The 208,305-nt window shown below is 53.1% G+C and overlaps 13 protein-coding genes, 1 long non-coding RNA gene and 1 other non-coding gene across 36 annotated transcripts; 4 read left to right on the forward strand and 11 right to left on the reverse strand.

Moving 5' to 3' along the window:
• Positions 1-17,129: 17,129 nt before the first annotated feature.
• On the reverse strand, positions 17,130-34,719 carry WNT10A (Wnt family member 10A). The gene is made up of 4 exons (XM_085066764.1): positions 34,042-34,719; positions 31,000-31,262; positions 22,700-23,076; positions 17,130-17,924 (listed from the first exon to the last, which is right to left on the reverse strand). Exons 1-4 carry the CDS (start codon positions 34,098-34,100, stop codon positions 17,457-17,459), a joined length of 1,167 nt encoding a protein of 388 aa, XP_084922890.1. The 5' UTR covers positions 34,101-34,719; the 3' UTR covers positions 17,130-17,456.
• On the reverse strand, positions 20,338-20,410 carry TRNAV-GAC (transfer RNA valine (anticodon GAC)). Its single transcript has one exon. It is a non-coding gene; the product is annotated as a tRNA-Val (tRNA).
• A 10,542-nt stretch (positions 34,720-45,261) lies between the features above and the next one.
• On the reverse strand, positions 45,262-58,253 carry WNT6 (Wnt family member 6). 2 transcript variants are annotated; one of them, XM_085066765.1, is made up of 4 exons: positions 57,842-58,253; positions 49,471-49,691; positions 46,245-46,546; positions 45,262-45,957 (listed from the first exon to the last, which is right to left on the reverse strand). In XM_085066765.1, exons 1-4 carry the CDS (start codon positions 58,180-58,182, stop codon positions 45,496-45,498), a joined length of 1,326 nt encoding a protein of 441 aa, XP_084922891.1. In that variant the 5' UTR covers positions 58,183-58,253; the 3' UTR covers positions 45,262-45,495. The 2 variants fall into 2 exon arrangements, with proteins under 2 accessions (XP_084922891.1, XP_084922892.1); XM_085066766.1 differs by having other exon boundaries at positions 49,471-49,686; positions 57,842-57,989.
• An 8,797-nt stretch (positions 58,254-67,050) lies between these two features.
• CYP27A1 (cytochrome P450 family 27 subfamily A member 1) lies at positions 67,051-72,326 on the forward strand. Its single transcript, XM_085066767.1, has 9 exons — positions 67,051-67,307; positions 69,368-69,558; positions 69,814-70,013; positions 70,096-70,293; positions 70,432-70,592; positions 70,912-71,078; positions 71,313-71,394; positions 71,477-71,677; positions 71,776-72,326. Exons 1-9 carry the CDS (start codon positions 67,074-67,076, stop codon positions 71,899-71,901), a joined length of 1,560 nt encoding a protein of 519 aa, XP_084922893.1. The 5' UTR covers positions 67,051-67,073; the 3' UTR covers positions 71,902-72,326.
• A 638-nt stretch (positions 72,327-72,964) lies between these two features.
• On the reverse strand, positions 72,965-78,426 carry PRKAG3 (protein kinase AMP-activated non-catalytic subunit gamma 3). Of its 7 annotated transcripts, XM_085066770.1 has the most exons (14): positions 78,332-78,426; positions 77,416-77,455; positions 76,925-77,145; positions 76,759-76,843; positions 76,614-76,672; positions 76,289-76,334; positions 76,105-76,162; positions 75,876-76,002; positions 75,601-75,766; positions 75,394-75,431; positions 75,019-75,165; positions 74,764-74,933; positions 74,025-74,076; positions 72,965-73,614 (listed from the first exon to the last, which is right to left on the reverse strand). In XM_085066770.1, the coding sequence occupies exons 1-12, from the start codon at positions 78,362-78,364 to the stop codon at positions 74,817-74,819; spliced, it is 1,137 nt and encodes a 378-aa protein (XP_084922896.1). In that variant the 5' UTR covers positions 78,365-78,426; the 3' UTR covers positions 72,965-73,614; positions 74,025-74,076; positions 74,764-74,816. The 7 variants fall into 7 exon arrangements, with proteins under 7 accessions (XP_084922896.1, XP_084922900.1, XP_084922899.1 ...); XM_085066774.1 differs by lacking the exon at positions 74,025-74,076 and having other exon boundaries at positions 76,105-76,159; positions 76,759-76,840; XM_085066773.1 differs by lacking the exon at positions 74,025-74,076 and having other exon boundaries at positions 76,759-76,840.
• Positions 78,427-80,344: 1,918 nt separating this feature from the next.
• Positions 80,345-106,311, reverse strand: TTLL4 (tubulin tyrosine ligase like 4). Of its 7 annotated transcripts, none has more exons than XM_085066780.1 (19): positions 106,189-106,311; positions 98,005-99,273; positions 97,139-97,323; positions 96,727-96,790; positions 94,401-94,525; positions 93,888-93,998; positions 92,615-92,691; positions 91,779-91,973; positions 91,605-91,687; positions 90,390-90,518; positions 89,641-89,763; positions 88,072-88,170; positions 87,373-87,507; positions 86,511-86,648; positions 85,195-85,297; positions 84,412-84,622; positions 82,132-82,202; positions 81,480-81,547; positions 80,345-80,690 (listed from the first exon to the last, which is right to left on the reverse strand). In XM_085066780.1, exons 2-19 carry the CDS (start codon positions 99,249-99,251, stop codon positions 80,549-80,551), a joined length of 3,306 nt encoding a protein of 1,101 aa, XP_084922906.1. In that variant the 5' UTR covers positions 99,252-99,273; positions 106,189-106,311; the 3' UTR covers positions 80,345-80,548. The 7 variants fall into 7 exon arrangements, 6 of the variants coding, with proteins under 6 accessions (XP_084922906.1, XP_084922905.1, XP_084922909.1 ...); XM_085066779.1 differs by lacking the exon at positions 106,189-106,311 and adding an exon at positions 100,310-104,514; XM_085066783.1 differs by lacking the exons at positions 86,511-86,648; positions 106,189-106,311 and adding an exon at positions 100,310-104,514.
• On the reverse strand, positions 104,642-118,953 carry STK36 (serine/threonine kinase 36). 3 transcript variants are annotated; one of them, XM_085066777.1, is made up of 27 exons: positions 118,852-118,952; positions 118,613-118,718; positions 117,604-117,744; positions 116,830-116,907; positions 116,286-116,416; positions 115,786-116,035; positions 115,298-115,391; positions 114,866-115,035; positions 114,449-114,648; positions 114,244-114,370; positions 113,989-114,132; positions 113,541-113,720; positions 113,228-113,325; positions 112,779-112,884; positions 111,871-112,012; positions 111,468-111,595; positions 110,761-110,865; positions 110,442-110,540; positions 110,163-110,257; positions 109,823-109,886; positions 109,543-109,653; positions 109,324-109,398; positions 108,759-108,933; positions 108,179-108,326; positions 107,819-107,978; positions 106,815-107,555; positions 104,642-106,714 (listed from the first exon to the last, which is right to left on the reverse strand). In XM_085066777.1, the coding sequence occupies exons 2-27, from the start codon at positions 118,694-118,696 to the stop codon at positions 106,550-106,552; spliced, it is 4,011 nt and encodes a 1,336-aa protein (XP_084922903.1). In that variant the 5' UTR covers positions 118,697-118,718; positions 118,852-118,952; the 3' UTR covers positions 104,642-106,549. The 3 variants fall into 3 exon arrangements, with proteins under 3 accessions (XP_084922903.1, XP_084922902.1, XP_084922904.1); XM_085066776.1 differs by lacking the exon at positions 113,989-114,132 and having other exon boundaries at positions 118,613-118,953; XM_085066778.1 differs by lacking the exon at positions 104,642-106,714 and having other exon boundaries at positions 107,511-107,717; positions 118,613-118,953.
• Positions 118,954-118,984: 31 nt separating this feature from the next.
• Positions 118,985-126,122, forward strand: RNF25 (ring finger protein 25). Its single transcript, XM_085066793.1, has 10 exons — positions 118,985-119,039; positions 119,156-119,230; positions 119,303-119,405; positions 119,497-119,564; positions 120,277-120,346; positions 120,473-120,544; positions 121,275-121,415; positions 122,181-122,270; positions 122,765-122,899; positions 123,013-126,122. Exons 1-10 carry the CDS (start codon positions 119,002-119,004, stop codon positions 123,724-123,726), a joined length of 1,506 nt encoding a protein of 501 aa, XP_084922919.1. The 5' UTR covers positions 118,985-119,001; the 3' UTR covers positions 123,727-126,122.
• Positions 126,123-126,966: 844 nt separating this feature from the next.
• On the reverse strand, positions 126,967-130,707 carry BCS1L (BCS1 ubiquinol-cytochrome c reductase complex chaperone). Its single transcript, XM_085066794.1, has 7 exons — positions 130,388-130,707; positions 130,001-130,140; positions 129,712-129,906; positions 129,439-129,502; positions 128,890-129,059; positions 128,336-128,453; positions 126,967-127,651 (listed from the first exon to the last, which is right to left on the reverse strand). The coding sequence occupies exons 1-7, from the start codon at positions 130,705-130,707 to the stop codon at positions 127,399-127,401; spliced, it is 1,260 nt and encodes a 419-aa protein (XP_084922920.1). The 3' UTR covers positions 126,967-127,398.
• A 54-nt stretch (positions 130,708-130,761) lies between these two features.
• On the forward strand, positions 130,762-141,730 carry ZNF142 (zinc finger protein 142). 4 transcript variants are annotated; one of them, XM_085066788.1, is made up of 9 exons: positions 130,762-131,354; positions 132,168-132,495; positions 133,037-133,675; positions 133,929-134,192; positions 134,652-135,464; positions 135,696-135,873; positions 136,525-139,747; positions 140,637-140,742; positions 141,098-141,730. In XM_085066788.1, exons 2-9 carry the CDS (start codon positions 132,255-132,257, stop codon positions 141,595-141,597), a joined length of 5,964 nt encoding a protein of 1,987 aa, XP_084922914.1. In that variant the 5' UTR covers positions 130,762-131,354; positions 132,168-132,254; the 3' UTR covers positions 141,598-141,730. The 4 variants fall into 4 exon arrangements, with proteins under 4 accessions (XP_084922914.1, XP_084922913.1, XP_084922912.1 ...); XM_085066787.1 differs by lacking the exon at positions 130,762-131,354 and adding an exon at positions 131,562-131,720; XM_085066786.1 differs by lacking the exon at positions 130,762-131,354 and adding an exon at positions 131,577-131,760.
• Positions 141,731-141,855: 125 nt separating this feature from the next.
• Positions 141,856-152,273, reverse strand: PLCD4 (phospholipase C delta 4). 2 transcript variants are annotated; one of them, XM_085066791.1, is made up of 17 exons: positions 151,850-152,272; positions 149,240-149,333; positions 149,094-149,143; positions 148,586-148,744; positions 147,894-148,122; positions 147,543-147,672; positions 146,740-146,971; positions 146,133-146,334; positions 145,688-145,832; positions 145,112-145,264; positions 144,613-144,753; positions 144,103-144,259; positions 143,635-143,751; positions 143,176-143,354; positions 142,874-143,009; positions 142,632-142,781; positions 141,856-142,505 (listed from the first exon to the last, which is right to left on the reverse strand). In XM_085066791.1, exons 2-17 carry the CDS (start codon positions 149,305-149,307, stop codon positions 142,399-142,401), a joined length of 2,355 nt encoding a protein of 784 aa, XP_084922917.1. In that variant the 5' UTR covers positions 149,308-149,333; positions 151,850-152,272; the 3' UTR covers positions 141,856-142,398. The 2 variants fall into 2 exon arrangements, with proteins under 2 accessions (XP_084922917.1, XP_084922918.1); XM_085066792.1 differs by lacking the exon at positions 149,240-149,333 and having other exon boundaries at positions 145,112-145,297; positions 151,850-152,273.
• Positions 152,274-152,754: 481 nt separating this feature from the next.
• On the reverse strand, positions 152,755-165,195 carry CNOT9 (CCR4-NOT transcription complex subunit 9). The gene is made up of 8 exons (XM_085066795.1): positions 165,032-165,195; positions 159,929-160,108; positions 159,435-159,550; positions 157,871-157,980; positions 157,009-157,118; positions 156,464-156,562; positions 155,097-155,188; positions 152,755-154,408 (listed from the first exon to the last, which is right to left on the reverse strand). Exons 1-8 carry the CDS (start codon positions 165,053-165,055, stop codon positions 154,240-154,242), a joined length of 900 nt encoding a protein of 299 aa, XP_084922921.1. The 5' UTR covers positions 165,056-165,195; the 3' UTR covers positions 152,755-154,239.
• A 46-nt stretch (positions 165,196-165,241) lies between these two features.
• USP37 (ubiquitin specific peptidase 37) lies at positions 165,242-200,693 on the forward strand. Of its 2 annotated transcripts, none has more exons than XM_085066796.1 (24): positions 165,242-165,376; positions 166,184-166,393; positions 169,271-169,442; positions 170,553-170,653; positions 171,930-172,111; positions 172,471-172,545; positions 173,071-173,168; positions 174,677-174,761; positions 175,685-175,846; positions 176,387-176,518; positions 178,253-178,376; positions 178,617-178,822; positions 179,912-180,029; positions 181,252-181,331; positions 181,857-182,021; positions 183,456-183,521; positions 184,616-184,766; positions 188,563-188,815; positions 190,804-190,970; positions 192,785-192,845; positions 194,962-195,077; positions 195,931-196,000; positions 196,517-196,655; positions 197,227-200,693. In XM_085066796.1, exons 2-24 carry the CDS (start codon positions 166,238-166,240, stop codon positions 197,312-197,314), a joined length of 2,967 nt encoding a protein of 988 aa, XP_084922922.1. In that variant the 5' UTR covers positions 165,242-165,376; positions 166,184-166,237; the 3' UTR covers positions 197,315-200,693. The 2 variants fall into 2 exon arrangements, with proteins under 2 accessions (XP_084922922.1, XP_084922923.1); XM_085066797.1 differs by lacking the exon at positions 165,242-165,376 and adding an exon at positions 165,531-165,644.
• LOC146434783 (uncharacterized) lies at positions 195,162-196,504 on the reverse strand. Its single transcript, XR_014853502.1, has 2 exons — positions 196,190-196,504; positions 195,162-196,049 (listed from the first exon to the last, which is right to left on the reverse strand). It is a non-coding gene; the product is annotated as an uncharacterized LOC146434783 (long non-coding RNA).
• A 577-nt stretch (positions 200,694-201,270) lies between the features above and the next one.
• On the reverse strand, positions 201,271-207,898 carry VIL1 (villin 1). 2 transcript variants are annotated; one of them, XM_085066798.1, is made up of 20 exons: positions 207,808-207,898; positions 206,689-206,790; positions 206,453-206,527; positions 206,121-206,317; positions 205,733-205,841; positions 205,357-205,467; positions 205,063-205,265; positions 204,514-204,592; positions 204,315-204,413; positions 204,065-204,218; positions 203,849-203,949; positions 203,577-203,714; positions 203,262-203,420; positions 203,003-203,182; positions 202,742-202,887; positions 202,503-202,647; positions 202,036-202,224; positions 201,814-201,882; positions 201,534-201,671; positions 201,271-201,447 (listed from the first exon to the last, which is right to left on the reverse strand). In XM_085066798.1, exons 2-20 carry the CDS (start codon positions 206,761-206,763, stop codon positions 201,334-201,336), a joined length of 2,481 nt encoding a protein of 826 aa, XP_084922924.1. In that variant the 5' UTR covers positions 206,764-206,790; positions 207,808-207,898; the 3' UTR covers positions 201,271-201,333. The 2 variants fall into 2 exon arrangements, with proteins under 2 accessions (XP_084922924.1, XP_084922925.1); XM_085066799.1 differs by having other exon boundaries at positions 207,841-207,859.
• Positions 207,899-208,305: the final 407 nt, after the last annotated feature.

Consider the following 208,305-nt stretch of genomic DNA (forward strand, 5'->3'; position numbering starts at 1 on the left):
CTGCAGAGAGAGGTTGAATTTGGCCCTCTTGACACATTCCTGCCTTCTTAGCATCATGCAGGGGTTCATGCCTGGCCAGACCCCACTGGCTTGTTGCAATCAACTGCTGTATAATTTGTGCATGAAGGTGGGAAATAAGTGCCCCACAGCTCTGGGGCAGGGCAGAGGGGGGCATGGATGCTGTAGGTAGCTCCGTCACCACTCACCATGGCTGGCTTGGGCAGGTACACCACTATCCCACAGTACCAGCTGCTGCCAGCAGCTCCGTGGTTCCTCTCAGCTCCTGGTTATTAATTCAGATGGATCTGCTTGGCTGCAGCTGAGGGTAATAAAAACTAGATGGATAATTGCACATACATCCCCAAGCAAATAACGGGAAAGGGGTAGAGAGGGACCAAGCTCAGTGAGAAACTAGGAAAGCTATGGGAAGGAAGGCTGGGAGTGACATGGGGCCAAGAGTTCAGAGCCAGGGATCAGGGACTGGGACCAGAAAATAACACACGGTGAGAAATGAGAGGTCACGTTTCCCCTGCAGAGCCAGGTACAAAGAGCAAAAGCAGCCCCTGACGAAGCTGCCGGTGCCCGTGGCCGGTGGCTCTCCGGTCCCAGAAGCCCGGCACGTCTCAGCCCTGCTGAGCTGCCCGCGCTCCTCAGCAGAGGGCAGTGGATGCACACGCACCTATCTGCACACCTGTGCTGCACGCCCGTGGGCACCCACCCACCCCCTCCATGTGCCCGGGACACGGAAGGACACGGCAGCGGGGACCAGTTCTCGGGGCTGCCCATGCTGCCGGCGGGCTGAAGGAACGGTCTGACACCCCTTGGGGGACAAACGGGTCTGTAGGGACTGGCAGGCCAGGCAGGGGCTATTTGCCCTCCAGCACATCCGTGGGGCAGCCAGCGGGGGTCTCTGCTTGCATGACCCCAGCTCATGCCATTTTCACCGGCGTTTATCACTGCAGCAAATCAGAGTCCTGGGCAGCAAGGATGTGGCCATTACAGCAGTCCCGAGGCTGGGAGTGGCAAGAGAAGTGTTCACATGAAACTGTGGACTGTCAAACTGGAACCCCTCTTATATTGCTGGGCAGGGGGAGGTGAAGGAACATCTTCATGAATCTGGGCAGCCTCCTGGGTCAGTGATCCCTGTTGGAGTATCAAGGGGTCCCTATAGGTGTATAAGAACGGGCCCTTGTATCAGGAGGAGCAGTATAACCACATAAGCAAGACCACTATAGTGATGAAGGCACATGACAGACAGCCACAGGTTCCTTCTCCACCTGTGGGAGAGTCTCCTGTGCCAGCCCACCCTTGTGGGAGACTAAGCACCATCTCCTGCCAGTGCATCCCTGCCTCTCCCAGTATTTCTGCCCTCACTGTCTTGGTGATGCCTGGCCCAGATGGGATGAGAAGAGAGAGAGGGCAGGCCCGGCAGCTGTGGAACATTCAGGCCAGATGTGGAAGGTACACTTTACAGCAGCAAACCATGAGGTGGCTGCTGAGCTGGAGGCCTGTACTTAGCTAGCCACGACATGGCAAGGGAAGAAAGGACATTCCTCCCTCAGGAACAGCTAGCGCACATAGCGTCATCCCCTCGTTATTAGGAGGGAAGCCACAGAGAGGGTGTTCCCAGACCCCAACCCCACCACTCCTCTTCAGGCCAGGCTGGCCTCACGAAGGGTGGTGGGAGCTGGGCAGGCAGCGGGGGTCTTGTGGGATGCTGCCTTTGCCATCTGATCCCCAAGTCTGTGTCGCTCTCAGCCTCTTGGCTTGCTGCAAGGGTAGGACCCATCCTGGCCTGGATTCAGCCAAATCAGCACTTTGGGTTGAGCCCAGCTGTCACTGAGCCCAGGCTATGGCTGAGCATAGCAGAGCCTCACCAGATGCTGGGGTATGGATGCCTTTGCTGGCCATCTACTTGTGGCTTCCCTGGGTGATGAGGAAGCCTGCAGCAGCGTTGGCTGGAAGACATTCCCAGCCCATCCTGACAGAGGCTATTAACTGCCTTGCCAGAAGTGGCATGGTTTGAGGAGCTTGGAAAACCCATGCAGGAGAGGTGTTTGCCCTGGACCAAGGTCCTGAGACCCTGCCTGGATGGAGGAGTCTTCAGCTGGGGCAAGGCACTGAGATGCTCCATGCAGGGGATGGGACATGCCTTCTGCTCCTGCTCACAGTCCAACAGAGCTTCTGCTAAGACAGTGGGAGCTGGGCATGTCCCAGTCCTCAAGGCCTTTCCCACCAGCCCAGCTTCACAACAGACACAGTCAACACTGAGACTTCAAGAATTATTTCCCTGCTAGAAAAGGACCAAGCTGCCACAGCAGCCTTACTCAAGATCCTCCTCCCTGACTTCTGCTCTAAGTTTACGCAGAGGCCTGCTATGAGATGGAGCATGGGATGACAGAGATGGGACAGAATACTGTGTCTTCAGAGCCAGGAATTATAAACTCAGAGGGATTTTCAGAGACCAGGTAATCCTGGAAAGTAGACCAGAAGGCTTGTTCCTGGCTCTGCCAAGGGAGGTAATCAGTTATCAGAGTGGCAGCAGGAGGCAGACCTGGTGATTCAGAACAACAGCTTGGGTATAGGATCTTACTTGCCTAAAGCCAAAGGATGCTCCAGAGTGATGGGACAGAAGTGCAGAGCAATACTGTTGCATTTGGAGCTGGTTTTGTCCTGTCGGGAGTAAAGTTGCCTTAGTAGTCTTTCCAAAAACCCTGCATGTTTGGTGTCTCATGACCTGTGTCCTGGGAAGGGCAAACCCTGAGCTGATACCCATCCATTGGATCTAAGGTCTTGGAGAGAAACAGACCCAGCCCCTCTGCCGGTGTTTCCAGCAACCACAAACCAGCAGCCATGCCCAGGTGTCGGGAAACATCAGAGCACGTGTCTCCTGTCTGCACGGGTGAGAGCAGCGTGTGGGCGTTGGGACACACCTGTCCAGAAGAATCCCAGCAAATTACTTCTCCTTGATGTCTGCTGGTTCGTCATGGCAGAAACACGGAGTGCAAAGGGCTTGGTTTGGAAGGAGCGCCAAGGGGTGCCGGAGCTGATTTGCTGCCAACTCACCTGTCACTCCTTGCATGCTGCCCCAGGCCTTGCAGGCTGGGGGGAGGCAGGTGCTGGGGAGCCAGCTCGGCCACTGAGCTGTGGTCGAGGCAGTGAGCAGGTAGGGAACTGCCTCTCCCAGCATCCTTACTCCCTCTCTGCTGGCTGGTATTTGGCTGTGGAAAGTGTGAGACAGACTCAGATGTGTTTTCTGCCCCTACCCATGACTTTCACAGGAGGTCTTTGCAGCACTGTTGATAGGGAGGTTGTCCTGAATTGGGAGGGCTCAGTATGGGGGAGCACAAGATTGTGGGTCTGGGGGAGACCTGCTCACCCCTGTAGCCAGCCAGAAAGCCAGAGACTGGGTGTGTTGGGAAGGATCAGCAGGCAAGAGACCTGCAGAACAGACCTTCCTGCTAAGTGACTAGTTCTGGGGGCCAGGCAGAGATGAGTAGCAGGCAGTGAAGGGGTTAAGGGGCCATGTCTGCAGAACTGGGGATGGTTGGGGTCCACGACAGCTGCATGAGGAGGTGCCTGGATGCCATGAGATGCTGTGCAGACTCTGCACAAAACCGATGAGATTGTTGCACAGTGTAAGCTGGACCTTCATGCTTTTCCTCCATCCCATGTGAGCCAGCAAAACTTCGGAGCAGGCTTGGCATAGCTGACATACAGTCCTGCAGCCAAGCAAGGAGCCTCTCTCAGTCTGGCTTTGAGCACAGAACCCTGTTCAATAAAGCACCCAGGGGCATCTCTCTTGCACTGGGACCTCCCCTGTGCTCTGGTGGGCACAGCCCCTGGGTTAGAGAGGAAATGTGCTGCTGTGAACCTGGGCCCCAGCCCGGCTTTGTGGGTGAGCCTGTGAGCCAGCTAGGTCCTTGCCTTTTTTTGTGAGATTTTAGTGCAGAGACACACACTGTGTCAGGTTGGTGGCAGGGGATGTGCTGGGGATGGGCCAGGGTGAGGCTGGGGATGTGCAGCTCAGGGAAGGAGGTCAGCAAGACAGGGCAGTGTGGGCAGGGACATGCTGGAGAGTCCTGGAGACTCTTGCCAATTTGATTGAGGTACCAGAAAGCCAAGAGGTGGCATCACCACCAACCAGGCTTGCTGGTGACACACAGGCTGGAGTGTGCTGGCAGTGAGCAACACAGAGCCTGGCTACTTGGCTGAGCACACTGTGTGCGAGGCAGTGCCGGGACAAGGACAAAGGTAGGTTATACCTGCAGTACAGGAGGCTCCACTTTCATGTCGTGTGACAGTAGAAATGGCTATGGGAGCCTGGGAGCTAGTTCTGCACCATGGGCACCCCACAGTCCCAGCTGGGGCACACACATGGCAGCTGAGACTGCCCATGGGGAGCAGTTGTGCTTTGGTGCATAATCCATGTGTCTGCTGGATCCCAGTGTCAAGGAGATCTGGCACAAGAGAGACCTGATCCGTTTGTCCAAGGCAGTGATGGGTCCTGCCTTCTTAGCTGAGAGCACTGCAGGAACAAAATCATCCCCTGGCAATGAGGGGCCATACCCCAGCACCATTAGCCATCTGGACATCAAGTCTAGTGGGCATGGATATGCATTGGATGCTTGAAGGCTAAAGGAGCTTGTCCCAGCAGCCAGGGCCTGTCTCCTACCAGACTAGAGGCATCTCTTACCTGCCACAGAAGTCTGTGGGGCCTGCAGGGGTCCATGAAGACTGGCCCAGCAGATGCTCTTAGCTCTTGGAAGCCCTGTGCCTTGGCTCTTTGGCCAATGTGGACCAAAACATCTGTCCCAGGTGATGCTTTTTCTGGCACTCAGGAGCATGATCAAGATGGGGGACGTTACAGCCTGCACCCTGCTTCTTCTGCCCTCAACCTGGATTCCAGATAAAGGCTGCCCGGGGCATGGTCAGGCTGTGATCACCATCTCTTGGTTTATATTAGGAGGCTTCACCACCTGCACTCCATGCTGTTCCCCAAGGGTTTTTGAGGCAACAGTTCCATAGGTGTTTGGCACCAGCATTTGAGATAGACCTGAGGCAGCCCTGCCATTTCCCCCCTCCCTTTAGTGCTTCAGCTGAGGGATGGCTGATGGGGAAGGTTTTGCAAGGTTCCACAAAGTAGCCACCTGGCTCCCTGTCATCCAAGCAGCACGAGATGGTACCTCCCAGCCACGAAACCCCAGGGAGATACTGAACAAAACTTGACTTGTGTAAACCCAGCCAGCCCTGGTGAGGTGTCTGCCACCTCCCTGGCCTCCTGCCCTCCCTGCTCAGCCTATCTCAGCCCACATTTAACAATTACCTCCTCTCCACACAGCTCCCCAAGTGCTCTAAGATATGCGGGCCAATTCCCCACTGGCAACTCCTGTCTGCCTCCCAGGAGTTACGTCAGTGGGGAGTTGGGCCATGCACATCCTCCGTGCAGCACCTGGCAATGTGGCAGCCAGCACCAACCCTGAGCCTGCCAGGGGTGATCCTGGGCATCAGCCGAGCATTCCCAAGAGGTAACAGCATCTCTTCTCTGCCCCAGCAAGGGAAGGACGGTGCCATGCCCTTGAATTGCAGGGAAGGGGGTTCTGGCAGGTGCATTTACCTGAGCTGGAAGTGGTCCAGGGGGGTGGATTTAAGACCCTGGCTCTGATTGTAGGAGAGGATCAAGCAAGCAGGGCGTAAGGCAGCATGTTGTGGCCGATACTTCCAGTATCAATCCCAACACAAGTCAGCACTCTTGCAGAGTATGCTGAGATAGTCTGACCCATTCCCAGTGTGCCTGCCCTTGGCTAACAGTGCAGAGACACTGAGCAGAGAGTCAGCCTGAGGTGCCTGGAAGCCACCACCCATATGTCCAGCTCTATGCCCTTGCTGCCAGCATGCACAGGTCAGCACAGGCTATCTGGGTGTTATGGCCAGCAGGAATCACTCCCACAAACTAAGTGTCTCTTGAAGCATTGTCACTGTGTGTCCTGGGAAAGCCATGCCCAGCTGGCATGCCGCGGTACTGGACTCACCAGTGCTCAGCCTGGCATTGCCAAGGGGTGCAGCAGTGTGGGCTGTCCCATCCCTCCTTTTCCCTGTATGAACACTGTACTGGCACCATGGGAGAGAGTGGCACTCCTCCCCATGCTGGCAGGACACACACCACCTCCTTCCCCAGAGGGGCCCAGCTGTGCCTGGCTTGGCATGAGAGGCTTCTGGTGACACCAGGCTGGGCGAGCAGCGAGGAGCACAGTGATGGTGAGCCAGCACCTAGACAGAGGGTCCCAAAGCTCAGGAGCATGCATGCTCAGGGCTGTGTATTGGGGAACACTGGAGGGGCTGGGAGATAAGGCAGGGAACAAGGGTCTTCTGCACCCAGTTCTCCCAGCTGGAACAATCCTCCTTCACTCCATCTTTTCTCCCAGCCTTCTTCCACCCATGCAACCTCTTCAGCCCCTGCTCTCTGCTTTCCACACACCTCCTTTTTTCTTCAGTGGAAACCAAGGGACCTCTGGGTAGGGCTAAGAGAGTGGAGCAGGGAGCAGGACTGGGGGACACTGCAATGATGTAGCATCCTTGTGCACAGAATGGGACATCCCTCATGTGATAGTCTGGGCTCACTCTGCAAGCCATGACATCAGCAGGGATCTCCTGGTCATCTCTTATTGTGGGTAGCCTCATCTCTCTGACCAGTCTCAAAAGGTGCCCATCACCACAATATCCAAGTGCACACACTTGGTCTGTTGGCTCTGGAGCAGACACAGCCCTGGAAGTGGTGGTGCAAGAGGGTGAGGGTGGTGAAATGGCCCAGGGTGGTGATGTGGCCTAGCCATCCCTTCATTCCTCTCTCTGCCCGCCCTTCTGGGCATGAGATTGCTGTTTTATCTCCTGGATGGCTGGTGCCTGGCTTTTTGAGATTCCCTGTGCCCTTAACCATCCTGGCAAGGGAGAGGGAGCCAGCAGCTGGCCCAGGGGCTGGGAAAGGCAAGGAGACTCAGATACCCACCGGGAGGTGGAAAATGGCCTAGAGCAGGAAGCACAGCAAGGTGGGGTGTTGATGTCTGCCATCTATTATTCCTGCTCTGCATCAAAAGGCTGAGATGAAAGTCTCTGGCCACAGCCCTCACCACAAAAACGTGGACCCCTCTGCTGAAATTACTGCTCCCCTTGAAGGAGATTGCTTTTGCTTGAGTGGTGGAGGAGAAAGCCATGTTTACATGCCAGGTTTCAAGTGCCGCTCACCAGCTGCTTCACTGTAATTACATCGTTAGGAGGAGATGAGTTGCTGGGCTTGGTTCTGGGGTGTTTGTTTGTTTATTTGCAGCCCCAGTGTGGGGCAGCTGGTGAGGGAGAGCCACTCTGCTGGCAGCTGGAGTGCCAGGCACTCACTGAGACTGACTGCCTGGCACTCCCTGTCAGTCGTCCCTGGTGAGCATGGGGCCAGGCCAGCCCAAGTCTTTGCAGTGGCATAGGGGAGAAAGGCTCCTGGTGGAAAAAGACATCTCCCCAGAAGAGATGGGATGGACCTGCATCCCTAAATCCTAAAGTGCTGGGGCTGCGGCAACAGGAAGCCTGCGACAGGAATAGGGAGTCAGGAGACTGCAGGAGCCATATGGACCAATTGCGTCTGCAGCTCTGCTCACAGCCCGAGCACCTCCTGAATTGTGCATGGGCTGGTCTCCAAGTCAAGCGACAAATGTGCCTCACACCCCTACTCAATTCAACTTTGATTTAGAATTATGCTTCACTGCAGGGCACACCTGCCATGGGGGATTAACATCCCAAAATGCCTCCAGGGATGTCTCTTCAAGGCATCTCCTACAGCAGCAGCACCAGGCTATAGAGACTACACAAGGACCAGGCTCCCTCTCAGTCTGAGCGTCATGTGGCATGAAGGTGGCACCAGGAACAGGAGTTCTAGGTCCTATTCCCAGCCTGGCTGCTTCTTGCTGCATTATCCGTAGGAGCTCTTGTGTGCTGGCACTGTAGCTGACAGCATGCATCTTGCATGTAGGTTGTAGGGCTAACCTGCTGGCTGCTAAATGTTTCCAAGGAAAAACTGCTTATCATCCAGCACAACCCAGGTCTCCCATTGCTGTCAGGCTCCTCTTTCAGCCCAGCCAACACCACCTGAAAGGGAGCCCCTGCAGGTCTGGGATATCAGCCCTGCAGTCAGAGCTGCTGCTCAGGGACCTTGCAGGAGTTGTTTTGTCAAGCAGCCACATCAAAGACAATCCAGGACACTCCATCCCAAGACAGGCTTCAGCATCCATGAACAGTGAGCATGACACATCATGACAGCACAGATTGCTTCCGCGTGTAAGGCTGGGCAGGCAGTGTGTGCAGGGAGAGGGATGTGGGGGGCAGCAGCAGTGCTGCTGCCTTCCACTTCACAGCCACTTCAGGCTTGCTCTGGGTTCTGCATCTGGAGGAAGGTGGCAGAAGTCTTCTCCTGATTTTGCATCTCTCCCATCACAGTCTCCACCTTCTGAGGACAAGCGTCCTCAAAGGTTATAAGCTCTCCTGACTCAAACACCTCCAGCACTGCAGACTCCTCAGTCCTGGCTAAAAGGATTTCAGCATTCTGGTGTCTTCTTGCTAGCCCAAATATACAGAAAATGAACTGGCTCCCAGGAGGTTTGGAGCACACCTTTAGCTAGCACAGGGCTACCAATACTAGCCCAGTTTTGCTCCAAGATGTTGCTCAGGAAAAACTCCTTCCTCCAGCAGGTATTTATCCCAGCTGATCATGGCAGAGGATTTGCACTGGTAGTGTCATAGTGTGGTGCATCCTTATTTTTAGGCAGCTGTTGCAAACAGCTGGAGACTTTGTCTTTTTCCTCATTCTTTACTTGGAGCCAGACATTTAGGATGCCCCCAGGGACATGTGCATCTGTACCTGGGCTGAGAGCACAATCAAGCATGGAATCTGGGGACCTCTTGGGACAACAGATGTTCCTGGTCTGGTGCAGGGGGTGTGATCAGTGGTGTGGCAGAGGGGTGCAGTCTGTCCCAAGAAATAGGATCCTGCAGCAGCAGAGGCGCAGCTGTTTGTGAGCAGTACGGGTGAGGCTCACATGGATGTGTCCCCGTGCATGTGACAGGCACGCAGTCCATGTCCATGCAAGCAGCAAATGAGAGCAAGTCACCAAGCACCACCACTTGTGCTTGTCTTTATCCTTTCACTATGTTGCACATCTCATTTCTGATCCTTGCTCAGCAACTCCCTTGGCAACTCCCTTCATTCAAGCAGTGATGCTAAGGCTGGAAGGACCCAGTAAGACCACCCAGCCCACTACCAGCCTCAGGCTAGACCCCTTACTCCCCCCATGCCAGGGAGAAAAGGGCATTCTTCCTCCCTCCTTCCCTTGGCAAGACCCGTGCGCTACGTGCAGAGTGTGATGGGGAAGCGGGTTGCTGCCGAGGGGGAGCTTGCCGTTCACCAGCGAGAGTGGGAGGGCGAACTGGAAAGAGCCTCCTCTCTCGGTGGAGCACCACCGCCCAGGCTTGCGAGGTGTGAGCTCCTGCGCCACCCGTACACACCTTGGGTGCCTCTAAGTGCCTGGGACAGGTATTCATGGTCCGGCGCAGCGTGCCCTATCATGCCTTCATGCCACGGCGCCTGGCAAGCGCCTCCCCTCCCTGCAGCTGCGGCTGTGCTGGAGCATTCCTCTGGGGAGGGCTGGCTCGTACCTGGAGGGATGGGGGCCTGCGGACAGCCACCTCCTGCTCTCCAAATGTGCTGAGCTCTTCTGCACCGCAGCACCTTCATCACCTCTTCAGCTTGGTCCCTGAAGATAGAGCCCACTGCAGCTACGGAGTCAGCACTCCCAGCCAGCACGGAGACATGTTCCCAGGAGCAATTGCGGGACTGCTGTGCAGTCGTGGGGAGCACCCTGGGATAGCTGTGCCACTTCTTTCTTGTGCGTGTGGCTGGGGTGGTGTGACCCTCTCCAGCCAGTGCAGAGCAGGAGGAAGATGTGACATGGGTGGGGACAGTATGTCAGGGCTGAGACCTCCCTGTCCCATGGAGGGTCCCCTTCCAGCTCCTTGCTGAGGGTGGATGGGATAGTCCAGAGTAAATCGGAACGCTTCCAGATATAGCCAAAAAGATGGAGTTAGATGGGATCTTCCCAGAGGGGCAATACCTGTGGAGCTGTCATAATCCTGCTCCGTGAGAGCCTTTGGAAAGGGAAAGTCCTACAGAGTGACACTCACTAGAAGCTCAGAGGAACTTGCTGGCCACGTTGCCTCTTTAATCTTGAAACTTGAGATGGGGAGAGGAACATTCTTGGTACAAGAAGGCAAAGGCAGCTTCTGGCGCTGCCCAAGCTCGGGGTGATTTCTAGCTGAGCTCACCAGGTTCACATAGGCACAAAATAAAAAGTTTGCATGGGCAAAACTGAGACAAAGAGGAAGGGAAATGTGGGGCATCCTCCATGGGTACCAACTCTGCTGCCCCATCTGCCCCAAAGATGAGAAGAGAGCCTGCATCCCTACTGAGCCTGGCATTTGTGCCAAGCCCAGCATCCTTGCAGTCAGCAGTGGTGAACAGGAGAGTGCCCAGCAGCAGATTCATCTGCTATGGGAAAAAAAAGCCTGTAGTGGCCTGAGCTGGGCATGGAGAACAGAGATATACTAGGTCACAAGTGCCTTGAAAGGACTGCTTCAGTTATCTGCTGTGGCCTGGGATTTCAGTTTGCTTCAGAGCAGTGAAACAAATGACCCAGTGATCCACCAGGATGGTTTCCAACTCCATATGCCAAGTCCTGCTGCATCCCTGGTACCCAGAGCCAAGCCCAGCAGGCAGTATGGCACTTGACAGAGAAAGCCAGAGAGAAGCAACAAGCCCATACAGCTCCTTCCCCCCTCCACCTTTGTGACCTCAGAGGGGTGTCCCTAAGAGGCCACTCCATGCTGCTGCAGGTGCTATTTGAGCCATTTGAGCCATGTTTTCCCTGGCTCAACCCAGCTCTTGCCTGCACGTTCACCAGCCAGGGTCATACCGCTTTCACCCTGCCCTGGGCCACCTTTTCCCAGAGCAGAGGGGACCGTGTCTGCCATCTGGCCCTGGCCCCAGTGAGTTGTGACATCCCGGCGTGTGCCACGTACCAGGGTGCCCCTGGACCCCGCGTGCACAGGGGCCTGGCAGGCACTGGATAAGTCATGTGTTTTGTGTTGGGTTTCTCCCCCTCCTGGAAAGTCCCAGTGCGGAGCGGTGGGGCTGAGCCGACCGCACACAGCTGCGGGCCACCACATGAGAGGAGCCAGCTCCTCGGGGATTACAGAGCCCCGGGAGCCTGGGGAGGAGGCAGGAGCACCCGCGCCGTGGCCCTTTCATCTCTCCCCTGCCTCACTCCCCCTTTCATCTCTGCCTCTCTGGCCATGCTCTCTTTTCCTCCGCTGCCTTTGCTCTCTTTGCACTTGGCCTCTTTTCCCTGCCTTCCCCCCAGCCCTTCCCACTGCACCTGGCTGTGCTGGCTGCATCTGCATTGCTCCTGTCACTCCCCTCCTCCTGGACCCTGTGCTTTCATCCCCTAACCCCCAGCTGCCTGCTCCCACCCTCCTGCACCAGTGTCCTGCCCCCATGTCAGAGGTGTCCCTCCATCATCTCCCTCCCCAGCCCAAAACCTCCCTTTGCCATGGGGGAAGGAGAGGAATAGCACGAAGTCTGCCCTGGCTGTTCTCCATCTGTGTCCAAAAAGCTTTTTCCCCTTTCCCCACCTGTCCTGGCAACCCCTCCATGCTTCTTCCAGAATCACATCCTTCCCTGGTGTGTCCTGTGCTGTCACAGCCAGGCATTCTCTTGCCTCCTCCATCAGCCTCATGGAAGCAATGAGCTGTGGATGCTGGTGGACCCTATTCACACAGTGGCCAGGGATGGGCAGCCTCTGTGACAGAACAAGGGATAAAGAAAAGTGCTGGGTATCTTATTCTTGTGTGTCACAGACTTGTGCCAGGGACCAGTGCTCCTCACACACTCTCCATGAGGCCTGGGGTGTCCCTGGTGTTTTCTGGGCCAGAGGACCACATTCAGGACTGACAGAGTAAAGAACATTTGGGTCCAACCCTAACTGCAGCCATTACAGCAGGGGCACAACACAAGCAAGCTGGTCTAATGCTTAGAGCACTCCCTCTAGTCCAGAGGCTTTCTAGGAAGGCTTGATGCCCATCTCCTTGGTGAGGATCTCAGCCATTGGGGTCTGGGCTGTGAAGGATCTCCACATCACCCCCTTCCTAAACATACTATCATCCTTCTTTCCCATGCTTCTCTCCACCTGCTCTCACTCCAGTGCACACACTGCCTCTGCTCAGATCTTCCATCTAAGAGGCCCAGTGCACTCTGAACTCTGCTCAGCCCCTATCTTTCCCATCCCTTGTCCAGCCTCCCCCTAGAGTCCTCCCCCAGGCCTTGGAGCTGCCCTGGCTCCATCACAGCCTTCAGCCCAAGCCCTCCCTCTTCTCTCCATCTCCTCACCCCACCCATGCCCAAACTCTGCTGGGCCTTCTACAGGTGTTTGACAGCCCCATGGCCAGGGACTCCCTTGGAGGACCAAGGGCTGGTGCAGCTGTGGCTGAGCAAGGAGGCTACAGTCTGCCCAGGCTGTGGTGACACTCCCAGAGTCCTGTAGCTGCCAGCATGTCTGGTAACTCAATGAGCTCAACACAGTGGTAGCTACAGCCTTCTCACTCGATAAATGACCCACACCTCACCATGGAGAGCAATGCCATCAGAATGCTGTGCCAGGGTGGGGGTGGGCAGGAGTTGGGCTTGATGGGGGGAGCACAGGACTCCTGGGCTCCTATCCCAAGCCAGGTGCTGCCTCGCTGTAGGTACTTTGCCTTGCCAAGCAGGTCAGTCAGGGCCAATTTTTTTCTTTTTTGGGGGCTTGCACGGGTGTTGGTGCCAAGCATGACATGTTGGGGCTGAACGTCAGGAAAGCCTCGGAGCACCTCCCTGCATCTCAGCTCACAGCACAGTGCCAGCCAGGCTCTCAGGATGGTCTCAAGCCATGGCTACTTGTTTCTCAAGCAGAGGAAGCATGGAAGCCAGTTGCCCAGGCCAAAGCAGGAGAGGGCGTGCCCTCTGCCCCCCTTGGAGAAGCAGACACAATGAAGCTTTGCTCTCTTGTGACTTCCAGTAGCCCAGGTGCGTCTGGCTGCTTTTGTGGGTCAGCAGCCTACCAGGCTCTGCCAGCCAGCACTGCCAGCCCTGCCCACGGCTATGCTCATGCCACCCCAGTGGGTGGCATGGGACAGGGGGTACCACTGAGGGAGAACTGTCCACTCACGGCTGTGCTTCGTATTGTGAGCTCTGATGGGAGCAGGAATGGAATTTGGATGGGGCTGGGCGTTCCCGTGTAGCGATTCCCCCAGGCAGGATCTGGCTCTGATGACTGTTCTTCGAGGGGAAGAAATACCAGAGGAGTTACTCACGGCTCATTGAGGCATGATGTAGCAACTCCTCATCGGTTCCCCCCACCCTCCAGCCAAAGTTCCTCCTGTGATCTCCTGGGGAAAGTCCCAGCCCCCCCACTCCTCCCCTGCCACCCCCAGAGACCTTCCCCACCCTTGCTGGAGCTTTCCAGAAGCAAGAGATGAGCTGGGGCTTTGGGTGAGAGGAGAAAGGACCGAGCAACCTGCTGTGCTGGAGGAAATCCACTGCCCCTTTGGCTCTTCTATACTGTGTCTGGTCATGGGCACAAGGCCAGGGTCTGAGAGAGCACCAGCCTGGGGTATCCACATCTGGGCAGCCACAGATCTGGCTTCAGACCTGGAAGAAGAATAAACCAATCAGGCCAGCTCAAGTCTCTCTACTGCCTTCTCAGCAGTCACACTCAGGTCAGGTTTTCTCATTACTCTCCACAACCACAGGGGCAAAAAGTGAGATTTACTTTCGGTTTACTTTTTTCGGATCTGAGAAGCTTTTCTGCCTCTGAGACTAGGAAGTTCAAAGTTTGAGAAAACCACTGGACTTCACACAGCTCTAACAGAGCCGCTGGGCTGCTGGTCCCCTCTGCAGCTGGGACCCTCAGGGATGGAGGACTTTCTAGAGCTTGGGCCAAAGTACTTAATGAAACTGGAGTAAGTTTCGCCTGATTTTGTCAGCATGGACTTGTTGCTTTCTTTAGAGCCTTCAGTGCCCTTTTATGATGTGAAAATGAAAGGAATGCCATTTCTTTTTTTAGTTTTGGAACTCCCTTTAAGTCTCTGTAGGAAGATGGTGAGAAACCATTGGAAAAATCTGGTCCCCTCTACTGGAAACCACCTTCATCATCTGTCTGCACTGTTCTACACTGATGGTCATTCTTCTCTCTTGGGTGAAGCAACTTGAACCTTCCCACTTCAGCCCAGAACTGTGTGCAGTGCTCTGAAGGGTGGAGGTGTCCCTCAGGGCAGTGGGGGGACATGCACCAGATTGTGCAAGGCTGGAGCAGCTCAGCAGGCTCAAATAGTCCCTCTATGTGAGGAAACAGGACTCTTTGGTGGGACTGGGACATATCCCATTGGTGGATCAGGGAGGGTGGCTCATGGAAGAGAAGTTTGGAATGCCCAGACCTTGGGGAGCCAAGCCCTCACTGTCAGCTGGCTCTGGAGGTTCAGCAGTGGCCGTGGGGAAAGGAGGTGTCCTGCACGTGCTCTGCCCAGCAATGTGGTTGTCAGGATGGCTACCCAGTGGCTGGTTCCCAGTTAGGGAAGCATGGGGACACTGTTTTTCGTAACCACAGGCACATTGGCATCTTGCCTGTGGCTCCCAGACACTCAGCCAGAGAAGCCACAGAGCAGACCTTGAAGACTGGTATTGCGTTGGGAGCCAGCTGGCCCCAGGAGGAGATGAGATTCTGCAAGCAGGAAGCCTGTGCCCTGGAGCTGCCTGCACCCAGAGCGTGCTGCCTGCAGCCCAAAGCACCCCTCCAGCACAGTGCTTGCACCCCAACCATGCCGCCTACAGACTGATCAAGATCAAGGGATCTTCTCATGTTTTCCTCTGAATGTCCCACAGTCACCAGCTCACACAGCGTCTCTACAGAAACAAAGAGCACTGGGCACTGTGCTGGGAGTCTCAGCCTTGGTGTGCTGGCATTACTGGCATGCTCTTTCACAATGCTATATTCCCAAAACTGGGTGGCAAGAAGAGACCAAACTGCAGTCTTTGCAGGTCCAGGACACCCAGAGGCTGGTGCCTCACTGGGATATGACATGTGCTTGAGGGGAATGGCCCTCCCCTGCATCAACTCTATGCATCATCAAACACACCTTGTTCCCCACTGTGGTGCCCTTATGGAGGAGTCATATCCTAGGATCCCGCTGTTGCAGGGCAGGTGGCCTGGGATTAGCAAGCAGGGGGTGAAGGGGCCGATGCAATGCGGGGAGAGCTCCCGTGGTGAGTCAGTCGTCACCCCAAGCAGCCCCAAGATCACAGGTGCCTGCAAAGCAGCCCCTGGGAGGTGGGAAGCCAACCTCACCTACAAAGTGCTGGAGCATGATGGATGTGCAGAGTTCCAGTGCCCTGAGTAGCACTGCCCTAGGGACACAGGGTTTTGGCCAGCCTGGGAAGGAGGGGGACCACAAGGGGTCCAAATAGTGCTTGGGGCAATGGCCTAAAGGCAAAGGTCTTGAGGATTTGGAAAAAGGATCCTGATTTTGGAGATGGACATTGGAGATGGAACAGTAGGACCTCAGGTGGGAAGATGAACTGTTGTAGCATGCCCTGTCAGAGTAAACTTGCCCCATGGGAACAACATTGCTTTCAGGCCTCACAGGGCAAGCCCAGGTGCCCCAAACCCCAAGCTGAGATCCTGTTCCCAGCCCAAGTTCTCAGCTGCTGAGAGCCACTGTGGTAACTGTGTGTTCTGCTGTCCCTTCTGCACTGGCAGATGGAGCCACACAGGTGCCGCATGGTCACTGAATTTCCTATACTCTCCTCCAGCACCTATAGCATCCTCCTCTTCTCCTCAGCTGGTTCCAGAAGCAACGACTCCATCCACACGGTCCCTCCTGGAGGGGAAAATCCAGCCCTCCCACCCAGGAGTGGTGAAGGGCAGAGCATCCGTCCCAGCTGATCCAGCTCCAGCTGCGTGTGTGAGCATTATGAAATGAGGACACAGGCCGCTCCCTGCTGGACCCGGGGCGCTTGCTTCCTTCCAGCCTGGTATTTTCCTCCTTGATTCTTTTTTTTTTTTTTTAATTCACTTCTATTTTTTTGTGTAGCCCCAAGGGGTGCACAGTCGTGGGAGGAGCAGGGAAGTTATCAGCCAGAAGATAGCAGCAGCATGATTCATTGCCTGGCCCCTGCAGGCTGCTGCAGCCGGATGGGTGCCCTCCCTGCCACCACAGCAAGCTGCCATTTGTGGACCCCCATTGCCTGGCCCACCCACACTGCCCTCCCCTCTCCTTACTCTCCAGCCCCACCATCCCTCCCTACGAGAATGGGAGACAGTGGGGCAGTTCCCAGCCCTGGCATGATCATGGGCATGGGGACAACAGCCAAGATTCCCATGCAATGGATGGGGTCTAGCATGCACCCAGCTGGGCAGGAGCTTCCCAGCAGCCACTTGTTTCCCTTGCAAGTGTCTGGGGTGCCTCCAAGGGGTGCCCAACTCCAGCCAGTCTGCAAATAGCTCATAGGATGGTTATTATAGGACGGCAGCAGAGCACCAGGGAGAAAGTCTTATACAAGTAGGTCAGCAGCACCGAGGGTCTCCCCTCCATCCTTCTGTCACCCTACAGGGATGGAGAGCCCTCAGCAGCAGGAAGAGCAGGGTGCTGCATCTCGAAATATGCTGTGCTGTCTCCAATCCACTTTTATTCACAATCAGAAAATAACTTACCATATAATAACACAGACACACACAGCACAGCCCCGAGCACCGCCCCTGAGGCCACGATGCTACGGCCCAAGCCAGCCCAGAGGTGAGAGGTGAGCCTCAGCCTGGAGAACTGTGCCCCTTCTCCATACCATGGGATGCTCCAACCCCATCCTGCTCCGAGCACAGCCTCGCATGTGGTTGGAGGCACTTGTGCACAGTGCTAGTGTGTGTCCCCCCCACTTCCCTCCCACCCTGGGCTCTCCATGCCCTGCTGTCCCCTACCCCACCCTGCTCCACGCCTCTGGGTGCCAGCGGGCACTCTCCCACCCCCACGCCCACCCTCCACCCCCCGAGTGGTGCTGGTGTCGGCGGTCTGTACAGCATGGCCGTGCGCTCCCCGGGGCCGGGAGCCTTGGTGCTCTCATGTGGGGTTGGGGGGCAGCGGGCAGCCCTGCCCTTCCCAGGTGACGACAAAGTGCTGATTTTGGAGGGTGCTGAGCGTCTCCTCTCCTGCTCCGTCGGGGCGGAGGGAAGCGGGTATCGCGGCTCCACCTCCCCACCAGCGCCGATCCCCGTCTCCCTCCCCTGCCGCAGGCAGGCGTGCTTGTCCCTGGCACCCTGGGGTGAGCAGCCACCCCTGCCTGGCTACTTGCAGACGCTGACCCACTCGGTGATGCGACACTCCTCGCAGGCCACGAAGCAGCACCAGTGGAACTTGCAGTTGCAGCGCTCGCTGCGTGTCTGCCGCAGGATGTTGTGCCCGCGGCCGCAGCACAGGCTCTCACAGTTGTCCATGCCCGGGCTGGTCTTGTTGCACAGGCGCCCTTGAGTGCCCAAGGAGTCCAGGGCCGGTTCCCTCTCGCAGAAGTCGGGTGACTTCTCAAAGTAAACCAGCTCGCTGATGCCAGCCCGGCGGCGATGCCGAGCGTGGCCCGGCTCCAGCTGCCCGGCATTCCGGTTGTGGGGCCGGATGAGGGTGGCCCCGTAGAAGCGGTCCTTGAGCAGGGACCCCACCAGGCGAAACTCAGGCGTCACCTGCCAGCATGTCTTCAGCTGGCAGCTCCCTGAGGTACCATGGCATTTGCACTTTCTCCTCATGTTGTCCATCACCACCTGGGCAGGGAAGGAAGGACAGAGGAGTAAGCATGAAGGAGATGCATTTTGGGAATTGGAGAAGCCACAGCGGACTTCCGTGTGGGTTGGCACTATGGGAACATCAAGGGCTGGCATGAGTAGCCATCAAAGCTCTGGAACTGCAAAGCTAGCAAGGCTGCACCCTCTTGCTGTGCCCAGTGCAACTCATGTCCCACACCCTGTCCCTTCCCATCCTGGCAATACCAACCGGCTTTTATGTTTCAGCAAGGGATTGGCCCCTAAAGGAGAGGGTGAGTTGAAGCACAGAGAGAAGAAGGAACTTGGATGTCACCTCCCACTGCTGCTTGGCTCCAGCATCCACCTGATCCTGGACCCCAGTTAAAAGCCATCGTGGCTGCATCTCTGCAGCCCTACTGGAACACTGCCAGTGCAAGGGTCTCCCACATACTTCACCAGCCAGTAGCTGCAAGCTGAGCAGGTGGCCCCTCCCCAGGGCCTTCATCCTATAAAGCCCCAGTTCTGGGAATCCTGGGAGCAGCTCTGCTTTTAGCTCTTGCCTGCTCTCCTGCAGCAACCCTGGCCACAGTGCCAGGGGGCTGAGGCACTGCCTCCCACCATCACTCAAATTCCAAGCAGGGATCAATCACATCCCTGACTTGTGGTTTGTAGAGGCTGCAGTGTGGCCAGTGCCATATATCCACCCCCTACACGGGCCAGGGTGTGTGGGCTGGGCTCTGGCTGTGGTTTGTGCTGGCCAGAAAGCACAGCTCATGCAGGGGCCAGAAGTCAGTGTGGAGTTCCTTGGGCTCCCTGGGCAAAGCTGCTGAGACCTCAGGCTGCATGCTGGGGCCCCCTAGATCCCCCCAACCCTCTAAAGGATGCTTTTGTGGCCAGGACAAGGGAAACAGCTCATGTCTGTCAATCTCCAGGGGCACAGGATGGCTACACATCCTCACACAGCCTGGAAAGAAGCAGTTTATAATGTTCTCTGCTCTGTCCCAACAGGGATTCCCTGCTGGGTTGTGTGCCACCACATCCACATGCTCACACAGCAAGTCCCCTTCCCATGCAGACACCCAAACCCCACCAGGAGCTCAGCTGGAGTTTGCAGACTATCACAGGCTAATCCCCACACCCAAGGCCATGCTCCAGGGCTTGGGGGAGATTTCAGGGGACACATGACGCTGCGGAAAGTGCTGTCCCACAATGCCAGTCCTGCCCAGGCACCTGGCTTCATGCCTGCCACATGCTGCCTATTCCTGCCTGGTTCCTAGGAGGGACACATGTGACAGGAGTGCCTTGTTTAGGTAGGGGTGGGTAGTTTTTATTCCTTGTTTTCTTGCTTTTGAGTAAATCTCTTCGTTGCTAAGCAGTTATGGTAATGAGGGCAGGTCAGGAAAACACGCCTGGAGCTTTGGGCACATGGCGGAGAGGTCTGGGCTTGGCTGGAGTTTGGCTTTCATCCTGCTGGGAGTCCTGCTCCTGCTGGGAAGAGCCTCCACCTCACAGGTAATGAGCTACCTGGCCTCTCCACCATGTCCTGGGTGTGCCAGCCGGGAACACCAGCTGCTTGTCACCATTCTTGTCACCATCTTTGGGAGCACACTGACACTGAGGCCCCATCTTTTCCCACATTGCTTCCCAGTTGCCTTGGTTGGACTAGGAAAAATCTGCATACAGGGCTGTGGCTGACAGGGTCCCCACTGGGATGGAGGGGACAGTGGTGTGACAGCTGGACAGGGGTTCATTTGGGGCTCCAGCTGGTCAGAGCAGGAGCTGAAGAAGGTGTCAAGTGTGGCCATCTCCATCACCCAAGCCATCACTGCTGAGCATCCCAAGCCCCAGCACCACAACACCCATCCATCCCTGACCAGTGATGGCTTGTTCTTTCCCTCCTGCACAGGCAGCACAGAGGGGACAGCACCCTGACAGAGCTGGGAGATCCAAGAAGGTCCCATCTGAGCCTTGGCCCCATGCTTTTGTCATTGGATTTTCTCCATGCACCCTTACCCAGCCACGTCCTTTCCCTGTCTCATAGACACCCAAGTTCGACACATGCCCGGACTCGCTGGTGCTTTCTTTCGCACATTCCCAGCTCCTCCCAGGCACGCTCATAAGAGCTTTATCATAGGTCTTTGTTGTGAGGGTAATGGATAGTTCCTGGCTTCCTTTCATCCTCTCTAGCTCTCTGATCTAGTGAGTTAGGAGGACCTGCAAAGTCTCTTTCACACTCCTGCTGCTCCTTGCTGGGGAGCTTGCTGCCTCCCAGGGATGCAGAACACCCACCTCAGTCTTGAGTTGGACCAACCAATGATTATCCCAGGGCTTCCTATTCCAATTCAGGACCAAGGTCACCACTGCCACCATCAGAGGATGCTGCACATCCCCTGCCCAGCTTCATAGCTGGATGAAAAAGAGGGAAAAATCAGCGTGTTTCTGCCTGGTTTCGAACCAGGGACCTTCCGCGTGTCAGGCGAACGTGATAACCACTACACTACAGAAACCCACATCTGATGGCACCAGGATGCCACCATTCATGGAATTGTCCCCTCCCTCCTACACAGTAGGGTCTGAGCTGGGAGACAGGCTTACCCATACACACAGCACCCTCAGGACACACAGGGAGCACAGAGAGGATGCTCAGAATCAGTGAGATGCTGGAGAGCTCTGGGTGCTGCAGCTACTTGCTGCATGGAGAGGGATGGTGCATGGAGACAGATGGTGCATGGCAGGGCATGGCACAAGGCAGGCACGTCCACATCACTGCTCTGCTAAAGCGCTTCAAGCCTGAGGAGTTGAAGGGGAGGATCACAGAGTTGCTGTGATCAGAAAAGCCATTCCTTTCCTGGGAAATCTCAGGAGATTGCTTCTTACTTACAGCAGGAAAATTGCTCCTAGGAGTAAGTGGGGCTTGGGTGTGCGTGGGACCCACAACATTGCTAAAAGAGCAGGTGGGGAGTTGGAGAACTCCTCCCCAATGGGAAGGCCAGAACCAGCCCTGGCAGTAAGCATGGCACTAAGAGACACAGAACAGGCACAGCATCATCTCCTTGTTCCAATGCCTGGCACCTACAGCCATTGCAACCCAACTCTCACATGGGCTCACACCATCATCTCAACAAGGTCCCTGAGCTGGGCAGCCTGTCCAGGCATTGCTTCCCCACCTGCACTGGTACCATTCCCTCCTTTATTCATTTAGTCCTCCTCTGCCTCTGCTTCTAGCTCCCAAGCTTCTTCCTTCAGTCCAGATTTTGTCTCCAAAGCCACCAAGAGCTGACATTGCCAGTCCTGTGCCTGCCTACCCCTGGGGACAAGCAGACCCCAGGCACTCGCGCTGTTACTGGATCCCACAGGAACTGTTTCGTGACATCCTGCCAGAGCAAATATTCCTCTCTCACCTTCCCTTTCTTTTGCAGGTGGTAGAGTTTCCCTTGGGAAACAGGCAACACAGACCGCAGGTTTCTGAGCACTGCCAAGAGTCCCAGGGATCTGGGGCACATAGAGATCTAGGGGAATCAGGATGAGCCCTGCAGTCAGAACTGGAATAGAGGTCTTGCCCAGATTGGGGCAGAGCAGCCTGCAGAGGATTTAGCTGCCCAACTCTGAGTGAGCCCTCACCACACACAAGCAAACAAAGCCAAACAAATCAAAAGTTTTGGTATTGCCCAGACATTTGGCTTGACCAAACTGGGATGGCTACTCCAGGGTGGTAAAGCTCAGCTCCAGCACCAGGGAAGGGCACACATCAAGGTCCTGCTCTGCGGCATCGCCACCTCTCAGCTGGCTTCAAACATGCTCAAAGCAAGAGGCACATCCAAACGTCTGAGCCATCCCAAGGAAACATTCCCTGTGGAATTCTGATCTTTTGTTATTTATTCCTGCAGCCACTACACACGCCTCTGCAATGCCCTGGCAGTACATGGCTGGAGTCTTTGGAAAATGCATCCTGTTGGATTCAATAGATGGGATCTCCCAGGCACCTGCTGTTAGCAAAGGCAGGCAGGGAAATGCAGGAATCCTCCCAGCCCCTCCTGCCTGTACGCTTCTTGTCTCCAATGTCAGGCTGCTTTTAAACATCAGCTTCCAGACAGAGTGAGCTACTAATTAGTACCTTTAATGAGACCTGACATCATAAGAATGGAGGGGAAGCTGTCCTGCTTGCCTGGACAGGCTCCAGCACCCTGCTAGAGTTAGGAGACAAGGATGTGCGCTGTCACCTCTGCTCCCACGGGGATGCTGTGTTTCCCCACTGGTACAGGAGCCCACTGCCTAACTCAGTCTCATTCACATCTGCCTCCTCAGGCCACCAGCTCCCTTTCTGGAGGCTGAGCTGTGGCTGGGTACTGCAGAATCTGTGCTGTGTCCCCATGATGCCAGTGACTTCCTCCTCCCTGTCTTTAGTTCCTCTCGCTGCAGATGCCCAACACCAGTTCATCCAGTTTCTGAGAGGTAGGAGCCAGAATCATTGCTGTGCCACCCCAGTAGCACCACTGCAGCACAGGCAAGGTGACAGTGGCCTGGGACAGCGTCCCTTGGCAAGGGCACACCGTCAATGCTCAGAGGTATCATTCCCAGCAGAGGTGTTCGACTGACCTCTCTTTGCAGACCTGTCCCACTTAAAGGCATCACTGCCCTTGCTCTGGGCAAGACTGGGGAGAGGGGGTGCTTTGGGGGCAATCTCAGCCTCACAAATGGTCCCACAGCAGCCAGCATGAGCCCCTCACAGCCTTCCCATATGTGTCTTGCTATTCCCACTATCATCTCCCCGCAACTGTCCCCAGTGCCCCACTCACCTGCCGGCCTACTCGGTTGTTGTGCAGCCTCATACGGGAGTGGATATCTCTGTAGGTTTCCCGGGAATCAAGGAAATCCTTGGAAAACTTCTCTCCATAGTCCACATCAGGGCTGCAACCCCCCCATTCCCAGGAGTCCTGGAGGCCAGGGGTCTCCGCTGGCATGTGCTCCATGTGCACCCCGTGCACCATGCCTTTGCCACGGTTCATGGCTTCCAGCTGCAGACGATGCAGCTTGCGCCGGAATGCCTCCTCATCGCCCCGGCGCTTCTGGTCACAGCCGCAGGCCTGCAGCTTCCCGAGGGCACAGGCGTTGGACACGGCGTGCACCACGCCGGCAGCCGCTATGGCGTAGGCAAAGGCGCTCTCCCGAAAGCCTGCAAGAAAGGAGAGAGTGGGGCTCAGGCTGGGTGGTGTGACCCCCATGGAGGGGCTGGATGAGCTCAGCATCACACTGGGGTGTAGGGATTTGGAGATTCAGCTTGTGTCTTGCTTTATCCTGATGCACCAGCTCCCATCTAAACCATGAGTGAATCCCCACTCTCTGCTCTCCAGCCCTATCCACACCAGGACACACTGCTGCTCTGAGGGCCAGCCCTGCCCCAGCTGGGACCCCAGCTTCCACCATCACCCTGCTCTCACATCACTCTAGGAGATGCCACCACAGCACTGCTCAGGCATCAGCATCATGGCTCTGATGGGAAAGGCAATACCTCCTCCCCTCTCCACTCAGAGTTTCCTACTATACTAAATATAATGCTGTCCGGGAAATATTTCTGCTGAAGAATGGGCCATTTTTGCTTACTCACAGGGTGCAGATTATGCAGTAAAAAGAGCAGGCTGCACTGCCTGTCCAGCCCCATTCATCTGCCCATATCCCTTCCCACCCTGAACCCCGCCAGCTCCCACAAGAACCTCTAAATGTGATACCACACTGGAAAAAAATGAGCATCCCTAGTCAGTTAGAGCATTCTGTGACCACACCGTGTGCTGCCAGATCCAGCAGCTGGTTGTCGTTAAACACTGGGGAGTGAGGACATCTACAAATGTCATTAGCTGGGGACAGGGCAGATGGGGACAAGGACAGGTCTCACAGAGGGGGTTCCATAGGGCTCCATGTGGCTGTGAGCAGGGGCTGGCTGAGAATCTCTTGGCTTCACTGCAGCCAGGTGAGGACCCTCTCCTCCCCAGGAATTTCTATTTCATTTGAAATGCAAAGTAATATTTTTGTTTGTGGTTCCCAGGCCAGGAGGGGAGCTGGCAGTGCCCTTTGCTTTGGTGCACAGTGACCAGCCCCAGCATGAGGCAAGGATGGAGGGAGAGCCAGATTTTTTGCCGTGGCGTCATATGTGAATAAATAAATAGCTGGAGTTCCCAGCCTCTCTCCCTCTGTTGGACATGAGCAGTTTGATTGGCCCTGGCTTCGACACAGCTGAACAGATGACAGGTTTGGGGTATTTTCTTTACCAGATCCATGCCATCAAATGGGGGCTTTGGGTGAGCACCCCAAAGCTCTGCCAGCTCCCTGCCTGCACCAAAGAGTCAGGAGAGGTGAGAGTGCAACTGCTGCTGTCGCCTGTCCTTGGCAGTGCTCCCCATCACGCATGTCTCCTCCGTGGTTTGCTGCCGCCCGCTGAGCAAACACTATGATCTTATTAAAGGAAAATGAAATGCAGCCCGGAAACCTGCATTTAAAGTCATGCTGCTCTTTTGTGTGTTAATTTGACACTGGTGCATTTAAAAAATTAACGAGGCGCTGCTTAAAAGCCAGCAGGAGCCTCTCCCAGCTTCCCCTTGGTGTGGGACAAGCTTGCTCTCAGCCTGCCTCTTTCCATGCACAAGTTGAACAACATTTTTCAGCGGGCAGGTAATGGGGCTGCTGGTGCGTACACTGTGCCGTGCAGCCTCCCCGGGGAGAGTGCTGGCAGGCAGTGCCTGCAACACACCCACAGTGCTGCTGGAGCACAAAGGCCCACATCTGGGGAACTTCAGTCCCCAGGTGAGCAATGGAGGATGGAGAATCAGCACAGAGAGGTCTTCTGGTTTCCCAAATCCTCCGTATGTCAGTTCTCTGATCCCACCATCTAGGCCAGCTCCAGCCCTTCACATGCCAAACCTGGGCACAGCCCAGTTTGTCACTGCCACCCCACTGGGCATCCTCAGCTCCTCGCACAGCCAGTGCCTGGGGACAGAGGCAGCAAACCCTTCACCCAGCACAACACCCTCCTCTCTGCCCTGCCTCTTTCTCACAATTTCTCTAGCCTAACAAATAATTTCCAGAGTGGCATCTCCTTAAAAGCCCAGACACAAGCTCTACCCCACCCAGTCCACCTAGCAAGCCAGTCTCCTTATAGTTAAAAAGGTCAAGTTCATTTGATGCCCTCCATGGCTAGGAAACCCCTGGGGTCAAGCCCCACTCCTCTTTCTTCCTCTACTGCTCTCCAAGCACATGTGAGCTGATGGATGAAGCATGGGTCCTTGTCCCTGGAGCTGCCATTTCCCAGGCTGTGGGCAGGGGACAAACTGGTCCCCAGGACATAATATTGCAGCATTCAGGGAGTCTTGTTCCCATCTCATCATGGTCATTTCCCCGCTCAATACCACTCTGCCTGGCCCTGCCACTCTGTCCTGCTGTCTCCCCTTCTCGCCTCACCTGCTTTCATGGGGAGCTGTGAGCAAAGAGGAAGAGAAGGTCAGGGCAGCACTGGGATCGCAGCAGCCATGCCAGTATGGTTCTGCTTGGAGGTTCAGTTTACATTCCTTGCTCTACCCCAGCCACGCCAGAGACAGAGGATTGAAGCAAAGCAACGAGCAACATGGCTGCAGGCAACAACCACCAGCCTCGTGGGCTCGGCAAGGGTGGGAGCTTCCAGGAACCACAGCCAAGAGTGGCATGTGGTGGCCAGCCCTGAGCCCTTTGGAGGGAGGCTCTCCAGCCTCCTAAGACCTCAGCAGTGATTTTTGAGCCACGATATCCCTCCAGAGACCACAGAAGAGGTGTAGCTGTGGGAGGTACAAGAAGTATTGCATCCTGCAGGGAAGAGGGAATGGAGGACACCACCTTGACACCCCACCGGCATCCAGCCTGCTGTGTACTCACAGACCATGCTGGGCAAGGAGGACAGGTCTGAAATCTCATCTCCAAGTCAAATCCCAAAGCAGCTTTCTTAGCAGGGGAAAGTTTTCCCTGTCAAAATGTACCTAGGAGATGGGAAGTCATTTAGTAAGACCCCAAGTCCCTGGGGCACTGTGGGTGTCTGCCGTGGGTGCTGCTATTCCTCCATCTCTCAAGCAGGTGTGGGACGAAGGCTACAGGGCTGGCTCAAGCACAGCTGTGGGATTTGCAGTCTGTAGACCAGGGAAAGCTGGAGTCATGGCCTTCCTCCCACAGCTCACCATCACATCCAGGCAACAACTCCCTCCTGGCACCCACCACTGCAACGCCTGTGTGGCATCAAGGGAGCAGGTAGGACAGCCTCATTTAGGCTCACCCTAAGGATGCTCAGCTGCCCCCTTCACAGCAGTACCCCCCAGGAGTGGGGTGTAGTTGCCAGGAGCTGTGGGCACATTGCCCCAGCCCTGATATAAGGCAGAGGAGAACTTCTCGTGCCACCTCCTGCGAGGCCTGCCGAGACGGCCAGTCCCAACACGCTGCCTCTCCCCCAGCCCCGCTCCCTCCCCTCCCCTCCCCTCTCCCTAATTAAACTGCAGGTGAACCTGCCAGGGTCTGGCCCAGCACCAGGCGCTAAATGCCTCCCTGCAGATCCCAACTTGCCTCCCTGCACCTTCTTGAGCGTGCCAGGGACAGCCCGCAGCCCTCGCTCCTCGTCCGCCCACGGCACTCTGAGACAGCAGCCCTCGCTGCTGTGCAGGCTGCAGGGAGCTGGGCTGAGCCCCACACCGCCGGGAATCCTGCCTGGCCCCAGGGTCTCACTTGCACCCATCAGTGGGGAGAAGGTCCAGGGAATGGGGGAACCCACAGGGACGAAGCCAAGCATCCAAAGCACCCACATGTGCTTCAGGGCCAGGTGGGCAAAGCCCTTGGTTTGCCTGGGGGTACACAAAACCCTGCCAGCAGCCCAGCTGCAGGTGCGCCAGGCCAGGCGCTGCGGTCTGCGGGCACCAGAGCTTGGCTGGGGCTCTGCAGAGCTGGGTGCCGGGGTCCTGAGCTTGGCAGGATCTCCCTGGATAGCTGTAACAGCACCTGCCTCCCTCAGCACACAGCAAAGCCTCCCCAAGCTCCGTTTCACAGCTCACTGGGCCCCAGCACCTGGTGTTTCCATCTTTGCAGGGAGTTCCCAGCTCCCTGCTGTAAGAAATCAAGATTTGGCCATGGCCATGCAGACCCCTTGGCACCAGTGAGCCCTTCTAAGGTGGGCACAGAGCATGGAAGCATCACCCATCTCTCCAAAGGCTGCAGCAACCATGAGATACTGCACTCCAGAGCTGTGTCCCATCCAGTCATGAGGTCTTGAAGGCCTTCAAGGACCCAGCCCCTCCATGGGGATCCCAATTTTTTTAGAGCTCCATGTAGCTGGGTCTGGGGTTGGGATGAACAAAGGGGAATAGTCAGTCCCATAGCACACGTCAGACAGCCCCTGCCCAGCAGCCAGACAGTCCCAGCCTGCTGGCATTGTACCCACCCATGGGTGCACATATAGTAGACAAGGACCAAGACTCAGTGACCCAGGACCATCTGCAGGTTGGTTTTTGTCACACAACCAGGCATGGGTCAGCCCAGCCGAGCCCCGCAGTGCCTGGCAACCTGCAGATGTTGTGGTGGGACAACATACCAGGACAACAGGCCATCCTCTCCAGTGAGGTGGACACAATCATGCTGCTCACCCTTGGAGCAGGAGCAGGGAACATTTCCACTGCTGGTGTAGATGCAGCCACCAGCCTCCACCTCACTGCTCCATCCTCCTACATCTCCTGAGGCCAGGGGAGGATGTCTCTGTCAGCCAGGTGAGCACATGGAGGGAGAGGGAGGTACAGCAGAAAAGGATGGGACCAGGGACAGTACTGGAGGGTGCGGGCAGAAATGACAGTGCCAGAGAATGGCCAGGAAGATGGTGAATACATAGGCAGCCAGCTGGGGAACCAGGGAAATCTGGAGGAGGATTTGCAATAGCACTGTTGAGCCTGGATTCACATGGAGGGGATATGGGCCAAAGGGTATGGGGGTTGCAGATGGCACTGGAGACTCAGCAAAGGTCACAAAGGACATCTCATACCCCAAGGACGCAGCATCAAAAGACCAGACCTGAAAAATCCACAGACCGTGGGGGTGTCTCAAAAGAACCCACTGGCTCTGTGAAAGCAGGGATGGTAAACTCCTGGGCACCCCCCTTGCCCTCCACTAACCTGTTGTTGTACCTCACAGCCACTGTTCACTGCTGCCCAGGGATGGCAGCTTCTCCCACATCTGTGCTCTGCCCAAGATGCTGTCAGCATCCCTGTCTCCAGCTGTGCTGCTCTGAAGTCACCCCAGACTCCCAGCCCTGTCCAATTTGAATCCTCTCCTTCCTGTCTCCCCAGGGCTTGCATTCAAACTTCTGGGATCAGCTCAGCAGGATGAGGAGATGGGCACTCATTTGGCATTGTCCTCTTCTCTGTCCCCAGGGGATTAGCCCCCTGGCTCCACCGAGTGCCTGGATACTGGGCAGAGTGTGGGATGGGCACCATGGGACACCTCGGGACAGTGTTGCACCCTGTCCAGCTCTTGCCCACGCTGGAGAAAATGTGAGAGATGCAGGAGGACAGGACAGAGCTGGGGAGCGGAGCCAAGCGGGGAGAGCAGGAGGGAGAAGCCAGCTACAAATAATTTAAAGTGAGATTCATGCATGGCTGAACTGATGGCAGAAGAAGTGGGAAAAGGAATGAAAGATTAAAGGGGTCTGTCACTTCGGGTTACAAACAATGATCCTACAAGCACGTTGCGTTCCCAGGCACGGCAAGGATGGGGCAGGGTGTAGAGCAGAGACCTGGTCCCCAGAGGTCAGATGCATTAAAGTCTGCAGCATGGAGCCTGCACCCCTCACTTCCACCACTTGCCTCTCCTCCAGCACTGGGCTCCTGAGATGCATCCAGCATCCCTGCCCTGATGGCTGTGCCTGTAACAGATGGAAGGCAAAGCTCAGAGCTCCAGCACTGTTATTGAGGGACGCGAGTGGGTTCCAAGAGGGCCAGAGCACCAGCCTCAAAGCTTGTTCCATGCCAGAATGGCTCCAAGCAACTACATGAGATAACCTGGGTGCTTGGGCCTCATCCTGCACCCTCTGCTCCCAAAACAGGAGTGCCATGAGATTCCTGCCTGCTCCGATGCTCCAGCCCTATCTCCATCCTTCCCTTCTGCTGGGTGTTGGGTCTCTATTCCAGAGAATGGGATCCCACCAATGCTGAGAGCCTGGGGTGAGCCATATCCAAGAGCTCAGGACTGGGACAAGAGTCCAGGGTCTGTGGGAGTCCCCACACCCATCAGTCACAGCCCTGACAGCAGGGAGAGCTGCAGGAGCACCTAAGACATAAGTGAGGTGCAAGTCAATGGGGCCACCAGCAGAGGAGGTGGGCTGAGGGAGGGATGCAGGTCAAAGCTCTCTGCTGTTGGTGCTTCTCACCCAGCCTGGTGGGACCCAGAGCAAGAAAGCTTGTCTGGGTGTGTGAGCAACTTGAGCCAGCAAGTCAGTGTCTCCTGCCGCCTGAGGAGACTAGAAGTGAACCGCATTCCTCAGAGGACCTGGAAATACCTCGATGCTTATCAGGGCTGACAGTCCCCACCCTTCCTGCCAGGCCCTAACCTGGGCACTGCTCACAGAGGGAAGAGACGCTGCCCTTCTCCAGGCACTGAGGTCCTGAGAGCGACCAATGCTGCTCGAAGGCAAGACCACAGCCCTGATGCCACACATGCTCCAAGGTAGCATTCCATCCAGTGAGGCTGTCCAGACTGCCCTGGACATGAGGGATCTTCAGGCACCAAAATTATATTGAAAAAAATTCTTCTGTGCTCCCCTCTCCAGCCTTCTCCCCACCTGTTACAGCTGCCTGTGGGCTTCTGCCACCACATCCTCTCAATGACATGTAAACCTCAAGCTGCCAACCTCTCCTCTGTGAGTCTCTCCTTATAGTCCCAGGGAAAGAAGATGTAGGATGTGGAAGGTTGTCTGAAGAAGAGTGAATGGTCACAACTCTCTGCTGGGCATCCGGCTGAGAAGCTCACAAAGTAGGTATGTGAGCAGTTTCCTTATTTTTCACCTTTCTTGGGAGCTGGAGGAGTGATGTGTGTGCTGGGCACCTGGCCTGCTCTCAGTAGCCTCACTGCCTGCCACTGACATCATAGTGTCCTTCCTGCCCATGGTCTGGGGCAATGGGCACTTAGAAATATGCTGAGGCACAGGCTTCAGGAAAGGGTACTCAGGTGAAAAGATGCATTCAAGGCCTGTAGAAGGTCCCATCAGGTCACAGCCCTAATCTGCACCATGCAAGCCAGCTCCTCTTCACCCCCAGAGTCTGCTCCTGAGGGAGAGAGTATCAGCCAGGGAGGGTCTGATACAGGCAGACACAGCCATGACTGCAAGGGAGATGAGGAGATCCTGGCATCAGGGCTTGGCAGAATGTGGAGAACTAGGGGAACTCTCCCAGAAATGCAGCTGGAGGCTCTGTGAGCAAGTGAGCTCCCAGGACTGCCTGTAGCCCTGTCCCCTCTGCCATCATGTTTTTAGGGTCCTACAAAACAGAGCCCTTAGCTCTCTGCACTGAAGAGCCAACACAAGGGCAGAATCCCAGGGTGACAGGCTCACAGAGCTATGTCCCACTAGTTAGGGGTGTTTCTGCTCATCACAACACATAAAAACACCATCCCCAGAGCAGGAATGAGCCAAGATGCTCAGCTTCATCCACCAAGACAAATCCCAGAGCATGGCATCTTTCTTCAGACCCACCGACTATGCTGCACACCTATGGCACTGCTCCAAACACCAGCCTACGCCACGCAGGGAGAAGATGCCAGAAAGCAATGGGGCCTGGAAGGAACCTTCAGAGCAGCTGGGGTTGGTAAGGGAGGAGCAGCTCAGGACAAGGGCCAGCATAGGTATAAAGGTGCACAGTGGAGCTTTGCCAAAGTGCTGTGCTCCTTGGTCTGGCAGACCCTGACATCTATCTGCCTTTATCCATGGGGATGATGAAGAGCTGGCCTAATCCCCTGGGCCAGGGAAGGGCTGTGCAGGGTCTCAGGGGGAACACATCAGGGTTCCTGCGAGCAGCTTCTGGATAGTGGGAGAGGAGGAGAACCATCCAGCCCTTACCTCTGCTGAAGATGATGCTCTCATACGGGATCTTATTCTTGGTCTCGAGGCTGGAGCAGTTCCAGCGCTGGTCCCGGAACTGGTGCTGGCACTCATGGATGGCAATCTGGATACCCTGGATGGCCGAGGCGGTGACGTCAGGGTGGCGCACGCACACCTCCAGCTGCCGCCGCGTCAGCCCCGGCAGGGTCAGGCACACCGTGTTGGCATTCAGCACTGGCTCCGACGGCAGCTTCAGGCCCAGGATCTCGTTGGAGCAGGAGCTGGGAGGGAAAAGGGCATCTCAGATCAAGCAACATGTCAACCACTTGGTTTTCCATTTTGGGGAGGGGGAAAAGTTTGTGGGGGACACACACAGGGAAGGGAGATGCTCCTCAATGCACACTGTGCACATTGCCTATAGGGAAAGCTAGGAAAACCCTGGGCACAGCAGCAGCTTAGCCAGGCAGAGATACCCAGCAGCACTGGGGCTACAGTCCCCTCCTGGCACATAAGTACAGTGCAGACACCCTAGCAGCCTCAGAAGCTGCCTCCAAGCACATAAGTACAGTGCAGATACCCCAGCAGTAGTCAAATCTAGCCATCCTGCCTCTGGAGCTCAGCATCTTCCAGGACTGCACTTTCTCTGTGTGCTCCCCCAGGAATCTCCCACACTGGCCATGCAGTGCAGACTCTCAGCACACATTGCCCCAACTTGCCTTCCAGAGAAAGCGTGGGTTTCCCCCTGGGAGAATCTAGAGACCCTGGAGCATGAGGTCTATTCCAGGTCTGGCTCCATCCCTGCTGCTGGCTGATCCCCTTTGTGCATCTCCTGAATCCCCCCAAAAGTGCTTGTCCTCGCAAGGAAGGTAAAGAGAGTCATCAGCCTTTTCCTTTCAGCTCAGCTGTGAAATATGGAGCCAAGAACTGTGCCAACTACCCTCAAGTTCCCAGCAACAATCCCAAGTCCACTGTCACATCCTAGCCCCACTGAACATGATGCCTGTGGCCACAGAAGCACAAAGAGCAGCAGATGGATGGGTGCAAGGGGAGGCACATGGTCTATGGCAGGGGTACAAGTACTTACACAAATAGAGATGCTACCTGGGGAAATAGGGAAGTAGATGGAGTATGTGGAGATGGGATGTGGAATGTGGGGAGACAAAGCATGTCCAGAGAGAGAAGCCTGGAGCTAATATAGCGGTACACATGACAGACAAATATGGAGAAGGAAATAATAGGAAGTGTTTGCCCAACTCCAGGGAATGTCTTGAAGGACCCTGGGATAAACAGTGTCCAAGTGGAAGAAGCACAAAGCAAGCAACAGGCAGTGGGATGCCCAGAAGCATCCAGCATCTTGCAGCATGGTCCAGTAGGTGCTCAGCATTACCCCACTGCTTGCTCAGGAGAGCTTGGTCCCTGCTGGGAGCTCTGCCCTGGAAGGTCTCTCCCTGTTCCCTGCAACACCCAAGAGCTGGGTCCCTGGGAGGAGCAAGGAGCTTAGAGCCCTCTGAACTTTGATTACAGAAACAAGACCTGGAGGAGGATGCTGGAGGAAGGACTGCAGCTGCCAGGTCTTGAGGAGAAGGGTTAGCCCATGTCTGCTCTCTCAAAAAATCCTGCAAGCCTGGTGCAGGTATATGGACAGAAGCAGCTCTTGGGGGTCAGGGGATGAGCTCCCCAGCTCAGTGCTCACCCAGCACTGGAGGAAGTGTTCATGCTCCAGCGTCCCTGCTGAATTACAACTTGCTCAGGGGAGAACTGTCAGGATCAGACTGCTGCTTTCTCCAGTTTCCCAAGGGTGTTTATACTCATCCTACCACTTTCACGGGTAGTATACGGATCTTCCCCAGTGTTAATCCACAGTGACTTCAATAGGGAGAGTCGAGGTGGAGCAGAGAAGAGAGAGAAATAAAGTACATCCCTCCAAAACCCTTACACAGGAGAAGAAATCTTCTGCCCGGCTTTCTGCCCTCATTCACACCGTCAAGCAAGCCCTGGCTGACACGAGATGCAGAGCAGGATGCAGTTATCACCATCTCCAAGCCCAGGAGCTCCTGCCCCGAGCACTGCAACGACTTCGCTCCCTGCATGTCCTGAGCCTGATACAGCGCCTGCCATCTTTTTCCAAGGCATCCCGGGATGGGGGGGGCGTTACAGTCTTTCTCCTGATTGCACTGCAGGGAAACTGAGGCAGGGGCTCCGGAGAGTGGAGGGAAGGTCCTTCTGCCTCTTGCTCCACCCAGGGCTCAGGAGGGCTAGGGACCAGCAAGAAGCTGTCACTGTCACACTTCTTAGGAGGACGCAGCGCTCCCCCCAGCTCTCTTCCCCCTTTAAATCTGGATTTAAACTTGATTTCACGGTGACAGGCCCCCAGGTCACAGGCTTCAGCGGCTGCTGCTTTAATTAATACAAGTCCCAACGTTAACAAATTATATTTAAAGGGGCTGGAGGGAGGGGGAAGGGCGGGGGACCCCCCCACTCATACCAGCACTAGGATTAACCCTTGGCTGCCTGCAGCACACAAGTTTGGGAGCGGGCAGAGGGAAGGTGAAGACATACAGAGATGGTGAATTTGGGGGTTCGTTTTCTGGAAAGCAGGTGGCCCCCTCTTAACCCCCTTGCCTTTAAGACTGGCGGAGCCAGTGCCCAGGGAGGGGACTCAGGGGGATCCAGACGGCACCGACCCCCACGACAGTGACATCCCAGCCGGCATTCCCCCGTCCTCCGCAGGAGGAGCGGGGAAACTGAGGCAGTTAGGGCGGACGCTGGAGCGTCTCCGGCCGGGGAGGAAGGGGGACAACCTCCTGGAGCGGGTAAAGCCGCACATCCCACCGGCGCTCCGTCGGGACGAGGGAAGGCGGAAGGGACAGCGGCCCTGACAGCCCCTTGAACGGGGGGCCGCAACCGCGCAGGGCCGGGCTGGAGCGGCGGGACCCCCCCAGGAGCCCCCTGGGCAGACCGCCCCCGGTGCGGGGCTGGGCGCGGCGGTTTCCCGGCTCCCTCCCCGTGGGGCCGGAGCTCTCAGCGGCGGGGCTGGGGATGGAGGGGTGCAGCTCCTACCTGGGTACCCAGAGGCTGAGCAGCAGCGAGCAGAGTCCGTGGGCCAGGGCCGGGCGCATCTTCGCTGGGGCAGCGGCTGTGCGGGCTGCGGGCGGGCGGGCGCCTTTGGGGCAGGGGCGGCGGGGCTCGGCGCTGTTCTCTGCCCGCTTTGTTTGTTGTGGGTTGTTTGCTTGTTTGTGTTTTCCCCTCTCCTCCCTCTCACTGGCTCCCTGCGCGCCGGGGCTCGGCTCGCCGGGGCGGCTCTGCCATCCTCCCGGGATGCACCCCCCGCCTCCCGCCGCCCCGGCGCCCTCCGAGCCCGGCGAGGGCTGCGCGCCCCCCGCCTTGCCCGCCGCCGCCCCGCCGCGCACAGCCCCCCGGCTCAGCCCCCCATGGCGGGACGCGCCGGGGGGCCGGGGGGACCCTCGGCCAGCGGGGTGCGCTACCCCGCCGCTCCCCAGGGCGCCCCGGGGCTCCGGGGCCGCGGCGGGCGTGGGCAGGGCTCGCCGGGCGAGCGGCTCCGCGGCTCCCGCGGGGCCCGCAGGTACATGGGGAGCCGCGGCCCCCCCGCCGCCCCCCGCCGCCGGTGTCGCCGGGCCTCCGGCGGAGCGAGCAGGGTCGCGGCCGGAGCGCCCCGGGAGCGCTGGGCGCGGAGCGGCGGCGGCAGCGGCTCTGCCTGGGATCGCGCTGCGCCGAGCATTACTCAGCGCCCGGAGCCCGAGTCCCGACACGTCCAGACAGGAGCCCGCGGGGGAAGGACGGGGCAGAGGGTGGCAGCGGGGCGGGGAGCCGGCGTGTCGCACGCAGCCTGCCGGGGAGGGAGCGGGCGGCGGGGGGGCGAGCGGGCACGGGCGACGGGGGAGTGGGCGCGGGGCTAGGGGGGAAAGAGGTGTGGGGTGGGCACAGCGTGGGTGAGTGGGCACGGTGTGCGGGGTAAGTGTGCACAGCGCGGAGAAGTATGTGTGGTGGGAATGCTCAGCGCGGAGGAGTGTGCGCAGGGTGTAGGGTAAGTGTTCGTGGTGTGGGGTGAGCATGTGCGGCGTGGGTCTGCAGCGCGAGGAGAGCTGAGTGTACGTGGCCCGTGGGCAAGTGTGCACGGTGTGGGGGACTGTGCGTGGGGGAGTAGTTGAGTGTGCGTGAGTGTGGGACCATATTCCTGGGGACCTGGGAGAGTGCAGGCTGCTGGGGGGAATGTGCTCAGAGCATGGCAGAAAGGTGCTGTGGGTGTGGGGTTCGTGGTGTGCACAAGGAAGCAGAGAGTGCACAGAATATGGGTGAATGTGCATGGCGTGGGAAAAGCATACACCAGGTGTGGAGTGAATGTGCTGAGTGTGAGAGTGCACCGAGTGTGGATGATTGCACAGGGTGTGGGGGATTGTGTATGACACGGGTGACTGTGTGTGGGACATGGGTAAGTGCGGGGGCATGGATGAGTGTACCCAGCATGCAGGAGTATGGGGGACCCTTGAACCCGAGCACAATGAGAATACACTGCATGGGTGAGTGGGCATCGCAGGGTGCATGGGGTGTGAGGTGCATACGGTGTGGGGTAGGTGCACAGGGCATGGGGGATGTGAGCAGGTACTAGGTATGGCATGGGGGTGCATGGCATAGAGTGAGTGTGCATGGAGTACAGAGAAAGTGTGAGAAAGTGTGAGTGGCAAGCGTGAGCATGTGTGGAGTGTTGAGAGTACGACTGTTCTCAACCCAATGCATGTGTGCACTGGGTGTGGGGTGAGTGTGCATGGGGTGTAAGGCAAGTAAGTGTGTGCAATGTGGTCAGGTGTGGACGGTGTGGATTGAATGTGATTGAGGCATAGAGTGAGTAGACAGGGTATATGGGCATGGGTAAGCATTAATGGGGGATGGAGAGAGTGTGGGGTGTGCAGGGAGTGAATATACCGGCAGATGGAAAATACATGGGGCATGGAGTGAATGAACTCCTGGAGAGAGCTGTGCATAGCATGGGATATGTGAGGAGTGGGGCTGAGCATGCCTGTGGTGTGGAGTGTGCAGGGCATGCTCGGGGTTCACAGAGGTGTCAGGGTATGCACATGGGGACTGGGGGTGCTGCCACGAGCTCTGGTTGTGCAGGAAGGCATCCCTGATGGTGTGAGGCGTGTGGGTGCCTGTCAGTGTGCACAGCAGTATGAGTGTGAGTGGCACATGCTGGGGGTGTGACTCTGTGTGTGGGAATGGAGAATGGCCAGGTACATCCCACGTGTCAGCCCTGTTTTGGGTTCCGCCAGCCCAATGCCAGGAGAGCAGTGCTACAGGGCCAGTGCCTATGGAGGAGCTGTTGATGTGGCTCTGCCTTCCCTCTACAGGGCCACCAAGAACTCCAGGCTCTGTTACCCGCGAATTCTCCCAGGCTGGGCACCCAGTTTGTGCCCACCTCCTTGGCACCATCAGTACAATGCTAGGGCACCCCTTACCTTCATAGAGTCCTGATGGGTAGGGTGTTTTTCATCTAGGAGCTGTGTAGTGGCCTTATCCCTATGTCCTCCTGTTGCTTCCTTAGGGACAGGAGGGTGGTCCTGGAAAAGCTCAGGCTCACTGGGGTCTCAGCAAATGCAATCTGCCCCAATGCAAGCTCTTCCCACTCACAGGGATACTTGGTGTCCCCTTATTTTAGGTGTCCACTGTGGGGCTAGGGGCCTCCACTTGGGTGCTGGGGCATGGGGGATGACAGGCAGTGCCCTTGCAGGCCCCCACTATCCCCAGCCACCACAGCCTAACCAGGCTGGTGTTTATGCATTAAACAGCTGCCTGGCAGCTGGCAAAACATGCTCTCGCCAGGTGGGCACTGTGTATCTTCCCACCAGCACAGCAGCACTGACAGCAGCTACCTTCTCTGCTCGTGTGTTGGTTCCTGTTTGCACCAGATAGGAAAATGTGCTTCCTTTGGTAAATGAGTTGCAATCTGGGGGTGACCCCTAAGAGTGTGCTGGTTCCCCCTGGGTGCAGCGGTGTGGCATCACAACTGAGGTTCCTTTTGTAGTCCTGAGGTTGCTGGCTGTTCTTCTGTCCCCAGCTCTGTTTCTCACTGGGCTTAGCCTGTGGGCAGGTATGGACGCTGGTACAGAGCCAGCATCTACCCTCCAACTTTCTTGCCCACACAGTTCAGCGAGAGGTGAGGGTACAGAACCTTCTATCCCTCAGGCAACGGCCTGAGCATACAGAGGTCCCTGGCACAGACCACCCCAGCACTCATCACTTCCTTCATAGCTGCTGTCCTCCTGGATCCCCCAGCAAGTGATGTGCAGTGTCCCACAGGAGTTTGGTAGTGCTGTCAGGACACCCTTTAGGCACCTGCCACTAAAGGAGGCAGAGGTGCAGACTGATGATGGGAGCTGTGGTGTCAGGGCTGGGCAGAGCACACCAGCAGACTTGTGGGCATGACACACCATGGTCCCTAACATAGGAGTCGTTGCTCCTGCCCTCTACACTTCCTCCCACACAAGACCTGTCTCCTATATTGAGTTTCCCTTTACATCCTAGAACAGACTGTCTGAAGCACCACTTAGCAGATAGGAGTAGGGCACAGTAACAGCCCCCTCTTCCAGGCAGTTTCCTGGCTCAGGTGTCCCCAGCAGGTCCTCAGCACTCCTTTCTTTCTAAGGCCACCCCAGGGACTACACTCAGATCCCCTGCTGAAAGTGGGACACCTTCGCACCAGAAACTCCTTTCCTGTGGGAAAGGACCCTGGCTTCCAGGCTTCAGGAGCACAGATGTTTGTATGTTCATTAGTATCCTGTGCACAAATAAATGCCAAGGAAAATCTGAGAAAAAACCCTTTCATCCTCCTCCAGCCCTTAATGACATAATCACTTCCAAGAGCGGGTGTCTCACTCGCATGCTCCTGCTGACTTGGGGAGGAGACCAGCCGCTGTGTCCTACTGTCTCAGTGCTCACAGCAAGGGCAGACAGGGGGGACCTGTTTCCTCATGTCCCAGCAATGTCCTGGGGATGAAGAGGAGCCAGGTGAGCCTTTTGCTCCAGCCTTTATTCTACATCACACCAGCAAAGCCCTTAAGCACAAGATTAAGCACCTGTTGTGGCCCAGGGGAACTAGGGGCCTATGGAACAGGGATGAGTGTAGGCAGACACACAAGGCTGCTGGAGGATGCTTTGGTCCTGATGGGACCCTCAAAGCTCAGGGCAAAAAGCTGAGCCTTGTGTGAGAGCACTGCATCTGTTCTTGCCATTACTGCAGGCCCCCAGTTGGGAACATAGCATCAGTGGGTCATGGGACCTGTCACCTCCAAGCTGCTGTCCCATCTCCAGCACCTGTCAGCAACCTCCCACTCTGCAGAGACCAGGAAGGGATTTGGGATGTTCTCAGAGCTGGAATGAAGAGTGTTGCTCCCCAGAGCCAGTGCACAAGAGGTGACGGGCAAATCCCTGGCACAGGGCACTTTGGGAACACTCCTTGGAGTTCCCCTGCCCAGGCTGAAGCACCCGGGCAGGTCTCTTCTTTCAGCAGGTTACATGACTCCCCAGGATGTGCTTTGTGCAGGGGAGTGGGGAAGCACCCATACCTCTTCCTCTTCATCCTCCCTTCCCTCCATCCTTCTGTCTCTCTGTCCCTCCATCTCTCTTGCTATCCCTCCATCTCTTACACTGCACATCCTCCTGCCCAGCCCTCAGGCTGCCTGCACTTTGCCTGCTCCATTCCCCTTCCCTTGTGCAGGAGCAGGTCCTGCCAGCACCCCACGTCACAGGCTCCACACCCCTTGGAGAATGGGGCTGCCTCTCCTGTTGTCATCTCCATCAGAACTCCTTTCTAGCAGCATGCAGCCCATAACTTCCTGGCTCTGTTCGCCTTTGCTCCTGGCATATGCCCTCCTCTTGCCCCTTCTGCCTTGTGATAAACAACTCCCAAGGCCTGTGTCCTGGACAGTCATGCAGCCTCTCTGAGGCTCTACGATGTCCAAGGATGGCCCACTAGAAATCCACAGCAGGAAAATGCAGTGGTTGAGATCTCTGTGCATACATACCATGCTGCTCCTGCTTGTTCTTACAGACTGGCCATGGGCTCATGGATGTGACCAGAAGTCAGCACAGGCAGAGAACAGCCTGCTCTAGACAAGCACAATCCTGGCCATGCTGCAGCCTTGGAGGGACTGATGACTTCTGGGACCACCAGGGCCACCAGTCTGTGTATGCAGGTGTGGGAAGATGAGGCAGCTCTGCTGACCCAGAGAGGGGCTGAAGGGATGCAGGGAGAAGCTCTGAGGAATCTTAAAGTAAGGGGAAGCAGGAAAATGGACAGAGATGAAGAAACACCAGGACATACATTCAGCCTGATGCCACCAAGACCTGGCAGCCAGAGAGGAAGAGTGCTGGGATCTGTGTTGCTTGCAGTCCAGAGTGGGGTATGCAGGCCAATTTGGACAAGGAGAAGCAGGAGGAAGGAGAGGTTTGCTGAGAATCCATGAAGCCATTCACGGACCCAGTTTTTGACATCCTGAAGCACAGCTTGTCTCGCTCCCCTGCTCAGCAGCACCCATGGGACTGCAGCGACAGCTACATGAGTCAGGGCTGGGTGTGGGGTCGGGGTGACCCTGCCTTTTGCGGCAGCATTAGTCACCATGCCAAACTTCCCCAGCCCAGCAGCACTGGAGCCCCCAGCATCACTGCCTTCCCACTGGCTCACACCTCGCGACCTGCCCGAGTTTGCTCGATGTGACTCAGGACCAACCACATGGCCACCGGTCTGGCCTGGCCAGTCCTCCCAGCTGCCCGGGGCTGGGGCGCTGGCGGGGCCCGGGGCAGTGGATGCACGCCAGCACCAGCACCAGCACTCAGCCACGCTGCCCTCGCGTCAGGGTGGAAAGGCAGGACCCAGCCCCCTCTGGCCATCCCTGGGAGCATCCTTGCAGTGAGGCAGATCTTCCCTCTCCATCCTTCTCCCAGCACCTGGCAGAGGGTGCCTCAATCACAGCAGGGTGCAAGGAGGTGGTTGAAGCCCTGCAGTGGGTACCATCCCATGGGGCTGGGGCAGGCCCCCACACACACTGCCTCCCACACACCACAGGGACTGGCCATGCAGGAGGACACCCCATGGCAGAGCTGGTATGACCACGATGGGAGATCCCAACCCTTGCATTGTCTTTGGCAAGGAGAGCATGTCCCCAAAGGGCCAGGCTGCTCGCTGAGGCAGTAGGGCAGTGGCTGGATAGGACTGCCCAAGCACATCTGTGCAGTGCTGCTCCAGGTGCCTCTTGCAGGGAGGGATGCACAGCCACAGGGATAGGTGGGAGGTGCTGGTCCCCACGTGGAGTGATCAAGGCATGAAGCCACCTCAGCAATCATTTTTCCTGCAGCTCTGCCCTCCAGGGGTACGCACAGGCAGATTCCCCCTCCCCAGAGATGGAGGATGGCTGCTGCCTTCATTACAGGGTAAGTAATGAGACCATGGAGTAGAAGATAGACAAGGTGAGATGCTGGCAGTCAGAAACAGGACCCAGGAGTGAGGTAGCCTCTGCTCTGCCCTTCTGCTGGCATGGAGGAGGTGAAGGGGTGCCCTGGTGTCAGGCAGCTCCCTGACAGCCTCCAGAGTCCACTGCCCTCACAGGCACTGTTTAGTGTGTGCCAGACCAGCACAGCCAGTCCCAGGATGCTGGAGTTATGCAAGCAGAGCAGGGACCAGACACCAGTGTCAGAGAGGGTCCAACAGGAAAAGGAAGTACGCACACCCCTCATGTTCCCAGGCAGTGTCTTTAAACAGCATATCTGGGGTCCTTTCACACCCCATCTCCTGTCCCTCGAGGGCTCATGCCCACTCTCTGCACTCTGCTTTAGCTACCGTGGGTCCCAGCATATCCACTAACTTGAGTGCTCGGAGATGCTGCAGCACTGGTCTGGACACCCCCCAGTACCCATGACCCCACTCCAGAGGCAGCCACTGCACACACTGGAGTCCCAGAAAGAAGGCAGAGCCAGGAGGAGCAGGCTGGGTTGGGTCAGCAGAACCCCCATAATGGGCAGGGATGAGCCAGGCCCTCCTGGACAAGTCAGGGTTGGTGTGTCCTCGTGGCTGCCTGGGTGACATCTGTCACTGAGAACAGGAGTTGGGACAGGGGAGGACAGTTACAGGCAGCTCCCTGGAGGGAGCAGCAGAGCCTGGAGAAGGAGAGTTAGAGGCCTCCTGGGAGACCAGAGCTGGGCAGGCAGGAGCCCTGGCCAGGACCCAGCTCTGCCTCTGGCCAGGCAACCCCTGCTCAGCGACAAGCAGTGAGCAGACAGAGGAGCTGCAACCACAGGAAAGCGGTTTGACAGAATTTTTGGGTACCGCTGTCCAAGCCTATCCACTCAGCTCAGCTGAATTGGTATCCAGGTTTCTCAGCCTCCCCCTCTTAGGACTATCTGCATTACTCCAAACTTTCCCAAAGTGCTTCCTTATTGGGGGCAAAAATATACTCCTTTTGGTCTCAGCCCAGAGAGATTTTCGAGTTTGATTGAATTAATCTCGGCTGTTTTCAACTTGGGAAATTGAAGGGGAAATTGCATTCTTCCCATTTGGAAAGAAAATTAAAAAAAAAAAAAAAAGAAGTCATTAACATTACAGGGGTTTGGGATTCTCTCTCTCTCTCTCTCTCTTTTTTTTACCCAATTATTATAAACTTCCTCTTTTTCTCTTGGGAAGATCCTGAAAGTTTTGCAATATAAACTCTCCAGTAGCAGAGATCTGGGCTACACACGCACATGTACAGCTACACCCTCTGGACTCTCCAGCTACACATTGCACCCACACAGCCATCCTTGTGCACCCCTGACTTTCACCAGCGCCCCCTGACAGAGTCCTGCCTGAGCACTGCCCCCAAGAGCAGGGGGTGGGAATCAGGGGATTGTACACTCTCACACGCACACTCCCATGCCTGTTCTCCAAAGCACCCATGCCTGTTCTCCCAAGCACCATGCTCACCCATGCACACACGTCCACATGAACAGCTTCCCAAGCACACCCCCAGGAACCTCCATGAGCCCCCATGCACATTCATGGAGCCATAGAATCATTTCGGTTAGAAAAGAACACTAAGATAATCTAGTCCAACTGTAAACATCACAATGCCATGATCCGCATGCATCCTTCCATCCCACCCCATGCCCACCTCATGCTCCCCATGCACCCCTCCATCCCACCCCATGCCCACTCTCATGTTCTCCATGCACCCCTCAATCCCACCCCAGTCCCACTCCCATGCTCCCCATGCACCCCTCCATCCCACCCCATTCCCACTCCCATGTTCTCCATGCGCCCCTCCATCCCACCCCATTCCCACTCCCATGTTCTCCATGCACCCCTCTATCCCACCCCATTCCCACTCCCATGTTCTCCATGCACCCCTCCATCCCACCCCATTCCCACTCCCATGTTCCCCGTGCCGTGCCGCAGCTCCCCCTTGCGGCCTCCTGCCGCCGCGCTGCCCGCCCCGCCCCGCATCCCGGGTTGCCACGGCGACAGCGGGGATGCTGTGCCCCTCGGCCCGGGAGCTCGTGACTTTTAAGGGGGTTCAGCAGGCTCCTAGGGGCCTGGATGGCTGCGGGACTTCTAGGAATCTGGGGTGGGGCACCTGGGGCACTTCTGAGCACCTGGGGAGTAACTGCCCTTAGGGACTGCTGATGTGTGTTAGGAATCTGGGGTGAGGTCCTACTGGAGGGGGAGCTCTTGCAGAGCTGTGGAGGTCTGGAAAGCTGAGAGATTGCTAGGGTGCTCTTCTGGCTGTTCAGGTCTCTCCAGACCACTGGGCCAGGCCCAGACCTTGACAGGCTACTGGCAGCACTTGCCTGTGTCAGGGCTTCTCTGGGCTGTCAAGGGAATGGATTTGACTTTGCCAGATCAGGAGCAGCAGAGAGCTGTGGTAAGGAGCTGTCAGTCCTAACAAGAGCTGTCCCTTTTCACCAGCTGGACAGAGAACAAGACACACAGTCCAACTGGTTTGCACACCCATGAGGGGCTCACAGACACAGTGCAGAGGTGACTCCTGAAGATGCAGAGGAGTTACCCCACAATAATTGACCTTGTGCTTCCCCTCCATATTTTTGGCTTCTGTGATCTCCATCCTTCAGGAGCTGTGATTTGGGGCAATGGCAGAGAGGACACAGGTCAGATACCTTACTCAAAAGTACTAAATATTTTCCCAGGCGTTTATCCATTGCCAGATCCGCAGAGCCATGTCCATGCAGCCCAGAGCATAAGAGCAGCCCATTGTGGGGGAACTGAGAATCCAGAGAAGGAACTTGCTGAAGGTTGGAGCTCAGACTCTGAACATGGCACAGCGGGTGTCAGAATCCCTCTATAGCTGGTCTCAGCCATAGGACAGAGGACACTGCCAGAGGACAGCGGGAGTGACATAAAGTTTCATGTGACCTGCCTGAACTGACCTTTCCTGACAGGCAGTCCAGGGCTTGAGGTGTGCTCAAGTGTGTCCAATTCAGAGGGACCTGCAGAACCTATGGAACAGCTCCCCACATCTCCCAGCAAATAGCTCCTGCAACTCTGCAGCTCCCTTCCTGGGGGACCCTTTTGCACCCACATATGTCCTCCCTGTCCCAGACACACCTAAGGAAACACAATAAGACAGACAAAGATACTCTCCCACAGGCACACATGGGGACAGTGTCACTGACACACATACACTGGCAGTTTGCTGTGTATTCATAGAGATGCAGGAAGATACACAGGGCAACTTGTTTACACAGCCACGAGGGGCTCACACACACAGTGATGGGTGTATACAAAAGCTCACATGCACACATGTGGTCATGAACAAGCACAAACATGCTACCTGTGCATGCACACACACCGAGCTGCTTGCATGCACAGATACCTTCACCTGCACCCACCCAGCCCTGCGCACACCCACCCATGTGTTCCCATGGGCAGGCATGTGGATGGGAGCTCCCAGGAACCCTGTGTGCCTCCCCTCTCCTGGCACCACTGTGAGCAAGTCGGAAGGGAATTTCCAGCAGCAAAGCTGCAGCTGACAGGTTTAGAGACTCCCTCCCCAGTGCTTGCAAAGTTAATGGTTCACCAGCACCCTGCTTCTCCTGCCCTTCCCTGCTGGCTGCCTGAGGCAGGTGGGGAAGGACCTGCTGGTGGGCATCACCAGCACCCCATGCACCCTCCCTTGGCTCGCAGTCTGTCCAGCACTGTGAGCTCTGCTTTTGCCCTGCCTGGCAGTACTCAGCACCTGGGACATTGCTCACCTCAGCTGCCTCAGCTTAGAGCTCTCTTGCAGAGGGGTGGACAGGAAAGCCCCCAGTATCGAGCACTGCTGCAACATGGAGTGCAGGCACAGGAGCATGGACCTCACTGCCCAGGCTCCCACCCTGCTGACATCCCTCTGGGGCTCCTCTGCCCAGAGGGGCATTGCCAGCTGAGCAGGCACTGCACACACACATTCCCCTCTGCAGTTACCTAAACCCCTCTGCAGTTACCTAAACCCCTCTGCTGGGTAATGCTGGAGAAACCAGTTCCTGTAGGCTCCTTGCAGCATGGGAGGGTCCCCCTCAGAGATCCCTGGAGCCCCTGAAACAGAGGCTTGGCAACCTGCCTCGCTGGGCAGCCAGGCAGGCTGCTCCTCACCCTGTGTTTGTCCATGAGGGGCACAGGCTGATCAGGTTATCAAGACATACATGCCTGGCACCCTGCCATCCAGGTGGGGTTGCACGTGGCCCACGGCATGCCAAGTGAATGCCTTGCATGCCACCAAGCCAACAGTGTCAGCGCTGTCCAGGCTTCTGTGTGCCAGGCCCTGAAGCAGGAACTGTGGTGATGGTGGCTGGAGTGAAAAGAATACAGGATGCCTTCAAGAAACTTAGAGCACATCACCATAGTGTTAGGGCAGCTAGCTGTACCTCCAGCATGAGGCATGAGTGGAGGCACCGTGGACTGCAGGGCACTGCAAACATCCCAGGTCAGATGGTGGGAGGACACAAACCAGCGCCCCAAGCAATGACAGCTGTGGGTGATGGGAGGAGAGCACTCATGCAGTGAAAGCTGCAGAGCAGGGCAGGAGAGTACTCACCCTCATCCACACACATCTCCAGCCTCAGCAACCACAGAGAAAATCAGAAAGTAGATAAAAAATGAGCTGGACTTGACAGGGCCAGAGGCTGGCAGGAGTGTGACTGATTGGGACTCACAGCTGGGGCAAGACAGCTCTCTGTCTAGTCCCATCCCAGTACGGTGGTCAGCGCTTCCCAGCCCTCCCCAGGAAGCGCTGTGGCACACCGGCTTTAAATAGCTTTATTAGTGGAAGCTCTGCGCCCACAGCCCCAACCGCGGGGGCTGTGGGGATGCTGGGCAGCCTCATGCTGCCCTCTGGGGAAGCCAGGACTCCCCAGAGCGCAGAGCTCGGCTCACCCACGCTGACCTTGCCACCAGCTCCACCTGTCTCTGTCCCAGGGGGGGCCGTGTGAGCCTGGAGGTGGCCTCCCAAATAGTCCTCGCCTGACCTCAGGCTGTCAGATGCAGAGGCTGAGCTCCTGACGGACGGAGCACTTGCGGCACTGCACCACACAGCACCAGTGGAAGCGGCAAAGGCAGTTCTCCTCCAACACCACCGTCTCGTCCCGGTGCCCTCGCCCACAGCACAGCAGGTCACACCCACTCGTGTCCATGGCTGTGCTGTTGCAGACACGGCCCCTGGTGCCCAGTGAGCCCGTCTTACGATTGGCCGAGCAGAAATCAGGTGAGTCGGCCGAGTAGATGAGGTCCTGTTTATCAGGGGGCTTGATGTTGTCGCCCACAGGGATGAGGGTTTTCCCATCGTTGCCTCCCATCACCTTGAAAGCACCATTGAAGCGCTCGAGCAGGCGATCCCCCACCTCACGGAAATGGGGCATCTTCCTCCAGCAGGTCCGCAGGGTGCAGGAGCCCGACAGCCCGTGGCATTTGCACTCTGTCCTCATGTAGCTGCGCACCGCCTGGAGAAGAGACAGCGATGCTCAGCCCTTGGTTCCCTGTCTCCCTGCCCAGCACCCTCAGCCAAAACCTTGCCTCTTGGTGCTGCCCTGGCCCAGGAGAGGGGCTTGGGGCTGGAGAGTGGCACTGGTGGTTTCCAGAGCACCTGCAAAGGATTCCCAAAAGATATTGGGTCCATATTTCAGCCAAAGCTGGTGCAGGTACACGGTTTGGGGACACTGAACGTGGAGGGCTACATAGGGGCACAGGGGGTGATATCTGCAGAGGACAGGGAGTGCAAGGGCCTTACCAAGCGCCCGGCTTCGTTGTTGTGCAGGTCGATAAGAGCTCGGATGTCATTTTTGCCTTTCTTGTTCTTGGCGTCCATGAACTGCTGGGATTTCTCGTAGCCGAACTGCACATCATCCCCACAGCCCCCCCATTCCCAGGCCGTGCCCTCTGTGCCCGGCCCTGCTGTGGGTGAGGGGGGAGCTCGGCTCCGTGTCAGCTCACAGCCACACTGCAGCAGCTCGCCCATGCTGCAGGCCTGAGTGATGGCATGGCTCACCCCGGCTGCCGTGATGGCATACACGAACGCTGTTTCACGGATATCTGTAGGACAAAAGGACAGAGCCGGGATGTGGGGTCAGTTCCAGCAAGCAAAGCCCCATCCACCCTGACTGACATCCCATGGGGGCTCAGACCCCCCTTCTCCCTCTTTATATGTGCTCAGTGCTGTTCCCTGGGTGATGCACCCCCCCTGGAAAGGGCTGCCTGGGGCTGGAGCTGCCTCTTGCAAGGAGATATGAAGACTTTGGGGGATGGTCAGGTCCTGCTAATGTTCTTCCACTCAGCTGTGGAGAGGCAACAAATCCCCTGCCTCCCCTTGCAAGTCTGGATGCTGCCCCATAGGAAAGAGGGAAGCTTGGAGAACAGAGAGTGGTCCCAGGTGACCAGGTGGTACCCACAACTTCCTCACACTACCCTGCAATACCTCTCCAAGAAGTAAAAATTCCATTCCCAGCTCCAAACCAGCACCTGGAAAGAAACTCTGTGAGGCATACAGAGGGTGCCACTCACCCCTCTGCAGGGTGCCAGCGATGAAGCTGTGCTGCCTGCTCTCCCCCCCTACCCTCTTTGCCATGGGGCGCTGCCTGCCCCCCTCTCTCCACCGGCACAGCCTCCACCCTGCAGGATTATTTATTATTAGTATTTGCTTCTGTCTCTCTCTGCTCCAGGACACGAATTCCAAGCATCTTTCCCCTGCCTGGACCTGCCGCTCGCAGCCGCAGCCAGCGGGGGATTCTGGCAGCGGGGGTGCGGCACCCTGCTCGGGGGGCTCCCGCGCTCCCCCTGCTCCATGCCAGCCGAATCCCTGCCCACCCAAATGCCAGGGCAGGGCTGGCCCAGGGTGGCGGCATGCAGGGGATTCCTGCGGAGGGAGGGGAAGGTGAGTTTTGGGGGGGTGTCCCATCCCTCCATCTTCAGTATTCTGACTTGAGGGGGCTGCAGGAAGAGGGATACCAGGGCTACAGTTCCATGAGCAGCTCCTCCAAAAGCCCACGCAGCACCTGAATCCCTCCGGTGTTAACATGAACTGAGCATGCCGGTGCCTTTCTGGCAGTGCCACCCAGGGATGCCACCCCCTCCCCAGGCCCTCCTGTCTCCTCAAGCCACCCGACCGCCCGCCTGCTCTCACCTGGGGTTGGCAGAGCCCTCAGCAGGCAGCCCACAGCTGGCAGAGATCCCTATGCCACCCTGCCAGCCGGGCCCTGGGGGGATGCCACTCCTCTGACAGCTCCTCCAGACACGTGGCTGCCCCCAAGCCAGTCTGCCCTGGCATGCCACACCTGGCACAGGCGGCAGCAAGGGAAGAGGGGACAGCCATGACTATGCCAGGGAGGCCATGGCCAGGAACAGGAGGTTTGAAGCATCCTTGGATAGAAAAGGACATTGGACTGGAGGTACTCATCTGATGGAGCTGGGAACCCCAAAAATGCTGGGATACTTTATGCAGTCCCTGCAGGCTTGCAGGGAGGCTGGTGCCTTCTGGAACCTCTGAGGGCTTCTGACACCCATCCTGTTGCCCTGGGGACCTCCACACCTCTAGCTGGGATGCCCCATGTCCTCAGAGTGCCAGGGACTCACAAATTCACTGGTGTCCCCACAACATTGCTTATCTTTACCACCCCAGCAGTGAGGCTGGACCCTTCAACTATGTGGTGGCTCCTTCAGCATCCCCATGCCTGATGTGCCTGTGCCTCCTCCAACACAAGTTGTTCCTGGGTACCCAGCAGCTCATCTGCCAGTGCCTTTCACTCACCACCTGGTCTGGTCCTGCATTCTGGCACCACCCTGCTTCCACCCTGGATCCCTGCCTGACACAGATCCCACCTGCCTCACTGCCAGGTTGTGGTGAAAATAGGCACTCCAGAGGCAGGAGAGTCCCCCATGTGCCCTGACTCTCTGTCTCTTGACTGAATACACCTTCCTGTGTTGGGGGGAGCCCACACGTGCAAATCAACTTTTTAAATAAGCCTATGCCCCTCCAATGAGCCAGTGTCTCCCTCAGGGCTTCAGTTCTGACCACCACTGGTACCTGCAGCCAGCTGGGTGCCCAGGGCACTCTGCCAATGTCTCCATGAATGCCACCTTGACCGTCCGGCATGGCCCAAGAACATAACCACTTTGCCTTGGGCTGGCCATTCACCAACAGATGTGATGGCTAAGGAGACTGGGGCTTGGTCCGGCATCTTCATCTGCCATAGCACTGGGACCAGCACGGGAAGAGGGGCAGGACTAACCTCCCACTAAGTGATCCTACCAGCCCAATATGCTTCAAGCGTGCCCCCTTGCTTGAAGCACCATCCACTCTCAGCCTCTCTCCCTGAGGAGCATGGCAGGGCTTTCCCATCCCTTACACACTCAGGGATGCCCCCTTGCTCTGCCCCCACTCTGATTTTGAAGCAGCTGAGCTGGGCTTGAACCACTGTATCCACCTGGCTGAGACTTGCACATACCTTCCTGCCATTGGCCCAGTACCTCAGGGTGACATCAGGGTGCCCATCCAGGGACAGAGACAGGGGACAAACACTCCTCTCCTCTGCTCCCTGCAAGGCCAGCAGGAAGGATGTGAAGGGCACCTACAGGGCTAGGGGCAGCTCCCAACGGCTGTGCACTGCCTCCCACCCGGGCCCCTTCCCCCAGCACACCCTGGGGTCCCAGGGGAGCAGTAAATCACTGCCAGACGAGGGTGCATTCTTGGGCTTCGTGAAGCCCCACACTGTCTGGGAGCATCGGTAATTGCTTCATTACAACACGGGGAGACATGTCCCGGCAGTAAAACCTCAGCGTGACTGCACCAGGGAGCACTGAGCAACCCCCTACACACACACACACACACACACACACACACACACACACACACACACTCACAGAGGTTTGCATGCCAAGACTGCTCCAGGAGTCCCAGGGAGGTGCATGACCTGGCTGGAGACTTATTGGGAAATGGGAAGCTGAGGAAGCACTGGCCTTACCCTGCTGCAGGATCTTGCCGAAGTACTTGCTGTGGCTGGTGCAGTTCCAGCGGCGGAAGCGGAATTGGTACTGGCATTCCCGGACGCCCAGCTTGGTGCCCTTGGCCACCTCCTGCACAATCTCTGGCTCCAGCTGGCACAGCTCTGCCTGCTTCCCCGCCAGCCGCTTCGTCTTGCGGCAGATGCTGTTGGGGTCCATGACCAGGGGGCTCCCCACTGCCCTGCAGGAGGGGACAGCGAGCAGAGCAAAACCAGCACCCAAACCCAGGAGAGACCAGGGTATGGATGGGATGTGACCAGACCTCCCTCAGGGACAGAGCAGGGCTGCAGGGCAGTGCCAGCTCCGTGCTGAGCCAGGTGACAAGGGGACAGACAGAGGTATGCAGTGGGGGCAGGACAACAGGTATGGATGAATCACCCAGGGGATACCTTGCCCTGTCCATCCAGTCAGGGGATGGGGGGGATCTCCAACCATGGGACTGGCTATAGGATGATGCTGGCACATACTGCTCTACATCCTTGGGGACATCCATGGGGGTGATGGCAGTGTCACCGATGGGAGATGTCAGAAATATTGCGCTACTCATCACCTGGTCTTTGGGGCTGGCACTGACCCAGCACAGCCCTGGCACTGCCATGTGACTGATGCCCAATGCAGCTGCATGTCCTAGAGCTGTGGACACAGTGAGCAGCCCAGCCAGCATTCTCAGTATGTCTCCCCCTCTCCACGGGGGCTCACTGCTTTACCCCGTGGGAGACTAGATGAGTGACCTTGCCTGTGATAAAGCCCCTTGGCTGCTGGCCAGGATCCTGTACTCCGCTCCCCAAATCCAGGCACTGACTCCAGGGAATGGAGCCACAGGCGGCTTCGGGAGTGCAAGGGAGGGATGCAGATGGCATCTCCAGCTCTGCCAATGCCAGTGAGGGAGGGCAAGTCTTGGCTGGGCCCACGTCAGAGGCAGCTCCTCCTTGCCAGCACAGCTGGAGTGAGGTGCCTGGCTCTCTGGGCCTGGGAGCAAAATCTGAGCACAACGCTGTGCTCCCCGGTGTGCCACTGGCTACAGAAACTCCTGTACTTTCCCACACATTTCGCCCGGAGTGCCCTCCATGGCACAGCTCGTGCAGCTGCGCAGCCCGCCAGCACCCTGCTTCGTGCTGACGTGGGCAATGCACCAGCTCTGCCACGGGCAACTTGGGAGCCATGGGCCACACGAATTTAGCACACCCTAAACACAGCCCCACTCAGCCCACCCTTGCCTCCAGCGCTGCTCCTGTGGGCTCAGAGCTCATCCTGCTCAACAGCATGATTTTCTTGGCCATGGATGCCCACAGAACTTCAGGGCTGGACCCAGCATACCCCAGGACTGAGATATAGCTGATGATTGTGAGGCTACATTCCCTGGGATTCCCTGGGGACCAGTGCTTGGGCAGCCTGCACTGCCTTCAGCCCCACTCGCTGGAGAGCATCAGCTGCACAGCTTCCAAACCCCGAGCTTTATAGTCTGGCCAAGCCCCAGGGGCTCAAAAAATCACAAGCTGAATCTCAGTGTTTAACTGTGTTCTGGGTTTCCTTTTCACTCTCGTGCAGCTGGGGGCTGTGTTTGGGACACCAGACTGCAGTACTCTGCTTGCAATCCTGTCACCAGTGCAACCCCCCCTCGCTTGAAGCTCAAGGCCCTGCTAGGATTCCCCTGTCCCATGTCAGGCTCCCCAGCTGCCTGCATCTCCTGCCCATCAGATCCCAGCTGGGCTTGGAGAGGATATGCCTTCTCGTACAGCCTGGGAAAGGAACCCTTATGCTTTGGCTGGAGGCTTAAAGGTTAAACAGCTCAACAGAGAGGGATAGCCTAGAAAGGGAACTTCCAGCAGGGAAACTGAGGCAAGCCCACACTCCTGCCAGGGAGAACCCATCTCTCTTTGCTCCCAGCAGCTCAGTTTCTCTTTGCTGCACAATTCACAGGCACCTCTGCAAAGAGATGGGGCAGCTAGGGAAGCATAACAGAGCTTGCCTGGCACAAGTTCCCCATTGATGGGGAAACTAAGACCCATGTGGAAAGTGACCATAAAATCTGTTCAGTCCTATGCCATGATGACCACATAGGGATCCAAGCCTCCATGTTGGTCTCCAAGCTTGCTGTCCTTTGTGACAATGGGGTACCAACATCTACAGCAGGATGGTGGAGGTTTGGCTGCCTCCACCAGTGGGGTGGGGAAGAGGGGGAGCCAGGATGGGACTTTCATTAAGAGATGACTCTTTGTACTCATATAAAACGATGCGCCAGCCCCCCGGGGCCGTCAGATCAAATACTGAACTGTGGCTCACCCCGGCCCGCTGGATCAGGCCGGGAAGAAGAGCTCAGCCCCGCGGGTCTGGGGGGTGGTGGGCGGCTCACCGGCACCGCGGGGGTCCCCACCCATGGTCCAGGCGGCGGCAAGGCTGGCGGGAGAGCGCGGGAGCTTTCTGTCCATACCGACGAGGCATGGGGTGGGCTGCCTAAGTCCAGCGCAATATTAATTTCCGCTGGGCTCCACTTTCTGGCGCAGGGAGGCTGCCGGGAGCCCAAGAGCTGTTTTGCTTTGGAGGGTTCGGGGGGGGGGGGGAATGGGGGGAGACAAGGGCAAGAAAAATGCTGCCAAACTGCTACCACTTTGGCAAGGGCTCCGGCGCAGGGCCCAGATCTGCCTGAGCTTGTCCCGCTCCAAGGCCTCCCGCATCTACAATTAAGGTGCCCCACCTCTGCTGCCGGGCACTCCTCCCCCTGCCCTGGCGAGGGAACAGGGTCGCCAGCCCGGCTCCCCGCAACTTGCCGGGGGCACCCCGGCCCCCTGCCGCCTCCCGCCTGGGAGCCCCCATCCAGGCTCAGCAGCTCTGCAGCATCCCTCCCGCCTGCCCCCAGCACCCTTTGCTGGCTGCCAGAACCACTGCCAAGGGGCTGCACCTTGCCCCAAAAGCTGATGGGATGATGAGCCCCACTTTCCAACCTCCCAGCACCCCTGTGTAAGGGGAACAACCCCTTGCTGAAAGGGGAGACTGTGGCACAGAAAAGGAGTTGCAAACCACTGCCCACCCACTGCTGTCACCCCTTATTTGACTGCCACAGCCGCAGCCTGAGCTGTGACGCACATCCCAGTGACGCACGTCAAACAGGAGTTACTGGGGCTTCTGATGCAACCCCTGTGCTCTGGGTGCTGTGCCTGCTGCAACAGAGACCAGGGTTCCTAAGAGCCATAATAATAATTTTTTCCAGCTCAGCTCACTGTCATGGAGCATCCAGTATATCCCAGTCTCATTCCCAGCCAAAACCATGGACCAAGAAGCCTGGGCCGAGTCACCATCTTCTCCTCGGGCATGAGGATGACGTGGAGCAGAACTTCTGGCCCTTGCCAGCAGACCGTGGTGGAGGGGAGCCAGTGGGGTTCCAGTCTGCAGGAAGCCAAGGGAGTGAGGCTGGCAGAACCATGCAGTGAGGAAGAGGATAGTCAGCCTTCAAAAGTGGCACCTGCATCCTGGGTGAAAAATGCCTGCTTTGGTCCTGATGGCCCTGAAGCCCCAAGGGAGAGCAGTGGTTGTGCCATGCCAGCTCCATGTGGGACCTGACAGGGTCTGCACCCATTGAGTACTGCTGCCTGGACACTGCCAGGTGGCAAGGGGCCTCTGCTCTGGGCTAGTAAGGCTGTGTCTTGCCTCACATGCAGGCCTCTGTTCCAGCCTCTGGAAGCATTCAGGAGGGGTATGCAGGGTACTAGAGTGCCTGGGTCATTACTCTGAGCCCACAGGTGATTCAGCACCCACCTGGAGAGGTAAGAACTACAGGATGACATCCCTGGAGAACTGAGCTCCGTCCCTGGGGACATAGGTCACCTCACATCCCACACAATGATGTCACACTGAGTGACAGCCCTACAAGGAAGTCAAACCCAGAGGGAGCCCATCTCTTTCCAAGCTGTGCAAACAGGGCAGGGGGACACACAGATAAATTTTCACCCATCCAGCTTTCCCTACAGCCCAAGCAGCCATGTGTCGGGCACTCGGCCCCTCACCCGGGACGATGCGTGGGTGCTGCCACTAACCGGGGCAGCCAGGTGTGGAAAACAGAGCAGGAGGCCCATGAGGGTGTGGTGAGTAAGCAGCAAGTCAGTGCCCTGGGGGCACAGCCAGGATTTGGCTGCCAAGCAGCGCCCAGGGCACCGAGAGAGCAGGAAATGCCGTGGGTTGGGAAGAGATGGGGGACCCCATTCCCTGTCCTACTCCTTACACCTCTTTGGCAAGGACGGCATGCAAACAGCTGGGACGCTGCCTGAAGGAAAGAGGCTTTGGCATGGCATTACACCAACCCATGGACGTCCTAGCTGCAGGGTCACACTGAGGCCAGGCTCTCGTGAGCAGGAGCTGCCCAAACTTGTGCTACAGGTAACGGGGGGATGGAGGGAGCATGCACCTGCAGCGATGGTGGTCTTAAAGCCATGCTCAAACCCTGGAAGGGCTGGGATGAGAAGAAAGAAGTCCACCCACTCATGGTCACTGTGTCCTTCCTCCAGGTGCTGACAGAGGCTGGAGCTGGGGTAGCATGAGGACTTGGCTAGATCATGCCCAAATATGAGTGCCACATGTGGTGGCAGGACCCTGCAAAGCCTGAGCAGATGTCGGGGTGTGCCCAGCTCTGCCCAGTACCCTCCTGCATGAGGGGTATTTGAAGGGGTCAAGCCTCTGATGCAAAGATTTGCAGACAAATCTTCCAGTTTGGGGTATTGTGTAGGGCATGGCTGGGGAGCCTGGTGTCACCATGGGAGAGTGGATGTGACCAGGAGCAGGGACAAGGGATAGCACTGGGGAAAGCTCAACTGCCTTTGTGTGAAAAAATAAGTAGCCCAATACTGAAACCAGTTGTCATCTCAAGGAGTGCAGAAGAACCATTGTCCCTTTGAAAAAACCCAGCAAGTCAGCAGCTGCCCCAGCAAGGGCACAGGGAGATGCAACCAGGCAGAGGTTCCCCCACTGGGAGATTCATTTCTGCCCATATGGTGCTGCTCCAGGGGTGAAGACGTGCCTGGGATGGCTGGGCAGCCCGGTCTATTGGGTGCTGTGGGGTAGCAGCTGTGGGTCAGCAAGCCCAGGGGGTGACTCACAGTTCTAACCCCAAGACATGCAGGCAGGGCCCTCCAGCCCAGCAGCCTGCCCTTACAGGCTCTGCCCTTGCAGGGTGGGTGCTGGTCAGGGCAGTGAAAGCGAAGGAGAGACCCCTGGTGCATGAAACTACCTGGGGTGTGTGGCTTGAGGGACATGGAACTGGGACCCCCTAACTCAAGTGTACAACCACAGGGGCTGGTGAATGTGTCCCTTCTGAGTGCCTCTGAAGAAGTCCAATGAAAATCTGGAGGAGCACTGCCCTTGTGGGCATGGATGGGAAGGGGATGGAAGGCAGGTGTCCATCCCTCTGGACCCCCTCAGACGCACAGCTGGAGCACAGTACATTTTAGCTGGGATGATTTTCTCCTTTGCTCTCTCTTCCATCTCTCAGCTGCTCTCAGCCATGCCCATGGAGAGCCAACAGGCACCAGGGAAGCTGGCTTTGCCTGCCCCCATCCCCACAGTGCCTCTGCTCCTGCAAGCACAGCCCAACTGCAAACCGGCTTGGCTGAAATCCTGCCCTGAACCTGCCTGGGGCTCCTCAGACACTAAGTTTGCCTGCTCTATATCCCTGCACCCTCTGGGCCAGCCCAGGAGCTCCCAGCAATCCCTATCTCTCCTGCTCAGGGAGAAATCACTGTTACACAAGAAGCTGAGCAAGAAATGTGTAATGAATAAAGGAGGAGGAAGAAAGAGAATTTACAGAGCTGGTGGGAGCAAGGAGAGCCTACTCCCTGCATCTTGGCACTAAAACCAAGGTGCCAGCAGCACATGAGTGACATATCTTCAATTGGCACTGACCACAGCCTGCTCCCTTCTGCCATGAAAAGGTCTGTGTCTTCAGTAAGCTCTCTGAGGACATCCTAACACAATGAGGATGCTCTTTCTCAGGCTATGATATCACTAGCAGGATGTCAGTGCTTGCACATCATATCTGAATCTTTTCCCATAGATGCAGCCATCTGCCAGGATCCCAATGAGTGCAGTTACCACCCATGAGTAGCCAGCCCTGGCTGCACACCTGGGCTGGGGACTGTGCCTCTTGGGATACAGGCCAGCTACAGCACACCGTGCCACTCTCACAAATTAGTTCATCGGTAGGGGAAGAAATTGGCTCAAACAGTCAACCTGTGTATCCCCCCCACCATACAGCTAATGCACTGAGAGGTAGGATGGCAGAGTGGTAAAGACATTTCTTTCTTGGCCAGGGTAAAATGCACATGAAGGTGTGCCACCAAAGTCTCAATGCACCAGTGACAGTGACAGCAAGGAACTATCAGTGCCACCAGTTCTGGGGCTTCCCAGAGCTCTGGCACAACACATAGCTGCACCCTGAGCCCCTCCCCACCAAAAGCAAAACCCACAGACACCAGTGCTACCCAGACCTGGGAGAGGGGACCAGTACCAGAAGAAGGCACATGGGAAGATGCCTGTCACGAGCCAGCTCAAAGGGCCAGGCAGCACCTGGACTTCTCTGCCCCACACATCAAGGGCTCCCTGAGATTATCTCAGCCAGGTGCCAAAACCCCAAACTCTGAGGGAAGCAGTTCATGAATCAGCCAGCTGCTCCTGTGCCCTGTCCCAGGAAGGTCGGCACATCCGTTCGGTGGTGCTGGTGGCCTCATCTACCCACCACCTCTTCCCAGCTCGCTGAGTCCAGAGTGAAGGAGAGTGTGAGTTGGTGATCCCCCTGAAGTTACTCCACTGCCCAGTCCATTTGCCATGCTTCAGGCAGGTGAGTTATTATTCCTAAATTAAAGGTTCCTTTTCTTCTTCTTTTTTAAAAGAAGAAAAAAACAAGTTTGACCCCTTGCCCTCCTCTGCCAAATCCTTCTAACCTCCCCAGGTCGGCGCTGCCAGCGCACACATGGCACCAGCAGGACCCAGACTCCATGGTGAGACACAGCTCTGAGCAGCCAGGGTGAGGGGCACTGGTACCCCAGCACCCTGCCCGTGTCAGTGCTGTCTGTCTGCTCCTGAAAGGAAGGCAAGAGTTTCTGCTTCAGCCTTCAACCTCTGCCTGCTCCAGCCATGGGCAAATATCCTCGAAGCTGGAGCACAGGGCGTGAGCTTGGAGATATCGATGAAGATGGGGCAGAGAAATCATGGACAGTTGAAAGGACAGCTGTGTGTATGTCTGAGAATTAGCCAGGGAAAAACAACAGGTCTCAGGCAGCAGGAGGGCATATGCCCTGCAATGGCACAGCTACCCTGAGGTAGGTGGCAGGGAGCACGAAGACCCTGCCTCAGCCAGGGCTTGCCCTACCTTGCTCTCCTCTCCTCTAGCAAAAAACCCAAGGCAAGTCCCTTTCAGACCCCCGTTAAACCCTTGCCTGGCAATAAACATAACGCTTGGGCTCCAGAGACAAACTCTCAGCTGATGCACAACTGACTGTAACAGCACCATTTATACACACCAAGGCTCCCGCTGAACTCCTGGAGCCAGGGCTAGCAAAGGGAATGGAGACGTGGAATAAATCACTGGTGGGCAGGCAGGGGACAGGGAGGGGAAAGGCTTATGGAGAGCTTTATTTTAGGGGTCAAAAGAGTGTGACAATGTGGAGACGAATAGCCTCAGATAATGAATGATAGCCCGGACGGCACGCCGGGGAGCTGGAATCTAAGCACTTAAAACCGGATAAAGACAGGCTGGGTGAAATTCTTAATAGATTTAAATAGTTCATGTTTCGACAGATACCTGGGCTTTCCAAGGCTGGGTCCCAGTTCTGTGCCTGTAATGAATCCCCCACCCCCTCTAGTATCCTGCAAGGCACCGTCTCTGCCTTTGATGAAGGCACCATTACAAATAGGGGTTTTGTCCCTGCTGTGTCCAGGCCACCATTCAGGGGGGACACTGTAGGGACCCTCGGGCTTTTAATTAAATTTGACTTATTGGAGGGGTCTGGAGGCCACTAAGCCCCTTTTCCCACCCTCCCGGGCTGTGGGCTTGGGGTGCAGGGAGGCAGAATGCAACTCTCACTACAAGACTTGTGTGCCCTATACTGCTGGGGGTCCCCCAGCCTGCTGTCCCCAACAGACTTGTGTGCCCGAACCCTGACAGCATGTGGGTGCCCAAATATGGATCCACACAGCCAGTGAGCAGCAATTCCCACCCAAGTGGTGCCCGGGTGTAGGGGAGGCTGTTGTCCCCAAATTGGAGGGGGGACACCACCCCGGAGACGGAGAGACCCTATGCGCCCTCCTGCTCCACTCCCCCCTGCCCCCCCGGGATGTCCTACTCACCACCAGAGCCCGATGATGTTAGCGGGGCAGAGGAGGATGAAGAAGAGCCCCAGCTGGGTCCGGGAGGAAGGCAGCATCCTGCCAGGGCTGAGGAAAGCGTCGAACTTGCTCCACGCCACCCGCGGGGAGCCGGGCAGCCCTGAGGTCCGGCCGGGGCCCCGGCGGGTGGGTGCCCGCTGTCTTCCTCCGCCGGGCCGGGCCGGGCGGGCAGCGCGGCCGGCGGGCCGGGCCGGGCCGGGCTGGGCTGGGCTGGGCTGGGCAGGCACCTCCGGGCGGCTGGAGCGCGGCGCGGAGGCTGCTCCGGAGAAGGAGGAGGAGGAGGGACGGGGCTGCGAAAGCATCTGCTCCGACAGGGAAACCGGAGCCCGGGGGGACGGACAGGGCGGGCCGGGCTGGGGGACTCCCGTGTGCCAGGCTCCGTTCCCGGCGCACAGCCACGGACGCGATGTGGGCACGGCCGCGGGCACGGGTACCCTCCGGTAGGGGACGGTGGCCACAGGCTGTCCGGCCCCACGTCCCGCCGCCGCGCTTGATCGTGCAGCTCTTTCTGCGGATCTGGCTGGCACAGCCCTGTCCTCGAAGCCCCGGGACCTTCCGCGGACCTGCCTGGCACAGCCCTGCCTGGCACAGCCCTGCCCCGCTGCGCTCGGGGTACTGCCACAGCTCTGCCAAACCTGACCTGGCCTCGACCTGTCCCCAACACCTTCCTGTCACCCTGCTGCCCGACCCTGACAACCCTGGCATGGCCTTGCCCAAACCTAGCGTCCCTGTGTTGCCCCTGTCCCTGCACTGGACTCGCCTGGCACAACCCTGGCTCCGCGACCCTGCCTGTCCTCAGACCAGTCCATCCTGCCTGGGAATGCTGGAGGAGTGACCCCCCCCATAAGCATCTCCCAATGCTTAGCTCCAACACTCTAGAGAGACACGCCTGGGGCAGAGGGACACGCAGGACAATGATCGAGCCAAATCCAGGAGCAGAGACCAAGAGAAGAGTACTGTGAGGGGGCATGTTTTTTATGGTGATTTCACCTCAGGTGCTGCTGGAACCCAGAACGGAGACAGCCCCCAGCATCAGATCACAACGGGAGGAGCAGCAGGAGCTGCCTGGGGCAGGAGGAAGCGGACATGCCCGGAAGGTAGCAGGGGGGCACACAAGGGCTGGGCAGCTGGGGACAGGAGGAGCCCATAGTCTGCCACCCCAATTCTCCCCACAGAGGAGCCTCATGAATGGTTTCCCAGTGCTCAGTCCAGTGCTCTGGGTCTCTGATTCCTCTTGCACCATCCCTGGCTCCCACCAGATGTTGGGGATGCAGCTCCCAGCCCTGCAGCATCCGGGCCATGGATCCTGGGGCTGGGACACCTACCGTGGGGGAGTCCCAGTCGAGCTCTGTACACTCCTCCACTGAGCAAACAGCCAGCCCAGTGGGTTACCCCGAGGAAAAATGGGCTATCTTCCACCAGTGGTAGGCAAAGCAGAGAACCTTTGCTGCTGGTGAGATCACCCCTCCCTCCAGCAGGTATTTGTGCTCTGTCCCCCTTCATGGCCTCCCATACCTTGTCCATCTCAAGCCCCTGGCTTGCCCATCACTGTTCCCCTTGCCTTGATCACCAGTGGTTTCACCCCTTCACCTGGGCATGTTTTCTCCCTGCTAACAGCATTTGGTGGTGAATGACTCAGGCTTTGCCTGCAGCTTGGCACAATTCTCTCCCTCCTGGGCACAGGAGGGAAGAGACTCCCACCACCTCTGGAGGTTTCACACCTGCTCTTTCTCTGCCCTCCCACACGGGAACTGGGCTCCTGGTCTGCACTTTTGGCATGGTGACTAGGACTGAGCTGCCCTGGTCACAGCATGGGGACACAGGGACATGGGGACCTTCCCTGAGCTGGGCATTTCATCTGGGCTGCCACACCATGCTCTGCCCCTGTTGTCTTTTGCCTTCACCCCACCAGCCTCCATCCTAGCTGTCCTACAGGAACCCCATCACCTCTAATCTAGGGGGATAGTCCACACAAGTAGTTTGTGGGGAAGGGACATCCCTGCTAAGGCTGGGGAAGGCTGACACGGTGCCCAGGGGCCCAGCCCGTGCCGGCAGAGCTCTTTACAACGCACGGCTCATCTGCCGGCGTGTTGAAAGTGCCTGTTGTCCCCCCGCCCCTAGCGCCTGGCCTCCTCGCAAAGGCAGCGCGGGGCAGGTGAGAAGCCTTTATCTGATTTCCTAAGGGCAGAAAAATCCCTTTGATTTTGCCCCGAAGAGGGGAGCGGGAGGGGGGGTGCCGTCTCGGCGAGCAGGTGCGGCTGGTGCTCAGCAACTCGCCTTATCATGTCTTAGCTCTGTGTAAGGCTGGAGGGGGCTGGGGGCTGTGATGCCCCTAGCACACTTATGGGAACTGGGACCCCTTGCCTGGGTCCTATGGAAAAGCCCTCTTAGAGGGGTCGGAGGGGCAGAGTGGATAAAGGTGGGCTCCTTGTCTTGTGTCTGGATCAGAGGGGCTGGAATGGGGGCTATGCCAGGGGTTTGCCCATATTTCACAGTTTTTCTCACAACTGCCTAAAAATTCCCCTCTAGCAAGGGGAAACTGAGGCACAGAGATGCTGAGACCTGCTTAAGCAGCTTGGGGGGAGTTGCCTGTTTGCTCAGCCCCAGCAATTTTCTTGCTTTCTCCCCTTCTGCAACAAGACCCAAAAGGACACATACTTCAGGGGAAAAGGCGACAACGATCCTATTAATCCGGGGTGACAGGGATGCCACTGCCACCCTGAAGCAGCCTCCACCGTTGCAGCTGATCCTTTGTCTCTGCCTTTCCTTGCCTCTTGCAGCTCACTCCCCCCCACCTCGGCTTTTGTGTTATTACAAATTATAAAACAATTTTTTCCTGCCGTCCCGCATTCTTCTGCCTCCTGCAAGAATTTTAATGTATTTATTTTTGCTATCAGGGGAAAGCGCCGTGTTCCTCAGCCACCCCCAGGCAGCCCCGGCCTCGCTTGGCCACTGATGGAAATTAATGATGGAGGATGCAGGGGGAGAGCAGACACCCCTGCACCCTTGCAACAGAGAAGTGGGGGGACGGATGTCCCCCCAACGAGCCATTCTTTCCCCAGTGGCAAGGTCTGTGGAGGATAGAGAACTCAGCACTGGTAGGGGTGATGGGACAGAGGTGGTTCATCCCCAGGAGAGGCTGCTGGTTATGGGCTGGGGAGGGGACAGTTATTAGGTGGCTGGGCAGGGCCAAGGGGTGCTTTGGGGTCCAGCTTCAGGGTGCTGTGTCGGAGAATCCTGTTCCCATACAGCAGCATGGTTTGGAAATCCTCTTGAGGAAGAGGAGACCTCACCAGGACTCCAACCCACTCTGCCCCTTGTGACAGCATCCCCAGGGATCTCCAGCCTGCTTGTGAGACAAAACATGCCCTGAGTGGCCCATCCTGCACGCCCACTGAACTCCCTCTGCCTCTAGGCTGGTGCTCTGATGCTGTGCTGAGCTCTGTCTCTCACTTCTGACCACACGGCCCCAAGGACATGGATGGGGGTGCCCTGCTCCAACAGCCCTCCTACCCTGCAGCCACAAGGCTGGGGGGGGCTCTGGCTGCAGGGAGGGAGCGGACAGGGGAGGAAGTAATGGGCCTTTCCCGCTGTGGGGAAAACGTGGCCATTTCCAATGCAAACACCCCGGCGCTCAGCGGCCGCATACTTTTCCAGCGTCCCTCCCCTCCTTTATTCCTGAGGACATTGGCAATCAAACCCACACTGGCCTCATCTCCTGCTCCTGCAGTGAGGTCATCGAGCTGTGTTTGTGACATCCCGGCATTTCCATGGCAGCGCACTGTGATGTCATAAGCCCAGGTTGCGACCTCACGGCAGGAGGAGAATGATCTTATTAAAACAACATGGTCCCCATCCATGGCTGCTCACAGCTGGGGAACTCCAGTGCAGGGTAGCAGCCAGCAGAGAGGCCTGTGGCAGCCAGAGAGATGATGAGGATGGTGTCCTCCCTGGGGTTATGTCACCAGTGGGAGATTGTGATGACACAGGGCATGATCCAGTGCTCAGAGTGGAGGGTGGCTTCCAGGGCTGAGCTCCCAACTGATGCAAATACACAAGCCACATTGTGCTGAAGTGACAGTGAATTTGGGGACAGCCATGCTAGAACTTACTCCTCAGGGTCTCCCAGGTTTGGCCACGGTGCTGTCCACCTCTGGGACTGAGCGTCTGGGGCCTTATCGGGGTGCAGAGCCCTTTCACGTCAGGCTGGCGGGCAGCAAGTGGAGCTGACGAGGACCTGTCCCCAGATCAGAGCCACCCGGTGCTGACAGCGACTGTGGGGCACGTTCTTAAATTAGACAAGTCCCCCTCCCCCTGCCCAACACTCCTGGCCCTGCCCCATGGCTGGACACAGCCTGGGACATTGCTGCCCACAGCACCCTGTGTGGCCAACATGCCCCACACACACATGTGCACACACTTTTCAGCACACGTCATACCCTCAGGGAGGGCAGGGCATCCCTTAGGCACTGACAGGTGGGAGATGGATGGATGGATGGATGGATGGATGGATGGATGGATGGATGGGAGGAGGGACAGAGAGATGGCTGGGTGGCTGTCTGGAAGGACAGGTAGGTGTGGGGCTGGGTGGGAAGACTGATGCATGCATTTGTCGATGGATGGATGGATGGATGGATGAGTGCACAGACAGCTCAGTAGATGGACGGAGAGATGGCTGTGAGAAAGCTACTTGCAAGTGTGGATAGATGGATGGATGGATGGATGGATGGATGGACAGGAGAACTAGCACTCTCAAGTGAGCCTGTGTAGCTCTGGACATTGTTGCTCTTTCCAAACAACCTAAGCTTCACACAGCATCTGTCCTGTGAGAGAAAGGAACACCCACGTCCCAAGGGCAGAAAATTTGCCTTTCTGTCTGCACAACAATTTGAGGGCCCAACCTTGTGCTGCTGCAGCAGTGCACCCTCACTGCTAGCACAGGATCCACCCTCCACTGCCCAGAGGGGAAACTGAAGCCAAGGATACTGGCTTGCAGAGCAGCAAAGCTGAAACCACCTCTCTTCAAGGAGGCATGGCTCTGTGGCCAGTCCCACTCCTTCCAGCTCCCCGCACGTCCATCTGTCCATCCATGGGAAGGACACGCATATCTGGGCTGCGAGCGATGCCGCTGTCCTTGGGCCCCCGCGGGCCGTAAACATGATGTCATGTGGCAGCACACACTGCCCGCTCTGTGCACGGGTCCCCGAATGGGCTTCACAAGTTCTGCGTGGGAGGCATCAACCGTGGCCCACAGCCAAGGGAACTGGAGTCAGGAGATAAAATCAGGTTTGCTTTAGGCTGGAGCAAACAGCCTTTTGCAGGAGGAGTAAGGGACAGGGAGAGCAGCTGCAGAGAGGAGACACCTCCCTGTCTTGGAGAATTTGGCAGGGAGTAGAGGTGATGTGGGACGCTCCAGGAAAGCCCGGCGCTGGTCTTGCTGGTCCCAGGTCGGCTCCCTCTGCTCCTACTTGACTTAGAATAACTCTATAGGCACTTGAAGTCACTAATCAGCCAGGACCACTTGAGAGCAGCCTGGGGCTGCCTCCCGTCTCCTGTGATAACAGGATGCCAGCCCTGGGTTCTCTCCGGCGTCCTGCTCTCACGTCCTCGGGGAAAGGTCCTGCCCCACCAGGGTCCCATGGGGCACAAAGTAGGGGGAGCCTGGATTAGAGCCTTCTGCCAGGTGCTGAGCCCTGCGTGGTGGTCATGGGAAACACACCGTTGTGCTGGTTGATTTGCCTCTTGTTTCAAAAGCTTTGTGCTGTCCTCAAGCCCCTGCCCAGGTCTGAGGGGTCAGACAGAGGGAAATGAGGGGAAGGGGACCTTTGGAAGAGGGCCAAGATGGTCCCACTTGAACTCTCTGTATGGGAGAAGAGCAGCTGTCTCCAGACGTGGGATCTGTCCACATCCCTCTTGATCTCCCCACGTGTCCCCCGTGTAGCCCCACTGGCCCCAGCATGGCTCATGACTCAGGCAGTGACAGTATGGTGACACACAGTTGACGTGACAGGCTATCTCCAGTTAAATGCTTTGGGCTGTTTACAGTCCTGAGGACCCAGGCTCAGCCTTCTCACAGCCTGAGCTTTCCTGGGGATGAGTCAAGGGATGCCCTCCCCTGGGACACCCCACTTCCCCCCCGTCTGTGGGAGAGCAAATAGGGGTTAGTGAATGCAGCCCTGGGAAAAATTTCCAGCTGCTGGGTGACACTGCACAAGTCACATAAAGAAGCTGTCCCTCCCTCCGAGGAGAACCAGCAGCCAGGACCGTCCATGAGCAGTGGCTGGTGGATGGTTGAGGGACAGAGAGGCAGGGGGTCCCACAGTGTCTGTAGGTCCCATCAATGAGATGAAGTCGAACCTGACAATGGGTCTGTGGGCTGAGTAGAGCCACAGCATCCCTGGGGGCAAAGGGACACACAGGATGGGACGTGCCACCCCCAGCTCCACATACCCATGGCTAAAGGCAGCATTTCCTCTCCCGCCTCTGCTGCGCTTGTCGCCAAACTGGGGGACCTCCCGGGAGCTGGCGGTGTCCCCGGCTCCACGCGGCATCCTCCGGCCGCGGATGTGTCATGGCCCAGCCGGTTCCTTTCGGAAGTCCCCGCCGGGCGGCTCTGAGAGGGGCTGACTCACCCAATCCCCCGGCCTCCTTCCAGCGCGGCCTCCCCCACAACCCTGGCAGTGGCCCCGGCGGAGCCTCCCGCAGGTCTCCGCCGCTTCTCCGCCGTCCGAGGACGGGGAGCACAGCCTAGCGGCGGGAGCGGGAAGTAGCCGGGATAACGGTGCCCTTCTCCCCGCCCCGAGCAGATTGCGGGGCAGCGGGGACCGGCCTGGGAAGCCGCTGCGGTGGTACAGCCTGCCCTTCTACAAGGCCGAGTGTGAGGTCCTGAAACCAGGTCGGGGTGACCCCAGTACCAGCGCTGTCTGAGAGATGGATGGATGGATGGATGGATGGATGGACAGACTGACGGATGGAGAGCTGCCCAGCAGAGAAGGAGCTGGGGGCACATGTGGATTAAAAATATGAGCCGACAATGTGCACTTGCAGCCCAGAAAGCAGATCACATCTGAGACCGGAAATTAAGAAGCATGTCCAACAGGGCAGGGGAGGTGATGCTCCACTCCACACTCCTGAGAACCCACATGGACTACAGCATCCAGCTCTGGGGTCCTCAGTGCAAGAGAGGCATGAACCTTTTGGAGCAGGTTCAGACGATCCAGATGAGGCTACAAAATGACTGGGGAGCTGGAGCACCTCTCCAGTGAAGACAGGCTGAGAGATTTTTGTTGTTCAAACTTAAGAAGGCTCAGGAACATCTCATTGCAGCCTTTCAATATATAAACAGGTTTATAAGAAAGATGGAGAGACCTTTTACCAGGAACTGTAGTTTTTTCTCTTTTTGCAAGAGGCAATTGTTTTAAACTGAAAGAGGTGGCAGGGTCCCACTCCCCAGCAAGGGGAAACATAGTGCCAGCAGGCTGGGAGACACCAAGGCATCCCCTGCCAGGGGGTGCGAAAGCTACAGGGTGTCCAGGCTAAGAAGCTCACAGAAGCCCTGGGGCCAGTGTTCTCCTGCTGCCCAGGCTCTGAGCCCAGCCGGGGCAGGGAAAGAGACAGAGATGGCTGTGAGCAGCCATGAGATGGCAGCAGGCGCTCATTCTTGTCTCTCTCAGCCTGGGGTGCCTCAGAGGTGTCTACAGGCAGGGGGGGTGCCCGTATCCTGTGCCCCCAGTCCCGGCTCCACTGGCAGGGACCACACAAGGCATCAGCCTGAAGCCCAGCGTGGGACACTCCCGGTCCCCCAGTGAGACAGGACAGAGGGCAAGAACAGCCACTCATGAGGCTCTCAGATACCTGCCTGGCCTGAGGACACAGCGTCCCTGTGCAGGACCTTGAACCCAATGCCCGATAAGAGTGGTTAACGATCAGCACTGATGTTCCACAGGCATGGTGCAGGATCCCCCTGGAGTGACATTTGGACAGAGTACTGCCCTGCCCCACTGTCCCAGTCCGGCCAGAGCAGACATGCCCTGCATCCATGGTCCCCAACACCCCAGCAGGGTCCTTCTCATGGGCTGGACAGCTTGGCCTGCACCAGGCTGAGGCAGGAGCTGGCGCTGTTCTCTCTCTGGCATGAAAACATACCAAACCTGCCTCCAGGTGTGTTGCCAGCAGCCATAGTGGACCCTACCAAGATCTCCCCATCTGTGGTCCTGGCTGGCAGTGCCTAGAGGAATTGTTCAGAGAGAGCCTGGGACAGTTTGGACCCAGCTCCCCATGGCACCATCCTGCACTCCTGGGGGACAAGGCAGGCACAGGGGGATGACACCCAGGGGACAGAGGCAGGGCAGGACGGCTCAGACCAGGAGGGCAAGCAGAGCTGAAAAGTAGGCCCGGTGGTGAGCTTGGTGCTGACACAAGGTGTGCAGGGTCTGGGGTGTGATACCCAGTACCACAGTGCAATGCCGGTGCTGGCACACGTTGTGCCCTGCCCGGTGTAGTGCCCAGTGCTCGTGCCCATGCCTGGTGTTCAGTGCCTAGCACACACTGCCTGTGTGCAATGCCAAGGATGCAGCACCTGGATCTGGTACCAGTACTGCTGCCACAGGCTCCACTGTGCCCAGGGTGCTGTACCTGCTGTGCCATGCCAGTGCCGGCTGCCAGCTGCCTAGTGCATAGTGCCACAGCACGTGGCACCCAGTACCTGGTACATGGGTACTGCTGATGCCAATTCCAGCACCTGGCACCCGGTGCGTAGTCTGTGATGCTGCTGAGCAGCAGCCAGTATTCAGTATTCGGTGTATGGCGCATGGTATCCAGTGTGCTGTAACGAGTACACAGCACACTGCAGCCGCTATCCACGGCCCGGTGGCAGCTGTGCAGCAGCCGGCACAAGGTGCACGGTATGGAGGTCCCGCCGTCCGGTCCCCGCTGAGCAGCAGGCGGCACACCGCATCCAGAGCGCAGCAGCCGGGGCCGGTACCCGTTGCGCAACGCACCGGGTGCGCGATTCTCGATTCCCGGTGCGCGATTCTCGATTCCCGGTGCGCGATGCTCAGTCCCCGGTGCGCGGTGCCCGGTGCCGGTGCCCGGTTGCCGCCCCCGCGCCGCCCCCCGCACCGCCCCCGGTGCCGCCCCCCGCCACCCTCGGTGTCTCCCCGCCCCGCCCCGTCCCGTGCGGTGCCGACGGAGCATGGCGGGCCCGAGCGGCGGGGCCGGGCGGCCGCTGCTGCCGCTGCTCCTGCGCCCCCGCCCGCTGCCGCCGCGCAGCAGCCCGGGACCGCCGCGGAGGACCGGGGGCTCGGCGGCGGCGGCGGCGGGGCCGGCGCGGCTGAAGGGACCGGAGGAGCTACCGGGGCCGGGGCTGCTCCGTACTTTCGTCTGGCTGTTCCTGCGGGGCTACCTGCTGCACACGCACCGGCTGCAGGTGCGCCGGGGCAGCCTGGCCCGGGGGCTGCGGGGTTGCGGGGGTCGGGGTGCGTGGGGGCCTGGAGACCCTGCGCGGCGGTTTAGGGGTGGGGAGGGTTGGGAGTGGTGCGTGGGATGGAGGGGCTTACGGAGGGGCTGCAGGGAGGGTGCTGTATCCGGGAGGGGGGGGGATTTGCAAGGGAGGGAGGGGTAGTGGGCTGGGGGCAAGGTGAGATGGGCTCCAGGGAGGTGGGTAGCTGCCGACAAGTGACGGCACGGAGTTGAGCGGGGGCGGCGGAGCAGGGGAGCAGAGGGGCTTGGCGGTGGGGAGCACCCGGCTCATTATGGTGTGATGCTGGGACCAGCAGGCAGAGAGGGGCCAGCAGAACCGGGTGACCTCGGGAGGATCCAGCCAAGCCCAGGGCTGCTCCAGCATCCCCGAGCCGGCCAGTCAGCTGAGGGCAAAGGTTCGGGGCACCTCACAGGGTCCTGGCATCCCCGGGCTCCCAGCTGTGACAAGCTGGAGGGGCAGTGGTTTTGGGTTAAGGTGACCAGGCAGGTTTTGGGCAGATGATACCCAGGCAGGCAGGGGAGAGATAGGCAGAGGTATTTGTTTTCTTCTGTCAACACTTCCTCATACGTCGGATGAAGCAAGCGATGGGCTTGGCTGGCTGCAAGCCAGGCGGCATCTTCCAGTGCCCTGGAGCTCTGACCAGTCTAAGAAGAATGCGGGATCAGGCCTCCCTGGCATCTCAGAGCACCAGGCACTGTTGGTTGGAGAAGGGGTTTTCACAGGACAGTGGCATTTCAGGGCATAGGCGCTGGAGCTCCCTCCTGCTCCCTCCTGCCCTTGGGACTCCAAGCACAGCCTGGCTATGTGGAAAGATGCCACATGCTCTGGAGGTGCCTTTCCCCAGATCCAGGCAGCTCCGGTGTCTGTCAGCCCAGCTCTCCAATGCCTGCACCATGTCAGGTTCTGGCTGCCAGCAGATGCAGGTGGACAGACTTCAACCCGGGGCACAGCTGCCCCATGCCCATGAGCTGCCTGCAGTACCGGGGTGCCATCCCTCCCCCTCCTTCTGCCACCATGCACGAGGAATGTCTCCCCGTGGTGACGAATCCAGCTGAATCCCGGCGCAGGCTGCGATGCAGACAGTCACCAAGGGAGATTGTACCACGTGCATCCCCGCAGCCACCGGGAACAGGGACCAGAGCTTCCCTGCCAGGTCCCCTGCATCCCCCCATGCTTGGCCATGCTCTGCAGGGGCTCTGGCAGTGCCTGGGTGAGATGGAAGATGACCTTTGGACATGGTCCTGTGCAGATCTACTTGCAAAGGGATGCCCAAGTGCCCCCAAGGGATGCACTTGGATGAGGGTCATGGTGCTCCCTGCCAGAGAGATAGGCATGGCACCTGTGGCTGCAGATGAGGAGAGTGGAGCTACAGCCAACAGAGCCCAGAGCAGGGCTGATGCTGGTGGATGTCCCCTGCTGGCTTGTAAGCCTGTGGCCCCAGGGCCATGCCCTGGAGGTGACAGCCTGCTCTGGGAGCAGCCCGGTCATGCCTTAGCCTGGCGCTGCCCTCCCACTGCTGATCATTAACCACCCTTACTGGGTGGTGAGTTCAAGGACCCATTCAGGGACTGTTGTCCCCAGGTTAAGCAGAGCTGAGGCCATGCTGGAAGCAGCAGAGTTTACACCTGCTGGCAGCTTCTGCAGTGGTCCTGCATCTCAGCACAGTCCTGTGCTTGGCAGTTGTCTTTGTCCCTGCTGTCTCGGTGTTCCTACCACACTCTCTTTGCATCTCTGGGACGGGTGAGGGATGTGCCAGTCTGTGCTGGGGCACCAGTGCCTGGTGTCCTTAGTGCTGGCAGAGAAAATTAGCCTGGAGCCTCCCAAGCCATCTGTAGAGCACTTCAAAGATGCTGCCAGCTTGCAGGGTCAGAGGCAGGTGCTTGGGCTCAGCTGATGCTGAGGGGTCCATGGGATGGGTGCAGATAGACACATTCAGGGCAGCATTGGGGCAGGGAGGATGTGACCCAGCCCGTCCCATTGACCCTGCCATGCTTTGTGCATCACAGGTGATATCCCGACGCCTTTATGGACCTATCTGGAAGTCGACCTTCGGACATTATAGGAACATCAACATTGGGAGCCCAGTGGTGCTGGAGCAGCTGCTACGGCAGGAGGGCAAGTACCCCATGCGGAGCGACATGGCCCTGTGGAAGGAGCACCGGGACACCCGGCGTTTGCCCTACGGACCTTTCACTGAGTGAGTCCTGCCCTGGCTGTGCCCTTTGGGGTAGCACACATCTCCCATCCCTTCCTTACGTGTAGGGCGCAGAGCAGTTTGCATTGCTCCCACTCCCGCAAGCTGCATGTCCCCACTGAGTAGAAGAGCATGGCCATGGTGGGTGGAATGGCCCCTGGGATGGTTCCAGCAGGGTGGGGAATATGCACGCAGGGACTGGGGAACTTCTGCCCGCCACTGCCCCCCGCCCCAGCACTGAGCTTCGTCCCCATCCAGGGAAGGGGAGCGCTGGTACCGCCTGCGCCAGGTCCTCAACAAGCGGCTGCTGAAGCCCTCGGAGGCGCTGCTGTACGCGGATGCCATCGGGGAGGTGGTGTCGGACCTGATGGTGCGGCTGCGGGAGGAACGGAGCCGCAGCGCCTCGGGGGTGCTGGTGGGCAATGTGGCCAACCTGCTCTACCGCTTTGCCCTGGAAGGTAGGGGGTCCTCCCCCTCACTCCTGCCCTGTCCCACTCTTCCCATTCCCCCGGGTATCTGCATGCTGTTTGCTCCCCCCAGGGATCTCGTATATCCTCTTCGAGACCCGCATTGGGTGCCTCAAGCAGCAGGTCCCTGCCGAGACCCAGCGCTTCATTGACTCCATCAACCTCATGTTCAAGAACTCCATCTTTGCCACTGTCCTGCCCCGATGGAGCCGCAAGGTGCTGCCCTATTGGGACCGTTACCTGGATAGCTGGGACACCATCTTTGCCTTCGGTGAGCGGTGATGATGGGGGCCCAATGTGGTGGCACTGGGCTCCCTAAGGACGCTAAAAAGTGGGGCAGTCCCTGGCTACATGTCCTTTTTGCAGTCCTCACTCTGTCAGCTCTCGTTCCCACTCTCTGCCCCTGCAGGCAAGACCCTGATTGACCGAAAGATGGAGGAGCTGGAGGGGCAGGTAGAGCGTGGCAAGGAGGTGTCTGGCTACCTGAGCTACCTGCTGGCCAGTGGCAGACTCAGCCTGGACGAGGTCTATGGCAGCGTGGCCGAGCTGCTGCTGGCTGGTGTGGACACGGTGAGAGCTGGGCAGCTGCTACCAGGGGATCCGTGCTGAGCTCCGTGCCCAGGGGCCATGCTCAGCCCAGCCCCTGCAAGCTCTGGCCTGGTTGCTGCAGGGCTGATGCCCCACAGGGGCAAACCCTCAGGGATCGGTCAGTACAGACCCTGTCCTCTCCCCTGCCTCGCTCTCCCCTGTGCTTGCTGCCCCTTACCCCGATTTTCCTGCACACCAGAGCAAGGGGCTCTCTGGTGCTGTACTGATGCTGTGCTTGGCACAAGGCTGCTCAGGTACTGGCCCCAGTTCCTTCACTCTCCCTGGTGCTCTACTCCCCCAGACTTCCAACACGCTGTCCTGGGCCTTGTACCACCTTTCCCGGGATCCACACATCCAGGAGACCCTGTACCAGGAGCTGAAAGCTGTTGTGCCTGCTGACCGGTTTCCTCTTGCTGAGGATATCCCCAAGTTGCCGATGCTTCGGGCTGTTATCAAGGAGACTCTGAGGTACATCCCAGCCTTGTCCCTGCCCTGAGGTCCTGGTCACCAGCCCCTTCTCCATGGGGGGATGTACCAGCCAGTCAGGATGCAAGGCTGGATTTCCTCTGGACTGCAAATATCCACCTCCCCCCCAGGGAGCTGCTGAGCAGCAGGAGATATTCCCCCTTTTCCTGCCTGTGGGATCCCTCTGGGATCTCCAGATGAGTCCTGCTCCCCCCACTAACTCTCCCCATATCCCAGAGTCTACCCTGTGGTGCCCACCAACGCCAGGGTCTTCTATGAGAAGGACATTGTCATCGGAGACTACCTCTTCCCCAAGAATGTGAGTGGGGGCCGTGCTGTGGGGACCCCCCCTGCACTCAGTGGGGCCAGTGGGGTTATTAACCCCACTTCTTGCCCTGCAGACCCTCTTTGTCCTGGCACACTATGCGATGTCCCATGATGAGACCTACTTCCCCGAGCCTGAGAAGTTCCTGCCCCAGCGCTGGCTCCGGGGACATGGCTCCCCTCACCACCCCTTCAGCTCCATCCCCTTTGGCTACGGGGTTCGTGCCTGTGTTGGACGCCGCATCGCTGAGCTGGAGATGCACCTGGCCCTTGCCAGGGTGAGTAGGGATCCCCCCACTCCGGGTATCTTGCCATGAGCTTGGATGGTGGTCCCAGAGAGTCCCGAAGGCACTGCCAACCCCCTTTCTCCCCACAGATGATCCAGGCATTTGAGGTGCGCCCGGACCCCCGTGGTGTGGAAGTGACATCTGTGTCCCGCATTGTCCTGGTGGCCGACAAGCCCATCAACCTGGAGTTCATTGCTCGCCCAGGAGCCCCCTGACTGCACGTCCACCCCCACCCTGGGTGCCAAATGGAGATCCCCCTTACTGCCCCCCAAGGAGGGACAGGAAGGCAAACCCCTCCCCTGGCCAGCTTGGGCCAGGGGGCTCACAGTGGCAAAGGTGGGGGGGATGAGAGATTGCCCCTAAATCACCCGTGGGGCACTAGTATCCCCCTGCCCAAAATCAGCAGGAGGCTTGGGGAACTGCTGTGCCTTTGACACACTGCAGGGGGGTTGTGTCCCCCCCATCCTGTGCCCAGCTGCATCGGGAACCTGGGAGCTCTCTTGGGGCTGGGGGAAAGCAGGGAGGGGGCTTGCAGCCATTCGGTGTCTCCTTCGTCCCGTCCTTGTGTAGCTGCGTGTGGATCTGTGCCTGGAACCAGGACATCTGGGTCCTCTCTGAACAGCTGACCTTGGCCTCAGAAGCTTCTCTGTGCCTCAGTTTTCCCCCTGCCTGCGGGGAGGGTTGAGTGCTGGTGGGGTTTGGGGTTTGCGCCTTTCCCGAGGGACGGAGCCAGCCCTGGTCCTGGGAGAGCACGGCAGTAACACAGCACATTCCCCGTGATGGGAGGAGGCCTGTCACCACCCAGCACTGGTACTGTGTCCCCTGGCAGAGCCAGCCAGCACAGGAGGTGTGTTTAGTTCCCGGGACTTTCCAGTATCAGCCATGATTGCACTGAGATGCTGATATGGGGTCACGGGAATGGCAGGGCTTGCTGCAGGCAAAGCAGGTGGAGAAAGATCAGCTCAGTGTCAGCCACCCCCAAGTGGGGGCTGATACTCAGGACCATCCCAAGGCTCAGAGCTGGTCGTAGCCACAGGCAGGGGACACATCGTCACTTGCCCAGAGTGCTTGAGGGCTAGGGCGTGGGACAGGGAACCTCTCATACCTTCCTGCTTCTTGGATTAAGGGAAGCAGCAGGCAAAAGCCTTGCTGGTACTAAGGCTGCTGTCCTCTAGGTGTCCCAGAAGGGACCTTCACACCATCATGATGATTAAGACTGCATGCCCTGTGTCTCTGTCCCCTTAGCTCTACCCAGGTGGGCAGAAGTGCTACTCTGTGTCCATGCCACACCATGCCCAGCTTTACCCCAGAAAGGCAAGAGGCAATTCTTGGATCAGGCTGCTTTGTTACAGCAAGGCTGAACAGACTAACAAATAAATACCCCCTGCCCACCCCAGAACATGCGCAAGGTCTCCATGCAAGTGCCCATCCTGGTGCCAGCTCTGGCACAGACTGTGCCTCTGCCAGAGAGCTCTAGCTCCGTGTGACCCTACAATAAAACAAGCCTGTGTGTGCAGCTGAGCTTACGCTACCAGGCACCAGGCACAGACAGTGGACTGTGTTCACTATGAGGGAGCTGCAATAGAAGTGCTTGAATCCAGCAGCAGGATGGCAGTGGGGTGGCTAGGTCCTATGGGTCTTTGTGCCCAGCTGCAGGCATGTCATATTTCCTCCAGCACAGTGCTGACTGAGCACCACTGAATGCTCACTGGCAGGAGGCACCCCGGGTCCCATTTTCCACGTTTCTGCCTCCCCCAGACCGGCAGGAGGACTCAAGACGAGCCCTAGGACTGGGGTGAACAGTCATGTCCTTCCCACAGAGAGCCTACAGGCCCAAGCCTCCTTGTCACAGGTCATGCAAGAGGTCCCCGAGTCAGACAAGACAGCGGCACTTCTGCAGTGTCTTCAGAGTGAGGATCAATCGATGCCTGTGGGGCAAGAGAGCGTGCGAGGCCATAACCCCAAATCAGTGCTGGAGTGGGCACCCTGTGGCATAGCCCCCCAACCCATCCCAGTGGACAATGGGATCTTTTCTCCATTCCTTGGTTGTATGCAAGCCCTGGGGTAGGAGAGAGGGTAGCTTGGCTGGAGAGCAACCTCTCGGTGGCCCCCTTCAGCTCCTGACGCAGCCGACCTCGTGAGCATGAGGGATGGGGTGAGTGAAGGCACCGTGATGAGGAGATGTGCGGATGGGGGCAAGGGGGATATCTCATGTATGGCTAACACACACCATTCCCAGTCCCCTTCTGTGCAGATCAGCTGGGCACTGCTGGGGGAACTGGTGGGTACAGGCCTATCCCAACCCATTCCCCACCACCACCCCAAAAAGCATAATTACCTTTGGGAAGCAGCTGGGAACTGGGGCCAGCTCTCCCATTCTCAGTTCACCCCTAAAGAGGTGCCTCAGTGGGTGCCAGCACCATGCCCACCCATAGCCAGCGAGGACTCACCAGGCAGTGGGTGAGCAGAGCCAGATGCAGATGGCCAGGCAGGATGGTTCCAGTGCCACCTGGTAGTGAGCCCTGTCCCTGGAGCAGGCAGTTTTGGGGCTGCTACAAGTGGAGGGGGAGGGGGGCTCTGCCAGCTGGGCCTCATGGGTTGGCCACACTTTGCATATGGCTAGTGGTGTCCCCTCTGTGTCCCTTGGGAATGGCACTGGAGGTGCTCAGGTCTCGGGGGGAATTGAGGAGAGACCAAAAATAGGCTTTTGTCTTGGGGTGCATCACACCCCAAAACCCTCATACAGCCCAAAGCCAGGGACCTGCAAAACCTGCATTCCACACGGTGCCTGAATGGGGGTCTAGTGCAGTATCTCCATGGAAGGTGCTCCCATCCTTTGTCACAGTCACTAGGGATCACCTGTGATCCTTGTGTATCCCTGGGACAAGCAGCATCCCAGTCTTGCTGTTCCCACCTGGGCACCCAGCGCTGCCAAACCACAGTCCCAGCCTCCTCCATCCCCCAGGGCCACTCTGGATGGGGCAGAGGCAGGTGGCTCGAGCAGGGAGGTAACAAGGTGCAAGTGACCAAGCAGCAGGGGGGGAAGAGGTGCACAGTAATGGGGGGGCGGCACCTACCTGAAGTGGAGAGAAATTGAGGATGCAAGTGGAGAAAGATGGAGCATCATGGGCTAAGAGTTAAGAGCATCGATACCTGCGGGAGTGAGCACTAGGGCCTGCAGGATGTCAGAGAGGGAGATGATGCCCCGCGGGTACCGGTTCTCATCCACCAGAACCAGGCGATGGACCTGTGGGTGCAGGCAGAGCATTGCAGGCAGGCTGGGCAGCAGGCAGCAGTGCCTGGCGCTGGCACAATGCACCCCAGCTACTCACCTGCTCCCTGGCAATGCGGTCGATTACGTCCTCCATAGGTTCATGGGGGTAGCAGGTGAGGACCCCCTCCAGGCAGACACTGCGTTGCCGCAGTGCGTCCCTCACACTGATGTCCAGGTTGTTGTAAGTCTTCTGGGCTGCCAGGTGCTGTGGTAGATGTGACCCCATTCAGTGCCCCAAGGTGTCCTTGCACCCCTTTGTGCCAACACAGAAGGGTCACTGAGCCCAGGGGGTGCACAGAGCAGATGTGCCCTGGCACATGCATGACACTGCATGTAGGTGGGTTTGCATGGGCACAGACAGGTATGAGTGCCCTACCAGTGCATGCAAGGGGCCAAACTTGAGCCCGGGCATGGAAACACCCAGGGTACTCACAATGACATCAAACCGGGAGTACAGGCCAACCACTTGCCCTGCAAAGGGAAACAGAGCAGGAGCTGTGGAAGGGGTGCTGGGCACCACCTGCCATGTCCCCTCCCCAAGGGGTAGCCCAAGGGCCAGGAGAGGGTTTTTGGGTAGGGATGGGGCTGGAGCTGTTAGCGGAGGGAGATGAGGATGTCCCTTTTTCCCCTCCCCAGGTACCAGCATCATTGATGACAGGCAAGGCGGAGACACGGCGATCCACAAAAATCTCCAAGGCAGTGTAGATTGGGGCAGTCTCAGGCACGACGGCCAAATCACGAAAGGTGCCAATGCACAGTTCCTGCACTGTTTTCTTCAGGAAGCATGGCTTGGGAATGGTAGAACCCTTCAATGAAACAGGGCAGGGCTGGGCTGACATCTACACACACCTTGACACCCTTCTCTGTGCCCCTACACACCAGCTATGTGTGTGCCCATGCAGCCGCAACACTCACAAAGATGTGGAGAAACTTGAGGATGCGCTTGTGCGTCAGAATGTGCAGGACATTGCCTGAGACAGGCTCGATGACAGGCAGACGATGGATTTTGTGCTTGATCAGGGAGTAAACAGCGTCGAAGAGGCTGTGGGTGATGGGAGCGTCATGGGGGGATAGGACTGCATTCCAGGCACACACACACCCCCACTCCAAGGGGTGTGCTCTCCCCCAGTGGACAGGCTCTCACCTATTGCTTGGAGAGATGTAGACCAGTGGCTTGAAGGAGCCCTGCAGGTACACCTCTGCTACAGGGGAGAGCTATGAGAGGAGATCCTCCAGCCCTCTCTCGCAGCCCCAAAACCCCAGAGACCACCTCCGTGTCCTGTGAGACAGCATGAGCCCAGCCACCCATATCACCCCATGATTTTTACCTCTCCAGGTCTCAATCTTGTGCTCCTCCACTTCATAGATCTGAACCTGAAGGCAGAGAAATGCCCTGGTCATGGTGGTTTCATGGGGGACTGAGGGCACTCTGAGACACTGCCCCCTTCCCTGGGCGTCCCACCCCATCACCCAAGCACAGGGATTACATTTTGAGAGCTAAGCAAGTAGAGGAGAAAAAAGTGGATGTTTGTCTGGCCCAGAATCATCCCCTGCTCATTGCCTAGTGATTAAGAAGGGACAAGGAGTGGTGGGCACAGCTGCTCCCTGCCCCACACATGCCCTGATCCCCCAAGCCTTCCTCACTGCACTCACCAGAGGCGAGCGGTAGTAGCGGTGGAGGATGTTGATGAAGTCAGTGATGGTAAGCATCCCTGTGGAGATACGTGGGACTGGCAGCACTGCCTGCACCCTCTCTGCCAGGCAGGGGAAGGGGCCAGGCATCGCTGCTGGCACTCACCCACAAAGCTCTGTGTCTTGCTGTCCCAGAGAGGGGCAGCACGCACCCCGTTGGCCACCAGTGCCACAAAGGCTTTCTTTATCTGCTGGCAGAGAGGGGAGGGGTTCAGAGGGTCGCTAAGCCTCCTGCTTCTCTGCCCATACCCACTCATTCCCCAGGTTGTCACCTCCAGGGAGATGTCGAAGACGACAAGCTTGCAGCTGGTGGGGATGGCATCATAACAGCAGTGGCTCCTCAAGAAGTGCATATAGACCTCGGCATCAGGGCTCTGAAACTCAGCCTCTGGGCCCAGTCCCAGTATCTCATTTCCCAGTGTGAAGGTAACAGGTCTCCTGTATTCTTCTTCCTCCTCTTCCTCTTTCCTGGGGCATACAGTCTCCGGAAACCCTGCAGGCAAAGCCACCCTAGCCCTGGCCAGTGAGCTGAGCTGCTGGATCTTAGCACCCTCCTGCCTGGAGGGAGCAGGGGATGCTCCCCGTAGAGCCCCCCTGTTCCCCACAATCCACAATGGCAGCACACAGCATTGCAGTTCTCCAGCCTGGGGTGCACTCCAGCTGAGGAGAGGGATATGGGCAGGGTGGACAGAGGACCGATGCACTTGTCACATGAGTAAGGCAGTCCTCCTTCCTACACAGCTAGACTCTTCCCGCTACCCACCTTCCTCCTTAGGGCACACAGCGGCATCCAGCAGCGCCACCTGAGAGGGCACACAGCGAGGAGGGGTCAGCAGGAGTCAACCCAGTCTTTTCTCTACCTATGGATTCTGCCTGCACCCAACCAGCTGCTCTGGCCCACCCAAGCTAGGCAAAGAGGACTGTCCTTTCAGGGTGGGCATGTGGGCTGGGCTCAGTCCCCAGCTCCCCTGGGCACCCCCCACCAGCCCAGGTCCCCCAGAGCCTGTAGTCTCCATGGTGACTCCAGTCCAGGACACCCAGCATGTCCTCCTGCTCCGGGGAGACAGTGGGAGTCCTCCAGAGCAGGACAGGGCATGGATGGCAGGACCTCCCGCCTTCTGTCTGTGCTGTTGGAGCCCAGCATATGCCACAGCAGCTCTGTGCCCATCCTCTCCCAGTCCCAAGGTGTAAATCCCGGTCTTGCTTCCTCCCGTGCCGAGAGCCTCACCAACCCCACTGGCCCCTCCCGGGGACCAGGTCCATCCGAGGAAACCTACGTTAACAGAGTGGCAGCCCCAGGAGAAGGGAGGCCCCAGGGCCAGACTGCTGAACCTATTTCCCCAGTCTCCAGGAGACCCTATTGTAAGACAGCAGTACGTGCAGAGGGAAGAGCAAACCCAGCCACAAACCTGCCCAGGATTACAACCCACCCTAAAACAATGAAGGCACAGGGACCACTTCCTAAGGAGCCTAGAGCCAGCGCCGAGGAGAGACCCTGCACCACAGTCCCCAACACTTCCAAAGGGGCTTGGCACAGCCGGAACAAGGACGTCCTTGTCCCCACGGCTGCATGTCCGTGGGAAGGGGCCTGTCTGCCGCCAACATGCCCCCACCCCAGGGGTGGCCTGTCCCCAAGCGGGGGTCTGTCGGGCCGGGCCCCCCACCCAGCCTGACGGTACCTGGGACGTGGCAGGGCCACGGAGCCGCTCCATGCTATCTGCAGGGCAGCGCTGCTATTCTGGGCCCGCGGCTGGCGTGGCCCTGGCAGATAGAGTGTCAGCGAGCAATGCCAGCCGTGCCCCCGCCACCGCCGCGGGGGGGGACACAGCCGACACCACCGAGCAGCCCCGGGCTGAAGTGGGTGGTCGCAGCCCCGGGGACAGCGCTGGCCCTGGGGACCCGAGGGAGGGGGCGATGGGCAGAGAATGGAATAACACCCCGCTCCCTGGACCCCCAGGTGCTCCGCGCCGTCGGGACGCCGTCCTGCCACCTCGCTGCTGTTGCGGGTGGGGGGCACAGCGTGCCCCTCTCCACGGAGATGCTGGAGAACGGCTGGGTCCAGCCTCGGGCTGAGCGGATGCGGACCCTTTGCCTTGGACGCTGCCCAGCCCTGCCTGTCCCTGCCCGGGGTCCTGCTGCCACTCATTGTCCATGGCCACTCCGCTCCCACAGCAGAGGCAGCCCGACTTCTGGGGTAACCTCCTTTCATGCCGCGGGACCACCCCCTCCTGCTCGCCCTCTGCCAGCTCCCGGCTCCATTTTCTATTTCAGGGACGCAGTCGGGCTGGCCCGGGGCAGCTGCGGGCGAGCAACAGGGTTGGTGGCTACAGGGCCAAAGGGACAGGGCTCTGTCTGGCTGCAGGGGACAGCTGGATACTGGTTCATGACAGGGTTCAAGGAGTCCCCCTGGTGCTGCCTCAGGGCAGGCAGGAAGAGGAGGGACAGGGCCGGAGGTTCGGTGTTGGCTGACAGGGTGGCCTCGAATCCCGCAGTGGTGCAGGGGCCCATGGGGTCAGGCCCTTACAGCTGTGCTGTGCAGAGCAGCCTGGCTCCAGCCTGGCCCTCGCGGGCGCTGGCAGCAGGGAAGGGAGCAGGCATCTCCACTTTCGGAGGCTATTTTCAGGTGCTGGAGAGAAGCCGAGGAGAGATGAGATTGTCGCCAAGGAGACCAAAGAAACAGGGCCCAGCGCTGGGAAACGGTGGGCTGCGAGGAGAGGGGAGGGAAGCGCTTTCTACCAGACCCAGGGCCCATACCTGAGGCTCAGCACCTCCTCTGGGCCCCGAGAATCTGCCCAAGCACCCAGCATCCACCTAGCAGGCTGGGGGAACAGAACCCTGAACCAGCAAGGGCCAGCTCTGGGCACCCAACCCTTCCTACCCCTCCTGTAAGGCTGGACTGCTCTGTTGCCTTTGGTTAATGATGCACAGCATAGTTCCCAAGACATAAGGCAGACCCCAGACCAAAGCAGGTGTGCTAGGAGCTGCTTCTCTATGTAGGGGGTATGTTTACCAGCCACAGAGCAGCAAGAATTACCCCCAGCTCTGGGAAGGACTGGGAAAATACTATACCAGAGCTCAGTGAAGCATGGGAAGAGGTGAGCTTCCAACAACACACAAAGAGGTCAAGGAAGGGGAGGCAGGTGAGAAACAGGAGAGGAGCTGAGTGTCAAAATTTAATAGAAATCCTTGAGAAAGGAAAATAGAGAGCAGAGCCCAGGAGAAGAACACCAGCCTGCAGTCCGTGTACACATGCTGCAGGGCACACCAGAGAGCAACGGCCTTGAGAAGGATGCTCCCTCCCCCGCAGCCCTGCTGCCCTCACAACAAACTGGAGCCACACTGGTACCTATGGTCTCTCTTGCGCTACAATGTGCAAGCCTGAGGTCTCCCAGAGGGCCCATTGCTGGGGGAGGGCAGGATGTTGGCACACTTTCAGAAAGGATGAAACTGGGCAGCTTTACTCCCTTCCAGGGGTGGGGTAGGGACCAGGGACTTTTCTCCAGGGGCCAGGCAGCAGCAGGGCAAGAGCAGACTCAGCTGCCAGTGGCTCAGGACACAGACACAGGTGAGCAAGGGCTCAGCCTGTGCTGACTGGGGACAAGAAGGGGAGGCTCAGCCAGCTCCCATGCAGCAGAGAAACCACCATGTCAGGCTTTAAGAACAGTCTAGGACAAAGACCAGATAAACTCCACTTTCTCAGGTTTTGCCACTTGTTTTAGAAACTGAAGTCACACAACTCTCCCCTTTGCCCAGGAAAACATCTCTCTTCAAAACCAGCCCCACAAGCAAGTGTGCAGTGCGAGGGTCTCCCACAGTCCTTGCTGTACAGAGCAAGCTCCTGTCTCTTCCTTTGAGGTAGGTTGATGTGTCCCCAGGGAGGGACAGTGGCTGCATGGTCACATCACCAGGGTGGTGTCAGAGAGGCAGCCAGCAGGTCTCTGGTTGGCTCCACCAGTGCACTTGTTGAGAGGTAAGCTCTGAGTAGGGCTGGGCTCCAGGCATGTCGTGGGATCCTCATCAGCTGAAGGGAGGCATGTGCTGCAGGAAAAAGGAAACCTTGAGCTGCTAAGGGACAGTGAGAAAGGACCAAAAGGACCATGGTGCAATAATCATCTGCAGTATCATGACACATGGACTCACAGATAGCGCTGCCAGGCTCACCTACTCCATCTCCCATCTCAGACAGCACCACTCACCCCAACAGGCATCCCATCAATGGGACGTTAGGGTCACAGCTTGGTCTCCCTGTCTGTGTGTAAACCCAACTCCACCCTGGCGTCGTCACGGGAACAGTGATGTCCTTTTCCTTAGCACCACAGACCGGGGGTGTGCCTCCCCTTCACTTTGGCTCACCCAGACAAACTGGTCTTCCACCTCTGCAGGAAGCTGTCAGCAGCCCAGCTTTGCTCAGGGAAGCTGGGAGAGTGCAAAAAACCTGGAGGCCTCACTGCAGCCAGTGCTGCAGCTGAGAGCATCTGCTGTTAACCACATCAATGCCCACAGAAGCGACACAGGTTCCAATGGGGGGAATATCTCGTCAGCATGTTCTGACCATGACAGTTCCAAACATCACCTACTCTGGCTATTCTGAGCTTCACTCCCATCCAAGCTGGCAGTCCAGTGCCAAGGAGACAAGCCCAGTTGCACAGACACCGTGCCAGTCCCATCTGTTGGCTCTCCAGTGAGCAGAGGCTTCAGAGCCTGCAAACCAACCTACTCCTCTCCCCTTAAACAAAGCTGCTTTTTGGGCTGCCCGTTCTCTACCAGGACACCAGTCCTAAAGCCACACTATGAATACCATGAATGTCACAGCCAGTGCAAACTCACCCCAGTCTGCCCAGTTCCAGTTTGCTGAAGCCGTTCTTCTGGAGGAAGAATGACTTTGGCAATGACCACTGTGGGAGGAGAGAAAGACAACAGAATGGCTATTTAAGTCGTGGCAAAAATTCCTCAAGCCTGCTGTGCTTTGCCATAGGCTGCCCTAGAGAGCTTCAGCTAGAGCTGCCTCACTGCTGCGCATTGTCACTGCCACCAGACTGTTCCCAGAATAGCAAATAGCAATCTTTGCTCTCTGCCTAATGAATCCCTCTGTTGAAAGTGGGAGTAGAGCATCTCGAGGTCAAAAGAGTGGGTTTCTTTCAGTGGATCATTCTGCTGTAAGGCACAGGAGTGACAGACGGAGATGACTCCCTCGCAGAGGGGAACAACAGGCAGGACAGGTGCCAAATATGTAGGGCTGTGCCCAGTGCACCCAAGGATATTCAGATGCAAAATACTTGCAGATCTGATACACTGTTCATGACGTCATGTTTGTGAGAAATAGGACAGCATGGGTTTCTCCAGACTCCTGGAGGCCTTGGCAAAGAGGGAAGAAGGCAAACAGGTAAGACAGGAGGCTCCTACCTACAAGCAGGCTCTCTACCCAGCTCTGCACAGGTAAACAACCATTCCTGCCTACCTTCCCCACAGTTATACGCACCATCTGGGCCAAATCCGTCCCTGCCCCAGTGTGGTACCCTTTGACACACCAGCTCTTCAGTAGCTCCAGACCTGAGAAGTAACAGAAGACAAGAAGTGAGAACGAACAGCCAGGGTTACAGAGAGTTAAGCCTTCCCAGCTTGGGGCATGCAAATATGCTGCACTGACCACAGAGAACATGCTATGCAATGACTACTTGAACACGTGCCTGAACGCCAGCAAACACAGGGTAAACCAAGGGCGTTCACCCTTTGTACAAGCAAACATCAGTGCGTGGGCTGCTGCAGTGCTTGCCTTCCTCCCAGGGAGCCAAGACATGCCGTGCAGCAGGCTCAGCGAAACAGGGAAACTGGGGCAACACAAGATTTGCCGAATTAGACCAGATTGGCTGTCCCCCTGAGCCCTGATTTGGGCTGCACCGGTGAAAGTTCTTACAGTGCAAATGTAGAGCAGCTTTACTGTCATCGACCCCTTTCCTACAGGAGGGCAGCTCAGGCAACCTCCTCTTTGCACAGCACTGATCAGCTGCAGCATCCCAGTGCATCATCTCCTCCCTACAGGGATCCATCCAGAGCTAGACATGGGCTGAGACTTCATCCCTGACAGAGGGCAAAATTGGCACAGGCTGAGCTGACGGCTGGTGTGACTGGAATGGAGCATTCCTCTCACCACAAACAAGATGTGGTTGGTGCTCCAGAGTTCGGAAAGGTCATCTTGAAGCAGTCATGTGTTCAACTGCACTGAACAGGCCCTGCTTCCTCCAGGGCCTCCTGTTAGCTATCCCCACTACAGCCAAGCACTCTGCTCTTGGCTAAGCCAGAAATATTGAGAAATACAGGACTACTCCCATCCTGTTTTCTTTTTAAGAGCCTTAGGGTCATAGCAGAAGCTATGAGAATGAAGAACCAGCAGAACAATGCCTAGGAACTTGATGCTGTCCAGCTGGGATTACTGTGGTTTGCTATACCAAGGACACCAGGAGAAATCCTTGCTGTCCAAAGCCTGTTCCTCGGTGAATTTCAGCAACACACAGGACTTTGTAAAAAAACCTCATGTGCTGGGGGCAGAGGGGAGCAGGGCAGCTCAGATGCCTTTTCCTGGATCTATGCACCAGCCTGGGCTTTGCACCTTGCTGGCTAGGGAAAGAGGAGTGCTGCTTGGAACACAGGGCAACAGGGACACGGGGAGGTGGGGCTCTGCTTAGAGGTGAAGAGCAATGATGGGATAGAGCAAATCTGCTCGCTTGGCTTCTTTGGGGAAGCTGAAGCACTGAACCAGGACCCTTGTCTGAGTGGCAAAGCTCAGGGCAGCACTTCAGTGAGAATGATGACAGAATCTTTCTTCCAGTTGATGGGAGATCATCCAGCAAAGATATTAGCAAGGCAAAGGATGACACATGCTGACAGCACAGCCAGTGAGGGCTATGATGTTACTGTCTCTCTGTGAAAGACTGTAACTGACCCCTTTGATATTTGCTTTAACACCAGTGAAAAGTGACAAAAGCATTTTTCTTCTTTCTCTCCTTGACAGACAGGTGAGGAGCACACATATAGTCTGCAGTGCAGTGGAGAGCCAGCTCCTCCAGAAGCCTCTCCATCTAGATCAGACATTGGATGGAAAGCTCTGAGCTACAGTCACTTTTTATGTTCTCTAACCTTTCATGGGAGACCTCACTGACTCTCTCCAAAAGAGCCTCTACTGCTGCCCTGATAGAGACAATCCTGGGTGAGAAGGAATTGGTCCAGCCCAGCTATGCCTCATGAAAGGTTAATTTTTTTATTAAAATACAGAATTGTGTCCTGAAAGGCTGGAAATGTTAGCTAGATTTCTACTGTTCACGAAAAATTTCTGTCTGTATGCTGACTGTTTTTCATCAATTGGAAAGCTGCAGGAGACCAGGAAATAGGCCCAATTTTTCCTTCACACATCACCTGTCAGGTGCAAAGCCCAGCAACTCCAGCTGTTTCTCCCTCAAAAGAGAGCAGAGAAACACAGTAAGAGGCCAAGCTACAGGTTGAAGACAAAATCCCAGTCTGCTTCAAGCCCAGGGCACCTAGAAGTGCTGGTGCTGTGTGTACCAGAACAGTCATCACCTCTCATCAACTCAGAATGAGCTTTTTGAGATATTTGAAGCAGTCTGGGAAGATAACACATTTCCTAGGGGTAGTATGCAGGCAGGCAGCTCCCCCTCAACATGCACAGCTCAGAAGTCTCCCACGACTGCTGGCAGGCAGCCTGCCTGAGTCAGGTGGCTGCGCCAGGCTTTAGGAGTGCAGTTACCTTTGTGTCTATTCAAGTAGTATTTGAGCTCCCACTGGGTCACCAGGATGTTAAAGTAACGAGGTTGCTCGAAGAAGTGCAGGTACCGCATGGAGATGTGGCTGGGGAACACCCGCTCGAACTGCCCTCGCCGGGAATACTCATCCTCTGTCTCCACCAGGACACGAACGTCATCTGGAGTCAGGATGTCCAAGACAGAAGAATAAAAATCCTGCAGACAAGAGCAACCCAAGGTCAGGGAGAAGGGTCTCTCAAGCAGAGGTCTCCATGTGTCTGAGATCTCTGTGACACGGACCACATGGAAACTGAAGAAATCTAGGTTCAATGGTGACACCCACACTGCACAGAACTGCAGAGAACCCCAATTCTGCATCCAACCTCTCTTACACACACTGCCAGGAGGCACACAAGGCCAGTGGCCCTACTAACCTGCATGGAGTGAGCTGGCAAAGGCTATAAGAGCTGCACAGAGACATGAGGAGAAACAAGCAGTACTCAGACTCTGTTTGGGGACTGGTGGGTAATGTGCCCCTCAGCACTAGCCTGTTTTAATGTACAGAGGAGTCAGTGAGACAGTGGCTTAAGTAAACTTAATTTATATCTGACCAACTGGCTTGTAATCCACTGGAGTCCAAGTGCGCCCCAACATCCGACTGACCCCAGAGAAGGGCACAATCTGAAGAGGGACAAGGATAGACTGGGATGGACAACAGATAGATGTGGGACTGGCTGGAACACGGGCTTGGCAGGATTGTGCAAGTAACACAGGAAGTTGTTTCATACCTGGTCAGGTTTCTTCTGCATCACGTAATAGGCCTTCTTCATCTTCTCTGCTCTGACATGCTCAGATACTACTGGCTTGGGCTTCTTCAAAGCACTGCCCAGACTGAGGACACAAGAGAGGCAGTACAGTATTAAAGCAAAGAAGACAAAGTCCTGTCATGGCAGAGCTCCTCCCAGCAACTTCTGAGAGAGTAATGACACCCTCAGGAAGATGCCATGAAAGAGAAGACTTTCTCAAGGATTTCTCTAGTTCCGAGACCAGTGATCAACCCACAGCCTTGTGCATCAACACAGGACACAGGAAGGAGATACAGTTAAACAAGCTTGCCTCTGGATGCAAGAAATCTGGTAATGCATCATCTGAACCTTGTTAAGGATCTGCTTAATCCCCTGCAGGTCCCTCTGTGAGGACACCTGCCCTTCAGCACCTCCACTGGAAGCTGCAAACCAGCATGTGATCTCACCGCAGATGAGCTGGTGAGAGCTCCCCATCTGGAACTGGCCCATGCTCCAAGCTTCTCCCTTCACTGAAGGCACAGGGCACTCAAAGAGCAAGAGTCCCATCTTTTGGCATGCCCACACATCACTGCATGCTGGTGCTTATCCCAGCAAGCTGATCGTTCAGTGATATATGGCCAGCAGCCACTGTGCTGCAGGGAACAGACTGGTTACCTTCCAGCCATCAGGTTTGAAACCAGAATAAGCCCTAGCTGTGGTGAAACGATTAGGGACCTGGCTGGACACATACCCAGGAATTAGCATTCTGCAAAAAACAGTCATGTTAGCTGCAAAGTAAGACTGTGCACACCTCCACCCATAGGTCTCCAGCCATGTGACACCTGCAGTCCTGCCTAAAGAACTGATTACTCCAGGATTTGCAAAATAACAGGTGCTCCTCTTGCTCCAGGCAGCAGCATGTCAGTTCTGGTAAGCTGGAGGGTAAGTGGATCCAGCCCCAACAGAGCCAGCCAGTCCTCCCAGCAAACAGAGAGGCAGTGAGACTCAGAATCTTATTAGTTCTGGCAGGGTGAAGGATGAGAGAGCACGACTGACTAACTGCAGAGCAAGCACAAATTACATTGGCCGCACTTCCAACTATGAACCTGCAGAGAGGGCATAAATACTTCTGCCTTGAAGAGGACCAGAGGAACCAGATACCCAGGCAATGAGGCAAGTTCTTTGGACTCACAGCTGAAGCACCAGCAAGCATAAGCTCATAACAGCTAGAAGCCATCATTTGCTGGGCTCCAAGCAGCCCCCCCCGATGAAATCACTCAAGAAAAAAGCCTGCTTCTCTGACAGAGAAGGGGGCTGACCTGCAGGTAGAGCCATTTCTTGTTTGTGTCCCTGAGGCCACACTGTCCATGCTGGGCAGAACGAAGCCAGCGAGGTTGAGGAGGTCCCGAATCATCTGGCCCTTGATGCTCACATCCAGCGGGGAGTTGGAGTGGAGGCTGCAGAGAGGAAGCATGACAGCAGCCTGAGTGCTAGAATGGAGGTGTCTAGCCCCATGGCTCTGAGGTCAATCCCTGGGTTATTAGTGACCAGGATACCAACACCAGCCTGCCCCTTGCCTCATCACAACCAGCCATGAGAAAAATCCTGACAACAGCTCTTTGAAGGGGGGCTTCCTATCAGAAACAGTTAACTTTTCCATCTCTTCCCAAGTTTGCTAGAAATAGGCAAATCCATCCCCTGAGTCCTGTGTTGGACCAAGGCTCTGTGTCCAGCTCATGCCCACCCACTCTCACAGGCAGGAGGGGCCATGCTCAGTTACACTGCAGCTCCCAGCCCTGCCTGCACAGCTGACACCACACAGCCGGGTGCCATCAGGAAGCAAAGAATGCTGCACGAGGCAGTGGAACTGCTGATTGCTTCTGCCCACACAAAGAAATCTCTGCCATCACCCATTCTCTACAAGACACATCCCTCCTTGGCCTTCCTTATTTAACGTACTCTTCCCTGGCTCTAGCTGGAGCATGCCCAGCAAAGCTTTCTGAACTGCAGATGAATGTTGCTTTCACAGACAGGGAAGACTTTGATTCCTGCAATCTGGAGAGGGAGGCTTCAAAGCCCACAGTCTTTCAGCACAGGGTACAATGGACATCACAAGCCAAACTCACTTTGTAGTAAAAGAAAGGCCATTATCCAGTCTGCTGCAGCTTGCATATGCTTTACCTTGGAGAAATGTTGACCTCTAAGATCCAGGGCTTGAGGTTTTCATCCAGCATAATATCAAACCCAAACAGCTCATGGCAACAATACGGCCGGCGCACATACATCTGCACCAGGCTGTTCACGTAGGGCTCAGATCTGCAAGCCAAAAAAAAAAATGCTTGTTTCCAACAGTCAGGCAGCTCTGTGAACAGAGCTCTGGCTGTTCACAGCACCTGCTGACAGTTCTGGAAGCGTAATGCAGCCACGTGCTGCGGGAGTGGGTGGGCTGAGAGATCAACACAGGCCTGTGAGTTGCTGCTGCTGCATCACATATGGATCCAGCACTGCATCCTGAGTATCCCTGCTCTGTCAGGCACCATCCACCTCTGAATACAAAATTCATTCTGCACCAGGGACCATTCTCTCAGGCTCCCAGGCAAATCAGGGGAGCAGGTGGCAAGTTGGGCAATTTTGGGTACACTCACCATCCTGCCCTTCAGGCAGGTCAGGGAAATGTAAGATCTATTTACTCACTGCAGCTACTGCAGCATGAGAATAACTAACAGGATGAAAGGAGGGATCTACAGAGAAATACTGAAGCAAACAGCAGTGATACCACTTCAATTAAGAGCAAAAGGACCAAGCTGAGAAGGGACTGGACAGTCAAAGGGGCCAGGGTGCACCTCACAGACACACAGAGCAAGGGGTGTCAGGACTCACGCAATGATGGTTTTGATAACGATGTCCTTAATCTTCTCCCAGATGGCCTCGCTATTAATTCCCTTCTGGGTCAGGTAATTCCAGAGAGCTTTGAGTGCCCTGGGAGAGAGAAAGCAGAGGTAGCTCTGTAGCCCCTTGCTGCTGGCAGTGAAAGCAACAGAGGGGAACCCTGGCAATGCTCTTCCCTGGCACAGCAATCCTCCTGACACCCTCAAACCTCTCAGTTCCTGGTTGCTGCTCTCCCCAGCCTGGCCCCTGGTCTTGAAGGCCCAAGCTACGAGGAACATGAATCTGTCATAGACTTCTCTCACCATAGTCCCAAATTAGCACATGAGCAAGGTAAATCAGACCCAGATCTTCTCTTCCCTCCCCCGCCATGTCCTCTGCAACCCTCCCCTTCCTGCAGGCCTTCCCCTGCAACACTGCAAAGCAGCGCAGCAGGAGACCAACAGGACCCCAAAAATGTTTTAGCTAAAGCCAATTCACTGAGGCTTCAGGGACGAAAAGAATTTCTGAAAAATGTGGGTAACAACATGGTATTGGGGAGCATCTATACTTTTACAGGAGTTTCCCATACCACATTGAATGCTGCAAGCTACCCTGACAGTGAGCCAAGGATGCTCAGATACTTCTCAAGTGAGACCATGTGGCTAATGGCCAGGAATCCAAAGGTCACGCTTCCTGCATACAAGATGGAGTGGATTACAGCCACACTTATCTTTAACATAGAAGCAGCCAGCTTTTTCTTGCATGCAAGTATGGAAAACCCACATAATCCTACCCCCACATGATTGCAACTGCTGGGAGGCAGCAGACCCTGCTAAATGTCCCAGTGGAGGGGACCACTGTGTAGCAGGTTCAGGTCTAAGCAATGTAAGCACAGCAAAACACCACCTGCAGCTCCCTCTGAAGTGCAGTAGCCCTGCCCAGGCCAAGGACTGAGAACTCTATCCTGCACTATTTTTAAAAGGGTTCAAACACCACTGTGGAATCAGAGACAAGTGCCTGGGGCTTGCATCCATTCACCCATGGAATAGCAGGGAATGGGAACTTCTGCAAGCCTGCAACCCTCCTCCCAAAGGCCTAGAAATGGCACCACTGCTCCTATTCCCACTGAGTAGCACATAAATGAACAGTTCTGAGCCAGGCCTGTCCCTTTCTCTGTCTCCACAACCAAGTCAGGTTAGATGGGCAGAAGCTCCCATCTAGCCAATTTAAGCATCACAATTACGCATTCCATTTCTAAGAGCAAAACCAATCATATTCTGCTTTAACCACATGCCATTGCCACCACAACAGGGGAAGGCGATGAATGAGCAGAGACGAATGCAGCGTTGGAAGCAGGGAACAGCAACTACAGCTCAAGCTGCGGTGGACGAGTCACAAGCAGGGAGACCATCCAGATTCCAATGACACTAACTCATGCTAAAATCACTCTGCTCTTTCGGTTTGCCACGTGGGAGCAGATGATACAGAAAGCAAGTTCAAGTTTTGGGTAAGAATACTGAAAAAAGTCTGACTTAACACGAAGTAGAAAGGACTACCTTGTGCCCTAAAAGCAGCACCTACCATTTGTGTCCCTGACAAGCAGTCTCATCTGAGTTGGACTTGTACTCTGTGTTCTTCTTGTTCACACTGTAGTTGGTCAAGTGCATGAACTTGTTGCTGAGGCTCTCCATTGAGGAGGAGTACCTGGAGGGAGGCAAGAGGAGCACAAGCAGTTGGAGACTGAACTGGCTGTCCCCAGGTCCACAAGGCAGACACAGACTCTGTTCTCATCTCAGACCACTCTCAGCCATTCATCAGCTCTGCTGCCTGGACCTCTCTGTCCCCACAGGCCCAGAGCTGATGGGACAAAATATGAGAGAGAACAGGCTGCCTTGGGACAGTGGAATGCCATCCCAGTCTCACAGGATGTCCTTAAGAAATAAAAGCCAGAGCATCAGTGAGCAGAACCACTGATGGAACTGCAGCAGCCTGAGGCAATACAAGGAAAACTGGAAAAAATCTCAGTTTCTGGAGTGCCAGCTTTTATGCAGAATGAAGCGCAGACAACATATTTCAAGAACTGCTTTACACTAAGCTGATCTTTTACTGGGAAAGTTGGATGTAGGCAGCATCCTCTCACATTCCCTTTCAACACAGTCACCTGCAGCGACCCCGTGTGTTTCCACACTGCTTCTTAAGCAAGCAAGATATAGCTTTAAGCATTACCCTATAGGGGATGACTCCCTCCTGCCCCAGCCAAGGCAGGTACCACAGCCACAGATGCCTCACCACCAAGGCAGCCTCCAGCACTGTTCTCCTGCACAACCTACTTGCAGCTGGCAAAGCGAACCAATCCATCCTTGAACAGGTAGACCCGAAGGGGATCGTAGCAAGTGACGTAAACATAGATCCTCAGGTCAAACTTCTTCCCGCCAATGAGGTAGGGTTTGTGCAGATATCTGCAGAGGGAAGTAAGCACATAAAGGTTATGATTTTCATATGCAGAAACATCTCTAACCCCCAACTCAGAAGGTTTAGCAAAACGAGGGATCAATGTAGAAGCCTTTTTGCACAGCATTTTCAAGTTAATCACATCACAGACAAAAGAGAGAAAGAGTAGCTCTCCCATTCACAAGGAGCTCCTGCAGCACATAAGTAGTGTTCCCTTCTGCTCAGTTCCATTTTGAAGAGATTTTCTTCAGTTCTAAGGCACAGTAGCTTTTTCACACCCACAACACTGATCACAATATTCAGGAATATATAAGACATGCAGAACACCACAGATGGTTTGGTACAGTGAGCAGAAACAGTTGGATATTTTAATCCAAATCATTTGATTATTCATCCCAGAAGTTCATGGTTTTCCATAGGAAAGTCTATCTCTTTGCACGGAAAGTGGACAGGGAGAACAAACAAGTAAACACAGCAGTTCTATGTCTGCCAAACACTACGGTTTTCCTGCCCTCACAAGAATCTTCCCAGAAATCAATCTCAAACCAAGATGAACTATCCCACTTTTCTGCAGAAGGGGAAGGAGATTGAGAACTCTGTTATTTAAAGAAAATCCTTTGACCACCATCTACAGACACTGAGGCTCTTACTGAACCATTCTAATTTGGATAAGAACAAATCTTTGACAACTGCCACCTCTTCCCTGGGACTTCTCTTCCCACTGTGCTTGTGTGAACTGGATAAGGTTTGTCTGTCTCAAAACATGCCAGACCCCAGAGTACAGAGCAGTGGGAGCTAGATCACAGCAGAGCTGAAGCTGTCCACCCACCAGACAGAACTCCAGAAAGAAGCAAATTTGTGTCAGAGACCTCAAATATCTACGCAGAGACAGGAGCACTCCAGTAAGCCCAGCTGCAGATGGCGGAGCCAAACTTCCAGCAGCAGGATACCCAGGCAGCCTCCAAAGAAGTCTCCAGATGCAAATCAGATACTTCTGCTTTGCCACACAGTGGTATAGGCCCAGAACTGGCCAGAGATACAAGACACCAAGACATCCCAGGCTGTGTGTCAAGCCCGGTTTTATCTTCACTCACCTCTGTACTAGCAGTGGTCTCCTTTTCGGAAGCTGGCTCCATTTGTGGATAACCTGGATACCAACACCTCTTGCTGCTGCTGGCTGCAAAACACAAACAGGAAAGGATCAGATCTTCCTGTGGTCTTCCTGCGGCTACAAGGAGACAGAGGATTGAGCTCTGCTTTACACTTACTGGTTTCACAATCCATTTCTGTCGGCTAGCTCCTTCCTCCCATGCTTTCTTGAGTAATTTGATGTCCTGGGGCAGGATGAAGGACTGAGGGAAGAAGTTAAACTCCTTTTTCCCACAGCGAGCCTGCATCCTCAACAGGTTGCGCCACAGACGGTCCTTCCTTCCAATTTGAAATGAACCAGGGAAGTGGTTTAGCTGGAAAGGAACACAGATGCTATGAGATCTCCTTGCTTCCCCAACTCCTTGCCCACTCCGTCCTGCTCCCTGGGCAGAGGATACATCCTTTCTCAATACAATGCAGGGTGACACTCTTTTCTCCTCTCCCAGGATTGCACCCAAACTGATTCCATTTGCTCCTGAAGCTTTGCAGGCACAAACCGCATAGTTTAGAGCATCACAGCTCTCCAGAACAAGGATGTACTTGCGATAGATACCAAACCTTTGGTCCCTTGCAGGTTTCCCAAGCAATGAGCCAGACCTGACTGTTTTCTGATTCTAATAATGTACACTGGCTTTGCTGCACTGGCAGGTAGGGCACTTTCCCTACCCCTCAGTTCTGCCAGAAGAAGGACTGCTTTAAGCAGCAACAACTGAATTTAGAGAAGCTCACAAGTAAACACAAATTGGCTACAGCCTCAGTCTGTACAAGAGACACCCTCACAGCAGAAATGCTCATCCACCTGTGCCTGTCTCTTGGACTCATCTCCTAGTTCTGGCAGGAATGCTGCAGGGAGAGCCTGCACAGCAAACACCCGGCCCTGAGGAGAGGGGCACCCAAATTGCTCCCAAGATGCTCTCCGGGCACGTGAAGGAGGTCAGCCCAAAACATCGCCTACCTTTTGGTGCTCCCTGATGGCTTTGAAGCCAGGGGATTTCATGTGGGGGCCCCAGCAACCCAGCCAGTCATCGTTTTCTGCAGGAAAAACAGAAAAGTCCATGACCAAGTACCCTGCCACACACAACACCCTCTCAACCCACAGCACTCCACCTCCTTGGGCTAGCAGAAGTGTGCCTGGGATGCTGCACAGCTATAGCACAAAACACTCATACTGGCTACTGCAAAGCTGCCAAAGCAAGGGCTGTGAGTGGCATTCAGTTAACTAAGTGGGTCATATCCTTGCAAACATGACCATTGCAAGGACCTGAAGAAGTACAGGGTCGAAAGAATGGCTTTAATGCCCCAGTACTCTGACTTTCTTGCTTTACAGCTACCAAATGAAGCAGTTGGCTAATCAGTGCTGCACTGCAGAGGCACATGTAGGATATCAAAACTTTTTACTACTTGCTCTGCCCTCCATGTCTCATTATAGCTCCAAAATAGTCTGTGCAGAGGTCTCCTGATACATGCAGGAGCCCCATTAATACTTCCAGGAGGTCACATTCCAGAGTGTGGAACACAGCTGCAAATGCTCAGCACTTCTCCTACACACCTCTTCAGTGACAAGATTCCCAACCTTGAGAACTCTGGCTATGATCAGAGAAGATGGCTTCCTCTGTGGCTAGCACAGGTTTTTCCCATGAGAAATTTTCTTGTGTTTTATAAATAAAGATAAAGTTTGGATGTTGTTGGAACAGTGTCCCAGAACTTGGACAGTGCAGGCCTGGCCAATCAGGCCTGGGGAAGCTTCTGACTGACCAATCTGGGTGACTTTTGAGAACTCTATATATGTGATGAAATCAAAACAATAAAGGTCATTCCTTCTTGCCACTGAGAACTGGTGCTTTCATTACTCTGCTAGCTGCTCAACAGCGACATTCCTCTTCAGTACATGGGGACAAGGAGCAGCAGCGCTGGGCCTGGCACTAGATGAGGGCCAGACTCTTTAGAGCGGCGAAGCAGAGCAAAGCTGCCCCACATCTGCCTCAACTCCTGACAGCCCAGGAGCAAGTCCTTGTGGTCTATGCCAGGGACAAACCAAGAGCAAGATCAAACCCTGCCAGGACCCACAGACCTTGGATACTGCAGGTCAGACAGGCAAAAATGTGAACCCAGCATCCTGCAGTGCCAAGCCTGCATTGCTTCTGCTCTGCTCTTTTGCAGGCATTCTGCCTTCTCGTGTCCACGGGCTTGAGGCGAGGAAGGACACAATGTTGCCTCCCACAACTTACTTTTGCTCATGCTGAAGTGGGACCTGCCAATGGTTTGCTTCACTATGCTAGGCGTGAGTTTGCACATTTTCCATCGCAGCAGCTTCCTCTGCTCCCAAGGCAGCTTTTCCACTAGGAAGGCAAAAGGTTAAGGCAAAAAGTTAAGGAAAACAAACACAATACTTGGATTTTCTACAGCTGCAAAATTCTTATGGTTTGCTGCACAGGCATCAGGCCTGTAGAGGAGGGTGCATAGCCCCTGTTGCAGAACCATCGTGGAGCAGAAAACTCCACAGATGGGGGAGATCCAGGACACTGGAACATTTAGTGGCAGCCTGACTCTCCAGACTACAGAACTACAGAAGCAGTGCAATTTACTCCAGTCCCTTGGATCTCACAGCAGTGCTGGGTCTCATCATGGGAAGGGTTCAGGGCAGCCACTGCCAGCCAGCACCAGGCTGCGTGCTGGCATCACTTGCTCCCTAACAATGGGCTGGCCACTCTCACCCTGTACAACAACAGATCCCGGCTCACCTGCCTCATCCCGAGTACTGAAGTAGATCGTTGGAGGCACATTAGGGAATAAACTGCAGACAAGAGCTGGTTTGAGCACTTTGTCCTGAGCCTCATCAGGCTGGGCCAGGCATGCGATGGGATTCCTAGGAAAGATGAAGCAGTAGGCAGCTGGCTAAAAGTGAAAAGTAACAAAGGAAGGGGGAAGGTGGAAGGAGCCTTAATCCAGGTATCAAGAATTTATACTACCATTGCAATATTGTGCAAGCAATGAGCACTAAGATCAGTAACTCAGTCTGCACCAGTGAGGGGGTGAGTCTGCAATGAATGCATGTGCCAAGTAACCACTGTGGGATTTGCGATTGCTGGGGCAAGGAGTGGAGTTTTTTATGTGACAAACCCTATAACCTTATCCAAGGGAACAAGGGTGGAGATCATAATACAGATGATTTAACCGTTGCAACCCTCTTTGGTTGTGTTACAGGGAAGAGGGATGGAGTTTTACCCATTGTATGTACACCTTACCACAGTACACTCCAGCACTTGGAAGGAGGGGTAGAATTTGTAGTGTATCTATTAAGGTTGTGATGAAGTGAAAAGTAGAGTTCCAGTGAGAGTATATTCAAATATATACTGCAGTTCACGGAAGAAGCCACACCAGAGCAATCCACTAAGGAACAAAGAGCAGCAAAAGAAAAGGAACCACAATACACTATCCCCAGTCTCACAGGCACCCCGCCTTGCCTCACTGAAGGGACTGAGTAGCCTGTGGCAAAAGGATTGGACACTTGGATGGGGGAAGAAGACTTCTCTAAGTATTTGTGTATTTTTTTTTTCAGTACCAGAATCAATAATTAAAAGTTTGTTAATTGGCAAAGGATTATACTGACATTCTCAGGCACAAAACTGGTTTTGCTCACAACAAACTGAAGGCAGGAGACAGCTGCAAAGGTTTCAAGGCCAGGCCAACACACAGCCTGCAACAAAGAAGTGGCCAACATCCCTCCCTCCTTGCTGCAAGAGGCATTTGGGCCAAGCACTGCTTCCCCCATCTGCCCCAGAGACCAACTAGACACATCCTGTCAGAAACAGCTGCAGTGCCAGTTTACATCACCTCTGCAGGACTTTCACAACCACATGTGCACACACAGAGCCCTGCAGCACCCTAAGGCTCAACACTTGCCCACAGAAAGCCTTACTTGTCTCCCAAGTTAGCGATGACATGATGGGAAGCAGCCAGTTGTCAGGCAGACAGCAAAGCTTGAGGCAGTCCTGGTGCAAGACCAGGTCCCACTACTGCATGGGCAAGAATATGTTCAACATAGGTCAGCCAGGAGACATGGAAGCAGGGCTCAGATGACCTCAGGCTGACCAATCTTCCCCAGAGAAAGATTCTTCCAAAAGCTAAAGAAAACCCCAGGCTCCAGGACTTGTTCCTAGGATGTAATGCTGAGACATGAAACTCCAAGGAGCTTTTGCAATCTCTGGCCCAGGACACTTTCACTCTGCTTCATCTGCCAGGCAATGACACTGCAAGAGCACAATTTAATCCAGTAAACCTAACCCAACAACTGGCAGGGCCAGTGAAATTAAGACCCCTGTTTTGCTGCAGTGGATGCACCCTTAGCACTTGTGGCTAGCACAGGTCTTTCCCATGAGAATTCTTTTTGTGTTTTATAAATAAAGATAAAGTTTGGATGTTATTAAAAACAGTGTCCCAAGATCTGGACAGTGCAGGCCTGGCCAATCAGGCCTAGGGGGAGGTTTCTGACTGACCAATCTGGGTGACCTTTGAAAACTCTATATATATGATGAAATCAAAACAATAAAAGTCTTTCCTTCTTGCCACTGAGAACTGAGTTCTTTACTCTGCTAGCTGCTCAACAGCGACAAGCACTTTACAGGCTCCTGCCTGTAGCAAGAGAGCTAGTTTTAGTCTGCAGGGTAGCAAGGAAACTCGCTTTGGCTGGGACATCTGTTCCTCCCTTCACTCCATTACCTCACGTGCTACTGTCTCACCATGGAGGGCAAAGATGACAGAATCACAGTATATGCTGAGTTGGAAGGATCCAACACTGAGTCCAGCTCCCTGCCCTGCACTACTCCGTTCCCAAGAGTCACATCATATGCCCAAGAGCATTGTCCAAATGCTGAACTCTGCCAGGCTTGGTGCTGCAACCACTTCCCTGGGGAGCCTGTTCCAGTGCCCAACCACCCTCTGGAGGAAGAATCTGTTTCCAATATCCAACCTAAACTTCCCCTGACACAACTTCAGGCCATTCCCTCAGATTCTGGGACAAATCTGGACAAATATGCCAACTTCAATGCACTGATTACAGTTACTAACCTGGATACAGAAGTCACAGAGTCATTGGATGACACATCAGCATCACAGGAAGCATCCGAGTCACCTGCAGGAGGGAACAAACTCAAGTTTTGTCTCCATGAGGAGTGAATGCACACAGAGTTAGGGAGGGAAGAGAGAAAGCAAATGCTGCGGGGGACAGAACCTTCCAGCTGCCCCAAATCCTCGGATCCTGCGTTTTGCCCACTAACTGCTGGTGTAAAAAACAGGCAAGGGGGCAGAGCTGAGAGCCCTGCACAGAGAGGAAATGGGTAATTTCTGGAGGACAGTGGTGAGCCCTAGCTTGCTCTGCAAAGGAACCCATGCAGTTCGTCCTTGCTGTTACATCACTTTTGGGTTCAGCACATCCTGAAATGACAGCACAAATGTAAGACAGGGGGGCAGCTGTGCTTACCCCCCAGCTCCCAGACAGCACCTGCACTCCCCATGTTGAGGCATGGAGCACAGCCCTCCCTGGGAAACCAGCACTCACTGTCTTCATACTCCTCCTGATCACAGCTCTCATCCAGGCCATCAGGAAGTTCTTCCTCTGTTTCATCTTCGGGATGGCTCAGCTCCAGCAGCGACTTAGCAGTAGCACTGGGACAAAGGACATCACACAGAAAGAAATGGCACATGCTTTCTGGGGCCAAAAATCCCAGAAGTCCATAAGGCAGCATGAGATAATGTGGGCAGGGGAGTGAGGGGACTGCTTTCTCCAGTGCTGATCTACAAGCACTCATCCCAAGCTAGCAAGATGGAGAGGCCCCAGAGCATGCTGAGAAGGAACATGTTCCAGAGCAGCTATTAAGAAGAGGAACAAGGACACCCTCTCCCGCCAGGAGAGCAGGAGCTCCATGTCCTTGCACCCTCTCTATCAGTATCATCTCTGTGTTCTTATGAACACATGTCTCTGACTAGGAAGGCCTGGCTCAACAGTAAGGTTTTATTCAACATATGTGCAGAGCTTACCACTGCAGGCAGGGCTCTCTGACTGTGGAGAACAAGCTAGAAGTGCCACACAGTAATTCCATGCTGTGGTTGAAGGAGAAGGTGAATGACTTCAAGCCATCCTGAGTGCCAGCATCGAGCTAGGGGCTGCAGGAAGGCTCCCCACCCACCAGGATACCACAGCTGGGTTTTGCTCATGGACATAGCCCACGGTTATCTTTATGGCCACCCCATACTGCCCACAGCCCATCCTCTCCCAACACACGCAGACACAACGGCCAGCCCGGCACATTCTGCCACAGTCTCCCTCCTCCCCCTGCCTCTACTTACTTCAGCTTTCCAGGGACCACAGCCTGGGCCTGTTTCTCCTCTCTCTCCAGCCGGATGGTGGACACCTGTGCTGTCACTTCAGAGATGGCAGCCAAGTGTAGAGGCTTTGTTCTTGCTACTCGGTCCCTGGCACACAGAGAACTCAGCGTGCCCAAGGGACGGCAGCCGGTGCTGGAGTCAGGAGCGCCGGCACGCGAGGCCAAGGGATGGACGCTGGTCCGCTTAGTGCAGGCAATGGCACCACAGGTGCCCGTAAGGCTCAAGTTACCGCTAAGGCGATGCCTCCCCATCTCGAAGTTCAGGGGAGCAATGGTTTGTTTCCGGATGATCTGCACTCCAACGTGCTGCCTCCTCCTTCTGTTCCAGTTGGACAGGCTGCCCACATTCGTAAGACCAGAACTTTCGACTTGGCACCCAAAGCCCTTGCGTGTGGCAGCCTGACTGGGTAGCTGCTGCACAGCCTTCAAGAGGCTCTTCTCTGGTTCTTTCTCTTTTGAGCTGCGGAGTCTCCCCTTAGCATCCTCCCATGAGCACTGGTCCTTTTTGAGGATTGCGCTGTTTGGCACAGGGCTAACAGAGGGGACTGTGGTTTTCTCCGACACAAGGCTGCTGTTTGTCACTGCTCTGTTGATCAGGCTGCTAGGGAAGCTGTCTTCATTGTCCCTGGAATGGGACCATGAGGCAGCAGAAAAATTCCGGGTGTTTTCCACATTTTTGATCTTCAGTGACTGCAGAAAAGGCACTTTAGCACTGCTTGGCCGTAGGAAGGAGTTGTTATTGAGCACTGGTCTATAGGAGCTGGCAGCCTGCTGGCCTGAGCTGAGGGCAGAGTCTTTGACCCCAGTCCCAGAGCGCTCCTCTGCCAGAAGGCAGGGCTCCATCAGCAAGGAAGACATCACCCTTCCCGTGACAGAGCCAGTATATGGAGCGCTTTGGCGGGTGTCTTCAGTGGGCTGTGCATGGCATAGCGATGATGAGCAAAAGCAGCAGGATTGCTGCAGAGGGATCCCTGAGGGCAGCAGGATGCGATCCTGGAAAGCACTCACATACCTCTTCTCTAAATTCCAGGCAGGTTTTGCTTGCTGCTGAGCAAGGCGCCAGGCCCAGCACGGCTGAGGTCTTTTCGCTGGAGGGGTGCCTGACTCCAGCCCAACACTCTTCTGCTGTTTGGGGCCCAGATTAGCATGGTCTGGTCCTGCAGAGGCCATGTAGAGCCATAGCACGTGAAGTACAAGTGAGTCAGTCATCTACAGCAGCATCTTTGCTGGCCTGAAACAAAAGGACAGCATGGAAGACACTGTTGCCCTGTCAGGCACAGCACCCAGCCCAATGCCACATAAGGAAAGCAGGGTGAGCTGCTTTTCCTGCAGGATGAAAACCACATCTCCCATCTACTGAGCTCAGCAAGAGTCTCCTGATACCAAGTCAAAGAACAGCTGGCATCTCACATGAAACCATAGGATGCAAAGAACAATGTAGAGAGGGCCATCTGCAGGAAAGCTTGTACCCTGCAAACACACAGGGATGCCCGACTACCACTCAGGGCCATGGGGCAGCAGCCCCACACAACAGCCCCGTCTGCAACAAGAGGCTGCCTGCCTGGGACCCACACGGCAGCTGGAGCCCTCTCCTACAGGTCTCTGTCTCCAACATCAGCCTCCACCACAAGCCTCAAAAGTCTGCTTTTTTTTTCTCCCTGCTCCTTAAATCTTAAGCTTACAATGTTACACAACTAGGCGAGAACCTCAGCCTTTGCTTTTAAAAGGAACGTGTCTTTTGCTTTTTTAGAAAAGCTCAGTGAGAGCTAAGGACATCCTAAAGAGCTCTGGACTGAGAAGGCAGCAAGGAGCAAATGCAGGGCTGTTCTAACATCAACACCTCGGTTTCCAGCAGAGAATGGCAGCACTGGCAGACTGTGTGCATACATTTCTCCCCACTGCAGTCCTACAGAAATGTCTCCTCCAAAGAGCAAACTGGCAGACCAAAGAGCTGCAGATGTAAGTGTCCTGAATCCTCCTAGAATGAGCTATTGCACCATATCTGCAACATCCTCTTGCCTCAGGAGAAGGGAAAAGAGAAAACAAACCACAAGCCAGTTATTGCTTTAACACATGCCTCCAGGGCCCCTGGATACAGCTGCGATAGGAATTTGTATTCCAAGCAGGCTGGCTGGTTCTTTCACCTTCCAGCTCTCACATGCTTGCATGTTTAAAAAAAATAAAAAGGTATAAAAGGAAGGATAAGCAGAGCATGAATCATCTCACTCCTGCTTTTCTTGCAAAACCCATACACATTCCTTTCTCACCTGAAAGACAAGCCTCAGATGCAGCAGGTAAAGTGTAGCTTGGAGACCCTGAGGTTGCTCTGTAGCACTGTGACAACAGCTCACACCACCACAGGGCTGGGCCAGACAGACCTACACCTGCTAGTCCTTCTCAACCTGTGAATCAGCCCCAGTCTCCAGCATATACCAGGTCAGCAGCACCTCAGCCAGAGGATGTAGGAGATGGAACATCCCATGCAGGATCCCATAGAATCTACAGATTCTCAAGGAGAGCTTCTATCCTGCCAAGATCTGCAAGGAAATATGGAAGATGCCAAGTCCACTCCACACCCACAGGGCTGCACTGCTTGTCAGCACTTGTACAGTCATGCTGAGAACTGATGAGGACAGGACGCCTGCATTCCAGTGGGAGCTGCAGCCCAGAGGGACTCCAAGCCCCAGGGGAGAGAATCCCCTGAGATAGTACCACACTATTCGACTGCTACCCAATCTGCCCCCAGCAGCAAACCTGGCTGTGTTGTGACATTCACAGTGATTAGCACAGAGCAAAGAAGCTGTGGCTCAGATGCCGCCACCTGCCCAGCTCAAATTTCTCCCAGTAAACAAGGGAGTGAAGCTTGGTTTTCACACACCACTCCCCCAGTGCACCCAGCTCACAAATGCACTTGGACCACAAAGTGACCCTAGCACACCAGTGAACATAGGTGTTAAAGAGCAAATTAAAATTCAAGGAGAATGAAAGTGTTCCAGCCTAGAGAGTTGGTCACTGTGGCATCACCACATGTGCTGCCAGCTTGGCCATCACCTGCACTCTCACCCGGCTGTGAATGACCTTGCAAAACCAGCCCACAGTGAAAGCCATCTGTTCCTCATCTCCACCCGGCTTTACAGCTATCAGTGGATCATACTGCTGTAAAAATAAAAGTGATGTGGCCTAATGAAGCTGTAACAAGGGCTGTGAATCTTACAGTCAGCTTATACACAGGTGTGAAAATGCCAACAGAAGCCCTGTGTGACTCTGATCTGGAGTAAGTGACAGCAGTAGCACAGATGTGAATGACAGAGACATGGGGGTACTGCTGGCAGCTGTGGCTGCCAGGGTGGATGTCTGGCCCTGGCACAGCCTTAGCTAACACTGTCTGCAACCCAGCCCCACAGGAGCAGAGGTGAACATGCTCACTCCTCTCTGGAGCAGTTTTGTCATGGAGTTGCTGAAGCATCTGGGCCAGCACAGGGGAGGGGTGTGCTGAAAGCAGCGGCTGCATAAGAAAGAGGCAGGGCCTTTGCTACAGCTTTCAAGTAAAGACTAGGCCAGCCAACAACTAGCCACCACCACTGTTTCCCTGTGGGGACATAGGAGCTCAGAGACAGGGGCAGGAGGGGCAGGAAGGATGAAAGAAAGATGACATCACATGGGGCAGGTCAGGATGCATCCAGACTGGCAGCAACAGCCCATGCTACCTGTCCTTCCCCCCAGCCAACCTTCTGTCCCACCTCCTGCATGCCAGCACAGCCACCTTAGATGTCCACGTGAAAACTGTCTCCCATCCTTATTGAAAGGACAGCTTGATAGAGCAGCTGCTGAGCATCCAGGAGATCTGGTAAAGATTGAGGCACCTTCACATGCCAGGCTGTGGTCACAACAGGACAGCGGCCACCTCATCTCTGTCGCTCTGGGCAGGAACAATGTCACCTGCCCCAGGGTAAATCCCTACTGGTTTCCAGTCAGGGAAGTTTTCCCTTTATGTTTAACTCTGTTGGAGTTTTGGGGTGGACAAAGGTCACAGCTTGATGCAATCCCTAGTTCTGCCAACCCAACCCAACCCTATAAAAAAGGAGCTGGCATCTGTTCTGCATCTCACAATGGCAATAAAACTACACTCTCAAAATTTTATTGTAGAAACATGAGCTAGGAAAAACCCTGGGTGAACTGGCCAGGCTGGAATTCAAACCCAACCAACTAATTAATGGATTTTGGCTTTGACTTAGTGACACATAGAGGCCAAAGTTGTCACTGTTTGAGTGACCATACAGCTGCACTTGCTTGCAATTATTCTGCCAGCACCTTTTATTGCCGCACAGCTTCCTCACAAGTGTCAGGACGTCAGCTGGAGCACTGCCACAGCGTGTACGAATGTCACATCACAGGTACACAGGGCCAACACGTCCCAGCCTCCACGCACCCCAGTATGTGTCATTCAAAATCCTTTCTTCCAGCCCAAGCCCCCTGTGGCCTGTGCTCCTCTAATGGCAGCGTGGCAGCTCCTCACAGTCCTGTTCCAAATAGGAAAGGGCAAGACCTTAAGAGCCCGGGTGTGTACATCATCCCACTGTTAGTGGAGTTTGGCTTGGGAGGTTATTTTAAACGCAGCTTGGTGACACACTTAAAATAACAAGAGCTTGTAAATGTATGCACCACAAGCTGACCTGATAATGTGCTGTCAGCCACACACAGCCCAAAGTCACAGGGAGGGGAGGTTAGACAACTGCAATTGCTATTGTCTTCCATGCCATCGCAGGGTGCAATTTCTGTTATGATTAAAAAGGATAACATCTTTTTCTAAATGAGACCTGAGTTCACACCAAGTTCCTCACTCACAACTCTGGGGCTTTTGATTAAAGCTTGAACAAGCAAGTTAAATACAATGCAAAACAAATTTTAAAACCAAGATACATTTCAAAATAAGGGTTTGTATCCCTTAAAAAAATTTAAAACTTTGGACAATATCAACACCATTTACCGGAAACCAAGTGCCTAGAGCTGCTCCAACACCTGGTAGCTGGGTACAAACTTGTGTTTCAACAGCATGGAAACAGCCCTCCCTCCCCTACATAAGCTCCAAGCAACATGTAGCCTCCAGTGCAGTCACATACCAAGCCAAAGCTGCACCTGAGGCCACCAGCAAGTTCAAGCTGAAGAGCAGAGGGTGCTGCTGGCCACCAGAAGTTGTCCATGAGGACAAGACAGCTCAGAGACAGCTTAGCCACCACAGAAATGCCAGTGGTGCAGAGACCAACAACCTGGTGTGCTGCTTTGCCACACAGTTAAGCATCGCTGATCCCACTGAGCTCCAGTACCACCCTTGCAGAACCACCTTTTGTGTGCAAATCTAGAAAATAACAACCAATTTCAGTCCTAATCAAGACACCAGGTTTTTGCTTGGCCACTCAGGTAATAAAAAACAAGACACCAGTGAGAAACCAACCTCTGTGAGGTTGGATCAGCAAATTTGCATCAGCAAATTCCACCTGCATCCCAGGATTATATTTGTGTCCAGCATTCGGGCTGGGGTTGGTCATTTCCATTCAATAGCTACAGTGCTGAACTCCACTCCACACTGAACAGAGGAAGCATGAGAAGTGTATGGCTGCCCAAAGTGACCATTTACCTAAGCAGAGCACTGCCCTGCAAGAGAAACAGAGTAGCTCCAGTGTGTGCTCCTGTTCCCGAGGTGGAGGCAAACCTTAGGGATAGCAGGGTGTTGGACCAAGCCATGGAGAGCTGGAATTCAGCCACCACCTCACCCTTTGCTGCAGCAAATGTCTCCCCCCCATGCACACACAGGCTTGGCTGGGGACTGAAGCCTCACTTGCTTGACTTCACAAGGGACTTTACCACCACTCTCAGGGCACTGAAGCACAGTGCCAGATGAGGCGAGGTACTCTGGCATGGTTAGGCAGAAAATCCAGGGCTGTAGCTTGAGTGCACCAGGGACACCTAATATAAAGGGCTGGCTCAGTGCTCACCCAGGGAGGGCTGACCTGGCTGTGATCAGACAGTGCTGAGGCCACAGTAAAGGGCAAACAGTGCAGAGAGTGGAGTCCCTACTGCTATCAAAGGATATCAACTTTTCTCCCTGGCAGACTCCTCAGGCCCCGAAGCAGCCTGCTGCACAATGACAGCAGACCATGCAGTTGTTTCCCCAGTAGTGAAGCTGGCAAGTGCCTGCCTTTGCTCCCACCCCTGATTTGTACTTTCTCATCACATGGGCTACAGAAGCAGTTGTACTGCAACATAAATAAGAGTAGGGAAGCCAGTCTGGGTTAAAAGCAACAAGCTAAACCATGAGGTGTTTAACAGTCTTTCACCAAGGAGGTCTATAGCCCATTCCTGAAGATCCAAACTGAAGGGACAGCATTTTCAATTGAGCTTCATGATGGGAGAAATGTACAGGAGAATAACACTGCAAGACCTGGGGAGAGTTTGGTCACCAGTGTAGGAACTGAGGGCAGTCAGCACAGCTTTTCCTGGTCTTAGGCTGGCCTTTAGTAGAAAAATAAAAGCGAAGGATCTGGAGTGAGTGAAATAAGTATAAGGCATCAACACATAGCAAGGAGACAAGAACTACCCAATCAGTTCAAGACACATAAATTCTTAGTCCATCCTCTGTTCTTGATAATTTTTACTGAAACATATCTGCAGTTGGAAGAAAAGGTTCCCAGGTTTGTCCATCAGCATGTGCTGAGGACTCTTCCATGTCCTGACAGAGCTGGGAAAAATTCTTCTGTAGACACTGCAAAATTCTCAGTCCATATAGCAATCTCTCAGAGCTCGGGAGTGGAGAAGAAATAGAGATTCAAGGTGAGAAGAAGCTGCCAAATACTCCCAGACTTGATGCATGGTAGGAACCCGGGAAATGTCAAGGAGTGGTACCCAGCCAGGCTGGTACAGCAGCCAAAGCCCCCAGCATGCACAGCAGCCTGTGTCAGTGACCTGACAGGTCCCCATAGGCATCATTTTCTGGGGATAGTAACATTTGTCCCCCCCAGCTCCTCCTCGAAATGCAATCCCTGCTGTGCAGAAGGACCCCAGGCATGACTGAGGTGTGGGAGGGGCCAATTGTCAACACACTTTGTCAAACAAATTTTGCCTAACACAAAACTTTACAACTGCAGCAAGAGAGCAACAAAAGGACAGTCAAGTGCTACTATCTGCTGGGTACAAACAGTAAGAATCATGGAAATATTATTCCATAAATCTATAATAAGGCCAACAATTAGCTGTAAATTTCCCCAAACTGTCCAGGAGTCACTGATGTCATCTGTCATTCTGTGAGGAGCACACCACAATGACAAATGTGTCATATAGCACACCTATATGACCCCCTTAAGACAAGCCTCATCTCAGGGAGTCATATAGGCAGGGTTTTGATGTGGAGCTGTGGGGCTGAACTCTGCCTCCCATGAGACATCCACAGCCCAGCTCGGCAGGGAGACAGGACGCTGGCACAGTGCTGCGGGGCTTCCCCACGCCTGCACGCCTCATTCCTGCCCAAACCCTGGAGGCATTCAGGAAATACTCCAGGCTTGTCTCAACTCAGCTCTGCCTTTCACCTTTCAGACTCATCAGCTCCCTTTTACTACACAAGAGAAGCCACGCCAAGACCCCAATGGACGGATGAACAGCCAAGATGTCCCAGCTCTCCACGTGGGACTGGTTAATCCCAGCTCCATCCTCACTGATACTGCAGGTACCGCTGGAGGGGCTCCCTGGGGCCATGGCTGGCTGGGGAGCCACTTCTTCCTCCCTGCCGCTCGCCCGGGGAACATACTGCGTCTCGTTTCTCCAGGTGAAAGTCTTTGAAGCCAAAGGTGCTACCAGGATGCTTTATCCTGCTCCCGAAGTGCCGCCCAGGCCGCCAACCCCAGCACGTCTCGCCACAGAGCGCCCCCGAGCCGCCCCCCTAGCCCCACGGGGTCACAGGGCAAGACCATGGCGAGCCCCGCGAGGAGGCCTGGGGTGGAGCGAGGTGCCTCCTCGGTGCCCGGGCACGGCCGTGGGGCGGGGAGGCCAAGGGCCTACGCCCCGGTAGGGGAACCCTGAGGGTGGCACCCGGGGAGACACACAATGCCCGCGGAGAGCAGAGCCCCGCTCCACGGGGCGGCCCCGCCGTACTCACCGCCCGCCCGGGCCCGCCGGACCAGCCGCCGCCGTTACCATGGGGAGCCGGCGGGCCCACGTGACTACAGCTCCCGGCAGCCACCGCGCTGCAGGGTACAGCGCCCTCTGGCGGCGCGGCGGGGCCTGGTGGCGGAGCGCAGCCCGGCGGCGCGGGCACGGCAGCGGGAGCCGCCGGGAAACAGGCGGTTTCTGAAGGAACGGGCACTTGTTCCAGGACCGGCTTCCCACGGGGGGGCACCCCGGGTAAAGACGGCCGGATGGAGTCCCCGTCGGGGGGACAACTCGTGTTCCAAGGAAGGTCTGGCTGGAGCGTAAGGAGGACGAAGGAAGCGTCGGTGCCGTCCCGGGATGCCCGGGCGTCACCGCTCAGCGCCGGGGTGCGGCGACAGCTGGCTGGGCCCCGCGCGGCTGGGCAGAGCTGCGAGGCGGCGGAGGAGCAGCTCGCAGTGCCGGACAGAAGGCGACCGGGGGCTGCCACCGGCCAGCGCGGCCAGCCTCTCGGTGGCTTTGAGGGACAGCAGGACCTGCACAGCCAAGAGAGGGACAGGAGTCACCTGCAAGCCTGACCCTTGTCCCCACAATTCCATCAGGTCCCCCAAAGGAGCCGAGGTCCCCGTGCAGTACCTGCTGGATTCCGGGGTGCTGGCTGAGGGCTCGCAGTGCCTCGAGGGCTCCCTCCCGCACGGTCTTCCGCGGGTCCTGGCAGGTCACCTGCAGCAGGAGGTCGGGGGCCCTGTTCTGGATCAGTAGATCCCGCAGCTCTGCCCCGCGCTGGCCCAGGTTGCTCAGGGCCAGGGCTGCGTTGCAGCACGTCTTGGCCTGCGTGTCACTCAGCAGACGGGTCAGCGTGGGCACAGCCCTGCCCAGGGTCCCCGCCGGACAGGACGCATGGTAGGCAGCATTGCCCACTGCAAAGCTGGCTGCCCTGCGCACGCAGCCCTCCGGGTCCGACAGGCACTCCAGCAGCCTCTCCAGCCAACCGGGCTGATTCTGCAGCGCTGGGCAAAAACTGTGGCGGAGCAGGTTGCCCAGCAAGTTGCAGGTTCTGGCCCGTATTAGGTATTGCTGGTGGCTGAGCAGGTAGCTCAGCGGCTGGCCAGCCACATCTGAGTCGTTCAGGATCCTTTGGAGAAAGGGCAGGTGCTCCGAACAGGCCCGTGCCACGTGGGTCAAGAGAGACAGGAGGTCAGTTGTGAGCGTGACATTGTCTGAGAACAAGACAGACTTCAAGAAGGCAACAATGTGCTCTGAGGCAGCAGCTTCCCTCACCACTTGGTCTATGACTTGTGTGTCAGACACAACAAGCTGGCACAAGAGGCCCATGGGGAGCTCGGTGAATGAGAAGGGCAGATGGCAAGCGCAGACCTAAGGAGGAAGGATAGACAGTAGTCCTGGATGCACTGCACTCATGTGAGCCAAGCCAAGCAGCAGCTGAAGGCAGCCAGCAGGTCAGGACAAGCTTAGCAGTCAGTCAAGCTTCTCCAAGGGCTACATAGCACCCAAATGACATCCCTGTGTGGACAGGAACTGCCAACATGACATGAGGTGGTGCCATGTATTGGGGACTGCAACGTAGGGAAGTGTAACCACAGTATGGGGGAAGGAGGAACACAGGATCAAAAGGGTACCTGCAGCAGCTGGGCAGGGATCTGAGTATCTCTCACAGCATCCATGATCAGTACCAAGGTGTCTTTATCCACATCCAGACCAAAAGGGAAACAGAGGAGCTGGCAGACCTGGGTGACCACATCTGGGACAACCTCAGGGTCCCCATCCTTTCCTGCTTGCCTGAATTTGTGAGAGAAAGAGAGAGGGCTTAATACAGAGGTGATCAGAAAAACCTCAGGGTAAGGGGCAAAGGGCATTCCCGCACCAGGCACTGAGGTCTACAAGTGCCAGGTCAGGAAATTCTCAGCCCTTGGTGTGCTCATATCCATGTCCCATTCAGCAGCTGAGCTATGGCTACTTCAGCCCTTGCCACAACTCACATCTGTGCCAGGCATGTCAAGAAGCCAGGGGACAGCAGTCTCTTCAGTGTCACCATGAGGACACCATGGGACTCGGTGAGCTGAGGCAGGCACTGGTGGGACTCACGAATGAAGACAGTGAGGGCCAGGCTAAGGAAGAGCAGGGTTCCTGCAGGAGGAACAGCAGGCAGAAGGGCAAAGCTAGGGTAGGTTATAAAGTCTTCTCACTTCTGTCTGTACTACCTCAAGGCAGCTCCAGGGTGGATTCTGTGATTCCCTGTCCAAAACCAGAAAATATCCACCCTGGTGGTCACATGTGCCAGAGTGGACATTCTCTGCATCATGCAGAGTGGACATCCGTTTTTTGTTCCTCCACAGTCAACTCAGCTGAGCTGCAGCCAACTGGGCACAGGATGGGCCAGCCCAGCCCTCTCTCCCCAGAAGACACTGCAATCCTCAAGAAAAAACACCTGAGTCCTCTGGCCTCAGGGAACGGATGGGGATAGGGACAGACATGGGCAAGTCTGAGGGCAGGATGTGAAGCAGGGCAGGATGTGAAGCAGGATCCAGGGCAGATGCCCTGCTGTCCCACAGCTCCTACCTTGAGGGGAGAGGAGGTTCCAGTCTGGCTCTGCCATGGGGTGACCAGCACCTGGGGGTGGGTCTCCCTCCAGTGCTGCCCTGTTGGTGCCCACATGAAGCACCACAGCAACACAATGCCAGACCAGGCTCCACAGCTCTGAGGAAGCAAAGCCCTGCTCCAAGGCTACATCCTCCTAGAGGTAGAGAGGCAGATGTCAGAGGTCTTCACAGTTCTCCATGGCTCCTCAGGGTTCTGGTATATGGCTCTGCCAGCCCCATGGTCCTGTGAAGGTCTGGGCTAGATGGACATGGCCCAGGGGTCCTGCTGCACCTTCCAGTAGTCTCAGTCCTAAGGGCATCTCTGCCCTCCCTCACTCCAGTGTGCCCATGGATTAACCATCCCTGCCCACCACTCTCCCATCAGCCCTGCAGGGACATTAGGTGACTTTCATGGGGTTGCACAGCTCAGCCAAAGCTGCACAGTTCCCTGGTTTCCCTCAGCCTCATTACAAATCCACATTCAGGCCTTTTGCCATCACACCTTTTGGCAGGGACCAGGCCAAGAGAGATGGCCAGACTGGTACCTGTTCAAGGAGTTTCAGCAGGAGGAAAAAGAGTCCATCATAGAGACCAGCACCCATTGGCAGGGGAAACTGTAGCTGTAAGAGAGTGGGAGACAGTCTGGATCTGAGTGCTGGGTCTGAAAGCAGCAGCATCACACTTGCACCCGTCTGAGCCCATCTTTGCACACCTTCACAGTGGGGTATGCATGGCTCCCCAGCTTCTCTGTCCCCAACCCATACCTCTGCAGGTGCTGTCAGCATGTTTGTCACCACTGGTAGGATCTTTTCTCTCTTGAGCTCCAAGGCCACCCCTTGCTGACTGAGCTGTGCCAGGAGGAATGCTGCAGCACCCTGTGGGACAGGGAGAGCTCAGCACCTTTGGGACTTTCCCATCTGTTCGGTCAGTATTGACCCTTCATCCCTCAGCCTCATCCCACCGAGTGAGGAACAGTAGGGCCCAAATGGCACGTAGGGCTCTGCAAGGCTCTCAGCAGTGGGTCTGCCAGGGGGTGTAGCTTACCACAAGGGACACGACAGGAGACTGGGTGATGAGATCCACAGCCAAGGTAACCAACTCCTCAAGCCTGAAATGCAGGGACCAGGAGAAAAGCACAGCTTCATATTGTGCAGAATGGCAGCATCCAAATACCCACAAGGCTGTGAAGCATCCATGTTTCAGGAGGACCCCTGGTTCACAGCACCTCCTTGTCCACACTAGGTCATTCTCACCACATCCCCAGCACCCACCCACATTGCCCAGCACTCTGCTGGATCAGTGGGACCAGGTTTTCAGCTCTGGGCAGGATGCAGGACAGAGGGCTGTCCAGGGCAGGGCATGTTCCTCTCCCACCCGTGCTTACCTTGGAGGGGAGGCCTGAAGCTGCAGGGTGAGGAGGGCCAGCAGGTACAGAGAGGCTTCACAGGCTGCCTCCTGGGCCACGTGCACCACAGGGACCTACCAAGGGAGCAGGAGTCATAGCAGACGGGGATTTTTCTGGGCCCCAGAGGAGAACTGCACTCTTCAGAATAAACTCCCCTAAACTCTTCTCCCCACACAGATTGGTCCGAGCAACACTCAGAGGAACGTGTCCTGCTTGCCCACACTCCTACTCCACTACCAGCACCGTGGTCATTCCTACCTCACCCTTCAAGAGCTGCAAGAGGGAACCCCACAGAGGTTGGCTTCTTCCCAGGTGCTGACACAGCTTTGGGCAGGCATGGCAGCTAGCATAGAGGATCTGCAAGGCAGAGGGGAGAGATGCCTACTGGCCCCTGTGGACAGGTCCACTCCAGTCACACCCCATGGCTACCATGGGCTCATTTATTCAACAACTGACACCAGGCAGATGGGAGTCATTGAGGGCTAAGCTCACAGTTCCCTCTTTCCCGTGCTCCTAATTCCAGAGCAAATGTCCAGGCACCTCTGGGCAGAGCCAGATAAAAGGGTGGGGCCATTACCTTCAGCACGTTCAAGGAGCAGCCTGGGTGTTCCAGTCTCCCCAGCAGTCTTGTAAGCTGCTCACCCTCTCCTTCCATAAGCTTTTCAGCTACTGCATAAGCAACCTGCAGAAATCAGCCTGTTTTGCACTCTGGGCACCTGAAGCACTGCACAGACTAAAGAAGTTTAATGCTAGCAAAAATTTAATGAAAGAAGGTATCTGCTTCCTACATCTTGCCTGTGTTTACTAAGGGATGCCTTTTTGCCATGACCTAGCAAGGCTTTGATGCACAGTCCCAGAGCTGAGATGAGCAAGGTAAGATTCCTCCTCTGCTTCCCTCCTTGTTGACTTAAGAGTTGAGTTAAAAAATCAAATGGAATCTGTAGCTGTTCTCCCTCTTACTGTTCATTCAATTTTAGATTTCCTACATTTCATATCACTATAATAAAAGAATTCATGTTTTCTATGCATTGCCTAGTTCTTTACTTAGCCCATCTCACAGTTCAGATCCTAAGTTTGAGTCTCTTAATTGATTCAAGAATCCTTAGATTCCTAAGGTCAGCTGTTGGCTGGGAAGGTGCAGCCCACAAATATGAGCCCTGCAAGCCACTAAAACCAGAGGATCACAGCCCTCCATTCCACTGCTGAGAAAGAGATCCTCCTGGAAAGGGCTGCTGACCCTGTGAAGATGAAACCACTTCACCCCATACAGAGAGCTGGTCTGACCTGCTGCTTGGCTTCCCGACAGCTGTTCCTCTCCAGGGGTATGCTGCAGGCAGCAGCCAATGCAGCCTGGAAGAGGTCTGCCCCACATGGGCTCTCATCATGGGCTGATTTGCCCTCCACCGCTGCACCTGCACAGGGATAGAACTTGAGAGTCATGTGCTAAAGCTGCTGAGGGGCAGCAGGATGGGGCTGGATGGCAAGAGAAGAAACGTCAGGCTTGTGACATGAAGAAGGTGAGATCTAGGATTGAGGGAGAGGAGAGCCCTAGTTATCAGGGGTCTGGACAGATAGGCTTCAGGCACCTCTTCTGGCCAACATGACACTACAATGGCCATCAGTGCTCTGATGGAGCCGAAGGGTAGGAGGGAGAGAGGAAAGCCCAGAAGAGGTGGCTAGCTGCTACCTTGCAGAGCAGGCTGCTCTGAGATGGATCCCTGAAGAAGTCTGTTCAGCAGGGGCTGATGCTCCTCTCGCAGGCTGATGTAGAAGGGTGCAGAGATAGAGGGGTCTGTCATGTCCAGGCTCTCACAGAGCTGGGTGAAGCACTGGGGAAGACACAGGAGTTGCAATCACTGCAGACTGAGTGAGGGAGCAGAAAGAAGGACAGCACAGGAGGAAGCTGTGGGAGGACAGCAGAGATGAGAGAAGGACTCGTGCTGGAACTCTAAGTGTCCACTCCAGTCAGGTTACTGTGTGGAACCCACAATTGGCTGCATGCTGCCAAGTGAGAGGTACACATGGAGGCATGTGTCCCTTCTCACCTCTGTCACAGCCTGGCAGAGCATGCCCAACAGCTATTTTTGCTCTTGGTTCCTCTGGCTCTAAGACATGCAGCCTGGAAACAAAGGCTAAAAGCAAGATGATACCAAATGCAAGCCTGTATGCATCTCCTGCCCGAGCCACTTGTGAATCATACAGCAACACTGAGTACTCACTGTGCCTACCCAGCACAATCCCACCAACAGAACTTTTGGCAGCAGAGCCAGGGGCATGTGTAGCGAAGCAACACTGCCTGGCCACAAGGCCATTTGTGCCAGGGTGTAAAATGGACTGCACCTGCCATCGGCTCGACCAGTAAAGCCACACCAGAATGGTAAAGCCAGCGAAGGTGCCCCTCAGAGACCTCCTCTCTGTATGCAAGTCTCTGCAAAAACTCCAGTGGGTTAGACAGCTTGCCCTGAGAATAATGTCTCAGACCCCATAGTTAGGAGCCAGGTCCTCAGCCTGTGTTCCCCCAACATACACAGACAACCCCACAGCTCCTGTCCCTGGGGCAGAGAATGTGAAGTAGGGAGATGGGGGCATCCTTACCAGGAGGCTTTGCTGGCAGAGTTTCATCTCACTGTCGACTGGCACAGCTAGCAGCTCCGGCAGCAGGGCCAGGAAGAAGTCAGCACTCTCCTGAAAGGCCTGCAGGCTGAGGGAGGCAGCAGGGGCAGATGAGTGCAGAGAAACACAGCCCCTTACAGTGAGGACAGGATCTGGACAGGTCCATACAGCCCTGGCTAATGGAGCAGGCAGCACACACTCACACTGTGAGCTGCTGTCAGCAGGCAGCACAACTGGACTTGTCAACTGTGCCTTTCCTTTAATTTGTCCCATTCAAGAAAAGTGCTCCTCTATGAGCAGAGCAATATGGCATGAAGTGCTTAGTCCATGATGCTTCCCCACAGAGACAACGCTGCAGCGTATGAACACCACCCTCCCACCTACTGTCAGGTCCCCACACAAGACCTCAGAGAACAGAAGGTTATCCCTACCTGTCCTTTTGCCCACTCTCCTCCAGGCTGCATTCACTGCTGAAATAAACTTTGGTCACCATGAGGAGGTCTGTCAGCACAGCAATACACCAGGGCTGCTGCAGAGTCCAGAAAGAAAGCACAAATGGGGATTACCTACTGACCATCCCCACACCACTGTGACAGGATCCTTCCCTGCCAGAACCTCCCCCTTCTCAAGGGTGCCTAGAAGAGGAACCTGTGAGTCAGCTCCAGCAAGACACCAGGACTTCCTCAGCACCAGCACTCTGCAGGGTTGGAAGGAGCCCAGATTTCTCTGGGGTCCTACACTCACCTGCTTGGTGCAACCACTCTCCAGGATCTGCTTGGCTAGATACAGCAGGGACAGAGGCACATTCAGCCCTCTGCAGAAGTGGTCCAGCAGCTCAGAGTCACACCGGGTAGACAGGAGATTGCCCATAACACGAAGCACAGAACGAAGATGGGAGGCTCCCTCCAACATCCCTTCCAGCACCTGGACACAAAGAAGCCAGAAGAGCTCATAATGAGCAGCAGTTTTGGTCTCTCCACCAGCCATGGAGCAGCCTTTCAACCCATCCAGGCAGGGAACAGCAGAGGAGCAAATGGCAAGCCAAGTGCACAGACAGCTCCAACTCCTGAACAAGCAGAGGATCTTTTTGCTGACTGGACTGAGGACTCTCCAATTGTTTCCAACCCAGTCCTGGGGAAGAAGGCAGCATCCACATCTCCAGTCATAGTTGCCTGGGCCAGCCATCACTTACCTGCTGAGCAGAGTCTGCCAAGCGGTTCCGTACACGGCGCTGGAAGGCCAGGTCCCTCAGGAGGCTCAGAGACACACTCAGATGCATGGCTGAGGGCTCAGTGCCCTCAATCAGGTGCTGCCACTCCTCATCACTCTCCAACTCCTAGCCACAGAGGAGAGAGGCCTGGTGCCACAGACCCTGCCAGTCCCAGGGTCTCTGTACCAGCCCCTGGTGACTGGGCCCTGCTGTCCTCATCTCAAGACAAGATCTTACCTCACTCTCCAGGTCCACAGCCTCATTGCTGTGCCTGCCCCAGGGCTCTGTCCTGCCAGAACCAGGCTGTGGAGGGGAACCTGCTCCAGGAAACTCCCACTCATAGTCTCGAGAGATGTTGTGTTGCCTGGCCAAGGAAATAGTGCACTTAGTGAAAGATCTTTCCTTTTGCTCTTCCTCCTGCTCCAGCCTCAGCCTCCCTTACCCTAGGCTGGGAGGAGACTCCTCAAACTCCCACTCAGCTATGCTGCTCTTTCCTTGCAGGAGACCAGGATTCTTCTCATTGGAGGCAGCCAGTGGCTCACCCTCTTCAGGGGGTGCCTTCTGTGATGCTGCTCTGGGTCTATGCATGGGATTTCCATTGACAGAGTCTTTGGTAGATGCATCACCTGGCTTCTGTTGACCCTGGTGATGGCAGAGAAGTTTGGTCAGGGCAGGGTTACTCAGCCAGATGAGTCCCCTCAATCCCCACCACCATGAGCACTTCACATCCTGCCTTGTGTATCACTGACACCCCAGCCTGACACATGTACTCGTGGGTTTCCCCCAAGGGCCCATTTTAGTGTCCCTCTTTTGCCCTGACTGGGAGATATAGCCAGGGGAATCCCACACTTTTCTCCACCTTTTTCTGTGTCTCTTCAACCATCTTCTGCTGGGCACTTCTCAGGATCCTGGACTGGCTACTCCTGGGGGCCATGGAATGGACTTGCTGCTCCTTCAGGGCCTGCTGCTCTGGGGACAGTTTCATGGTGAAGGGGTTTGAGATCCCATGCTCTTCTGTGTCATCAATCACTGGGGAGGCAAGAGGAAAACTACAGCAGCAGATCTCCTTTGGGACATGGAGAGAGTGATCTCTCTTGAAATCCCAGGGGAAACCCAAGGGACCCAGAGCAAGGGCAGGAGAAGGAGATAGGAGTCACTGCTTGGAAGAGCTAAAAGGAGGGAGGCATAGACCAGCATAGTAAAAATAGCAGGGAAGGGAGGTCCTCTCAGTCTCCAGGCAGTAGTAGAAGAAACAGACCTGGACAGCTTTGAAAAAATAGTAAATACTCACCAGTAACCCGTCCAGCAATGAAGGGGTGAGAAAGCAGCTCTGGCCACGACAGGCGCTGCTGTGGGTCCTTCATTAGTAATCCTTGAAGGAAGCTCTACAGAGCAACACAGAAGCAGGATCACTGAGACATGTGCAGCACCCACTAGTGAGCATAGTGTACCCACCAGTCTCCCCCAGTGAGGGCACTCAGAAGGCCGGCCTTTCCTGCCTGGCTCTGGGAAAGGAGTAGCTCTAGTGTTTAGGGTAGACGGGAAGACATTTCCCTTCCCAGCCCAATAAATCACTCCTCTGCTGTTGGACCCAATTTCCCAGTTTATGGACAGCAGTGATAAGGGTTCCCCTCCCAGGAGACCCAGCTCTCATCACTTCTCTATGCTCTGAAGTCCGTGCTAGGGGACGTAAAAGCTAAGAGTGACCCACCAGGGCAGCAGGTGAGGCCAAAACTGCAGCAACAGTTCTCATCCTGCAGACAGGGCCTTGGCCCTTACCTTGAACATTGGGCTCATGGTCGTGGGCCATTTGACAGGGTCCTTGATGATGAGGCTGACAAGCTGGAAGATGCTGTTGGTGTAGAAGGGAGGAGTGCCCACAAACAGCTCATACAGGATGCAGCCCACAGACCACAGATCTGCTGTGTGGTCGTATGGCCGTTCTTCCACCAGCTCAGGGGACATGTACAGAGGGGTGCCCTTGATGGAGGTCAGCACCATGGTGTGGATGCTCATGGCACGAGCGAACCTGTTCAGAGCAAAGCACAGATCACAAGTTCAGGCTGAAACATCCACTGCAACTCACAGGGAGTTCCCTATGAGTTTACCAATACCTCTTCCCTCTGGAGGACAGAATCTTCCCTCTCTGCTTAACCTCTAAATACGCACAGAATCCAGGCCCCCTTCTGCACTCTCCCAGTCCTCCTCTACAGCATCCAGGACACTTCTTGGCTGCTCCAAGCCCAAGTGACGCCCTCAAGCTGGCCCCCAGCACTCACCCGAAGTCACAGAGCTTGACAACACCATCTTTGCCCAGCAGGATGTTCTGGGGTTTCATGTCACGGTGCAGGATGCGGTGGGAATGCAGGTAATAGAGAGCAGAGATGAGTTGGGCAGCTATGGTCTGGACCTGCCAGAGACACAGAAGCTTCACCCTGTGTCCCATGGTGCCATCTGCTGGCACAACCATGGGAGCCAAGTTCCTTACGGCCTGGCTCCCACACTACTACTTCTACCCTGTTTGGGGCAGGGACCAACCCCAGCTGTGGGCCAGCACTTTCTTGGAGTAGGCAGCAGTCTGGTGCTGTGGCCCTTGGAAAGGGAACAGAGAAACTGAGGTCTCTGCGGGACCCCACTGTCCTACAGTGCCAACCTGGCCCCCTCTCCACCCTTTTCAGAAGCTCTACCAGGTAAAGCCCCAGAGGCACCCTCAGCCTCCTGACATTTGCTGGCTCACAGCAGAGACCCTCTGTCTGCAGGCAGACAAATCCTGTTTTCTCCAGCCTGCAGCAAACACAGCATGGGCAGTGCCATGATAAACACCTGGTCCTCGGGCAAACTCCCATCGTCCTCCAGGATCTGGAAGAGCTCTCCCTCTGCATAGTCAGTCACTACCACCACCTGGAGGGAAGAGCAGCATGGTGAGACCAGGCCCAGGGGACCAGGACAGAGCAGGGTAAGAAATCTGAGGGAGGTGTTGGGGTGTCATCATGCACAGCCCATCAGCTTTGGCTGGGACTTTGAATGGAAGAGAGTTCTCGTGGCTGCACTGCACTTGGCAGAGCTCTTGTAGCTGTCCATGTCTCAGACAGCCAGCAGAAACAAGGGAAGAGGGAAGGACAGGACCAGCACAGAATGGTACTTCCAAGTCCAGTGGGAAGAATCATTCCCTTGAACTTGCTTTGAATCTGGTGTCCAATTACTTTATTTCATGTTCCCATGCCCCATAGAACAGTCTGCAATCCTTTCTTATCATGTTCTACCCATGAGAGTTTAAATCAGTGAAAAGCCAGTCTCGGAAGAGACTGATGAAGGAAGAGTCACCCTCATCCTGTGATGTCAAACCACTCCTCCAGCATCACACACACCCTTGTCAGCTCCTTCGCCTCTGCATATGACCTAGTGCAGCCCACACAGCCCACACAGATGTTGGCTCCCCACACAGCACATACTAATAGGTTCTGAAAAACACTAACCAGACCCTGGGATGAAGTCACCAGAATCTCCTCAGAAAGATTTCCCTACAACAGCAGGGGACAGCCCTTGTTACCCTGCCCCAGTCAAGCAAAAGCGTTTGCCTGGAGTAGTCCCCTTCACCTCCTTAGCAGTCTCAAAGCTATCGAGCATCTGGATGATGTTGGGGTGATGGAGGTCTCTCACAATCTCAATTTCCCGCTGCAGGTTCTTCAGCTCCTTCTCAGACCGCCCCACCTTGGGGATGAACTTCAAGGCCACCACCTTTCAAAGCAGGAAAAGCTGGGATCAGACCAGGCTCCTGGCAAGAGCCACCCTGGCAAAGGCTGCTTTTAACACAAACAGGACTCAGTACTTTACAGCTGAACACAGAAAATAGAACAATCAGACATTTGTTCACTGGCCCCTTGGACCTGGGGCTCTCCCCAGGCCCTTGCACCTCAATACTAGTGCTTACACGTCTTGTCACACTGGCATTTAAAGCAAAGAAATGTAATCAGTGAACACAGATAAAAACAGAACTTCAGAAACATGGGACAGGACCTAGAGATGCCAGTGAACAGCAAGCCTAACACGAGCCAGTAGTGAGCCCTGGAAATGAGGAGCACTAGCAGCACGCCCTGGGCTGTATCAACAGGCAGGAACTGTAGGGGAGTTATTATTGGCCTTTATTTCAAACCTTGTAGACTATGTTGGCAATATTGTAGCCAGGGTTTTGGCCCAGAAAGACATCAGTGAGCTGGAGTGGGTATAGCAAAGAGACCCACCATGGTGAGGGGACTGAAGAACATGGGAGGACAACACAGTGATTACGAATTGAAACAGAGGGAGGTTCAACTTCGTAAGAGGAAAACACATTCATCCTAGCAATAGTCGGGCACCAGCTGTGGCGTGTTTGTCTTGGGGATTTCAGAGGATCTAAATTTCGTCCTAGCCCTGCTTTGAGGTCTTGAGGTCGCTCCTGATGTCCCTGGAATCTAGACGACTCAGAGCCAGCAAGAGCTAGTCAGGAATGTCAGCAGAAAGCCGAATCAATGCCGAGTCCCAAAGGCCTGGCAGAGCCTTAGAACCCAAGAGGCACCAGAAATCAGCCCCGGCCCCACACAACAGACCCCTGACCCTCTCCCCTCACCTGGGCGCTGTGCTTCCGGCGCCCCTTGTACACCCGCCCAAAGGAGCCTTCGCCGATCATTTCCAGGACGTGGTAGTTCTCCATCGTTCGGGACGGGGCCGCTGAGCTGCAGAGGCAAAGCGGCCAGTGAGGAGCAGCGTTTCCACTTCCGCGGGCACCTCCCCTCCTGCGGGGCTGCAGCCGGCGCCCGGTCCCCTGGGCGAGTGTCCCCTCCCGCCCCAGGCTTTGCTCCTGCCCACCGGCTCCCCGGCAGGACGAGCCCTGAGCCCTGGCGGCAGCAATCGCGCTGCGGGATGAACCTCTGCCCGCTCCGCTCCTGCCCCGGACCCGCCGCCGAGGCGTCGCCTGGCAACGGGCTGCCGGCTTCCGCTTCCGGGGCGGGCGGGGAGATGGCGGCGGCCGGTGAGGAAGTGGAGGCGACGGACTGGTAACAGCCCCCGTACCTTCCCCGGTCTCTGCACCCTCCCCCGTCCCCGCACCCCTGCTTTCCCGCAACCCCGGCCCGCCGGGGCCCTCTGACTCCCGCCCCGTCGGTCCCCGCAGGGCGCTGCCGCCGGAGGTGGAGGTGCTGGAGTCCATCTACCTGGAGGAGCTGCGGGTGGCGCGGGGCCTGGGCAGGTACGTCCCGCGTTCCCCATCCCCGGCCCGGCCCCGCGCCGCCCCCCTTACCCCGGCCTGTCCCTTCTCCAGGTGGGAGCCCTGGGAGATCAGCATCACCCTGCACCCTGCCACGGCCCAGGACCAGGATTCCCAGTACGTCCGCTTCACCCTGGTGCTCTCCGTGCCCCCTCAGGTAGGCTGCCCGCCGCCCCCGCGCCCCTGCTCCTCCCGGCGTCGGGCCTCTCCACATTCCTTGTACTTCGGATGTTTCTCTTTTGTCTTAGTATCCTGATAAAGCTCCGGAGATCTCCATCAGGAATCCGCGGGGGCTATCTGATGAGCAAATTCAAAAGTGAGTGCCAGAAGGGAGGGGAGTGGGCGATCCTTTACTCCAGAGATCCGGGAGGCAGAACTGGTGGACAAGCCTTCTCTAATTCACGTGACTTCCCGTGTCTGGTCAGCAGATGGATAGAGGTCCCTAAATCACTTTTCGTAAATCTCACAGGAGCCACTGGTGCCGAATTTGACACCGAGGCGTCCACCTTGTGGTTGTTCCCCTGTGTTCCCCTGAAATGTAATTTGAATCCCTGGGCCTTAAAAGCTGCTGGACCTGCCCTGACAGAGGTGGGACTGACCCATGTGCTTGGGCCTCCCATTGTTGCCTTTGTGCTTCGATCGTTGGTGCAGTGGAATGTGTGCAGAGACCTTGGTGCCTGCCAGCAGCAGGGGAGGACGTGACTCCCACCACACCTGCTCAGGGGCTGCTGTCAGATAAACAAAGCCTGGGATTCACCAAACCAAAGGGTGCTGGGTGAGCTCAAGCTGAGGCTGTCAGCAAAACTGCTTCTGCAAGTCTTGGTGTGACAAAGGCTTCCTGTGCATGTGGGGAGCCAGGACAGGACATGAATATGTGTGTGCCTGTGTGCCCACCCTGTGCTCCAAGCAAAGCCTGAAGGCCAGTGCTCTCTTTCTTCCTCTTGTCATCATGGCAGGATGGCAGGTATGTGGGACAGTGAAAAAGTGTAGCTAAATTTGTGTTAAGGATTTCTGCTGCTTTGCTGTAGGATTTCCCAGACCCTCAGAAGTGTTGCTGAAGCCAGGCTGGGGACAGAGGTGCTCTATGAACTGATTGAGGTGAGAGATGGAAGAGGTTGGGGGTGACCAGCCACAGACACTGGTCCCTGACTGCCCAAGGGGTGGGACATCCCTGAGTTCATGGGCAGGCCAGTGAGTAAAATGTTTGCTTTAATGCTTTCACAGAAGGGGAAGGAAATCCTCACTGACAACAATATTCCTCAAGGACAGTGTGTGATCTGCCTCTATGGATTCCAGGTAGGGGTGTTGTCTCCTGACCCCACAAACTGACTGGGAAGTGAAGCAAGAGAACAGGGAGTCTGAAGTTGGGATATCAGCCTGGGGCCAAGATGCACCCCAGCAGCCTCTTGTCCCCCATTCTGTGGGTGATCTGACTGCATAGGGCCCTTCCTAGGGTGAAACATGTTGTTCTCCCCATCAACCTCTAGATAATTATCTACCAAAAATGGACACGGGCAGCAAGAGATGCTGGAGCATCTCCGAAGTGTAGCATCTAGGGCTAGTTGATGGTGCATTTCAGCTTCCCTGTGTTGGTCACACCTCACCTGCAGTTCAGCACACAGGTGGTCAGAGGGACTAGAACATAACCATGCAGGTGCTGAGGTCTGTGGGGACAGGGAAGGTGGCCTTGTCCAGGTTGCAAGGAAAGTCGTCAGCACCTGCCTAGGAAGGAGAACACATCAGGTGGGAAGATTGGTGGTTACACAGGAACACATGCAGAAAAATCAGTCATAAAAACTTTTCATCTTGACATTAGGAGTGTTTCTAACATTTGAAACAAGGAGCAGCATCCCAGTAATTGCTGAGGGAGTGGAAATGCAGCCCAGAAGATGTTAGGTGGCTCTCCCAGCACTAGCACTACTTCCTCATGGCCACCACTGACATGGTAGTGGAAACACACCTCAGGTGGGAGATTACACAGCCCTTTGCTCAGAAATCTTTCAAAGACGCCCTTTTCTCTTGACAGGAGAAAGAAGCCTTCACAAAGACCCAGTGCTACCACTACTTCCACTCCCACTGTCTGGCCCGCTACGCCCAGCACATGGAGGAGGAGATCCTCATGCAGCAGGAAGAGAGAGAGCAGCACCTTGCTTCATCCCCCAAAGAGGTACTGGGCCCCCTTCCTTGGCCCCCTGCACAGACCCTCATAACATCTGTATTACCCTCTTTGGGACATGGAGCGAGGGTTACTGTGGCCCAGCAGCACAGTCAGTGTTGTGCCCGTGCTGAGATTCAGAACAGGGACTAAGTTATCTCCCAAGGCCCTTTCCAACCAAACAAGTTGGCTTATTGGATCTCTGGGTCAGTGCCTGTTGTGTGAGGGGGCAAGGGAGTTGCATTTTTAGACTTCTGGAGCCACAGGAGTTAGAAAAGAGAACTCCTTCCATAGTCCTAGTCCTTGAACTGCGGGGGGGCAGGGTTAAAGCAAGGTAAACACAATCACCTATGTTCTGGGGTGATAAAACCTGTCCAGCATGTGTTGGAACAGTTGTCAGCTGCAGAGCAACAGCTGAGCATGAGACAACTCAAAGGCTCCATCCTGCAAACCCTTTCAAAAAAGGTGCTGCCTAGATGAGACACTCCAATTTGGAGCAAAACAGATCCTAGGCTAAGGAGGACTGAAGCCATACATGTTGACAGGGGTGCTTTGTAAAACAGTCAGCTGCTGGAGCACAAATCCCAGCATGTCTCATGTGGAGACACCTTCCATAGCAGTTGCTGAGACCCCAGGCCGCTTTCATGCGGCTGGCCCTCTCTGGGCTTCCCTCCCTTGGCAGAAGAGTGAAGAAGACCACCCTATTCCACTTCCAGGGGTTATGGGGTAGCACGAGCTGGATCACAGGGTTTGTTATCACCTCTTGCCTCCCTGCAGGAAGTCGGTGTACAGTGCCCTGTCTGCCGGGAGACCCTGGTATACGACCTCTGTGCCCTGAAGGCAGCGCCACCTCCGCAGCACCCTCTGGTAAGAGATGGGAGCTCACCTGCCCAGCTGTGCCCTCTCACTGGGTGGCTTCAACTGGGACATTGTAAGAGATGAATGCATACACACTCTCCCTCAGGTTCTCCTAGATGTCCCATCCAAAGGGCAGCTCACAGACGGCAGGTTCAGTTGTATAGCCCTGAGTTGAGCACATGTGCTGAGGGAGAGGTCCCTGCACTCTTTGGGATACAATCACGTCAGGAGAGTGACCTGGTGGTAGCTGCTTTACATCCTGCCTCACAGTAGAATGGCCCAAGGCAGTTGCTGCAGAAACAGTGGGTCTGCACTGGAATGCTCTGTCTCTGTCCAGAGATTTCCCATGCATCTGTAGGCCTGGTCAATGTGGCAGAAGGAAGCAGGTTGCCTGGCACTATGCAATCAAAAGAGGGTTTGGGGAGTAGCTCCCAGCCCTGCTACTGCCTATCCATGCTAAGTGTTGAGAGAGCCCTTACCCTGCCTTGCTTTCTTCTGCTCAGGAGCCATACAGGCCAGATGCCAAAGTGCTGCAGCACCAGGAAGAACTGCGCCTGATTTTCAAGAGACAGCAAGAGAAGGGGGGAATCATCGACCCCGAGGCAGAGAGGAACCGATATTTCATCAGCCTCCAGGCGGTATGGCACTGGGGACAGAGAGCTGCTGAGGGGGCTCTGGGCTGCAGGACCAAGCACTGTCATCTGCTCTGGGACCCCTGTCCTTTTGTTCACTGGTGGCTTCTTTCTTTCAGCCTCCAGCTGCTGTGGATCCAGGCCAAGCAGCCACTGCCTCTGAGCTGTCGGTGAGTGCCCGCACTGCGGACGGGGCCCAGCCACCCAGCCAAGCCTCGGCTCCTGAGCCAGCTGGGGCGTCGGAGGCCAGGGCAGAACCTGAGAGGCCTGCTGTGCCCAGAGAGCAACTGAGCAAGAGGGAGAGGCACAGAGGGGAGAGGCCAGGCTCCAGAGGCCAGGGCAGGCAGCTGTACAGTGGCTCACAAGAACCAGGAGAGGAAGCCTGTCATCCACTCCGTGGCTCCAGAGGGTCCAGGGTCTTCAGCCAGAGACCAGCGCGGAGACCTGCTGGACGGCACAGCCAGGAGTTTTCAAAGCCTCACAGTAGAAGTAGAGTTGCTCCCTTCACTGAAAGAAAGGAGTTGTGCCCTGAAGACACCTCACCAGTAACAGAGGCTGTGGACTTGAAGGAGGAGCACCGTGACGTGGAGAAATGGAGCACAGAGGAGGGGACTGAGGCCCGGGGCAGGAAAAAGGAGAACCTGATGTTCAACCACAGTGACCACAGAGCTGCCCCCAACTGGCAGGGCCACCATAGGCCCTGGGACTGTGGGAGGTGGGAGAGGTCCAGAGTTCAGGAGCGTGGCTCCTACCCCAGAGCACCAAGAGGGCGAGGGGTGTTCAGGCCCAGTGGACATCGAGAAACCCATCTTGAGAAGGAGAGTGGCTCCTAGCAGGAATGATGAGAGGCTGGGCTGGGGGAAAAAGGCTGTTTCTGGGGAGAACAATGAAGGCTCTGGTGAAGCAGTTGCAAGCAGGTACTGTACTCCTTAGAAGTGAGGAGGCATATGGGATAGGCTGTATAGCACTTGGGATCATCAGAATATGTGCAGTTTCACCCTGCATCCTGGCATGAGCAGCTGGCTGTCACCAGCATTGGAGAAGTGGAATCTTGACAGATCATATCAGCCTTGGTCTCAGAGGACCCAGGGGCCAGAGCTTTGACTGGGAACCTGCAGCCATCATCCTTATAGGTGAAATGCCAAGAAATGTGCACACCTACAGAGCAAATGGACTGAGCCTGGCATGATGCTATGACAGAGCCAAAATTGTGGCAAGATCTTCCCCGGAAGCCAGTGTCCCAGTGGAGCTGCAGTGGTGCCAAGTGATGGGGTTGTGCCAGAGCCGTAGCCTGGAGCTCAGCTCCACTCACTCTGTCCCCCATGCCTTCTCAGTGTACCTTCTCAACTGCTGGAATCAGCTAGGCAAGTCCTTTTTACACAGGACATTTCCCAGTCCCAGCCAGGAGATCCAAGTTAAGCTTAAGTCAACACATTGGCTGGTCACGGCTGTCTGGTGGCTAAGGCTTCACCTTGGCTGCCACTTCCCCAGGAAGTACATCTTCAGCTGGAGCTCCAGCCCTGTCCTTCAGCTGCTTTTGTGCAGGCTGAAGCTGATGGAGGAAACCTGGGAAGAGAGCACTCTGCTTTGTAAACCTGTATCTGTCAGAATCCCCCTCTAAGGCCAGGCTGTCTCCTGGCACTTCTGACAACCTGGAAGTGAAGACATGCCCCAGTACTTTGGATACTGCTACCCTCCTTTCATCTTCAAGCTGATGCTGCTTCAAAATGAGGATTTGCTGTTTAAAATAACTTGGTGCAGTTCCATCTGTTGCTGCTCCAGATTTAAATGGTGTCCCACTCCAAAGCTACAAAGGGTGATCCCAAGCCTCTGAAGTGGGGTACTACTATTAAATTAATTCATTGGGTCTTCTCCCAAGCCTGTTCCCTTTGTTTCCTCTGCCCTCTTGCTCCTGTTTGTTGCTGTTTGGAGCAAAGGTGTTGGTCCCTGGTATTTCTCACTTCCTTCCCTGTTCCCGGCAACCAGGGGTGAGGCAAAGACCTTCCCCTGACACTTCTAGGTGGCAGGAGAGCTCCTTGCTTAGCCTGGCTCAGTGTAAGCTCTCTGCATCACCTGGACAGTACTGATTCCTTCACACTTGTCTGTGCCTTGTCCCCCACCTCTTTTTTGGCCACACCTGGGTTGTTATTGTCTTCCTCCTTCTGCTAAGTGCAAAAATAGCAGTACCACAATGGACTTGCCAGAACTTCATGTGAGATCCCCAGAAACCAAGGGCTGTGTGTGCCAGGAGGGCATTTGTCTGGCTGATCTTTGGCACATGAAAGTTGCACAAACCCATTTCTTGATTGGGAACTCCTTACCTGCTGCCCTGCTTACTCCATGCCTGGTCGTGACCTGAAGGGGTTGGTTTAACCTGCTGCCTAAGAACCTTCTGTGCTTAAATTTCCAACACCAATTTTCAATCCTAATGCTCTAAAATCATTACTTTTTTTCTCCCTCTTTGGCCTGAGCCTACACTATCTGTCATGGGCTAGATGACCTGAGAGCCAGATGTTGTGCCCTCCTGCAGTTGAGGTCTGAGCACTCACACCCTGAAGACAGCCCTAATTTTTCTTCAGTGTTCCCTCTGTCCATGTTCAGCTGGTTTCTGGGGGAATGGTCTGCCCACACTTGGGTGAAGAGGTGCAAACTTTGCCTGACATTGGTGCTTGTTCTGCTGCCTCCTGCCTTCATTGGTGAAACTGCTGTGCTCCAAGAAAGGCATTTGATTGTGTCCTGAAATAAACATGGAAGATCTCTGTCCCTTACAGCAGCTGAAGCTCCTTGGCTTCTTCCAGTGAGCCAGGATTTCCAGTGAGCAGGAAAGTTGCTATATGCCATGTTTGGAGCATGGGAATTCAGCCATGGAGATCAGAGTGAGTGAGGACTTGGATAACTTCAATCAAATGCCAGATGTTTTAGAGGGAAGTGGTTTTTCCCTGGGAATAGTGATTTCAGAAGAGCCCTGACTCACTGCTCTCAGCCTGGAGCAGAGGGCATTTTGCAACAGTATGTGGAAATGAATTTGGGATAAACAAACCAAACCTCCAGGTCAGAGGGTAGGAATGGAGCCTGCACGCTGACCTAGTCCCCTTGCTTGGTGTCTGCCTGTGTCATTCACCTACCTCACAAGGCTGTTGTGAGGCTTAACTGACAAATGCCCTTGGGCCGGGCAGAAAGGCACCGGCAGCGTCTGTAGCAGTAACACTATTAAAAGCAAGCAGAATGAGTGATGTTGCATGTGGTGGCATTGGGTCTCTCTAGCTCCCCCCAACCACTCCCCATCCTCCCAGACAGCTGTGAGACATTTGCCAGTCACTAGCTGGCCAGTTTTGATCCCCAGCTTTGAGGGAAGAGGCTGGATTTGAGCAGCCAGCCTCTGCAGGATGGCCAAACACAGGGTTTGAGATGCCAGCCTGCAGCATTCTGCTCCTTCATTTGCAGAAACGTTTGTGCAAGTCTGGAGTTGCATCAAAGCAGTGCCTGTTTGCACCAAAATCCATCCAGGTGCCATTGGCTGTGCCCCTGTATATTGCTATGTGCTCTTGGCCCTGCAGGGCAGAGCCAAAAGGAGGCTAAGCAGTGACCTACAGATTTGGGTTTGGCGTGGAACCCACTCGCCCAGCCTCAGCAAGGTGATGCAACTCCCAAAACTGACCACATTAACATAGGACCAGCTCTGGAGAAACTGATTTTTAGGATTCTGAAAGAGGGACTGGAAAGGGAGAGCTGTCGGGAAGATATGCTATAACTGGCCAAAGCTCTTCTCTGCCCTCACATAGCTCCAGGGCCCCACCATCTCCTCTGGTGAGAAGAACAGTCATGGCCACCTGGGAACAATATCCAAGCAGATCTGTGGCTTGGCATCGTACCTCAGCAGGACGTCATAACTCAGCAGGAACAGTGGGGCCAGCCTGGAGCCCAAGGGACAATGAGTTGTCTCTTAGGAGCTGCTTTTTTTCAGAAACATTCTGGATTTGCAGTACTGGCCTTGCCAGGCCCTGGTCAGGGCTCTGGACCAGCAGCTGGATAGTGGAGCGACTAATAGGAAAATGGACCAGAGAGACAAGAGCTGTGTTGTGCACTTCACAGAGGATATTCACACACCACTGAGACCACTGTCCTTTAAAAAAACCAGCAGCTTTTAGCAGTGTAGAACCCCAATATCCTGCCCAAAGGAAATGGCCTTCTGGTGCACCCCCAGGCTGAGCCACAAGGAAAGGGATTCACACCCAGGAGCCCTGGCAACTTAGAGCAATCCCAACACTAGGCACACACTGGTGAGCAGGGCTGGTACAGTAGCACCCAAGGCTGGGGAGCACCAAGAGCCAGATTCCCTCCCTTGCTGTGAGGCTGGCAGCCCTGATTCTCCAAAACCAAGACATCAGTGGGATGGCAGTGAACAGAGACCTGGCCTGTGCAGCTGGGCAGCTTCGTGGCATCCCCAGGATGGTCACGTCTTTGTCCCAGTCCTCTCAGTGTCAAAAGGGAAAGCTGGCCCCTGGTCACAGCAGGCTGGAGCTTATGTTTGAAGTGGCTCCTTCAGGGTCCATCTTGTAAAGCATGAAGTGACCCTGCACCTGGGCAGCGCTGATCTGTTTGGAGACCGCCAGTGCCTGGTCTGCGAACCGCTGGGCTGCAGCCAGGGGCTGCTCGGGGTAGAAGCGCTGGAACATGCAGGTGAGCTGCCAGCGGGAGCAATGGCCCACGTACTGCTTCAGATCCACACGGCCAGGGCGCACCAAGGCTGGGTCCAGCCTGTCAAGAGACACAGGAGGGCCTGGGAAACCTCATCAAAGCATCCCTGCAGAGTGGGTCCTGCAGGAAGGCCTTACCCACACTAGCATAGCCCATGTCCTATCTGTAAAGTGCCATGCACTGTGAGATGGTAAAGGGGGGGAACAGGTTCATCCCTGAGGAGATTGATGGGGAAAATCAAACCAAAAGACAGAGCTGGGGAAGGACTGACTCCAAAGGAGGACAATAATGTCTTTGGAAGCAGCTCTGCCCATCTGTCCCATGAGCAATTTCTGATCAACCCCCTAGGCCAGCTCAGTCTGAAGTGAGCCAAGCCTGCCACAATGCAGCAGCTGTCCAGGCACCATGAGCCCAGGCTGCATGTCATCAACCCAGTGGGCTGCACATGGGGCCAGCACTTCACTCACAGAATGGACACAACCCCAGAACTGGCAGCTCCCCCTGGGCAGGAAGCTGGTACCACTCCTGAAGGGCACAACCATGTTCTGAACAGCAAGTAGGCATCTGAGGCTCCAGCAAAAGGGATCTTGATTAGCAATCAAGGGATTTGCATCCCAAGGGAGAATGTGGGAAACATGAACCCCCAGTTTTCATATTGGAGGATTCAATAAATAAAGCCCAGCAAAATGGAGCAAGGTTTTTCTGTGCTACCCACCCCATTCCCTCCCAGGGCACAGCTCTGACCTGTCCACATAGTTGGTGGTCATGAAGACAATCCTGGCTTCTGTAGAGGCCACACCGTCCAGTGCATTGAGGAGGCCACTGAAGGTCAGGCGCCCCATGCCTTGGTACACAGCCGGGTCTGGGAACAGAGGTGTCTGAGATCATAGCCGTTGACAACTAACCCTGTGCAGGCTTGTGGGCCACCCTCCTATCACCTGAGGCTTATGCCAAGCTCCCAACTCAATCCTTGCTCGGAGGCTAACCCTCTGCCTGGCTGGCAGGACATTCACCTCCCCTGCCCACATGCACCCATGGGAACATAGAGAATAAAAGGGAAAGCCACCTTCTCCCTCAGCTGAAAGTAGCTGGGCAGAAGAATGATCTTTGCCTGAGGATAAAGGACCCAAATTTCCTTTTACAGCCTAGCCAGAACTAGACATGCTCTAGTTTGGGCCTTGAGGGCTGAGAGATTCCCACTCCTGGTCTCTGCTGGTGCAGTTGAGCAGCCCGGAGTCCAAACATTTCCCTGATACAGCCAGGACACGTGCTGGCCCAGGAACAGGGGCAGTGCTCACTCTCAGCAGCAAGGTCCCGGCTGATAAAGGCAGCGTCCACATCCTCCAGCAGGATGATGCTCTGCTGCGGTGCCACACTCAGGAGGTGATTGAGCCGGTCATCAGAGAGGCTGTGGTCACTGAGGCTCAGCAGGCAGATACTGTATTCCAGTTCTCCAGCCAAGGCTGTGCTGGAAAGGACAACCACAAGAGTGAATCACAATGGGAAAGCCTGGAGTTGAGGAAAAATCAGATTTCTCCACCCAGCAACAGGGGAGAGGGCAGAGGGGTCCTTTCCCAGCAGGGATCAGATCTGAGGGGTGGGTGGAAGCCCCTGCTCAGCCCACCCTTGCCATGCAGCACTATGCAAAGCAAGGATACAAAGGGCTTGACACCCTGACCTGTCACAGTGCCAGCAATGCAAATGCTTACAGTAGGCACCACACCTAAGGCACAGCCCATTCTTGTATTGCAAAACCAAACTCATCCACACCCTCTCATCCAAGACTACTGCAGCTTTGAGCAGGCAGCTGGTGGGAAAACTGCTGTTCACCAGCTAGCAATACTCACATGAAGCTACTTTTCCCACAGCCAGGAGGACCATACAGCAGGTAGCCTCTTCGGTAGGGGATCCCTAAGAAGACAGTGTTCTTTTAGGATAATCACTTGGATTGCTCTGTGCTCCCTCCCTCTGAGCTGCGGTGCTGTGCTGAGCATGCAAAGAGGATACACCTGGGAGAAGGCAAACAGCAGGGAAAAATCTCTCCACAGCCAGTTCAGAGAGGACCACGAGCATCATGCCCCAACCCACACAGTACATAGCATGCCACACCGGAACCTTGCCTCTTTCAATGTACCACTTGGGATTGCTGATGAACTCCTTCACATCCTGAACCAGCCTCTCTGATACGCCTTCATCCAGCACCACGGAGCTGAGGGGCCGGCGGCGGCGGGGGAAGCCGAACTGACGCCACTCTGCTCCCACAGCCGTGTACATGATCGTCCTCCCCTCCTGCTGCTGCAGCGCCAGCTCCCGGGCTGCAGAGAGAGGCAGAGGACCTCCCGTGAAGCCCTGGGCATCTCCAGGGAGTAGGCTGTTCCCAGCAGGACCCCATACAGTTCCCCTACAGACCTTCCTGAAGGATATTGAAGAAGATCTCGCGGTCAGTGCCCAGTGCAGTGAAGGTGACAGACTCCCACGGCGTCCCTGTGTTCAGGTCAAGCATCTGCGTCTCCCGGCTGCGCTCAACACGAATCCACTTCCTGCGATACCTGGGGCAGGAAGATAGGGGCACAGTGATCCAGCACCATGAGGCACACACCTGGTTCATGCATCAAGAACAGTCATCTTGGGTAAGGAAATAATTTCACACTGCTGAGTACAGGCTGCTCTTCCTACTCTTCATCTCCTGCCCTAACTCCAGAGAGGAGGCAGAATCCTCTCCACTGCCTCTACAGACCCTCCAATTTGCTAAAGTGAGGCTCAATCCCCAAACTGCTTTCCCTTACCCTCCCTTACCAGATGAAATGATTCCCGAGGCTGGGGACAAAGTCGAACTTGGTGCTGACACGTCCACTTTCATGCTGCAGGTACGACGTCTCAACACTGAGGTGCTGCGTGTGCTTGGCGTGGTGGGAGACCCAATTCAGAAGCCACTGGTAGCTCTTATCCTTGCTGGGTACCTCCAAGGTGATCATATAATGGCGCCTGAAAGCCACCAGCCCAAACTGGGCCCCCTTACGGGCTGCTGCCAGGACAGTGCCCACCCCAACGAGGCCAAACCCAGCCCCGAAATACGGGTTGTCCTTCAGTGCTAAGACAAAGTCAGAAAAGGGCATCGTGAGAGGTTAGGCAGCTTCTTTCCACAGCATGGTTTCTGTGCTCAGGAAACAAACCTGTGAGGAAAGACTGAATGGTAGCAAGGAACACAATGGATCACGTACAGTTCACTGGCCTTTATCATGGCCAGTCCTCAAGGTGAAAGGCTGCCTGGCACATTTGGATCTCCCACATTTGTGCTTATTACCAAGGGTTCTGACAGCTGCTGGCTGCGGGAGCCTCTTCATTCTCTTGCAGGCCACTGGGTGAGCCAAGCAGGAGGGGGACAGAAGGCTCTTGAAGAAGTAGGGGAGCATCTGTTACTTCTTCAGTGAAAACAACAAGCCGAGTTTTACAGAGATTTATTTTTTAAACAGCTAGAGATCATGAGTACTGCAATTATTTAAGGTTTATCGTTTGAAAAAGCTGAAGCACATCCCCAAGCTGAGCTAAAAGCCGCGCCTTTGCTGCTGAGAACGGGCACACGACTGTGGTGGAAAGAGCACCTCCATGTCGGGAGAACAGCCGCATGCTCCGGGTGCCTGAAGCTTCTCCAGGTCCCTCAGCAAGTCTGTCATGTACCGGGAACGAGGGGGAGCCTTCCCCGCCAGACACACAGACACGCTCTGCTCCCTCAGGTGCGGAATTCCACCTCCACTAGAACAAGGTGTGACCTTCCTCCTTCCCAGGGTACAGTGTCCTGTGGGTAGGGTCCCGCTTTCCCCCTCCTTCAACAGTAGCCCCACCTTCCCCTGCAAAAGGCCTTCCCCGCAGCGGAGGCCCAGCCGCGGCCGCCCCACGGGAGAACCCGCACCGCTCCCACCCCGCTCCAGCCGCTGCCGCCACCACCGCTCACCTGCGCCGCGCCGCTTCCGCTCCCGCCGCGCTGCTTCCGGCCGCACCATAGAGCGGGGCCGGCCGGGCCGGGCAGAGCGGCTGCGCGAGAGGCACAAAGGGCGGCGCTCTCGCCGCCCGCCACCACCACCGAGATGTGCCGGGGCAGGGGGACCCGGGGCGGCGGGGACAGCCCAGGGTAAAGGGCGAGAGGCTGGGGGCCGCGGGGACAGCCCGGGGTGAGGAGTGAGGAGTGACGGGCTGGGAGGGCCGGGAACAGCCTGGGATGAGGGGCTGGGGGGCCGGGGACAGCCCGGGGTGAAGGGCGAGGGGCTGGGGGGCCTGGCCAGGCGGGACTCGTCGGGGCAGTTCTGGAGACTGGGCATAGCTCTGAGAGTGGGCTCGGCGGTCGGGCCAGCTGGACCCAGGGAGCAAGCCCTGGCTGTTCGGCTCAGAGAGAGGGTACAGGTGTCCTTGCACTCTTGTCTACCCCGTGACAGAGGACTTGCCAGGGACCCGCTTGGGGCACAGCAGAAAGGAGCCGGCATTGAGATACCCTGCCTCGAGACTAGCACCATAGGCTGCTCCCCGAAATCCTCTTGGGCTCTAGGATGTCCCTTGTTTAAAGTGCTTTCTTCTGTTTCAGATTGAGAGGCCGTCCTGCCCAGCACCAAGGCAGAGCCAGGTGGCAACGAGTGCAGCAGTGACTGTATCAGAGGGTACCAGCAGGGAGATGGAGGCCCTCTGCTCGGAGCTGCTCCTGCCCACACCGGGAGAGGTGGGAGCTGTGGGAAGCCCTGGTGTGGCCAGCACTGGTCTGGCTGGGACACCCCCGCTGGCTGCTAGCCAGGACTTGCTGCTGGCAGAGGCATCAGTGCCTGGGGAAGGGGCTCACGCTGAAGGAAGCAATGTGGAAATATTCATCGAGGCAGTGGCTGGCAATGTGACGCTGAGCAACACGGCCAGTGCCACAGGTATGGGGTGCAGGGAGCACAGAATGGGCCCCGTAGGACTCTGCAGAAGGAGAGAGGTCTGGGCAGGGTCCCTGTCCCAGGTACCCTCAGGTCTCTGACCCTGCATCTTGAGTCTGGTGCCACCACTGAGCACAGACCTGGTACCAGCTGGGTGTGTGGATGGGGAGGGTGGCTGCAGGAGTTGCATGCTGCATGAGGGGGGTCACTCCAGGCTGTCAGGAGGGACCAGGCAGAGATCTCTATCTGGACTGCTGCCCCCCAGCATGCTTCCCATGTGGGTCAAGTGTGGGCACATCCTACTAGGAAGGGGGCCAGGCCAGCCTCTCATCTATGCATGCCTCAAAAGTGCAAAGGGACAGACCTGGTTGTCATGGTCATCTGGGTGGTGTTAGTCCCTCTCTTATGGGAAATGTGGTTCCCAAAATGTAATTGGTGGCAAGAGAGATTTATTCTCCTTGTGCAGAGCTGGAACTGAACTACCAGTCCCAAGCTGCAAGCCTTTCTAATGCTCTTTCTAATGCTCACCATTTGCTCTCCACAGAGGTTCTGGTCAAAGTGGTGGAACTGTACTTCTGTGAGCGGTGTGGCCAGAGCTTCTCAGAGGCCTCCCTGCTGTCCCAGCACCAGTGCCTGCTGCTGTCCTCCCCAGAGCACCTGGAACTCCCAGGGGCACTGTTGGCTCCTGCCAGCGAGGGCCATAGTGACCCCATGAGCTCAGAGCTGCCCAGAGACAGCGCACAGGAGGGCTCTGTCCCCGAGTGTCTGCTGTGCCCTGTCTGCCGGGAGTCATTTGTGCAGCCTGGCCAACTCAAGGAGCACTTCAAGACCCACCGTGCCCCATCAGGAGCCCTGCCCTGTCCTGAGAGGGGCTGCCACTTCACCACAGAGGACCGCAAGCAACTGCGCAGCCACTTGCGCCACCTGCACGGGGCCTCCCCCATGTCCTGCGCCTGCCGGGCCTGCCCGCTGCTCTTCCCCAGCCGCCAGGCCATGGAACAGCACCACCGGACACACTTCCCTTTCCACTGTGGCCACTGCGACTTCGTCACGGCCAATGCCAAGCTCTTCTGGCAACACAGGAAGGGTCACACCGTGGAGTCCCGCTCTGAGATGCACACGACAGACAACCTCCCCAGTTCAGACTCCCATGGCCTTGAGCAGTGCTGCGTCCTGCCATCAGGTATGGCTGGGTAGGGGGTTGGAGCCTGTGGGTGCTGCTGAGGCTGGCTGCATCCATGCATCCCAGTTACAACTGGAGGGGTGGGGGGTGAAGCTGCAGTGCTGGAGGGCTGGGAACCATGCATTCCTGCCTCCCTGCAGCACGGTTTGTGCCCTCCGTTTCTGCCAGGTGGTTTTTCTGCAAGTGTGTGGATGTGTGGGGGTGGCTCCCTCTTGCCTGGAGCATGATGATTTCTTGTCTTTCCCCACTGAAGCAGCATCAGAAGAGCAAGAGGAGGCAGGGAATTGCCACCCTAGCTGGAAAGCCAGCACAGAAGAAGCAAGGTCAGCAAAGCCTGCAGGTACTGGGGACAGCTCCTTGAAGGGGCAGAAAGCATCAGCTGGAGAAGAAGACTTGGACAGCAGTGGGGATGAGTCACCAGAGGAGGGTGGTGAGAGCCCCTGCAAAGCTGAGGCCAAAGAGGATGGGAAGGCAGCTCCCAAGAAAGTTGGAGTGCCACAGGCACAGCACTTCAAAGGTAGGATGGGGGCCCTACCAGGAGCTGCTCAGACTTTGTGAACAAGCACCACATCCTGAGGGTTTGCAGGGAAATGTGGCCCAGGGTGGTGGGTGACCTCACATCCCCTGTATGTACCAGTGCAGTTGTTCCCCTTGACCTCTGCCCAAGCAAATACCTCCCTTCTTTTCAGGTTCATGCATGCTGCCAGGTTTAGGCTAAGGTCTGCCTGGCTTTGAGGACCAGGAGCATGTGTGCAGGCCTAATGTCAGCTGTGCTTTGCCAGTATTGAGCTGGAAAGGGCTCACCTGAAGTGTGCTGGTGGGTTGGGGTAGGGACAGTCCCTCTGAGTAGGTGGCTGTTGTGTGACTGCACATGTGTAGAAACCCTCACCCTGGCCCAGCTGAATCAGGGACAGAACATCTGCCTGTGCTCTCCATCTTTTCCCTATTAACTTGTCCCCCTCCTCTGTTCCCCCAGGGGATGTTGCAGAAGGCTCCGAGTACCTCTACAAAACCCACATGTGCCCCGAATGCAAGCGGTGCTTCAAGAAGCGGACGCACCTGGTGGAACATCTCCACCTGCACTTCCCTGACCCCAGCCTGCAGTGTCCCAACTGCCACAAGTACTTCACCAGCAAAAGCAAGCTGAAAATCCACATGATGCGCGAGACAGGCGAGAAGGCTCATCGTTGCCCACTCTGCCACTACAGCTCAGTGGAGAAGAATGCCCTCAACCGCCACATGGCCAGCATGCACGAGGACATCTCCAACTTCTACTCTGATGTCTACTCCTGCCCCGTCTGTGAGGAGAAGTTTCGGCTCAGCCAGGCCCTCAAGGAGCACTTGAAGACTCATAAAACTGAACCCAAGAGGCTGAACTGCTTCCACGGGGACTGTGACTACTGTGCAGAGGACCGGAAGGAGTTTGTCCGTCACCTCAAGGATGCTCATGGCATCAAGGCAGTGGAGTGCAAGTACCATGCCTGCTCGTTGCTCTTCAGCACAGCTGAGGCCATGGAAGCTCACAGGAAAACCCACTATGCCTTCCACTGCCAGCAGTGTGACTTCATCTGCTCCAACAAGCACGTTTTCCGCAAACACAAGAAGCAGGGGCACCCGGGCAGCGAGCAGCTCCAGTGCAGCTTCTGCCCCTATGCCACTTTCAACCCTGTGGAGTTTCATGACCACGTGGGCAAGATGCACGCCAACGAGAAGATCCACAAGTGCACCGAGTGTGCCTTCGCCACAGCGCACAAGCGGGTGCTCATCCGGCACATGCTGTTGCACACTGGTGGGTATCCCCTGTAGGGGTCCCAAAAGCTGAGATGGGATGGGGAGGGTATTTTATCCTGGCTCCTGGGTGGCAGGGAGGTCTGGGTCAGGGGTCCTGTGTCCCACCACCAGCTGTATCTACCCCAGGGCCACTTGGATGAAGTTGTTGCCTGCTCCCTGCTAAGCTGGTTTCCCTGCCACGTTGCTTTATGTGGCTGTTACATTGAAGGCATTTGTGTGTTGCATATAGGAGAGAAACCTCACAAGTGTGAGCTCTGCGACTTCACGTGCCGGGATGTGAGCTACCTGTCCAAGCACATGCTGACCCACTCCAACGACAAGAACTTCATGTGCACCGAGTGTGGGTACATCACCAAGTGGAAGCATTACCTGAACGTCCACATGCGCAAGCACACTGGAGATCTCCGGTAAGACCCCCTGCTCCACTGGCCTGGCAACACAGCCTAGGGTCCCCAAATCCTGCTCCAGGGGTCTGCTTCTCCAGGCTGCATTGTGTGCTGGACTTTCTCAAGCCTGGCCTGCCCTGTTTGGTACATGACAAATTTGGTCTTTGAACTTGCCAGTTCTTTCCAGCATGGTGCTGTGGAGGCAAAGCTATTTCTGGTGTCTCTATGCCACCAAGGAGGTATATTACCTCAGAGGTGCAAATCTGAACTTGGGTTCATGGCACTGCTGATGTCTGTGGGCCAAGGCCCATTCAGGACTGCCAAATTGTCACCTCTTTTGGGCCTAGCCTGCCTCCAGGGGTGCTGGAAATGCTGTTGGTGTAATACATGTGAGGGTGTTTGTGGCTGACACAGTCACTGTATGGAATACTCAGGGAATCTATCTCTGGTCCTCAGGCTAGGTGTGTAAGGCACCAGCAGTGCCACAGGCTGCAGCAGGAAGGAATTACCTATGGTAAGAACTGGCAAAAGTGGCAAAAGTCAGATCTGGCAAACAGAACTGTATACCTTCCCTGTCTGCCTGGGATGGGGAAGGAGAGCTCAGTGTGCCTGACAAAGCTCAGTCTGCCCCTGTTCCTTGTGCTGCCTGATTGATTCTGCTTGTCCCCACAGATACCAGTGTAACCAGTGCTCGTACCGGTGTCACCGTGCTGACCAGCTGAGCAGCCACAAGCTGCGGCACCAGGGTAAAAGTCTGATCTGCGAGGTGTGCGGCTTTGCCTGCAAGCGCAAGTACGAGCTGCAGAAGCACATGCAGGCAAAGCACTCACAGAACTACCAGGTGCCCATCTTCCAGTGCCAGTACTGTACCTACCAGACCAAGTACAAGCAGGCGCTGCTGAACCATGAGAACTGCAAGCACACCAAACAGAAGGAGTTTCGCTGTGCTCTCTGTTCATACTGCACCTTCAGTAACACCAGCCTCTTCTTCCACAAGCGCAAGATTCATGGCTACGTTCCTGGTGACAAGGACTGGCTGGAAAATTATGCTAGCAAGGAGCTGGAGATCAGCTCATCTGAGGCACTCTTTGGCTATGAGCTCGGTGCAGCCCTGCATGTGGATGCCAGTTCCCCCCCCACTGGCAAGGAGCACTGGACAAAGGAGAAGCCATCCCAGATGGAGTCCCAGGGAGAAGAGGGCTACCAGCAAGTGTTTGTGGTACCCCTCCTTGAGCAGGATGCCACTCCACCAGAGAGAAGTGGTGAGGCAGAGAGAGGTATGGGCGAGGGGGAGCAGTGCTGTCCTGCTGGCAACGCCCTAGAAGATGACTGCATGCAAGGAGATGCTGCCACAGGCTCTACTGAGCTCACTGTTTCTGAAGATGTGGAAGAGAGCTGCACCTTGCACTTGGAGGCACTGAATGTCTCATCTGACCCAATCCTGGAGCACTTGACTGGAGAAACCTGCATGACCCAGTCAGAGAGTGTGGAAATGGTGTCCTGCAAGCAGCCTTCCACAACCCATGAGATGCTGGGCTCCCAGGATGGTCTTGGCTTGGACGACAGTGGCAACACACTCGAAGACATCCCAGACTTTGAGGAAGAGGAGGTAGATGTACAGGAAGACAAAGTGGTGAAGGACAGTGTAGCAGCAGGAGATAACCAGGGAAAAGACACCCTAAAGGAGGACACTGGCCGCCTTGAGGGGTCATGCTCAGACCACGACAAGTTGGTGGCAGACACTGAGGTGAGAGAGACCAGCCAAGCCAAGCTGCCAGAGGCCTGGCTCAGCATGCTGAAGACACCTGAACAGGGCCACCTGCCTGTCCCAGAGGATGTGGCCACCTCCGGTGACAATGCCAGGGGCAGCTCAGAGTCACTGCTGAAGGCTCTTCGGAAGCAGGACAAGGAGCAGGCAGAGACACTGGTGCTGGAGGGCAGGGTGCAGATGCTGGTGGTGCAGTCAGAGAGCCAAGTCTTCAAGTGCGAGAAGTGCTCATACATCACGCGGAAGGAGAAATCCATGTCCCTGCATTCCAAAGCCAGCTGCCAGAGCCGCCGGGCCCCACTCGTGTGCCGAGAGTGTGGTGCCAGCTTTAAGCAGCAGAGGGGACTCAACACCCATCTCCTAAAGAAGTGCCCAGTTCTCCTGAAGAGCAACAAGATCCTCAAACCAACCAGTCAGGAGCCACCTGGATTGTGCCAACCTGCTGACCAGCCTGGTGATAATAGTACAGAAACAACAGAAAGCAAAATGGGAGGTGCAGAGGAGTCCAGGCGTGCTGAGAGCCCTTGGGAAGCTGAACTGCTGCCTGATAAAACACAGGCAGCAGGCAGTCCTTTGGCTGGGGCACAGACATTGAGCTGTCATCCCTCTGAGAAATCCCTGCTGGGTGACAGCACAGAGATGGCAGAGGAGCCTTCCCAGCGAGGGGATGGGACTGAGCCAGGTGGAGCTGCTGGTGCCTCCCAACCTGGGAAACCCTCAGAGAAATACCGACTGGAGGGAGGGAAGCTGCACTGTAATGCCTGCTCCTTTGTGTGCTCCCGTGTCACCACCATCACCTCCCATGTGGAGGATGGCTGCCGGAACCTGGAACAGTTCTGGTGCTCCCTGTGCCCTGAGACCTTCCGCTCCCGGCGGGCCCTGAAGACTCACTGTGCTGAGAAGCACATCCACCCCAAGGAGGACGGACCCCAAAGGACTGAACTCCCTGAGGGAGACCCACCCAGTGTTGAGAAGGACCAGCCCAGCGAGCTCCCACTGGATGCAGCCCCGCCAAAAGCCACCCTGCCCAAGAGGAGGCGTTTCTCCTGCCCTACCTGCCCCTTCACCTGCCACCAGGAACGGGCCATGAAGACGCACAAGAAGAGGGGCTGCGTGACCCTGGGTGAGTTTCGTTGTGCCTCCTGCCCCTTCACGTCCAAGGTGGCCAAAGCCCTGCGGCTGCACCGCAGGCTGCACCGCAAGCACTACAGCAAGCGGCCGCAGCTGCAGTGCCGCCAGTGCGAGTTCACCTGCAAGCAGGCCCGGTGCCTGCGGCAGCACATCCGCATCAAGCACGAGGGGGTGAAGCCACACAAGTGCCACTACTGCGAGTTCAGCACCACACGGCGCTACCGCCTGGAGGCCCACCAGTCCCTGCACACCGGCGTGGGGCGCATCGCCTGCGGCATCTGCAGCCAGACCTTCGGCACCAACTCCAAGCTGCGCATCCACCGCCTGCGGGTTCATGAGAAGACACCCACCCACTTCTGCCCGCTCTGCGACTACAGCAGCTACCTGCAGAATGACATCACCCGCCACGTCAACAGCTGCCACCATGGCGAACTCAACTTTGGCTGCTCCCGCTGTGAGGCTCGCTTCAGTTCCGAGACAGCCCTCAAGCAGCACGTCCTGCGGCGGCATGAGGAGAAGGTTTCCTATGGCTGCCCACGCTGCGGCTTTGTGTGTCACAGCGAGGCCACGCTCAAGTGCCACGTGCAGAAACAGCACCCCCACCTGGAGTGCAGCACCTGCAAGGAGACCTTCGCCACCCGGGAAGCACTGGAGGAGCACAAGACACAGCATTTCAGCCACCGCTGTGAGCTGTGCAGCTTTGCAGCCAAGGAGCGGCAGCAGCTGGTGCGGCATTACATGGAGAGCCACGAGCCAGCTGCCCCCCAGGACAAACCCCTGCACTGCCCCTTCTGCGATTTTGCCTGTCAGCACCAGCTGGTGTTTGACCAGCACATGAAGGGCCATGGTGGCACCCGTGTGTACAAGTGCTCAGACTGTGAGTACACCACCAAGAACAGGCAGAAGATCACGTGGCACATCCGCATCCACACTGGTGAGAAGCCCTACAAGTGCCACCTCTGTAAATATGCCTGTGCCGACCCCTCACGTCTCAAGGTAAGGGCTCTGCTTGGGAATGTATCCTACTTAATCTTCATGGCTTGAGGGGCATCCAGCCACAGGGATTTGGGGAAGAAGTTCCTAAGGGTAGCTTTTATCCTCTATGTTCTTTGGCTCGTACTGAAATAGGAGGCTACCAGATAAAACTCATGTCGGTACAGTACATTTCTTCTCTGCTGTTGCAGTTTAAGGGCAAAGGAGACTTGTAACAGAGCAAGAAGGTGGGCAGCTGTCTGAGTTCACTTCTTTTCCTGCTGACATCTCTGGCTTTCTCTGGGTGCAGCCTTGCACCCTTCAAAGCCAAGTTTGGCTGCTTGCTGGCTTCAGCATGCTCTGTGGTGCCAGTTAGACATGGTGCAGGATAACCTCCAGCTTTCTTGCAAGCAGAGCATGACCTTGCCTTCATTGCTGTAGGTAATTAGCATCCTGATGCATGGTAAAGGGCCTTTCCTAGAACAGGAAATGTGTGGGTGATGGAGGCATAGGGTAATGGAGGGAAAAGTGGTCTGGTTTTGCTAAAATAAGTATTGATGTTTTTAATGGCCAGGCTGAGCTGGAGCCCCCTGGGGCCACCTGGGTGAGGCTGTACAATGTGCTCAACTCTGTTGGGCTGGGTTTCAACCTGGCTCTGCCTTAAATACCAAACCGGGGAGCAAAGCCTCTGCCATCCACAGGCTGGGACAGAACAGCTTAGCACTACAGGCATCTCATCCTGACCCTGCTGTGGATCCCCTTGCCCATAGCCTGCCAAGAAAGCACACAGCCCTTCTTGCCTCATGCAGCTGGAGATGTCAGAGTTGTCTGAGTCTCTTACTGCCACCCCAGAGCCCTGCACATTCCCAAGGCAGGGGATGTGGTCTCATCCTGACCCTATCTTCCTGCCCAGTACCACATGCGGATCCACAAGGAGGAGCGGAAATACCTCTGCCCTGACTGCGGCTACAAATGCAAGTGGGTGAACCAGCTCAAGTACCACATGACAAAGCACACGGGTGAGTGCTGCCCACTGAGGACAGGCTGCCAAGCACCAGGGAGGGTGTTGGGGCTGCTCCATGCTTCTTTTTCTGCCAGTGACCCAGCTGGAGATGGAAGAGGACATTTGGGGGGCAGCACACTATCCTGTGCTAATGGGGTGGGGTGGTGCCATCAGGTGGGAGGGAAGTTTGGGTAGCACAGACCCCAGTTTGTTTGGTGCCTTGGAAATGGGGATCTTGGTGTGCCTGCTGACAAAATGGGATGTAGGGGGAGGTCCCTGGGGACTGATGCTCTCTTACAGGGATGGTGAGACGAGGGACTGGAGAGCACTGTGTCCCCATCCCAGTGCCATCCCCTTCCCTGTCACCACAGGTCTGAAGCCGTACCGCTGCGATGAGTGTGAGTACTGCACCAACCGTGCGGATGCTCTGCGGGTGCATAAGGAGACACGGCACCAGGAAGCCCGTTCCTTCATCTGTGAGCAGTGTGGCAAGGCCTTCAAGACCCGCTTTCTCCTCAAGACTCACCTGAAGAAGCACAGCGAGGAGAAGCCCTATGTGTGCAACGCCTGCGGGCGGGCTTTCCGCTGGGCAGCCGGCCTGCGCCACCACTACCTGACCCACACCAACGAGCACCCCTTCTTCTGCCGCTACTGCCCCTACAAGGCCAAGCAGAAGTTCCAGGTCATCAAACACATCCAGCGGCATCACCCTGAGCACGGGGCTGTCGACCCCAGCCAGGGGGTGGGAAAGGACCCCAGCACGCACACCGTCCACCTTCACACCGTGCAGAGGGAGAGCCAGGCCAAGGGGCACCCCAGGATGGAGCAAGAAGGAGGGTGCCCTACAGAGAAGGAGGGCATCTCTCAGTGAGGCTGAATCCCAGCTGCTTTAAGGCGCTGGTGGCACAGGCCTGCTGCAGAGATGTATGTGTGTGTATAGGCATATATGTATATGGGTTGTAAAATATGCAACTGTATAAAAGGAATCGCTTAGTTCCTTTTAATACTCTTTCTTTGGCTGCTTGGAACCCCTGTGTGAACCCTGGGCCAGGTGCCCACAGAGAAAGAGCACAAACCCAAGCCCAGCTCCCCATCTCTCCCAGTGACAGCTGCACCCAGACCTGAACCCGTCTGTCACTGAACAATTTATTAGGTTGCTTACAGAGAAAGGATGGGACAAGGGTTAATTTGGGACTGTAGGGGCCAAGGGATGTGATGGGGCTCTGCAGGGTCAGAGGGCAGTGAGGACCTCTCAGTGATTCCTCTCTCAGCTCTGCCCAGCCCTGGGGTTTGCTTGGCTCCAGCCTTACTCCCCTGGCTGCAGGGGGACCAGCCCTTGCAGCAGACCTGTGCCATATACCATGTCTCCTCCTCCCCACAGTCAAGCTGTGACTGTGGGCCAAGACAGGGTGCTTGTGGAGGGTGCAGGGAGCTGCCCTGGCAAAGACCCCACACTCATGCATGGGCAGCAGCATCCTGAACCTGGAAACGGGAGGTCAGTCCTTTTTCCCAGCCCTCAGAGGCTACTGCAAAGGGAGTAATTCACAGCAGCAATGACGACACAGGGATGACAGAAACAGCTCAACAAGAGGACAAGGTGGTTGGCTCTGTGGCCCCAGCTTCTCGGAGCTGGCTCTATGGCTTCCATCTGGGTGCTGCTCACCCCATGAGCTCAGTCCTGCTCAGGGCCAGGTGGCTCAGTGATGCGGATATGGACAAAGAGTGAAGAGGGTGGGATGCTCGTGCCATCCTTTGAGAGGAGATGGATGTGGCGATACCCTGCAGGAAGGACAGCAAGGTTCTAGCTAGCTGGAGCCTGCCCTCCTCTCTAGTACCCAGCTGAGCCCCAGACATGCTTGTGGGGCTGTCCTGGGCCCCCAAAACCACTGGGCAGCAGCCACTCACCGGGTTTGATATTGGCAAAGGCTAGGGTGAACTGACCCACGAAATCATTCCTGGAAGTCTTGTCATAATCCTCCACCACAAAGCGGATGAGGGCCAGCTCAGGCACATGGAGCTGAAACTGCAGTGTCTCATCCCAGCGGGGGTTAAACCCTGGGAAGGGAGGACAGGTGCTGAGAAGGGTGAAGGACAGTAGGGACTGTACCTGGGCACAGCAGGGTCCCTGGTACCGCTGTGGGTCTCACCATTGTTCTCAATATACTTGGTCTCCTGGTGTGCCTGGTCCGCAGGAACCCCGTAAATCTCCACACGCACCAGTGGGTCAATGATGGCTCCCTCCTTGCTGTTGGCCACCTTGGGCAGCTGCTGCCCACTGATTACCTGCAGGAAGGGGCATGAATCCCCTGAGCTGGGAAGCAGCCAAATCTATATGTTGTGATGCTACTTGGCTCCAGCACAATGCCTAACAGTGTTTCCATCTGTCTGGAACCAGCAGAGCCCCAGGACGCTGTCACGGTTTCCCTGGAGTCTCTCCACAGCCCCGTACCTGGATTGTCAGGGTGATGGGGCCAGGGCCTTCCCAGCTGCTGGGGTCACTAGGGTTGAAGAGAGTCTCCTCATTCCTCATGAAGAGTGGTTTGAGCACGTAGCCACAGGAGCCATTCTGGCTGAAGAGCCCATCACACAGGTCCATCTCTGTGCCGGCTGTCTGGAAGTTCAAGGCCACTGGAGGGAGGTGGCAGGGGAAAGGGTTCAGAGCAGTTTGGAGACACCATGCCCCGCTTTGAGCTGAAAACCAGCCTGTCCCCATAGTCAGAGAGATGGGGGGGTTGCATAGGGGAAAAAGGCACCAATGCCTGGATACCCCCTGGGAAGAGCAAGAGCTGGCAACCCAACCTGGCTCCAGATGGTTGTAGCTGGCACTAACACAGGTGTTGATGGTGGCATTTGGCACAGGACTCAGGACATGTCCCCAGCCCACAGCCCTGCTGTACCACAGCCATACCTATCTGGCACCCCACGTTCCACATCTCCTGGGGGCTGTAGTTGGAGGAGTCAGTTCGCATCCCACTGGGGTAGATGCGTGTCAGCTGCCAGGCATTGTGGCGAACAAACTCATTTCCTAGGGACAGAGCATGAGGGCCACTTGGGTCATTCTCTGGCCTGCACAGCCACCTACCTACATGTGCTGCCCATTTATCCGTCCGTCCATCCATCCATCCATCCACGCATCCATCCACCAATTCTCACCCCTCTCCCTGCTCAGGAATCCAGGTGTCCTGCCTTGTTTTCTAAGCTGATAACCTCATCACCTACAGAGTCAAATCCCACAGTACAGCCCCACTGGACCCTGTTTCCCCCCAGATAGGGAGGGAACCCCAGTGTCTGGAGGCTTTGGTGCTACACGTGAAGAAGCCATCTGCCCCCTCCACTCTCTCCGAGTCCCCTGGTGCCACTGCCTCCTTCATCTCACCTTCATCCCGGATGAGCTTCCTGGCCTTAGCCTCAGAGAGGGAGGAGATCTCAGAGGGCCGGGAATGGCTGCGGGCCTCCTGGAAGCCCCGGAAGGGCACATTCTTGCAGTAGATGACACAGTCAGACAAAGCTTGTGCCAGGGTCTCCTTGTCCTTCTGCAAGGCAGAGCCATGTTGGGTCTCTCCTGATGGGAGTACCACCCACCAGCACTCACCCAGGCCAAGCGCTGTAGAGCCAGGCAGACAAGAGCAGCCAGGGCTGTGCCCGTGGGTGGCAGCATCCCCAGTATGAGCAGTCTTCCTGCCAGGAACAGAGCAAGCAGGGGACCTCCAATATGTTGCCACCACAACAAAGAGGGGACTGGCATGGCCAGGGGCAGACAGGGCTGTCCACCCTGCCTGGTGATGTCCCTGCAGTCTCCGTCTCTATGCAGTAGGATGTCACCACAGCTCATAGCTGTGTCCAGGGGCTCAGCGCTCCCAGCTGGTCCCCAGCCTGGGTCACCTACCTTTGCCCTCCGCCTCTCCTCCTCTGCCTCTGCCCCATTGTCATCGTCAGACACATCGGCTGCCTCATCTCCTGGCCCGTCCAGTGTGTCCTCCAGCCGCCCAATCTTCTTGCCCTTCAGCAAGATCTTGTGCTTCAGCTCCTGTGGGGTTGGCAATAGAGAAGCACCTTGGGCTACCCAGCGCCTCCATGGGACTTGTCCCCTGGGATTCTGCACTGCTGGAGGCCAGCATGACCAGCTCCCTTCGGCACCCAGCAGCAGACGGGTAGGAGGGTTGTGCCTTGCTGTCTGATTCTGCAGGGCATGGGGAGACAACCCTGGGGACAGCTTTGGCACCTCTGTGAACATGAGGACACAGTACCCCCAGGGTCCTCAAATGCTCCAGTGGAGCAGGACAGTGCTGGAACAGGTTGGCCTACTCTCTGAACAGCAGATCCACCTCCATACCCCACTCTCAGGCAGGACAGAGATGCCCTGCACAGCTGTGCTCTGTCCCTACCTCTGGGGATGGGAGCTGGGCAGGGATGTGCCCATCAATGGTAGTGGTGAGGAGCTGCTCCCCCAGGATGTCCTTGAGCTGCTGGGCCAGGACCTCCTGCTGCTCCATGCTGCAGTGGTTCTCCAGGGACAGGATCACTGGGTAGTCTGAGGTCTGAGGAACAATGTGCACAGCCCCTTGGTGGGGCTGGAGAGCTCTCACAAGGGCTTTATCCAGGCATGATCAGTGCCAGGATGGAGCCCCTTGTGTCTTCTTGTTTCTCCCCAAGGCCTTCATACCCCTCCAATCCCCCAGTATCCCCACATCCCATCTCACCCCTGCACCCCCAACAGAGCATGTCTGCATGAGCCCCCACCCCCTGGCACAGCACAGTGCAGGCTGTAGGTCAGACCCCCCAGTGCTGTCCCCCAGAAAGTGACACAGCCACCCTCCTCTCCCACAGTGTGACCGGTCCTGCTGCATCATGAGGTGTGTGAGCCTCAGCACCACTCCCCCTGTAGGAACCCACCACTACCATGCACCGCCGCCCACCGAGGACCACCCAGGACCACCAGCACCTGGGGAAGGGTGCCTTACCTTGAAGGCGTACTTCCCCAGGGTGCTCACCACCTCCCGGAAGGGGATCTTGGAGGTGAAGGTGTGGCCGTGGTACACCATGGGCTCCCCGTTTGGCCCATCCCAGCAATCCACCTCCAGGCACCGGCAGCCCCGTTTCAGAGCCCTGGGGGTGGGTTGTCACCCCTGGGACCCTGCTCTCAGCCAGGGCACCAGCTCCCTGTCCTTTCCTCTGCCAGTGGGTGTCACCCCTAAGGGAGCAGGGGATGCCCACCAAGGGTGGGGATGCTGCTGCATGCTGGGCAGGTAGAGCTGGGCTCAGCATCCTTTTTGCTGAATACTACATGGCGTGGCCAGAGGAGTGCTGGACCATGGAGGAGCAAAGGAGCTTCTGGTGTTTACCCCATGGAGCTGCTCAGGGGTAGGAGGGTGTTGGAGGGCAGCTGGAAGGGAGCAGTCCCTTTACCTGATATAGCCCTCGATGCTGCTGTGGCCCCGGAGCTGATCCTCTATCAGGTAGGTGTTGTGGGAGGAGGAGATGAAGTAGTGGCAGAGTGGCTGGCTCATGTCCTGCCACAGCACCCGGTGCTGGGGGTTGAAGATGGAGCCCTCCGGGGAGCAGAGGTACATGAGGAACCCATCAGCACTCAGCACATGGCGAGCCCGGGCTGCAGACAGAGGGGGAGGCTCAGCAACAGCAAGGGACATGGAAGAGACAGAATGGGGACAAACAGGGCTCCTGGTGTTTCCTGGAATCCCCAGACTGATGGGCACAGCTGCTGCCAGAGTCTGGGGCACAGGAGGAGATGCCACAGGGCAGTAATGTTGGAAAGTTGGGCAGTTGACTCCAAAGCTGGAGCTTTCCCACCGTGTCTGGTCAATCTTCTACACCAAAATGGTCCAGGAATGGACAAATAAAGGGGAACTGCACCCAGATCACACTATAGTGAGTCTTCCTCTTGGGCTCACTAATAGCAGGATGGGGCTGGGAATGTTCCTGCTATGGGACTGTGAGTCTATGACCCCTCCTTGCCCCCATACAGAGCACAGCTGATGTCTGAGCCAGCTCTCACCTGTCTCCGATGGTTCGTACTTGTCAATGAGCTCCATGGCCAGCTCCTCTGTGCCCTCATCTTCCAGCTGCTCCTGCCGCAGGAAATCCACCAGCTCCAGCAGTGTCAGCTTCTTTCCATCCTCGGAGAATTCCTGGAAGAGGCTAAGCACCTCCTCACGCTGCGTGAGGGCCTTGTAGAAGAGTACAAATTCCTCCCCTTCCAGTGTCCCCGACTCTGATTTGTCAGCATCCTGCAAGGGAGCAACCTCAGCACCCAGATGGGGCAAAATGGGGTGTCTTGGCCACCCAAGGGGCTGTGGGGGAATTCTCCCACCCCAAACACAGAGCACAGAGACCCCATGCCAGTGGCAGGCATTGATCAGTGTGGTAATGAATGGATGGGCAGACGGAGGGCTGATTGGGTAAACTGATGGATGAATGGATGGGACGGAGGGATAAAAAGCAGATGGCTGGTTAGCTGGGTAGACAGATAAGCAGCTGGAAGGATGGAAAGAAGGAAGAGTTGCCTTGGCTAGTTGGTTTGATAAATAAATGAACAAATGGGTGTTTGACAGGGAGGGAGGGAGGGAGGGAGGGAGGGAGGGAAGGAAGGAAGGAAGGAAGGAAGGAAGGAAGGAAGGAAGGAAGGAAGGAAGGAAGGAAGGAAGGAAGGAAGGAAGGAAGGAAGGAAGGAAGGAAGGAAGGAAGGAAGGAAGGAAGGAAGGAAGGAAGGAAGGAAGGAAGGAAGGAAGGAAGGAAGGAAGGAAGGGTGGGTTGTGCAGTTTCTTCCAGCCCCTCCAGGCTCTCAGGGGCAGTGCTTACCTGAAAGAGCCGCAGGGCATGATCCTCATTCATGTCCACATTCATCATCTTGAGGAGACGCTGCACCTCCTTGAAGTTCATGCGCCCATCCTTATTCTTGTCAGCTTTCTGGAACCAGTCACGAATCCACGTGCAAGAAACCAGGGCAAATGTTAAGGGAAGGATCTTGGCTATGAGAAATGGGGCTGGGGAGCAGCAGGAGGTGTCTTTTCCTTTTTCTGTGCCCTGTGCTGATGCAGATGGTGGACACAGAATAGCTATACACTTGCTGGGGCAAGACTGGAGATGCAGCACCTGGGGGATGATCAGCAATGGCTGTGGGTGGCAGAGTGATGCACTCAGGAAGGATATTGGTCTATCTTCTCCCTTTGGTCCATGGTGGTGGCCACCTCAATGAGCTGACGCAGGCCCTGGACCCAGCACTGCGCCTCCTCTGCTGAGCCAGCAATGAGGTCCAGGTTGCCACGACGGCCGTAGAAGACAATGGTGAAGCAGCGCTCAGGGGGGAACTCCTCAGCCAGGCTCTGCAGCACCTCTGACTGGTGCCCTTCCCGCACCGTCTCCACATCGCTGATGGAGACTGGGGCAGAGGGAGGGGAGGCCTGTCTGTAGGGGACAAGGACCACAGGGCAAGGGGCACTGCCCACAGACATCTATCCATCCAGTCATCCCTTCTTTCCTCCATCCATCCATCCATCCATCCATCCATCCACTGAGCTGCTCATCTATCCATTAACAATTGAGCTATCAAGTCAGCCAGTCATCCATCTACCCCTCTGTCTGCTTACTCCTGTGCTGGCATTCCAGAGGTTCCATTTGTATCAGCTGCAATTTCTACCCAGCCCTTTCGACCCATGGCTCCTGCTGGGGGCAGGATGGTTCATGGAGAGGTGTGGGTGAGATCACATATGCATGCAGAGCCTTTCTTGAAAGCCCCAGCACCCTTAGCAAGCATGGCCCAAGAATCTCCATACCTTCACATCCCTGTTCACTCTGAAACCTACTGGTGGCCTCATGGCCAACACACAGCAGCCAGTACTCACAGGCAGACTCAGTTTTGCCTGTCCTCTTGGACTGGTACCAGATAGTCATGCAGTCTTCCTGCAGCTTGAAGTAACGCTGCTTCTTCCAGCTCTTGGACTTGACTTTGCGCATCAGGGTCCCCTGCTGCATCTGCTCCAGCGTGTCTGTGAGCTGGATGCCTGGGGGCAGCATGGGCTGCATCACTGAGGGTAGGAGTATCCAGGCACTGTGTCCTGGTATCTTGCTTCCCCTCACCTCTGGGACCCCACATGGTCCCTCAATCCATGAGCGAGGAGCGACAGACCAGAAACAAACTTCCTTTGCCACAAGAGGTGCAGAAGGTAATTCCCCATCAACCTTTCCCATCCACCCTTGTCACTTCCAAGCCCAAATCCCAATGGCCGTGGGGGAGCAGGTATGCTTCTGAGTGCAGCAAGGTGAGCTCAACCCAGAGGCCAGATTTGCCTCAGCATAAATCCAGATGGCCCAATGCCCTGCCCTGCTCCCATCCTCTGCTGGGGCACTCACGGGCATTGCACAGCAGCGATGCCATGGCTCTGCCTTCTCCACGCTGGCAGCTGTCGGGAAAAGAAGAGAGAAGGTGGCTGAGGGAAGCAAGGTTGGACCCTCATGCTGTGCCCAGGTCCTGCCGAGTGGGGTCCAGCCATACCCACGTGTGTGCAAGGTGTGTATGCCCTTGCCTGCATGTGAGTGCACCTATGTGTGTCTCCTGCTGGGTCATTGCATTCCTTAAGTGTCGAGTTCACCCTGCCACACTCATGAAATATTAATCTGTGTTACCGGGAAGCCGGAGCTCAAAAGGTGTTGGTGGAAAACAGAAAAACTTGCCAGCGCTGATGCCCCACAGCCCAGTGGGTACCAGAGCCCTGCTGCTCCCAGGTTGCTGCTCCCAGGGAAGAAGCAGCCCCTGGAACCAGGAGAAACTGCTCTGGCAGTGCCCAAGAACAGCCTCCACCACCTAGGAAATTACCCCAGCCAGCAAATTTGAAAGAAAGGGAGAGGCACAGCTGTGATAGCAAGGAAGGGTGCACAGAGCAATGACCCTTAGCTCCCACAGCTTCTTCTCCTCAGGGAACACCAGCACCCTGGGTGGTGACTGCACCAGCAGCTGTACAGGGAGCACACTGCAGTGAGTGAAACTATAAATACTACTGGACAATGAGGCTCTGATTAGGCTGTTGAGACTTTAATTAGACTGACAAATCACTGGATGTGCCTGTCACCCAGGTGCAGGAGTTGGGCCCTTGAGAACCAAATGCCATAGCCGATGGGCTGGGATTTGGGTGCAGGAAGGGACCCAGGGTCTCTGGGAGTAAAGGGCTCTGTGCCAGGGTGCAGGGGTGACAGCCATGCCCTAGGCCCCTGACTCAGCACAGGCACCAGTGCTGCGGGGCTGGGAATAGCCGGTGCCGTCAGCTTGCAGGCAGCTGCCAAGCCCAAATGCCAGCCCCTTGTAGGCTCTGGGGCCAGACAGCAAGCCATCCCCTGCTCAGTGCGGGACAGCCAGACAGAACAGCACTGGCTGTTGCCCTGTTCTTGAGAGACATCCTAGTCATGGGGCAAGCTGTGGCTGTTTGGCTGTTCCTAGGCCACATAGGGACAACCTGTCCGCTCTTGGGGACCTCATATGGTGCTGGAGACATGGAGCAGCTGGGGTGCCATCCCAAATGCTTCCCAGCATTGCCCAGTACTGGGGCTGTGCCTTCCCAACACTGATCCTTCTTGCAGGGCTCAGACCACAAGGACTTGCTGCAATGCCTGTATCTTCCACATCCAACCCACAGGGCACTGACCCACTGGCCCAGAACTTGGAGTGCCCACACCCAAAAATGTGGGGTGGCACTGCGCTCCTCTTGCACTCTACGGAGTTGGTGACCTGATGCTGGCTAGCACAGATCCAGGAGTGCCCCACACCCACCCTCTGCAGTGCAATCCTAGTCCCTGCACCCCATTGGCCCTCAAGGAATCAGGGGGGACAACCCCAGTCACCCAACTGCCTGCACTCTCCTGCTTTCCAGCAGCACCCAGCCTGGCACAGCCACTCGGCAGAGCCATAGCTTCAGCTGCTCACCTGCCCTGCAGCCCCTGTGCCACAGCAGTTGAGGGAGATGGGCATGTCCTAGGGAAGCTGGGGTGGAAAAAGAGGCACCAGGGCTGCAGAAGCAGGGAGAGATGCTGGACTTAGAGATGGGCTCAGTGTCATCAACAGTTCTGTCCTCTTTGCACCCTGCCATGCATGTGTACAAGGTGGCAGCATGTGAGGGAGCAGCTTGCAGCCCTTAGGCCCATAACCACACTGAGAATTTGGAGTTGAACTTCTTCCCCAGAGCCAGCCCTTCCAGGGTCCTGGCATGGCCCAAGCATGCCCAGTCCCAATCATGGAGGAGTGCCTTCCGCACAAATGCAGCAAAGAAGGGATGATCCCTTCCAGCACAAGGAAGCACAAGGAAGGGCTTACGGATGCAAGGACACAGCTGCTCTGCTCTCTCCCATTGTGTGAGGGATGCCCTGAGCCCATTGCAGCCCAGCCCCATGCAGGCCCCCTTGCCCCAGTCTGAGTTACACTGTCGAGCCAAGTGGGATGAGAGCCAGGGTGTGGAGAAACCCAACCCGAGAGTTTCCCGCAGGGCAGCTGCCTGCTGCCGGGAACAGCCCCAGCTACCCCAGCACACTCTGAGCCACCGCAGTGTCTCTCCTGGTGGTGACAGGCCCCAGCAGAGCTGGGGGGCCAGTGCATGTGAGCACTCGCTCCCCAGCCGCTCCCGTGCGGAGTCCCCCGGCAGAATAAAATGCCACCGTACAGGTGACCATGCCAGAACAGCGAGGGATGCCCACACCACCCCCAGGCACCCCCACACCTTGCTGCCCCACTGTGCTCACAAACTGCCCGTGTCCTAGGGCTTAGCTCAGCCAGCAGCTGACGGGGTCAGAAAGGCTTAGAGGCGAAATGGGGAACAGACAAGGGGCTCCGGGATGGGAGGGCAGCAAACCCCGAAGGATTCGGGGCTCAGGGGACAAATCACACCCCCAAAGGATTCGGGGCTCAGGGGACAAATCACACCTTATGGCAAAGGAGACGAAACAGCCGGCACTTCTCCTCCTGCTCCGCGCCACCCCAACCGTGCAGCCGCTCCCAGGCAGCGCAGCCCAAAACAGGGGGTCCCAGACCTTGGGGGTCCCAGAGCCTGGAGGTCGCCCCCGTACCCGCCTCCCCTCCGCAGGACACCGCCTCCCCGCGGAGGACCGGACGCCCAGCCCCGTACCCGCTCTCCGATGCCGCTCTGCTCTGCTCAGCTCAGCTCCGCTCCGCTCCGCCGGTGCTCCACCGCGGGCGCTCCACCGCCGGCGGCCGCACGGAGCCGGGGCTGCCCGGGCTGCCCGCCCCTCGGCAGCGCCTGGGCGGTGAGCCCTCCCCCGGCCCCCCGCCCCCGCGGGATGCCCCCGGCCCCCGCACGCCCCGCAGCCGCCGCCTCTCAAGGTCGCTTCGGATTAAGGTCACGCCACTCCCGAGGCGGAGGGGGGGTGGGGGCCGGGTAAAGAAGCCGGTGGCGGGGCCGGCAGGGTTGGGAGCAGGTTTGGGGTCGAGTCCCCATTCCCATTCTCCGGTTGAGCGTGCCTGCCCCCGACCCGTTTACACCCAGGACAGCCCAATCTCCGCATTCACAGAGTGTCCTCACGGTGTCCCTGTCTTTTCCAGGACACAGTGGTCCACGGGCACTCACGGAACCTTTCAGCAGGGGGTGATGCGGGACCCAAAAAGCAGGGCACAGTTTGAGCATCCTAGGGCAAAACTCCCATGGGGATCAAAGCTTAGGGCAAACCGAGTTCGGGCCAAAAGGTGCGTGGCAGGGACTAAACTTTCGGGTGGGCGATGCTCTAACCTGGACGCTGGGGTAGTGCGGCAGCGCTTGCAAAGATGCTGCAAGGAGGGAGCGACTGCTCTCTCCCTGGCAGGCTCGCTGCCTTCCTGCAAAGCAAAACAGAGCAGCATCCCCTTCACATTACCTGCCCCAGAAGATATGGGGCACTACATGGACATAGCCAGCTCCCACCGGGAAAGAGTGGCTCCCACCGGGAAAGGCCACTCTTCACAGCTCATATCCCACCTGCAATAAATCCCCACCTCGCTGCTTGCCCCCACCCCCCAGAGAGACCAGACCAGGAGCAATCCGTGCTGGCTGGGGTTTTATTATTTATTAATCCGAACTTTAAAAAAACAAACAAACAAACAATCAACCAAACAGAAGCATTTTCACACCCTGGCAAGGTCAGGGTGAAAAGGAGGGAAAAGGCAATGGTTATAAAACAGGAACCCGAGGGCAAGGAAGAGGCTGTGCTCTGCCCGTTATGCAAGGCTGTGAAGGGAGGAGGGAAGGGAAATGGTTGGATTTAAGACACTGTTGGCACGACACTGCAGATGATCAGCAAAATGGGCTACTTGAAGAGGGGGGAGAAATTAAGTAGCTGCCCAGGCTTGCCTGCAGCCAAGAGCAGGCAGAGCAGGCTCCGCTGCAGCAGAGCCTGGCAGCTCCTCCACTGCTTCCGAGAGCCCACTGCGGCTGCATTAGCCCCTCGGCACAGGGGAGGCAGGTAAGTGGCTGCTGGTCCAGTTTAATTGCAGTGGGGCCATGGCAGATGCCAAGGCAGGTTTCAAAGCTGAAATGGATGCACCCGGCTGGCAGAGAGGAGCAGGAGGAGGGGGGAAGGGGGAGAACAGGACTGAGGGGCACCTGGCGGGCAGCAGCAAGTACAGAAGGCAGCATAACTGGAGCCTGCAGGCGGCAGGAGATCAGTCAGTGGCCTGCCCAGCACCTCAAAGCAGGTACTCTCACGCTGAGCTCCATGTGATAAGCCAGCCGGCAGCCTTGCCTTCCCAGGTCTAGATGAGGCCAGCACACATCGACCTCTGGCTGCTGGTCAGCTACAGGTGTGCACTATTTACAGCACAAGAGCCACAATCCTGCTGTCTTCTCCTTCCCCAGAGCCCTGCGAAGCAAGCTTATGACGCATGGGTTCATTGCAAGTAATCCACCCCTCCTGTTGGGGCAAGCACCACAGTGGCCTCACTCCAGCTGCTTCTTCCACACCAAAGGAAAGAGAGAAGCTCACTGTGCCAGCTGGATGCAGAGCCAGGAGAAAGATTATGCTGGCAGGGAAAAAAGCTGTCCCTGGGCTACCTGCAGCTGAGTAGCAGTATTAGGAGGGGATAAAACAACTGGACCAGCTTTTATTCAGTTCACTCATCAAAAATGACATGTAAACAAGAAGTGACAAGGAACTGGAAGGACGTGGTGCACACACCCAGTGTCGTGCACCACTTGGGCGGAGGCTGAGCTTGTTGGAAGAGCAGACATCTGCACTACCCCCTGCCTGGAGGTGGGGGGAGAGATGCCACCCAAGCCTCCCAGAGAGACCGGGATCTATACAGATTGTTTTTATTGATTTTTTTTGAAGCTGTAATATCAGCATTTGCTGGTGTTGGGATCCCTGGAGGCTTGCTGCACTGCTACAGAGCAGCCCTTTGGCTGGGTGGGATGGTCCGACAGGCCGGCAGCCAGCTGGCGTGCCCAGTTTGTTGTGGAAGAGGTCACCTGTTCCTGGTTCTTTGTAAACCTGAGCTGTTTCTTCCCCAGTGTCCCACCTCCCCCAGCAGTCATTGCGGAGGAAGAGGGATGCCCCGTGGGTCAGTGACTTGACCCTCTTGCAGGTTCTTGACGAGCTGAGCCAGCCAGCGTTTTGTGGTGGTGTCATCCTTCAGGACCTGGGCAAAGGTGGTGTCCTTCAGCTGGTCAGGAAGGCACTGCCTGAGAGCTTCACGTGCCCTACATCAAGAGACAAGAAACGGGGCCCAACAAATAAACTCACAGGGGCAAGAGGGGAGAAAACCCCACTGGGGATACACCATTCCTTTGCCTGGAGGTCTCCCTGGCAGAGCCAGCCAAGGAAAGCACTGAGCAGCTGCACTGAAGCAGGTGGCACTCAGCCAGCCAGGACAGCTCCCACCCCTCACACTAAATCTCACCGAGCAGCCCATGCACCTTGACACCCAGCAGCAAAATGATGTGATGCCAGGAGAGGCTGAGGCAACAAACACATATGCAGCAGCTTTGGGCAGAGCTGCTGGTCAGCAGATCAGTTTGTATTCTCTCAACTGAATTTCATCAATTCTAAAAGCCTGTTTGATGCAGAAGAGGGAGAGTATAGTGTACCTTCCGCCTCCAGCTCTCCTTTGTTATCTTGTTCAAGCTACATTTGAACTCAGGTGGTAGCAACCTGCACAGATGGAATTAGCACAAGCCCCCAGCAGTCATGTTTCTCCTGTGTAGCATAAAAGCTCCTGTGACTAGCAATAAAAAAAATCAAAGCAAAAACCCCACCCATCTTCCACACTGAGCTAAGGCTGACAGACCAGGAACCTTGACTCCCACCAGGTGGGCACTTCAGAGAATTGAAGAACTGTGCTTCCAAGGGCACAGGAGAAGCCCCTGTGCAAACTCCTAAAATGTTTACCTGGGGTTATCGGAAAGGCGAAGGTAGCAGCGGACGACATGTTTCAGCAGCCGTGCTGATGGCTCCTTGGAGAGCTGCAGGACCATTTTACCCTGTTTGACAGAGGCCAGTGCCACCAGTTAAAGTCCTTACAAAAACAGCTTCACAATCAGCAGAGACTGGGAAAGACCATTAAATCCCTCACTCTGGCTTCCTGCGCAGCACAGCCCATTACTTTTTGTCTAGATACTCCTGCACGGAGCCTGCTGCTGCTGCCAAGATGCCTTTGAGAAGAGCAGCTTGTCATCAAAGCTAATCTTCTTCTTGAATGCAAAAATCACATCATGTTGGATATTAGGGACATCAGCTCAAAATCATTCATATTTTGCTGTTTGTGGGTGAATAGGAGGCAATGTTTTATTTACATTTGTGAAATAGACAAGTAAATATCCCTAATGAAAGCATTAACATTTAGTCAGAGAACCAGCATTGCTAAGTGCTTAACTTACTGCTGCATTTTCTTCTCCTGAGACCACTCTTTAAAAAACAAATGTACACAAAAGCACAGCAATAACTGTTCCAGGGTAGATGTGTATTCTCTGTGGCAAGCTTAAAGACAAAGCTCAGGTTGGGGCTATTACTCTCCTGGGATGAACAAAGTATGAGTACCCAAATCTGTCCTCTATAGATGACAGGAAATGGACAGAAGTTCTCTCTGTAATCCATCACAAAAATTAGAGCATATGCAGCAGCTAGTAGGAGCCAGATTCAGAAAGGAAAAAAAATGAGGGTGGCATTTTAGGCAGCAAACAGGAAACCTGTGAAACTCCTTGGGCAAAGACACTGTGGATGCAAAAAGTGTACATGGGTTCAAGGGGTGGATAGGACAAACACTGGGGGTTACTACATAGAAACCCCATAACTGGCCACAGAAATCCAAAGCTGAAAGTAGCTAGCAGCTGTGAAACTGTTACGAGGACAAGTATCATATATACTTACCCTACTTTTTCAACATATTGTGAGAGACAGAGGTGGGACATAGATCCATGATCTGAACGGTGTGATCATTCTTACATAAAACTAAAGCAATTCACATCCCACCAACAACTCTGGAAACTCTTTTTCTTTGGAGAGTTTTACCTGTTTTATCTTGGGGACTTAGTATATCACAACTCATACGTGTTCTCTTGACATGCAAATCTGAAGTTTACAAAGGAAACATGGAAGCAGAGAGCTACAGTGCCATAAGCAATTAGCCCAAGAGCGATTTCCCTCCCTCATCCCATGCTCCAGCCAGACAGTAGTAAAGTAGTTGCTGAAGAAGCTGGCTGCTACAGCATGATTTTGTCTTTTTTAAATACAAATACTTTAAAAACAAATTATCTTACCAGTATCATGGCAACGTGGGAAAACCGCTCGTAAGTCTGGCAGATATATGCCAGCCCTGTGTCATCCAGGAGGATTTTCTGAAGAATAAACGTAGCAACCTAGAATGGGGAAAAAGCAGAAAACAAAGCACATAAACAACTTATCTACCCTGAAAAGGGACAGCCTTTGTGGGGTGCTCTTTTCAAGTCAGCCCCAGAGTTGAAAGGCTACCAGCAGGCAGCAAACGTTTTACACAGCAGAAGTTAAAAGCCAAAAGAAAATGCAGGACAGTACACAATGCTTGGCATCTCTGGCTAAAGAAAAGAGATGGACACAAAGCAGAGTGTCCAAGATGACTGGATGCAGGTTGCATAAGACACCAACTACTGCCAAGCCACTCAGGCAACCTCAGGTCTTGGTCTGTTTGGCTTTTTGAGGAGGTAAAAAATCCACCCAGACTTGTCCCAGCGTTTGCAACAGCACAGAAGCCAACTCTGCAGGACAGTAGCTGTCTGGTAAGTCAGAGATGAACAACTAAGTGTCTTTATTAAAATAAAAAAGGTACCGTTTTGGAGAGCTCACTGCCAGACTCCATAATGCGTAAGCACAGGGGAATAATTTCTGTTGTCAATAAGAAATTTATCACTTCTTGCTCATCAGTTTTCACCAAGGCCCCTGGAAATAAAAACAAAACCCAAAATCAGTAATTAACAAACTGTTTCAAAAAAATCTTACCTTTTGAAGAGGGCCTGTGCTCTGCCCTCCCTCAGTCTGAATGGCAGGCAGAGCAACTGTCATCTTAAACATGTTGCAGCACATGATTGGAGAAGAAATCATTTTGGCAGTGTAAAAGTAATCAAACTGAGTTGGGGGTTGTTTATTTTTCAGAAAGGGGATGCACTCTTGGCTCTCCCTCAGTAGTAGCACAAACACAAGAAGATCATGGCACCCACAGCAACCTCCAGGAGGAAGAAATGCATTTGAAGACATTTTAAGACTCTTTATGTATTGAGAGAGAAATTATTTAGGCAGAAAGAAGAAAGAAAAGAACAGGATAAGGGGAAGATGGAATATACACCCAAGTCAATCAATAACAGAAACCCAAAGAAAACCCAGACTGCACCCACTCATCCCAGTGTCTAGGTGGGAGGGCTGAGGATGAAAGTACAAGTCTGCAGGTGCCTGTACTCAAAGAAACATATTTGTGGCAAAGCATTTAGATTTCAGTGGGTTTTTATGAGTGAAAAGGAAGAGGAGCCTGACTCCACAATGGAAAAGGAGCAGCTCCTCCTCTTACCACTACAGGACTTGTAAAATCTCAATAAAAAGAGACCTCTGACTTTGGTCATGCAGGTCACAATGTCCACAGCATGAATTGCTCTAACTCAGTATAAGATCAATGCTCCAGCATTATTCTGGCTGCTTACCAATGACTCCGAGGCTTGTGAGCCGCAGGTACTCAAATGGACGGGTCTTGCTGACTGTGTGCAGGAAGGGGTACAGGAAAAGAGGAATATGAGCTGCCAGGAAAGCTGACCTGCAGGAAAGGTAGAACACACAATGTGAACAACAAGGAAAACAAAGTGAACACACAATCCAGCATTACCATGCAGAGCCTCAGACTATTCCTGATTGCTACTGCTCCTCACCAGTGGGTAACAGCTTGTTCTCTGATGGAAAGGCACAAAGCAAATCCTGCCCTGGGCACAGCACAAAACCTAACACCTGATCTGTCAGTTACCTGACAGCATTACTGTTTCAGCTGACCAGGAACTGAGCACACCCTGCTGTTTTTATTACCTCCTCCCGCCACCTAGACCCTCTGCATTGTATATTCACTGCATTTCAATCTGGAGGTTGCTAGGTGGACAAGGACAGTCAGCCACAATGCATGTGCAAAGCCTTTGTCAAAAATACACACTGGACGAGTTTTAAGCATCACCAGAGTTTAAATGTGCACAGATACCTTTCCCCAAGAGTACTCACTCTGCCTTCTGGCAATAGTGAAAAATACAGACTGCAGGTCAAATGCTGGAGAATGCTCTGCTAATAGAGCGAGGCGTTCTTGCACAATCATCCAAAATACTTATTCCATTTTCAGTTTTCAAACGTTAAATGTAAAAGTGAGTAATGTAAAACTACCCTGTTTCTTTGGGTATCATCTCATGGAAGGTTATTGCTTAACACTGCTTTGCAGCAGCTCAAAAACAACTTCAGCTATGCTGCTGCTCAGGAGTAACAGAAGCGGCAGATGAGGAATTTTTGGGTAGTTTCCTTCCGAGTTTTAGCTACCGATTTTGGCTGAACCAACATCATGTTTTTCCCTACTGACATGGGCTGGGCACAGATTGAAAAAACATGAAGTCAGACACTGGCTGATGACTCCAAAAATGGCTCTGCTATTGCTCCCTTGCCTCACACTTGCCTGGGAAGGACAGTCCTGTTCATTCCACCCTTTCAACAGCTGGTCTAAATAACTGTAAGATGGAATTTAAGGAGTTATTTTTTTATTTCACAGAATATTCTCAGTTGGAAGAGATGTACAAGGACCATGGAGTCCTGCTCTTAAGTGAATGGCCCATATACCAATAGAACCCACAACTCTGGCATTATTAACACCGTGCTCAAACCAAGCTACTTGTCTAAATAATTGTAAGCTCATTAAAACAAGGATCCTCACACACAGCACTCAACACAAAGGTGCCCTTAGCTCTGGGTAACCTCCTAGAAGCTGCCACAATGTTTTGGGAATTTGCAAGATCTCAGGATGACCCAGGGAATGCAATGCATTTAGGACCATAAAGCTGTCATCTTGATAATCCATGCAAACAAGTAAAAGCAGCAGGTAGTTGCTCTATCAGCTCTGTTGTCTGTTTCACTTCTCTTAAATAAAAAAAGAGAGGGGTGCTAAAGTGCTTCTGAAGTCAAACACACAGGCTGAGGTGTCAATATCAACACCTCAGAAAACTCACACAACTTGGACACACTTACCTCGTTTCAGGGTGTGATGCAACACACTGTAGTAGAGCTAAAGCATTGCAGACTCTGTTAGACTGATGGGCTGTCAAAGTTGGAGGGTTGATTGATGGATAAATATTTACAATTTCCTAAAAATTAACAGATAGTGAAAAGTCAAAGGAGAAAAATATTAGAAAGCTACACCAAAGCACTTGCCTGGCAAAAAACTGCAGTGACAGAAGATAACAGCCTACTTTCACCAAAAAACACTTTCAAGCTACATGACAGCCACTATGCCACCCAAGCAAGAGCAGAGCTGGGTCAGAGTCAATTTGACAAGGAGTCACAGGAATGTATTCAATCTTTAATCTGCTCCTCTCACCACATGATCCAACAAAGATCATTCTCCCAAGCAATGGCAATAAGGGATCCCACCAGTTCCTCCCCAGACCCACCTCATGGATGCACAAGCTCTGCAACATGCTGATGCTGCACCACAGAATGAAGATACAGACAGCCTGACCCACCTGAAGGAGTGCTGCGATTGTGCCAAATGAATGCCACAGCATTGGGGCGAGGTCAGGCACAGACTCGCGCTTCTTGCTCAGCTCCAGCAGTGCATTCTCCCGTGTCTCAGGGCTGGACAGCTCATTGATCCATTGGTAGATCTTTTCACGGTCAACCTGAGCCAGTGCTGTTGGCACAGGCTGGGAGAGAGACAGGAAAGCTTCAGTCCAAACATTTTATCCAATTCTCCCCCAAACCGTTCCTCCAATCTGTCAGAAAAAGAAACTCCCAACTGAAAGGGTGGGAATTAAAGCTCCATGAAGATGCTCTGGATTTGGATTCATCCCTTCCTTAGGGAAGTCTTAGTATTTCACCTATTTGAAATGCAAAGGCTTTACTTTCCGGCCTGACTTGTAAAGACAGTCTCTCTTAATCCACTTGTGTCAAGAGATACCTTTGTAACTTCATTTAGCAGTGAGAGCCAAGCTGCTGTCTGTCTGTGCTAGGAGAGCTCCTGGGGAGTGACACACACTTCAGACAGCTATCATTTGTTTCACCTGCATTTAGCACACATTAATTTCACGCTTCAAGTGCAAGATTCCACAGATTCAGAGTAAGGCAGATTTTACCTTTTTCTCTCCAAAAACACCCACAACATTAGAAACTGCCAATGGGATTCAACTAATATATATGAGAGAAATATTCACACAAATACTAGGAAAATTTTCACTTCACCATCAGCATGACACCAGCCACAAGCAGTAACAGCTGCTGTTATCAATGGCTTGTATTCATCCCAGGTACCTGGTTCACATGCATGTTGCTAAAAGGGAAATTTTCAGGAATGATTTTGTGCAAGATTTCAGGATTATCTGATTCCTGTTCAAAATAAACCCAGAGAAGTGTAGATCTGTATTCCTAGTCACGACATATTTTCCACCATTCAGGAGAAATCCAGGATTTCTCTTCTGTCTCTCTTGTACATCCATGTCAACAAGTTTTCAAGACAAAGAAATGAAGAAGAAGAGGTAAAAGAGGGACTGTATCCCAATTTCTATGGAAAAGGCAAGGCAAAAGTCTTTCAATGAAAATTTGTCTCCTGCCTCTGCTGGCACAAGAAGCACTCAGTGCAAACAAATGCTCTGCAGGCTTCCTGAGGAGATAGCTTGGTGACTCAGATAGAAAATTTTGAGGAAGACAAACACCATCATTAAAACCTGCGTGAACACTTCCAAAAGCTAGGTCAGAACCTTTTCAAACACTGTTGCAGTGGCTGCTATTGAAGTGAAGCACAGCCCTGTTGGTAATTGCTGCTCCTGAGCCAGCTCTGCATCCCGCTGCGCACGGTGATCCCGGCTGGGAACAGGACTGGATTTCCTTCTGTCCTTCTTAACCCCGACTGAAACTCTTTGTGTGCTCCCCATGACAAATGCAAGCAAAGCCTGTACAGCACTGATGGCAATGCTGCGCCCAAGGAGCTCATCAGCAAGACACACGGGAGAATGTACGGGAGCTCAGGAACTGAAAGTGGCTGCAATCAAACCTGAAGCCACATGGCAGAGGCAGTCCCAGCAGAGATGCAGGAGGGATGGAGAGAGACTTCTTAACCTTTGGCAGATACCAACAGCTTTCTTTCTCTAATTCAGCAAAGGTTTCCCTCCTCTGTTTATCTCTATTTTATATCCATAGTCACGTCCAAAGAGATTCTTCCCCACCTGTGGGATTTCTTTCTCCTCCAGCCACTTTCACTGTATTATTTATAAGCCAATGTAGTGTTATCAATCCCTGTACTCTGGGACTCAAATACTTTTTTAGCTATTCATCTGTCCTTCTATCCTCTTTTTTCTCACTGTCATGGTTTAGGAATTGTATTCTCCAATTTAGTGTTCCCACTGAAACCACTCCAAGCCACCTGTCACACACACATTTTCTCCTTCCTCTCTCAGTCCCCCTGCTCCAGGATGGAAAGGGAATTGAAAGCACAAAAGATAAAGATCACAAGTTGAGATAAAAACAATTTACTGGAAACAGCAACGAGATAAGAAAACTAACAGCAAAACAACAATTTTAGTGACAGAGGGTACCAGAAAAGTTATTGCTCACCCCACAGAACCCACCCCAATTATACTTGATTGCTTCCTCTGCCACGCTACCCCAAACCCAAAACAAGCCCTTCCTCCATCCCTGGAAAATGATGTAAGGTGATATGGAATAATCTCTGGGTCCTAGCTATGCTCCCTCCTGTCTACTGCAAAAATTAACCCTGTTCTGGCCAGAACTAGGACACTCACCTACTCAATTTGGGTTTTTTTTTCCCCAAAATTTCACACTAAATTAGCAATCCTGCTAAGTTTCTTGTGCCCATACAACTGTGAGTGCAATTGCAACAGCAAGTTCTACACTGAAGCTCAAAAAGAGAGGGAGAATGAACAGAGCTCATTTGTTTTCATTTGGGATGGTGGATTGACAAGCAGTGTAGCAATAATGTTGCTATAATTTTGTTATCTAAAGTTTCCATCTATTTTTCTACACTCACTGGAAGTTTCAGTTCCTGTAAGTTTAAATACATCGACCCCTTAAAAGCACAATCATGTGCTTGTGATCCCTAGAGAACACTAAGTAGATTTTCCACACAATTAAGTTTATGGTGTCCAATATCTGCCTTAGCCAGAACAAACTGCTTTTCATAGGCTCTACAATTGGTCTTGTTTTAGTTCAAGTGGCAAGACATATTTTTTTCCTAACTTCCTATTTCATTATTGTTTCTTCTTTCCCCTCTAAGCCCCAAAATTCTGGGGAACCCAGAGGGCCAAATCCTGCAAGCTCCGAGACAGAACCCTGCTAGGCAGACTTTCCTTTGCACACAGGGAAAGCAAAACTTACCAACAGTATTACATCACAAACTTGCCACCCCTGCATCATGAAAGATCTTGTAACACCTTCCTCAAGAGAAAACACATCTCCAACAATCACATAAGAAACTGTTTTAGGCAAATGGCTTTCTCTTCCTAATTGAGCAGTTGCTGCTTGGCAACACTGGCAAAAGTCCTGGTCAGCAAAGCCAAACGTCGACTAACTGGATATGTGTGCTTTTTAAACTATTTTGACAGCCCATCTGCTCAAAAACACCAAAATGAACTTTGAACTTCCATAGCAGGGAATCGATTCTTGCAGGGCTTTCAATGCCTTACAGCCAATTACAGATGCATTTATTGGTTTCAGTCTGTTCTCAAGCACTCTATGATGTCTACAGGTCTGAAACCTAAGTGTCAGCTCTGACCATGAGCATCACAGTATGAACACCAATGCTCTGGCTCACCACAGCTTTACCACAACAGTGCTCACAACACCCAAAGGGACTCCTAAGGCAATTCATGACCTTACTAAGAAGTAACAGTTATCTACCTTGGGTTCAAAGCACATCTTCAGAGCCAAACACGCTTTCCTGTCACCTCCAGTCTAAGCACACTAACTAACCGTGTCAGGAAACATTTCTATACAGAACTACCAGGTAGCATAAACTATGTGTAAATTAAATATACATTCAAGTGAGTCCTAAAATAAAGTTGATCTCTGTTCTGAAATGAAATAAGTATTTTGGTTCAAATAGTCTTAAAAAAAGACACATAACTAGAACACAGAGGATTAGTAAGAGAATAATGGGAATCCTTCATGCTTTGCAACAAACACGAATTATAGTGCTATAAAAATGGAAATGCTGATTAAGAGAGTTTACCTGGTCTTGCACACCCCTCCATACTCTGGAGAACATTACTTCAAGCCAGAAGCATTCGACAGCACTCCAAGGACCAGTTAAAGTCAAGAGCATTAAACAAAGAGGGAAAACTTACGAAGTTCTCTAACTCCTGTTCAACACAACTTTAGTCACTCATTAGCTCATTAGTCCGAGCAGGCTCTTGATCTAAGTTGATTTGAATCAGCTCTAACTGCTGGTTTTGCAACACACCTCCCACACTCAGTACAGCCGAGTACATCATCAGCTCTAGGAAGTCTTACACATGCCGTAAACGTGCATTTGGAGAAGTGAAAACCGAAACATAAACCAAATCATGTAGGAGATATGATGCAATAACCACATCTTTCAAACTCAGTTTCCATTTTCTGAACCCACCCAGGCCAAGGTGCTGTTCCACTCCTGCCAGCCTGAACATCAGGCATCACTTACAGCTTGGCAGCTTTTTGGGGGAGGATGAGGGCAAGCACCAACTACGGATGGTAATGCACTGTAATGGGGGAAAAGGGAAGTAGGAACAGGCAGTCTCTCCTGCCCTGAGACGTTTTTTGCTATCTACTCTTTCCCTGTGCAGTCAAGGCCAGCAGAAAAAGAGCTCCCCAGAGAGCAGAGGAGGTGGTTGGGCACACAAGAGGTGTTCCAGATGAGTGTTTTTAGGTCACTTAAAGATCTACTATAAACGTTGTGCCTCAACGGGAGAGTCTTCTTTGTCCCTTCTTATCTTTACCCTTTCCTACCTTCATCCTTTTCTTCCCTGCTCCTCCCCCCCCTCCACACACTCTGTGGATAATTTTTTCGGCTTTATTTTGGTTGTAGATTAATTGATTTTAGATTTTTGTTTGTTTTTTCTCTGTGTGCCTTTTAAGTAGTAGCGCAAGCCTTATCAACGAACTTTGTCACGCTTCTGCTTTTATAGAAAACCTGCTTTTGGCGAAACCTTTGCTAGTGACTCTTTAAGGTGCCATAGAACACTGATTCAGGACAAGAGGCATCCAGGCGCAGGGAGGGAGCACGGCAGGCAAGGGGGAAGGAGGAAAAGCCCTAGGTGGTGCACACCAGGCAGAGCGGGTCACCCAGCAGGGAAACCCTCGGGCCCTGGCCGAGTCACGCCGCAGCAGAGCCCGCACGGCCGGCCCGCTGGGCACGGAGCAGGCCCAGGAGAGCAGCCGGAGCGAGGCAGCTGCCCAAGGCACCCCGCCGGTGATGCCGAAGGGACGGAGCTCACCGGCGCTCCGCCACCCCGCCGCCCCAGGTCCGCCCCGCAGCCACGAGCGGCCGCGCTCCCGCTCCCCGCGCGGCCCGCGCAACAGGACCCCATCCCCAGCGCCGTCCCGCCGCCGCCCGCCGGGGCGCGGAGCCGCGCACTCACCGCGGCCGTGGCCAGGCTGTGCATGATCGAAGGGAAGGAGCGGAGCGGAGCCGCGCCGCCTCAGGCCGCCACCGCCACCGCCGCCATGGGCTCGCCGCCGCCGCGACCTCTCACCCGCCGCGGGGCACGCCGGGACGGGGCGGAGGGGCCGGGCGGGGCCGGGATGGCGCCGGCGCCTGCGCGCGGAGCGGGCGCGCGCGGGGCGCGCCGGGAAGGCGCCGCCGCGCTGACGTGAGCGGGCGCGCGTCGCGCGCCGTCTCGCGCTGCTGTGGCCGGTTCCCGCCATCCGCCGCCGCCCCCTCGCCCTGCCTCGCCCCGGGCCCCGCGGGACGCGCCGGGACGCAGGTACCGGGGCTCGCCGCCGCCGCCGCCTCCTCCCCGCTCCCGCCGGCCGCGTGCCCCTCCCGCCGCGCGGCGACCGCCTCTCCTAGGAGCGGGCCCGGCCCGGGGCGGGCGGCGCTCCCCGTGCTCTCCGTGTTCCTGCATGGGTGGGCGGCGGGAGGGGAGCGGGGCCCAGCCCGAGAGGCGCGGGACGGCCGCCAGGCTGGGCAGGGAGCGGCGGCGGCGCCTGATCGCGGGATGTCCGGGGAGCCTCCCTAGCAGCGCCTCCCGGGTGCGCGCAGGGGCCGCTCCATTCATTCCTTCAGGCTTTGATCGGGAATGCGCCTCGCCGTGCTTTCCGGGACCCGCGGGGCTGTGTCTCGCACCCCCGGGCCCGTGGCTTTCCCGGGAGGAGCTGGGGGAAGCCGGAGCCCCGCGGCTGGGCCCTGCCCGGTGACCGCGGTCCCGCGCCGCCAGCAGCGAGCTCGTTTTCTTTCTTAGGCTTCCTCCGAAACTTCGGTTCCCATCTCATACCGGCTTTCCTCGGGCTTTTTCCCCCTCTTCCCTTAAATCCGTTGAAGTTAAGGAGTTTAGAGGACTTCTCTGTCCGGAATTGTGTATCTTTCAGCAGTAAGGAATCAGTGCACTGCGGCTCATACTGGGAAGATTTTATTTATCTAAGTTTCCTTCACTGCGATCCAGCTCTTCTCCACTGTGCTTAAAAACAATGAAACGGTTCTACCAAACTTCTGTGGAAAGTTCAAGCCATGCTTCCGTCTTCCTTAAGCCATTATTTGGCCTGCCAAGTTATATGTTTCTCCTTTTTAACAGGTTTTTTGGGTGGAGCACACTTGCTCTCTTGTTAGCTCTTTTCTGTGAGAAAGCATGGCTCTGCTAAAGGTGCACGGACCTGTCCGGATGCGCAGCATGCAGACTGGGATTACAAAATGGAAAGAAGGGAGCTTTGAAATTGTGGAGAAGGACAACAAAGTGAGTCTAGTAGTTCACTACAATGTTGGAGGAATTCCAAAGACATTTCAGGTATGCCAGATATTAAGGCTTTTGTTTTAACAGTGCATGGATTGTGCTCTCTTGTGAACAGCTGTCCTCTTCAAGGCTATTAAGTGTCATGTAGACTTCCCTCTGTCACTGTTTCTTGTTCCTCATTTCCTGAACACTAATCCCTTTGTATAACTCCCCAGTGAATTATTTACACGTATTGTTAAAGGATCTATTAAGGTTGGCATTGAAATACCACTGAGTGGGAAGAACCAAAAAAAGTAGAGAAAAGTTACAGTAGTATAGAGCATTGTGGCTCACGTTTCAGATTTTTGGAGCCTGTAACCTTTCTGTTACTGGCACATTTGCATTCTCTAGAGGTGAAGATCCCAACGATTTTGTACTAGCTGTGTTTTCCCAGCTGAAGTGTAATGGTGTTAGCACACCTGTAGCCTTTTGCTTGTTTATACAAGACTTTGCTGAACATCAGTTGTTACAGTTTTAGGTTTTAAATGCAGATGCAATTCACTGTTAAAGATTCTCTTGAAATGTTCAGCCTAAATTTTTCTCATTCTATAGTTGTTTTCAGGGCAGGCTTCCTAGCTTTTGTGCAAAATGCCCCAAATTGAAAGACAAGTGCTTTTTCTCTGAGAAATACATATCTGTTTTGAAAATATGTAGAGGATACAAGAGTGGTTGGAAATAAAAAAATCCCATCTTATTTACCAACTTTGCAATAGCCTAAACTGATCTAAATGTTGGCTTCTGCTTTTTTGTGCCACTGTTGTTTTTCATCAGTAATGTTCACCAGTCCTTTCTCAGAGCTGTTCATTTCTGTGTGCAGATGCTGTGAAAAAAAGTTCGCTTTCTTTTTGAGAGATTAGTTTTTTGCTGCCTTAGTGTGCTGAAAAGTCACAGCAAAGAATCCCACAGCTGGTGTTGCCTTGAAATCAAGGCCATGATGGAATCATTAGCTGTTGATAGTTCCCACCTGTGTTAATGTAGACTTGAGAAGAATCATCTGCCTTCCCATGTGCAATGCTGGGGCTGCAGGTTTGGTTTAATCCCGTGTTGGACCATGTTGCTCCTGAGGAGAGCAGTCTCTTCCTCCCCTTGTGCATTCCCTGGGTGCTTGTTCTCACATGCTCCTTTCTGCCTGGATGAGTGATGTGGTGTGACAGCGACTCGAAGGGAGGTTCCACAGGGAGGATGAGCCTACAGAACAGTTAGCCATGGCCTAAAGGGGCAGGTTTTGTGCCCAGCCTCTCACGTTTGCTGTGTCTGGCACTTGTCCGATGTCTTTGTGATCTCAGTGGAGGGTTTTCACAGGAATATGGGGAAAGGACTTAATGCAGGATATAGTGGAGGGGGTGATAAACCACCATGCAGCTGGGACTGTGGCAAAGGAAGAGGAGGAGGCTTGTGCTGGAGTGTAGTCTGTGTGAGCCAGCCCCAGGCTGTCAGCATGCCACTTCAGGTGTGACAAACTCCTGATGATCTTGCTTTAGAGGTAGCATTCTCTGGGATTTTTTTGACAAGCTGCTCTGAGAGGACTGTGGGTGATTTCCCTGCCTTTTTTTGCTTTTCCATAATGGAGCATTTGGATGGATCCAGGGTTATATTTCTTTCTGCAGTGTCTGGTGGGTCATCAAATTTCTTCTGTCAGATGAAATGCTGTGGTGATGTTTCAGAGCTTTGACTAAGTTGCCCTAGATGCTAGTTGTTTATTAAGAGAAATACTTTGTTTCCCCACATCTTCCAAAACTTTGTGACACTGACTGGGTCATAACATGAAGAGAGTGTGGATGGAGTGTTCTCCTGACAGTATTTTGAGTTGAAATGGGTTGTTTTGCACTGAAATGGTAAAGTAACAGTAATGTCTTTGCACTGGGCTCAGTGTTTTAGGAAAGGATGAAAAACTTTGAGCCCGTTTCTCAGTTCTTTGGTCTTTGAAGATATTTTGAGCTTATATTTTAAAAAATCCCTAACACCCCACCAAAAAAAAAAAAAAAGCCCAAACCCAAAACACAAGGATTGAGCACAAAATGTTTCAGGAGTATAATGTTTTCATCAAAACAAACCCTTAATTTCCACTTGAGAAGGTTTTCTAGCCTCTCTTGCAAGCTGCTGTTGATTCTAGGTTGGTTTTCCAAGAAGCTAGAGATCATAATGGAAAAAAAGTAATCTCATTGGTGGACATGGAGTGTCTTTTACTATATCAGTCTTTTTGAGCTACCTTCAACCTCCATGAATAGTAGAACCTTTACCCTACAGCCAGTTTTTGTAGGTGACTTAGCATGAAGTAACAGTTAAGTAAGGTTATTATAAAGTAGCAGTGGCATCACTAGGGAGCACAATTTCTTATTGAAAATATTTTTGTGCTCAGCCCTAACCCTGAAAGTTTTGACACCTCTTAATTGTTACAGTGTTGCTTGCAGACTAAGCCTGTTTCTTACTAACTTACTCCCTCAGCAGATTTTTTTTAAGCCATTTCAATTATGTCTTCTCTGGGAGCAAATTGTAAAGTGATAAGTTTGTATTTAACATTTGGAACTTTCCTCATTTTAAATTTTATTTCACACTTCATGTGGAAGTTTTCACTAAATGTAACTTTATGATGGTGTTTTTCCTTTACATTTAGAAATGCCACACATTTAATAGGAAAGCAAGCTTCAGAAAGCTTACCCAGGAATATGGAGACTGTTGAGCAATAGTGATACTGTTCTTTCAGCTCTGTCAGATGCCGAGGTCACAGATTGCATTAATTCCACGAGGTTTAATGTTTGCTTGAAGTGGAGCAAGAAATATTTTGGTGGAAGTCTCTCTTACCCTGTCTATTTGAAATATTTTGTTTGAATTTGTAAATATTTTGGCCTTTTAAAATTGGATTTATGTTTATAGTCACTTTCTTGTTTTCAGTTAAGCCATAACATTAAAACTGTGACCTTACGACCAAATGGCAGAAAACTGTGCTGCCTGATGCTAACACTAAAGGATACCAGCTTCTTGACAATTGATAAGGTACCATTTAAAGATGCCAATGAAATGCGGATGTATTTGGATGCAGTCCATCAAGACAGGGTTCATACTGGTAAGTGCAATTGTTGTAAATCATATTATAACATTTTGGAGACGAGGGGTGTTGTGCTTTCTTTTTCTCCATCTTGTCATGTTTCACCAAATCAAACAAAAATTAAGTCCCAAGCAGCTGCTCGCTCACTCTTCCCAGTGGGGTTGGGAAGACAATGAGAAAAGTGAAGATTAGGAAACTTGTGAGTTGAGACAAGGACAGTTTAGTAGGTAAAGCAAGAGCTGTGTATGCAAGCAAAGCAAAACAAGAATTCATTCACCACTCCCCATGGGCAGGCAGGTGTTCAGCCATCTCCAAGAAAGCAGGACTCCACCATGTGCAGTGGTGACTTGAGAAGACAAGCACCATCACTGTGCCTCCCTTACTTCTTCCCTGGCTTTACACACTGAACATGACACTGCATGGTGTGGGATGTCCCTGTGGTCATTTAGGGTTGGCTGTCCTGGCTGTGTCCCCTCCCAGCTTTCTGTGCAATCCCTGCCTTCTCAGGGGTGGCATGAGCAGCAGAAAATGCCTTGACTCTTTGTGAGCACTGCTCAGCAATACCTAAAGCATCTCTGTTATCAGCTCTGTTTTCAGCAGAAATCCCAAACATAGCCCCATGGTCAGTGCTGTGAAGAAAATTAACTCTGCTCCAGCCAAAACCAGCACACATCTTCAGCACACTTTTTCTTCCTTCTGTTCCTGGCTTTCTTTGCACTTCTATAACTTCTTCTTTCTGGCCTCAAACCCCATTGTTTTTAGTTTTATACCTTACTCATGCTGGACAATAAGCAGAGATTAACATACGCGATTTGTTTATGGTGTGTTGTGTGTGGTATTTGAAAGATTGTGTGTTATCACCCGTGCACAGTCTCTTTGTTTTTCATGTTACTTCTTATTTTATTTTGTTCTCTTTAAGGATAGGGACTTTGCTGCCAAGTGACTAAATGACCAGAATGAGGGATATCCATAAACACATGCTTATGTCTGTGCACTTAGAATATTGTGGTCTGTTGGCAAGAAATCTAGCATGTCCTTTCCAAAATCAACTCCAGCTAAACAGCATCTTGCAAATAAAAATGTCAATCAATTAAATGACAATCAAATATTATGTACTTTTCCTGTCAGCTGGGAAACCTTCACAAGGATCTGGCAGCTTTGGAGGTGTGCTGGGCAGCAGGACCACACAGAAAGAAGCTAACAGGCAATTCTCTTATATAGAGAACCAGGTTTGTTTAATTGTTCAAATTTTTCCTGTCTAATTTTATTCTATTCCTCTCTTCCTTTCATTCTCTTACTGTATGTTGCAATAGCACTGTAAATACTTAATTTACATCCAAAGTGTTTATAGTCTAGAGAATTTGGAATGGGTCTGTGTGTATGGGGTGGTTGGCAATAGTGGATCTTCTTTGTGAGGTGCCATATCTTCTGTGTGGGTAAGAAAGGTCAGTGTCTGGCCGTGGAAGTCAGAATATGTTCTTCATATATGAGCTTGTAGGCAGAGAAGAAGCAGAAAAAGAAGGAAAGTACATGATTTAGATTTGCTTCTCACATAGTTCTGAAACTCCCTTTGTTTTATGCTGAACACCTTACATGTGCGTGACCATGTGTCAGTCAGCAAAGGTCCTAATGAGTTTAGCAGACTTCAGCTAAATGTGTTCATCAAAAAGCTGCTGATCCAGGCTTGTATCAGAATGAACTTACTGAATTTGTGTCATTCTGCTCACATTTTTGCGTAAATTTCACAGACTTTCCCCATTTTGTTGGAAAGGAAGTTGTTTTCCTTCAAAATATTTTTGTTTTTCTTTTTCTCCCCAGATTTCATGGTGTATCTACTGGGTTTAATTTGCTTTGTTATCTCTGTGAATATCCTTGTATTACTGCCCTGAGGGAGGCTATTTCTGACATTGTCCCAAAACAAATTCTACATGCTGCTTAAAGGCAATCTCACAGTAAAAACTTAAGGCTGTGTATACAGTGGTGAGATTAGACATGTTCAGTTTTCAAGTCTAAAATTGACCAACATTCCTTAGTCAACCAATTATTACCTCTTTCCATTGCAGTACATGTGGGGCTTGCTTGGCCCAAGGCTGTCAGGGCACTGTTTTAATTATGTGGGGTTTAATACAGCTTTTTAATATTTTTAGGTGTAATACCACCCACAATTGATCTGGGGATAGTTGGGAATCATGCCTTGGCTTTTTAATGTCAGAGCTTGTAAAGCAGATTTTAAAAACTAAAGTTCAACTGACTTAGCAGTAGAAAATGAGAAGGGAAAGTGGTTACTGCAGTAGAGTTTCATGTTGCAACTTGCATGATACAGTCAAAATTTTACCTGTGTCTAATTAATGTTTAAACTCTCTGAATCTATTACAAGTAGCATCTCTCTGCTTCTGGATGCTACACTGTAGCAAGTAAAAGAATGGAAATGATAGGTTAGACTAAAGGTGGTCCTGTTTTCACTCTTGGCTTTTTTCTCTGGCCCCTTCCACTTGGGTTTTGCAGACTCCTCCCAAAAGAGTGACTGTGGAGAGTAAGGAGGAAAATACATTTCGCAAGGTGCTGGGTACCCCAGCAAGAGGCTCTGTTAAGAATTCTGCTGGAGCTGGAACACCAAGCAACAGAGTGAACATTTCAGCATCTCCTGCATCATCAGTCCCTCACAGGACAGGCTTGTTGGAGAATCGGTAGGAGGGTTTTCTTCTTACTATGATACTGTTAAAATTCAGCTCTTCATAGCGCTACAGGTGGAAACTGGTACACTGAGATGTAAGAAGGGAATATAATTCTTCCTCTAGTTTTGCTGTTCTTTCTAACAGGATGTTAATGCATGCTTTTAGAGCCTCTGACTGGCACTGGCACTAGAACTTTTAAGTACAGCTTATAAGAGTTGGGCAGACCAAATGCTTCTCTGTTTGTTATAAAAGCGGATATTGCAGAAGATAGGTGTAAAACACATGGAAAGCATTGAGGAGTTCTGTTCAGTTGGAAGAGGGTCATTTACTAAGCTTTCTGAAAGAATGACCACAAATTTTTCTGTTGTCAGTGAAAAGAGGAAAAGAACACAACCTCCTGGTTCAGAAATGAGTGAAGATTATCCCAAAGAGAATGATTCTTCAACGTAAGTAACAGTTGCTTCTGAGTTTAAATTCTTTGTTCATTTGTAAAGGTATATATGTTCTGAAAAGAATGCTCTCAGCTACATGGAACAGGCCAGTCAGCTTGTAAACACATTGTGTGCTTGAAATGAGGTATGTGTTCAGGGTTAATAAGGGAAGTACAAACTACTCCAGCCGTTGATTTGCATGAACTGACACATGCAAATTTTGTGTCACCACTCTTTTGTCAATTGTCAGTCAGAATTGTCATGTGTACTATATGTGCTTTGACCTTTTTCAAAACAAAATTGATAAAGGGGAATTGCCTCTTGGAGAAGAAGCTCCATTTGTTTGAAGTCAGATTTAATTGTAAGTAGGAGGGCTTATTTAAATGAATTGGTTAAATTTATCTGTGAGGGAAGTTCTACTGTTTGTGGTCAAGTATTAAAGGTCATGGGAGAGAAATGCTTTAAAACAAGTTGTAAATATTGAGCAGGAATATCCCATATCTTCCAAAACTGCACTGCCTTCCCCTCTTCTTTCTGTAGGAATAATAAAGCCTTGAGTGATCCAGCGTGGAAGTTCTTGAACAGTAGCAGAGAGAAACAGTTGAACCTGAAGCAGGCTGAGGAGAACAGGACATCAGGTAAAAAAAAAAAAAAGTAAAGCCAAAAAATACCTAGCCTTGACTGGTATGATTTTACCCCTTTGATACTAGTTTAGCAAGTTGCTGCAGAGCTGTTTTCTTGTAATCTGCTTTCCCTGTACCACTAACTTTGTTGCTTCCTCCAGAGTTGTACATGAGATGCAAATAACTTGTCTTCATTTTCAAAGCCTGTCCTGCTCTAGTGTGGCCTTGACCTTTATTCCTGGGTGCTGATGCCAGCCCATGAGCCAGCTTGTTTGAAAATTCAACAAGCAGCTTCAAACTGTTCCAAGCAGCCCTTTCCCTTGGGAGGGGATTTCTGTAAATTCCTTTTTGCTTGCTTTCTTATTTATTTTTAAAACTTTCCTTTGCTATTAATGCCCATGTGAACTGTAGGCTGTTTTTTGTGATTAAGATGTGTACTGTTTGCTTTTGCTTCCTTATCTCTTCCCCATAACTTACAGGAGGAGCTTGTTGGGGCCAGGACTTTTGTCCTGTTTGTACCAAAGTTCTGTTGGATGCTGTTGTGGGACAAGGCTTTATAGACAATACAGAAATACTAACAATATGTAGATAAGCTAGTAAGCAGCACCATTCTTCAGTTTTATGAATATTTAGCTTCTTTCTTCATAAAGAGGAATGCATCCAAGATCTTGTTTTTATGGGAATGTTGGTGGATGCATTCTTTTTTTGGTGCAGCTCTGATGGCACAAATGTGTTGCTGGAACAGCCAGTAAGGTGAATGCTTACCTCTGAATGGAAATCTGGTTTTCTCTTCAGAGTCAAATTTAGAATCTGTGAGTGTATCTCTGAAATTTCTGGTAACAATATTGCAAACTTCTTTCATATAGCTGCATTTCTGAAAGTTGCATAGATCAAACAACTTCAGGCTGGGAAAAAAGCAAATGGTTATTCATTATTCAAACTAAATTACACTGTGATTCACTATAATAGGTGGTTTTTCAACTCTTGAGAGCTTTTTTTTAATGTGGCACCATCTGAGACATTGGAGTCTCAGAATCTGTCACAATGACATCATAACAATGAAACAATCGTATTTTGCCCCAAGTATGTAGTAATTTATGGTGTAATTGGGAGTGGAAAGAGAGGCTGTTTTCACTTCTGCATATTTGCCTTGAATTTTGAGAGCATTGCATTGGAAATCAGGAGTTTTCTGTACATGTGTCTTGTCTAACTGAACAAGAGGTAGATATTTATTAACTTCCATGTAGTTAAGATCATGACTTTTTAATATTTCATATTACTCTTTGAATTTGATGGAGAATTAGTTGAATTTAATACCATAAATTGCATTATGTCTTTACTCACATATTATATTCACATTAGTATTTCTAGGCGTGTGTATTAGTAGTCTTCCAACTGGTTCTGGACTACAATATTTGAGGATTTTTAAACCTTTTGACTAAATACTTTCAAATAAGTTGTTTATTGTATAAACAGCTGTGTAACCTGGAACAAAACATCCTACCTCTCTTTCTCTTTTAAAGGTGTTTTACCACTGCAGTCATCATCATTTTACGGTAGTCGGTCCTCTTCAAAAGAGTACTCCACTGGCAGTTCCACTCTGGACAGGTAGGATTGATTCACCAGGATGGGCTGTAACTGGCAGTTGTTTCCCAGGAATTAGGCTCTTCAGTTTCCTGTGTGTTGATCACATGGTGCTTATATGCATAACATGGTGGGGTTTATTGGTTTGGTTTTTTTTTTCCCCTTCAGGAGCACAGTCCAGTTCTTCAGTGTGTCTTCAACTGCCCTGCTTACATCTACAAATTCTAGTTACTGCTTGCAGTAGAAAGATTTTGTAAAATCTCAAGTCTGTTATAGTCGTTGTGAATGACTCTACATGGTTCAAATTCTGTATAAACTCTGGAATTTATAGTCTGAACCCTTGCTTCATTTTTCCCAAGTAGATAAATGGCATGCAATTCTATATTTTAATAACAGTATTTTAGCAGATACTAAATCCTGCTGAGCTTGGAATTCTTCCGTGTTAAGTGCTGTGCAGTCAGACCCTTGGTCTCTGCCTTAGATAGATGAGATACAAGATCAAGAGAGAAAAGAAGCATTGTCCATGTTTTAATTGTGAGGAATCGAGGTCCACAGTGATTAGGTTACAAGAACTATAGGCTGAAAATGAAGATTCTGGCCCAGATGTGAATTTTAACCATATCTTGGGAGTGGTGATCTCATGCTATGTAATCATTCTTCCTCTTACCATACAGTGTGTAGAATTATTAAATGTTTATACGACCAAAGGCTTGATTACACTGCATGCAAACTGGTGGATATAAGGAAATTTAACCAAGCTAACTATTTAAGTGCTCTGGAAAGAAGTGTGCTCTGTCACACCTCTTTCATTGTGATGCATGCCAGTTATCTTGTGTGGCTTTACCAGTCCTTGTCTTCCATAGTGCTGCAATTCCATTGTCATGGACTATAGCTCTTTAAGGCAGAGCATTAGAAATAATACCTTTCTTATGCTTTTATGTTTCTAGGTCTAGTGTATCCAGCCAGACCTCTTCAGCCAAAAGAAGCCTGGGATTTCTTTCTCAGCCTGCCCCTCTTTCTGTTAAAAAAATGAGATCTAATCAAGATTACACAGGATGGAACAAACCCCGAGTGCCCCTTTCCACCCATCCTCAACAGCAACTGCAAGGGTAAATGAAATTTTCTTTATCTGGCACGCAGACTTTGATCATCAGAACATGCACATTCTTGTTATAATTATTTAATTTAAAAAATAATCCTGAAATTAATTAACACTGAGGCAGGGAACACTCTTCGTAGTTTGGAGGATGTGTATTCTTGAATTCACTTCCTGGGAATTTTAGAGATACAGTAATTTCAGGTAATTCATGTTCTTTTCATGTTCCTTTAATGATGATTCATTTCTCTGTCTTTGTGTGTGTGTGTGTATATGTATATATACACATGTGTGTTTGTGTGTGTGTGTGTATATATATAAAAACGGATTTTTTGAAAGTTTGAGTAGAAACTCATGGTTGCTTTCCTGATAAATGCTGCCTCCCATGAGTTTTCAGTTTAGTCTGAAGGGCTGGGGATCAGCTCCAATAAGAAGCTCTGTGGGGAGTGGCTGAAGTGAATGTCTATTGTGTTAGTAGTGCTGTGTTTAACTCTGGCAGGTTTGCACCCTGACCATTAAACAAACTCAACATGTTCAATTTTTTTTTTTTCAGATTCTCAAACTTGGGAAACACCTGCTATATGAATGCCATTCTACAGTCCTTGTTTTCAATTCAGTCTTTTGCTAATGATTTGCTCAAACAGGGGATCCCGTGGAAAAAAATTCCACTCAATGCACTTATCAGGTAAAATTCACTTTCCAGGAAAGCTGTTTCCTCCTTCATTACTGAGAAACTGGTTTTGTAATACTGAAGCATCTTTGTAGAAGGTCATTTGCATGTATAGATTATAAAAGAAATCCTAGAGTTCTCTGTATTTTGGAGCTTTACTTTTGAAATAGGAAATAGGCTCTTAAAACTCGTAATACTGATTTTCAGGCATTCTTTTACTGTATTTCCAGTGGCAGAGTGAAATGCTTCAGAAGAAAATGCAAAATAAGTTAGATACGGAAAAACTTCTTAAAACTTAGCTAAAACTTAGGGTTTAAGCTGGTCACTGACTTCACCTGATATGTGGGGGCTTATGCCTGTTGTTTAGTAGCTGGGGAAAGTGTTCAAGTTTTGCATACTTAGTGTTTCTCTAAGTTCAGCCATTTGGGACTTGGTTACATTTTCTCTTTGCACCTCATTTCTTTCGTGTCACTAAACAAGATGCAGGATTATCAGAACCGTTTGTGTTTCTATTTCATCATTTTTTTGTATATCTTGAGGTAATTTTCTATTTTTGGTGTGTCATCTTGAACTCTTTCTGCACTACTTGGGATCAGAGGTTGTTCCATGTGCCTCTTGAAATGTCCTTTCTCTAATTCTTGTAGAAAGTCCTCTGAAGGTTGTGCTCCATATACCTAATGGGCAGTGTGTGATCCTGTACAAGTCAGAGTTGATACTCAAAGCACCTACTTTGTCTTCTCTTGGTTTGGCTATATCATCTAACCTGGTGACTGTTTTTCTGGTTGATCAGTGATTGCCTATCAACTGTGCTGTGGTTTCCTAACATGCTTCACTGAGCAGCTATAGAGGGCTAGGACAGCACACGCTGTCCTTGGAGTTTGGCAGAGTAGTAGAAACTGTCGAGCTGCAGTAAACTGATCAAATTCTTGGGGTAACTGAGTATTAGTTGTTGGGTTTGGGATGCAAGGGGATTATATTGAGGTTTTCCCTGTCTTTGGGTGGGGGGTTTTTGTGTCATGGAATGTAACATCTTCTGTCACCTTCCCATGTATGCAGCATGACCAAAACTTGTGCTTGGAATATATTTGGTGTGTATGTCTTGTGAAATTGTAAAGCAGTTGTAAAAGATAACTAAATCACAGTAGCTGAGAGGCACAGGTAAAGTTAATTTCAAAAGTTTTTTAGCAAAGCTAACAGAAGCACTAGCTTGAACCAAGGAACTCCTCATGGCTCTTTTTGCTACAGCTTTTTTCTCAGTTATAATGTTTTTACTGCTGAAAGAAGCAAGACTTGAAAATGAGTGGAAATTTAAAAATAAAACATAAGTAGAAACCATTCTGACCATTCAAGTTGAATTTAATGATTTTGCATTGCTTATTTTGGTGCCGTGTGATATCTCCTATCAGTACAAATGTTTTCAAAAAGCATTATAGGGGTTTTTTTCTCATTGAAAAAGAGCAGAAATAAGTTTTTAGAGCTTTATAAGACTTCTCTCTTTACCTTGAAAGGTTGTGGATTGGTTTTTATATTCATTTGAGTGCTGTTTGATGATGGCCTCAAATGAGATCTCAAAATACTTGAAATGGAAAAGGTTCATTATATATGGGATATTTTCATACCGAACCCCTGAACCACTTATCACAAGAGAAAAGCTTTTAGGAACTCTTAAAATGAGGTATCATAAGTTCTATTTTGTTTCTCTAAAGTCCTGGAAAACTAACCACTGTTTCATTGCCTTGGCTTCTGCAGACGTTTTGCCCATCTGCTTGCTAAAAAGGATGTCTGCAGCCCTGAGGTTAAGAAAGAGCTGCTCAAGAAGGTGAAAAGTGCCATTTCAGCTACTGCAGAGAGATTTTCTGGGTACATGCAGAATGTAAGTACCATATTGTCTGGAAATAGTTATGGACTGCACTGACCACCTGTCAAGCTTCAGCTGTATTTGATGGTGACTTTTGATTGAATGGCAGTGATTGCTGCTGTTGGTTAGAGCAGAATTACCTCCGTATTACTGAATGCAATGAACTAAACATAATTTCCCCAGCCTCTGTGTATTTGAGAAAAATATTGAATGGAGTTGTACAAAGTCACTTTGTTGCATTTCCCCTGCTTCTAGGATGCACATGAGTTCCTGAGCCAGTGTCTGGATCAGCTGAAGGAAGACATGGAAAAGTTAAACAAAACTTGGAAGAGTGAACCAGTCCCTAATGAGGATAACTCACCAGGACGTGCTTCTGAAGACCTCTCAGCCACCAAAGTTTATACATGTCCTGTTATCAGTAACTTAGAGTTTGAGGTTCAGCATTCTATCATTTGCAAAATGTAAGTGTGCTTGACAATTTTTCTCACATTTACCTTAAAAAGCTAGGAAGTGTTCCCATCTGGAACAACTTCATCTGCAGGTTGGAACCAAAATTAAGAACTGTTTTATCCAAAGCTAGGTATTTAGAAAAATACTCACTTTTCTAGGAATGCTGTAAACCTCACACCATGCTGCCTGCAGCTGCAGGCCTTCTTTAAACAATTTCATACCACCTAGTTCTTCATTTCATATCCAATGGAAAGCCTTTTTGCTTTGCTCTTTGTGTACCAATTGTATGGGAATAGAGAGAAAAGGGGATTTCAGCCAAGTAATGTTTCCTTTAAAAAAAAAAAAGGGAAGCCATGGTTTTAATTTGCTCTTTCTAAGGACTTCCAGGGAATGGCGTTTTCTTCTGTCTCTCTACATTCTTGCAGAAAAATATGTAAACCAGTATGTTTGGGCATTCATTGTGTATGACCTGTGCAGCAGATTTCCATATGGGAATGCTTCATTCCGCAGAATTTTCAGGAACAAGGATATTTGGGAATACTAGTTTGTGTGTACTTAATTAGTTCTAGGGAACAATTAAAAGTACAGTGCTTCCAGGTAATAATTATTGAAGACAAATGACTATAGGGTCTTTTTTTTACCTAAGAAAAATGGAACAGAAGAAAAGTTAGGGGGTTTTGTTGGTTTTGGCTTTTTAGATGGATTCTGTTTTGTTTCTAAGAACAGTTTGAAAGTATTTCTAGCCCTTCCCTTCTGCTGGGCTGGGCTCATGTCTTTTCTCCTTAAAAGACTAAATGAAGGTGTGTTCAGCTATAGCAGTCACTTTGATTTCCTATATACCTGATTGTTTGCCTCTCCAAAGCAATCTGTGCATTTTTGTTCTAACCCTTACACAAATGTTTCAACTTCTAAAGCATCAAAAAGAAATTGCAAGATCCAACTTTGTCATAAGCATCAAACAGTTCCATTTTGATGAGTAAAAACAGGATGATCAAGAAGTATATATTTACTGGGAAATCACTTTACCCAAAAACATGCAAGTTCTCATTAATTTCAAGTTTATTTTTCATCAGACTTGCACAAGCTTGTTTCTTTTTTAGGTGTGGTGAAACAGTCATTAAACGAGAACAGTTTAATGACCTCTCCATTGACCTTCCTCGAAGGAAGAAATTCCTTCCTTCCCGATCAATCCAGGATTCTCTTGACCTCTTCTTTCGGGTATGTACTTTGAGGGGGTTTTTCATTCATTGTGGAGTGTGTGTAGGTTGTGTAGTACATGGCAATTCTGACTGTACAGCTGATTATTAGTTTCTGTGACAGTGTTTGCAGGCATGTGAGATAACGAACTTTGCACTTTTTGAGGTTTGTCCATTAACAGCATATGGAAGTTTTTATTGTAAAATGCTGTGCAGAAATTACCCAACGTAAAATAAGTAAACTTCTCAATTTTGTGGTGAAAGAGTTGTGGTGTAAACAAATAAAAAGGAGAGAAGGGAAGCTGTCTGGTTGGGATAATCACTCAGGAATTGCTACTTCTCTCCTGGGCTAGGATGCTTCAACAGCTTGTGTATAGGCTTTAATTAGCATGGAGGAAAAAGGTTATGCAGGTACAATAATTTTTAAAAAAAGCTGTAATATGTGGCTGCTTACTTTGTAACTAGAGCTTCAATATGAGGCTTCTGAAAGCTGAACATGAGCCTTATGTCTGAATTGGTGTTGTATTTTGTCATATATTGAGACAAACTTTTTTTTCCATCCCTGTACAGATAGTATTTTCAACAGATAGAATAATTGGCGTGCTTTTTCTTCTAAAAGCTGGTGGAGGTCTTAAGATCAAAAAAAATTCCTAAAATTGTAGTGTTGCAATTTGGCCTCACTTAAGGTAAAAGGCTGTAGGAATGTTTGGTACACAAAAAGTGAAGTAATTTCAGGAAAGTGATGCTTCCCCTTTTGATGTCTTTTCAGAACTCTACTCTCATGCAGCATATCCTTGATAAATTTAGATGAGGATAGCTTTTGAGGAACAAAGCAGAGGTTTTGAACAAGAGGGAGAAAATTTCATGGAACCTTCTCTCCACCACGGGTTGTTTAGGAAAAAAACCCAAACAAATCCTGTGTATGGGAGAGAAAACAGTAAACCTCACAAGATTGTCCCCTCCCTTTGGAAACTAATTTTTGTTAATTGTGGCTAATTCACTGGTGTCCGGTAGACTTGCAGGAAAAATTCCTCCTGTACTAGGGGAAATGTTGTCAAATTTTAAGGTCTGCTGCCTGTCCTCTTATTAAATGCCCTCTCTTTAGGTCAGGTTGAAGGTGACTATAACTTTAAGTGGTTACTGCTGTTTTGAAGAGTTTGTATGACAGATGTGATGGGTCTTTTGTTGACATCTGTTCGATGTGTCTTTTGTTCCACAAGTCATTTCTCTGCTCCTTTACACAGGCAGAGGAGATTGAGTATTCCTGTGAGAAGTGCAATGGAAAGTCTGCTGTTGTCACACACAAGTTCAACAAGCTTCCCAGGTAAATGTTGACACCTGTTCCTCTTTTTGCTGGAAGCATATGTTACAAAATTGCAAGCAAAAATCCCTTGAAGGGTAAAGCTGGGAAAATTAGTAGGACAGCATGTACAGTGGTCAACGTGTGAGAGAGGTGCACCTGCAGTCAGTCTTCATGCTGCTCTGCAATTTCACTCTAAAGAAGCTCTCTTGGAAACCAGCAGCAGTACTTGTTTCTTCCTCCCTATCACTACACAAGGAGGGCTGAGTTTCCCCCTTCCTCTTTTCTTGGGGTTTCTGGGATGTGAATGAAGCAGATACAGTAAATATGTTCTGGAATTTTAATATTGCACAAGTTGAGTGATGAACAGGGGCATAATTGCCTGTGTCTTGCAGAGAAGAAATGGTCAGCATTTGCCTTCCACCCCAAAGTAATAATCTGGTTTGGTCAAGTGAACATCTTTGGAAAAAAGGGTTACTTGGATTTTGAGTAGGTTTTTTCTGACTTCTGGCTTAAGATTAACACTTGTACTTCTCTCATCTCTCTCAGGGTCCTGATTCTTCATCTGAAAAGATACAGCTTCAATGTAGCATTGTCTCTCAATCATAAAGTCGGGCAGCAAGTGGTTATTCCAAGATACTTAACCCTGCTTTCCCACTGCACGGAAAGCACCAGGCTGCCACTGACGCTGGGATGGAGTGTCCATTCTGCCATGTAAGTGTACAGCTTTGGACTCTGCTGTGTTAATCATGCATGCCACAAGGTAGGCAGTGGTCAGATCTCCTCCAGAGGATGTCTGGGCAAGGAAGCATTACAGTTATGCAGCTTCAGATGTGGGCTGCTGGTTTGTAATGATGAGGACATGTATGGAAAGGAAGCATGACAGAAGCAGTGGGAAGAGATGGTTTGGCATTATCTAGGGAATATTTGGTAAGATAATGTTCTTCACTGTCCTTGAAAATAACTTCATATTCTTTTTAAGAACGCTTCAGTTTCAAAATGTAGGCCTCTCAGTCCAAAGTAATCTAGATTACTTTTCCCTTCAGAGCACTCTAACTCTGCATAGAAGACAAAACATCCTATCTTTTTCTGCTAATTTCCACTTGCACCTCCTGAGCTGTCATTCATTTTTCATTATCTTTCCTGTGCCACTGTAGTATGTGAGCACTTTGCATGCTGAAAATACTCTCTTCCCTGTGACAGTTATTTCTGTACAGCTGCCTGATCTGAGACTCAGAGATTAAATGTGCCAGTTGTCACACAGGAAGTTTGTGGCAGAATAAGGAACGAGACACCCTCAGGTCTCTTGTAGCCCCACTTGTGACATAGCCAGGCTGTCTGTAGTGGGCTAGGATGCATCTGATGTATATATTCAGCAGTGTGGCAGGTATATTTAGTGGTGTTTGAAATGTAAGTGGTTGTTTCCCAAGAATTTGCTTTAAACAGTAGAAATCTCAAACAGAGCAAACAGTTTATGCTAACCAGAGCAGCAATACTTGAAAATAGGTTGGAAATGGCTTTCCAATGTTTGGAGTTTTTTTTTAAGTCATTGAAACCGTTGTGATTGACCAGGGAGTGGAAGGGGAACTAGGCTGGAGAGAAGCAGCCCTGGTTTGCGGGGGAAGATTTGAAAAGATTTCTGCAGGGGCTACCATCTGTTTGATAGATGTGTAGTGATAGTGATGGACTTTAAGGAGCCCATGAAAGGATTAAATGGAGCAGGAAGTTTGTTTAAAAGAATCTAGGTAAGCGAGGAGAAATGAAGATGTGGGATTTGCCAGAAAACCGGCTGATCCAGACAACAGCGGGAGACTGTGGTTTGCGAGCAGGAACTCAGGTGTTGGTGGGAATAAAAATAAAGGAATGAGTTGTCTTGACATGGGAGCTGAGAGCCTTTAATTTGTGAGTTGGTCCCTAAGGGTGCATCGCTAAGAAGTGAATCGAGTTTAAAGGATTATATATGGTTTTGAACAACTGTTGTTTATTTATAGTGTGATTAAGTTATTACTGTAAATCTAAGCAATTAGCAAGTACATAATGGTATTCTGCTTGTTCTTTTGGTCATGGATTTGCATGCATAGCAGACAAGTAAACACTTACTCTTTAAAGACTGTAACTGCTGCAATAAATACTTTGCTTTTTTAATAGTTCCCGTCCATTGAAGGCCTCCCAAATGGTGAATTCCTGTACTGTAAGCACTTCCACACCTTGTAGGTGAGTTATAGCTCTGAAATGTCCATGTTCAGTGGTCTGGGGTTTTGTGGCATAGTTTCTAAGGCATTTTAAAATTGTCTAGTTATTTTCTGGTTTTTTATATTGTAAATTTTTTCAGCTCCTGTCTTTTTTCATATCTGAGTTTTATTGGTGTTATATGCTAGCTGAAACTAACATCAATGGTGCAATTTGCCTAGCTGATGTGATCACTTTTGCACTTCTTTTGAGAACCTCTGGGGACTTTAAAGTAAGCAAAGATGATTTTTTTCAGGGAGAAGTTTGACCATCAGAATGGTAACTGGATGGTTATCAGATGATTTGTCAGTGTCAGTTATTCTAAACTAGTCTTGAACTAGGAGTTTCAAGTCACACATATAAGATGCAAAATGATTTCTACGTCTCCAATCTTAGCTCTTTGTTCTCACTCTTTTGGGCCAAAGTGTGTGTTTTGGGAGTGGTTGATTTATTAAGTTTATTTGCAAAGATGAGATGGCCAGTTTTTGATACTGTGAAAAATGTAATGTCACACTGGATAGTTTTGTGTTGAGGGACACTTACAGACCATAAAGAAGAATAATGACTTCCCCAGACTCCCTTGTCTTCTGTTCTAAAGAAGCAAGAATTTATCTTAATGGAAGGGCAAACAGGAACACTGAAAAACTTATGTAGATTTGTACTTTTTATATCCTGGTAATGATGTGGGAAGTCCTATGTCCAATGTAGTAAACTTGAGAATGCTTTATGCCAAATTCTATGTGTTACTGTGGTCTTTTCTCAAATGTGTTCTGTCTGGGATTGTGAGGTAATAAAGTGCAGAATCCTTGGCCTTAAAAGCAAGAGCCACACACTTAGTAACTTTTAATGTTGTAAGCTATTATTGCAGGCTTCAAGTAGATACGTCAGTTAACCCAGTAAAATAAACCTGTTTTGAAAACCCTGACTGCCATGTTAATAAATTGTTAGTGCAGTTGTTGCAGTTTGTTCCCCAGTTGAACAGTGTGAAAGCACTTCTTCAACAGTTACTTTGAAACACGTTTGTGTGATGCTACAATGCTGTGGAGTATCACTTTTACAGCCATGTTTTTAACTTACAGAAAATACACTTTCAAGTCAAAGAGCTCTGCAGCACTCTATGTAGATTCTGACAGCGATGATGAGCCATTGAAACGCTCTGTTGCCCATAGCCAAAGGTTGTGTAACATACAGAGTAGAGATCAGCAGCAACTGCAAGAAGAGCCAGAAAAGGTAAGGGAAAAACCCACAAACTTTCATGTACTAGATCCTGTATGTGGTCATGTCTTCTGCGTGCTTTTTTTAGCATAAACTGAGTGAAATTGATGTCAAATGAGGTTTTTTTTCCTCCTAATTAGCACTGCAGTGCCAGAAGGGAGTGCTTTGCTAATTGACCTCTCTCTACAGTTGTCTTGGGTTCCCACTGGGAGCAGAGGTAATTGCATTGCAATTGAACTCGAGTTTTCAGGTTATGTATACCAGCTGCTTAGCAGTTTGGTCAGTCCTTTGGGTAACTTTCACTGATAATGTTCCTGGGTTGAAGTATAATGTGCTGTCAATAACAAAAGTATGCAGTAAAGCCCTTGATTAAATTAGATCCAGTACAAGTTGGGCTAAGCAAAATATTCAGTTGAGAGAACTTCATGCACATCCACTCTGTGTCCTCTTTCAAGTGTGGCTTTTTAAATGCTTTTAGGATCTGAAGCTAACAGTCTTTGGAGGTGGATACATAAAAGTGTGAAGAGACCAAGTTCATTGGTGTAATGGCACAGTTAATTTCAAAGTGCCTTTGAGCTTTTCCTTGTGACTAGTGTTAATGCTGCCAAGACACTTTTTTTGCCTCTGTCAGGGCAGTGTATTAGCAGGTAGATGAGTTGTGTGGGAAGAAATGATGACCCAGAAGGGCATAGAAGCAGCTTAGAGGATTCTCTTGCAGTACCACTTTCTTCTGTTAAGAGTGTTGCAGGCCTAGTGCTTAGGAAAAGTTTCCTGCATCTCTGCTTCTATAAAGCTTTTACTTCACTAAAGTTTTTGACACTGTTCATAGGGTTATTTTAATCAAGCAGAGACTTGTGGCCTTGATTATGGCATTAAGGGACAGGTATAAATCTGGATAAATAGCAGTAGGTAACAAGAGGAAGGTATCTACAGTTTTTGATCTGATGGGAAGATCAAACCAAGGGAGGATCCTGACCCACTATTTAATAAATGATAAAATAGATACTGAGTATTAAATTTTTAGAAGATCCAGAGCTGGGAAGAGCTGCCAGTTTGATGAAGCTCAGAACTACAGATAAGAATGATTTTGACAAATCTGAGAAACTGCATAAAAATAGGAGGGGTTGTTCAGTAGGAATAGGCTAAAAGTGCTAATCTTATCAGGATTAATCAACTATAAATGTGGGATGGGAACAGCTGGGAAGGCAGTGGACCTTTAGAAAGGGCATGGAAGGTGACAGTCACAGGGTCAGGCAGGTTGAAAATAGAAGTATCTGGACAGAACCATAGCCTGCCCATTGTGTGAAGTGACCCTCCTTTTTTCCTCAGTGTTGAGCTTTAGCTGGAGTTCTGTATCCACCTTTGGGCTCTGGACTGAAAAAAGCTGTAGATTAACTGGGGAGGGGCAGGGGACAGGAACATGAATGGTCAGAGGTCTAGAAAGGAAGATTTTGAGAGAAGGAGCAGGCATGTGGTCTTCAGTTTGGTCTTTAAAGAGAAACCTATGCAAGGCTTGTGTCTTCAAGGAAGGGGAAGAAGTTAATAGAAACACTTGAGCTGTTTTCCATGCCTGTGGTGGATAGAACAAGAAGTAATAGACTAAATAGCAGATAGTAATTTTTAGATTAAATATTAGGGAATACTTCCTGATGCTCGGGATATATAGGGATGGGATGGATTGCTGTGGGAAAACACAATCAAAGAAACAAAGAAAACTCTTTGCTGAAGGTCCTGCAACTGCTGTCCTGCATGCCACGTCTATACCTGGCTGCAGCTGGGGGATGGAAATAAGCTTGTCTTTGAAGTCCCTCCTATGTATAGAAAAGGTATTTCAAACTGTTCTGATTCTTCCTGGAGTTTTGTTTGTGAGAAGTAGGTGGTTTCTATCACACAAGCCTTGTGAGGGCAGAAGTTGTGGGAATAAAGCATATTAATTTGAATAACAAACTTATTACAGGCTTTACAGCCTATTGTGGGAAAGAGACACCGGTGGTGATGATTCCACATAAATTATTTTATTCTGTGGCCATGCACATTGGCCACTTCTCAACCATAGGCCTGACCCAACCATTTGTTACCATTAACCAGGTTCTCTGACCTTCTCAGTGTTGCCCTGGGGGACCTGGTCCTGGTCCTTGGAACTGGCAGCAGTAAAGTGGCTGCTGCACCATTTCCCTTGCTTTGATTCTCAAAACAGCTGTGGATGGGGTTGCATTAAGGACTTGGCTGTCACTTTGTCTGGCCAGTACATCCTCTGCCAGGCACTCCTTGCAAAATGTCCCTGCCTTGTGGGAGAGCAGCTGGAAAAGCATGTGTATATGGCACTGGGTCGTAGGGGCAAGTAGCAGTTCTCCAGCTAAACAGGGCAGAAGTGCAATTCCTGTGATCTCTGCTTTGCAGATGAAGTAGTATTTGAAGGGCTTCTTAAAAATGCGTACTTAAAGCAGCCTGTCTCAGAGCCTAAGCTATTTAAAATTTATGCAAATAATGTCTAATAGGAAAGTTGTATTCAAATAATGCACAGATGCTGGCAAGTCTTTAAAGTCCGGCCACTGAATTAGTGGTAGTTGTTGGCAGAGAGCCTGGAAGTAGGGCTTGCTGAAGAGCTAAACCAGTTTTGATGTTGGTAGCCTACAGGTGCTGGGAGAGAAATCAGAAAGCTTAAAAAGCAGGTACTCTGCTTTACTTATTCAGTGCATAAATAGCTGTGAGGAAAGAGGTTTATATTTGTCACTTCTAATTCTTGGAGGGCAACATGTCTAGAACAAGCAGTTTAGTTGGCTAATTCGTTTGCTAATCTTGTTTGATAAGGCAGTTTTAGTATAAAATGTTTGCTGTATTTAAGTAAAAAGCAGCAGTAAAAATGTCATTTTGTTCATTTTAACAAAGTTCTGAGATCCATCCTAATGCTGTTTGGAATAAGACCTGGATAAGTACATTTTGATAGAAAGTATCTTACTACATTTTTAACATAATATAGGAAAAAGAATTCTAAGGATATGGTAAACAGTGTAATTGTGTAAACATGCATACATGGAGGTTAACCTCCTGATTAACAGTTAATATCAGAATGATTGAAATTACTATATTATTTGCAAATCACTGTGGTGTAGGAGTTGATGAGCATCATCTTTAGGAAAATGAACTATAAAAAGGAAAATTGAGATTAAGTCTAAAGTGTTTTTTCTTTCTTCCAATTTAAAGTCATTCTGTTCTCCTTCAGAAAGAATAATTCCCCCTTCCCCTGTTTAACTGTTTTCTTACTTGGTTTGCAGTCCTGCCCTCCTCCCTCTACCCACATCAAGATTTCATATGGCAAATCTGCAGCACGAAACCTAATTTTAATTGCTCTTTATACCAGTCCAATTTCAGCTTCTGTTCTTCCATACCTATATTCAAGTTCAGTTACTCTCGTGTTGCTGCTTCATCCTTTGTTAACAAACTTGTAATTTCCCTGCTTGTATTCTCAGCACCAACTTGCCAGGGGCTTGAGAATTCATCAGACTCTAAAGGGGAAACATGTGTTGAAGGAAAGGAAGGAGAAGAGAGGAGTTTTCTTGTGTATATTAATCCACAGGGCCTGTAAAAACTGGTTGTAGTATATATTTAAATATTATTCCAGTAATAAGTGTAAGTGTAGCTACAAAGGTTGTCTCTCCTCTGAGTCTCACGTAACTATGTTGAATGTTGACAGTGCCAAGCTCCCACTCCCTGGGGTTAATAAAAATTAAAAAAAGCTCCACAGGAATGTAAAACTGATGTTACATACCTGTTTATTCAAGCACTTAATCATAACTCCATTCATCTCTAGGGTTCAAAAAGAAGTAAAATGGAGGGTGATAAACCCGAGCTGGGTAATGCTGGTTTTGATGGGATGAGCGAAGATGAGCTGCTAGCAGCTGTCTTAGAGATTAGCAAAAGGGAAGCTTCTCTGTCTCTGAGCCATGATGAAGATAAGCCCACAAGCAGCCCAGACACTGGTTTTGGAGATGATGAAATTCAGGAATTGCCAGAAAACCTGGAATCTATGGAGATGGAGAAACCCAAAACAGTATTAGACTCAGGTAAGGCAAAGTAACTATCTTAACTGGACTGTAGGGGGTTAAAGGAGGTTACTGACAACATCAGCCTGGTTATGGCTGGTGGAGGAACTGGATGCAAGTACACTGCTGAAACTGCCTGATTTCCTCACAGTTTAGGAACTCAAAACTTTAATTTCCCTGTGTATAAAGCATTTAATTCATTGAACTGTAAAAATGTATTTTCTTGTAAGTCTGTCACCTCTATGATTCAAAGTTAATTTCCATTTTTTTCCTTTCTTGATTAACACATGCGTCCACAGTTTCCTGTGCCAGACAATTTAATTTCCTAATATTTGGCCATGTGTAGGACTGAATCTTCCATAAGCAGAATGTATTTTCCTTTCTGTAGCTGTTGTAGCCTGGGCAGCACAGTAGCAGTGTTCACATGGCTGGTGTGCAAGAGGGATGCATAAGATTAAAATGCTTTCATAAATGCAGCTATTTTGTCACTAGTTACTAGTAAATTTAACAATATCTATGTAACTTTTCCTAAAGCTTTTTATGTAAGAGTAGACCCATAAGCATAAGAGACTCCACTGAATTATGGCCTCTGACAGAGAGACATAGCTAAGTACAAGGAGGAGCCTGTGTGATCTCAGTGTGGGGAAGCTGAGTCTTCCTTTAGCCAGCTGAAGGAAATATAAGTGGTTTATAATTTGTTGTGTGCAACATGCTTTTGGTCAGGTTTTTAATTCCACTAGCATGGAAAAAGAGACCAACAATGTGCTTGTGTCCTCTAAGAGCCAGGCGGTTAATTAAGAGCAGAATACCCCACTGTTACCAAAAATTACACTTGTTTCAATGGACAGCTCTTGACAGCCTTGATGGTGGAAGGCAGTGTGTAAGAATAATATTATGTATGTGATCAGCCTGGTTTGTGCCCTCCTTTTTATACAGTAATGCTGCTTATGGTGGTGTGAGAGAGAGTTGTGATAGAGTGTGGCCACATAAATGTATTTCTCTCCTGGTTTTCTTTGGAAAATACAATGTAATTATTTGAAGGCTCCTTTGTGACCCTTGAGCAAAAAGTATGTGTTTAATATAAGTTCTGTATTTCTTCTTACATTGGAAGTTTTCAAAGGTCATGTAGTAAATTCTGGTTTGTTTTTCATTTTAAGAGGATTAGACTAATGGATTACGGTTCTGGTGGTGTTAGCCTTGTGTTTAAGGGTTCACAGATACTGAGACTACCTTGTATTATCCTTGTTGATAACTAATCAGCAGATCTTGAAGTCTGCACAAGGCAAAGCCATGAAGTTTCACATGCTGCTGCCTGCTAGCAGTTGGAGCAGGTCCTGACACTTTCTCAGTTGCAAGCAAGAATCAAAGTGTCTTGCAACTGCAGGAGTGTATGCAGTAGTTGAATGAATGTTCATTCCAGAGGTTTCGTAAAGCACTTCTGCCATAGTGTTTGCTTCAAAGGTGAACTAAAAAGCTGTAATCTTCATGCATCTTTAAAGCTGTACACAGTGTTCACAAGATTGAGGCTCTTACCTGAAGCCAAAGGTTGCACATTTAAACAGTGCTTGAGATTTGTGCTTTCTTCCACCTTGCATATGATTTGACTTTAATTGTGGCTTCATCTGTAATACTTCAAGGTGTCATATGCAATGCAAATTTTTATAATCCATGGTTTCTTCCAGAGAAATTCAGCTGTCAGCTTCATGGCTGCAGAAGCCTAGTAGCATGTGGCTTCTGTAGTTAAACTTGCTGTTTCTGAGTGAACATAAAAGGCTAAGAAGAGAATGGGTTCAGGGATTAATCAAATGGTTCATTGTACACCAGTTAAAATGAGTATAAGACTGCACTTGGGAGCTTTTTCCATTTGACTCATGTGGATGTTTTATGGCGAATGAGCTCCCTGTCAATAGATGTCACTATGCTGCAAGGATTGTGGTGGTTTAAAGAGGACTTAGCTGGTAACAAACAGAAGACGCAGGAAAGTATAACTGTACTTTGTGATTCCTCAGGTCCTGCAAATTTCACTGAGATAACTAAAGATTTTGATGAGAACAAGGAAAACAAAACTCCAGAAGGCTCCCAAGGGGAGGTTGACTGGCTGCAGCAGTACGATATGGAGAGAGAGAGGGAAGAACAAGAACTTCAGCAGGCACTGGCTCAAAGCCTTCAAGAGCAAGTAAGAAACAGTTTGCTTCCTTAAGTTGTTTTCCAACATTGGAAACCTGAAAGCTAAAGGGAAAGCTTGTATTCAGGCAGTAACTGCAAAGAGATTCTTCTGCTTTTTTTGAAATAACCAGATGGAAAAAGGTTTGGATTTCTTCTAACTCCAGTGTCAGTAGAGTGATGACAATGGATACATCTGGGCACATTTTGTATGTGCTTTGAAAACTGTGCATCACATCACAGACCCACAGGTTTCCCAAAGCTCCCCATGCACTTTTGTGCACTGGTTTGTCACATCGTATTAAAACCGATGATAACCTGAACTAAACTCTTTCTCGCTGTCATCAAGAACCCAGCCCACCTTTAGCTTCCCTGGCAGTCGCTTCTTGCAGTGTGTCATGTCAAGACTGAGTGAAAGAGGCAGGTTTCAAAGCCAAGGCTAAGAATGGCCATGTCAGGTCAGGTTAAAGATGTGTCCCTCCTAGCTGTGTTTCTGGTGGTAGTGAGTAGGGGATGCTTAGTGAAGAATATAGGAACTGAGCATTTATGTGATCCCTCCCTGTTAGTAAAGTAAAAAAAAGATCTTAAATAATTTAGTCTAAAACAAGTCCTTTAAATTAGGCTTGGAAAGAATGGGGTTCTTGAGTTGTGTGCTAACTATCTGTATTCCACTTGAATTGCAAGACCTTTAACTGATTTCTACAAGTTTAACCAAGCCACTGAGAATGAAGCAAGCACTTAGCCAGGTCTTTCTTTAAATAGGTGCCCTTGTCTGCTCTCTATTAATACCAAAGCTGTCATGGCTTTCCTTATGAGATCTGATGTTTCCATGGCTCTTGGATTTTTCTCTCCCATTAGTCATTATGAGGTGCTGGTTGGTATGTTCCATGCCAGATGTAGCTTTGATTCAGCGATGCTGAGTAGTTTAACAAAGATTCCCGAATGCTTTAGAAATAGTGGAATAAAAGGATTCATGCTAATAATGTAAAACTCCCTTTGAGTGTGTTTCTGCTGGAGTTCTGAAGCAAAAATCTGCTATTCTAATGATTTGGGCATGGAAATGCAGTAGCTGTGGTTATCTTGATTTGAAATATATAGCTGGGGTGCTGAATTCAGGTGTACTGAAAGCATTCATACCCTGAATTAAGAAGCCAGCTCCTTAAATATTATTGACCAACTTCCTGTTGCTCTGGGCTTTTAAGAGTGGTGGGAGAAACAGTGACATGGTATTTTCCAAATATTAGACATGTTTGTTGACTTGAGATTTCTTTGCTACTTGGTCATGGTAATATTTTTAATACCTGGTTGTGTAGTGGTGTCTTTTTGCATCCTGCCTTTGTGGATTACACCTGCTGCATAGAACCAGAGGTTCTACTTTCAAATGGCTTAAAAATAACAAAATCTCTCAGGATTTAATGATCGTGTCCTCAGCTGGCTTTGGTCAGAAGTAGACTAAATTTTGCTGAAGTGTGAGGAGCTTTGTGTGTAAGTGACAGCTTTCCTGAGGAAAGGGTTGCAAATTCATTCAGATGCTTTTCAAATTAATGATCCAGGGAAAGCATTCGGTGTTATTCGGAGACTTGCTCTGCTGCATACCAAACTTCAGGAGCTTTGACAAGCCTTAATGAAGGTTTGTCCCAGGTTCTCTTGCACGGGAACATTGGACTCTCGCTGGTTGCAAACATTCCTTCACACAGAACCTTTAATTTACAATGTCAAGTTTGTTGTAGAAACCAGAGCAGCACAGTTTCAATGGAAAAAGAGCACCACAAGAATTTTAAACAGTGAAATGTCTCAATGAGCTAAGTTTTGTTCTCTTCCCATTAGGAGGCACGAGAACAGAAAGAGGATGATGACCTCAAACGAGCCACGGAATTAAGTCTACAAGGTGAAACTTATTTAAGTTCTTCCAGTATGTTGCTATTGAGAGAAAATTGATCTGTGTGTACGAGTGCAGCTCCTGAGTGTCAGTAACACAGACAGCTGGGATTCATGTTCTTTTGGTGTGTGCTTTGTTGTGTTTGGCTGTGCTCAAGGTCAGCTTTTCTTGTTCTTGGTTGTGAAAGCAAATGCCAGGAAAAACTTAATCTGAAAAATTACTTCAGTCTCTTAAATTTTTAGTGAGATACAGAGATATATAGAGAGATATGTGTAATATATTATATGAACCATATAGAATATATGCTAATGCATAATATTAATTTAGAGAAAGCACAATGGATCTTGAAACTTCTCATTCCCTGTAAAAGCCACCATGCCCCTAGTCAGAACATAAGGATTATTTGTTACTTGCATTGGTATTTTAGTGCTGATTAATGAATGCCCTGGCCTTGCCTGGAAAAATTAATGTCTGATGCAGGATGGGAGGGAGATGAACCTCACTGCAAGGTATAGCTGTTGGGGTGAAGAAAGAAACCCAAAACACACTATCTGTCTTCTCAAAATCCAGACAGTGTTGTAGGCCTCCTCAGGCACTGTTTAACATTAGTGTGAGGCTGGCATGCAAGTGATTTCATACAATCTGGCAGAGCAGCACATAACTGAGGAGAATTCTTGTTCCAAAGAGGGAGAGGGAGGGATAATAAAGTATTGTGTTAAGATACTTGTAGTTGCTCAGGGCCTTTTAAAGGCCCTCAGTTGTTACTGGATAAACCTGTGTCAGCTTCTGAAGAGAAATAACTTGAATGCTGCTTAGGCATCCCTCACGCTGAGCTCTGGAAGACTGAGTGACCAGTCCCTCTCGGGTTCTCCTTGATTTTTATCCAGGAAGAATTCAAGTCTAGAAATCCTTCATACCCTTGGTTTGTAATTCTTGGCTTAAACATAAGCATTTCCTTGCTACTGTATCATTTGTAAGGCATCCGGAAGCAGTTGTTCAAGGAGATGAACATAATCCTGAATGCAGAGCTGTTAGCATTTGTCTTATGATGGATCCCAGTGATACTATAACCAAAGCACCAGTCATCCTGGCACCACTGGTGAAGTGGCACTTAGCAATTCCTGTGGCAGGTGCTTTATGCAGAGACCTACCAAAGTGGCTGTAGTTTACCTTACAGCCCAAATAAGTGTGCAAAGCAGCAGTAAAGGATTCCCAGTTAAGCAAGGGAGTAATCTATAAACTTCCCAAGAAGATTGTATGAATCCAGTGACTGGTGATTTAACAGGACAAGCAGTGTGAGAATCTCTTTGGCGAAACATCTCCATCACAGCTGGCGTGATAGTCTCTTGAAAACAGACCAGAAAAAATTCCTGAGCAGTGTCCTGTTAATCTCAACTTCTCATCCACCCAGAACTCCATAGCTTTAATTTAGCTGGTGAAAGCATAGCTACTTCTCCTAATGAGTACTGTACAAAATCTTAAATTAGTTGGGTAGCTGCAGAACCCCGGGAAGTTTGGAACAGCATGTACGGGGAGCAGCGGTGCCTTCCGGCTCTTTACAGAAAGCTGCGTGCATTTTGCTCAGCCAAGCAAACTGGAAGTTCCTGTGGTGAGCAGCCTTCTTACCATTGAAAACAATGAAAAGATGCCTGCTGCCAGCAGTAGCATTTTGATGCCAGTTTTAATTCAAAAATGCACTTTGCTAATGCAATTTATAGTCAAAACTGTAATTCATAGCTTCTCGTTGCAGTAACTTGCAGTTCACTGACCAGACTGGCTGTCCTCCTTTTGCTGTCTGTCCTGTCTGCAGCCTGCTGGTGCTCCAGAGCCAGCTGGGTGTTAACTGCTCTTTTATCACCCAGCTGTCATTGCCATAGTGTCTTTTTGGAAAAGTATGAGGGAGATGGTGCTAAAATTAATTCCAAGATATTTAACTGTTGCTCTGACAAATTGGGAAAGGGAAAGAACTTTTATTTAGAAATTCCAGTATCCCCTGCTTTCCTTGGAAAGGAAGCTTGAAGTTTTATTATGCCTGCTTATGTGGATAGATATACTTCAACCTGTTGTGAATTCCTGTGTGTTCCACAGCTCCTCATGCAGTTATCATTGTTTCCTTGCTATCTAGAGTTTAACAGCTCTCTCCTGGACAGCGTTGGCTCTGATGAAGACTCTGGGAATGAGGATGTTCTTGACATGGAATATTCAGAAGCTGAAGCAGAAGAGCTGAAAAGAAATGCTGAGGTGTGATCCATGATTTCAAAAGCCAGCTGAAAAATATGTCCATTCTTTATAGTATTGAAAGTAGTTTTACAGAGCAGGTGTAGAGGCTAGAATGGTCTTTTATATTCCAAAGTGAAAACATTGAAAATTTATATCCATAAGTCTTACTGTGTTATTTTAATCACCAAAAAAAAAAACCAAACCCAAAGCAAACAAAACCCAAACCAAAAAACAAACAGCTGCAGAGACCTTCTGAGATTCTCTAAGAAATTCTTTTTAAGAGTATTGTCAGTGAATTCTATAAGTAACATTTCCTGGTCAAGAGAGGATTAAAAAATAAATTGTCAAAAGCCATTGAATAGATAGAGCATGTTTCCTGCAAGCAAAGAGGATGTTGCCTACTGACATTACAGGTGCAGGACAAGAGAATTTGGGCTACATATCCAGTATTAGCTGTTGAATCTGTGTACTATTATCCATGGTATGTCTTTGATATTTCAGAAGTAAGCATGATGTTCCTTTTTGGCTTTTCTGTTTATTTGCTAGATTAATTCTGACATCAGTGGAAGTTGCTCAGGAAATGGTTGTTTAGAAAACTTTGTAGTGTAGAGCTCATGTCAGCATCTGTTCCGAGGTCAGAGAGGCTCCTTTGCATGTTCATTGGCTTGCTGGCAGATTAAATACACATTTCCCACTTCTGGAAGGACTCCTTGTTTGGTGTGAACCAGGGTGTCTGTTTCTGTAATCCTTCATTGGGTTGCAGCTTTGAATACAGTAACAAAAGTTGATATCACAGGTATAAATCATCTTGTCCATGTGGGGAAAAAATGTGCCTGAAAGCTGTAATTGTACTTTTGGTTTTTCCCCCTCCCAGACAGGAGAGCTTCCTCACTCCTATCGTCTCATCAGCATTGTCAGCCATATTGGAAGCACATCATCCTCAGGTAAAAGATGCTACATTTTATTCTTCATCTCTTACCTAGCTTGAAAAATCTGTAATACAGAATTACTGTAGCAGAATTACTTATAGAGAAGAATTCAGGCAACAAAGCAAGTCTTCTATCATGACTTGCTGGTGAGGGGAGCAGGTTGGGGATGTCATGACACCTAACTACAGCATGTAGGAAACATACAGCTTATGGGCTCTGTGGAATTGCTTTGTTACCAGCTGATTGCAGGACCAGGATCTTAAGGGTCTTTTAGCATTTAAATCTGAAATAGGCAGCTGGACCAGGGTACCGAGCTAACCAGCTCATTGGTCAAAGTGCAGTGTGGAAAGAAAGGTGTGCAGAGAAGTTGTGACTGCCCCGTTCTCAGAAGTGTTCAAAGCCAGGTTGGATGGGGCTCTGGGCAACCTGGTGTAGTGGAAGGTGTCCCTGCCTGTGGCAGGGGGTTTGGAACAGGATGATCTTTGAAGTCCCTTCAAAGATCCAAACGTTCTGTGATTCTCTGTTGTTAAGGTCATTATATCAGTGATGTCTATGACATCAAGAAGCAGTCCTGGTTCACCTACAATGACCTGGAAGTGTCTAGAACTCTAGAAACCACCGTTCAGTGTGACAGAGACCGAAGTGGATACATCTTCTTCTACATGCACAAGTAGGTGTCTCGGGGAATTTTGGTGCTAGAAATTACCTACTGTTTGTGAGGAAGTGTGCTTCTCTTCTTCCTCTGGTCCTCTGCTGGGATGAAAAATATCTCCAGAATGACAAAATTGAAGTGCTCTGAGTTCAGAGGTGTGGGATTGTATGTCAAATGCATGTATTTTAAGAACATAAGGAATCAGCGTCTCAGTGCATGTGTTACATCAGGAATCATAATGGAGCTTGTCTTTTTTCCTTAAGTTGCTGTAATATTTGTAAATGCCCTTATGCCTGCTCCTAACAGTTGTGTTGTTGCAGCCATGGTCTGCTCAAGACACAGTCAAAATGAGGTTTATAAGTAGAAATCACATATTTCCAGGGATATAGAACTGAAGGAGGTGTGTTTGTCCCCCCCTCTTCTGTCTTCACTGCTGCTTGGAGATGTCAGATAAGACATCTCTCTTTGCCAGGATCCATGACGATTGAGTTTGTGGAATAAATCCAGTTGCTCATTCCTTCAGGGCTGTCTTATGTAGTGGTTTGTTGTTGTGCAAAAGTTTCACTGTTGGTCTTTCCTTCTCTTCTAGGGATATCTTCGATGAGTTACTAGAAACAGAAAAAAATGCACAGCCACTTAGCATGGAAGTAGGGAGATCAGTTCGTCAGCCTCTGTGAAGAGTAAAACACCTTGTTCCTCTTGAGGAGCAAGGAGGATTCTGAACTTGTGCCAGACATGCAGGAGTAACAAACAGCTCAGGGCCAAAACATGAGACAAAAGCTAGAAATATGGGACACTTGGTTTGTTGAACCATCTGTGCAAGTCCTGGGCCTGAATTACATGTTTAAACCTTGACATCCAGAGCGATCCTCCTGTGGTGAAATTTTTAATGTTTCTCGAATAATTTTGTCAGCATGGAGCCTTAAAGAGTTGTAACAAGCCACAAGACTACAGCTGCTCATAAACTGGTTTAAAAAATAGTGCAAAAAGAGACTCGACTTTAAAAGCCCATTCACCTGAGAGACGTGAGTGGCGAAGATTTACATATCACTTGGCGCTTTTTTTTCTTTTCTCCAAGAGCAATTTAAGCAATAGACTGTAACCTGGCGTGTGTTGTGTTAGTAATATTCACTGGAAAGCCAGATCACTGAGCAGGCTCTTGCCAGTCATCTGGCTAACAGGCATTTTGGAATCACTGAAGCTGATGCGTTGTGACATTCATGGGTTTATAAGCGCTCGGCTATTTACATGCGGTTCCAGGAAACAAACTGTCGGTGCTGTGGAATGTATTGATACCTGGTGGCAGCTCTGTTGTTTTTTTTACACCATTCACCGTCATCCTCATTTAGACGTGAGATTATATATGTGATTTCTTTTGTTTTGCAAATCCTTTTATTTGATTGCATTTTCTCCATGAGGTTGTTGCATCAGTGCCGTTCAGAGAGGTGAGGTCTCTCGCTGGGTGTGCCGTGTTTCACGCTGGAGTTGTGTTGCTTAGGGCTGCTCCGATATGGCTCTGGGGTAGCTGAGTATCTGGAGCGAACAGCAGTGGCAGGAGGTGAGCGACAGCCTCTTTGCATCTTCTGGGAGGGAAAGAGCATTCTGGGGTTACCCTTCCTGTGCAGCACCTGGCACTTGAACTGCTCTGTGACTGAACCATGGTCTTGCCATGGTCTTGTGTTACCCCAGGTTGAGAGGCTTTGTACTGCAGCCATGCCTCCGTTCTTCTCTCTGAGGAGTGCAGAGTGCTCAAACTGTGAAACTAAACCAGCTGGAAAGCTTTCGGAAGGCCCTTGTTCAGCATTAACAGAACATGGTTAGGAAGAAGTAATGCTTTCTGCTGGGTTTAGAAGCTCCTTTTATAGCTTGTTTCAGCAGTGGCGGGGGAGAAGCCTATTGAGTTCATTTTTTTTTTCAGCACCTTTGCACTAACTTAGCAGGGGCAGATGTTTCCTTTCACTGACATTTACTCATTTCAGAGAAGTTGTTGCTCCAAGTAGAGTAGTTGCTCTTGTTTTGGCCTCTAGTTCTGATTTTTGCAGCCTGAGTTTTAGAGGTGAAAGACTTCTTTAAGAGAAAATCACCTTTTTTGCCATTGAGATACTTTGTGAGTTTTTTAAACTATCATTAGGAGTTTCTCAGGAATAAATCGGCTGCAGCAAAGCAGACAAAACCATCAATTTCAGAGACAGCAGGCACCTTTTACATGCACCTCCACACTATAGAGTTTATCCTGGCAGGCTGGCAGGGTGTGCTGCTGCCTCAGGGGCCTCTTCCCACGTGTGCACGCAGCAGTGAGTGACAGTATCAGTGTCCTCCCCACCCTGAGCACTTTGGGGACCCCAGTGTGGTGCAGACTGCCCTCCCTCCCAGTCCCCAGGTGGGACAAGCACAGGGGCCCTGGTCATGGTGGCATCTTCCTGGTCTCTAAGCCAGGAGCAAAGGTTTGGTTGTAGACATGCCAGAGCATTGATCTGGTGAGACACAGCCCGAGGGGGGTGTGGTTAATTTATTACAGAGCATTATACTTTTCTATTGTCAATACTCATTTTGGTTGAATTCTGGGCGATGGGAAGAGGTGGTGATGTGGGAGTTGTCCTTAGAGCTGATCGCCCTGTGAATGTGATGGACTGCTCCGTCCAGAGGGCAAACCTGTTTTCCCCAAGCACATCCTCTGCTTGTGCTGTAAATAACTGGTATTCCTGTAGTATCAGAAGTCAGCTCTGCTTTTTTGGGTGGCAAGGTTGTTTTTACAAGGCGCTGCACTCCAGTTAATTTATAATAAAAGCAAACAGTACCTGATTTTTTTTCAGTGCAGTAACTTTTGTTTAAAACCAGTTTTGTTTGGATCAAGGTGCAAAAGCTGATGCTTGAAACCAGTGTTCCTTGTTTTATGAAAAGTTCTTGCTTGTTATTCTAGCCATTATGAATTTGCAGACATCTACTATAATTTAAGCTTTTTTGTTTGGCATACAGCAGCTCAGTTGCACCTTCACCCGGGCAGGAGTGTCCACAGAGCCCCTTCCTTGCAGAAGCCAGCATTTTTCCAGTCCAGGAGCAGTGGGGAGGATGACATGTGTGTAATCCTCAAGAGATGTGCTGCCCACCAGTTGTGTCATTCCCACTGCTCACACTGTTGCAGCAGCGAGTTCAGTAAGGTTGGCCCTTCCATGTTTGATACCTGTCCTTAAATATAGGTAGGTGAAGCTTAGTTATGGGCCCTGAACAAGTGCTAGCTCTTCCTCAGTTAAACATTTACCCACTTCTGAATCAACCTAGCTTAGTACAAGTGATTCAGCACAGAAACTCAAGGAACTCCCATCCCTCTGTTCCTCTCATCCTTTCGTTGTCCGACTGCGATAATTTGCTCTTGATTTACACCCCTAATCTGAGAGGGGCAGAGCTTTCATGTCAATGAACTGGAGCTTGTGTGCGGGTCCCTGGGGAGCCCTGGCCAGCAGGGCTGCACAAAGAGCCTTTGCAAAGCAAGGACTGGTTTCCCAACCAGAGCAGCAGTGTGGGACCGACAGGAGCAGAGAGCGGAGCTCTGCAGCAGCTGTGGCCTCGGCCTCGACTTCGCCCCTGCTCAGTGCAGCAAAGATAAGATCAGCCCTGCATCTTCCTTCCCGTCCTGCATCCGAGGAAGGGCTGATTGCCAGCTCAGCGCTTCCTGCTGCAGTTCACCCTGGCACAGGCACGTGGGGAACGTAGTGCTCTGGGGAGGGGGACTGGGAATAACTCATCTGCTTTGTTTTTAATGGAGCTAATTATCCCTGTAATTGCCCTCCAACGAGAGAAGAAGGGGTGCGGGACCCCTGGCAGCTGCTGTCCGTGTGGTTTGCTGCCAGACTGCAGCCTTGCCTGCCGCTGGCTTCTGCCCGCACCCTGACTTTCTGGTTCTTTACACTGTTGATGTGGAGCAGTGCTTTTCTCTGTGTTTTAGCAGACCTGTTCCTCTCTATTCTTTACAGTTTTTGCTCTTGGGTTCCCCCTGCCCGTTTTTAAATGATGTGTAGATAGATTTTTTGTGAAATTAAAGCCTCTTTATTAACCCTCTCTTGACTTGGGATCTTATTTCTTGTGGCTCTTGATGGCCACTGCACCTCTGCCTTGCCTTTGGTATTGGGACTTTGCTCAGTTGCCTGGGAACTTCCTGTGTGTGTTCAATGCCTCTCAGCACATGTCCATCCTGGCCCCCCTGACGGAGATAAGTCCCCAGGGAAGACACCCCCGTGCCTCTCAGCATCCCTATAGAGCCCAAGTAGAAGGGAGATGCCCTCCTCCCCTCCTGGGTCAAGGACAAGTGATCCCTGCTGTCTGTTCTGTGGGCACACTGTCCCCTCGTTTACCTTTGGTACCACACGTATTTACTGCAGATGATAAGGGAGGGAGTGGCTCCAGCTGTATCCTGGACCTTTAGCCCGGAGCTGTAAGTGCCAGGATGGGATGGGAGAGTCCTTGCTCCCTGGGCATTCCCAGCCTGTGCCTCACCTCTGAGCACAGGGAGGGCAAAGAATGCCTCAGGGAAAAGGAGTTGAAGGTCCTTCCCTGTGCCGCCAGTGCCCAGTCAAGATCCGTGTCTCTTGGTGTGCCAGTTCTTTACCAAATAACCCCCACACCTGGGGCTGGGTCCTGTTCTCCAATTTAATTTTATTCAACAAAGATCTCGGATTGTCCCTGTGCTCAGGCTCCTGCCCTAGAAGAGTCCTTTGTCCTTCTTGAGCTTCTGTTGTTTCCACAAGGGCAGGTTGCTGAAGGCAGAGCGGTTCATGCCAAAAGCAGCCTGGAAGTCCTCATCAGAAAGATGGTCCTGGGGCCGGAGAAAGGAGGCTGAGCTGAAGAACCAGGGGCACTTTCCCTATCCCCCCCTCCAGCAGACCCCTGGCCTCATCTCACCTCCTTTCTGCTGGGATCCACACCCCGGGGCAGGTCCTCAGCTGAGGTGTTCACCAGCACATCCAAGGGGAAAATCTCCAGTTTGGTGGGGACAAGGGTGGTGGAGGCAGTGAAGATCTCTTCCTTGGATGTGATCATCTGAAGGGGGAGGGCAGAGTCACATCAGGGACTGGCACCACCTGGAGGATCTGCCCTTGCAGCTCCTCCTGTGACCTGCCAAGGGGATGGGGGGCCTTTCTGTACCCCCACCCAGCCCAGCTGTTCTCCTTGTGCCACTTACTGAGGTGAGCTGCCCAAGACTGCTCTCATCACCCAGCTCAGCTCTCAGCACCTCATAGGATTTCTTGTCCTGGGAAGGGGACAAAAGCACTCAGCCTTGCAGCACAAGCAGGGGTCAGGGAAACTGCTGCCCACACCCTGGGGATGCTCCTGGGGCCAGGCCCACATCTGGTCCCCTCTGCAAAGGGACTCCCTGGTCTTTCAAACCCCCTCCATGACTCACGTCCCAGTTGAGAGGGTCCCAGGCCAGGAACCAGCCAGTGAAGGTGGGGGGCTCATAGCCCTGCTTCACCACAATGATGGGGGTGTCAAGGTCACGCCCACTGGGGTGGCTCCGCAGGTACTCCTGTGCCATCACTGCTGCATCCTCCTTCTCTGACTCATTGGCGCCTTTCCCAATCCAGAGGAAAACCTGCAATAAGGTTACCATGTCTGCCACTGCGCTGAGGTGGAGCCCTCTGGGCCCATGGTTGGAGGCACAAGGGCTCTGTCCATGGGGAAGGACACTGGGAGTCTGTTCTCAGCATTCCTTGGAGAAAGAAGGCTGGAAAAAAACATCATGAGACCAAGTATGGGCAGCTTTCCAGTCTCCCATCCCACCAACTCTGGCTGATGCAGGTCCTCCAACCCTGGGAACATCAACTTGTGGGATCAAAGGTCTGTGCTCCACTCCATGCTCCCCCAGCTCACCTGGTCCCAGGTGTCTAGCAGGTAAACATCATTCTCCTCCAGGTCATCCTGGGTGAAGTCTATGATCTCCGTGGCCAAGAAGGTGCCTGTCTTGTTGGAGCACTCAAAGAGCCGGGGGGACACTGAGGGGGTCTCCTCCTGCAGCCTGACAGGGTCAACATGATGGGAATGAGGCTCACACTGCTCAGGGACTGGTGGCCCATCTTACCCCCGGGTGTGGGTAGGGACAAGACTGGTACCTCTTGCTGCTGGCATATTGGGACTTGCCCCCCAGGGCCAGCCAGAACTCAGGTGGCTCCTGTCCTTCTGCAATCACTGGTTTCTCCATCTTGGAGATTATGTCAGCCACGGTCTTGGCCATCTCACGTTCATCCCCACTGCAGCCCTGCCAAGCAAGCACAGCTGCTCCATCACAGGCCCAGGCCAAGGAGGAGGAAGAGAAGGTAGGGACAGTTCTCTTGGGGGTGGCAGCACCCATGCCAGTGCCTGGCAATACTCACCTTCCCATACCAGAGGTAGCAGCAGCTGGGGGTTTTGAGCACAAAGACATCATTGGAGTTGAGGGAGGAGGCACGGACGGGCACCTCAAAGGCCTTGGTGTTGTACTCGTTGGTGCCATGCACTTGGAAGAGGCGGGTGGAGGGTGTGGGCTCTGTGCTGCCCGCCCGTGACGTGCCACCCTGAGGGACAGGGACAGGTGGTCACCACTGGTGCCACAGGCTCACTTGCCCGCCCGTGGCCCGACAGCCCCGTGCTCACCGCATAGACAACCATCTTGCCCTTGAAGATGGCCATCAGGTGGGCCGGCTCCTTGCCCATGGTGACACGGATCTGCACCGGCTCGTTGTTGTACTTCTGGTCCAGGGCGACAGCGTGGTAGGCAGAGGCGGCCAGCTCATCCATGCTGGCTTGGCGGCCCTGGGCAGGGCAGAGGGGGCTCAGCACCCATCACAGCCCCTCTTTCCCTCTTGACAAGAGGCAACCCTTGTGCTGTTCCCAAGGGGCAGAGCACCCCCAGTCCAGGGAGGTACACTCCTGTCCCCCACCCATGGGACAGTGACCTGGAGGTCTCACCTGCCAGAGGTAGATGATGCGGTTCACCTTGGGCCCCACAGAATAGGTGTAGAGCACCAGGTAGCAGTCCCCACCATAGAAATGGCCCAGCCACTTCTTCTCCACAGGCACCAGCTCGTTGTTTTCCACACGCCAGACCTGGTGGGACAGGGATATACTGCTGTCAGGGCTGGTACATCCTCCTGCCCTGCAGATCCTGGCCCCCATGGCATCCCCTGGTATAGTAAAGGGGATGCCTGAGAGGGTCCCACATTCTTCCATGGCCATCCTACCTCCACCTCTCCAGATCCATCATCCACCATCTTCTGCTGGGCAGCCATCTGGGGCTTCGCATGCAGCGTGGTGGCATCAAACTTCACCTGCTCCACCTTGGCTGTGGGGAAGGGCAGAGGCATAAGCCAAATCCCTCTGGCCCCAGGGGTTTCCCACAGGGGCTTCCCCCCCTCCCCAATCCAAGGGATCCTGCCACATTGGAAGGAGGCACTCACCCACTTTGCCCACGGTGTGGGTCTTGCCCAGCCCACTGGTCTGGTTGGGAACAGTCCATTTTTGGAAGAGCTGCCTGAAGACAGCTGACTCAGACCCATCATTCTCTGCTTCCACACTGGTGCTGGCTGGGTAGTTCTTGGCTTTGATGAAACCCTGGTGGGATCCAAACACAGACCGTGGGCACAGAGTGCCTGGCACCCCAGGGAGAAGCCAGGCTATCCCATAACAAGCCCCTAGCCCAGCACCCACCAGCGCCCTGCTCATCGCCTGCTGCTTCTCCTCCTTGTTGGCATTCTTGCCCTTCCACACGAAGATCCTGGTACCTCCTTGATCAAGGATATAGCAGTCCTTGGAAAAGAGGCCACAATAGAAATTAGGCAAAGTTCACCAAATTTGGCTTTTGAAGGGTTAAAACTGCCAAGAAAATTGCATCCCATGGGTGACAGACCTCGTGCAAGAGCATGTCTTGTGTGAGGGGTCGAATTGCCACCTCCTGTATGACCAGGTTCCCGCTGGCATTGGAGACACTGACAGCAGAAAAAGAGGAAAAAAGGGTTAGAAACTGGGTCAGAAAACCCCATCCCCATTACAGGGTGGTAGGGTTTTGTGGGGTTGTCCACTCCCCATCCCATTCTCCAGCCAGATCATGGCACAGGTGGTGCCCAGGAATTCTCTTGCTATGCCATGGTAGCACTGTGCCTGGCAGCTCACTCATGACCACAAGGAAGGACAGAGGGGTATCAGAGGTTATGGGGCCACTGAAGGACATTGCCACCACATCCAAAGGTGATGCTTTTATGAGCATCTCTTTAGGGTATCAGTCCTTTTGGCACCAGGGATTCCTCTTGCTTCAATGGCACCCCAAGGACCCATCCCCACCCCTGCTATGGCCTTGACAATTCTTGGGTCTGTCCATGGGGCATAGCAGAGATCACTGCTGGCTCACTCTAGCACCATGGAAAATGCCCCCATGGGTAACCCACCCCCAACAACTCACTGGTAGAGCTTCAGGGAAGACTTGAGTATCTGGTCCACTTTTTCATCAGAGATGGCCGGCTGAATGTCCCTCTTCTCACCCAGAACATGTGTAAGGACCTTCATGAGTTCTGGCGAGGCATCCTCATTCTCACCATCCACTACTCCCACCTTGGCACGACCCCCACGTTCCCGGTCCCGGATATCCTTGGCCAGGGTCATCGCCTGCACCCAGGGGAGAAGGGATAAGCCCAAATCAGGGTGGCTTGTGACTCCCCTTCCTCCAGGAGGGGACCTTGGGACCCCCTGGCCGTACCCTCAGCCTCTCGTTTCGGTTGCTCTCAGGGCCATTCCACTGGATGATGAGCTGGCCCAGGTCCAGCAGGAACACGTCCCCTCTGTTGAAGCTTTTCCAGCTCATCTCCACCTGCAGCAGGACGGGATTGGGAAGGGTGGATGTCAAACAGGAGAATGACTGGGTCCCCATGGTTCTGCAGCCCCCCCTCACTCAGTGCTGATGCCTCCAGCCTATATTCCTTCTCCCTGTCCTGGGAAGGACTTTTTGGGAAGCAGTTACTCCTAAGGTGAGGCAGCATCGTCTCACACCCACTCTGTCCCCTGCTTGAAGGCAGCTGTGTCTGGGGGAGCTCTGGACTGATCCTGATCCAGAGTCCACACATCCCATGACTCACCTCTCCTGCCACCACATTCTTCTTGCCCTTCACGTGAAGCAGTCGCTGGATGTTGTAGGTGTTTGTCTCCACATGCTTCATGCCTGATGCCACCCCACCCTTCTTATAGCTGGGAGGGGACAGACATGTTGTCAACCCTGGATCCCCTTCCTCATTCCACTGTGGTCCCCCTCCCACCTTTGTGCACAGGAAGGTGTTTGGGGACCCCATCCACACACATGGCAATGGATAGATGGAGCCCAGCTCCAGATCCTCCTCTTCCCTCCCCCACCTCACTGGGACAGGGCTGTCCCCATCCCCACGGGGGTATCCCCACAGGGCACACGCAGAGGACCCCTCCCCACTGTCACCCACCGTGGGACCAGGTCCCCAGGGGCGACTGACATACATGAGTCCCTGCTTGAAGTAGGCGCGGAAGGTCTCACTCTCGTGTCCCTGGACCTCGCGGTGCTGCACGGCCACTGAGCCCAGGTGATCATCCATCTGGGTGGTGTAGATGGCAGCTGCCCCCTGCTCATCCTGGCTCGATTCCTTGCCCAGCCAGTAGTGGATGTCATAGCTGAAGGTGCTCCCAGACTTGCGTGTCTGCAGGACACCAATCCCCGCTAGAAGAGCCCCTGTGTCCCCAGGCCACTCTGACCACAGACACCCCTTTCTGCCCCCGACACCCTCAGGGCAGACCCCATTCCCAGTTCCCCCTGTGACCCCTGACTGCCCTACCGACAGCAGGACGTAGCAATCCCCCTCGTAGAAGTTGCCGTAGCTTTTGGTGGGCACTGGCACCATCTCCATGTTCTGCAGAAGGAAGGGAGATGTCAGGCCTGGTGGGGAACCCCCACCCCAGCCGCATGCACCCCCCTGCCCCCAGCACCAGAGACCCCCAAACACAGGCACTGGGGATCTTCCCTCAGAAAGAACCCCCCCCAAGCAGACCAGTGACATGCCCCTGTCCCCACCTCGATTCGCCATATCTGGATGCCTGGCGTGGTCTTGTTGAGTGTCCTGGTGACTTTGGCGCTGAGCTCCACCATGGTGACAGGTACCACAGGCAAGGGGACCTGCCAGCATCAGCAACACTCTCGTTAATGGCAGGCAGTGCCATTAAGAGCTGGGACACAGCCAAGCTGCTGTGCCATCTGCTTCCCTGCTTGCTCAGCAGAGAGCCTGGCTGTAAACCCCCTCTGAAGCTGCACAGGGCGAAAGGACCCCCTGGCACTGTGGTGTCAGGTCTGTGGACACACAGGTGGGGCTGCCATCCCCCCAGTTTGGCTGGCAATGAGGCTAATGGGTCCATGCCAGGGTCCATACCAGGGTCCAGGGTGGGCAGGCGCAGGGTTCCATAAGCACCCTAGTGCTCTGCCCTGTCTCCAAGCATGGGACAGGGCTGTGCAAGCACCCACAGCTCGGACGCTGCAGCTGGGTGACACCACTGCACAGTGACCTGTTCCTCCCCAGGACCAGCAGGAACTGGCCCTGCTCAGCCTTGTCCCAGCACGGCTTGGCATGAAGTGGAACAGCATGATATGGCCACTGCTTACACACACAACACACACAGATACACTCTCACATAGATACACAAACATTGCCTGCTTCATACCCCTGCTTCCGAACCCCCAACAGATCTATGCCCCCCAGAGAGGGCACATCCTGGCTCCTCAGTGGTGCTGAGAGTGCCAGAGCTCAGCCCCAGTGCTGCCCAGGTTGTCCACAGACATCTCTGCCAGGCTGACAGTGCTCCCTGCAAGTGGGCAGAGGGGCTGGGCAGCTGCTGTCAGGCAAAGCCTCCCTGTGTGTCCCAGCTGGGGACCGGCAGGGAGTGCTGGCATTGCCCAGAGGGGAGGTCTCTGCTTCCCCAGCCCTGCAAAACCCCACCTGGCCCCACTGTGCTGCCCCAAAAGCATCCACATCCCCATCCCTCAGCCCCAGGGTGTAGCAACTCCTGCAGCACAGCCCCAAAGTGGGGCTAGGTGGGTCTCCATCCTCAGGCTAACCTGATGCCAGGAGTGATGTGGCCGTGGGATGTGCTGTCCGCCCCATGCCCACCCTCCGCCCCTCACCCTACCCCAACCCCTCACCTTCCCTGCAGAGCTGGGCACAGGTGAGCGTACCTAGGTGGAGTGCTGAGATGCCAGCGCCCAGGAGACCTTTGTTCCCTCATGTCCCAGCCTATGCTCACCATATAAGGACAGGGACAGCCCAGAGTCAAGGTCCCCACAGCCCTCCAAGACTTTGTGGCACCTAAGAGCTCCGTTACTCATGGGGTGTTTCCCCCCCAGGTGCTACTGCACCCTGCCCACCGGCTGGCTGTGCCCAGGGTGCTGCTTCTGCCCTCCCCAGGCCTGTTCCCTTCTTAGCCCTTGGCATTGAGCCCATGCTGATTTTTTTCCTTTTGCACCCCACCAAGAAGCTCCATAAAGTGACAGCAATGGGCTGGACCAGGACACGTGGGCATCAGCCACAAACAGAGGTGTCCTGATGCCATGGGGATGGGCTTTGCCCAGTTCTTCACTCCCCAGACCTGAAAATCCCCAAACCCTCCCAGACATGGAGCACTAAGACCATGGAAATGGGTT

Source organism: Lichenostomus cassidix, chromosome 7, assembly GCF_008360975.1.
Source record: "Lichenostomus cassidix isolate B80296 chromosome 7, HeHo_3.0, whole genome shotgun sequence".
In the NCBI taxonomy this organism is placed as follows: Eukaryota; Metazoa; Chordata; class Aves; order Passeriformes; family Meliphagidae; genus Lichenostomus; species Lichenostomus cassidix.

Coding starts and splice junctions, on each gene's coding strand:
- WNT10A (XM_085066764.1), bottom strand. CDS start 34,100: ATGCGCCCGGCCCTGGCCCACGGACTCTGCTCGCTGCTGCTCAGCCTC. Junction 31,263..34,041: donor CTCAGCCTCTGGGTACCCAG/GTAGGAGCTGCA, acceptor TTTCCCTCCCAG/CTCCTGCTCCAACGAGATCC. Junction 23,077..30,999: donor GAGCATCATCTTCAGCAGAG/GTAAGGGCTGGA, acceptor CCTTTCTTGCAG/GCTTTCGGGAGAGCGCCTTT.
- WNT6 (XM_085066765.1), bottom strand. CDS start 58,182: ATGCTTTCGCAGCCCCGTCCCTCCTCCTCCTCCTTCTCCGGAGCAGCC. Junction 46,547..49,470: donor CGGCAAGATCCTGCAGCAGG/GTAAGGCCAGTG, acceptor TTTGTCCTACAG/ATATCCGTGAAACAGCGTTC. Junction 45,958..46,244: donor ACAACGAAGCCGGGCGCTTG/GTAAGGCCCTTG, acceptor TCTCTTCTCCAG/GCGGTGCGCAGCTACATGAG.
- CYP27A1 (XM_085066767.1), top strand. CDS start 67,074: ATGGCGGGCCCGAGCGGCGGGGCCGGGCGGCCGCTGCTGCCGCTGCTC. Junction 70,593..70,911: donor TGCTGGCTGGTGTGGACACG/GTGAGAGCTGGG, acceptor CTACTCCCCCAG/ACTTCCAACACGCTGTCCTG. Junction 71,079..71,312: donor GTTATCAAGGAGACTCTGAG/GTACATCCCAGC, acceptor CCCATATCCCAG/AGTCTACCCTGTGGTGCCCA.
- PRKAG3 (XM_085066768.1), bottom strand. CDS start 78,364: ATGGAGCGGCTCCGTGGCCCTGCCACGTCCCAG. Junction 76,844..76,924: donor TCTTCGACATCTCCCTGGAG/GTGACAACCTGG, acceptor CCTCTCTGCCAG/CAGATAAAGAAAGCCTTTGT. Junction 75,767..75,875: donor TCAAGTTTCTCCACATCTTT/GTGAGTGTTGCG, acceptor GTTTCATTGAAG/GGTTCTACCATTCCCAAGCC.
- TTLL4 (XM_085066780.1), bottom strand. CDS start 99,251: ATGACTGACTCACTTGTACTTCACGTGCTATGGCTCTACATGGCCTCT. Junction 91,974..92,614: donor CCATCAGGGAGCACCAAAAG/GTAGGCGATGTT, acceptor GTTCCTTTCCAG/CTAAACCACTTCCCTGGTTC. Junction 84,623..85,194: donor TGCAGAAGAAACCTGACCAG/GTATGAAACAAC, acceptor TCTTGTCTGCAG/GATTTTTATTCTTCTGTCTT.
- STK36 (XM_085066777.1), bottom strand. CDS start 118,696: ATGGAGAACTACCACGTCCTGGAAATGATCGGCGAAGGCTCCTTTGGG. Junction 111,596..111,870: donor AGAGCAGCCTGCTCTGCAAG/GTAGCAGCTAGC, acceptor ATCCCTGTGCAG/GTGCAGCGGTGGAGGGCAAA. Junction 106,715..106,814: donor AGCACCCCGGAATCCAGCAG/GTACTGCACGGG, acceptor TTGGCTGTGCAG/GTCCTGCTGTCCCTCAAAGC.
- RNF25 (XM_085066793.1), top strand. CDS start 119,002: ATGGCGGCGGCCGGTGAGGAAGTGGAGGCGACGGACTG. Junction 120,545..121,274: donor TCTGCCTCTATGGATTCCAG/GTAGGGGTGTTG, acceptor TTCTCTTGACAG/GAGAAAGAAGCCTTCACAAA. Junction 122,271..122,764: donor CACCTCCGCAGCACCCTCTG/GTAAGAGATGGG, acceptor TCTTCTGCTCAG/GAGCCATACAGGCCAGATGC.
- BCS1L (XM_085066794.1), bottom strand. CDS start 130,707: ATGCCCTTTTCTGACTTTGTCTTAGCACTGAAGGACAACCCGTATTTC. Junction 129,503..129,711: donor CAAGTGGTACATTGAAAGAG/GCAAGGTTCCGG, acceptor CTGTCTTCTTAG/GGATCCCCTACCGAAGAGGC. Junction 127,652..128,335: donor ACCACCAACTATGTGGACAG/GTCAGAGCTGTG, acceptor GTCTCTTGACAG/GCTGGACCCAGCCTTGGTGC.
- ZNF142 (XM_085066788.1), top strand. CDS start 132,255: ATGGAGGCCCTCTGCTCGGAGCTGCTCCTGCCCACACCGGGAGAGGTG. Junction 135,874..136,524: donor AAGCACACTGGAGATCTCCG/GTAAGACCCCCT, acceptor TTGTCCCCACAG/ATACCAGTGTAACCAGTGCT. Junction 140,743..141,097: donor CCACATGACAAAGCACACGG/GTGAGTGCTGCC, acceptor CTGTCACCACAG/GTCTGAAGCCGTACCGCTGC.
- PLCD4 (XM_085066791.1), bottom strand. CDS start 149,307: ATGACCCAGCAGGAGACACACATAGGTGCACTCACATGCAGGCAAGGG. Junction 148,123..148,585: donor AGGCAAAACTGAGTCTGCCT/GTGAGTACTGGC, acceptor CCTCTGCCCCAG/TCTCCATCAGCGATGTGGAG. Junction 142,782..142,873: donor CAAGTATATTGAGAACAATG/GTGAGACCCACA, acceptor CTCCCTTCCCAG/GGTTTAACCCCCGCTGGGAT.
- CNOT9 (XM_085066795.1), bottom strand. CDS start 165,055: ATGCACAGCCTGGCCACGGCCGCG. Junction 160,109..165,031: donor ACAGCCTGGCCACGGCCGCG/GTGAGTGCGCGG, acceptor TCTCTCTCCCAG/CCTGTGCCAACAGCACTGGC. Junction 154,409..155,096: donor CGCCTTTCCGATAACCCCAG/GTAAACATTTTA, acceptor CTCTTGATGTAG/GGCACGTGAAGCTCTCAGGC.
- USP37 (XM_085066796.1), top strand. CDS start 166,238: ATGGCTCTGCTAAAGGTGCACGGACCTGTCCGGATGCGCAGCATGCAG. Junction 182,022..183,455: donor TGGAGTGTCCATTCTGCCAT/GTAAGTGTACAG, acceptor CTTTTTTAATAG/TTCCCGTCCATTGAAGGCCT. Junction 195,078..195,930: donor AGCTGAAAAGAAATGCTGAG/GTGTGATCCATG, acceptor TCCCCCTCCCAG/ACAGGAGAGCTTCCTCACTC.
- VIL1 (XM_085066798.1), bottom strand. CDS start 206,763: ATGGTGGAGCTCAGCGCCAAAGTCACCAGGACACTCAACAAGACCACG. Junction 206,318..206,452: donor ATTGCTACGTCCTGCTGTCG/GTAGGGCAGTCA, acceptor GGTGTCCTGCAG/ACACGCAAGTCTGGGAGCAC. Junction 202,648..202,741: donor CAATATGCCAGCAGCAAGAG/GTACCAGTCTTG, acceptor TGACCCTGTCAG/GCTGCAGGAGGAGACCCCCT.